Here is a 288,358-nt window from a genome sequence, read left to right as displayed (position 1 = left end):
GTTTAGGAGGGTATTAATCAAGAAACCAACTCAAGATAAACCTAAGCATAGAAGAGCTTTGTTTAGGATTAGATGCAAGATTTTGGGGAAAATCTATAAGGTAGTGGTGGTCGAACTCTAGCTCTACTGATAATATAATATCAAAGGAGGAATTCAACAAGTTCAAACTGACTAAAATACCCCATGTGAATCCCTATAATGTAACTTGGCTCAACAAGGGTCAAATAATCTTAGTGAATGAAAAGCCTTGGGTTGAGTTCTCCATAGCAGGGTATAAGGATAGATTATTGTGTGACATCTTGCCCATGGTTGCTTTCCATCTACTATTGGGTAGACCCTAGTAGTTTGATAGAGATGCAGTGAATGATACAAAGGAAAATTCCATATCATTGAAAAGAGAGGCAAAACTTTCAAGATTCAATCTCTGTTGGAAGGAGATGAACCATAGTCCAAGTCTCCTAGTGTGTTACGATGTAGTGGAAAGGAGTTTGTGAAGGATCTCAAGATGATGAGAGCCAAAGCTATGTAGTTGTATTGAATTCCAAGGGAGAGGAAAACATAGTCAAAGAACCACTACCATTAGAGATACAAGCATTTCTTGAAAAATACAAAGAGATTGTGAGTGATGGAACTCCTACCACCTTACCTTCTAGAAGGGTGATAATCCATCATATAGATTTTGTTCCTAGTTCATCCTTAACAAGCAAAGCAACATATAAGCTCACTCTTGACAAAACCTTAGAAGTAGCAAGACAAGTACAAGAACTCTTAGATTAAGGCTTGATCAAGAAGAGTATAAGTCCATGTACAGTCCCTATTGCACTAGCATCCAAGAAGGGAGGAAAGTGGAGACTATGCACAGACTCAAGGACTATAAATAGGATCATAATAAGATATAAGTTTCCCATACCTAGAATTGAGAATCTCATGGATTATCTTGGAGGGGCAATGTACTTCACAAAGTTGGATTTGAAAAGTGGATATCACCAAATCAGGATTAAGGAGGGCGATGAGTGGGAAACAACATTCAAGATAATCGATGGGTTGTATGAATGGCTTGTAATGTCATTTGGCCTCTCAAATGCTCCTAGCACATTCATGAAGCTCATGAATGAAGTGCTCAAGGACTTCACTAGAAAGTTTGTGGTTATATATCGAGATGATATACTAATATTCAAAAAAACAAAGGAGGAGCACATTAAGCATGTTGAGGCTATTTTGTAGAGGTTACATGAGAAGACATTTTCTATTAACCTTGACAAGTGTGAAAACAAGAGCTTGTGTATTTGGGCTTTGTATTCTCAACTGGCCACCACCTACCACAACTACTAAGGAAAGATGTTTTCATGGTTTAGCTCAGTTTTATAGGAAATTCATTAGGAATTTTAGTGGAATCTGTGCACCTTTTTTAGATACCATTAAGGGTGGCGTCAAGCATAAGTTCAAATGGACTTTAGAAGCAAAGAAATCATTTGAGTTTCTAAAGAAAAAAGTAGCTACCCAAAATGTCTTATAGTTGCCTAGTTTTGAGAATATCTTCACCATAGAATGTGATGCAAGTGGTTTGGAAGTAGGAGGAGTGTTGAGTCAACAAGGTAGGCCAGTAGCCTTCTTTAGTGAAAAATTGAATGAAGCCAAGAAGAAATATTCTTCTTATGACCTAGAACTGTATGCCCTAGTTTAGTCTCTTAGGAAATGGAGACATTATTTGTTTCCCAAGGAGTTTGTTGTATTCACTAATAACCAACCCCTAAGTTATATTAATTCTCAATAGAATTTTAGTAATAGGCATTTGAAATGAATGGAGTACTTGTGAGAATTCACTTTCACAATCAAGCATAAGAAAAGGTAGATGAACAAGGTAGCAGATGCATTGAGCAGGAGATTGTTAACTGTCCAAGAGATTCAACTACAAAGAATTGGGGTAGAGAGTTTCAAGCATCTCTAAAAGAATGATGAAGACTTTGTAGAAGTGTACAAGGTATGTTCTAATTTTGAGAACCATTTCCATAGAAAATTCTCTGAATTTACCTTATAGAATGGGTTACTATTCAAGGGTAACTAGTTATGTATTCCAAGAGGATTAATGAGGGAGAACATCATTCAAGAAAAGAAAAATGGGAGCCTAAGTGGTCACTTTGGTGTGAACAAAACTCTAGAGTTAGTACAAAGATCCTACTATTGGCCAAAACTAGTCAAGGATGTGACTAGGTATGTTGAATAGTGCATGGTGTGTATGAAAGCCAAGGGAGGAATGAGAAATGTAGGTTTATATCAGCCCCTAAAAGTTCCAAATAAGCCATGGGAGTGTGTAAGCATGGACTTCATAGTAGGTTTCCCAAGACAAAATAGGGCTATTACACTATTTATGTAGTAGTTGATAGATTCAACAAAATTGGGCATTTCATACCATACAAAACTACCAATGATGCTAGCCACATTGCACACCTTTTCTTAAGGAGGTTGTGAGGATTCATGGACTTCCCTTGAGTATTGTTTCAAATAGGGATGTGAAGTTAATGAGTCACTTTTGGAAGACCTTGTGGAGCAAACTTGGTACAAACCTTTCATTTGGTTCAGCCTATCATCCTCAAATAGATGGTTAGACTGAGGTGGTTAATAGAGTGTTAGGTAATCTCTTGAGATGCCTAACTAAAGAATATGGGAAAACATGGGATGTTATAATTCCCCAGGAAGAATATGCTTACAATGACAATAAGAAAAAAACCATAGGCAGAAGCCCATTTGAAATTGTGTATGGGATGCATCCAAGGGGTGTATGTGAGTTGAGAGATCTTGGAGGCATGGAATATAGGAGTGGACAAGTTGAGGACTTCGCTCACACTATGAAAGAAATCCAAGAGCAGGTGAAGAAAACTATCCAAGATAGCACACAAAAGTTGAAAGCCAAGGTAGGTGAGAAGAGGAGACACATTCAATTTTCTATAGGAGATTATGTCATGGTGCACTTGAAAAATTCAAGATTGTAGAAAGGTGTACCAGCTAAACTACAGATAAAGAGAGTGGGACCTTTTAAAATCATAGAAAAATATGAAGCCAATGCATATAAGGTTGATTTTCTATCAGATTTGGGCATTTCTCCTATTTCCAAAGTGTAAGAATTGGTTCAATTCAAAGGTCCATTTCCTAAGATTGTTTACAATAGCCAAGGAGTCAATGTTGATCTCGAACCTACAGTGGTACCTTCACCAAGCAAGTTGGAAGCTGAATAGGTGTTGGAATCAAGAGTCAAGAAGGCCACCAAACATAAGGTGTACATGGAACACCTCATCAAGTGGAATCACAAGCTAGTTTCAAAGGAAACTTGGTTTGCTGAGACATTTTTTAATAAAGGGAGCATCTCCAAAGATCTATTGTCCACAGGAGTGACATAGCTTTTCTTTGTGGGGGGGTATGGTGCAGGGGCACCTAGGTAGGGCTCATGGAAGACCTAGGGCTCCTAATTTGTTTAGGTTTGTATTGGTGCAAACCACACCACTAGGAAAATAAAAGGACTAGCTAGGTCCTAAGCTGAGGTTTGTGAGAATAGGGAGCTCTAATAGGCCTTAGTTTCCCTTAGTTGCAAGTATCCTCTTATTAAGTCAAAAAGGGTATTTTTATGGCTTTAGTGAAAAATTGACCAAGAAATGGAATTGAGGTCCTTTTTCTATGTTTTAAAATGTTAGATAGGCTTTTCTTAAATTTTGGTGGGCTTAGAATCAATTTTGCATGACCAATTCATTGCTAAAAAGTTGTCAATGTTGTCATTGACAACATTTTCTTGCATAGGAGCAACTTTGCATTTTGGGTTTCATAATTGTTTGAAACCATTTTTATTAGGCCTTGGTCAAATATTTAAGGCCATACTCAACCTATTGATGGGGTTGACTTATTTGAAAAGATGTGTGCACAAACTGAAATAGAGCAATAACAATGACAGTTCTTATTTTCTGATTATTTTGACTTGTTAATGGATTATATGAAGTTTAGTGATCAATAGAAGTGTTAGAGGAGTTCATTTTAAGATTCTATACAATATTAGTTTGGATTTTTGTGGGTTCCTAGTTAGGTGCTTAAATTATTTTGTTTCTTGTTAGTCTGTTGTCCCAAATCAAACAATTGGTAAAGATGGAGTCATAGATCCTCTTCCCACCACGGAATCTTTACAAGCCTTTGAGATTAGGGAGATGACTCCATGTACATATTTTATAGTGAAGGAGGGGCCCTGGAAAGCAAGGCAGGCATTTTTAAGGTGATGCCCTAGGCGGGCCACACTTGAATGGCTAGGGATCATAGTGAGTTGCAGGGGTGTTGGGAGGGATTGAAGGCACATGTAGCTTCAATAAAAGCTTAGAGGAAGGTAGAGGCATGAACATAGAAGTCCCAAACTCAATGGGAAGGTTTGATGAAATATTTTAGGACGAGAGACAAAAGTTTTTGCTAGATAGGCTTGAAAAGCTTTAAACCCTTGTTGTTAGGCACATTTGTAGGTCATATTGTACAAAAAAATTGGAGGCCATAGACCTATGAAATATTTTAGGTATCTTAAAAGGGTGTTTGGATTAGTCATTGGTTTCCCTCTTTATTGAGGATTTTTTCAAGTTTTTCAAGTTTTTCATCAATAGTAGGGCTAACTGCTTGTATACCTATTTGGTTATTTGGAAGACATCCATGATGATTTTGTGAACTTGATTAGGGTTACAAATTAAAAATTAGTTGTATAAATTGGAAGGGATCCAAGTGACCTCCTAGAGGTCTATGTCCATGTATGATGTGGAATTTGTGAAGGGGAAGCATTGAGGCTAGTGCAACCCCAGATAACAATGAATGGAGTTGTAGTTCCTTCCAGTTGATGTTCACTAGTTGAAGGAAGCAAGATCTTATAGTTAACATCATAAGGATCATAGGGTAGTGTGTAACTTATTAGGTCAAAGAAAGATCTAAGGAGGTCCTAGAGTGAGTTAGGATTGGGAGCAAGACTGGTGTTACATCAAATACCTTTACACCCCCAATGAAAGAGTTATTCAAACCCTGAATGAAATGTTGTACCATAAGTGGTGAACTGTCACTAATCCATGCATAAGGCATGAGCTCACAGAATTTATGCTAATACTCTGCCATGGTCATAGTATACTACCTCAAATTATGAAATTAATCTACCCTCTACTGGTGCCACTCCTTTGGTAGGAAGAAATCATGAAAGTTTTCAAGGAATAACTCCAAAGTAATAGTGTTTATATCCACACCCAATTTCTTTTCTTTAGTGTTCCACCATGTAGCTGCAAAGACTTCTAGCTATGTGATGGCATACCTTTCTTTGACATTGGATTCAAAGTCTTGCATCACAAAATATTTGTCGAAGGCAATTAATCACTCCTCTAAAACATATTATGTACCTACTCTAGTGAAAGGTTTGATCTTGGACCTCTGTAGGTCCCTCATCTGAGTGGCCTTATCCAACCTCTATCTTTCACCATGGAGGTATCCCTGCGGACTCCTAGATCTCCACCTCTTCTCACTCTCAACATGATGTGATTCCTCCTAATCAACACCCCTCGAAGGAGGTAGGCTCTCTAAGGTCGTCCTCATCATCTGTCTCAGATTAGCATCCTTTGAACCAACATGTTCTTCTCTATGTCTCTCCTCCCTATTTTCCTCCTAAATATGACTCTCTCTATGAGTTATAGGAGGGATATCATGTCCACCTCTCCCATGACCTCTACCTTAGGATTCACTACGACCTCTAACAACTGATCTAGTTTCAAACACCATCCTCTTAAAACACCCAAGAAAGAACAAGAAAATGTTCACAAATTCAACAAAGACACACTACCTTAAATCACAATCATAAGAAAATATGTTTGAAATCCAACTCAAGAGTTATTAAAGTTTTTCATTTTCCTATGTTTAACTAATTGAGTATGAAGTTCAAAGTGTTCAAGTTGTAATAAATGCATATAGTTGTTTAAGTTTCGTTTAAGTTAACTAGTTATCATCTAGTGGTGTTCCAATATAACAAATGTTCCCAAAGTAGAAACTTGGGCTCTAAACTAGATGTAATGCCCCACTAGGGAACCCAAAAAAAATTAACCTAAAAAGTCACTAAGAAATATTAAAACGAGAAGAGATAACATAGTGGAAGCAATAACTCACACACATACAAACAAATCATAAGCAAAGTACATGTCTTAAGGGTTCCATGACATTGAATCACACATATAAGTTTTATTAATACTAAAGCTTATACATAACAAAATCCACATCATAGAATAACCATAAGTACAAATCCAATGAGATAATATACAATTACATAAGATATCACATGGCATAACTAGAATGCATAATCATCATATGTATAAGTCACGGGTTATGAAAAGATCAAAGAATATACATCATGATCAATTACAACATCTCATAATATCTCTAGATAATCAAGTATAGTACATTAGAATATGACCACTGAACATAAACACAAGATCAGAATGAAAGGAACAACTACACAGGTACATCCAAAAATGACATTCAATTGTCAGATTTCAATGGTATAAGAAACACTACCACCTGACCCCATGGAACCTAAATGGCCTTCTCCCACCACGTTGAGGAGATAATCTCAAGTCCCAAATGGATAAAAAATCCAATAGTCATAACCAACATGTAGGTCAATGAAATCCTGATAGAAATCTATCTCAAGGGTACCAAGACACAAGTGACATCTAAACCCAGAGGCAACAAAGACATGTAGGAAATCTACAATGTAAGTGGGCAAGTGTCATTGCATGAGCCAATTCTAAGGTCATCCTAGCAACCTTTCTGAACTTTTTCCCCCTAGTGACTATATGCAGCATCAGTATCCTTTCTTATAGACAAGACATACTAACAAGGAAAGGTTGCAACCATGCATCCTCTCTACTCCCATCCTAGCTTGTACTATTGGAAATATAGATGGAGTAACTGGGGGTGTGGGGTGTGAATCAGTTACCACAAAAATATATCCACAGATCCCTTAGATGTCAAATAAAACTAATTACTATTGTCACTTGGTAAATATACAGAATTTGTTACAACTTGGTAGATGCAGTGTATATTATACTTATTACTAATCTTTAAACATTCATAGTGATTAACATGAAAGCATAAAAGAAATGACAAGACACCATATTTAACATAGAAACCCAATATGGGAAAAACCACCAAGTAACTAGCTACTGATTTTCACTCTTCTGAAGTGAGCTCTGTTAGGAGCTAACCTGGTTAAAGGTTACAAAACACACTGTTAGGTGTGACCTTGTTAGAGGATTTAATCACTCTATTAGGAGTTGCCTTGCAAGAGTTCTTTGAAACAATTCAATGGAACTGTCACCTTGTTAGAGGATTTACAACTGGATGTTAAACCAACTTTGTTAAGAGATTTTGGAATCCCTGCTACAATGGTAAGAAAGCAACAATGAAATGACCTAAATGAGATGAAAATAAATTTTCTAATTACAGATCTTTGTTCTACTTCAGACTAGATCCTTCCTAATTGAATATAACTTTGTTGCTCCTCAAGGATATTTGACCATCCTTCAAATTCTCTCACACTTTCCTTTTCAATCAATACACTTGCATACTCGCTCATACTTTACTTCTCAACTTGACCTTTCATTTATACCATTTAGATTTTCAAGTCGGCCTAATTACAAGTTATAATAACCAATAAAAATTACCACAGTCAATTGGAATCAATACTTGAAATAATTAAACTTCATATTCCCAAATTAACAAAATCCTTCATTGGCCGAGCCTGCTCGATAAACATTGATCCTGAAATGATTTCTTGTGTTAACCAACAAAAACTTGGTTAACATTGGAAACTTGCAAAATCCTTTGGAAGCTAAGTGAACTCGGTGAACACTAACTCTGACCAACTTTCTTTCATTAACCATGAAAGCTCGGTTAACACTACTTTCTACTATAATTTCCTTCAATGTCTGAGTGAGCTCGATAGACACTGTCTACACAAAGTAATCTCCAAGAATGCTCGATAAATAAGGAAAATTGCCTTGGTGACCAAGTGAGCTCGGTAAGCACTGTCTGCCAACTTATATGACATTTGTGTAACATCAAAGACAACACACAATTTGACAATTGTATCCAACAATCTCCCTCTTTGGCATTGATAGCAACATAACATGTCATAGCACAATGAAATTTGGAAACAAGACTTTCTCTGATAGAAATTTTCTCCCTCTTAGATTTTATCCCATAAACTACTCTAATGCAGTAATCTCCCTCTATGAAGGAATTACATAGCCTCTTCTCCAAACAAATTTCAGAAAGAGTAAACTCTACCTCAAACAAATTTCAAAAAGATATGGCAGTAAACTCTCCCTCTTTGATAACACATGCCAAAGATAACACATACCGAATGAGTATCAATGTACCTTGAGTACTAATTCATATGCAGTGATCTCTTGACTAAGCTACATCAACTGATAGATCTTCAACTTGATTCTTGTTGTTGCATCACTAAAACTTTATTTTAGTGAACTTCTAATAGGGGAATGACCCCTAACTTATTTCTTAGATACAAGAATGCATCCTTAGTTAATGGCTTGGTAAATATGTCTATAATCTGTTCTTTTGTATGAACATATTCTAATCTAATTTCTTTGTCCTGCACCAATTCTCTGACAAAGTGATATTTTATAGAAATGTGCTTGGTTTTGGAATGCATCACTGGATTCTTTGATATGTTAATTGCACTTGTATTATCACAAAACATGACAACTGGTTCTTTGATCTCAACCTTCATACCTTCCAACAACTATTTAAACCAAACAATATTAGAACAGTTAACTGCTACTACAACATATTCTACTTCCGCTATAGATTGGAATGTGCAATTTTTTTTTTTACTTGTCCAAGATACCAACCTTTTACCAAGAAAGAATTCTCCACCACTTGTACTCTTTTTGTCATCAATGTTTCCTGCCCAATCAGCATCATTAAACACTTTTAAGTCCAAATTTTCTCCAAGTTTATACCATAAGCCATAATCTTCAGTACCTTTCAAATATCTGAAAATTATTTTGATTGCCATCATATAATTTTCTCTAGGTTTTGCCGAGAATCTTTCCACTATGCAAATTGCAAGAGCAATATCAAGCCTTGTATGAACTACATACTATAATTTTCTAATCAATGATGTATATAAGGTCTGAACTACCTCCTTTGAGTCATCTTCTTTGGTAAGCTTTAATCCAGTACACATGGGTGTTCCAACTAGTTTTGAATCTTCCGTACCAAACTTCTTGAGTATCTCCTTGATGTATTTAGATTGAGTGATGTAGATACCATTCTTGCTTTGATGTATCTTAAGACCAACAAAGAACTTAATCTCACCAAACATAGACATTTCAAATTCTTTGTTCATTTTCTTTAAAAATTCTTTGCATAGATCATCATTCCTTGTAAATAAAGTATCATCCACAAATATTTCAGCCAAAAAAATCTTGTTATCTGGTCCTTCCTTGATGTAAAAAATACTATTATCAGTAGTTCTCTAGAAACCAATCTGAATAAGGTAGTTATACAATCTCTCATACCATGCTCTAGGAGCTTGTTTCAGACCATACAATGCTTTGTGTAATTTGCAGACCATGTCCCTTTTGTCTAGATCAAAAAAACCTTCATGTTGTTCAATGTAAACTTTTTCATCAAGAATACCATTAAGAAATACAGATTTAACATCCATTTGATATACCTTAAATCCTTTATGCACTGCATATGTAAGTAAGGTCCTGACAACTTCCAATCTTGCAATAGGAGCAAAAGTTTCACCATAATTTATGCCTTCTTCTTGAGAATATGCTTTACACACCAATCTAGCTTTGTTTCTTGATACCTTACCATCTTCATTCAACTCATTCCTAAATATCCATTTCATTCCAATCACATTTTTATGTTTAGGCCTAGTTACAAGAGTTCAGGTTTTGTTCTTCTCTATTTGCTCTATCTCTTCATTCATAGCCTCAATCCAACTTTCATTTTCCAATGCATCTTTGATATTTCTAGGTTCAAAATCAACAAGTAAACATGTACCATTTAGCTTACTTCTTGTCATAGTGCCTTCTAAATGATCTCCAATAATTTGATCTGGTGCATGATGCCTTCTGATGTACTTGGCTAATATAGTTTCCTTACCTTTTGAATGAATTGCATTGTCATCCTCTTGAATTTCAACTTCAAGTTCTAGTTTCTTAGACTCGGTAGGCATTGGCTCAGTAGCTTCAAAATGTAACTCAAGTCCTTGTGACTCGGTTTGAACTTCTTGCAACTCATTTTCTGAGGAAGACTCGGGACTAGAAGTCTCCTAATTGATAGATGTATCAGGTTCAATGTAAACAAATCTCTTGTAATCTTTTGGTTCATTTTTGCTTTCTTCTTCAATCCTTTCTACAAACTCATCAATTCTCACATGTGCACTTTCTATGATTTTATGAGTAGACAAATTCAAACATCTATATGCCTTACTCTTGCAAGAATATCCTAAAAATATACCTTCATCACCTTTGACATCAAATTTTCCTTTTCTAGTTCTTTCAAGATATAACATTTACTTCCAAATACTTTTAGGTAACTTACATTGGATTTATAGCCATACCATAGCTCATAGGGAGTTTTATATGAGTCCTTCTTCAACTATACTTGGTTTAGGGTATGAATTGCAGTGCTAATAGCTTCCTTCCAGTATTTGATAGAAATGCTTTTTTCAATCATTAGAGTCCTTGCACAATCCATGATAAATTTGTTTCTCCTTTAAGTTATTCCATTTTGCTGGGGAGTTTGAGGGGTTGGTACCTATCTTTTGATTCCTCTTTCAATGCAAAAGTTATTTAATTCATTGGAGATGAATTCACCACCTCTATCTGACCTTACACATTTCAATCTTTTCCATGTTTCCTTCTCTACTCTTGCCAAATACCATTTGAATTTCTCAAATGCTTCTGACTTCTCTCTTAGATACATAATAGTCATCATTCTAGAGTAGTCATCAACAAAAAGAATAAAGAATTTTTCTCCACTATAGCTCTCAATTCCAATAAGTCCACTCAAATCAGTATGCACAATTTCCAAGATATCTTCAGATTGATAGTTTTTTCTTTGAAAACTAGTCTTTCCCATTTTACCAATTTGGCAATTCTTGCATTGACCAACATCAGGTTTTTTCAAATTAGGAATGTCTCTTACTTTCCTAAATTTTCTTATCTTCACCATGTTATCAAAATTTACATGACATAGCCTTCTATGCCATAACCAACTTTCTTCAATTTGAGCAATAAAACATGAGCACTCACCAAGATCAAGATAAAATAAGTTACCTTTTGTTTGTTTGCCTGATCCAATCAGTTTTCCTTTGTCATCCAATAGTCTTGCCTTGCCATGCATGAATTCCACCTTGAATCCAATGTTGATTAGCTATGCCACACTCAATAGATTATGTTTTAGTCCTTCAATCCAATAGGCATTATCACATACAAGTTCTTTGGTTAATGAGATTTGTCCTCTCCCTTTTATGAAACAAGGTTCATTTTTTCCAAACCTTACAGCATCACCATCATAGTCTTCAAAGTGTTCAAACTTTGTTTTGTCACTAGTCATATGATGTGACCATCCACTATCTATGATCCATATATTATTTTTGTTTACATGAGAGATAAGTGTCATCTTATCTTAATCATTATCAGATTCATCTTTCACAACAATGTAAATTATTTCATCTTCACTATTATTAGAATCTTTAGCCATAAAATATGTCTTCTTACCTTTGTCCTTGAATGATTTGAAATCCTTCTTGCCATTGCACTTGTGACCTTTCTTCTCATCCTTGCTTCCTTTGTTTGGGCACCTAGTTGCAATATGACCAATTTCTTCACATGAAAAATAGATTAAGGGAACTTTACCTTTGTATTTTCCTTTGCCTGTAGAATATTTCGTTGCAAGTAGAGCTTCAACAACTTCAAGATCACTATCAGAACTTTTCTCTGATTCTTCTTCACTTTTTGACTGAGTGTCCTTTATTTTCTTGCCTTTTTCCTTAAGTGAAATCTTGGCCTCAAATGCAAATTCAATATTCTTAGAAGTTGGAACATAATTGTTGTAGTAATCTAGCTCAATAGTTGTTAATCTTCCTACTAATTTATCCAAAGTTATCTTATGATTTATCTAACACCTTCTTTCTTGAATTGTAGATACTCTAATTGCATAAATAGGAAGCAATGTTCTATGAAATTTACTTACAACAGTTTCCTCCTTGATCTCTCCTCTAGAAGCTTTAATTGCACTAACACTTGCTTTGATCCTTTCAACATATTTGGCAATGTTTTCATCCTCTCTCATTCTCATCTAATCAAATTGTCCTCTAAGACTTTCTATTTTGGCTCTTCTAACATTGTCATCACCACCATAGATATCTTTTAGCTTTTTCCACATTTCAAAGGTAGTTTTGTAGTCTTTGATACCATCAAATTCCTCATAGCTTAGAGAAAATGCAATGTATATCATCATGGTGTTATGAGTCTTTTTCTTGGCAATGTCACCAACAGATAATGTACCAAAAGGAGTTGTGTATTCTTCATCAAGATATTTCAACCTTGAATCACCAATGGAAGCTAGATGAAGCCTCATGAGACCCTACCATGGTAAAAAGTTATCTCTGTTAAGCCTTGGAATTTCTCTCTTGTAAGACATCCTGATCTTTAGCTTAGGCCCTTGAAATATAGATGGAGTAACTGAGAGGGGGGGGTCGTGAATTAGTTACCATAAAAACATATCCACAGATCCCTTAGATGTCAAATAAAACTAATTACTATTGTCATTCAGTAAACATAGAGAAATTATTGTAACTCAGTAGATGCAGTGTATGTTATACTTATTACTGATCTTTAAACATTCACAGTGATTAATATGCAAGCATAAAAGAAATAACATGAACACATGAGACACCAGATTTAACGTGGAAACCCAATATGGGAAAAACCACCAAGTAACTAGCTACTGATTTTCACTCTTCTGAAGTGAGCCCTGTTAGGAGCCAACCTAGTTAAAGGTTACAAAACACACTATTAGGTGTGACCTTGTTAGAGGATTTAATCACCTTAATAGGAGTGGCCTTGCAAGAGGTCTTTGAAACAATTAATGGAACTATCACCTTGTTAGAGGATTTAGAAATGGTTGTTAAACCAACTCTGTTAAGAGATTTTGAAATCACTGCTACAAGGGTAAGAAAGTAACAATGAAATGACCTAAATGAGATGCAACTAAATTTTCTGATTACAGATCTCTATTATGCTTCATACTAGATTCTTCTTTATTGAATATAAATTTGCTGCTCCTCAAAGATATCTGACCATCCTTCAAATTTGCTCATACTTTCCTTTTCAATCAATACACTTGCATACTCGCTCATACTTTACTTCTCAACTTGACCTTTCATTTATACCATTTAGATTATCAAGTCGGCCTAATTACAAGTTATAATAACAAATAAATATTACCACAGTTGGCTAGAATCAATAATTGAAATTCCCAAATTAACAAAATCCTTCATTAGTCGACCTTGCTTGGTAAACACTGATCCTGAAATGATTTCCTATGTTAACCAACGAAAACTTGGTTTAACACTACAAATTTTAATATTACTTAAATAAATTTTAAAATAAACAAAACTAACTTAAATAAAATTTTAATTATATAATTATTTTAATTTTTAATAAATTTTTTATAACTAAATAAAAACTTTTAATAAATTAAAAATATATTTTTAAAAATTAAAAAAAGGGACTTACCTTTTCCCCACGTGGTTTGCAACAAGCAATCGCAGGCTACCTTTGGTAGACACAGACTGCTTAGCCAGTTGTGGTCTACCTTAGGTAGTCGTGGTCTGCTTTAGTAGTTGCATGCTCTAAAGTCGTCGGCTGGGAGAAAGGGAGAAGGGAGGGGATGGGAGTGGTGGCCTTGCCTCCCTAAAACATATGATAATATATATATAATTCCTAAAACAAAAAACCATCACCATTAAAATATAACTATTACCACAATAATTATTATTACTATTGTAATTCTTATATAACTATATTTTTAAAAAACTTTTCCATATTAAATCTGATAGAAAAATTAATTACAAACAATCAAATTTATTAAATTAAATTTTGGTTTTCTTTTGAAGACCCTATCTTGATTCATACTTTTCTAAACAATTTAATTTCCAATAAGAGTTTCTTAATTAATTTCTCTCATGAATAACAAGATTTCTCAAACAAGGGTTTTCAACTAGAATCAATCTTTGAAAACAAGATATACAATCAAACACAATGCAGAAAGAGAGAAATTCAAAGGGAAATTACTATGACAATCTCAACAAAGATCCTATCTTGATCTGATGCCAACTAGACAAATGCTCGAAACTTGCAAGAATTCTCGTCTCTTGAAGCCCTCTCCAAAAAAATTCTCCTCCAAACCTGTGTGTGGAGAAATGAGCTCTAATTTCTTAATAAAGAGCTTTCTTCTTTTAGGGTTTTAGTTTTACAAACACGCAAACCCTTTTTCTCTATTATTTTAATTTTGTGTGCAAACTTTTGTGTTTTAATTAGAATAAACTTTATTTAATTTATTCTCTCTTTCTCTTTTTATTAAACCACAAGATGTATTTTTAAAATATATTTATTAATTTAACTAATAATAATATTTAGAGTTAATTATTTAAATGAAACTCCTAAATAAATTATTACTAGATTAAATAAATATAATTACACCAAAATTAGAAACTTTAATTAAATCTTTTAAATTTAATTCTTCTATTTAATTAATTTCTCAATTAATTAAAATATAATTAAAATTTGATTTTTCTTTATAAAATTTTCATTTAATTAAATCATTTAATAATATCTTTATTTGATTTAATGATAACTGAAAATCACAACAAATCCACGAATTTGAATAAGAAAACCTTTCTATAAGACAAAGTACTACATCAAACTCAAGGGTCAACATCTTGAATTCACGTCACTTGACAAATTTAGAATGGTAAATAACTCAGATACTTGTCCTATATTCTATGACAATTGGCTTAGGGTTAGGATTTGGACTCAAGAACTATCTCCCCTCTTTACCATTGAGATACTACAATAGGGCACACTCATCCTCGCAATTTAGGGAAGTTGATGCCTAGTACCTACAAGTTGCATAAAAGCCAAGCATGTACATATACATATATATGTAAACTAAATGTAGAAGGTGATGGAAGCCAACTTCACAGTGTGCAAAGATCACATGCATGCAAATAGCTTGCTGAAGAGAAACCGAAGAAGAAGGAACAAGAGCTTGGAGCAATTCAACAAAGTGAGAAAAGATATTTCACAATAAGAAAATGAAATTACTATGTGAAAATGATATGAATTTACAATGAGAGAGACCGAATATAAAGGCCTCAAGGAAGCTTGTAGAACAAGCTGGAAATTGCTAAAAGATAAGGTTGACAACTAAGCATACGCTCACAAAAGGTGGAATATCCTTGATCAAGGTGAGGAGATAAGTATGACTTAGATAGGAACAAACTCTCATGTTGTCAACAACTCCTAGACTACAACTAATTAATTAATGCATTAAGCTAAGTAAACTTAAGTAAAAGAATAAATAATTATTTACTCTAACACCCCCCCCCCCCCCCCCCCCCCTTAAGTGCAACTTAGGGGAATGCCTTAAGCTCACAAAAACTAAGATGAAATGTAGACTGGGCCCCGGCAACAAGGACATGTTAGGTACCCATGTACAATGCAAAGAAATGCAACCTCTGAAAATGGGGAAAGAGAGAAAACCTCATGGGAAAAACCCTCCCCCAAAAAGAGGTAAGAACATGCTGAAAAAAACAAGCAAGGCCTCAACACAACCCGGCAAGGACAATTTCCATCAAAAATGGCTTAAGAGACTCTCTCAAAACCATAAGTACAACCAACCCCCCATGAGAGATAAAAAAGATGCCAAAGCCCCCCTAGAATAATGGAGCCCCTAGAGAAGGAATCAAACCAATGAAACTCCAATGCAGAGTAAACAAGGGAACAAAATAAGGGAACCCCTAAATGAGAGGTAAAACTGGAAGGCCTAGCTCATGCTCAAATGAGAAAATATGAGGATCCTGAAAGGGAATTCCCAAGGCAGGTGTGATGACACTGTCATGAATGTCCACTATAGAATGACCTAGAGGCTTGATGAATGGAGCTGGAGGATCATGTAGAGTGGAAGAAGAATCCTGCAAAAGAGAAAATCCCTCAATATAGGGATATCAAGAATAATACAAAGGTTCAAGTATCCTGACTGCACCACATGATGCTCTTGCAAAAGAGAAGAGTCGTGCTCCAAAAATGGACATGGTGGGCAAAAGTGAAAGAAAGTGTAGAGATGGGTAGAAAAATCAATTGTCCCTGTAGTAATAAGGCCTCCTACAGCATGATCCTGAATGAAGACTGAATCAACAGTGAACTCAATTGTCTTCCCTGATCCACTACGTATAATCTGAGAAATCGAGAGAAGGTTGGTAGACGAAGATGGAACATATAATACATCATTAAATATACCATCCTGGATGTGAACTGAACCTTTCTTGCAAACTGGTAGGGTAGTGTTATTCCCCATGAGAATGTGAGGAATGGGTGAAGCCTAAATAGTGGAGAAGACACCGTGAGAAGATGACATATGGTGAGAAGCATTCGAATCCAGTATCCAAGGGACCTATGAAGAGGATGCAAAGGAAGCCTGTAATGCATGACCCTTTCCAAGATCTAATGTAGATGTCAAAGATGTGGAAGAAGACTGAAAGGCAGACCCCTGTGAGGTAGAAGAGAATGGAGAGGAGATAGTGCTCTTCTGAAGGAGAGCTTGCAAATCGGCAATCTGTTTCTCATAGCCATCAAATCTCTTTTGAAAACAATGTGCCTCATCATGAGATCCTTTCTAACAATAGGAATAGGTATAAGTCTCAGTCTTCTTTTTCTTCTTCTTCTTAGAAGGAGATGATGAACCAATAAAAGAGGAATTTGAAATCTACTTTGACTTCTGCTCCTGTGTGTCCTTGACAAGCAATGCCTGGGACTATGAACCTGAAAGTGAATCCATCTAACTAATCTTGGACTATTCATGAGTTAACTGATCACAAAATATCTCATATGAAGGCATCATGTGTCTATCACCCAAGGCATCCATAGTGGAGTAGAAGGTGGAAGAGAAGATCTAATACCGTCCCCTCAACTTTGAGAGTATAAAAAAAATACACTCATCATCTGTCTTATTTTTTCCACATCCTTGCAAAAGTGTATGCAAAGATTTGAACTTCATCAAGAAGTCCTCAATGGTGGGGAAGTCGGTAGGTGTCAAAGATATCAACTCTACATCAAGCTAAAGTGCTCATTGTGCCAAACAAAGACTAGAATTTCATCCAAATAGCCAGCGAAGCGGTCAAACCATCCAAGTGAAATAGAAGACTACCTGAGATGTTTAGTGCAATCAATTGCATGTCCTCATCCATTTTATTCCTATGCTAAAGAACCTCAAAAGGGTGCATTTGAACAGGTTGGTTCTCATCCAAACATGAGCATAAACCTTGTGACATGAGAAGCCTAGTCATTTGTGCCTTCCAGGTGTGATAGTTGTGTGGCATGAGCTGGGTCATAGATGGATCCGACATTGAGAGAAAAAAGACAGAAGTAGAAGGGTCTTATTCTAAAGTAAATGATAGAAACTAGTGGTGGTGGCACCCAGGAGGAGAACCCAGCGATGTTGCTACATCACCGCTAGTGGTGGTGGTGAGTTGGTAGCCTACTAGCGGAGGCCAAGCCTGGGAATTATTGTGATAGCATGACTGGTTGCAGTGACGTCAGGGCTGAGTGCAAGTAGCACAGGGGCAGCACCACGGTGGCGCGAGAGTGCTGCTGTGGTAGCACATTTTTAAATTTTTTGCTCTAAAATTCTATACAGTCTGTATGGCCACCTATAGGGGGCTTAAAAAAATCCTCTAGATGCCACAGAAGCCAAAATTAAAAAGTTTTATATGAATTTTGACTGTAACTAGCCTTCTAAACTCAATGGCAATGTCCATTTAGGCCCAAAGCCCCTCGATTGAAGAAAAATGCACAAACAAACTAGGGTTTGTGTCTCTAAATTGTGGCTTCAAAAATCCTTCAACCAAGAAGCAGCAAGGAGGATCTGATACCATGTAGAAGTTAATGAAAGCCAACTTCACAGTGCACCAAGATCACTTGCATGCAAATAGCTTGTTGAAGAGAAACCGAAGAAGAAGGAACAAGAGCTTGGAGCAATTCAACAAAGTGAGAAAAGATATTTCACAATAAGAAAATGAAATTGCTATATGAAAATGATATGAATTTACAATAAGAGAGACTGAATATAAAGGCCTCAAGGAAGCTTGTAGAACAAGTTGGAAAGTGCTAGAAGATAAGGTTGAAAATTAAGCATACGTCCAGAAAAGGTGGAATATCCTCGATCAAGGTGAGGAGATAAGTATGACTTAGAGAGGAACAAAATCTCATGTTGTCAATAACTCCTAGACTACAACTAATAAATAAATGCATTAACCTAAGTAAACTTAAGTAAAAGAATAAATAATTATTTACTCTAACAGTAAATAGGCAATGGTGAGGAGTGGTGCATCGTGTAGATCCTCACTAGTAGGTGATTATGACTCCCTCCCTCAACCACATCATAAATGTCAAACATACATGTACACCATACACATGCAAGTATGGGGTAAGTAACCATAAAAAATTGCATATAAATCATCCATCTAGCTATCATCATGAAATAACTAGAAATCACTATATGAACATACAAAACATCATCATTGAAAGGATAAACATAAACACCTAAAATAACCAAGTATCAAGTAGCTCATCAAATATATAACTGAGTATAAAAAAAATCCAATCAAATCAGGTAATCGAGTACCACTAAATCATAAAACATAACAATAAATCTAGCCTAAAATAATTCAACAATATAACATTAAAAGTAAACTAGGGGTAGGCACTACATCTATAGTCCTTAGATTTATGACCATACTTATTATAATAGTAACAATATCATTATGCTCTTTCTTCATGATTTTCAAGATCCTTGAACTCATTTTTATTGTGTCCATACCATTGACAAATATTGTAGCAACCTCTGTGGGCATGTTGGATACTAGGTACTACTTTCCTGTGCCAACAAATATTCAACGTATTTCCTACTTTATCGCAGCAATAAAAAGTAGGTTTGTTGGATGACATACCTCTCTTCTTTCTATTTTTGATCTTTTTTAGGTTTGAGTCTTTCAATCTTGAAGACTCTCCTTTCTCTATCGTGTGGATTCCTTCAAATCCTAGACTAGTTGAGCTTGCAGTCTTCCTTTGGGCTTTGAGTTACTCTTCCAACTTCTTGGTACTTTCATTAGACTTTATCAGTCTTTCGTTATATTCTTTAGTGTCCTTTTTTTCATCCATTAGTTGACAAAATCTCTCTTATATCTTCTTGGCTTCTTTAGTTAGGACATCTAAATACCCTATTTCATCATGATAGTGTTCCCATAAAACACTATTTTCTTTTCTAATGTAGCAATATTCTTCTTCTATCATAGCCATTTCTTCTTCCATAGCTTTTAGCAATTCCTCAACTTGTTGTTTTTCTTCCTATGATATTCTTAGTTCTTTAATGGATTGATCTCTTATAAGAATGAAATTTCTTTTCTTAGCTTGACCTTCACCCATTCTTACTGCAACTAGCTCATATTCATTTTTCATTATTTTGATCCTTCTAGTCAACTTTTCATTATTAGTAATGAGTTTAGATATTTCCTCCTCAAATTCTTCAGATCCACTTTTCTCCTCTAGCTTTCTATCATCTCTTGACTTTCATCTAACTTCGTCGGTTTCTTTCTTTTTGCTAGAGATTCTCTCAACTTATCTTTCAAGTCTTCAATAGTCTCCAAGACATTGTCAAGTTGTCTCTAAAGTTTGTGGATGTCATTTGGTGTTCCATCAATTTTTAAGGTTTTTCATATCTGGGGTCTTGGCTTTGATACCAATTGTTGGTCCTAACTGGCACTTAGAGGGGGGGAGAGGGGATGAATCCATACAAACTTTTCTACTAGTTTTAGTAGTAATATTATTCATGAAGCTAGTTACCTATCTTTTAACAAGTAATACAATAATAAATGCAATACAATTGAACTATAAAAAATCACACAAGAAATAATACATCATTGATACATATATTTTTACATGGAAACCCCTACTGTGAGGGTGAAAACCATGGTGGAAGTAATATACCCACTAGCCTTTCCTTGCAAGTAAAAGGCTTTCATGTGAAAGGCTTAAATTTTTTCCTTATGAGAACTCATCCTGTTATGAATGAACATAATCTATTAGAATTACAATGGCCTACTAAGGCTACTTTGTGAGAGTATTTAGATCTCTTTCTGAGAGGCCTTTCTAAAGGATTTCAAAGACCTATTACAAGTCTACCCTATTAGAGGCTTACAATAGTTGCAATGGTAAGAAAACAAACTAAAGATTCCATCCAAGAGTATGGAACACCTTTCCTTGTAGATCCACTATATTTAGTTATGAAGATTCTATGATCTCCTTCGTTTGTTCTATCCTTACTCTGGTGAATGCTCTCTATTTACTCCCTCCTCGTACTTGTACATCAGTCTATTGTTAGCTCACTATTCTTCCTTTATGTTCTCTTATGTTTTATCCAAAGATCTTTGAGAAACAACCAACAAAAATAATAAATTGATAGTGAAGTTTTATTGTCCTTAAATCCACTCATCCAATCCAATTGTCAAACCCCTAAAGTTATCCCACTCAAAGCATGTATTCAAAATTTGAACTTCAAAAGCAAGAATTGTCACAAAATACCTGTGACTACCTATACATAGGTGCCTATTTGAATAGGCCCATCTATCCTCTTGTAAGTCTACATCTACACTTGTGTCCTTTCTTTCTTCCATCGCTTCTTCTACTTCTCTCTATGTGCATGTCACATCACTATCAGACTATCCCATAGTCATGTCACATTAGTGGTAACTCAACTTTGATCAACTAACTTCTATGCATATATATCAATTGTAGGATTATCTACATCCCATCTCTTTTCATGTTTGGTATGCTAGTCTACTGGTGGTTGCATTACCTTGCAATGCTTCTTACTCTTGTTAACTAGTTTCCAATTAATGGAAACACTTCAATGGTTACTCAACACTTATGTCCTTCTGATGCTACAACTTAGTCATCACCATTTCATTGGTCAATCATGCCACTGTGACTACTTAGTCCAACACTATGAATGAAAATGAGCCTAAGAAGGACAATTACATAATTGCCCATATTTATCTTTTATTTGGTTTAGGTAATTAATTTGGCATGAATAAGGATGGATAAACCGTTATCATGGTTAAAGTAACACATAGAATCTATAGTATTTGACAATGAGGGAGGATATGGGAAAAAATGAGGTTTAAAACCTAACCATTCCATAGGAAAGTGTAATGCAGGTTACTCATGAATATGAATGCTTTGTGGCAAATGAATTAACCTATGTTCAAAATTAGAAGTTGAAATGATAGGAAGAGAGAGTTAAAAACTGACACAATAAGCCCTTTGAAGACTATAGTTTTAAATTGAAGAGATTTATATTCTCCCACAAAAGATTGAGTAAGTTTTGGTAACCCCCAATCACCTCTTAGGAAGTTTCTATTAAGGGGCAGGAGATGGTGTATTAACTTGTATCAACAAAGGAATAGAAGAGTGTTCCAATCATAAGATTTTTTTAAATTTAGGATTGTCTTGAATGGTATACATTATACTATTATAGATGAAATTGATGTTATGGTGAATCTAGTCAAAGGGTTGACATGAGTATAATGCAACCAGGGTCTCCTTGGAAGAAGATTATAACTAAGGGTATTGAACATTACATGGATAGGTATAGGTAGAGTAATAGGGCCAATCATTATAAGTGAGGTAATTTTATCTAAGGATAATCCAGTTAACATTGTAAAATACACGAGAGATAATTAGGTTGGTTAATCTTGGAATGTATTATAATTAAATGTAACAAATCAATACTACAAACACTAATAATGGATCCATTGTTGACCAAGGTTCTTCTAATAACACTATTGTTAATACAAATTGCTATCATAAGAGGATAAAATTAATTTTAAACTTATAAATAAGGAAAATCACCATGGGGGAACATGATATTAGTCTTAGTAGTACTCATAAACTCTAATAAGTCTACCACATCATTAGCTCCCAGATAAGGAGCAATCATAATATTACTTGCATTGAAAATTACCTTCATAAAATTTTACCTTATATATATCTAAATGAATTTCCCTCGAGACATGAAGCATTGATGATTTATTTCCCCTCCAATTTTTTTCCCTACTCATGAATACAATTTAGAGAAGGAGGATAATATACTTTATTGCTTTACTATATAGAGATGAAACTTTGAACAAAAAAAAACCCAACCAAGTCAATATAGTCTATGTTTTTGGTAGTAAGAAGCCTAATATTATTGTCCATCTTCATCAAGATCACAAGAGTTGCGTATCTTGGATCAAAATATCTTACTTGATTGAAAGTGTATGAATATCATAAATAAATATGTTATTTGAGGAATGAAATATTGTTATCCTTTATTAAGAATTCATTTACTCAATAAAGGGAAAATGTGTTAATTCATATTCTCCTTTACCTCTTTTCATCAATATGTTATTTTTGTTCATGATATCCTCTTGAAGGTATATGTATTTTATATTAGGATATCTTCCTCTTCTTTTTCATCTCCTAAAAGAATCTATTTACACTTGTTTCATGAAATCTTTTTTCAATAATTGCTTCCTTACCTCTTGAGAGATTTTTCCTCTTTAACTTGGATTCTTTGTACATTATTACTTAAAGTATATCTACTTGGTGTTGAAGGTGTTTGTCCTTTTTCTTCCTATTGGGGAAATTAATTTCTCATATAATTGCACTTTACTCATGTCAACAATAAAGTTTAGGATAATGCATTTTGTAATAGTTTTCATAGGATGTACTTCGGGAATTGCATATAATGGTTGTATAAGAAATTATTCCCTTGATGGAAATCTACCTTTAGTTGAATCGTCTATTATTTTCTCCTACCTTACCTTGCATCTCATTGAGATACATGTCATATATTATGTGCTCTTTTCTCCTATTTCTTTGCCTATATAAGTTGATACATGTACATTATATGTAGTTCAATAATTCAATTATTAGATCTTGATGAGAATAAAGTTTCTTATTGTCTATATTTTTCTCTCTTTATTATTTTTCATTCATTGGAATCAAGTATTGAGTTGTTGTTACAAGATTTTTTTAACATGGAATTAAAGCCCATAAAATGCCATTAGTTTTCCATTTTAAAGAATTTTGGTTGATTTTAGAGGGTGGGGAGAGGGAAATGGATGTGGTTTATTTCTATTTCAAGATAAATTTGGCACGTTCTAGTGCAAATAATATGTTGGTATCACATTAAGGAGGTCTCAAAAACCCAAGATTGACTTTCATTTCATTCAAATCAGATATCCAAGGCCAACTATATAGCCTCTTTAAGTTTGGAGTTGTAATGATGATTCAAACATTATAGTTACATAGACGATTTTAAAATAATGATATCTTAGTCATTAAAAATCCCTTTTTAAGAAATACTTTTTAGTTGGCATAGAATTTTGTGCTCTACACATTGACATATGTGGCTTTTGATTCCATTTTAAAAATAAATAGATGTATAATCCCTTTTTTCAACTTTGAAGGCCTCATTCAAGTTCATACATACTCCAATCCAATAATCCATCTTTTGAATCATTCGTAAGGAGGATAATTATCCTTTATGTTTTCACGACACATTTGTCCAATCAAAGAGCATTATCAATGATCATTTGTAGCACATTCTTGATGGCACCATCTTTAGTTTTCATATTTTTTTGTATATCATGTTGTATTCTCTTGCATGAGCTATACTATATTGTAGTAATATAAAGTGATATCCTTCTTTGTACTATGTCATTGTTTACATATTTTATGTTATATTTTGGTACTTAGTAGGTTATCAATTATCTAGTGAGACTTGGTGCATGAATGTAAAGGAGACTTAGAATGCACCAATTTGTCATTGGTGGTATGGCTTTTGTTAATACTTCGAATGTACTAACCTATTATTGGAGACTATTCAATAGATTCTTGAGTAGGTGCTCCCATTAAAGATCTCTATTATGTTGGAGTGGGTGATTCATCACTAGTTCGTGATGAAAATTAGTACTTTGTTTTCATGCTTTAATATTATTAGTACAATATTGACTCTATTTTCTTCCTATTATGGTGTTTTGGTCATCATATTGGACCATATTTATATAATATTTGACATTGAAGGAGGCATTCATAATCTTTACCGTCCTCCCTTATTTTTTGGAGGGGGGGTTAATTTTTTCTATATAACATTTTCTCCTTCTCCTTGAGAGAACTGTGTGGTTTCATCTCTCTTTTGGGTATAATTTTTTTCCTACAAGGTTTTCTCATTTTCTCCATTTGTGAGAGATTGCATTTTATATTGTACATGAGTGATTAACATGTCCTAGTAGCTTGAATCCATCTTGCATTACTAGATTTCGTAGATTCTCCCTAAGTTGAACTTATGGGGGTTATGGTGTAATGAAGGTATTTTATCTTGGTTAATTCACACCTAATTACTAATTACACCTACTTAAGATTACTTAGGAAATTTTACATGAGTAGTTGGACCATTTTCACTTTACGTGGACTTATCATACTATTATTTTATCACACCCACTTATAGTGGATGAACTTTTTCACCTTAGGTAAGCGATCCAACTTTTGTGGCCTTATCACCTTAGCACCCTCCACCTTCATTGCAAGTATTGTACATATTTTATTACACATTAGAGGGGGATCTACCCCTTATGGACATGAGATTCCACCTTGGATGGGTGATAACACGTTATATTTTGATTATCATGTAATGAGATAACAACAATTGTCATTATCTTATTCACTCCTTTTTAGTCACATTTTCTATATGAGAAATGAGTATCCTATGTGAGTATTATCCAATCCCAATAAAATTCAAGATGATTCATTTTTATCCAATCCAATTCCATTTATTGTATTGTTTTATATTTCCTTATTGATAGGAATATAAGTTATTCTTGTCATGCTCATTCTCTGTTGTTATTGTGTTATTTATTGTTTCTAGATCTTTGGTGGCTACCTTCATAGCCAAATATTTTACATGGCATCATATCAAAATATGATATTTTGGAAAAAATTACATTTCTACATGGGGATAATCAAGAGGATATTTACATGGAGCAGCCATATTGATAAATATAGAACACTTCTTTGGTTTTCAAATTGAGGAAGTTTATCTATGGCCTTAAAATATGGACTCTTAGGACTTTTTATGCCATGAATGATTCATTTATTCTCTTAGTAGGATTCACCAAGTGTTATTGGGATCTAAATGTTTACATTTTGAGACATGATGTGTTGGAAACAATTCTTCAATTTTATGTTGTCATTGATGTTACACAAATGTTAGTATTAACCAAGCAAAGAAGAGTTTGTAGTATTAACCTTGTATATCTTAGTATTAACTGAGTAGTTGGGTAAAGAAGACTTTTCTAGTATTAACCAAGAAGTTGGTTAATCAAGAGAATCCTACTTGTAGTATTGACTGAGTGGTAGGGCATCAAAAGACTAGCAAAATTGACCAAGCATTTAATCCTAGTATTGACTGAGTGACAACAAAATGCATTTGTCTAATAATTAATTAATTGAAGTTGACTATTTGGATGTTTATTTATTATTTGAAAGGGTATTCAAACTGACTTGTCCAATCTTATGATATACAAGAAAGGTCAAGTTGTGAGGAAAAATGAAAAAAGTAGAATATGAATTAAGATGGATATGTGAGCAAAGGAAAAGGTAGAGTAGGAAAGTGTGGAAGATAAGTTGTAAAGAACATTCGATCAAGAAGGATCCAAAAGTCAAGCCTAAACATATATCTAAATCTAAAAAGATAGTTTCTTCTTCAATTAGGTCAAATTGATGTTACCTTCTAACCATTGTAAGACTAAAGAAATCTCTTAATAGAGTTGACTAAACAATCATTTTGTAAATCCTCTAACAAACTGATATTTCAAGATTGAAGTGTTTAAAGACCTCTAACTAGTCCACTCCTAATAGGGTGATCTAAATCCTCCAACAAGGTCATACTTAACAATATGTTTTGTAACCTTTAACAAGGTTGGCTCCTAACAAGGCTCACTTCAAAAGAGTGAAAAATACTATAACTAGTTGCATGGTGGTTTTCCAAATTGGGTTTCTACATTAAATATTGGTGTCATCTGTGTTAATGTTATTTGATTATGATTTATGTGTCTAAAACTAAGTTACTAAAGATTATAACAGATTAATAATCATATGATTTCTTTGTTAACTAAGTGATAGTAATATTTTAGTGTTAACTGAGTTTTCTAGTACTGCATGATCAGTGGAAAGTTTGAATTGACATCTAGGGGCAAGGAATTATTTTTATGGTAACTAATTCACCCCCTCCCTTCTTAGTTACACTCTTACATTTCCAATAGTTGGTATCAAAGCTTTTGGTACTTGCAGGAAAGGTTTCAAGGACCTAAGCAAAATATCAAGATGTCTTACAGAAGGGACATTCATAATCTTGACAAAGATAAATTTTTAGCATGGCAGGAATTGATGAAGTTGCATCTATCAAGCATCAGTGATATTGGTATGTTCTACTTGGAAAATAGATATGTGCCACCACCTAAACCTATGACTATGAAGCATATGAAAGAGGCAAAGGATCACAATATAATGATGATTGATATAGCTTCCTCTTTTGAACTATTCTAAATTTGACGAGGTCAAAGATTGTCCTACTACATTTGGTATGTGGGAAAAGCTATAGAAAGTATATGGAGGTGATAAAAATGTGCAAAGAACCAAGGTAGAAAGCTTGAGAGGCAAGTTTGATAGAATGAAAATGAAAGAAGGTGAGAAAATTGTCCAATATAGTGAAAGAATCAAAGAAAGTGTGAGTGCAATTAGAGCTATAGGAGGGAAAATTGGTGATGAAACAATAGTCAAAAAGGTACTATGACCAATTCTTCCTACTTATGCAATTAGACTTTTAGAAATACAAGAAATAATATGTAATCCTAAAAATGATATAACCTTGGATGCACTTATGGGAAGATTAACTGCTTTTGAGTTGGATAACTTTGATAACAATGCTCCTACTTCAAGCAATCTTGTATCTACATTCAAAGCCAAACTAATCCTTAGTAGAAAAGGAGGAAACTCAAAAAGAAAATAGGTTGACAGTGATGAGGAAGATGATTTAGATGAATACCTTAAAGTTATTGAAGTCCTACTTTCAAAAAGAGTATCAAAAGGAAAAAGAAAATTTAGAGGAAAAATCTCATTGATTTGTTTCTCATGTGAAGAGGCTGGTTATATTGTTGCAAGATGTCCAAAAAAAGAAGATAAACATAAGAAAATGAATAACAGGTTCAAAGGCAAGAAAGACTTCAAAAGCTACAAGGACTACAAAGACAAAGGTAATAAATCTTGTTACAGTGTTAAAAACTCTGATAGTGATGATAATGAAAATGAAGTAGTTTATATTGTTGTTAAAGATTAATCTTATAATGAGAAAAATGAAAAGATGGCACTTATCTCTCATGTTAGCAAAAATGATACATGGATCATTGATAATGGTTGTTCCCATCACATGACTGGTGAAAAACTAGGTTTGAGCATTTAGAACACTATGATGGTGGAAGCGTTAGATTTGGAAACAATAAACCATGTCATGTTAAAGGAAAATTAATCATAGCATTAAGTGAAGGAATCAAATGCGAAAATTCCTAGTGGGTTGAAGGATTAAGACATAATCTACTTAGTGTAGCTCAGCTAAACAATATAGGATATAAGGTTGAATTCATGAATGCCAAAGCTAAAATATTGGATGGAAAAGGAAACCTAGTTGAAATTGGCAATTAGAAAAAGGTAATTTGGTTTACCTAGATCTCACTAAAAGTTCATGTTTTCTAGCTCAGATAGAAGAAAGTTGGCTATGGCATAAAAGGACATGTCATGTTAACTTTGATAACCTAGTTACCATAAGCAAGAATAAAAGAGTAAGAGGCATACCTTATCTGAAGAAACTTGAAATGGGCATGTGCAAACAATGTCAAATTAAAAAAATGAGTAAAATGAGTTTCAAAAGTCTATCCTACAATTTTGAAGAAGTTTTGGAACTAGTTCATACAGATCTTTGTGGGCCAATAGGTGTGGAAATCTATTGTGGACCAAGTTCAAAGTCAAGAAAGAAAGATCCAATACTTACAAAATATGTCAAAAGACATCATGCACCTAAAAATAATTGGGGGAGAGATAAAAGACATATTAACAAGGAAAAAATTAAAAGGTACATGTTTCTTAGTGAATTTAAGCCTAGATTTGTAAAATATGCTTTACACAATGAAGGTTGGATAGAGGCAATGAATGAAGAAATTGAGAAAATAGGAAAGAACAAAATCTAGACTCTTGTACCTAGACCTAAGGATAAGAATATTGGTACAAAATGGATATTCATAAATAAGTTGAATGAGAAAGGAGAAGTAGAAAAGAACAAGGCAAGACTTGTATGCAAAGGGCTATGCTCAAGAAGAAGGTATTGACTATGGGGAAACATTTTTCCCTATTGAAGGACTTGAAGGAGTTAGAATACTTCTAGCATATGCAACACAAAAGAGATTTAAAGTATATCAGATGGATGTTAAATCAACTTTCTTGAATGGAGTCCTAGAAGAAGAAGTCTACATTGAACAACCTGAAGGTTTCATTGATCCAAGAAAAAGAGACATGGTATGTAAAATTCACAAAGCTTTATATGGATTAAAGAAAGCTCTTAGAGCATGGTATGAAAGATTGCATGGATATATGATAAGAATTAGTTTTGAAAAGTCAAATGATAATAGCAACTTGTATATAAAGGAAGGACCACATGACAAGATATTGTTTGTAGAAATATTTGCAAATGATATCATATTTGAAGGACATGAGATATGATGCAAATTATTTACTGAAAAAATGAGGAAAGAATTTGAAATGTCTATGTTTGGAGAGATTAAATTATTTGTGGGTCTACAAGTTTTTCAGATGAAGGATGACATATACATCACTCAATCAAAGTACATTAGGGAAACATTGAAGTTATTTGGAATGGAAGACTCTAAGCTAGTTGGAACACCTATGTCTATTGGACATAAACTATTAAAGAATGATGATTCAAAGGAGGTAAATAAGACTACTTATATATCAATGATTGGAAGACTTCAGTATGTGGTACACACTAGACTTGATATTGCATTGGCAGTTGGAATAGTTGCAAGATTTTTTGCTAATCCAAAAGAAAATCACATGATGGTAGTGAAAAGAATTCTGATGTATCTAAAAGGAATTGAAGAATATGTTTTATGGTATAAGAAAGGAGGAAATCTTGAGTTGAGAGCCTTTATTGATGCAGATTGGGTAGGAAGCATTGATGACAGAAAAAGTACCAGTAGAGGAGCATTCTTTCTTGGAAAGAGGTTAGTGTCTTGGACAAGTAAGAAGAAGAATTATATTTCTCAATCCACAAGAGAGATAGAGTATGTTGTTGCAGTAGTCAATTGTTCTAACATAATATGTATCAAATGTTAGCAATAAAGGAAGAAATCAAGGAAGCAGTGGTTATCTATCATGATAACACAAGTGCAATTAATATATCCAAAAATCTAGTGATGCACACAAAGACAAAACACATTGCAATCAAATATCATTTCTTAAGAGAATTGGTTGAAGACAAAGAGGTGAGATTAGAATATGTGAACTCCAAGGATAAGATAATAGATATATTTACTAAGGTTTTACCTAAGGATGCATTTATGTATCTAAGAGGTAAACTAGAGGTTATTCTCGTATTTGATGGTCACTAAAGTAAAAGATAGTGAGGCATCAACCAAGTTCCATTGAAGATCTATCAAGTTGATGCAGTGAAATACAAAGCATATTGCATATGAATTAGTACAAAAGGTACATAGTAACTTCAAAGTTTGTATCCTATGGCATTTTATGTCAAAGAGGGAGAGTTTGGTGTCAACAAGGAAGAGCAAGAGGAGTTAATCAAGGAAGAGTGAGAGAGAGTTATGTGTCAAAGTAAAAGAGGAAGAGCATTGTATCCTAACCAAAGGAAGTCATTTAGATGATGCAATGTACAAAAAAGAGGTAGAAAATGACAAAAAATCACAACATAGTGTTGATAGGGAAGCAACAGAGAAAAATCCAAGAAGAATCTCAGAGGGAGTTGGTATGGATGGGAATCAGAATGAAACTAAGGATATTATCTAATTTCTCATACTTTTATTAGTTTATGTTGACATGGTTTTTTTCCATCAATGCTAAAGAGGGAGTTTGTTGGAAACAATGCTTCAATTGTATGTTGAAATTGATGTTACACAAATGTTAGTATTAACCAAGCAAAGATAAGTTTGCAGTATTCACCTTGTGTATCTTAGTATTAACTGAGCACTTGGGTAAAGAAGACTTTTCCAGTATTAACTGAGAAGTTGGTTAATGAAGGGAATCTTTCTTTTAGTATTTATCGAGTGGTTGGGCATCAAAGGACTCACAATGTTGACCAAGCATACAATCCTAGTATTGGCCGAGTGATAGCATAATGCATTTGTCTAATAATTAATTAATTAAGGCCAACTATTTGGATGCTTATTGATTATTTCAAATGTTATTAAAGACAACTTGCTTAATCTTATGATATATAAGAAAGGTTAAATTGTGAGGAAAAAATGAAAAAAGTGGAATATGAATTAAGATGGATATGTGAGCGAAGGAAAAGGCAGAGTAGGAAAGTGTCGAAGATAAGTTGCAAAGAACATTTGATTAGGAAGGATCCAAAAGTCAAGCTAAAACAAAAATATGAATCTACAAAAATATTTTCTTCTTCAATCAGGTCAAATTGATGTTACCTTCTAACCATTGTAGCAATAAAGAATTATCTTAACAGAGTTGACTTAACAATCATTTTTCAAATCCTCTAACAAGGTGACATTTCAAGATTGAAGTCTTTAAAGACCTCTAACCAGCCCACTCCTAACAGAGTGATCTAAATCCTCTATCAAGGTCATACTTAATAGTATATTTTGTAACCTTTAATAGAGGTTGCTCCTATCAGGGCTCACTTTAGAACAATGAGAAATATTGTAACTAGTTGCATGGTGGTTTTCCCAAATTGGGTTTCCATGTTAAATCTTGGTGTCATATGTGTTCATGTTATTTTCTTATGATTTATGTTTCTACAACTAAGTTACTAAAGATTATAACAAATTAATAATCATTATATTGCTTTGTTAACTAAGTGACAATAATATTTTAGTATTATTTGAGTTGGGTAGTATTGCATAATCAGTGGAAATTTTGAATTGATATCTTGGGATAGGGAATTGTTTTTGTTGTAACTAATTCACCCCTCCCCTCTTAGTTACACTCTTAAATTTCCAACAATGATGATCCATAATTAGTATTGGTTCTCTATGTGGATGAGTTGACTAGAATAGGTAACACTTAATCCATCATTAGTGAAGTCAAACATTTTGGGCTGGATAAATTTGGAATAAGTAACTTGGGCCTTTTTCACTACTTTATTAGGATTTAGATTACATAATTTTCTTGTTGGATAATACTTTCTCAATCCAAGTATGTTCCTTACTTACTTTATTCATTTTGTACAACTAATTAAATCTTGAATTGATTACCTTCCTTTTAAGAGTCAAGCTTGAGGCTAAGTGCTCCATAATACTTGTTAATTTTTCAGTACATTATATTGACAACTTGTTGGTAGTCTCATATGTATGCTATGAAATCAAAATGCAAAGAATATAAAACCGAACTTAAATATTCACAAACTTAAAATAATAACAATATATATGGAAATACCTACAAATTGGGAACCAACAAAAAATGAAGAATATGCAAACCTTATCATCTGAAATGCTTCCAATGTTTAGATGAATTTTTTGAGATGGATGCATGTTCAATAATATTGCTTGAACCTATGAAATTTGGGTATATCAATGATGCTTTGGTACCTTTTGGATCTTAATATGGCATAATAATTCTACTCAAAAGGTGGATCATTTGTGAAGGATACATGGTTAAATTTATAGACCAAGGGTAAGGGAAATGGATGACCAAGATGCCAAGAAAAGAGATTATGAAGGAGGACTAGGTGTAAGGAAATATGAGCATATGGATTATGATTTTTCAAATCCATTACCTCACAACAAGTGTTGCAAGGAGAATGAGTGTGAGGCGATAATAATCCTAGAGCAATAGTTAAGTAAGAGAGGTGTGAGATGGACGTTAGTGCACTTGGGTGGGAGTAGGGAATGTGGCATGAGAGTGGACTAAGGCTTAAGTTAAGAAGTCTTAATTTGTGCCTTAAGTTATGCAAGTGATCTGGGGCAGGTGATGAGACTCAGATAAGAGGGTGATGTCACAGAGGTAAAAGGGTGATGTGGCTTATATAAGGGGGTGATGTGTCCAATGAGTGATTTTTTTAGAGAAATCCAAGTGGAGGGATTAATTAAATAAATAAAACTATTAATTGAAAAAGGCTAATTATTGGTGCATGAGTTGGATTAGGCTAACTATTGGATTGAGGGTTAGTTAAGGTTTGAGGGATTAATCAATTGAATTAATTAATTAGATGGGGGGGATTTGGAATTAAATTAAATAGTTTGTGCAATTTAATTAATTTAATAAAGGAATGGGTATTTAATTAATAAATCAGAGAATTGGTTTTCATTTGATTATTAATTGTACTATCGTCAATTAATTAAATTAATTACTTAGGAGATAACATAAAATAATTAAATTTTTAATTTTTAATTAAAACCACCTTAGGAGGTGACTAAATATTATTACTTAATAGTGTGATCAGATTTAGGTGTCTACATTTTCCCCCTCTTTGACATAGTGTTGGGACAACACTATTTCGAAGAAGTTTTTAAAGACAGACAATGGAAAGAATATTTTTAAAGAAAAAATGTTGCCCCACTCTTGAAAAGAAAGGAGTAAGATTGGACTGGATAATACCCCCTCAACAAGGTGGTAGGGAGAGAATATGAGGCTTGACAGTGTCTGGAAAAGTACAAAACTTGGGTGAGAAGTAGGATGCAAAAAGGCTAATAAAAGGTTAAAATTGTGATCAAGGTGCAAAAATAATAGGGGAAGAGAAAAAAAAAGGACCATCTAAGAGGGGACATAGAGAAAAAGGGCCCAAAAGGGGTCCTATGTAAGGGCTTAGAGGGGAAATTTTGGTTATTTTGTGATCATTTGCATATAGAAATTTTGACCTTTGGAGCTCTAGATTGTGAGATCGAAATCACTACATAGGGATGACTAGAGCACCGAGGGGAGATTGTGTGACATGTGTGGGTGTACCAAATGGTGGACTAAGTGACAAGCCCTAAATACAACCTTTTCTTTTTCTTGATTTTTTACTATTTTAGATTCTTAATGGTTCAAAAAAGTGTTCCCATAGAGACGGGCCTAGCAAGATCATGCGCAAGATTGGTGGGACCACGATCTTACGAAAGAGCTGAATAGAATAGGTTTAAATAGGGTTTCTAAATAAAATGTTGCAAGAATGCAAACTTGCATAATTTTTATGTAGGTACACATTTTTGACATGAAGTTTTAGTTGGAGTGCATGTTCCTATATGTGGGAATGCAATCCTATGACTAGGAGTAGCTTGGGTGGTTTGGTCAATACAAGGTCACTGGTGAGTTGACTAGGTTACGAGAGTTGAAAAGAATGCAACAAAAAGATTGCTAGGAATCCAAGGACCCATGGGATCATAATCCTTGTTTGGCAAGAACATGGGTAGGTGATAAAATTCATAGGGTAGGGTTCATGCAAGGGTACCTAACTGATAGGGTTGGGTGTGGGGAGTTTTTAAACTACTAAATCTAATGGTTTGGGATTGATAGTTAGGTGATTTGATAGTATAGACAAGGATTGACACTTGTGAATTATTGGATGTAGTGGTCTATTGACACATTAGCATTGTAAGAAAGACATGCAACTATATTAAGAGTTGTGAAGAACTTTGGAGTGCGCATGGATTGATGCCATCAAGCTAGGGTATCTAGTGAGGATATCCAATAGTGCACACAAAGAATATCAAACCAAAGTTAAATATTCACAAACTTAAAAACAATAAAAACATATATGAAAAGACCTACGAACTAGAAACTAACAAAAACAAAAAATATGTAAACCTTGTCCTCGAAATTAATTCCTAAGTGTAGATGATTTGTTTAAGATAGATGCATGCTCAATAGTGTTGCTTCAAGATTTAAAAGTGAATTCTATGATGTATGATGTATGGAAAGTCAGGTACAACAATGATGCTTTAGTAGCTTTTGGTTCTCAAAACAATATAACAACTTTACTCAAAATATGGATCATTTGTGAAGGATATATGGATCAATTTATAGGAGAAGGGAAATGGCCAAGCAAGATGCAAGGTAGAGAGATTGTGAGGGATGACTAGGATAAAAGGAAAGATGATCAGATGGATTATGCTTTCTCAAATCCATAGCCTCATGATAAGTATCACAAGGAGAATGAGTGTGAGGGGATAAGAAACCTGGAGGGATAGTTAAGTAAGAAAGGTGTGAGATAGAACTAAGTGCATACAGGTGGGAGTAGGGCATGTGGCATGAGAGTGAACTAGTTAGGCTTGAGTCAATTCATGCCTTAGATTATTAGACTTAGATAAGAGGGAGATGTGCTTAGGGTAAGAGGGTGATGTGGCTTAGATGAGGTGGGGGGGATGTGTTCAATGAGTGGTTTTGTTAGAGAAATGCAAGTGGAGGGATTAGCTAAATAGATATAATTTTTTAATTAAAAAGATTAATTATTGGTGCATGATTTGAATTAGGCTAACTATATTTGATACAAAAAATAGGTTTTGAAGGGGCCTTGGAACCCTATACAATAAATATAAAGATAATCTTTAAAAGCTTGAACCAAAAAAAGGACAAAGAACAACAAGTCCAACAAAAAAGGCCATAAAAAAGGGACAATCAAAGAAACTAAACTAAGTAAAATAATAGAAAGAAAACATTAACTAATTTTCAAAAGGAGGTTAGCAACCTCCTTTTCTAGCACATTCATTTTCCTAGCAACCTCTTTGATCTCAACAATTTCATTGTTACCCTCCAAGGCTTTCTTCTTCTTGTTGGCTCTAGTCCTTTTACTAGGCCCTTCAGTGATTTCAGTGTCAACACAACCTTCCTCTACAATGATAATCACCTTTCCCCCTCTAGAACTATCTAGCCTGCTAATGAGAGCTTTGAGGTTCTCATTGGATGGCTTCAAAATCTAATAAATTTGATTAGCTATGCCCCTTAGAGTAGATTAAATGCCTTCCATTTTGTTATTAAGGTCCAACACTTTGGATTTCAATCCACAGAAGGCCACCAAATCCACATATTGGTTGGAGTAAGAACTCTACCCATTCCTTGTAGCCTTGTTACCATTACTTTCTAGCTAGAAAAATCTTTCATTAAGCCCAATGATTTGATGGTACATCCATTTAATGGACCTAAAGTTGTTCATCATACTATTCTTTGCATTATTGAGAATGTTCATAGTCTCCTCTTTTCTAATCATTCATTATGATCATAGTTGGGCCAATGGGCTTCTGAAGTTCAATTTTCCCCTGCACATCTTCCTAAATTTGCAAATTAACTTTTTCTCTGGCTATCCCCAAGTGGATACTCTCCATATTCATATTTTTCTAGGTGGTAACCCTCCCTTGAGAAAAAGGTCATGATAGTGTCTGTTTGGTTTAACATCGAGTCATCCATAGGTTTCATAGGGTTATCTTTCCCTTGTCAATCCTCCAATCCCATCCCTTTGGCAAGGCTTTTCTCCCTACCCTCCACATTTTCATCTTCCTCCTCCTTAGATGGATGCTTGTACTTATGTTTAGGGGCCTTCCTATTATCATTAATTTCAACTTCCAAGTTTGTGTCCATTTCCTCTTCTTCCTCATTCACATCCTTAGAGGAGGAATCCCTTCTACTTTTTTTTAAGGGCCTCTTGGACTTGTTAGTTTTCCTTAGTTTTTTAACAGATCCCTTCTTTCCTACAACCTCCACCTCCTCAATATCCATGTCCATGTCCTCATCACTTTCATTGAATTTGTCCATTGAATCATCAAGGATCCTAGAGCTATGTTTACCCAATGAAGCTTTAGAAACACCTTTATGGAGTTGGGCTATGTGAGTTTTTGCCTTAGATTTTCTCCTTTTACTCTTAATGAATTCTGAATCCTTGATAGAATGAAGGCCATCATTGTCCTTTGTCTCTATAAACTCATCCTCTTCATTAGAATCATCCATTGTGCTCTCTACCTTCGTTGTTTCAATGAACTACCCCATGAAATTAGCTTTGATATCCTCATATATTAGGAACATAAGACCATCATGAAGAGGGGGTTTGGTAATACTATGGTCTCTAACTCCATTGATGTTATTGTTTAGAAAAGAGTAAAGATAAAAAGGAATAGAGATCTTCACATTGTGTCTAAAATGATTAAGAAAGACAAAATGGTACACGTAAACCCTAGAAAATCTCCCATCCAGGGTGATATAGGAAACAATAGCCCTAAGAATAAACCTCCAAAATTTCTTTAAGAACTTAGGTTGGTAGTAAGAGATACATTTTTTCTTGACAAGTTTCTTCCTCTCCTTGGGGTCTTCAAAAAGATGTTGATAATAGAGTCAAAAATCTTCTTGTCCCTATAAAACTTCTTCCTCACAATTGGGATGCCAGTGAGCTTGGAAATGTACTCATCCATGATGGAAATATGCCTTCCATTCATGGTCAAACAAATTTCATTTGAATTTTTCAAAAACAATTGGGTTGCTTGTGAATTACCTCCATGAAGTCTATCCATGAAGGTAGATAAGCCCCCATTAACCAATGCTACCCATATCTTTGCCCTGTTTCTCCATTTTTCATAGTTTGTTGGCTCCTTTCACGTCCTTTGAGCCCCCATTCTCTTCGAATCCTTCCTCGTAGAGCTAATATACAACTTTCTCAAATAGAAGAGAATACCTAAAATGGCGACCAAATATACCCTGAAAGCATGTGAATTAAGTGTGAAGTAATTGCAAGTATCGTCGCAGTCCTCATATTCCTCATAATAAAAAAATAGACCGTCTTTAGCATCCATCACTATCTTTAATAACGACACCTTCTCTACCTAACTTCACATCATGATTAATTCTTGTAATGATGATATCAGACAAGTTTACATCCCAAGTTCTCAAATTATGACATGTCACAACCATGCTGGCCATTGCATTCATGGCCCCATTGGCTTCCTGATAGGTGTGACTAATAAAAAATTCATCAAAGGTATCAAAGAGACTTATATTTTCCTTCATAATATTATCTATGGTCTAAGAGGGAGTAGAAAGGCCTTTAAGTTAATTGGCAATGTTGAGTGAATCTCCCTCTAGCCAACTTAGTAGCCTGGAGACACCCCTCTCTTTTGCCAACTTAGTATCCTGAAGAGCAGCCATGGCTTTGGCCACATGGTTAGTCTGAACACCCAAAGGGAGTGCTACTCTAGCCAAGCCATGACCAAAATTATTTCTAATCACTCCCCTGCATCTCACCAGCCCATGATTACCCTTAACTACCCCATCATTCTTGCTTTGCACCAACCAAAAGGAGGAAGGGTCCAACAATAGTTAGCTCTTCCATTTTTAGCATCTAACTAGTTAGGTTCTTCTTGTAAAATCTCATGCCACCCTAAAAAATCAGCCTTTCCTAGCTTGGCATTTTCTGTAATGACATTCATCACCTTAGACAAAACCATAGATGAGGGGGAGGGAGACTCATGAAAGATCCTATTGTTTCTCTCATTCCAAATCTCTCCAAAGCCCCCAGATTATATGGGGAAAAGAGAGACCCCAAATAGAAACAAAGAGGAAACAAAGCGGGGGGGGGGGGGGGCACTAGATAAAGTAGTCAGAGATATTATTCGAGAAGGTCCAACTCACCCCAACCTTAGAAAATAAAGAAGACCAAACATTTGAAGAAAAAGAGAAATGAAGGAATAAATGGTCAAGAGATTCCACTTCATATTTACAAAGACAACACATATTAGGGACAATCATTCTCCTTTTGCACAGATTATCCACAACAGGAATTCTATTCTACAACACCAACCAGAGATAAAAATTGATTTTAGGAATGAGGTTGGTTATCCACACTTTGTTCCAATTAAAGGAGCCAACTTCCTCCCCAAGACTATCAAGATAGGCAGAGGCCACTGAAAAAAATCCTGAAGCATTACCATCCCATATAAAGGAGTCTTTCTGATTGGATATAATGATAGAGTTCAGGATCAGCATAACATGCTTTAAGGTTGGATCAATCACTTCCAAATTAACCCAGGCTCCATCCACCCAATAATCCTCTACCTTCAAGCCAAATCTCTCTTCACAAATATCCTTCCAAGATTTGAGATGTTCAAGAGCCTTTAATGGGCCCCCAGGAAGCCAATCATCCTCTTAGAATCTGATGAGATCACTATTTCCAACTTTCCATTTAACTCTTAGAGTTGCAATCCCCCTCACTTTTAAAAGGTTGCTCCATATATGGGATCCATTTGTAATCTCTTCAAAGTTAAGACACTTATTAAATCTTGGGGAGTTGAAGAGATATTTTGACCAAAGAACCTTGGTCCATTCTCCTTCATATTGAAATTTTTACCAAATTTGCTTCACTAGGAACACATTGTTAAAAGGCCTAATTTTCCTTATCCCCAACCCTTGCCTCCACTTTGGTAGACAAAATTTATCCTAGGATATAAGGGGGATTCTTTTATGGTTGACCATAGGAACCTATTTTGGATTCTTTCAATAGCCTCCTCATATTTTTCAAAAATTTGAAATAAACTTAAGGAAGATCTTGAATTAGGCTAACTGTTGGGTTGAGGATTAGTTAAGGTATGAGGGATTGATTAGTTGAATTAATATATTAAATGGGGGGAATTTGGAATTAAATTAAAAATCTTGTGCAATTTATTTAATTTAATAGAGGAATGAGGATTTGATTAATAAAATAAACTATTGGAGTTGTCATTTGATTATTAATTGGACTATAGACAATTAATTTAATTAATTAACTAAGGACATCGTGACAAATTAATTAAATACTTGATATTTAATTCAAAATGCCTTATGAGATGATTAAATATGATTACTTAATTGTGTGATCAAATTTAGGTGTCTACATCGTCTACTTGAATACTATACACCCTACAACATCCTTTGCAATTGAAATGGTTTCAAACTTTATGAAATAAGCATATGAGATTCAATGGAAGACAACCAAATGCATCTAGTATTACATATATGGTAACATAGTTATGAAATTACAATGCGGAAGACATTATAACTAGACTTGGTTAGTTTTACAAACTTAGTTTGGGTTGGTAATCTTGATGATTGTAAATTCACTTCAATTTACAATTTTCATCTTGGTTCAAACCTCACTTGTTGGTAGAGTAAGAAGCATCATACTATTTCTCTTTCATTAATTGAGGCTTATCAAGGGTTTGTTAGTGTAGCTACCGAGGCTATTTGGATACATCATATTCTTACATTATTTGGTTTTACTAGTCCTAGGGTTATAGTCCTTCATAGGAACAATTATATTTCCTTTTAGATCTCTAAGAAACTAGTTCACCATCAAGGGATTTCACATGCACTAAATTAGGTAGTTAATCCAAGGGCATGCCATTAATTTGAGATATTGTCCTATAATAGAGATGGTTTCAACCTTTTAAAGAGAAAACTACCACTAATTGCAAGCTCTCTTGGGGGTGTGGAATATTATAGTGGGGGGGGGATAGTTGAATACTACATTCTTTTGGTTAGAATTATTCGTCACATGATGTTTTTTCTTTCTCATTCTTCTTGAGATTTATTTTATGTATTTATATGTCTTTTGGGTGGGATTATGTCCCACTAGGTTTTCTCCCTTTATTATGATAGATTGCTTTGCATATTACAAATGGGTACATAACATGGCCTAGTAGTTGGGACCATCTTTCATTATTAGCTTCATTCTAGAATCCCCTAAGTTACAATTGGGGGGGGGGGGGGGGGGGCGGGGGGTGGTGGGGGGTTGGGGTTGGTGTTATTATTTACTCATATAATTGCAATTTACTTATATGATTACAATTTAGTTAACTTAGGATATTGCATTTCATAGTATTTTACATAGGAAGCACTTATGGAATCACATATCAAGGTTGTAGCATTAATTCTACCTTTGGTGGTGTGATCTAGTTACCAAGTTTTTATATCCACTTACAATGGAAAGATAATTTCATCTTTCGTTGTGATCCAGCTTTAGTGGAATTGTCAAGTATGTTATCCTATGTAACCTTGCATCTCATTGAGCACATAAAATTCTTGTGTCGTCTCTTTTTCTATTGCCTTGTTTATATAAGTAGCCATAGGTGTGGCATTCTTAGTTCAACAATTTAGTTATTGCATTTTGATGATAATATAGTTTGCTCTAATCTATATCGTTCTTTCTTTATTTTGTGTTATTCATTAGCCTCTAGATCTTGGGTTGTTTCATATACTTATTTTTCTCAAGATGTCAAGATATTCATATCGTTCCATCATAAGGCGGAGGGGGAAATATAGCCTCCATGTTGAAAAAGTTTCAAAAATCTTTATTTAAAATATTTTAGGTTGAGTCTAATAGAATAACATGGATTTCTAGGGCTAAATGACTCTCCTTTGCACCATTTTTAGTGGACTTATAGTGCTATGATTCTTTCCTGGGTTATTCTTGAAATTGGTTGAACATGCATACCATAACTTTCTAGACCATTTGACCCTTCCAAGATGATTTGAATAGAACATAAAAACTTTCTAGACCATCAACTATATTTGTACCAAAAACTTTCTTGGGATGAGTTGACTATCATAATAAAACTTTCTTTTGACTCTAATGCCTCTCTTCATATGGATTGCCTTACATAATGTAAATTTCTATCCTTCAGAATTAGTGGTTTCCTTTCTCTATCTACATGATCCAAAAGCATAAGACATCTTGCTAGTTGGTTGGATCATGGTGTCTTTTCTTATCTTTGAAGTATGTTCTTTCTCTTTAAGTGACCACTTATTCTCTTGCAATAAATTTTTGAGAATGGTATTAGAAGTTGAGACATTTTGATGATCAAGGTCTTTTTTATCTTTGTTTTGTTTTGTTTTGTGTGCTCTTGTACATGGTTCTATGAGTTAGGAGCTTTATCACTTAAAATTAGTGACATCTTGTCACTTTGAAATATTTATAATGTATCTCTTTTTGTTTGTCTTTATTCTACCTTACCTGTATGTATACATGTATGATCATATTCTCACTAAAGTGGGGGATACATTTAACATCACAAATTTCTTCCTTGTGTAATTTGTCCCTTGCCCACGCTCTATTTTAGCATGCATGAACTCTAAAATATTGTTTTGTTCACCCCAACTCAATTGCACATGTGATTTTGACATTCTCTCTCGACTTAGGACCTTTGGTTTGAATTATGGATTGAATCAATAGGACTAGGATGACATGGTCAACACAATAGTTACTTGGTTTTAGCAAGGATTTCAAACTCCTGTCAACTTTCTTCAAGTTTTGTACCCTGAAATGGTAAGGAAAGGTATATGAACAAGGTGTCTTCTTAATCAATCTAATCTCCAAGATTCACAAATACAATTTTACATCTCAAGACCTCAAGAGAAATTATTCAAGCGTTGGAGGTGTTCTTATTCATATATAGTATTGAAGTAAGCTTTATCATCCTCTATACACACATGTGCTCATGATTTTCCTTTTAGGTGTTGTGGAGTCACATTAGCTATTACTTCTAATTATTCCTACTTTTCTTTTCACTATATTTATCCTGAGATCTTGCATTTATCAATAATAGTTGAATATTAATTTTCCACTCATTAAAAAATATTACTAAATTTACCTTGTGCCCAAGGATCTTGATCCAAGTGGACCATTCTCATTCCAATGTAAATGGGAAATAGATATAGCTTCCTAGTTTGTCCATAAAAGGTAGAAAACTCTACTTTACAACCTTATAGTTTAAAAGAACAAGAATGATGTATAATCAAAGAATAAATGTAATGCGTATGGAAAATACAATAAATATTATGATGTTATATGTTAATGAATTAAAGTAATGCAAATAATACATACAAGGAAAAGAAGGAAAAAAATGAGATGCTGGAAATGAAAAATGAGGCACAAGAAGTGGATATGGAGTGATGTATTTGAAAGTGTACCAAATGATGACTAATTCTTTCAAACTTAAAAAATGACTAAAAGATGAAAAGTGCCCTAGAAGTAGCAAATGCGACTAAGAAATAATTGCATCCACATTGGTAAGTGCTATGCATGAGTGCCATCAATAATGGAATGATTGCACTTAGTGACTTGATGATGGTTGTTGCATGTGATTAATTAGTAAGTAAATTTTGAATGTGACTTGTCAGGTCTCCATTGAGAATAACGTTGGTTGTTTTTAAAGGTATATTTTGGTGGTAGTGTTACATGTCCCTTTAGTAAAATTTTGTAGTTGAATATTTATAAGAAACATGAAATGTGTCTTTATGTATTATAAAAGTATAATATTTTTTAAAAAAAATTGTTGTAGAGCACACACTACGATCATTTATAGAGGGTGTGGTGAATGATAGAACAATTTTGTCATATCTTTATTTTTTTGTTTCTTTTATAGATTAATGCAATACCAATTAGCGATCAACAAAAAATGAATAAGATCTATGGTTGATATATAGCTCCATTTGGAAAAAAATGTTAGATTTTGTAAGGACTTAGTCATCTAGTCTAAATTTTAACTTTATTGTCCTTATATTTACAATCATAGAAAAAATCCCATTCATATGTATGAACTTCACTTTTTAATTATAAAAATAGTCAATCCATTTACTCCTGCATATTTAGACAATCTCTATATGGTGGTATTCATCTAATTTGATATCATTTAAGATAATATGCTGGTGCAAATCATCTTGTTAAGTTTTTTTGAGATTCACTCCCTAACTTCGCTTGTGTCCTTTCTATTTTGCATTCAAACTTGATTGGAGAACTTCCCTTTTAAGGGTAATCTTAGTCATAAGGTGTAAACCCTACAATTATTTTAAGATGGTTTTATATTCCAATATTGCCTCAAGTAACCAAGTTTATCAATCTCTTATGTGTAATTAGACTATAGTCCTAAGTATTCTTTCAAAGTCTTTGTTCATCACCTTGACCTATGCATTGTATTTTGGGTGGTTATGCATTAAGTTTTGGAGTTTGATCTCATATTCCTTGACCAATTTCATAGTGAGGTCTAGAGTAAACAAGGGAATTGATAAGTAACTATTCTATAGGAACACCACATTTGGTGAAAGGCTTGCTATGTAGTGACAATACCAATATCCACTAATCATTGTTTTCGGATACGGTTGTCGGTAGATATTATCATAATGTGGCTAGTATGTTATTTCTTGTAGTCTTTGATGCTTTAACTTCTACCAACATGGTCAAGTAGTTTCTACGTACCAATACATATCAAATCACTTAATTTAGTTTTCCTTTAAAAAAACAAAAAAAACTTGGGTATACAATGTCAAAACTGGGTATTCTAATGGTGAAGGTTTGATCTTAATAATATGTTGTTGGTTTTCATTATTCTTAGTGAAAGTTTGTTTATGTTTCAGAGCTAGTTTATTTTCACCAAAATCTCTAATTTTTATAATTCTTTGGATGTACTCATGCACTTTTTCCAAAATTTTCCTTATGAATATTTATTCATTTTTGTGTGTTTCCACATACTAGTTAATTACTTGAATGCTTTGGCACATATAAAGGAGACGACTTTATTTGAGATGATTTACATAAATCAAATTTATTTGGATCCAATAATTTAAATTTAAGGAATTCTTGTAGTTTTTTTCATCCCTCCTTTATCATTCTTGTAGACAAGTTATGAGTCTCGGTGAAAGGATATTCTTGCACAACCGAGGTGGCTTAGTTTTTTCCCTATGTAAATGGATTCTTCCCTAAAATAGTCACACTAGGGGGTAATTAGAGGATTATCAAGCATTGATCTTGAAAGTATGTGTGCTTTATTGGACATTGATTACTCCAACATAATTTGGAGCCACCTTTAAGAGATTTAGTTGGGATATTCTCATATATCTCCATTTCCAAATGATCTTGCAAAAGGTTATCTCACTATACTAGTAGATATAGATTTTATACCATATGATTGAGAAACTTTTGGTATGCTTGAGTTTATTATTTCTTGTATTGTGTAATAGATCAAAGTCTTGTCTCATGGCTATCACTCATTACATTGAGACTTCATATACATATTATATTATTCTCATTTAGATTTACATAGATACATGTGTGGTCCCTATTGATTTAGTATAACATGACTTTGTTCTTCTAGGCTAAACTACTCAAAACTCTTGTAGATTTTTTTTTTGGAGTGTCATTTTTACATTTGCAAGATTATTTTAAGTATAATTGATTCTTTTTTCTAATAGCTATTTCATCAATGTTAACCAATGCTCTTCAACTCTTCCAAATAAAGATATTTAAGATCTGTATCTTATAAAAAATACCATCCTTATTTGTGGAGTCTCTAATTATAGATCTAGACAATTAGACAACCACATTAGTGTCTTCAACTTATTATCATTGCTTATTAAGCTAGTTCTACATTAGTTTTCATATAGTCATGTATTTTTACCTTCTATATTGATTGGTCATAAATATGATTAATTTGTATCATCACCATCCTTCCTTGATATCGTGATATTTGAGCAATTTCTAGAGGCACATACTATTTGGATTTGGGTTCCTACTTCTTCTAGTTTATGCGGATGATTTCTCTAATCTACAGTGGCATTTTTTTCTTAATGAAAGGAGAAACATTATTTATAGGTAGTGTATTGTGTTATGTATTTAGGCTTTTATCTTTGACACAAGAGATACTTTTTTATGTTAAAAATTCCCATAGTCATTTTCTCTTTTATTCGAGAGGCATCAATTATAATCATTTGAAAAAGTAGTCTTTAGTAAGTTCACATCTTGTCCTCTATATATCCTTTTTCACCAGTGCAATTAATATTAGTAATTTTTTTTGAGTATTTTCTAACGATATTTGAAAGTTGTTGTAACTTGTAAATCATATCATCGAGCATGCTAGGCACATAACTTGAACCATAACAATAAAAATCATTTTTTTGAATGTATGAAGAATGAAATATAGAGCAATACTCTACAATTTTTTAAATTCATATAGATAAAATTTATTTAAAAAAACCTACACATGTATCAAAGAACTTTGTAAACATTGATTACAAAAATTAATTTTAAAATGTTAATGTTTTTAAAACGTAAAACCATATATGATTAGAGATCTCATTAAAAATGTGAATTAAAATTCTTGAGAGACATAGGAGGGAGAGAAGTAAAAGTCTTGTAATGAGGGAGATATATGTAGAGAAAGAGAGAGGGAAAGGAAAAATGGAGATGATATTTGATGGGGATCTATTTAGATATAGATAAAGAGAGAATGAGAGATACAAAGTGAGATAGAAAGAAGTGGAGAGGGAGAGTTGTAGAAAGGTAGGGAATTAGAAGAGACATAAAGAGAGAGGGATGGTAGATAGAGACAAGTAGGGAGGGATGAGAGATGGACAGGGGAGATAAAGAGAGTAATAATGAAGATACATTGATAGATAGAGGGAGGATATAAAGAGAGAAAGGGAGATAAAATACATATAGTAGTGATAGATGGATAAGTAGAGAGGTAGAGAGAGGGAAGGAGGAAGGGAGGTGAATTTAAGATATAGCGTGGGAGAGAGATTTATGTTGAGAAAAAGGAAAGGTAGGAAGGAGGGAGAGACATGTATATAGAGAGGGAAAATGAGGGAATGCACCATATTTAGAGAGGTATTAGTTGGAAGGGAGTGGTGGGGAGGGGGGGTATTTTGAGAGAGGGAGAGAGAAAGAGATATATAGATAATAGATAATGAAAGGTGAAAGAAATAGGTGGATAGAGAGGTCTAGATCATGGAGGAGAGAGTATACGATGAGATTGGAAAGAGAGAAAGAGTTAGATAAAGAAGGGAGAAAATGAGTGATAAGAAGAGATGTAGTTATAAAGCTTGGGGGAGACAATGAGAGTGAGATAAATAGAAAGAGAGAGGGAAGGAGGGAGCAAGAGAGAGGTAGAGAGAGATGAGATTGAGATAAATAGAGAGGGAAAGGGTAAGATAGGTAAACGAAGAGGGAGTATGATATGGTGGAATGAAGAGAAGAGAAGAGAAAGGGAGGGAGGTACATAGGGAGGGAGGGAGGGAGGGAGAGAGAGAGAGAGAGAGAGAGAGAGAGAGAGAGAGAGAGAGAGAGAGAGAGAGAGAGAGAGAGATTAAAGGGTGTTTGAGATGTGTTTGGAGATTTGATAATAATGATAGAGTGAGATAGAGAGATGGGAGAGAAAGGAGGAAACAAAGAGTGATAAGAATGAATGCATGACTATAGATCAAAAGAGACAAAGATAATAAAATAGAGATAAAGAGAGGATGATGATAGGAGTTTAGTGATTATTAAAATTTGACTAAGCTTAAGAAATTATAACATCTATTGCATGAGGAAAGGGGAGAGAGTGACATACAATGAGGTAGAGAGGGAGGATGAGAGTTATAGGAAAATAGATGTATATAGAATTTGGAGGAGACAACTTGAGCATGAGATAAAGAGATAAAAAGACAACAATGATAAGATCTTATTTATTACCAAGTCTAATAATTAAAAGATCTCCTAAATATACAATTAATATTATGAATCCTATAGTTCTAAAATCAATCTCAAACATCCAACTAATAGACACATAAAATATAACTTAAAGTATAGGGAAGACAAATTCTCTTTGTCTTTTCCTTTCTTATACTTGAACACACACACACACACACACACACACACACACACACACACACACACACACACACACACACACACACACACACACACACACACAAAAGTTGGGGAAAAATACTCTAAGGAGAGGTACAAGTAAGTAGCTCATTCAAAACACATTTGTGCTTTCTAGAACCAAAAGACTTGAGTAGGAGTATATTTTCTTCTAGCTTATATTAAAAAAACATGTACATATTTTTGCTTGTTTAGCATAACACATACATGTTATGCATATTGAGAAAAATATATCTATGTTTTATTCTCATAAAAGCACATACATGTTAATTCAAATAAAAGACATTTGTTATGGCTTGAATTTTTTTAACCCATAAACATATGTTCATTAAAAAAAAAAAAAAAAAAACTACATACGTGTTAAGTTCCTTTTTTGAGGTATATGGCTACTTTTGTCTTCACCATCTTGTTGTACATACCCAAAGATGATAGATTATATGTCAGGGAAGTGTGATATTTGATTACAATTGTAATGTATAGTTCATAACATTTCTTTGGATGTCTTCCTAAGGGTATTTGAATGCTTTGTTGCTTGGATGAAGCATAGTATTATTTAATCAGTTTTCAAGTTAATTTGCATATTAGTTGTAGCATCTTTCATGAAGGAATTGTACCACATTAGTGGTAGTTATAAATCAACTAACACTTATTTATAATACTTTCCCAGTTCTATGTAGTAGACTTGTGAGTGAAGCATATTTGCATAATGGGGAAACCCCACATGAGTCGTAACCTCAATAGTGAGCTAATTTGTAGATGTAAGCGACAAAAAGCTATAGGTCAAATTTCTTATGAGTTACATTTTCTATTTATAAATGCACTAACTGAACATTGAGGGTGGTTTTTTTTCTTTGCCATGGTTTTAGTTGTACATAGTTTAGGGAATCTACTTAAGGTTTCCTCTTAAATTTCCTCTATTTATTATATACTTTGGATATAGGTTCAAGGGTTATTTATAGTTTCAAAACTATTGTTCGAATGCTGAAGAGAGAAGTATGTTGTTTGTACACTCTTGTTCATTGAAGATTAATAGACACCCAGGCTTCTCTTTGATGGATTTTTTTGAAAAAGTTTTTCCATATAAATTCAGTGTTATGTGAGGATTTTTATGGTCAATTGGTTTATGTTTGTTGTTTTGTACTTACAAGTAATCATAACGGTTTATGTAATGTTGGATTGACAAATATCAAATTTGTATACAATGTTTTAACAACAATATATAACTATGCATATGACATTATTTGATGATGACGATGGTGGTATGTAAGAGATGTTTCTTATTAAGTGATTGTATTATGTAGCATTGTCAATTTGTACAATTGATTTAATATTAAGAAATAAATCTTCATTTATTAAATTCTTACTACCTTACATCTCCATAATATTGAATATCGTTCAAAATTGTAAATGAGAATACTATCTTATTGAAAGAATATTAGAATCTTCTCCTACTTCGAAAATGATTATTTTATTCTCAATACACTTCTTTAACTCACATGTTCTTAAGGCAAAAGCCTACAATGCAATTATAACTTGTGAGCCTCTCATATGGGAGGTCTTGGGTTCGAATCTACCCTCACTTAACATATAATAATAATTAATCTAGGCTTCGGGTGCGATCATACCAGCATTAGTGAACTGGATCCCATTAGAACTGCATAGTTAAGCGCAACCGATCAAAAAAAAAACTAGGCTTCGGCCGTTTATCGATAAAAAAAAAAAAAAACTCACATGCTCTTACTATTAGTTAATATACCCCTATTCAAATGTTCCTTCAAATTTCTAATATATTTAACTTCAAAAATAAAATTAATTAATTTATTAGACTTTCATATATACCACATTTTTAATATTATTTAATTAAATTGATTACTTAAATAGATCTACATAAAAGAATATGAGTTATAAAAAAACTTTTGAGCATAGTCATTATCTAAAATACTTTTATAAAATCATAGTTTGAACTCAATTATTGTACTTGCTGTAGGCAAATACTATTGCATTCACTTTCTCCGATCATTCAATTAATTTAAACCAATAGGAACACTTCATTTCTTTTCATTTCTATAATTTGTATAATGTTCAAATTTCTATTTCTATTTATTTTTAAATAAAAACATAATATATTTGCACTCTCATTGGTTAATAGCAATTTGTGTTATAAGGACGCTTTTTGTGGAATCACTTATTCCACATTCCATGATTTTTGCCTAAAAATTTGTTTCCCTTTACAATTTTATATTTTCTACATTCTACTACACAAATCCTAAACTTGAGAATAACTTTTTTTTTTTTTAAAGGGGTAAACGCTTTGACCTGGAGCTATGAACCAGTGAGGCCACAAACGGGGGATCTCATCCGCATGAGATTTAAACCTTGATGGCAAGGATAACAACACAACAACTTAACCATCACAACATGCCACTATTGGCTAACTTTATTATTATTATTATACCATTTTCATCTTTATATTTCTTTATAATAACAAAATTTTAACTTGTAATACCCAATATAATTATTTTTAAGAAACATGCATTTTTAATTTACTCTCTAAATAAAATGTCATTTCTAATAGTAGTAAGAATTTCTAATAATAGTAAGATATCAACAATGTGTTTTACACAATTTTGAACTATGTCATTGAAGAATAATTAGGTTTTCTATCATTTCTATATTTTACTACACAAATGTTAAATAAGAGAATTATTTTTAACACATTTTAAAGTTGTAATACATTACTTCATTAAAGATGATAAAGAAAATGAATAGTTAGATCACAATTTTAAAAAAAAAGTCTAATACAAATTCAATATTGTTTTGAAAAAATATCAATTTTAATTATTAGGAAACAATATTATCTTTTATAGTAAAATATATGTTTGACTTTTGATTAATTTGAATAAAAATAAAAATAATAAAATTAATAAACATAAAAAAATGATTTAGTTTGATATTGGAGTTAATGATCTAATTTCATGAAATGTTTAAAATAAATTATTTATAATATAATCTATAGTAAATGTCACAAATTATTTGAATCACTAACAATTTATTTGAGTTATTGTAATGATTAGATATGTTATTATTTAATAGAAAAATATAACAAATTTTAACTATTTATGTTTTTATGTTATACTTACAATTTATTACATATTAACTTCTTTTTATTTCACTTTTTATAATAATTATTTAATGTTTTTAAATAATAAATAATAAATATATCATGAATCATATTAAAATATTGATATAAAAATTTAGTGGTTGTGATTTTTTAGGTGAATATTTGTTCCACCTCACAATGTTCAACACTAAATAGTATTTTATGTTATATATATATATACACTTTAAAATTCTATGGTCCCTAAAATTCTATGGAGAAGATAGATCACTCACCTGCCTTCCTTCCCTCTAAGGTTGTTCCATCTTACCCGGCAATCTGGTTCCCGGCTCTGGGCCTTCCCCATTCCTTGGACAAGGTTTAAATCGGTGAACCCCCCGAGGGCACAGCTTCCAGGTCTTGCCCCATAGCATAGAATAGTAGGGCGGGAAGGATATATATATATATATATATATATATATATATATATATATATATATATATATATATATATATATATATATATATATATATATATATACATATGTATATGTATATATATATATGTATATATGTATATGTATATATATATGTATATACATATACATATGTATATATATATATCTATATATCTATATATATATACATATACATATGTATATATATATATCTATATATGTATATATATATCTATATATCTATATACATACATACATATATATGTATATATGTATATATATCTATGTATATATATACATAGATATATATATATATATATATCTATGTATGTATACATATATATACATATATACATGTATATATATACATATACATATATACATATACATATATATATATATATATACATATACATATACATATGTATGTATATCTATGTATATATATACATAGATATATATATATATATATATATATATATATATATATATATATATATATATATATATATATATATATATATATATATATACATATATATATGTATATGTGTATATATGTATATATATATAGATATGTATATATATATAGATATGTATATATATATATATATATATATACACACACACACACACACACACACAAACACACACACACACACACACACACACACATATATATATATATATATATGTATGCATACATGTATATATACATGTATTCTCATTTGGTTGTGGCAACAAATATCAAAATAGAAAGATACAAAGGGTGACCTGCCAATAAGGTATAATGGACAATTTCAATGGACGAGCATGAGACAATCATAGATGCATTGCAAAAGAGAGAGGATGCAGATGGTACAGTGGGATGACTACATTTAAATAAAAAACATGTAAGTTTTTTCATTATTGTATTATATATATAATCGATAGATAGAAAAGATAGGTACAAAATCAAAAGAGGGGAGGTGAATGTCAACCTCCTAGTTCAACTGGTAATCCATGATCAGTCAACTAGCACAATAAGTAACAGTTTCAACGAGATTACAAAAAAGGAAATTAGATAAGCTAATCCAGAATATCATCATGATCATCAATCCATGCAGTCCATCCCAGCTCTCCTTCCATCCAAACAACTTTCTTGCGCTCAAGAATATGAGCAAAGAACTCAAGTCTATCAGAAAAAGGGCCTCTAGTAACCCGCATCTCCTTAATCAGCCGCTTAAGGACTTCTTCAAAAGCAACCCGATCATCAATAATGTTGGCCCATTCTAGGCCATGCTTCATTTTATAGATATATATTTTTCTATTTATATATTCAATTTATAAACAAATAATATTACACATGAACACATGAATAATATTACATTAAAAATATTATAAAATTATTAGCTTATATTAAATAATGACAATACAAATACAATTAACTATAAGATAAGTAGAAATGAACTTTGTCAAGTATTAAAAAGAACATTATTGCCTCCTTCCATTTGCAAAATCCTAGTATTTGCAATTTTTGTCCGTTTCAAATTACCCAATCAGTAAACCAACGAAAACTACCAGTGGGATGCCCCTCCCACTTTCCTTACGTGTCTAATTCAAATTGAGTCCACAAACTTAGAGCATCCGATCCGGACGGAACATGGTACGGTGGATTCTCTGGTCTTGGTGGAATGGAACATACCAGGAATAATACAATGCCAACCCAACATCTTTAAATATCTGGCGATTCGTACATTTACTGAAACAGGATTTCCCGAGTCACTGGCTCTCTTTGCTTCATTCTTCAGATCATTCATTCATCCATTCTCACTCAGCCATGGGAGGTAAACTCGCAACTGAATTTGTTTTCATTTAAAAAAATAAACTGCTGTACATTTTGGTACGCTGGTGTTTCAAGTTAAGTACAACTTTTAGCTATGCAGAAATAGGATTTCGGCTGTAATGTTTGCCCAGAGAGTGTTTTTTTTTTTTCCTTTGTGAGTAATTTCTTAGCATTGTCGTTACTTACTGAAAGTTCCTAAATTAGACCTTGCAACATGTTTAAATTTGGGCTTAATTAGTTTGGACTCATTATCACGAAAAATTCAGAGCCTGTGATATAAATGTTTTACCTATATCCGTTATTTAATATTTCTTTCGAACTGTATTTTGAGTAATTATAGCATGGTCCCACGCAGTTGTTAGCTTCATGCGGTTTCTCTTTTTGGACCTTGTCTCTATGAACTTACTTGCTTACAAGGTTGGTGCTGCAATCACTAACAACCTTCGAAATGAGGGCTTGCATGAAACAGCCGGTCTACATTAACAATTGGTACAATCTTAGTAGACGTTGACAGTTTTCTCTCATAATTTCTGTTCTTTAAATTTTGAGTACGTTATTAACAGCGCATTATAGATGATTAATGTTACTACCCACTGAACCCAACAGACAGTTTGCTCAAAAGATAATCTCCTTTCAGACAACGGTCAATTTGGTCATTAGAAGGTACAGGTAAACTAGAACCGGTTTACAGATGTCATATGGAGCAACACTGCCCTTAATTATTGACCATTTTGGTAGTTGAGATAGCTATAACATTTATGTCCCATATACTGTTAGGGTGTTACATTTCAATTACTTGTCCTGTTTACAGGTGTTTGTGCATCATACATCTGTCTTCCAGAAACAAATGACTAACACAATACTATTTGGGCTACTTTTATTCGAAGGGGCTGTTTATTCACATTTAATCTTAAATTTTGATCTGGGGTCCCATAGATCGTTTGGTATTCCCAAAATTATTAAAAGCTTTCTTTCATTTTCCTTTAAGTCCGGATTACTAGCCCAGTTAGCTGTGTATAGTGTGGTAAATGTTCAATTTGGGCAAGAGCAACAACAGACACAAGAATACTTAAAATCTTTTTCTGAAATTCCATTCCAATTGGATATGATGTTATAACAAGGCCATAATCTACCATCAATTTTCCTTGAGCTTAATTTGTATTCCACACATATATCTAGTTTCTTAGTTTTCTTTGTAATATCTTTTGAGTATCCTCTCAATCTATTCACTGCCCTTGTCAAAGTACAAGCGTGGTTGGTAAGGATGGGTTTTCCCTTTTGGGAGCAATCTACATTGAAATCTCACTGACATGTTGAAAGGGTATATCCTTCCAATTATATGTATGTGGGTTCTCCTCCCTTTCCGAGTAAAAATGGGGCTTTAGAGGCTTGATGTTTGGGTTTGCATCTTGTCCTTTCTATGGCAAATAACAGTAAAGATTGATGTTTGAGTGTGCCTCCTGCCCATTGTAAGGTAAATAAGAGGAAAAATCATTGCCCTTGATGAATTTACTTTCTAGACTTTACAAAAGAAAGTTTTCCTTTTAACTATACTTGTTTTAATCTTTCTTTTATATATTTGATTGGCCATTTTTGTTTGCCTATATGATTATGCTTAATCTTTGTTGTTAAAGGTCAATCGGATTCCCAGGCATTATGGAATGTTTTATTAAAAGTTTCTTGTAAATAGAAGGATCCTACTACTTTTAAGGTGATTTGGCAATTCGTATTTGGAGAATTGTTTGGTGTGAGGTATAAACTCTAAAGCTTTCTTGATTGCAGAAAAAAGGAAGGATTTGTATGACCTAAAGATATTACTTTTTGAGGAAACACCTTAGGGAAGAGTAGAAGGTCGGAAAAAGTGGGATTTTGGTGTTATAAGGTCTTGCAATAAAGGTTAATGCGTAAACATTTATAAATACAAAAATGACAAAGTACTTCCCTCTGCTATTAGTTTGATGCAGTGACTAGAGTCTTCAAACTTGGGCTGAGAACCAAACTATTGGGAAAGGTGAGGTCAAGAAGTATCAAATTTATTTTTATTAAATGCAAAAATATAAGATACATCAATAAAAAGAGGGATGGATGAGAATGGAGTTTATCAATCTTGCATGCTACTTTTATATTTTACCTATTTTAATAATCTAAATGGACTTTAGTAGTCCAACAAGTAGTAGGTGTACACCTAAAAGGGAGGTAGTTTTCACAGCCTTGTCACACCACTAGGATATTCTATCTTGAACTCAGACCTTTTGTTACTATGATTAGATCTTGTCCTCAAGGGGATAATTCTGCCTTTGACTTTGTGTGAGTGACAAATGTAAGTGCATATAGATTTGTAAATTTATTGCTAGTCTGTCTCTTTTCTTGAATTTGGAACTTGCACATAATCAATCACTCCTATATATTCACCATCCAAAGTAGAGATTCAAAGTCTCAAGGGAGACAATTTTGGCATTAGTCAAAGTCATCAATTGCTGATATGTAAACATGTTTAAAATGGGCAAAGAGAAACAATTGTAGTTGATACAGTAACAAATGTCTATGCCAAAGGGGTAAAGGATGCCTGTCAAAAAATATTTTGGTGTGGTGTAGAATGTACTAGAGAGGTCTAGGGGTAAATGGAAGATTTTTAAAAGGTAGAGAGATAGATGCTCAGCTAGGATGTACCCAATTAAATGAAAAGGGAATGAAGGATGAATGAGGTTCCCTAAGAAGGTTGTGTAATTGACCTTAGGCATCTAGGGCTAGGGTCAACAAAACATGGTTAACTCTTTTTTAAGCCCACCTTAGTCATGTTGTGGTCAATATGGGGGATGAATGCACTCACAATGAAAGAGCTGGCATCATTCTTTATTGCATATAAATTGCTCTCAAGGTATATACATTGTCCACCATGTGAATTAAATTATGCCAAAGACAATTTACCTTACTTGCAAGTTGATGGTTGAAATGACTTCATTACATGTAGTTAATGCCTAATGAAGTATATAGATATCTTGGTGTCATATGAAAATTCATGGGTTTTGAAACGTCATATGCTTTTTCATCAAGGTAACTGGTACAAGTGATTCCTTTATTCAAGATTGATTATATGATTTAATGCATTGAAAGATTGAAAATGATTGAAGCCTATACAAAATTATGACTTTACTGGATTGAATACTAATAAGTAGACTTGACACACAAGCTTATAAATAAGTGGTTGAAAAAGAATAAGAATGTAAAAAAATGGAGAGTTGATCAAACCCTATTGAGTTCTAGGGCCGTTTGGAGTAGCAATTCAGAGGCTTCAATCCTTAAACAAATCTAAAGCATTCATTACTTGTAATGAAAGTAGGTGGTCTACTTGTTTCTAATCTCAACATGATCTTAACTATGCCCATTGTTTGAGTTCTGCTTGTTATATATATGTTTTCTAGGTATCATTTTGAGGGGATAAACTTTTCCTGTCACATACTTGATTTTATTCCAAGAGTCAAATACTCATTAGTTGAAAATTCATTTTATGTTTGGAGGCTATTACATTATCCAACTGTCAATTCCTTAAGATGGAGTTCTATGGTTGGAACATTTTATTTACGATCTTAACAATGCCCATTGTTTGAGTTCTGCTTGTTATATATAGGCTTTCTAGGTATCATTTTTAGGGGATGAACTTTCTCTTGTCACATCCCTGATTTTAGCCCAAGATTCAATAGCTTACTCATTAGTTAAAATTCATTTTTTTAATGTTTGGAGGCTATTACATCATCTAATGGTCAGTTCCTTAAGATGGAAGTCTATGGTAGGAATTTTTTTTCTACTTGATGGAAACACTATATTTGAAGCTAAAGCGTTATAGCATACTTAAAAGTTATCTTTTTTGTGTGATCATTCAATAGAGTCATCTAGCCTATTTTTATTTCAATAAGCTATGATGAGAGATTATAGGGAAATATAATAAAATAAATTATTTATAAAGCTGTTCCAATATTGAAACTTTTGAGGATAAGTTATTGTTTAATGTAATTAAAATGACTCAAATAAAAAGTGTTATGAAGTCACTTTATTAAGTAAACTGTTTCTTCTAGCAGCTTTAAGTTCTTATAGAAGATTTAGATGGGCCTTTAAAAGGAGATGATGGCAAGTCTTTTGGTGTCCATTCTTGACTTGTTATGTTTTGCAATTGTCTTGGACAGCTTGTGCTTGCAGGTTTAATGTGCCCTAGGACAAAAACCTTTGGTTGTTTGGACGAAAATCCATTGAGCCTACTGGGTAGATTTGCTTTGGAATTCAAATTTGAACTTATTTGATCAGTTTGTGGAGGCTTTATGATCACCAAAGGTTACGTTTCTGCAGGTTGATATGAAAGGAGGATTTTGCGAAATATGTGAAGACTTTTTGAAGACAAATTTCTTGAATGATGACCTGCAAGGAAGATTGGCTATATTCTTGAGGATTACTCATTTCTAGCAGACAAATTAGACATAGGTGACTGGGGTTATCTGCTGAAAATCTTGGCACATCTCTAATTTTGGGTGACTAAGATCTTTATCGATGAACATTTAAACTTAATTTTTTTAATCTTGGGTGGCCAAGGTAGCTTAGGATGCGCTTTCATATCCGAAACCATAGGCATGATTTTGGTGTAGGGTTTAGAAAATTTCTGAGCATTTCATGGTGTGATTTAGGGCTCAAAATCATTAGTAGGAGTCCAGGGTTGGATTATGAGTTGCACAACTCATCATTTGTCAAAAAGGAAGGCATTAAGGATGCAATGACACGGGAAGACTGTTTCAGATCACAGGCATTGAGTTACAATTGAAGTCATGTGGTGAATGAGCTCATACAACTCAATTCGTGATTACATAACTATTAGTAATGATCATAAACTCTCTACTGCCACAAGCTAAGCTTGATTTTTTGATGCATCATGCAGGAGTAACCCTAACCAGTCTGCAATAAGTCAAAATTATTCTGGCCTTTCTTCTTTGTTTTGTTCAATTTTGTTGGTTTTCATTGTATGACTTGAGTTAAATTCTTTGCTTTCAACCATAATGCTCAATACTTTTGAAGATGCTTTTCTTTTCTCATGAGATATTTTGTGATGGCATTTGCACCACACTTTTTCATAATGGGCTTCTTCCAGATTGGTCTCTTTTTATGACAAGTTGTGTTGTGCAATAATGGTCAGATAGTGTTACATCTTTTATGGCTGATGTGGACTTTCTTATTTATTTATCAATATACTTTTCTTTAGAGTCTTGCCATATTTGAGGAGGAATGTCATTATGGTTGTGATGACCCTTGACTAGGCTAGGGGAAAATAATTTCTCAAGCAATTGAGACACAATAGCATGACCCATTGAAGGAATTGATGAATGGCATAAAACATATTTAAGTCGTATTAAATTTGATAGCAAATTCTGATTGGAACTATGATTAAACAAATGCCGGATAGATCAGAGTTTATTATTTAAATTGCCATGTCAAAAAAAAAAAAACAAAGGTAAATATTAATTATATATCAGATAGATTAAGATCAAATCATTATTAAAATGCATAGAGAATAAGGCACAAGTTGCCTTGGTAAGTGAGACGATCAAATGTAGAAGGGATTAAGATAACAAATAGTAATTAAAACTAATTGTTGATAAGATTTCCGGTCTAAACAGATATACCTCTGTCTAAAGATGCAACCCTTTGAGTTGGAAGATATTTGTAATAATGGAAGGGAAAAGCGTTCAACCAATACACAAAATTCGATCACAAGACAAAAGGAATTCTCACCTTTGAATAATGAAAAAAAAAGCAGCCAATCAATTCATAGCATTCATCTTTCCCAAGGAGGAGAAACAACAATCACAAGAGGAACCAATCCATCAACAATCAAGTCACAAGTAACAAGAATCAATTCAGTTAATCAAATACGTCAGGAAATTGGTTTTAAACACAACTCAATCCATTTCCGTCGGATCAATTCAGAGGGACCAAAGAATAATCTTCAGCAGTCATCAATCAATTTATTGCAGCAGATTGGAAGGAAGATCATCAGTATCAGCAGATTAAAGAACCACATTCATTACCAGAAAATATATATATTCGATTCACTTCCAGAAAATCAAATCAGAGAAGGATCTTCAACATATTTATCAGCCATAAGCACAAAGGAGGACAAGGCATTCTTAGTGAATGTCAACTGCAGATAAGGACATTCTTATCGAGTGTGAATACTAGATCTAGAAAATTCTTAGTGGGTGTACATTCTTAGTGAATGTTGAGATTTTTAGAAAAGTTGAAGGTTACATATCCTTGAAGATTTATTCAACAAATAGCAATACTTGAAGAGGAGATATTATAGTGGTATTAGAGCATAACCTTCTGATCTTGTGAAAGATAGTTCATGCAAACATATCAATACAGGACGGGCGCATAGGATGAGTGGAACAACCATGACTGAACAATTAGCCAATGAACCTAGAACTTTCATGGAGAAAACTAATGAAAGGTTTGAAAGAAGTAATTAATCCTCCAAGCAATTCAAAGCATGAACAATAATAACTGTAATGAGAGACTCGTTCCAAATTCAGGGAGAGACATTCGTTCAAATCATTATGGGAATGAACATTCAACCCAAAGCTTCATATTTAGGCCAATAATTCCTCCATTCCTTCCAAGAGAAGAACCCATCATAGAAGAAAAGGAGCCAGTCACAAACACTGTAGAGGATCTTGTACAAATGTATGCTAGATTGGACCTAGTAATACAAAATCATATTCAAATTAAGGAGCATTATGAAGTCAAAACTTAATCCAACCCAAGTAGGAGAAAGAATCATTCTAATAAAGATCTCAAGTAAAAAATAAATAAGATGAATCTGCCATGTTTTGATGACTCTAGTAAGATCACTGCACAATCGTGGGTCCAAAAACTTGCCACCTATCTATCCCCCAACTCTATGATTGAGGAAATTGCTATCAAATTTTCCATCCTACACCTATTCAAGATAGACCACAATTGGTGGCATCATGGCATCATCACTCAAGGCCATCAAAATATAACCACCTATATGAATTTACTCAAATACTCATTAGTAGACTTGACCAAAAGTACCTTGAATGGTACCTCAAGGAACTAACACAACTAAGGAAACATAGAATTGTAGAGGACTTGCCAGTTGTTCTTAGAAATTAGCAATCATGACTCATGATCTCGTGTAATGTCCCCATCTTTTTAGCATCTCAGTGGAGTTCTTAGCCTTTACATTCTCCGAAGGCTAAGTGGAGAAATAAGGAGAAATTGATTAAATTAATTTCTTATAAAGTTATTAAATAAATTAAAATTAAAAAGTGACTTTATATTTAATTAATTTAATTTTCTAAAAGCACAACTAATTATTGTATTGGAAAGGGGGAAGCCCTCGGAGAGTGCATTTTTTAGAAGTACAACTAATTTTTGCCTTGGAAAGGGGAAGCTTCTAGAAAGTGCAATTAAATAATATTTTATTTCTTTCTAGAAGGGTGAGGGAAGAATAAATAGAGGCGAAAGCTTCATTGCTAGGCATCTGATTATTGTCAATTGCATTTGGTATGAACTTGGGAGAAGGAACTAAGGGTTTCTGATTTCAGTTAGCCATTGGAGAGCATCAATTCTTCAGTGTTGCAACCATTTGAGGTGGTGAAATATCCATTGAATTTGGCATTCGGGATAGATTTATTTAGGAGTTCTACTTGTGCTTAAAGTTAAGGAATAACCGAAGGGTTTGAAGAATATTGAAGGACTATTGATTGCAAATCTGAAGATTCATCTTTGGCAGTCATTAGTAATCGTTTTTTTCCTTGCTGCTACAATATGCGTGAACAGTGCTGCGCTATAGTATTTATGCTTGCTTCCGATTGCAACTTTCATCTCTATCTGTGGGCATCACTATTATTAGGTTTCTCTTGCAACTATTAGTAGTTAGCATTGTAATCTTAGGCATATAATTGTGTTGTTGTAAGTGATAACTGAGTATTAGATTTGGCATTGCTGTAGTCATTATTGTAAGCCCATTTGTCTTGGCAAATTCATAGCAACACTGTACATGGGAATGAATTCAATAAACCATTTGTTTGACGAAATGTCCATCTAATAGCATACATGATCAGCATAATAGTTGTATGCCAATTGTTTGTCAAAATGTCAGTTGGCTGTAGGTATGCATTCCATTTCTAGTTTTCATGTATATGCATTGAAAATACCAAAAGGAATTGCACTTGAATATTAGTTCATTGTAAGAGGTACTGTAATATCATTTGTCAACATTCTAAATTTCTTAGCATCATTCAAACTATATCAAACGATCTAAAACAAAAAAAATCAGAAAAGAGGAAGGCAGTACACAAGTGTTTGACAATATTCCTCGAGCTAAAATTAGTTAGTTTGGGCAAGGGATATTACATTGGTATTAGAGCGTGCTTGCAAAGTGTTTGACAAAATGCCAAACAATTGAATTATAAAAGAATTTGCTGTTTGTTGAAGTTATAACCAGTTGGGGTTATTACACTCTACCAAAGAAGACTCACTTATCTATTTATTGAAGGACTTAAAGAATCAATTAAAACTATAGTAAATTCCTTAAAAGCACAAACCTTGGAAGAAGCAATACAAAAGGCTAAGAAGGTCAAATAAAATTATTCAAAGGGAAAACCAAAGAATCTCCCTTCTAAGGCACATCACAGGTATCAAGAGTCGAGGAAGGACAATAAAGGGAAAAATTGATATGTATGCAATAGATAGTGGAGTACAAGGCATGCATGCCAAGCAAGAGATGAATAAATGAAGAAAAGTTCATTTTTCAAATGTAAAGAACCATGGAGACTTGGCCATTAGTACAAAAGAGGACAATTACACATAATAGAAGAAACTTATAATAAAGAAATGTCTAGAAAGAGGTAAAGGTTCGATGTCAGTGAGCATGGAACCCTAGTGGTAATCTCTCAAGGAAAAGAACATAGGCCATTCATAATCAAGGGAACATTAAAAAGGTAAAAAGAGATTGCCTTGGTCGATAGTGGAGCCTCCCACAACTGTATCAACAAGAGCTTGGTATCAAAAAGGAGATTGAAGGCCCATGACTTCAAAGGATTCAAGGTAGCATTAGCAAATGGACCCACTGAGCAATAAACCAAAGTCATTCCCCAACTAGAGATCACCTTGGGTGAGCATACAATTAAGGCATACTTTTATTTTGTAAATCTACAAAATATGTAATTCTTAGAATGCCTTGGATAAACTCTTTGGGTTGTCTCACCACGGATAGTCTAAATTTGGAGATATGCTTCAAACATAATGGGTAAGAAGTAACATTGAGAGGACTATCAGATGGATCCTCAAGAGTAGTGTCTTGTAAAAGAATGGAGCAAATCCTCACCTCAAAAGTTTGTGAGGTGCATTCCTTCCCATTATTTGTTCTCAGTACTTTAATTTTCATCTCAAAGAAGTTTTCTGTAAGAGCTTTGGACTACTTAAACCTTTTAAGGATTTCCTTTGACTCTTTACACTCAAGAAAATATATATAGGTCTTTCTGGAAAAGTCATGTACAAAGATTACATAATATAATAATCCTCCCATGGAGGGTACAGAGATGTGTCCACATAAATCAAAGCGTACTTATTCTAATACATATTTTGTTTCTACTCTCACTATTTTGGAAAGTCCCCTTTGTGTTTTTCCCTAGGGCACACCCTTTGCATGCCCCTCCATGAATTTGTTTTATTTTGAGCCATCTTGTCACCAATTTTTTTGCTGAAGGTAGGGCACATAAATGAATATGTCCTAGTCTTCTATGCTAGACTTCATTCGAATCAGAAGTCTCATGAATAAGGGCTCGATTAATGTCTGTGCAAAGTTTGTATAGATATCCTTGTCTTATACCTATAGTTTGTGCTTTCTTTATGGTGGATTTCTTTGGCCATGCCAGAAATTTTCCATCCATAAAGGTAACCGTATATCTGTTGTCTTCAAGAATAGAAATGGATATTAGGTTCCTCTTTATTCTTGGTACAAATAATACTCCAGTGAGTTGTAGAGAAATGCTAGACGTCAATTTTTTGGTGCAAGTTCCAACCCCCTTTACTGGATGTGTAGAATTATCCCCAATAGTTACTTCTTCGTTAGTTTCTTCTATCATAGTATCCAAGTGTTCTTTGAATCATGTGATGTGTCTTGATGAATCACTATCAATCACCCAAGTGTTGAGTTTATTTCATACCTGGCTTGATAATGTTGAGTAGAAGACAAACTTCTCAGAATCATGTTCTATATTTATTTTTCCAACTTTAGCAAAGGATGCTTGTTGTTTTGTTCTATTAGGGCACTTGATTGCATAATGTCCATATTGATCACATTTGAAACATTGAATTTGGGAAATATCTTTCCCCTTCTTGGATGATCCCTTCCCATAAGAATTCTTCTTTCTCTTGAAGTTTTTCTTCTACCTTTCTAATGAGAATTTGTTTTTCATACACGAATATCCTCATCTATGGGTTTTTGCTTGTTTCGTTTTGTCATCAGTTTCGCTTCTTAGTGTTATCAAATGTTTCCCATGAGTTTGGTAGGCCACCTAGAGCTATTAGTGTTAATGCCTTGATATCAAATTGATATCCAACTGTTGACAGTTGATCTTTTAGTTCAGTGATTCTCATGAAATATGCATTAATGGATGCTCCCTTGTTCAGTTGTACATGATTAAGTTGCCTCTTTAGAGAAAAGGGTCCTACTGGTGTTATTTATTTCAAAAGTGCTTTCAAGTTATATAAACATTAGGTATGCAGTCTCATGTTCTGACAATATAGGTGCTATATGGTCCCTAACTACATCTACTATAAGTTTCATAACTTTCTCATTGTTCTCAATCCATTGGGTTTTCCCCGAATCATTCTCTGTTTCTATTTGTTTTGTTTCACAAATGAGTCTAACTTATATTGTTTCAGTATCATCATGAGTCTAAGTTTCCATCATGTAAAGTTGTTTTCACCTTCAAGACGATCCTCAAATCTGATTATACTCAACATTATGAAGAATAAAATGTGATTGTGATTTCAAGAGAGAATACGGTTTAAAGTGATCTGATATCTCAAGTTTAATTGGATCTTCCTTAGCAAGGCTTTGATACCATGTAAGGGATAATTAGATTTATCTCAGAGTAGAACTAGGAATGTCTCTTCAATTTTCAGAATACGATCATTACTAATCTCTGAATTCTATTTTGCAGGATGTAATCAGATTCGATCTTTGTAAAATGTGTGTGCAAATGACAATTCAATATTGATAAATACTGAATATTAATTTGTAATTCTGAATTTGATATTTGTAGTCACCGAACTCAAAAGGGCAGGGCATATATTAATTTCAACGTCTTTCCTTGAGATCAGATCTGCATTATATAGGATGTGAGTGGACATATCCATGAGCGGAAATGTCTCCACTACACTTAGACATGCCTGTTCATGGGTATGTCTCATGTTAAGGTGTCTCTTCATGCCTGATCTCTAATCGGGTTTCAACTCTTAAAACTGCAAATGATTTCCTTAATCAAGATTGAAATTGATTTTGCTCAAACATTTTAAATTGTGCGATCTGGTTTTTATTGCGGATCATGATGCTCGATCGGGATTGGATATGAAATATCAATTGACTACACTTCCTGATTTAATAGTCTCTAAATGCAGATTGATCGTATATTTAGAATCTATGATTCTTCAATCAGATACAGACATGATGACTGGTTTTCCAAAAATATACGAAGTAGTGATATGACTGAATGCAATACAAATGTGTATGTGTGTATGTAATACAAATATGTATGTGTGTATGTATATCAGAATATACAGAGGGTGATATGCATACACACATATATACATCATGAGATCAATCATCATTTCAATAGCTGACCAAATGTACCATATATTCAACAGTATTGATCCTAATATTAATTATGCTATGTTGATTTGAGTTTTATTGATCTTTGACAAAATAGTCCAAAGGAGAGTTATTGCAGAAAATCATGTTTAAGTTCTATCTTTTGAATTATTCTTAGGATTTTATTTTAGAAAATTATAATGAAATGTCTTTGATTATGATAAATTTATATTTATAAACAAACTGCGATTCTCACCTTAAGTTAGAATCATTGTTTTATTCATGAAGAAGGGGCATTACACTTAGAGAAGGAAAGAAGAAAAATGCTCATGCATTAGACAAGGGGCAGATTGCATAGCTGTGAATTGTTATGTGATTCTCAAATTAGCAACCATTTTGGTTGGAATGATGGTATGATGTCAAGAAGATTGAGGAATGTCTGAAGTTGTTGGATGGAGAGAATGTTGATACACTTTGAAAGTCTGCAAGTAAGGGGACAAAGAAGATTGTGGGAGAGGATATGAGGCCTAGATGTAGGGACTATGAAAGGAGGTTTGGACCATCAATTATAGCTTTGCAAAAGGACGGAATAGAAGAGGATGAAAGGGGTGAAGGATTTGGAAAAATTGTGAGGACTACATGTGTGTTGGAGGTTGGATTAAGACATTGGACATGCAGGGAATGCTCATTAGTCCTAAGAAAGTTTGCAACATTGTGAAACTAGTAGAAAACAAGTGGAACGCTCCTATAAACAGAACTTTGTGAGGGTTTTTGACACATTCCAACAACTGAGAATCACACGGAAGATGATGAAGAGTCATACAAATTTGAGAAAGGGAGACCAATTTAAATTTTTCTCAGATTAGTTATATGGTAGGCATAATGAGGCCAAATGCACCAAGATGCCTAGACCAAGAAAATTTAGGCATTGCTAAGCTTGGCACCAATAGGTTGTGGGGATTTTTCCCCTTGACCTTGGCTTGTACCATATCAAGGGACATAGTAGGGGCACTGCCCCAGACCCTTATGAGGGGCTACCCCTTAACCTTGTTCAGATTTCACTCCTTGATCCCCACTTGCCAATATCTCTATGTTTTCCCCTAATCCAAGCCCTAGGTTCTCCTATTCTGCTACTTGGTAAAATTCTATCATTTATTGATTTGAAGTCATACGACACATGCAATACTTGGAAGTATGATCAGAATAAACTCATGTTCTCTAATTTTTTTTTTTTTTTTTTGGTGTAATCATGTTTTTATTTATTTTGTGTTTGATTGCTGAGTCTGCACCAAGTTTGAGTTTTCAAACTATGTGAATTTGTGTAATTCATCAACTTTGTCTATTTTTTTGTATAATTATGCTTTTAATTTTATTTTAGGTTGGTGAGTTTGCACTGTGTCTGAGTTTTAAACAATGGTGATTTTTATAATTCAAGTTTGTTATTTAGATCCCAGATAGAATTGGTGAGAGCAGGCATGTTGTTTGATTCCATTACTACATGTTGTTTGATTCCATTACTACCCTTAACAAAATTATAAAATCTGCATAGTTGGAAGCTAGCTAATAGCTACTTGATATGGCTTCATCATGATAGCGATAAGTAACATAAAGTTTTTAGTAGTTCACAACAACAACAATAAATAACATAAAAGTAAAAAATGCTAGTAGTTCACAACAATAATTGGGTAAAAAGTCAAAGGCCTTTTTAATCATACAAAGGTCTTACATCTTGTAATGAACCTAACTGGCTCACAATGCTGAAAGTATGCTTGTTCACAAATTTCTAATAAGATACTGAAATATGCAAATAATCTTTCCACAACTAGCTAAGTCAATCATCAGATTTCAGATTAATTGGACAATTAGAATTTAGAATCTTGCAAATTAATTCTTCATCAATCCTTTCCCCTAGTGTTTGACCTAAACAACTCACTAAATGTTATACAAATATAATGACCAATAATTATTATCAAGTATTGCTCGTGCACAATTAACAGTTGCAGGCCCAGTTCAATGAATTTCAACAATAACAATAAACCTGGAACTAGAACTAGTGCGCTACCATAAAGATAATAATCAACTTTACTATCAAAGTAAGGACTGCAGTTCTACTGCACTATAATTAAAATGTGGAACCTGATGCCAATGAGCAGTCCCAGTATAGCAGTGAGCAATTCAGTGCCAAGATATTTGCCCAAACCTGGCGTTCACAGTTACAAATGCTGCCCCAAGAACTGATATAGAAATCACGCCAATGATCAGATTTTGTGGTGTTTGCAGACTGAAATCAGGAAACACTGAAATTAAATATGCAGCAGCAACTGTATAGGCACATCTAACTGCCCAGATATGCAGAATTTTGGCGTCCAGCTTCAGGTAAATTAGATGCCCAGGCAACAGTGATTACAGATGCCTAGAATGCAAGAGAAATAATGCCCAATCAGCAGGGAATATAGCACTGTATGTTCAATATCAAGGATGCCAAAATGCAAGAATGAATCCATGCCAAATACATGAACACTTGCCGTTTAAGCTTTAACTCCAACATTCTAATTCTGATGCAAATCGAACAAACTGGGCTATCCAGAATTACCACATTCTTCAGCACCAACTCCAATTTGCAGACTAAACCCCCCCGCCCAACAATAGAGATAATTGCTTAGTTACCAGATTCGTGCCCTAGAGGCTGGATCCGGATTCGGATCTGATCCAGATCGGGATCCGTGCTTGGATTCGTCCTGGTTCTTCCAAAAAAAACTTTTTTTTGCTGTTTTTTTTTTGATTTTTTAAAAATGTTTTTATTTTATTTTTGTTTTTCCGATTATTTTCATACAATCATAATGGCTTTGATCCATAGATTCATACTAGAACCACAAATTCACACCATGAAATGATTTAGTTCTAGAATTATGTATATATCTCTCATTTTTTATTATATATAATGCATATCTCTCTCTCTCTCTCTATATATATATATATACACACACACACATGAATCCTCCACAAATCATAATTGGGGAAAAAAATCATGAATCCACGGATCCGATTGACATGCCTGAATCGGATTTGTTTCATGAATTGGTAACTAAGGATAATTGAAAACAAATTGAAACTAAATTATTCAGCAAACCAACCACTTCTCAGCCACAATAGAAATAGTATGAGAAGTCTCTTTAATTTAAATTGAAAATTAAATCAATACCACTTTACCTCAGTAGTGGATTGATGCACAAACTCAGTCTCAAACCCTTATACTTCAGCAAGGGCATAGAAAATTAGAACTCAGAAGTCACAACGGCAACAAAAACAAATAATATTCAATTGGATGCCTTTCCCATCAAATAGCCTCATATTTTTAATATCCAAAATGACACAAGTTTCCCAAATGAACTTCACTAAAGAAGCTTTCTCCACGCAACATTAAAATATAATAAAGTGCCATTATAATATAATTTATTAATTGCTTTTGGCTCAAAAAATGGCCTTTTCCACCCTAACATAAGATTTTGACATGCAAGGCCATTGTTTCTTATGCCCTCAACTTAAAACATTTCATCCTACTTCCAATGAGCTATGATATTGAGGTGATCAACATACAACACCAACAAAAATAGCAACCTCAGCATATTTATATTAATAATAATAATTCACCCGTCTTGTGAAAAAAACTGAAGAAGCATAAGAATCAAAATCCAACAACACCAAAGTGACCCTGATGAAGACAGATTATGAATGAACCTGACATGGTGACTATAAATAGATGCTTTATCCAAGATTCTTGGAGTCCAAACCAGAAGCCCGAAATAAAAATTGAGAGCATCACTCAAGTCCTCTAACTCAACCGAGCTCATCGGAACCAACAGTTTGACTTACTATAAATAATAAGTCCCTCAAATGGAGCCCAAACTCACCATGGGCTACTGGAAAGCCTATAACCCCACAACTGAGACCCTTAAATCCTACTGTCTACTCATGAGGGTTGCGATGGTGAACTGGCCAAGCCCATTGCAGGAACTTGCTAAAAATGGGGGCATTACACATCTTGATGATGGATTACAGAGTGTGATCTAAAATGTTGATGCCAAAAAAATATACACAATCAATACCAAAACTTTAAGCTCTAAACTCATACAACATAGCGACAACCTTTGTAATGCCCCCATCTTTTTAGCCTCTTAGTGGAGTTCTTAGTCTTCACATTCTTTGAAGGCTAAGTGGAGGAACAAGGAGAGATTGATTAAATTAATTTCTCATAAAGTGATTAATTAAATTAAAATTAAAAGGTGACTTTATATTTAATTAATTTAATTAAAAGTGACTGAAGTTAAATAAATAAATTAAAAGTATCTTCGAGAAGGAGGAATTGAATATTATTTTATTTCTTCTAAAAGGACTTACATCCATTGGAGGAAAAGAATAAAAAGGGAGGACAACCTCATTATTGATCATCAAATGTGTTGCTGTTTATTGCCTGATAAGTGGTGGAGCCAAGGGTTTTTGCACTTGCTACATTGGTCATTGAGACCGAACACTCCCATTGATTCGCATAACTGAGGTGGTGAAAGATCCTCCAAAGGGTTGCAGCTATTGGAGAAGACAAATCAGCCTTTCCATTGTGCCAAATTTGTGGCGTAGAGCCAAATTTGTGGAGTAAGATTGAAGGAATAAGTCAGATTTGCTACATTATTGATTTGCTATAGTGCTGTCCCTGCTACGGTGATTTTGCTACAGTATTTGCTATAGTGTCGCATAAATAAAATGGTACAGTGCAATGTGAATAGTAAAATGATACAGTGCCGCATGAATAGTAAAACGCTACAGTGTTGCCGTGAATAGTAAAATTCAGATTTTTGGAGCATTTCTAGGTTTCTATCTATTATATTTTGCATTGCTTTGAGGGTAGATATTTTAGGGCACTGGTAGGGTGTTTTAAAATCTGTTGTGGAGAGATTGTAGACTGATTTATATCAGAATTTCTTATCAGAAGTTGTCAAAGGGAATTAGAATATCATTTAAATCATAGCATGCATTGCCTTAAGTCTCATTGTTGAAGATGCATATTTTCTCATTTTTAACCAATGTTTTATTTGTTCAAATAAAATACAAAAAATATTTGCATTGCCATTGTTAGTCATTTGGAGTTTGCAAGCATATCTCTTTAAGTTTGGTATTTAGAAACAATCAGCATATGGATCAGCGTTATATTCCTTGTGTGCAAAGTGTTTGACAAAATTCTTAGGTCAAGAAATAAAAAAGAAATTAAAAATCAGAATTGTAAGGGATATTACATTGGTATTAGAGCTAAATCCTGCCATCTTGAGGGTTTAGCAATCATATGCAGCTGTCTGAGGTTGGCTTTTGCAGATTTTATACTCGTAGGCAAACTTTGTTTAACAGCGAACAATAATTCGACAGGCAGCCGAGCACCATGGGTGACAGGCAAGAGGGTAGCTCACCTAGAGGCAATAGGAATGAGGATCAGGAAACAAGGGAATAATTTAGATAAATGGTTACCGGACAGGAGGAGATGGCTCAGGCTTTGCAAGTACCCACCACCATGGTTGAGCGCATGAATGCATAAGACAGATAGAATCAAGAGCAAGGGGATAACAAGAGTGAAGTGGGTCGCCTAGAGCTCATAGGGCGCATTCTATGAGAGCAAACAAGTCTACTTGTCGTACCTTCATTAGAGATGAGCTTGCGATAGCACCTACAGAAGAAGCAACAGAGAAGACGTTCGTAGATATTCTTATGGCTGCGAATGATGAATGAAAATTATTAGCTCCACAGGTGCGAAGGAGGATGACATTTGAGTAGTTTCTTAACCCGAGGAGAGAGAATTACAGGACATTGAGACAAAATAGGAGACCTTGTGGCGAGGATAATGAATTAAAGTGTGCTATAGGCATGCTTTTTTTGGCTACATTTGATGGTAGCAGCAGAATGATAGCGCAAGTTTGGATTCACAAGCTTGATACCTTCTTAGCATTGAGACCTATGACAAAAGTGGAGGCAATAAAATATGCCATGCTATATTTAGAGGGAGTTGCACATGATTGGTGGTACTATGGGATGGTTAACCTTTAGCATAACCAAGTGACTTCATATCAAAACTTTGTGGACAGGTTGGTAGAGAGGTTTGATAAGAAGGCTCCAGAAGTCTACTTTAGGGAGTTGGCACAGTTGAGACAGACAGGCGGATTGGAGTATTTCATTAGTGACTTTCAGAGGCTATCCGTTATGGTGCCAAATATCTCAGATAGGAGATCGGTTGTTTTTTTCACTGAGGGATTATCGAAACCACTGAAGGGTTGGGTAACAACCTTTGATCCATTCAATTTGCAAGAAGTGATTAAGAAAGCTAGAAGTATGGAATAGGCAGCCTTAATAAATAAATTTCAGTCAAAGGGTGCATCATCTAGCAAAGACAACAAACCATTCTTCAAGAAACCTGAGAGGAATGAAACAAAGGCTCAAAATAAAGATAAATCATTTGCTCCCTTGGATAGAGAGAAATTAAATCATTTAAGGAAGAAAAAACTCTATTTTTATTGCAAAGGACCCTATGACATGAACCATTATTGTTTTTTGAAACCAAAGGGGAAAGAAAATAGGGCTATATGGGCTTATTATGAGGATTCTGATTCTGAAAATTTGGACCAGCAATCTGAAAATGATGAATCAATTGAAGGAAAGGAAGGCACAAATGATGAAAAGTTGAAAAAAATGGCTACAGGTGATGAGAAGATTGAGGGTAGACTTTAGGACGCCCGTCTCACTAGTGTACAACAAGAGGGATCATTTAGCTTGAGAGGGGTATTGGCTGGTCAACGAGTTATCACTTTGCTTGATACAGGCGCTACTCACAATTTTATTGATTTTAGGTTGATTGAGAGGCGTGGGATACAGACAAAGCATTTTGAGGGTTTGAGAGTGAGGGTAGTTGATGGCTATATCCTCAAATGTGACAGGAAGATTACAAGTCTGCCCCTAAAGATCAATAACTTTGATTTCAAAGTAGAGTTTTATGTTGTTAACATGGGTGATACGGATTTAGTTCTTGGCATGACTTGACTATACGATATTGGAGAGTTCACTCTCAACTTGAGAGATGGAGATGAAGTTTCAGTCAGAAGGGAAGATCCATGTACTTAAGGCCATTCAGATGATGTCTTGCAGATGCATGGAGAGCTTGTTGAGAGATGACCAGGCTAAGTGGGCAGCCCGTTGCATTTTAATGCCATCACAGGGGTAGCAAAAATTAGGATAACATCCAGCCATATAGGAACTAAGAATGAAGCACTATAAGGTTTTCAATGACATACCACCAGGTAGATGTCCACATAGAGGAATTAAGCATATTATTGAGTTAAGAGGAGGGTGTTAAACCCATCACGATCACACCCTACATGCATCCAAAGAGATTGAAGGATGAGCTTGAGAAAACCATCAAGGAACTACTTGCTATGGGGCACATTAGACCAAGCAAGTGTCCTTTTGCTTTTTTTGTGATTTTGGTGAAGAAGAAGAATGGTACTCTTAGGATGTGCATAGATTACAGGGTCTTGAATAGGAAGACTATCAAAAATAGGTACCCCATCCCATGGATTGATGAAATATTAGATGAGCTACATAGAGCATGTTTCTTCTCCAAAATTGATTTGAGATTAGGCTATCATCAGATTTGAGTCAGAGAGCAGGATATAGAGAAGACGACATTCAGGTGTCATTGTGGCCCTTTTGAGTTTGTAGTTATGCCATTTGGGCTAACTAATGCTCCAACTACTTTCTGGTCAATGATGAATAGGGTCTTTTAGCCTCAGTTGAGGAAATTTGTGTTAGTCTTCTTTCATGACATCCTAGTGTATAGTAGGACATGGGATGAGTATGTGCGGGAGTTAGACGTTGTGTTGAGTAGGGAGTGCTTGTATTCAAAGGAGTCCAAATGTGATTTGGGATTATCAGAGTTACAATATTTGGGTCACAATATCAGTTCTCAGGGAGTATGCATGGAGCCTGAAAAGATTCGTGGTCTTATTGAGTGGCCTACTCCAGTGAACCTGACATAGTTGACAGGATTTTCTGGGTTGTGTGGGTTCTACAGGAGGTTTGTTAGTGGATATTCCAGGCATGCAATACCCTTGACGGACTTGATAAGAAAGGGGGCTTTCTTATGGACCCTTGAGGCACAAGAGTGTTTTGATAAATTCAAGGAGTTCAGTGCGAGCATTACTAGATTGTAGCAAACCTTTTGAGCTGCATTGTGATGCATTTGGCGAAGGTGTTGGAGCGGTGTTTATGCAGGACAAGCACCCAGTTGCTTATGAGAGTAGGAAGCTCTGGGGTCCTGAGAGGAGCTTCAACGTTAATGATAAGGAAATGTTGGCCATAATGCATGCTTTGGCCAAATTCAGGTAGTATTTAGTGGGTAGCAAATTCAGCATAAAACTGACCACAATAGCCTGAAACATATCCCGGGGCAGCGAGATCTTAATGATAGGAAGTAGAAATGGGTAAGTAAATTACAAGCATATGACTTTGATATTACTTATTTGAAGGGGACACAAAATGTAGTAGTAGATGCCTTGTCAGGAAGATCCCACTTGAGATTGATAAGATATATGAGGATTGGAGACATTTGATCCTTGTAGAGTATGCATAGGATACATGGGCATTGGGATTCATAGATGGATCAATCTAGAATATTGATTTTACCCTTGTGAATGAGCTCATTATTTACAAAGGGCGCATTTATTTGGTGCTAGGGTCAGAGATGAGGAGGATGGTGTCGAGAGTTTATCATTACTCACCTATGGTAGGACATCCAAGTTTTTACAAAACCTACCGGCAGTTTCATGAGCTTTTTTCTTAGACAGGGCTCAAAGCTGAGGTGTTGTAGTATTTTAGTGAGTGTCCTACTTTTCAGTAGAAAAAAACATGGACACTCTTATCCAACCGGCTTACTTCAGCCACTTCTAATTCTTGACAGGAGGTGAGAGTGTTTGTCCATGGACTTCATCACAGGACTGCTGAGAGCCTAGGGTAGAGATTGTATATATGTTGTTGTTGATCGACTTACGAAGTTTTCACACTTCCTCCCAATCACTACTACATACACTGCTGTCCAGGTGGCAGATGTATCTTTAGAGAGGTATTCAGGTTGCATGGCTTACCTCGAAGCATTGTTAGCGACAAGGACAACATGTTTATGAGTTATTTTTGGCAGTTGTTTAGATTGTGTGGGGCAGAGCTCACTCCGAGTACTAGCTACCACCCCCAGACAAATGGTCAAACAGAGATAGTGAACAAATGAATGGAGGGATACCTTAGGAGTTACATAGCAGGGCAACAAAAGGCTTGGGTTAAGTGGATATATCTATGTGAGTATTTTTATAATTCCAGTTATCACATGTCTATCCAGATGTCACCATTCATGGCATTATATGGATATGGGGCACCTAGTTTCATGGATTTGTTGCTATCAAATAGTAGAGTGCCTAGTGCTGGAGACTCATTATAAAAGAGCCAAGACATTGTAAAGGCTCTTAAGGAGAATATCTTTAAGGCGCAAAATCAAGAGAAGAAGTATGTTGATTAGAAGAGGATTGAGTGGATTTTTGAATTAGGTGATATGTTATATCTAATGCTATAACCTTACCGCTAGTCCACTCTGAAAAAGAGTGGTGCCGAGAAACTTAAGCCACGTTTTTATGGGCCTTTTAGGGTGATTAGGAGAGTTGGAGAGGTGGCTTATGAGTTGGATTTGTTGACAGAGAGCAGAGTCCATAATGTTGCTCACGTGGCACGTCTCAAAAAGGCGTTAGGACGCCAGATTGTTCCTTTTACAGTACTTTCACCCTTGGATGATGAGGTGAAATTGGTTTTAGTACTAGAGGCTATCATTGAGCTCAGGGAGAGGAATTTGAGGAGACGTAGTATTAGGGAGTACTTTGTGAAGTGGGAGGACCTGCCAGTTGAGGATGCAACTTGGGAGAGTGTTTAAATAAATGCAAATTAAAAGGTGACTTTATATTTAATTAATTTAATTAAAAGTGACTAAAGTTAGATAAATAAATTAAAAGAATCTTCTAGAAGGAGGAATTAAATACTATTTTATTTCTTCTAGAAGGAGGTCCGTCTATTGGAGGAAAAGAATAAATAGGGAGGGTAGCCTCATTGTTGATTATCAAATGTGTTGCCATTTACTTTTCCTGATAAGTGGCGGAGCCAAGGGTTTTTGCAGTTGCTACATTGGTCATTGGGAACAAACACTCCCATTGATTCGCATACTGAGGTGGTGAAAGATCCTTCGAAGGGTTGCAGCTATTGGAGAAGACAAATCAGTCTTTTCATTGTGCCAAATTTGTAGCCTAGGGCTAGATTTGTGGAGTAAGATTGAAGCAATAAGTCAGATTTTCTACATTACTGATTTGCTACTATGATTCTTGCTATAGTGCTGCTGCTGCTACAGTGTCGTGTGAATGGTAAAATGCTAGAGTCTCTCATGAATAGTAAAATGCTATAGTGCCACATGAATGATGAAATGCTAGAGTGCTGCCGTGAACAGTAAAATTCAGATTTTTGGAGCATTTCCAGGTTTCTATCTATTACATTTTGCATTGCTTTGAGGGTATATATTTAGGGCATTGGTAGGTTTTTTTAAAATCTGTTGTGGAGAGATTGTAGACTAATTTATATCAGAATTTCCTATCAGAAGTTCTCAAAGGGAATTAGGATATCATTTAAATCATAGCATGCATTGCCTTAAGTCTCATTGTTGAAGATGCATATTTTCTCATTTGTAACCAATGTTTATATGTTCCAATAAAATACAAAAAATATTTGCATCGCCATTGTTAGTCATTTGGAGTTTGCAAGCATATCTCTTTAAGTTTGGCATTTAGAAACAATCAGCATTTAGATCAGCGTTATATTCCTTGTGTGCAAAGTGTTTGACAAAATCCTCACGTGAAGAAATTAAAAAATCAGAATTGCAAAGGATTTTACAAACTTTAGAAGATTTTTGACCACCCTCCACAATGATAGATCCAAAGAGAAATTTTTTGTTGGTACTCTTTAAATCTTTTTCAATTCGTCCTTTTCTCGATGCCTCAAGGTTACCTTTAGTTTCTCAGGAAGCTTCATGTTCTGTACTATGGCATTAAGAATTGTAAGTATATGCCATGGTTACCGGGAGACCCGTCTCCCCCCTAAAATTCGTGTCTCGGAGATTGAGACACGTCTCGGAGACTTTTCGCGTCTCCGGAGACCTCAAAAAAGGTTGGAGACTTCATGACAAAGTCTCTTGAAGTCTCCCCGTCTCCTAATCCAAAAAGTGAAGTCTCCCCGAAGTCTCCTGGTAAAATATAAATGTAAAATATAATATTAAATAATTTTATATATTTGAGCCCTCATTTGAATGTTTTTAATACAAAAATTAAGACCACCGACAATTTAAATGATTAAATCATTTAATATATTTTATTTAATAAATTAATAACTTTAAAAACATTAGAAACACTTTTAAAAAAATATTTTTATTCAACAATTTAAATGATTAAATCATTTAAAATATTTTTGGAGAGATGATTTTTTGGAGAGCATGATAGCCAAAGACCTTGAGATGGATGATCACAACCTTGTGGAGTAGATGATAGTACCATCGACCTACTAATACTAGATATATTTCTGTTTTTTGTTTATTGTACAAAGTGTTCATTTTTGTTTGCATATCGGCAATTCAGCATCAAACTATACTTTTTTGAATTTAAAATTTGAATATGTAATGATAATCTCAGCGATTATCAATCTAATATGATGGTGATCATATGCAATATTCGAAAAACAAATACGTCTATGAGATACAATATTGTGATCATGTGAGTTTTGGAATCTTTGACTCTACGAGTCTATTTTAATTTGTAATGTGACATTACTATTATTATTTACTTTAGCCTTACAGTATTACTATTTTCAAATCTTGTATTTACTTTTAGTATTAGACTCTTTAAACTATTAAAAAAAAAAAAAAAAAAAAATTGCCGTCTCCAAGTACCCCCGTCTCCTATTTGAAAAATTGCCGTACCGGTACCAGTACCAGTACCGGAGACCTTGAAGTCTCCCCGTCTCCCGGTGACCTTGTTATATGCTCAATTGTTTTAGTTTTGTAGTTGGAAATCTAAACTGTTTTTAGTCTTATAACATCGATGCTGTGTTTAATGAAAAATATTGCATTGACTCCTAAATGAAAACATTTAGGTGTTCACTTACAATTGAATAATTATTAGATGATTTCCCAGTTGTTAAAAATGAATAAACTTAGGATTGTATACATTTAGGTGTGTATACATTTAGTTGTTATAATAATGTTACTGTAGTTCACACTTAATGTTGCAATGGACATGTTTTTTCTGTGAGAGAACTTGAACATTAATTGATTTTTTCTTGTTATCAAGGGAATGCATTTTTAAGATTATGTTGAAGTTAATAAAATCAGGACAATGGAACATTTATGATGCAGTATGGAAATTGCATATAAGACTCAAAGTCACCAACTGTTTTAAACTACAAAAAATGTAGTGTTTCACCAAAAGTAAATTGTGTTTCCACCACTTCTTATTGAGGATTTTATCAAATTATTTTTGTTGCATTAAACAGATAAGGATGAACGTTTTAGCTCAAGTCTATATCCTTTGCATAGATGCAAGATTTTGCACCTGGTATGTATATTGCTCCACAATATGGTATTTTGGTCCTTTTATCTTCAATACATTAGGTCTTAAAGGATGATAAATAGATTAAAAGGTTTGCATTCAGAAGGAAGTGTACCAATTTATGTACAAATTCATTTTGAGAGATTTACATTATCATTTTGATAGATTAATTGTGGGTTCTAGAGGGGACATTCCCTTGAAAGAAAAGTGAATATATAAAGGCATAGAAGTTGGGAGAAACCAAGAAAACTTAGATTAACAAGTGCTGGAGGAAAACCCAAGAAAGACTAGGTCCGCAGAAAGTATAAATACAATATGAGGCCAATCTAGTATTGCCCTTATTTTGGAGGATGTAGAAAGGAATACATTAATTTAGTGAGGATCATTTACCAATTTCTATATACAAAGCGTCGTTTGAAACATTTTTGAGCACTTGTGTTTGAGTGTGTGGTTATGAGGAGGAAAGCTCACAGATCTATTTGAGATTAGAGGATGAAATCTCTTTAATATCAAAAGTTAGATGACAACATCCATTTGGTTATAGGACAAGCACTCAAAGGTCATATTGGAGCTTCGTTTGGTCGCATATTAATTGAATCAAATGGGTTCTAGTTTTTTTTTTTTCATGAGTATGCAAATGATAGTTTATTACTATTTATTTCTGTTGTAATTTACTATTATTCTAGAGCATTTGAATGTAGTTGTACTAAAATTCCATTGTTGTAAGAGAGGGATTCAGATTTGTATATGTTGTTTGTTAAGATTTCAGTGAACATTGACATGGAATAATGCAATGTAAATAGTGAACCAAATCAAGTTTTCTCGTAAGCGCTAAGTTAAATATTAAAATCCGATATTGGTTGTCCCTAATACTTAACAATAAAAGGATTTAAAATTAGTTTTAAGTTAGACCTGCTTAATTATTTTGGACTAGGACATTACAAGTGACTAGGTTTATTCTGTTAAAGGCACACATGTATCTCATTTCTAAACTCCTAGATTTACCTTTTCTTTGTTTGTCTCCAATTCATGCTATAAAGTCATTGATGGTCTATTTTGGCACCAAGCGTTACACTAGCTAGAGTTTCTCACCTAGGAAAAGGTGTTGATTCATATGTACACATGGTATTAGAGGATGAAAATGATATTTCTTTCATTGAGTGGAGTTGTTACAATATGTGGTCAACCTAGTATTGACCATTGCTTTGGAGGATGTAAGAAGGAACACATTCATTCAGGGAGCGTCATTTGCCTATTCCTACATACAAACAACCTTGGAAACATTTTTTAGAACTTGTGTTTGAGTGTGTAGATCTGAGGAGGAAATCTCACAAATTTATTTGAGATTTAGAGGATGAAATCTCTTTGATTTCAAAGGTTAGATGACAATATTCCTTTGGTTAGAGGATGAGTACTCAAAGGTCATATTCGAGCTTCACTTGGTCACAAATCAATCGTATTCAATTGGTTCTAGTTGATATTTTCCATGAGTATGGACATGATTGTTTATTACTTTACATTTCTGTTGTAATTAACTATTATTGTAAAATATTTAATGATACTCAAATCTCATTGTATTAAGAGAAGGATTAGGATTTGCATATTTTGTTTGTTAGTGGGAAATGAAATGGAACAATGTAATGTAAATAGTGAATGAAATCTAGTTTTCTTGTAAGCTCTAAGTAAAAAATAGAAAAATCTGCTATTAGTTGTCTCAAATGCTTAACATTGAAAAGGGTTTAAAATTAGTTTAAAGTTAGATTTGCTTATTTATTTTGGACCAGGACATTAAAAGCAACTAGGTTTATGCTATCAAGGGCACACTTGCATTAACGAATAGTAGAATACATCAATTAATGCCCACTTGTTCAAAGGAGATATTTAAATTTTAGAAATAGTCAAGTGTCATGTTTGAGGTGCACATCTTAGTAAAGCATGAATATCAAATGTATTGTATTGAGGTGCATGCTTGGAAGGGTGAAACTCCTCTTTAAAATCTACATAGTTTTGAGCACTTCAGAGTTAATTGCACACTCAGAAAATGGGAGAGTCCATTGAAAATAATCCCAGTCATCAGGTGCACATTTGAGGTGCAATTGTGCATATCACTAAAGGGATCAGTCCCAAATATCAAAATATGTTTTATGTTCCTGGGAGTGCACAATGTAATGAATTGTGTACTTGTACAATGTCATGCCCAAAGTTCTGGTTTTCATTGTCTAGTGCATGTGGGAGCATGAGGTGTACGCTCTTAGGGGAAATCAAAATCTAATTTACATTAAATAGTGTGCACTTGGAGTTATTTCAAACTGAAAAATTAAAATCTAATGAATAAATGTACACTTCATAAGGAGACTTGCAAAATTAAATTGGCATTCAAAGATGAATTTGCATTCTTGAAGGTATGCTTAATAAGAATTAAATTAAATACAAAATACATTGTTAGGGGCTGCCTCTACAAAGGATATTACATTGCGTTTCAAATTCAAGTTACATGTATCAACACACCTTTGGATAAATTGCAACTAAAATATGAAAATATGATAAATTGTAACTAAACCATAAAATTGATCACCAAATGAACAAATATTATGTCTAAGGATAAGTCTCTTTCAAAACATAGCCCTCCACCAAAACATGAAATGGCCATTTTTATTAAATTAGCATATGTAGTCCATGTTCTTATTTTCCCAACAAGGTAGAAGAATAATTTTAAGGGGCCAAGAGTTTGGAAATTAGGAGCAAAATAAATTAGTATTTCAGCATATGCTGGTACTTATTTTCATATACGAGTCGTGAAACCCTAAAAAACTTAGCTTATTCATTATGATAGATTTTAATAGGTTTATGATAAATTTTGTGGTATTTCATTAATGAGGGGTTAAAAGCATATATTTATTGTTAAAGCATATAGCTTCGGTCTGACAAAACTGTGATCAGTGTACATATGCACAATAGTATGATGCACATACTGTTGTATATATATGCATACATATCCTTGGTGTATCTGAATCAATACATAGTTGGAACCGATGATCATATATTTATATCTGGGATCATTTAAGGCATGATCAAAACTTATTTCTGATTCTTTTGGTTTTGATCACTATCGATCTATATTTTATATCGGGCTGCAGTCATTATGATTAGTAATACATTGTTAGACTTGTGTTAGGTCTGTAAACAAATTGGGCATGATTAGTTACACCGAATTGGTGTGATTGTGAATGTCCATGTCTCCATTCGGAGACATGACCATTCACGATCACAACCTTTCGTGTGATATGTATACTTGATCCGCTCGAGTAAACAAGACACTGAAATCAATTAATGCTAGCACATCAAAGGATCAAAGGACATTTCCAGTTCAAGAATATTATACTATCTCTATTATCCCTGTACTAACTTCTACAGATTTTGGAGCAAATCTATCCTTTGTCAACAATGTTCATACTTGCAATAAAATTGTGCATCAGCAAGCCACGAATTTGAAATCTGGTAAGAAACTTTACATGGGATCAGAGCCTTGTTAAGGAGAGATCTCATTAAGTTTAAGAGATCAGATTTCACATTAAATTGCAATCTCTCATTTCTTCGCAAGATGACAAATATGTTAAGATTCGAACACCACCTTACAAGTGCTGATAACTTCGTATAACAATGTTATTAAAAGAAAACAATTTGGAATCTTTTATAAGAGAAGAAAAAGAACCTAAAGATGATCTAGAGAAAACTGAATGGATAGAAAATAATGAGAAAGCCATGAAGATAATCGTGGATGCAGTTCGAGATCACATAGAACCTATTGTGGCAATACATGCTATAGCATATTGCATGTTTAAAGCTCTTGAAAATGCATTCATAGTAAATAACATTGGCATACTTGCTCTTAAAAGACAAATGAATAATATTAGCATGAATAAAGGAAAAATAGTGAATGCCTTCTTCATGAGAATCACAGAATTGAGAGATCAATTATCTTCTGTTAGTTATGAGATTGACAACCAAGAGTTATCACTAATAGCTTTCAGAGGATTACCAAATTCTTGGGAGTCTTTTGTACAAGGTATAAGTGCTACATCTAAAATCCCAAAATTAGATCGATTGAGATTTGATTGTCTTCAAGAAGAATCGAGATTAATGATTAAAGGAAAACATAAAACCTTAGATGAAGACATTCAAGTTCTTAACACCAACTTTCATAAGAAGGGAAAGAAGAAGAAGAAAAGGAAAAGAAACTTTCATGGAAAAGGACAGTCAAAACAGAAGAAAGACTTGTCCAAAATTCAGTGTTTTAGATGTGATCAATATGGGCATTATGCACTAAATTGTTTTGATCAATCTAAACTTCAAGTATCATTTGCCAAAACTGATAAATCAAATGAAGATCATGAACCTGAGAAGTATGCCTTCTATTAAGCATTGTCTAGTCAAATTTCAACCAAATCCAACAGTTGGATAATTGGCAGTGGATCTTCAAGCCGTATCACTGGATATCAAGATAACCTAGAAAGCATGCAAACAGAAATAGATGAAGAAGTTACAATTGGTGATGATTCTACAAATTTCATAAACGGAATTGGGACCTGCACCATCAAATTGAAATCCAGAAATTCTATTCAGCTTTCTGGAGTTCTTTATGTACCAGGTATCAAAAGGAATTTAATATCTATATCTGCACTTGAAGATGATGGTTATAGAATTGCATTCATGGAAGGTAAGGTACTAGCATGGCTTAGGAATTCAACTATAAAGAAGGCTCTAAAAATAGGAGTACGACTAGGACTACTATATGAGCTTTGCACTAAGAAAAATCTTGCACTTGTTCATGAGACTTCAGATTGAAATGAAATATGGCATAGAAGATTAGGTCATATCAACTTTTGTGCTCTAACATCTATGGAGAAGTTGGTAACTGGAATGCCTAAAGTAAGCCATATTCACAATGAATCCAGCAAAGGTTGTGCCTTAGGGAAAAACACTAAAAAATCATTTCCTCATAGTTTGAGCAAAGCTAAAGACGTGTTAGAACTAGTGCACTCTAACATATGTGGACCCATGTCTACACCATCCATAGGAGGGCACTTGAAGATGATGGTTATAGAATTGCATTCATGGAAGGTAAGGTACTAGCATGGCTTAGGAATTCAACTATAAAGAAGGCTCTAAAAATAGGAGTACGACAAGGACTACTATATGAGCTTTGCACTAAGAAAAATCTTGCACTTGTTCATGAGACTTCAAATTCAAATGAAATATGGCATAGAAGATTAGGTCATATCAACTTTTGTGCTCTAACATCTATGGAGAAGTTGGTAACTGGAATGCCTAAAGTAAGTCATATTCACAATGAATCCTGCAAAGGTTGTGCCTTAGGGAAAAACACTAAAAAGTCATTTTCTCATAGTTTGAGCAAAGCTAAAGACGTGTTAGAACTAGTGCACTCTAACATATGTGGACCCATGTCTACACCATCCATAGGAGGGTTGTTGTACTATGTGATATTTGTTGATGATTTTTCAAGGAAGACATGGATATACTTCCTTAAGTGCAAAGAATCTGAAGAGATTCTTTCTAAGTTTAAAGAATTCAAAACTATCATTGAAAACTCCTAAAAAAAGAAAATTAAAGTTCTGAGAATAGATCATGGGAAAGAATACACTTCTAAAATATTTAAAGAATTCTGGAAACTTGCTGGGATTAAGAGGGAGTTCACAGTTCCCTACAATCCTCAACAAGATGGAGTTGCTGAAAGGAAAAACAAAACTATTGTAGAAGCTACTAGGGCTATGATTTTTGATCAAAACTTGAGGATGTCATTTTGGGCCAAAGCATCTAATACAACAGTCTATTTTCAGAATAGATGTCCTCACTCATATTTGGACAGCAAAACTCTTGAAGAAGCATTTCCAGGAAAGAAACTTGACATTCGTTATCTAAGGATATTCAGATGTCCTGTGTATGTCATGTACCTAAACATAAAAGGACAAAGTTAGAACCTACTGGAAGAAAAGGAATTCTTATTGGTTTTAGTGAAATAGTAAAAGGATACAAAATCTACATACTTGGACAGAAACAAATAGAACTCAGCAGGGATGTCATCTTTGAAGAAGATATTGCTTTCAAAAGTGCCAAAACTTCAGATGAACCAAATTCAGATGATTTATCTTCTCCCCGAGAAGAGGCTCTTGCTCCTGAGATTCAGAGGGAGTACCCTAAAGAGATGTCAAATGAAATTGAGATTTTTCCTGGGACTCAAGAAGAGAGTCTTGGTAATTCTAAAAGGCCACTTTGGGCAAGAAAAATTGTTAATCCTATATAAATTTGATATTATGTATACTATTTGATATTGATAAAGACCACCCACAACAAAGTATAAAGGCTTTATATTAGATTTGGTTGTTCATAATTTGCAAAAACTTTACAAAAATTATACAGGAAGGAGATGAATTTGCAGCACCTTAAGGGACTTTTAGAGAAAGCAAAAGACCTCGAAAACTAACATACAATGCCTTCATGTGTGAGAGTCCAAATCTTGAACTTTCAAATGCTTTAGAAGCACTTAAACATCAAGCTTGGAAAGATGCAATTATAGAAGAATATCAGTCGATATTAAAAAATGATGTTTGCGATACAGTTCCTAGACCTAAGGGAAAATTTGTTGTTTTTTCTAAATGACTTTTCAAATTTAAGTATGCTACAGATGGTAGCATTGAAAAACATAAAGCTTGTTTTGTGGCTAGAGAGTTTTCTCAAAAGGAAGGAATCGACTTTGAAGAAACTTTTGCACCAGTTGTGAGGTATACCTCAGTTAGAACTATAATAGGCATTGCAGCAGCCAAAGGTTGGAAAATTCATCAAATGGATGTAAAAACTGCTTTTCTAAATAGAACAATTGAGGAAGAAGTATACTCGGAACAACCAGAAGGATTTGTGACTCAGGATGTTACCTCTTATGTATGTAAATTGAAGAGGGCTCTATATGGACTCAACCAGGCTCTCCGAGCCTAGTATGAAAGGATTACTAAAGACCTTCCAAGTCTTGGATTCACCAAGATTGTTGCTGATCCAAATCTTTACTTTAAGGTAACTAAAGGTGATATGTTGATTCTAATTCTTTATGTTGATGATGTTCTAATTACAGGGGAAGAACATCTCATTAATCATTGTAAGAAAGATTTGGCTTCTGAATTTGAAATGGTCTTAGGAATTCTTCATTACTTCCTTGGTTTGGAAGTTCATCAAAAGTCTAGTAATATGTGTGATATGTATACTTGATCCGCTCAAGTAAACAAGACATCAAAATCAATTAATGTTAGCACATCAAAGGATCGAAGGACATTTCAAGTTCAAGAATATTATATCATCTCTATTATCTTTGTACTAACTTCTACAGATTCTGGAGCAAATCTATCCATTGTCAACAGTGTTCATAACTGCAATAAAATTGTGCATCAGCAAACCACGAATTTGAAATCTGGTAAGAAACTTTATATTTATGACCAAGTGGGAACTAAATTGAGAAACAATTCTTATTTAATACATTAATTATTGTCTTGAGAGTAAAAAGGGGTGTTGGAATTTGTGCCTCGCTATTGGTAGAGTGAGGTGCTTGATTGTCCTTTGAACAAATGTTATATTTTCATATTTTTAATAGTTTGAGATCGTGTTTAGTTCTAAAATTCAAGGATAAAAACAATTAGACATTGAGAGCAAAGTATAAGAGCCCTTTGATATCTTGAGGGTAATCTTATAAATAGGGTTTGTTAGTACTAAAAACTTAGTTGTCATTTATTAGCTAAAATTTTGTATTTATATAGCAATAATAATTATGGAAGCAAATTTAATATTTATTTTGTTTTGATTATTTGATGCTTTGGCATATATGTGAATGTAACAACTAATTTTTCCCAGCCTTAACTAACAACTATCATATCATTGAACACATTTACTTTTTTATATTCATGAGCATGAGAAGGTAGTTATAACACCTAATATACATGTTCATATGAAAGATATTAACAATTATAACCGATTGACTAGATTATCTTAACTAACAATTGAAAGAGCATTCAACCAACAAATGCAATCTATATGACTGCCATCATAACTAACTATTACTTAATGGAAAGAGAGATCATTTTCTACTAAGTTCAACCGATCAATACTGAAGAAAAATATTTGCAACCGTCACATGATAATTTCAAAGTTAACTGAACTTGAACAATATATAAGAGAATAACACCGACAATCGTTAAGGCTTAAGAATGTAGCTCTTGGCCTTGTCCTATGCAAATCCTGGCATCTGCTCGAGAGGAGAAGCATTGTCAGGGACTTAACCTCCCAACCGTGGACCCTTAAATATCCCCACACAATCTCAACTGAGAAAAGCCCTCCTTACCTGGGATTAGGCATGGGACACCCTTGTCCTGCTATTATCCATTTTCAACTACTGGCTCAAATAGGTAGAGCCATGCTGCTAAAACTGAATTGTACTCTAAATTTTCGTCTTTAATGCCTATGATAATCACTTGGTTTATGTGGTAAAACATGAAAACAAAATGTTCATGGGTGCTAGCCATTATCTGGAATGACTGGCCATGAAGCTATTTGTCCACATCCTTGTTCCCACTATCTCGCTTCCCATGCTCCCGTGCCATGTCCTGCAAGTGAAAAAAGAGGAGGGTTAGATTGAAACGATCTAAGCAACACCTGGCAATCTCACCAGCCTAACCTCTTGCATATGCATTCACATCTTATAACCTTGTCCCTGATTTATTTTCTAACTATTTGTGTCATATGCAGCAAATGAATTAATGACACGTGGATGTAATATGTGGCTCCCACAAGGGTTCAAGCCCAACGTGTCATTGATCAACTGATGTCAAATAGGAGCAAGAGAAACATATAATGTTAAAGGGACATATTAATTCATGATATATAACCTTTTATTATAATTAGACAAACAAGTATGAAATTGTTTAAGGGATGGTATTCAGTGGCTGAAACCTTACAGTTTACAGAATTACATGACATCAATGACAGAGAAATGAGCACGAACTTTTATTTCAGTAACATAAAATATGCAATGATTTCTAATAAGGAAAAAATGGAAGTGTTATTCAGAGATCATGCATCATAACATCATGCTATCAATGGGGAGCAGTCATGTTCCTTTTTCATGAAATAATAGGACACAACAGTATGACAGAAAGAAAGAAGTCACAAGCCGCAATGTATACTTCAAATGCAAAATTGGTAATAAAAAGCCCATTGTGAGCTACAATGGAAACTTTCAGGATGTAACATCCGGTTTTTCCAGGGTCTTAATTTACATCTATCATATTCAATGAATATTGTTACTATTTCATTTCATAGGAAGACGGTTATATCATTCATGTTCATATGAATAAGGTTTACCATTAAAAACAGTTATACAATTTTTTTTTAACTAAAAACTTGAATTACCATCAAATGAAATTAATACAAAAATTGAAAACCACATACCTAGGAAAATTGAGTTCGAATCAAACTAGGGATGCTTTTGCAACCACTTGGGTTAGTCCACAAATACTCTATAACAATATCATCTACAAACCGCTATCTTAAAATCAAATGATAATTTTTAAATAAATACCACTATATTTTAAATGAGGGCATCACATACCACTGTATCAATTAGGGCATCATTTACCTTTGGTTCATTTCGGGCTTCTGATACCGCTATCTCACTTAGGGCTTCCGCTACCACGGATTCAATTAGGGCTTCCAATACCACGGATTCAATTAGGGTTCCAATACCACTGATTCAAATAGGGCCACGAATTCAATCAAACTAGGGATGCTTTTGCAACCACCCGGGTTAGTCCACAAATACTCTATAACAATATCATCTACAAACCGCTATCTTAAAATCAAATCAAACTAGGGATGCTTTTGCAACCGCCCGGGTTAGTCCACAAATACTCTATAACAATATCATCTACAAACCGCTATCTTAAAATCAAATGATAATTTTTAAATAAATACCACTATATTTTAAATTAGGGCATCACATACCACTGTATCAATTAGGGCATCATTTACCTTTGGTTCATTTAGGGCTTCTGATACCACTATCTCACTTAGGGCTTCCGCTACCACGGATTTAATTAGGGCTTCTGCTACCATGGATTCAGTTAGGGCTTTCGATACTATGGATTCAATTAGGGTTCCAATACCACTATATCAATTAGGGTTCCAATCATCTCTCAAATCAACTAGGGCTTCAGATTCCTTTTCCTTTGATTGCTTAACTATGACAGTATCTCAAGATTAGAAAATATACTTATATTCGTTATTCATATATATAAAAGTAAAATGATGATAACAATGAAATACTTCAACTTAATCTTACCTCCTCATAAATAAAAATGATAATATCTGTTTTCGTTAAACAATTGAATGCATGGCTTATCTTTGTCTGAAGCATATTTGACATCTTGAGAGAGGTGAAACATTGTTAGGGGCTTTACCACCCAACCTTAGACCACAACATATTTCCACACGATCTCTAACGAGAAAAGCCCTCCCTACCTAGAATTGACAGGGAACATCTTACCATCCACTGGGCTTCTGGTATACATCACGCCATACAACTTGGCAGCAAGAGATTACATTAATAGAAATGTGCATGAGCTATTACATAATTCATATTAAATGATAAATATTGATATGTCATAATTGATATTGATTCTTATTATTGATGATCCCTTTCTCACACCTCATCACCCATCTTCTTGGCTACACAGTCGGGTGAGTTCTAGGTATTCATGATTCTTTGAACAACCAGTTCTGTCAGTTTTACATGCATCCAACATTTCACTAACTGTATTAACATAATTATGTTCTTAAAAGACCTCAAATTGAATGACTAATTAATTAAATTCCATCCCTTCACCATAATACCTGGTAAATTCCATGGTATTCGGATTTATGATAATATTTCCATCTTTGTATGGTTTGAATGAATGTATAAATTTCTAAGCTAAATTTAATTGCTCACAGCTTTCATAGCATTTCAATCTTTTATTTGCATGATTGATACACTCTAAGAATCAAGATTCATCTATAATATAAGAACAATTTCCAATAACTATAGATCTATTACTGTCCACCATATTTCAGTCCGTGTTTATACTTGTTCCATTACGTTGGATTTTTCATGATTTCATATTCATCACCAGATTGAGTATAATGGAAGAATTTAGATTCTAAACTTCATAGCATTACTATTCATCACTTTGAGACAGTTTATGGTTAAAGGGACAATCAACGACATGATCATCTTTGGTGACCTATTATCTTGTAACTTATATCCAACTAGATGATAACTTTATTGCCTAGAACCTTTAATGAATTCAGAGAATTTCAAACCTCGCATATTCGATTATATATGAATAAGAAGCATGACAGACTTTAATACATAGGTCAGCGTCACATGATCACATGGAAATCGACACACTATTTCAAGCAGTGTCTTAATATCATAAAGATAAACCATAGACATTAAAAGAGGAAAACAACAGACCTGGAAAGGGAAAACGACAGTAACCTTTACTTAAATCATTGCCATAATACAAACAGCTTAAGGAATGAATTTTTGAATCCAAAATATTCCTGTTGAAAGCATAATATAAAAGGTTACGGGTTGCATTTGATATCTCTTACGTGACCAAAAACTGAGTTCGACTTGCACTTGATTAAATTCACCAACCCTGCTATCAAACCCGCGGCAAATGGAAAACATTTTTAAGTTGGGAAAAGATAATTTTCTGAACGAAGGTGACTGGGTGATGTGTTTTGAGCAGAGCAAAAGAAATTCACAGAGAAGTTGTATAGAAAATAGGAAGCCGAATATCCGTATGGTGCCGATACATGACAAGGCAAACATATAATATTTCCGAGTCAACCTTATGGCTTCCTTGCCGTTACAAGATTCATACACATATTTTACTCAATCGGTTTGAAAAGAAACGTAAGAAAGAGGAAAAATAAAATGAAAAGGAAAGATGAAGAGTTTATTCATTAATATTATTTTATATTATCTTATCATCTTGGTTAAGTTTATAAATACAAACGTTTATAAATATTAATTAAAATATTATGATAAAAGATATATTAAAATCCTTAGAGATATGTTTATATATTTTAATCCAATTATTTAATTAAATTATTTATTTAAATAACTCATGCAGTTCCACAGATGTATTCTGGCTAGGTCTTTTACCCGTTTGCCCAGTGATGGTGATGCTTTGCCTAATTCTTTTCTGACAATGCTTTCACCCCTTCGACATGCTCCCTGCAAGGAATTCTCCATAATTAAATTATAATTTATATAATCATAAATAATCTTAATAGTTGACCTTTCATCTTAATTCCATGAATTCGCAATAACGATCAACTAATATGTCATCTTCACTTGAAATCATAACGACTAACTATCTTACCATTTCGCTAGATTATATCAAATTAAATTGCCAACTGACTTCATGTGAATCTCAATGTCTATATTTCAAGCTAGGTCAAAAATTGGGATGTAACATACCATTCCCCTTGAGGTTCATCATCCTCGATGAATTGGAAATTGCAACGAATATTATAAAGGAGTATTTTTAAAATTGGGATGTGACACAGGATTTATTGTATTAAAAGAATTGGAATGACAGTCTTCAATGTGAAGATTACATGAAAAAGTGCAAAAATGTAAGTGTTTTTGCAGTATATGGGTCAGCAAGAAAGATAAATAAATAAATGCAGCTAATGCTCACAGGGATAACAATAAGAATGGACTGCAAGCTGATTAAGAAGCAACATAATGGCAAGGCTGGCATTACAAGTGTAGCTAGTGAAAGGACAAACAGATAAGTTACAGCAGAGATGTGTCGTACAACAATGATGTGTCTTTTATTTACACAACAGAAAGAATCAAGAACATCAATATTCATCAATGGAGCAGCTAAAAAGTAAATTGCGATTGGAAAGTTTATTACCAGATTTGACTGATCGCAGAATTTTGTTGCAGGTACAAACAATAACACCAATGTTTTTAATCACTACCAGAATGTGCAAATGTTAGTTCAGTAATAATAGAAATGAAATATATGAAACTCAGAATTATCCTCGATCCTTTTGGAGTGCTTGCATTAATAGATTACAATGCCAAGGTTACATCGAGCAGATTGGATAAATACAAGTGCAGCTAGTGAAAGGACAAACAGAAAATTTACAGCAGAGATGTGTCGTACAACAATGATGTGTCATTTATTTACACAACATAACAGCAAGAATGAAGAACATCAATATTCATCAATGGAGCAGCTAAAAAGTAAATTGTGATTGTAAAGTTTATTAACAGATTTGATTGATTGTAGATTTTTGTTGCAGGTACAAACAATAACACCAATGTTTTTAATGGCTTCCAAAATGTGGAAATGTTAAGTGTAGTAATAACCGAAATGAAATATGTGAAACTCAGAATTATCTTTGATCCTTTTGGAGTGCTTGCATTAATAGATTACGATGCCAAGATTACGTTCATTCACACACCCGTTCATGGTTAACTAATGCACATAATTAGTTACTATCTTAACACAGTCATTTAAGTGTACAACCAATCATTACATTTGCAGCCCAATATAAAGGATAGATCGATCATGATCTAAACATCAAAAGAACCAAAAGTAATCTCGATCACTCCTTAATGATTTCTGAACATATATATGTCTCATTGGTTGCAAACCGTGTAAAGTACAACAACACATACGTATGCATATATGCATAACAGCGTGTGCATCATGCTGTTGTGCATATATACATGCGTGAGTAATGTCAGAACGAAGCTACATGCATTAACACTCCCTCTTAGCTAGGGAAGACAAAGTGCATATATATAAGTTCTTCTTTATATGAAAAGTAATATCCTCAAGATATATATATATATATATATATATATATATAAGAAAATCAAGTCTCATGACATTCTTTCTACTTATGGTGTGTATATAGATATTAAGTCACATGTTATCCACCATATAAGATCATGGTATATCCATCGATATTAAGTCACATAATATCCACCATGAATTTGAACATATTGATGTTCAACAAAATATCAAGTCACATGATATCCATCAACATGCTCTTTTAACTATCATGATTTTTCCTTGAATATCAAGTCACATGATATTCATCATGATAGTAATCTAATAATAATAAAGTCGTCACCTTATCTTATTAGAATTAATATTTCATTATAAAAGATTATCACCTTAAATAATGAACATAGGGTAGGTCCATGAGTCATAGAGTCACACATATGACAAAAGAGTTTACACTTAAAACATCTTTATTTAAATAATACAAATTTATAAAGTTGAGACTAAACTTACATTTCAATCAAGCCAAGTTTCTTTATGAAATGATCAACTTTCACTTTAGGGAGAGCCTCGGTGAGAATGTCAGCTGTTTGATCACCTATATTAATATATTCTAATTGAATAGCTCTTCTTTTCACCATGTCTCTTACGTAGTGTTAAGAAATTTCTATATACTTGGATCTATCATGAAATACTGGATTCACAGATAACTTGTTACAACTTTGGTTATCGCAATGAATAGTGGTAGGTTTCATAGGTTCACCAAACAAGTTAGAAAGCAACTTCCGAAGCCACATTGCTTATCTAGCTTCCATAGCTGCTGCAATATACTACCTTAGTAGAACTGTGAGCAACAGAAGCTTGCTTTTTGCAGATTCAAGAAATCATGACTGATCCTAAACTGAAGCAGCATCCTGATGTGCTTATTCGATCTTTTACACTTCCGGCCCAATCGAAATCAGTATATCCATGTCCAAGTTGGTATTCTCATATTTAAGTTCATACCCAATAGTACCTTGAAGATACCTCAATATATGTTTCAAAGCAACAAGATGAATCTCACATGGTTCACAAATGAACTGACTTAATGCATTCACTGCATAGCAGATATCAGGTCAAGTATTTACAAGATACGTCAAGGACCCAATTATCTATCTATATAAGGTAGGATCAACTAGTTTGGATTCAACGCTTGCTTCCTTTAGCTTGTGAAGGTTGTTTTCCATAGGTGTAGACATAGGTGAATAGCCCCACGTTCCAAATCTTTTCAAAATATCAATAGTATACTTCTTTTGATGTAGAAAGATATTACCAGACTTTTGACGTACTTCCAAACCAAGAAAGTAATGAAGAATTCCTTAATCCTTTATTTTGAATTCAGAAGCCAAATCTTTCTTACAATGATTAATGAGATGTTCTTCCCCTATAATCAGAAGATCATCAACATAAAGAATTAGAATTAACATATCATCTTTAGTTACCTTGAAGTAGAGATTTGGATCAGCCACGTTCTTGGTGAATCCAAGACTTAAAAGGTATTTGCCAATCCTTTCATACCAGGCCCGGGGAGCTTGTTTAAGTTCATATAGAGCCCTCTTCAATTTACAAACATAAGAAGTAGCATCATGAGTTACAAATCCGTCTGGCTGTTCCAGGTATACTTCTTCCTCTATTTTTCCATTAAGAAAAGCAGTTTTTACATACATTTGATGGATTTTCCAGCCTTTGGCTGCTACGATGGCTATTACAGCTCTAACATAAGTGTACCTAGCAACTGGTGCAAAGGTTTCTTCAAAGTCAATTCCTTCCTTTTGAGAAAAACTTCTAGCTACAAAATGAGCTTTATGTTTTTCAATGTTGCCATCTGCAACATACTTAACTTTGAAGAGCCATTTTGAAGACACAATAGATTTTCCTTAGGTCTCGGACATCATTTTTTAGTATAGACTGGTATTCTTCCAGCATGGCATCTTTCCAAGCTTGATGTTTAAGTGCTTCAGAAGTTCTAAAAGATTTAGGATTCAAGCTCTCACACATGAAAGCATTATATGTCAATTTTCTATGTCTCTTGCTTTCTCGAAAGGTTCCTAAAAGGGCTATGAATCCATCTCCTTTTTGCATTATTTTTCTTGCCCAAAGTGGCCTTTTAGAGTGATCAAGACTCTCTTCTTGAGTCTCTGGAAGGATTTCAGTTTCAATTGAAGTCTCTTTAGGAAACTCCCTTTGAATCTCAAGAGCAAGAATCTCTTTTGGAGATACATCAAACGTATCTAGTTCATCGGAGGTTTTGGCTCTTCTGAAAGCAATGGCTTCCTCAAAGATGACATCTCTGCTTAGTTCTATTTGTTTCTGTCTAGGAATGTAGCCTTTGTATCCTTTTTTTGTTTCACTAAAACCAATGAGAATATCATTTCTTCCAGAAGGTTCTAACTTAGTCCTCTTTTCCTTAGGTACATGAACATATACAAGACATCCAAATATCCTTAGGTGACTGATGTCAGGTTTCTTTCTAGAAAATGCTTCTTCGGGAGTCTTATTGTCCAAATGTGAGTGAGGACATCTATTTTGAATATAAGTTGCTGTGTTGGATGCTTTAGCCCAGAAGGACATACTCAAATTTTGATAAAAAATCATAGCTCGAGAAGCTTCTACAATAGCTCTGTTTTTTCCTTTCAGCAACACCATTTTGTTGAGGATTGTAAGAGATTGTGAACTCCCTCTTAATCCCAGTGAGTTTGCAGAACTCTTTAAATATTTCAGAAGTATACTCCTTCCCATTATCTGTTCTCAGAATTTTAATGTTCTTATTGGAGGAGCTCTCAGTGATAGTTTTGATTTCTTTAAACTTAGAGAGAATCTCTTTAGATTCTTTGCATTTAAGGAAGTATATCCATGTTTTCCTTGAAAAATCATCAACAAATATCAAATAGTACAAGAATCCTCCTATAGAAGGTATAGACATGGGCCCATATAGATCAGAATGTACTAGTTCCAACACTTCTTTAGTTTTGCTCAAACTATGAGGAAATGGCTTTTTATTGTTTTTCCCTAAGGCACAACCTTTACATGATTCATTGTGAATATGTTTTAACTTGGGCATTCCATTTCCTACCTTCTCCATTGAATTTAGGGCATGGAAGTTGATATGACTTAGTCTTCTATGCCATATTTCATTTGGAATAGAGGTCTCATGTACAAGTGCAAGGTTTGTGTTAGCACATAATTCATAGAAAAGTCCTTGTCATACTCCTATTGTTAGAGCCTTCTTAATGGTTGAATTTTTAAGCCATGCTAGTACTTTCCCTCCCATGAATGCAAATTTATAACCATCATCTTCAAATGCGGATATAAAAATTAAATTCCTCTTAATACCTAGTACATAGAGAACTCCAGAAAGTTGAATAGAATTTCCAAATTTCAATTTTATGGTGCAGGTCCCAATTCCTTTTACAGAGTGTGTAGAATCATCATCAGTTGTAACTTCTTCATCTGTTTCTATTTGCATGCTTTTTAGGTTATCCTGATATCCAGTGATGTGTCTAGAAGAACCGCTGTCAACTATCCATGTATTCCTTTTGGTTGATATCTAGCTGGATAATGCTGAATAGAAGGCATATTTCTCATATTCATTGCCTTCATTTGACTTCTCGGATTTTGCAAAAGATGCTTAAGTTTTAGATCTATGGGGACAATTAATTGCATAGTGTTTAAATGCTTCAAAAGTTCTAGAAGATTTAGGATTCAAGCTCTCACACATGAAAGCATTATATGTCAATTTTCTAGGTCTCTTGCTTTCTTGGAAGGTTCTTAAAGGGGCTGTGAATCCATCTCCTTTTTGCATTATTTTTCTTGCCCAAAGTGGCCTTTTAGAGTGATGAAGACTCTTGTCTTGAGTCTTTGGAAGGATTTCAGTTTCAGTTGAAGTCTCTTTAGGAAACTCCCTTTGAATCTCAAGAGCAAGAGTCTCTTTTGGAGATACATCAAATGTATCTAGTTCATCGGGGGTTTTGGCTCTTCTAAAAGCAATGTCTTCCTCAAAGATGACATCTCTGCTTAGTTCTATTTGTTTCTGTTTAGGAATTTAGACTCTGTATCCTTTTATTGTTTCACTAAAACCAATGAGAATACCCTATCTTCCAGAAGGTTCTAACTTAGTCCTCTTTTCCTTAGGTACATGAAAGTATACAGGACATCAAAATATCCTTAGGTGACTAATGTCAGGTTTCTTTCCAGAAAATGCTTCTTCGAGAGTCTTATTGTCCAAATTTGAGTGAGGATATCTATTTTGAATATACGCTGCTATGTTGGATGCTTCAGCCTAGAAGGACATACTCAAATTTTGATAAAAAATCATAGCCCGAGCAGCTTCTACAATAGTTCTATTCTTCCTTTCAACGACCCCATTTTGGTAAGGATTGTAAGGGACTGCGAACTCCCTCTTAATTCCAATGAATTTGTTGAACTCTTTAAATATTTCAAAAGTATACTCCTTTCCATTATTTGTTCTCAGAATTTTAATGTTCTTATCGGAGTTCTCAGTGATAGTTTTGATTTCTTTAAACTTAGAGAGAATCTCTTCAGATTCTTTGCATTTAAGGAAGTATATCCATGTCTTCCTTGAAAAATCATCAACAAATATCAAATAGTACAAGAATCCTCCTATAAAAGGTATAGACATGTGCCCACATAGATTAGAATGTACTAGTTCCAATGTCTAGGCAAACTGTGTCAGCCGACTTGATTGTCGTCTGTGTTTTTGTATTTTGTAGCCGACGTCGTCGGTAAAGATTTTGTAGCCGACGGGTAAATAGTTTGTAGCAGACATAATGTTTGTGGCTGACGGACTCCTTCGGGAAGGTTCGGCGGATAGTATTTATACCCCGTTTGGGATCATTGTAAATTAGGAATTCATCTTATAAAAAGCATAATGTAATGTTCTAGCATATGCGAATAATCTAAGGAGTTCTGCTGTTCGTGTTTATTATCTGTGTGCATTTATTAACCTATGCGGTAAACATTTGACGCTGTTGCCTTATGAACTTGGAAGGTGGGAGGAATGAAGATCAATGCCAAATTACCTTAACAAGGATCGAAATAAGGCCAAGGAAAAAGATGGAATCTGTACTACGCAAGAAAATTTAATTCTGGCATAGCAAGCCGAACACCGAAGGAGATTTTAGAAGATTGCCGACGAAAATCGGGGCATGGAAGAATTATTGGAGGAAACTCGGCAGCGGGTGGAATTGGTGGAAGAAGCACGGGAGGAGTTTTTGAATTTGTGTTTGCCGAGGGAAGAGAATCCAGACAGAAGAGCATTGGCTCGCACGGCTCGTAGTGCCGACGGAGAAAGAGCATGGAGTGAACTCTTCCTCCGGGATATACTTTCGCAAGGGACAACTTCAGAAAACCCTTAATCACCAAGGACCGCCGGTGTGGGAGTGCAGTCCGTCGGTGTGGGAGTGCAGTCCGTCGGTGTGGGAAAACAGACCGTTGGTGTGGGAGTGCAGACTGCCGGTGTGGGAGTACAAAGCCGCGGTGCGGGAGTGAACAACGCAAGGGACAACTTCAGAAAACCCTTAATCACCAAGGACCGCCGGTGTGGGAGTGCAGTCCGTCGGTGTGGGAGTGCAGTCCGTCGGTGTGGGAAAACAGACCGTTGGTGTGGGAGTGCAGACTGCCGGTGTGGGAGTACAAAGCCGCGGTGCGGGAGTGAACAACGCCAGTATTGCAAGACCGAGCAATGCCTGTTTACAGAAATCAATTGTGATGGCGGGACCAAAAGAAAAACTGCCGAAGTTCGATGGTGATGGTACGGTCGATCCCATTCGACACTGCAAAACATGTGAAACAATCTGGAGGGCAAATGGGATCACTGATGAAGACGACTGGATGAGACAATTTCCGGCCACCCTACGAGGAGTGGCAATTGACTGGGTTACTAGTATAGATCCACATAAGCTAGACAGTTGGAACAACATTAAAAAGGAGTTTCTCGCAGAATTTCAGCTGCTGCGCGATGATAATGAAATTGTTGGCGATATCTTCAATAATAAGCAGGGGAAGAATGAAACTATCCGCGTCTACGCTAGGAGATTAAAAGACGATAAACAAAATGGAAAATAAGCCTGCGGAGGGACTTCAAAAAAGATGGTTTGTGGAATGTCTACTCCCAAAGTTGCGGAAGAAAATGAAAATCGTGCCGCCATCATCATACATAGAAGCTTATAACAGAGCATTGAACTTGGAAAGCGAGCAGAAGATGAAAAAGAAGAAGACTAGCTCCTCAGATTCTGATGACGACGAGCCTTTCGGAGAAGATAGCAGCGACGATGAAGGTAGTAGCAAGAAGGTCCGCGCCCTACAGAAGGACATGATCCGCATGATGGAGTTTAAAAACATGCAGAAGGAGCCAAAAGGCAGTGAGCTGTGGTGCACGGAGTGTAAGACCGACGGTCACACTAAAGGATCCTGTCCAAAGAACCAATTTTATGACATTTGTTAGATCATGGGCCATTCGACAAAGGAGTGTCCCTTTAACATGAAGACAAGAGGATCTCCATAGGTGCTTTTTACACAGGCAGCTTCCACGTTAGGAGGGAACGGAAATGCAAACATTGATGGTGCCACTCCGGGTGGGTACAGGAATAATAGCAGAGGGCAAAAAAACAACAATGCAAACAATAACAATAACAATGGCAGCCGAAGTCGAATCCATTATGATGCGAACGGACGACCGATCGTACAATGCCGAGCATTTAATTTGTGGGATCATTTTGCGCGGGACTGCACAACGGCGAACACACCAAAATTATTATGCAATCATGAAGATGATCATGATCTGCAATCATGACCGGCAATCATGAAGATGCCAAATGTCCAAAATTTGGAGTCATTTTGATCACTGTCAACATGGATGAAGAGGAGGTTCTGGCAATTACATGGAGGCAAGTGAAGGTGTACCCGGACCCGGCAGAAGAAAAGAGAAAACTGGGGGAAGCGCGGGCAGAAATTGAGAAGGCATCGTCCGCGGAGACATCTTAGTTAAAAGACATCACCGGCACCTTGGAAAGGAACTACGCGGAACAAAACATCGTACGACAGATCTTACAAATGGAGGTACCGGTCAAGATAAGTGACCACCTCACAATGCCCTAGTTATGAATGGCCATTCTGAATCATACACCGTTTTCGAAAGCAATGGAGGACATAGGAAGGGACAGTAGGGAAGTGATGACAATAGACCCAATGTTGCTAGCCCTCACATCTGGACGACATTCGGCGGTTGTCGAGATGGGGATCCTCGGACTTGTTCTCACAGACACAATAGTCGACGGAGGGTTTGGCGTAAATGTCTTATCGGAGGAGACCTGGAAGAAGTTGGGAAAGTCGATGTTGTGGCCACCTACATTCCAGTTGCTCACGGCAAACCAACACGGGATCAAACTGTTGGGAACCTTAAGGGCGCAACTGGTACCTATTGGAACACAACCATTTTTATTGGACTTCGTGGTCATTCCATTGAAAAGAAAAGAATATGATGCTATTCTGAGATGGACTTGGTTGGTGCAAGCAAAAGTAAAACATGATTGGAAACGAAATACCCTATCAATGGAGCGTGGAGGCAAAAGATTCATAATTGACCTGCACACACAAATGGTAGGTAAGGAGGTAGCATCGTCAGATTCAGAAGGTGAAGGCGAAATTGACGATGAAGGAAAGAGGAGAATGGAACCAGACGAAGGAGTATTGACACTAGAAGGAGGATCGAATGACGACGACCTAGCCTCGGTGAATGGCCTTTACCACTGGAAAATAGAAGACTACAAACTCTTTTCGAGTTGTAATATGGTAAGGGTCGACGAAGGTGAGAAAAAAGAGGAAAATGAGTGTCCGAAGGAATACAGAGCAGCAGATGACGCAAAGGAGGTTACAGCTGAAGAAGGGAAGAACATACAGTCCAAACCCCAAAAAAAGGGAGATCCCACCATTTGGTACACGGTGAACGGACCGCACAAAAAGAAAAGAATGCATTGCACCATAAAATTACTTGAAAGGTGCCGACAGCAAGGAAATAATCTAGATGCGTGATGACCACAGGCACAATGGGCGACGGAGGTGACACAAAACAGATGTAAGGTGTGGCATGACAAACATCTCAAACTCAACAGGTTTCAGCCGGGGCAGTTGGTACTCAAGTGTGATGGGCGTAATGAGATTAAGCCAGGGAAGTTTAAGGTCAGATGGGTTGGACCATATCAGATCTGGGAGGTCGGGGACAATGGATTGATAAAGTTGGGGACGTTGGACAGGCAAGAGGTACCTCATGCAGTGAACGGATCCAAATTGAAAACATATCGCGCTAGGAAGATTTCGTCACCATGGCCGTCACTGTCACTGAAGAATTGGTCGCAGAATGATCTGAGGGCTCCCTTGTCATTGCCGTTGCAAAACAACGACGCCTTTAAGTCCAATATTAGGGAGGGAAAAAAAAAGAAGCAAAAAAGGGATTAAAAAAAAAAAGAAAAAAAAGAAAGTGGCTGAGTGTGCCCCGCAGAAGGTTGCTTCGCGGGCACCTATCCGCTGGCAAGCTGTCCGTGGAAGGCTGCTCCGCGGGCATCTGTCCGCGGGCACTTGTCCGCGGGTAGCTATCGGCGGATGGCTTTCCACAGGCTCTTGTCTGCAGGAGGTCTCTGCTTGCGGAGTATTTTGTTTCTTCCCGCGGGGTCTTTTTTCACTTGTCTTCCGCAGAGTCCTTTAACTGACGGCGAAGTTTTATATTGAAACTTCTTCTGCGGATTATTTTGTTTTCTCTTTCCGCGGGCGATGCACTATTTCATTTTCTCTTTCTGCGGGCCTTCTCTTGGAGTCTTCCTCGCGGGTTATCTGCAGAATTTTCTTTCCCATCGGAGTGTTTCTTCTCAGAGTTAGATTTTGCTTCTGCACAGGACGACATTGCATTGCGTTGGAAGCATCCTTGTTTCACAGTTTGGATCAAGAGCAGTTCTCTATGTTGTGGCATGATCAGCCCCACGGGTTTTTATACTTGGAAGCATTGTGGCAAGATCTTGATTGTGCAACTGAGAGATTTGATCATTGCGTGGGATTTAGGGAAAACATGCAGAAATAGCAGAACCGGCGGTTGCTTCAGATCAAAGTACGAGTCGAAGTTGTCTGGATATGAGCGGGCCATGCTTGGATCTTATGGTTTCTTCTTCCGTTCTTCACGGCTGCATGATGATCAGAGATGTTGAAATTGCGGCGTGTTGGCAAATTAGGAGCATGCCAGCAGGGTAGAGGCCAAGATTCAGAAACTTTCTTCAGCAGAGGAATGAGCTATAATAAAAAAAAAATAAAAAATGACAGATTGAAGCAGTTCGGAATGAGTATTGGATGATGCCAGCGGAAAGGGGGAACATCAGTGGTTGCCAGAAAGAGTGTGGAATCGGCAGAAAATGTTAGAAATAGTGTGTTCCGTGCATTTTTGTGTGGGTTCCGGAGTGCTAATTTGGTTTTGGCGCTGTCCTAGGACCCCGTGGGGGCGCTGTCCCTCGACCCAGCCGGGGGCGTTACCCCCTGGACCCCCAGTTGTTGCGGATATCAGTCGTGGGAAGTCTGACCAGTTGATGAAGACTTGGAGTTGCTGCAAGCATGGAGTGTTTGTGTAATAGAGGCACTTGGAGTAGGTGTTGGCCGTGAGACTGTCGTAGTGGATGCGTAGAGAGCTCGGGAGGAGCTGATCATCCAGTTGGCGGCAGTGCAACGACACTTGGCTCAGGGTACCGAGGAGTTGAAAGCAGAAAAAGCAGCATAGGTGGCTATCAAGGTCAGCTTCATTAAGGAGGCAGTATTGTGTTAGCAGAGGCTACAGGCACGGGACAAAGGTGAAAGTGATGTGTTAGAAGCAAATTTATCTTGTTGTAATCAGTTCGTTAATATATTTTATCTCAGATATTTTGTAATTGTCGTTCGGAGACGACTTTTTCTTTTGGGGGGGATGATGTCATCGGTAGAAACTGTGTCAGCCGACTTGATTGTCATCGGTGTTTTTGTATTCTGTAGCCGACGTCGTCGGTAAAGATTTTGTAGCCGATGGGTAAATAGTTTGTAGCGGACATAATGTTTGTGGCCGACAGACTCGTTCGGGAAGGTTCGGCGGATAGTACTTATACCCCGTCTGGGATCATTGTAAATCAGGAATTCATCTTATAAAAAGCATAATGTAATGTTCTGGCATATGCGAATAATCTAAGGAGTTCTGCTGTTCGTGTTCATTATTTGTGTGCATTTATTAACCTATGTGGTAAACATCCAACACTTATTTAGTTTTGCTCAAACTATGAGGAAATGGCTTTTTAGTGTTTTTCCCTAAGGCACTACCCTTACACGATTCATTGTGAATATGTTTTAACTTGGGCATTCCATTTACTACCTTCTCCATTGATGTTAGGGCGTGGAAGTTGATATGACCTAGTCTTCTATGCTATATTTCATTTGAAATAGAGGTCTCATGTACAAGTGCAAGGTTTGTGTTAGCACATAGCTCATATAAAAATCCTTGTCGTACTCCTATTGTTAGAGCCTTCTTAATGGTCGAATTTTTAGGCCATGCTAATACTTTCCCTCCCATGAATGCAATTTTATAACCATCATCTTTAAGTGCGGATATATATATTAAATTCCCCTTAATACCTGCTACATAGAGAACTCCAGAAAGTTGAATAGAATTTCCAGATTTCAATTTTATGGTGCAAGTCCTAATTCCTTTTACAGAGTGTGTAGAATCATCACCAGTTGTAACTTCTTCATTTGTTTCTATTTGCATGCTTTCTAGGTTATCCTGATATCCAGTGACGTGTCTAGAAGACCCGCTGTCAACTATCCATGTATTCCTTTTGGTTGATATCTGGTTAGATAATGATGAATAGAAGGCATATTTCTCATATTCATTGCCTTCATTTGACTTCTCAAATTTTGCAAAAGATGCTTGAGTTTTAGAGCTATGGGGACAATGTATTACATAATGTCCATATAGATCACATTTGAAGCATTGGATTTTGGACAAGTCTTTCATCTGTTTGGATTGTCCTTTTCCATGAAAATTTCTTTTCCTTTTGTAGTTTTTCTTCTTTCCCTTCATATGAGCATTTGTATTAAGAATTTGAACATCTTCATCTAGGGTTATGTGTTTTCCCTTAATCATTAATCTAGATTCTTCTTGAAGACAATCTAATCTTAACCGATCTAGTTTAGGGATTTTAGACCTAGCACTTTACTTTGTACAAAGGATTCCCAGGAGTTTGGAAGTCCTAATGCTATTAAGGATAATTTTTGATTTTCAATCTCATAACCAAGAGCAGATAATTGATCTCTCAAATCTGTGATTCTCATAAAGAAAGCATTTGTAGTTTCCCCTTTATTCATACTTACACTATTCATCTGCCTTTTAAGAGCAAGTTTTTTGCTTGTATTATTGATTATAAATGCATTCTGAAGAGCTCGAAACATACGATATGTTGTGGTAGGTTTCGCCACAATAGGTACTATGTGGTCTCGAACAACATGTATAATTATCTTCATAGCCTTTTCATTTTTCTCGATCCATTCTGATTTCTCAGGGTCATCTTTAGCTTTCTTTTTGTCCTCTCTTATAAATGATTCCAATTTGTTTTCTTTTAGCAACATCATTACTTGAAGTTTCCAGGATTCGAAGTTATCAACACTTCCAAGGTGATGTTTGTTTACCTTACTGGGTAAAGAAATCAACGCACAGACAATAGATATGAATAGCAAAACTTCTTATTATTATTCGCATATGCCAAACAGTACATTGTGCTTAATCCAAACTGATGATTACAATGCTTCCCGAAGGGGGTATAAATACTATCCGCCGAACCTTCTTGAAGGAGTTTGTCGGCCCGATACAACATGTCAGCTACATAATATAAAATCTACCGACGACATCATCCCCCCCAAAAAGAAAAGTCGTCTCCTGACAACTACAGAACAAAACTCAAACAACTAATACAACAATATCACTTTGACATTCATTCCGTTGCATCTATAGCCTTTGCTAACACAATACTGACTCCTCAAGCTGACCTTGATAGCCACCTGTGTTGCTTTCTTTGCTTCCAACTCCTCGGTACCTTGAGCCAAGTGTCGCTGCACTGCCTCCAACTGGATGATCGACTCCTCCCAAGCTCTCTCTGCATCCACCAAGACAGCTTCACGGCCAACACCTACTCCAAGTGTAACACCCCTCTCGAAATGCTTGTTCTGTAGATCTTTCCACCTCTGGCACACTATGCTTGTGGTAGCTCCAGGTTTCATCAACTGGTCACACTTCCCACGATTGATATCTGCAACGACTGGGGGTCTAGGGGGCAATGCCCCCGGCAGGGTCGAGGGGTAGTGCCCTCGTGGGGTCCTGGGGTAGTGCCCTAGGTGCGCTCCCTGTCGCAATACAGGGCAGGGTCAAGGGGCAGCTCCCCTCGCCGCTAAGACTAAATTAGCACTCCGAAACCCACAGAAAAATGCACAGAACACACTATTTCTAGGATTTCTTTTGATCCCACACTCTTTCTGGCAATCGTTGGTTCTTCTTCTACCTTGTGGCATCATCCGTTACTCATTCTGAGCATTCTTGATTTGTCAATGTTTTTTTTTTTTTTTTGGGTAGAAAACCTTCTGCCACCCTCTGCTATGTTACGCCAATTCTTTATGCAATAACCTGGAATGCCATTCAAAATTTGAATGCAATAACATGGAGAAGCCGTATGCCCAAACCTATAGAATCCATACGCCACATTATGTAAAAACCCTGCAGCACAATATGCAAAATCCGTACGACAGATCCCTTCAAAAAACTTTACACCAAAATATGCTAATGCTACACTGGAAAATCCATACACCAAGGCGTATGTCGAGTGCTGAGAATGGAAGCCGTATGCCAAATTGGGATTCAATGTCTTCTCCAAAATCCGTATGACCAACTATATGAATTTCTCCTTCATCTCCGTACGCTGAAGAGAACTCGCGAAAATCCGTACGCTGTACTCGGCCTTGTTTCCTGTGTTACAATCTTGAAATCTGTACGGTGATTTTACCATAGAAATTCGTACATTGGCTGCTTTAGAAAATCCGTACGATGGCTGTTTTTAAAAATCCGCACTGAGACTCCCAAATTCCGTACAGCAAACAACATATACATGAGGAAATCCGTATGGCAAGCTTTTTAACAAAGTCATATGGTAACTTAACCTTCAAAATCCGTACGGTGACAGGCTCCCAAAATCCGTATGATGATGGTCATTTAAGAAGCTGTACGTTAGCTGGCTTTAAAATCCGTATGGTGACTTTTTCATCACTTTTTCTTCTTTTTTAAATTTTTTTTTTTTTCCCAAGTTTTTAAAATTTTTTTTAAAATTTTTTTTTTTAATTAAAAATCCTATCTTTATTGATCTTACATATGTACAATATTTATAGTACTTACAGTCATTCTTTTCTCAGTTGTTCGTCCATGGAGGTGCGTTATTTCTTTCATGGTAGACATTCATCTTTGACCTATGCATTGTGTCGGCCACTTCCTATCCATCTAGCATCCATGATTTCATTATTTCATTATCACCCACTTCTCGAATCTTGTACGGCATGCTGATCCATTTCACTTGAAACTTGTTGGGTTTGATCTCATTCTGTCCGTCATACTTCAACACCCACTGTCCGAGTTGAAACCTGCTATGCCTGTTCTGTGTCATCTCCATATCATCTAGTTTGTTCTCGAAGCTCGCTACCATGGACTCCATCAGCTGCCCCTTCTGTCCGTCAATAACACATTCACTCTATACTGCTACAACTTTTATTGAACCCTTCCTCTTTGTTGCCTGTGCAGACCATATTGTGTGTCTTCCTTGCTGCCGGTACCTTTCTGCTATATCTGTGGTTCGACGTAATACTTTCTTCCTGCACGGTCGTACAGTGGAATCTTTCCTTCTTTTGAGTTCGTATTGTATATTCTTTCCTTTAGCTTCAGTCATACCTGCATTTCCTTTTTCGGCTTCTCTGTGTTGCTTCGAACATTCATTTCCTCTTTCGGCTACTCTATGTTCCTTCGGACATTCATTTCCTTCTTTGGCTTCTTTGTGTTCCTTTGGACATTTCCTTCTTTGATTTCTCTGTGTTCCTTCAGACATTCATTTCCTTCTTTTTTTTTACCTTAGTCGATCCTTAGCGTATTACAACTCGGAAAGAGTTCGTAGTCCTCTATCTGCCAGTGGTAAAGACCGTTCACCGAATCCAGATTATCGTCTGTCGATCCTCCTTCCAACCGCAGGACTCCCTCTTGATCTGGCTCCATATTCTGTCTCCTTTCATCCTCTTCTTCTTCGGAATCTGACGATAGAGCTTCTTCCTCGACCATTTGAGTGTGTAGATCGATGACATACTTCCGCCCTTTGCTTTCAAGTGATAAAGTATTTTTCTTCCAATTGTGCTTCGCCTTGGCTTGTATCAGCCACCCCTGGCCTAGAATGGCATCATATCCTCTTCGCTTTAGTGGGATCACAACGAAATCCAACAAGAATGGCTGTGTTCCAATCGTCACTGTTTGTGCTGTCAGGACTCCCAATGGCTTGATTCCATGTTGATCGGCCGTTAACAGTTGGAATGTAGGCGGCCATAATGTCGGTTGTCCCAACCTTTTCCAGGTGTCTTCAGGCAACACATTGATACCGGACCCTCCGTCCACAATCGTTTCCGTCAATACAGTCCTGAGAGTTCCCATTTCGATGATTGCCGGATGGTGTCTGGATGAGAGGCTAATAGCATCGGATCTTCTGCACTTGCGCCCCCCTGTTTCTCCTTTTCTTGCTCTACTGATTGCTTAGCAATCGGGACTATATTCGTGAGTGCCATACGAAGTTGAGGCATAGTGAGCAATAAATCATTTATCTTGACAGGTACCTCGGCCTGTAATATTTGCCGTACAATATTTTGTTCTGCGTAGTTCCGTATAGAGGTACATGGTGTGTCCTTCAGGTGTGCTGTTTCTCCTTGCGTTGCTCTCTGGATCTCTGCACGGGCTTCTTCCAGTCTCTTCTTTTCCTCCGTCAGATGAGGGTAGAGCTTCGCCTACTTCCGAGTGATAGCCAGAACTTCTTCCTCGTCCGTCCCGACAGTAATCAAGTTTACTCTAGACTTCGGGCACTTAGCATCGTCATGATCGCCAGGTCCACACCATCAGCATAGCAACTTCGATGTATTCGCCGTTGTGCACTCTCGGGCGAAGTGACCCCACAGATTACATGCGCGGCATTGGACTATCGGCCGACCATTCACATCATACTAGATTCAACTTCTCCCGCCATTATTGTTGTTGCCGCCATTGTTATTTTTGTTCTAACCGTGCCGATTATTTCTATATCCACCTGATGTGGCACCATCCGTACTGGTGCTCCCGCTCCCTCCTGACGGGGACGTCTCCTATGTTAGAAACACTTGCTACGGTGTTCTTGTTTTCAAATTGAAAGGGCATTTCTTTACTGAGTGTCCCATAGTCTGGCAAATCTCACAAAATTGGTCTTTCGGGCATGATCCCTTCGTATGGCCTTTCTTGCACTCTGTGCACCATAGGTCGTTGCCCTTAGTCTCCTTGTTCATGTTTTTGAACTCCATCATCTGCAGCATGTTCTTCTGAAGAGCACGGACTTTCTTGCTGCTGCCTTCATCGTCGCTGCTATCTTCTTCTGAAGGTTCGTCGTCATCTGAATCGGATGAGCTGGTCTTCTTCTTCTTCTTTGTCTTCTGTTCACTTTCGAAGTTCAATGCCCGATTGTATGCTTTAGTATATGTCGATGGTGGCACGATCTTCATCTTTTTCTACAGCTTCGAATGAAGGCCTTCAATGAACCATCTTTTCTGGATCCCATCTGCCGGCTTATTCTCCATTTTACTGATCAAGTCTTTCAACCTCCTAGCGAAGACCCATACTGTTTCATTCTTCTTTTTCTTGGTATTGAATATCTCGGTGATGATTGCATTATCGTCGTGCAATATTTGAAATTCTGCGCAAAACTCCTTAATATTATCCCAAGTGTTTAACTTCTGCAGATCTGTGTCAGTAAACCAATCAATCGCAACACCCCGTAGGGTGGCTGGAAACTGTCGGACCCATTCGTTCGTATCTATTATGCCATTCGCTCTCCAGATTGTTTCACATGTTTTACAATGTCCAATGGGATCAGCTGCTTCATCACCATCAAATTTAGGAAACTTTTCTTTCGGACCTGCCAGCATCACTGTATGTTGGGGGTTTTGTTGTGTACCTTCTCTATTCGGAACACCCACGCTGTTCTGAGCTCCTGCGTTGTTCTACACACCCGCACTGTTTTTTGCTTCCGCGCTATTTTCAACACCCGCGCTGTTTGCAACACCCGTGCTATTTTTGACGTCCGCGCTATTTTCAACACCTGCGCTATTTTCGACTTCCGCGCTGTTTGGTGAAAAAGAGGTTTCGTCAACCGAAGTTGTTCTTTTCGGAAGTATATCTCGGACGAAGAGGTCACTCCACGCTCGTGCTCCTTCGGCACTCCGAGCTGTGCAAGTCGATCTCCTTCCGTCAGGATTCTCTTCCCGTGGTGTATGCAGGTTCAAAAGCACCTCCCTTGCTTCTTCCACCAAATCAAGCCTTTGTCGAGTCTCCTTCAACAATCCTTCCGTGCTCTTATTTCCATCGGCAATCTTCTGGAATCTCCTTCGGTGCTTTGTCTGCTGAGCCAGAATTAAATTTTCGTGAGCAATGCGTATGTCATCCTTTTCTTTCAGCTTATTCTTATCTTTGTTCAACTGATTCGGCATTTAATTCATATTCGCCTGCCTTCGTACCAGGTCCATCGGGCAACAACGCCAAATATTTACCGTATTGGGTAAAGAAATCAACGCATAGACAATAGATATGAATAGCATAACTTCTTATTATTATTCGCATATGCCAAACAGTACATTATGCTTAATCCGAACTGATGATTACAATGCTTCCCGAAAGGGGTATAAATACTATTCGCCGAACCTTCCTGAAGGAGTCCGTCGGCTCGATACAACATGTCGGCTACATAATATAAAATCTACTGACGACAGGACTCCTTCCTGATCTGGTTCCATATTCTGACATTTATTTCCTTCTTCGGCTTCTCTGTGTTCCTTCGGACATTCATTTCCTTCTTCGGCTTCTCTGTGTTCCTTCAAACATTCATTTCCTTCTTCGGCTTCTCTGTGTTCCTTCGGACATTCATTTCCTTCTTTTTTACCTTCGTCGATCCTTAGCATATTACAACTCGGAAGGAGTTCGTAGTCCTCTATCTGCCAGTGGTAAAGATCGTTCACTGAATCCAGATCGTTGTCTGTCAATCCTCCTACCAACCGCAGGACTTGTTTACCATATTGGGTAAAGAAATCAATGCATAGACAATAGATATGAATAGCAGAACTTTTTATTATTATTCGCATATGCCAAACAGTACATTATGCTTAATCCGAACTGATGATTACAATGCTTCCCGAAGGGGGCATAAATACTATCCGTTGAACCTTCCCGAAGGAGTCCATCAGCCCGATACAACATGTCGGCTACATAATATAAAATCTACCGACGACAATGTTCGAATCTCATTGTGTTTGTCATCTTTGTAAAGAGAGGGAGGACTGTTATTTGAAGTAAAATTTGATCCTTATAAACTTAGTGTGATCTTCTCTTAGCCAAGCTCTGATACCATGTAAAGTTTATAACCAGATTTGATTGATTGCAGAATTTTGTTGCAGGTACAAACAATAACACCAATGTTTTTAATCACTTCCAGAATCTACAAATATTAGTACAGTAATAACAGAAATGAAATATATGAAACTCAGAATTATCTTTGATCCTTTTGGAGTGCTTGCATTAATAGATTACAATGCCAAGATTACATCAGGCAGATTGGATAAATACCAACGCAAGAGGTGTGGGGATGAATGGCCATGTCTCCCATAGGAGACATGGACATTCATTCACACACTCGTTCATGGTTAACTAATGCACATAATTAGTTACTGTCTTGACTCTTAACACAGTGATTTAAGTGTATAACCAATCATTACATCTGCAACCCAATATAAAAGATAGATCGATCATGATCTAAACATCAAAGGAACCAAAAATAATTTCGATCATGCCTTAATGATCTCGGAACATATATATGTCTCATCAGTTGCAGACTGTGTAAAGTACAACACGTACGTATGCATATATGCATAACAGCATGTGCATCATCCTGTTGTGTGTATGTACATGCATATGTGCTTCTCACAGTAATGTCAGACCGAAGCTACATGCATTAACAACAATGAACAAGTTATGTAGTATTTTTAGTTCTGCTGAACGAATAAAAATATCTGTCAAGGTGAGAAACTGTAGACACAGATTAATATGCTTTTGAAACATAACAGTACAAAACAACATAAAATGTGCAATCAAAGTAATTCATTTGAAATATATTCTTAAGAGCAAGTACATTTCAGAAAAGGTGATCTGTCAATAAATTCTACAAGCAGAGCTTTCACATATTCACCCAGTATGATATACTTCAATTAAAGGCAGAACAACTATCCACAAAAAATGGTGGTTCAATAAAAGGACATGGTTGGGTTTATTGTATAGGCTTGTAGATGGAGTGGTTCCAATTATCAGCTCCAAGGCTCGCAAATTGGTTCAATACGTGTTGAAAATTTGTGATAAAAATACAATTTACAGTGCTCTAGAGTCTCTACAGTCTTCACATGAAATGTGGGATGACCTAATCAATGTTGTTGTCCAACTTCGCCTTCAAAATAAGTGGAGTCTAATAATTATGACATGTGAATAGATACTTGCAAAAAGTCACTTTTGGACAGATATTATGGTATACAACTTGCTTATAAAAGCCTATGGTAAATCATATAAGTGTGATAGAGTGTGTCTACTTGAGAATGAAACGGCTGTCCTATGCTGCCTCTGAAGACACATGTTCTACTTGTTGAGGCATACTGTATGTCAGTACTGTTTGAAAAGGCAGAGGTTGTTTTGGGTGAAATGCGCAAACATGGTTTTCCTTCTAAGGTTTCTACATACAATACATTTATTGAAACCCTGGCCAAGACTAGAAACATTAACATAACAAAGAAAGTCTATGAGAAGATGAAAAGGAAAGGATTCATACCCACAAAACCCAGGTTGAGAAAACATAGAAGTATTGAAAGAGTTTTAGTATAAAAGTCTGCAAATTACGAATATAAACATATGAACATGGCAATTGGGAAACAAGTAAATTTTGCCGAAAACCTCCATGGCAGAAATGCACAGGAAATAAAATATATTAAGATCTATCTTTCTTTCCAAGGTATTAGCAAATCAAAGTATATTAGCAGAAAAGAGACTAGGGTTCAAAATATCTGAGAAAGAACATGCTCTCGCGACTTTGTATGAAATCCATGGAATAAACGCCAAGTGAATGAGATTTCAGTTGTTAGCAAAGACCCAATTTGGGTTGTGATGGATAGAGCAACCACAACCCCTAGGTTGACTCCCAGGATGAACCTTGTGGAAGATTGAGCAGAGACGACCAAAAAGTGTTGAAGGAGTTAACCCGTGAAGCTTCAAAATATAAATGGCCAAAAAGCAAAGCAGGCTGATAAAGAAATTTCAAGGAAAGTCACAGGTTTTCTGAAAATGACAAAAAATGTGCATAAGGGTTAGTGACAACATAAAGAGAGCATATGCTCATTACACAAGGAAGGGGGGTTCAAGTCTGGAAGGAATTATAAATTTTTAGAACATTGATAACAATCTACCTGTGCATGAAAGGAGACTTCCAGCGGAATGGAGCCTGTTTGAACTGTAAAAAATACCATAGAAAGATGAGCGTTGAAAGCCATAGAAAGTTCATTTCAGAATTTAGAAGCCTTGACAAACATTTTCTTACAATGAGTTCTTCTGTTATGCAATGAAATTAGATGAGCAAGGTATCCAACTTCAACAATGGCAGCCAAGCACCAAGAATTTTTTTAAGAAACCTGCTTGAAAGCTAAGGAAATGGATTAAAGCTTATGCTCAAACCTTAGAAGCAGTAGCTATCCAACATCTTCAAACTTTCCAGATTCTAAAAGATTGAATGATGAAAAGGAAACCTTTTAAGGTTGAAGAATGCATGATATGTTCCTATATGGCAAAGTCTATTTACATTTGGAGTCCGAATACATTTTATGGGATTTTATTTCTTTTCCGAAGTATGTCATGGGGGTTAGGAAATGTTTAGGAAGGGTGTTATTTATAACACTTAGTTTTTTTGTTTAAGTCCTTTTTTCATTTGTATTTATAAGCTTTGTGAAATAATATTGGTAAAATGATGTTGTTATAAATCATCTTATGTAATATTATTGTTAGACAAATGTGAATGGTCTTTCTTCTTGATTTCTATTCTCGTGATTTAGGCTACCTTGAAAACGTGACATGTGTCATAGTGCTGAGTCTAAAGGGTTAAGGAGATATTATGTGTAGACTAAGCACTTGAGCAGTTATAAACAATTGGAGAGAATATAGGAGTTTGCAGGTCGAGTTTGACTTGTCAGGAGTTAGATGTTCTTTCTTGTTAGTTGGAGCATTTTGTGGACAATCTTGAGTGAGTCATAGGTACATTAGTGACTTAGCGAAGCTTCCTAGGTGGTTTGATTTCATTTTGAAGATTTTAGACCCCTTTTTGAGTGGCTATTTTCTATATCTGACCCAAGTTGTTGTGAGGGTGGACTTAGTGAGTGTTGGACTCATTATTGTAGGGTTTTGATTATTGGAGAGAAGACTTAGTGATTTTGGCTATCCATTTTTCTTCTTGTCTTTTTCTGTAACTCAGTTTTGAAAGTGAATGCATTGAAGGCCTATCATTTGCAGAACATTGATTTTGTCCTAATTATTGCAAGTTTAGTATGTTCTGTGATTGATAAGGTAGAAATTTGGACTGTTGTCAAACCTTCTTGTTCAAATCTTTGACTCAGGTCTTTGCATCTTTTTGTAAGTGATCATTGTGTAGGTTATTAGCCATGTTAATTTTTTGAATGCTCAAGTGTTGTCTTGTGAAAGTCATCTTTTCTTTTTCAGTTTTTTGTCATTTGCAACCAGTTATTGAAACAAGTACCTTTAAATCCACCTCTACCTTTTCTTTTCCTTTTTTCAACAAGTCTCGGTTCATCTTCAACAATTTGTTTATCCTTCACCAAGTGATCTTGTTTCTCCTCCGGTCGGGATCTACCTCGATGTCTTCTTTTCAACTTATCTTTTTCCTTCAGAGCATATTGATAAGCATCCTCAACCGAATCAATATTCAACATACCAATCTCATATTGGATATTGCAGCTCAAGCCATTAATATATCTAGTGACCTTTTGTTTAGAAAGTTTTCTATGTCCAGACCGAATAGTTAACTTGTAAAACTCCTCGATATAATCCTTCACAGACATATCCTATGTTTCAGATTTTGCAACCTCTTAAACAACTCAAGTTCATAATCAACAGGAATGAACTTAGCCATCTATTTTGTCACCATCTGTTAGCCGATTGGATGGGTCCGGTGGTGTTTCTGTAGCCGACGAGGTGATGTCCGGCGGTGTTTTGTATTCTGTAGCCGACGGGGTGATGTCCGACGGTGTTTTTGTATTCTGTAGCCGACGGGGTGATGTCCGGTGGTGTTTCTGTATTCTGTAGCCGACGGGGTGATGTCCGACGGTGTTTCTGTATTCTATAGCCGACGGATAAGTAGTTTGTAGTGGATGTAATGTTGTGGCCGACGGACTCCTTCGGGAAGGTTCGGCGGTAGTATTTATATCCCGTCTGGGATCATTGTAAAGCATCAATAATCGACTATTGCGAATATAATTCTGCTGTTTGTGTTCCATTGTCTGTATGCGTTGATTTCTTTACCTGTATGGTAAACATTTGCAGTCCATGCTTGCAGCAACTTCAACTCTTTTGAACTGGTCAGACACCGACGACCGATATTCGCAACGACAGGGGGTCCAGGGGGCAACGCCCCCGCGGGGTCCTTGGGCAGCCGCCAAGACCAAATTAGCACTTCGCAACCCACACAGAAATGCACGGAACACACCATTTCTGTCATTATCTGCCGATTCTGCACTCTTTTTGGCAACCACGGATGCGTCCCCTTCCCTTTGGCATCATCTGTAACTCATTCTGAACAACTTGAATGTGTCGTCATTTTTTTCTTTTTAAAAAAATTCTTTTAGCAACCCCTCTCTTCTATTTGTTTGTTACTGTTTCGCCAGCTTGTCATGGCACACAGAATTGATTCTCCCCAGGCCTCCGTTCGAACGACTCGGGAGGTAATAGAAAAAACTTCATCTGATATTGGCTACTGGCTTGATGTGCACGGAATAATGTCCGCCAATCCCTAACAGTAAACACTTGACACTGCCTTTGCAGTCTTCATAAATTAAGTTTTAAGCTCGACTCTGTCTCTTCTTAATGCACAGGAACGTTGTTTGTCAATGTTGTTTGGTAGCGATTTTTCTCCGACCAAAAGTCAATCTCTTGCGCCAGTCTGGTGAGAATTTGAAACGACATTTCACCATTGCTTACTTCTTGCTTCACTCTGGCAAATCCGCCGCCTGGTAGAGTTCAGAATTGACAAAAGCAAACCTGAATCCAGCTGCTCGACTGCCAGAACGAACTTTTACAGGTCTTGGGATCGAATCCCCTGCCATCAGATTAGCTGGAATCTCACTCGAATGGATTCATAGTATTTGATTGGAGGAACTTTTAGAGAGTCGGAACAGCAACAGACAAACAGAAGCAAGAGGGGTTGCTTAAAAAAAAAAAAAAAAAGACGACAGAATCAAGTTGTTCAGAATGAGTGATAGATGATGCCAAAGGGAAGAGGACGCATCCGTGGTTGCCAAAAAGAGTGCAGAATCGACAGATAATGACAGAAATGGTGTGTTCCGTGCATTTCTGTGTGGGTTGCGAAGTGCTAATTTGGTCTTGGCGGCTGCCCCAGGACCCCGCGGGGGCGCTGCCCCTCAACCCCGCTGGGGGCGTTGCCCCCTGGACCCCCAGTCGTTGCGGATATCAGTCATCGGTGTCTGACCAGTTCAAAAGAGTTGAAGTTGCTGCAGGCATGGACTGTTTGTGTACCGAGGCACTGGGAGTAGGTGTTGGCTGGGAGGCTGTCTTGGTGGATGTGTAGAGAGCTCGGGAGGAGCTAATCATCCAGTTGGAGGCAGTGCAGCGACACTTGGCTCAAGGTACCATGGAATTGAAATCAGAGAAAGCAACACAGGTGGCTATCAAGGTCAGCTTCATCAAGGAGGCAATGTTGTGTTAGCAGAGGCTAGAGGCACGGGACGAAGGTGACAGTGATGTGTCAGAAGCAGATTTCTCTTGTTGTACTCACTCTGTTAATGTATTTTGTTTATTAATTTGTCTTAGATATGTTGTAATTGTCGTCTGGAGACGACTTTTCTTTTTGGGGGGGGATGGTGTTAGCCGACTGGATGGGTCCGGCGGTGTTTCTGTAGCCGACGGGGTGATGTCCGGCGGTGTTTTGTATTCTGTAGCCGACGGGGTGATGTCCGGTGGTGTTTTTGCATTCTGTAGCCGACGGGGTGATGTCTGGCGGTGTTTCTGTATTCTGTAGCCGACGGGGTGATGTCTGACGGTGTTTCTGTATTCTGTAGCCGACGGGTAAATAGTTTGTAGCGGATGTAATGTTGTGGCCGACGGACTCCTTCGGGAAGGTTCGGCGGTAGTATTTATATCCCGTCTGGGATCATTGTAAAGCATCAATAATCTACTATTGCGAATATAATTCTGCTGTTTGTATTCCATTGTCTGTATGCGTTGATTTCTTTACCTGTACGGTAAACACCATCAATCTCCACCTAGTGATCTTTATTTCACCTTCTACTTCCCTATCTCTTTGCAGTCCTTTCCACCAAAAAGCAACATATCCCTTCAACTTAGTTTGTGCCAACCTCACTCTATGCGAATCGCCAATATCCTCTAACTCAAAGTAGTCTTCCAATTCACCATAGGATCGAAGTTCCTGAGAAATTGGAAACGTCCATCTTATGTGTCATCTTTAACCGAGCTTCAGATCTATCCAACCGACCAACTTGTCTCCACAAATCTTTTCACGTGATCAGTTCTATCCTCTCCACTAGATCCAACAACCTTAAAGTCTTCAACAACTTGCCCATAACCATCTTTGGTACCCACATTCCTAGGTACACTAGCTACAACTCTCATGATCTTAGTGACCATATCATTCTTCATCAACTCCATCTCAGATCTGAGATCTGATCAAAACTTTTCCAAAATTTTAGTCTCCATAACATCACAGAGATTCGCAATTTCCCTACGGTCCAATCTTCTCAGAGGCATCTTCCGAGATCTTAAAAAACCCTCTGCAACAAATCCTATCCGAGCATCTTGTGACAAACCCTAGTTGCTTACAAGTCCGATTGCAGCCTGCCACCTTGCACAAACAATAAAGAAGGGTCTCACAAGTCTAGGAACACGGATCTACAATAAGAATCGCACAGAATCTTGGAAACCACGCTCCAACAATCACCAACCAGATCAAACCTTCGCTATAATACCACTTGATGTTGTGCAAGGCTGAGTGAACCCCCAATGGAGGTGACCAAGCCCCCAACTAACAACCACACAATGGAAACACAACACAAGATACAAAATCAGACACCAAACTCAACTTCTTTATGCATAAAACAACTGATTACACACAATGTGCTCGGTTGTAAGGCCTTCCCAGTTACGGCCCAATACAAAAGAAATTACAATAACAGTTCAACAAGATCTCACAAAATCCAAATACTCCAACCCTAGCTAGCCCAAATTTGTAACAACTCAATAATCTGGTAGAAACGTCATGCAAGATTTGAACTTGTGCTCACAAGCCACCAAGCAACCTTCTTGTTTCTTAAGTCCACACTCAACTACTAGCTCGATTCTTAATTCACAAGTCCAAATTCCTTTCTGAATCTTTGCTCCTCCCATGCATGCCTACAACTCTATGTAGACCCTTCTTTTATACTTGCAAGGCCACAAGTTGACTTGTTGCAACTAGAATCATCTAGAAACCGAATAAACACCATATGCATTACTCGGCTTACAACAATTATTAAATACACATAGGAGAAAGAACCAAGATCCCAAATAGGTACACACGCATCCCACAGTCGATCTGTGTCTCGATCATGCACAATACATATTAAATGCACAGGACGGTTGATTAAATCTCCCAAAACACCTAGTTAGTAAATTAAACCACCGAGCGTCAACAACAACCAATAAGCACCCCAAGTATACACCAAGCATATCGAGCACAGGTTCCACTGAGTAGAATATCAACCGAGCAACACAAGCATCACCAAGCTCCTATAATCGTCGAGTTCCTTTGGAAAAAGTCTAACCAAGAACTCCCCAATAATGATTGAGCATCACCTCATTTCAAGTGAGCTCTCCAACTCCAAGGCCAAAGCCACTCAAACACATATGATCACCAACTACCCCAGGATGCTCCTACATCAATATATGGCCAATATAACAGATAGGTTACTTGGAAAAGAATATAGAATTTTGATGATATGAGTTAATAATATTAAAACATTTTCCAAGGTTGGAAATAATATTGGTTCAAATCTCATGTGTTAATATAAGGACACCATCATGTATCTACCTATACTTGTATAGGCATGAACACATACATATATATACATAGTACTCTAAGGCTACATATGTTGTGTATACGTCATATTTTAAATAGGTGTATACTTTCTTGTATGTCTTATTTGAATTTATGCATATATACATGTGTACTTATATGCATGTGCAAGTACATATAGGTATAATGGTATTGTTATATTAAGACATGGCTGACACAATAGGAAGTTCTAAGATCATTCAAATTATAAAGGTAACAATTTGTTCTTAGTTTGGTTTTATGTTTAGTGATTTCTTTTTATTGTTTAATTATATATGTTGACCCTAGTTAGCTCATGGTGATTACGTAGTATACCCTTACTCGCCTAGTCCAGTTTTCCCTGACCAATGTGATTTAGGACCCATACCTATTAGCTCAATGGTAGGTGGTGCTCTCATGCTCTTTCCTTTTCTAGTAATGCTTTCCTCCCATTTGTTGTGTTCCTGCAAAAGAAGTTTTTCATGGTAATGACAAATTTCCCAAATCATTTAATGGAATCAAATACCCATGTCAACTAACAATTTCCAATTCATATGACATCATAACGATTAACCAATATTTCTTATTCCCATGAAATCATAACGAATAATCAATAATTCAATTTCACATGAAACCATAATGAATAACTGATTTTCACCAATCATCTCAAGTTCACATGAAGTCTTAGGGGCTATATAAAATATTTAAAATTGAGCAAAATAGGGGATGTAACATACCCTCTCCCTTGTGTTTTATTGTCCTCAATGAACTTTGTAATTTAAAACATTGAAGGATTAGCAACAACACAAAAACATTGGTCCATGGCATACCATAAACTAATCAAACATCAAATAATATATCAAGTATTTCCTTGCTCAATGATTTTCCAAAATTAAATTGCATACAACCTTAAAATCACATGATAGCACACACTTACCTATGCTTATGTACGATACTTTGGTATTACATGAATTTGACCCCACTAGTAGATACTTCATATCTACTTCCTATCAATCTCATACATGTACACTCACAATACTTTTTAGTTCATTCAAAATGTCAATGGTTCAATAAGATAACATCAACATTTTCCTTGTAAACTTATGATTTCTTGACTCTTTATTAATCAGATCTTGATTGTGAGAGAAAAAAAAATATTCAGTCATACCTACCATTTAACATAGGTTTCTCACCCATAAGTAGATCATCTAGGCATGCTTGCCAATCACTTGTAAAGGTTAGGGGATCCACTTTTCCCATTCATGTGACTTAGGCCCTCATGCCCATCTTGTCACAATAATATTTCAATAGAAGTTTTTTTCTAAAGTCATTTCATGATAGAAAAATATTTCAGCTCTAAAACAATATAAGTTTGTCAAGTCTTCATCTTAATATGATTAAGCAATCAATGTAATACAAGTGTGCTAAATTTACCATATGGAATCATTGCAACATGTGTATTAATCATTACCATATGCATTCGAAAGTATAACCATAATATACTATGGAAGATCATAATACATCCAATCAAGACCATCGAGGTCATAATATACATTGTACCACACTATCTTCATCCCTTTTTCCTAAGCCATTGGACTACATGCCCACATGCAAATCTTGAGATGGGAGTGTTGCCTAGATGCTTGTATGTTCTGTCCACAAAACGTTCCAATTGTGGCTCAAACCCCAATTTCGATCTGTCCACCAAACTTTACATTTCATTGGGATTCTACCTATAGAAATCCCAACCATAGGGTGGCTAGCTTCCCTCACTTATCCACAATCAAGTTCATAATAATGTGCTTTACTAAGAAACATGTTTCATGCAATGTCTCCTATATAATCACCCATGTGTTAGTAATATCATAAAAAAGTTCATAGAGATGTATTTTCCACAAATTTATCTTTCCACGAGGATCCATAAAATGCTTCTCATAGCATCTGCTCATATCATACATCTTGTTCAATATTAATTATTTCGCATAATGCATCTCCAATTTATGCACCTATGTGCATACTAATATAGTTCGATCATTTTATAACAATTGGGACATATGTAAAATAATATTGAATTGCAAAATCTCAACTACCATTTCATATGAACAGGAATGTAATTGCATAAAATATAATGTAGAAATTGAGAGAAACATGCAATTGAAAGATATAATTGATTACTAACAAGGTTTTGATAACACCACATCAAGAGAAGTAAAAATTGGTCTGTATTGTGTAACCCTAGGCATCTTTACCTAGTGTAATCCTCACTCATTCTCTACTGAGAATTGCCCTACCATGAATGGGATAAGGCATGTGTACACCATCTCGTCTTGCCACCTGAGCATCTTGGTGTTAAGAGTTGTCAACTATAGAGTCGGCTAGACTGTGGGTACCTCTCAACAGTCCATCCAACTACGAGTTATCTTGACCTCTAGTGATCATAACAACATCATTTGCCACTAAACCTACCTTGGCCAGGGATTTCCAAAGGACACTGTGTGCCCGATCACCCACCATTCGACTTGACAGATTGACTAGATTCTAATTGTCTTATTTTTCATAGTTCTAATTTGTCTTCCTGATTTTGTAAGTTTATCCATCTATCCAATTCATACGGACTACATCACTCATCTCAACCCTTCTTGGCTATCCTCGATGATCTTTGGTGTGATTTTCCATCTTACTTTATAAAATATTTAGTTATGTAAAGTAAATCAAACATAGCTCTTTTAGGAAATCAGACACCCTATCCCTAGGCATCCTGTCTGTTTCCTTCCTTGGGCTTATCCTACCCTTTACAAGATTCATGATAAATCATTTGCAGATTAGTTTATTTAGCATTCCAAGTTTTGATAAGTTGGGTTCTCATATTCACCGTCCTGGCAGGAGTCCACCTCACTCTTTTTTTCTTGATTCAGAGCAAGGCATAGGCTAGAGTCTCATCGTCTTTAGGCATGGAACAATAGGAGTCAAATTCTGGCATGATCTTTATAAAAAAAAAAAGAATATAGGGTGGTGGGATTTCTTTTGAGGTGTAATTCAAGTTTTCATACTGTCTCATTCAACATTACATTTTCAGCTTCCTTGAAAACAATGATGGGCCCAAGGTTCAGTGTCAAACCCACAGTTCTGATACCATATGTAACAACCAAATTTTACCATTCTTTAACAACTATCATATTATTGAACATAGTTACTTTTTCATATTCATGAGCATGGGAAGGCAGTTATAACAACTATTATACATGTTCATATGAAAGAGATTAACAGTTATAACCAATTAACTAGATTATCTTAACTAACAATTGAAAGACCATTTAACCGACAAATGCAATATATATGCCTGCCATCATAACTAACCATTACTTAATGGAAAGAGAGATTATTTTCTACTAAGTTTGACTGATCAATATTAAAGAAAAATATTTGCAACCGTCACATGATAATTTCATAATTAACTGAACTTGAACATTTTATAAGAGAATAATAGCGACAATCGTGAAGGCTTAAGAATGCAAATCTTGACCTTGTCCTGTGCAAGTCATGGCATTTGGTGGAGAGGAGAAGCATTATCAGGGGCTTAACCTCCCAACCGCGGACCCTTAGGTATCCACCATCTCAACTAAGAAAAACCCTCCCTACCCAGGATTAGGCATGGGACACCCTTGTCCTGCCATTTAGCATCCAAGTATTAGAGTTTCGGCTAGGCAACCAGCTAGGCTATGGAGTCCATCCCATTAGTCCATCTATCAACTGCTAGCAACCTGGACCCCTAGCGATCACAACAACAAGCATGACATAAACCTACCCTCGACTTGACAACAAGAATATTACCTTGATCACCATGAGATGACGCAGTCTATAATTATTTGTTTAAGTTCATCAATTGTTTTATTTTGTTTCTGATTTTTTCTCTTATCATGTAGGTATGACCCACGAATCATTTGATATTAGTTCCCACTCTTCATTTTGACCTTGCTGGTCATCCTCAATGAATCCCAATGTCGCTGTCTGTATCCTTGAACAATCACTGTTTATCATAGTCAATTACTTTTTGCCCAAACTGGGCTTATGACAGATATTTACATAATGATTTGATGTTATTTCTTATTAGTTTTCTTAACTCACCGAGAGTGCCTTCTCTTATCTTAGAGGCATATTGAAGATGCCCCTGTATAAGTATTGCCTGAGGTTGGAGATCCTTCCAATTTTCATTTAAGTTTTGAAAGAACAATCATAATAGTATGCAATAGATAACCTCAATCCTTATGCAAATAAGGTATTCAATTTGGAGCTAGTCCATCTGGCTCTATCTATAATATCAATGTTTCTTTCAGAATTCCTATCAAGAATTTTTAGAGCCTTTTAATATAACAAAAATGGCAAGGACATATGTCAAAAGAATGCATGACCTGATAGAGGTATTATCACCCTCAAGTGCTAATGAACACTGGAATGTTTGGTATGGCTCCTTGCCTGTAGATTCTAGCAAACACTAGTACAAATGAATTGCGGTTGAGGAACAAGCTGATTATGTAAGAAATGACATGTACAAACCCATGACACTGTAGGTGCAATTTCAGAAGAGAGCCAATGAAATATGAAATGCTAATACGAATGTGGAATATGACATGAATGTGTGGTTTGTGACAGAGAGCTTACGTAATTTGAAAAATGCGATTGCAAATATGGAGCACGGGACTATGAATGAAGTTTGTAGAAGGTAAGAGAAATTGCCAAAAACTAGCATATGCGAATGCCCCCACTGATATGTAATGAATCACATAAAAGAGATTGTTTTGTTCTTGCGAGCATGCTTAGTTACGCGCAAGATAAGGAAAGGTAGCAATGTCTTGAGTTACACTCGAGAGTCATCCAAGGAGTGATAAGATATATGGTTAATATAACATATAGGCCACTTGGAAAAGAATATAGAAGGCTGATGATATGAGTTAATAATATTAAACATTTGCCAAGGTCAGAAATAATAATTGTTCAAATCTCATCTGTTAATATAAGGATACCATCATGTATTTGCCTATACTTGTATAGCCATGTACACATACACATATATACGTAGTACTCTAAACATACGTATCTTGTTTATGCGTCATATTTAAAATAGACGTATACATTCTTGTATGTCTTATATGAATTTACACATATATACATGTGTATGTATATGCATGTGCAAGTACATATGGGTATCATGGTATTGTTATATTAAGACATGCCTGACACAACAAGAAGTTCCGAGATCATCCAAATTATGAAGGTAACAATTTGTTCTTAGTTTGGTTTATGCTAAGTAATTTCTTTTTATTGTTTAATTATATATGTTGACCCTAGTTAGCTCATGGTGATTACTTGGTATACCCTTGCTTAGTCCTATTTTCCTTGACCAAGGTGGTTTAGGACCCATACCTGTTAGCTCAATGGTTGGTGGTGCCCTCATGCCCTTTCCTTTTCTGGCAATGCTTTCCCCCCCTTGTCACATTCCTGTAAAAGAAGTTTTTCATGGTAATAACATATTTCCTAAATCATTTTAATGAAATCAAATACCCATGTCAGCTAACCATATCCAATTCATATGATATCATAACAATTAACCAATACTTCTTATTCCCATGAAATCATAATGAATAGCCAATACTTCAATGTCACATGAAACCATAACGAATAACCAATTTTCACCAATCAACTCAAGTTCGCATGAAGTCTCAACAGCTATATAAAATATTTAAAATTAAGCAAAACAGGGGATGTAATAGTGAAGATTTTTGTTATTCACACAATCTATTATTCTATATTTGGGAAATTATATTTATTTGAATAAAATATCTGACATCATTATTCACTCATCATATGGGATCTTGGTGATCAGATTTTGGTGAAAAATAATATTTACTAATTGTATGCTCTCTGCACACCCTCAGAAAACTTCAGTGATTAGAAAGTGGTAAATATTTAATATTTAAATTTAGGGTTATGATAGTGGTACTAGAGTGAAGTTCTTTTTAAGTTTCTATCCTATGAAGCATAGAGGGAATTTGAAAACTCCAATAAAAGGAAAGAGGGTATACATTGATTGAATTTTGAAGTTGCCAAAATAGAATGATCAAGCTATTGGGACGTAACTTGCAATTTTAGAGTAGCATGGAAAATTTTGGTTTTGCTAATAGTTATAAAAATATGTATATTAGCATCACCAGCCCACTGTCACTCATACCATTCACAAATTTAAGCCCCTGATCACTACATTCTTGAAATCCATGTCTGGATCCCTCTGTTAGGAACTATTCCTTGATAAGGTGTATATATTTTGAACTTGGAATCTGTGATACCACAAATTCATGTGCATCCCAATGCTTGTTGCACACCATTTCAATATTTGAAACTCTATATTTTTTCTTGCGAGTGCCTAATATTGTAAGTTCATTCTATTATTTGCTTCTATCAGCTACCTTATTCAAATGCATACTCATCTTAGCAATTTTCAAGGTTTCATTTTGAATGCCTGTTTTACATGGCTGCACATTTGAGAGTGGTAGTGACCTATTTGTTTTTGGATGGCTTGATTTTGAATGCCTATTTTCTTTACATGGCTGCATATTTGAGAATGATAGTGACCTATTTGTTTTTGGAACTTTTTTTGCCTCATAAAGACACACACCTATACATGATATCATATCTTTCTGAAATTACAAACTGACGTTGATGTTAAAAGGTACACTTTTCCTCACACTAGCTTAGATCTTTAAAAACCTCTGTAATCTATTATCTCTTATGGCTGTATGCTGGGCAATTGTCTACGATGGATCCTTGCCATATTCATGTATGCAGAAATTAATGAACCTTATTTGACAAGTGTTGATAACAATTCTTTCGTGCAGATGCAACCAGCAATATGCCTCTCCAAACAGGACTTTATTATCCGTCATAACTGAAGCTGCATCTTCAATTTTACGACACATTCCATTATTTTTCATGGCAGATTCCCATAAAATTCTAACCATAACCCTGTGAGGATGATATAACATCCTAGTTTACATGATTTGTAGAAAACAAGTGTTTAACTGAAAATCTTGACATAATATGAAAATTTCAAATATGTACAACAGATGAAATCAAAGGACAATCATAAAAAGAATTATGAATGCCCCAATCCAACACATTGATAGATAAGGACCCCTAATTTAGCTGATGGAGTGAATTGAATTCAACTTATGGGCCGTTTATAAAATAAAATACAGTAAGACTTGACCAGAATAGTTCAGGAATCTGTGTGTAAATTAAGCAAAATGACAGAGTTTTCAAGGAATATCACAGGATGACAGCTGCCATTACCAGAATGCCATAGCAGGTGATCCCCAATTAATCTAGATGGTCTAATAAAAGCTATTTGCTTTCAAATATGCTTTAGCCCTAATCTTGTACTTTGTTGCATTTTCTAAAAGATAAAATATGTAAATTTGACAACAAGATTACTTTTTTGTATTTTAGATTGGTAGTCATAAGATGTAAGCTAATGTTGTCAGATACATTCAGGTGAGACATGGACAGGGGTTCCATAATGTAGCACAATTGACAGAAAATGAGGCAGCCCTTTCCTACGAATATTTTGATGCCAGCCTTACTCCTGCAGGGTGGGAACAGGTACTTCCCCTGTAAGTTGTAAGCATATCCTATATCATTTTTTAATATTGTGTAGACAACTAAGGAAAATCTGTTTGATAGGAGATTAAGAAAATAAATTCAGGTGTTAAAAAGTTGGAACTATCCATTCTTGTACTGTATGCAAATGAAAATGATGTGGAATTTATGTCAGATTAGGTGAATCATATATAAGTTTTTAACTAATGCTGATATTTCTCAATTCTCATAATAGGGAATCTTCTGTTCAATATCAATGAGTTATATTTCAAATTATTTATCTGTTGTTTAGTTTCTATTATATTTTCTGGATACATCAAGACTACAATTGTGTTTGGACTATCTTTGTGATAATAATTCTGATTTAAAGTGGAAGATTAGCACGAATCAGATCACTTACTGGGAATGGTGCTTCTTTAACTCCTGTTGTCCTGGACTGCAAATATTTCTTTTGTAGTCTATTCAAAATTGGATTTTCCATTGTATATTATAATCTCTACGTCCAATCTGATGCAAACTTTTCATTTTTGATTGAATAAGTGAACTCTAATACAACATAGCTACTTTTTTTCCATCTAATATGCATGAGTGATCAACATGACGGAAAGGAAGTCAGGAATCTGGAATCTCTTCATATTAGCCTTCAGAAAATTTCATATGAATTCACTAATGTAAATTTCATATGCACTAATGCAAATTTCATATGAATTCTTTTTGCAACAGGTTGATAATCTACGCAGGCATATCACAGAAAATGGCATTTCATCCAAGGTTGAGCTGGTTGTGACCTCACCTTTATTAAGGTATTATTGGGTTCGGTACTCACCATTAGATTTGAATTTAACATTTTGATTTAAGCAATGAGTTGAATTTGTGATACCATAAAAAGGATTTACTTAATTTGTTATAAATGCTTTCATCTGACCAATCATGTAGCATACTAAAATAAAGATTCAAACAATTCACAAGCATTTGTATTTACAATAAAGTAAATATTTTTACAGGACCATGCAAACAGCAGTAGGGGTTTTTGGTGGAGGTGATTATATTGATAATAAAATTCCTCCCTTGATGATAGCTGGTGGGGGGAATAGTAATCAACCACCAATATCAAGCACAGGATGTCCACCTGTTATGGCTGTGGAATGGTGTCGAGAGCACTTGGTGAGAAGCAACAATTGATGTTTCCCTATATGATTTCTGAATCTTGATAATGGAAATATTGAATTTTGTTTTGCTGTGGAACATCTGGTCAGAAGGAAAAATTATTCAGAGATTGTGATTTGATATTATTCTTACAATTCTCCTCTTCTCTTTGTTTATGCTACATTTTTTCGTTCATCAAAGTAAATAGGAACATTTAACATATATAATACATTTGGTTTATTTTTTCTCTATTTTTACCAAACATATGCAGAACTCAGAACTGATAGCATCAGGATTTTACTTTTCAATTTTCTGGGGTGATCGCTCCTGTGATCATGTGAAATTATCACATCAAAAATAATAATTGATTATCAGTGGTTGACATATATCAAGCACAAGGGGGAATATTCAAGTGAGGTTCAGACACAGGATGACGGATTGTGTAGGATAGACAGGACAAGGGGGATGATGATTTGTGAGTCACTTTGGATGCAAATATCTTAGTCCTTGACTATCTCTGACTGCTTCCAGGTTCACCTTGCAATGGTTGCCCTTTCCAATTCTGTTCTTCTACAGGTAAAGTTTGTCAAATACTAAAGGTCCTTCCTTACCTGAGCTTCATCTGTTATGCATCCTCCTACAGTAGCTGTTACTGCCAAATCTACCCGAGTTTCTACTTTGATAATCTCAAACCTGACATCTTGGAAATCCTCAATTACAGCTTTAAACATGTTTAGTCTAAATGCCTAGTTGGACATGGTGTCAGCCACTTTATTCCCTTGCCCTCTGATGTGTGATAATTTGAAATCTGTAAGAGATGGCAATTCATCATTAATTTTGATTTTGTGGTTCTGTAGGTGTGAAGCTTCCATGTCACCTTTGATGATGGAATTTATAATAATCTGTGAGTCACCTTCCACATGCAACTTCCTAGCTCCTAACTTCTTGGATGCTCTGATATCCAAGAAAGAAGCTTCAGCTTCCACCACATTGCTTGTACCATCCACCAAATGCTTTCCTCCACATGCAATAAGATCACCTTTTGAATCTCGAATTATGAATCCTGCACTTGAAGGGCTAAGGTTCTCCTTCGAGGCACTATCAAAATTGTATCTCTACCATCCTTCTTTAGGCTTTTCCCAAATAACCGCATTAGGCAGAGGAGGGGAGGGATTAACCCCAAGACAACCATTCACAGATATTTTGATTGTCATTTTTAAATATATAAATTTATATTGTACTATATATATGCACTTATTATTAATTTATTATTTAATTATTTAAATATTGTGTTTATTAATTATTTTATAAATAATGTGATGTTATTATATTAATGTATTATATTTAATAGTAGACTATTTTGTATTATAATATTATGCTATATCAATTAATATATTATACTCTTAATTATAATATAGTCAATGTAAATAAATTATATTATTATTTAGTGCTATTTATACGTTCATTAATTTTATTATCATTTATTATTTAATGATTTTAATCCTTTTCTTGAAAATTAGACATTGCAGCATTGGATAAAGGCCCAGGTTCAAATTCAGAGTTTTCAATGGAAGTTTGTTCAAGATATTCAAATTTAATATTTATCCATTAATATTCTCTATAGGTCAATTTTTTTGTAATTTTATGTATAATTTATTCATTTGGAAGCACATAAAAATTTAGGTGGGATACTTTGTAATTTATTGTTAGATGTAAAATAAATTTCTTTAATATGGTGTCAAAGTTTGGTCAAAACACAAGCATTGAACTCTGTCGTAGGCAATGTTCTAAAATTTTATGTTTACAACTCATAGTAGATACTACCTTCCTTATTTACTGGAAAGGAATCTAGAAGTCAAAATAAAAACACGCTTGAAGCCATGTTGTCTTTAGGAGTAGACGACTTTTCCATGAATATTGAATCCAACTGGCCTCTTATTGTCTTATTTGACCAATTCGCAAGATCTTCAAATAAGTGTTTAGATAGCCAATAAATTTATATAAATCAAAACTGAGGGACCAATATAAACATCAAGGTGGATATAAATCCTAATAGACAAAATCAAGGGATAGGACAATCTTTTTAAGGACCCCATGAAATATATCCAATATAGACATCTGCACCTGCTACGAACTCAACATCTATTGCAATGCAAGGCTATGATAATGATTAAGTGATGTTAAATTCATGAAAGCACAATAACACATAAGAAACACAAAACATTTCAACAAAAATTTAGCAGCTATAAAACAATAAAATAATATTAAATGGCTCTTCATCCAATTGCAAATGACATTTATTTATACTGGTCTGAAAACTTTGTATGAAAAGTAAATCAAAAGCTGTCACAAAATTTTCCACTAACATTTTCGTGTTTGTTGATGTGAAATAATCTGTAAAGGATCTATATTTTGCATTGTGCGACATGTTTTTGGCATTGGACATAAAAGTGTAGGTTTTGGCAGGAGTGAAGGTTAGAAATATTGTTTTGTTCACTTTGGCGAAATTGTTTGTTGTCTGAGGCAGCAGAAGCAAAATATTTGGGGCAAAAATTATAACTTCTAGTTCGTGCAATTTGACAAACTAGTCATGGATATCTATGTGCATCCAGTGACATTGTGGTTCTCCTCTTCTTGGTGTTTTTTTTCAGCTGTAAGAGCCCTGTTGGCCTACACTGTAGCAATGTTAAAAATATTTTTTTGCTTTTTATTTTTATTTTTCAGAAAATATATAAATGCTTAAACAATAACATGAAATGAAACAAAAGATAATGCCAGCACAATTCTAAGAATTGCAATTATAACATTTGCAATTTTTACAAATAATAACTTATTGATAAATAAGTAGCAAGGCACTTGTAATTATTGTTGTTGGTAGCAACATTACTACCTTGGCTACCATATACAAGATTGGTGTGGAGTTTCTATAGAATCAAGAGGAGACATGTCCCTTAATACCAAGAAAAATGGCAGTGCTAATACATTTGCAGCATATCCTCTATGAAAAACTAACATGGTATCAGAGCCGCACTGCAAATGTAGAAAAGGAAGCATGTACTTGATAATGGGAAAATTTTACATCAAGACAATGAATGAAAGTAATAATCAAAGAAGCCCATTGCATCAGTGCTTTGGTCAGTTCAGCAGTATCAAGAGTTCAATGGCTTAGCAATAGAATATCCATTTTGAAAAGAAAATTGAACACCATGAATCTGTGATGACATATATTGCCCAGCCTCTTTTAGCATCAACATATGTGAACAGCGATAGAAGAAGAATTGTAAAGATGAGAATTCAGAATACAGTGTCGGATATTAAGGAAGAGTATCATACAGATGGGAATACAACAACGGTGAAGAAAACAATGATATCAATGACCAACAGTGTAAAAAAAAAAACTATTAGTTGCAGTGATTCATTGAAGACATGACTGATATTTGAATTATCGGCTTCATCCAAAAATGAAGTATATGTAAATGATATAAAGTTTAAATTTATGGCTGCGACTTCAGATCTAAAGTGATGACTCTAAATCAGAGTTTTAAAAGTCAAGTTTAACAGTGCAAACAAATATTCACAATGCCTCAAAACAAAACAAAACTGCGATTAATATTTGAGGGTGATACATCAAGACAACAATATGTAATAATATTGTGTGCTTGCTGAAGGCAACTGATCAATTATACATCAATCTATCGAATAAGAACGCGTGACTTCACAACAGATACTGCAGACATATGAATATTGTCAGATAGGCCATTGAATGTTACAGGCAATGCTCAACTTAAAATGTGTATATGATACATTAAAAAACAATGATTAGTGGAAGCAATGACTATTTGTAATTTTCTGCAGATTCTGATAACAAAATTCTGAGATTAAGATCAAAGTTAGGTGAAACTCAAAGATAACCCTGATCCAAATACTGATCTACAGGTCTGAATATGCAGAATAATGATATGACTGTAATTCTGGGATAATCTCAAACTGGAGTGTGAAATCATTGCAAGGAACCTGTGAGGTTATATATGCTTATAGTCCAGACTGTAGATGTGCTGTGTGTCCTACAAACTGCATACATGACCCGTCTAAATATCCCCATTAGAGGGTATGTCCCTTAAGGGACATAACCCTTGACATTCATCCATTAATTAAGTGTCTCTAAGTCGGCAACTGGAAATGGTAGCAAGACTTAACTAAAATTAGTTAAATGTCAAACTAAACAAATCTCAACCTGATCGCCGGCACCTTTATAGAGACTATAAATAATATAGAATGTCATTCTTTAGAGAATATTAAACAAGAAGAGTGAGGCACGATTCTATACCCATAGACCTGTAGGTTATTCAGGTTACTTTCTTAACACTCCCTCTTAACCTGATAATCCTACAGAGAGATATTATATCGAGCAACATCAATACAGATGTTAGACAAGAATTAATACTCTATATCTGTCTATCTCTTCTTAATACATATTATCATAAAACACATGATATAGAGTCATATTACTAAACCTGTGATATGACAAATCATTGCTACTAGTGATAAGACACACGTTGTGATGCATGGAAACTGGTATTTCTAAATCACAACTAGATCCTGAATTTAAGATCTATCAGAATACAGGATAAACTTGAAGAATTTCTAGAATTCTTTCTTTATCCAATATGTGACCCATGAACTTGTCAATGCCACAAGACGATCTAAAATTCATCTGGATCTTACAGTAAAATCTACTGTTAGGACATTATCTAAGAGATCGTCACCTCTCATAAAGCCTTTTACATAGGTATTCATTATTCCAGAGATCTTCACCTCTAAATAATGATTACACATGGTGGAGCCCATAATAGTCAATAGCCTGACAAAATAAAATTCATCATTTTATTAATAATCAAATAATACAAAATGAATTACAACTCAACCATACCAAGTCTCTTTCTGAAATGTTCTATCTTTACTCTAGATAGAGGTTTGGTGAGTATATCTGCTATCTGATCTGCAGTACAAATGTATTCCAATTTAACAAAATTCCTGTCTACCATATCTCTTACATAATGGTAAGGAATTTCAATATGCTTGGATCTATCATGGAAAATTGGATTCATTGAGAGCTTGATGGAACTCTGATTATCACAATGAATGATCGTAGGATTTATGGCTTGCCCAAATAATCCCACAAGTAACTTCCTTAGCCATACTGCTTCTTGAGAGGCCATTGCTGCTGCAATGTATTCAGCTTCTGTGGAGCTCTGAGCTATTGAAGACTGCTTTTTGCATATCCATGAAATCATAGCTGATCCTAAACTGAAACAGCATCCTGAAGTGCTTTTCCTATCTTTAACACTTCCACCCCAATTTGAATCGGTGAATCCATGCAATTCTAAAGAAATTCTCTCATATTTGAGTCCATAGTTAAGAGTACCTTGAAGGTATCTCATAATGTGTTTAACAGCAACAAGGTGAATCCCCTTAGGCTCACACATAAACTGACTTAAGGCATGAACCGCATAGCAAATATCAGGTCTTGTATTTACTAGGTACATCAGAGACCCAATTATCTGCTTGTAGAGAGTAGAATCTATTGGAGGTGATTTTGCAGTTGCTTCTTTAAGTTTATGCAAATTGGTTTCCATTGGAGAAGACATGGACTTGTAGTTCCACATTCCGAATTTCTTCAAGATATCTGAAGTGTACTTCCTTTGATTTAGTATGATACTATCAACATTCTGTTGCACTTCCAATCCTAGGAAGTAATGGAGAAGACCAAAGTCTTTCATCTCAAATTGTAACAACCAAATTTCTCGGGTCTAATTTTAACATCTAACATAAGCATAGAATACAGTTATAACTTCAATTTCATAAGAAGGCAGTTACATCATTCATGTTCAAGTGAAGAAGATTTACCGTTAAAGTCAGTTAAACAAAAATTTCTTAATTGAATACTTGTAATACCTTTTACTGAAATTACTTCAGAAATTGAAATCACATACCTCGAAACACTAAGACTGAAAGTCAACTAAGGATGCTTTTGCAACCACTCGGATTAGTTCACAATACACTAAACAATTTCATATGACAACTACCATCTAAAAATTGCTATCTTAAAATCAAATTAAATACTTCTATTATTTTGAAATTAGAGCATTGTTTACCTTTAATTCATTTAGGGCTTCTGATACTGCTATCTCACTTAGGGCTTTCAATACCACAGATTCACTTTAGGGCTTCCGCGACCACGGATTTAGCTAGGGCTTCCAATACCACTGTATCATTTAAGGGTTCAAGCTGTCACCCAAATCAATTAGGGCTTCGGATTTCTTTTACTTCAGATTACTTATCTGTGACAGTTTCTCAAGGTTAGATAAATACTTATATTCAATATCGATATAAATGAAAAACAATTTCACAAATCAATCCAAGTGTAAAATAATGATAACAATGAATTTAAATCAATTTAATCTTACCTCCTTATAAATAAAAATGATAATACCTGTGTTCTGATAAACAATTGAATGCATAGCTTATCTCTCTCTGACGCATATCCGACATCTTGAGAGAGGTGAAGCATTGCCAAGGGCTTTACCACCCAACCTCGGACCTCAACATATCCCCACACGATCTCTAACGAGAAAGGCCCTCCCTACCCGGAATTGATAGGGAACATCTTACCATCCACTGGACTTCTTGGTAATTAACTCATCGTACATCTTGGCAGCAGAAGATCTTCCATAATAGGAATATGCATAAGCTATTAATTGATTCATATTAATTGATAAATATTGGTATGCCAATTATCATAGATTCCTCTTTTTCACCTCACCACCCTTTCTCTTGGTTACACAGCTGGGTGAGTTCTAGGTATTATGAAATTCTCAGATTAACCGATTCTGCCAATTATACATGTATCCGACATTTCACAAACTATGTTCATACATTATAATTTAACATATACAAAATTGAGTACATTTCTAGGAAATGCCAGCACCATCAGATTTTTTTTTTTTTGAAAGATTCCAGGGCATTTAAAATTTCTATCTCTAGATTGGAAATAATGAATTCAGGCATTCATATAATATTCTCATAACCTAGTTCCACACGAAAAGCCTAACCAGATCCAAAGGAAGTTAGAAGACATTAGCACAAACTTGACGATTGATAGGTATGGCCCTAATGAATAAAAGCATTAGGTGTTGAATTTATTATGCTACCTGTCTACTCACTTTACATGGCCTCCATAATTTCAATTTAAACCATAATCGAAATCAAATAAGAATAGGAAAATATTGTCCTAAGAAAAAGGTTATGTCTCTTTAATTTGTAGGATTTCATTAAGTAGTAAGCATGTCAAAAGAAAATAGAATGACTGCTAGTGAATCATTGGGTGTATAAGACATCAAATATACCAATCTTTCTCCCTAGGTTCGGTAGTAATACACCTGATCGATTATTCTATCTTTCAAGACATTCGGCAGATTAGAAGTATTACTTTGACCAAACGTTTTTAGCCAACTAAAGGTGTTGGCTTATTTACAGTTCACGTGAGCTAAATACAGACTTAAAAGAAGTTTACGTTTTGCTCTAATCTTTTGAAGACTGTTTGTATACTGGAAATATGGGATTCCTTTTGAAAGAATTCAAAGGCCGACTCAGCTTGGACGTGGTAATGGAAAAAAGATTAAAAGAAAGCAGAATTATTTCCTTACGTGACACAAGCTTTGAAGATGGCTTGCTACTCCCGTAAGCAATGCTTTCTTCCCAGACTTCCACAGCTTTCTAAATGTGATGATATAATCACGATGATTACCCAGGTTCTGTCGACAGCTTAGAAAGCTCAAAAGATAACGTTGGGAAACAATATGGAGACGGGTTCAGATTTTAAAGGTTTCGAAACTAAGCAGGGTGATAGACGTGAGCAAAGGTAATAGGTATGAGCAGGGTAGTTGCAGAGTGAATGAGAGTTGACTATCCCCAAGGTGCCTGATAGATGACAAGACTTGTATATTTATTAATTTGAACTTGGCCTGCCGTTACAAGATCCTACACAAATGTCTCACTCCATCGATTTGAAAAGAAATAGGGGAATAAAAGAAAAGAAAAGAAAAGAAAGCCGATTACAAGCTATTCGCATACCCAAAGTAACCATTTGATTCCAACTATAAATTCAAAGTAAATAAAAAAAAAACAAGAACATAAGTTGGAAGATTATAATGGATTCTAATTTCTAATTTTTTAATCGATTAAAAACAAGGAAGGCATAAAAGAATATAACTCGAAAATAATAATTCAAATGTTGTTAAAATTTGAACATTTTTAAAATCTTAAAAGTACAATCAACATTACTTAATTGATTATTAAATTATAATGATTTTAGAGGTGATTTTATAAAATATACGTTTATAAAGAAGGATAAATTAAAAACCTTTTTAAAAATTAAAGTCCTTAAGATACATTTTATATTTTAACTCAATTATTTTATTTAAATTATTTATTTAAATAACTCATGCAATTCCACAGATGTATCTTGTTTCAAATCGCTAGGTCCTTTACCCGTCTGCCAGTGATGGTGATGCCCTGCCAAATTCTTTTCTAACAATGCTTCCACCCCTTCGACATGCTCCCTGCAAGGAATTTCTCTGTAATTAAATTATAAATTATAAATAATCATATTAGTTAACCTTTCATCTTAATTCCATGAATTCACGACTAATGATCATCTAACATGTCATCTTCACTTGAAAATCATAACGACCAACTATCTTACCAATTCACCAGATTATATCAAATTAAACTACCAACTTCATGTGAACCTCTGGCTACAAATCTAGCTTTATATTTCTCAATACTTCCATCAGCAACATGCTTTATTTTGAATATCCATTTTGAAGACGCAATGGATTTTCCTTTTGGCCTAGGAACTATTTCCCAAACATCATTTTTCATAATTGATTGATATTCTTTTGTCATAGCTTCTTTCCAGGCTGGATGTTTAATAGCATCAGAAGGATTGGTTGGCTCTGTTTTGGATAAATCAATCATATTTGCTGTATAACCAAAGAATCTTTTAGTTCTTTTACTTTCTCTGACAGATCCTAAAGGTGCAGCAAAATCTTGAGCTACTTCAACTGTTTTTATGTCACTTTAAGCCTTTTTCCATTTTGAATAAATCACTATAAGAATTATTTGCCTTGATTCTTTTCCTCTAAGAATGTTATTGCAGGAATAGGGAGATTGGGATTCAGAGGGAGCTTGCCATGTTACTAGAGGCAACCTTGAAAGAGAGGGAGAAGACTGGGGATGTTGTTCAGTGAACTTGGTCGTATTGATTAAGAGGGAGTAAACCATGTTGAGGTGGATTTTCCAGAGGACAATGATTCATGAATATGTCTCATGACTATGTAATTTTAATGGGCCTGCCCCTGTGTACATCATGAGGAAGTGACGACTTCCAAATGATCATCACTTGTATTTGGAGAAGTTATTGTAAGGTGACGATCTTACAATAACTTGTATTATGAGATCTAATAGATTGAGTAAATGGTGAATGTCTTGCATCCCAACATTTTGGGAGACCATTACTTTGAGTATTTGGTGAATATCATTGATATTCTGGGAGGCCAACACTCATGATATCATATGTGATATCAAACCTTATTTGGAGTAATTGGCGAATATCGTATGATATTCTGGGAGACCAATACTCGTGATGTCAAATGTGATATCACACCTTATTTGAGTACTCGGTGAATATCGGATGTCGATATTCTGGGAGGCCAATACTCTTGATAGCAAATGTGATATCAAAACCTTATTTGAGTACTTGGTGAATATCGGATGTCGATATTGTGGGAGGCCAATACTTGTGATATCAAATGTGATATCTAAATGTTGGATATCTTCTGATCAAAGATAATCTTAATATATGTCTTGAGTTTATCCTCCCTAGCTAAGAGGGAGTGTTAATGTTTGGTAGCTTTAGTTGGATAAGCTTTGAGATTAAAACTCAAGTTATATATATATATATATATATATATATATATATTTGTAGTTTAATTAATTATGTTGTTAGTATTTTAATGAATAGACATGTCCCATGAAGGGACATGTCTCCTCTTGATTTATTATCAACATAAATAAGAGATTGTTGCAAAGTGGAAAATACATACCAAGAAAAATGGTAGTCCTAATACATTTGTAGCAGATCCTCTATGAAAAACTAACAGCGAATAGATGCAAAGGTGCTGGCCATATGAAACCCAAGTGCAGCCCTAGCAATGCACGCCTAGCTACAACAATCCCTCACATCACCATTCAAAATTGACCGCCCAAGGAAATATGCAACTAAGGATTCAAACCGCTTTCAAGCAACAACCTTGTAACAGAAATGAAGCTTGAAATAATGGCCTCCAACTAGTAAATCCTTTTGATATAAATCACAACAAATAATGAGATCAAATTGGTATACTTCAGCAGCAATTTGTCAAACACCAAATGCAGAAATAATTCTTTGAATCAAAACACAATTCAATGTATATTTCAATAGCTCAAAGTGCCAAATGGATGGAGAAATCATTCCTCTCCAACAACTAACGCTGGAACCCTCAAGAGCTCCCAAATTCATAAAGAATGCAATAAACAAAAGATTGTTTGATTTCCTCATGAAGGCCATTTTATAATATAAAATGAAACTTGGCTTCATCTACACCCAACGCCCAATAGCTTCATGAGAAAACTTTTCACTTAAATGTTAGTAATCAATGCAACTATCCTCAAGCAAGTCTGTTATAACCACATGCTCTTGAAAGAGCCTCTAACATCATGCACATGAGAAGGACTAGTAGCTACCTCACTGAGAAAAGACTCCACCACCTGATGGTTTGTGGTTGTTGAAGCTACACTTATGTGGCACTCTTGATTCTCTTCCTATTTTCTCTGTGTGGATGTAATCCTTAATTTTGACATTACAAAATTGAGGCAACCCTACAAAATTATCTCATGGATTTGTAAGCGCATCCTCTTTGTTTCAACGCATTGACAAGGCGTTATGAAAACAACTCATTATCTCTGAACTGTTCTTTGTGTAGGCTTGTCTATGTGTTCTTTTGAAGGTTTTCCGTCGAGATTATCCCCAATTGTTTGTTGGTAGGAGTTTTTCTTCTTACATTGCAAACACTCGATTTTTGGTAAACTTTCACATTTTTTCTTTGTGTTGTAATTAGTTTTTGGTTTTTTTTTGCCCTAAGTGAGTAGCCCTTGGAATTCTGCTCGATTCGAGCTAACTTAGGTCCAAATCGGAGTTGTCTAACTCAAGTTATGAAGGAAAAAGTGGGGTTTTTAAGGTCAACTACATATTTTTATTAAAAACCTCATAAAAGTGGACTTTTTATTAGTGATTGCACAATATTAAATAATATTTAATATTTAAAGTGGATTTTGTGGTCCATTTTAAAATTTCAACTCATTGTGAGTTGATTTGACCATAGGTTTTTATGTTTTATAAAAATAGCCTATTTCAAGACTATTTTTATGTTACTTTATTAAAAACTATAGTTAGATATTAAATATATTTACATGAGACAACTTAAGTGCATAAAAGTGGGATTTTTATTACATATTGCATACATCCACATGCAAAATACTTCATGAAAATCCACTCCCAGTAAATTATAAGTCCCAACATTAAATTAAATGGACTTTTTATATGCAATAACACGTTTTAATGTGTTAAGTGGGGTTTTAATATGTATTTGCATATTTTAAGTCTATTTAGTTAATGCAAGTGAGAAAATCTAACTCATTTACATATGTTGTTGCATGTATAAATTTATTTTAGATTATATTAATGCATTTAAATGGGGTTTTTCTAACCCATTACATATTCCTCTATTAAAATTGCTACTTAATGGACTCTTTAAGTTGAAATACATGTTTTAATAACATATAAATGCACTAGGTGGCGATTTTGGACCTAATTGCATGTGTAAGTAATATTTAAAAATCCATTTCACTTAGCATAAGCCAAAGTGGCATTTTTTGGCCCAACTACATGTAGTTTAAAATGTGTTTTCATGTTTTAAAACCCCACCGAGGCAAAGTGGCGATTTTTGGCCCATTTGCATGTCTTTCAAATACATGTAATTGGTTACAAAAAGTGACTTTTAAAGCCATATAAGGCAAAGTGGCGATTTTGGATCACATTGCATGCATTGTGATATATGTATTTGCACAAGGAAATCCCGTTTTTAACTTACATCCTACATTTGGAGGGTTTTTGGGCACATTTTTCACATGCAAACATTCTAAAAAAGGGGGTTTATGTATTGATAACATATTGGCAAGTGTCTTCCTTAAAAAAAATTACGTTTTGGACCAAAAAAGTCACATTTTTGACCAAAAAAGATGGTATTTTTGGGCATTTTTGAAAAGTGGCGAATTTGAGAGCAAAAGCATGTTCTTTAACACATGCATTTGATAATAAACAGCCCATCTAGGGCACGTTTAAAAAAAGAACGCTGCATTTCTTCATGGTTCTTGGCTTCCAATCACTCCAAGAAGAAGTCTAGGGTATGTATTTCGATTTGCAGCTTGTTCTTCATCATTTCTAAACTTAAAATGATACCCTAGATGCCATTATTTTAATGCATTTGCATATGGCATTGATTTGGTCAAAGTTTGTTCCAAGTTTTGGGCATTTAATCTCTCTAATTATCTCCACATGTCCAAATTCGAACCATGTTGTTTGACTTTCGAAATGTATCTAAGTCTTTGGCTTTGGACAAATCTAAAATCCTAAATCTCTTGGATTTATTTTAAATTTGCTCAAGTTTTGGATAAAGAATTGTTTTTCTCATTCTTGGTGGAGTTGAGGTAAATTTCATTTGTTATTCTCCTTAAGATATTTGTATATATTTTCTTTGTTCTTGCAAATCTTTGCCATTTCCATTTTCAGATTTGTGTCTCCTTTTGTGGGCACGAAGTTGCTCCTTCTATCTTCTGTCTTCTTCTCCAAGTTGCATGTGCAAGGTTTCATTTACTTGCATATGTAGTTGGGTGTGAAATCCCGTTCTTAAAAGAAAGGCAAGCTCACTGTTTTCCTCACATGTGAATGACAGATAAAACCCCACCACCATGCATTCCATAGACCTCCATATGGCTTCCCTATGGTTGAAGTTTCTCCCATATGCTTGCCAGATAGAGTATCACGTTTTGCTCTTATTAAAACATGCTACGCCCAATGTGTTACTCATTTTCCTTTTCATTCACTTAACTCCAAGCTTGCTGGCCGTACGTACAATGAACCTTGAAAAACCCGTTTTTTTCCTAATCACTTTTTAGCCACTTTGAGCTTGACCCATTTGCTCATTTGTTGTCCCTAATAATTTGATGCCCTTTACCTATAAATACCTTGCTCGAATTTGTGTTTTTACACACCCAAGTTTGCTATGGACCCTTCATATGACAATGTTCATATACTATGAAACTTTCATGTGACAGTTCCACAGGTGCACCATTTGGCAAAGTAAAGAGAAGTTACACCAACAAAAGGGAAAGAGACTACTGTTGGATTGAATGACATTCTTAAATCACTCAATCATCAACTCGAGTTGCTGGACAAGGATCTTGGTATCTGGAATAGCATGACAGAGATTGATTTGGACATCTCGTGTGAGTACGAAGTCATCACGTCTGTTGAGATGTACCATGATTATGCACATATGATGACCAACAAAGAGAAATTTTTACAAGGACTTGTAAAAGATGCGAAGGCAGCAGTAGCCAAGATAACTAACCAAGAAAGCTCGATCAGAGAGGCATTGAGAGGGCTATCATGCGAAATCATCATTGAAGATAACGGACTTAAGAATCAAGAAGATGTTCTCACAGAGTTCGCAGAGGCCACCCGCTTACAGCTTGAAGTGGACAACTTCAACTTCAGTGTGCTGGATACATTGACAAGCTGAAAGTATTCATTAAAGAATTTGCAAAATCAAATGGAGATTTGTAACAAAGAGATATCTGGAGCAACAAGCATACTCAGGAAGGTTATAATGATCTCACAACACAGCGGTGAACCAAGTGCTGTAGTTGTACGCGAGTCCTTGCAGAATTTTGGAGAGCTAGTTGATACCATGTGAATACTTCAAATCAGATTTTCATATACTTTAAGTAAAATGGCAGTAGGAAAATTTTTGTAAAGAGCATTTCTGTTGTAAGTACAGGATAACGTAATTAAGTTGCAATCGCATTAGGCATGCAACTTTGAATAAAGTCCATGTAGTTAGTTAAGGTGGTTGAGGTTGTTCCACTTTTTCCTCCACCTTTCTCTCTCCTATTTTTCTATATAAAGGAGAGAGTTCACTGTATATAATCATCTTTTGGCAAAGCACGAAAATTTTGCCAATTTGTATTGTGCACTCTAAAACTTTGTGCTGGTATGTAAATCTAAATTTCTATAAATAAAAGTGGCAAGTTGCTTTCGAACTTTGTGTTGGTTCAAGGCGTTACATGACTACATTGTCTGGATATTAATTTTGATTTTTGGAGCTTTGATCAAGAGGGATTTGAACTTAATTGTGCAGATTTTGAGCTGCCTATTGCATTAAGAGCCAATTCAAACTTTTGAAGACTTTGTGCTGCAGGAGAACAAATTGTAATAGATAGTAGGGGCTGTATTCACTTAGAGTTGAAACTTTGGGTTTCAATTGTAAGTGTTTTTATTGAATTTGAAGGTATTGATTAAGAGACTTTGTGCCTTACTAGTTATTCTACTTGAGTCTTCATTCCCTAGAAATGCAGGGGACTTCGGGTTCCTGTTTTTGTTTTGCAAAATATAAAAAGTAAACTACTACCCTTGGTGTTGTTCTTACGTCAATTCTAGGGTCACTAGTATTAGCATAGCAATAAGACACTTTTTGTTAAGTTGGAAAGTTAGAGTTGTAGGCAAATCATTCCTGAAAAAGGAGGAATTGATCAAAAGAACCATCCTTTTTTTACTTTAAGTTAAGTTCCTATTGAAGCCACCTACGGTATGAAGGGAGCCTCCCTATTGCTGAGAGGAGAGAAATCTCATGAAATGTTGCCTAAAGTAACAATTTTGTAAGTCGTAGTTAGTGATGTACAAAATTTTTAGCCAATAGTGGAAGACTTTTTAAAAATGGAACTCATATACCTTGTACTATTGTCTATAGCTGCCGAGTTCGAAAGTAATTCATCCATCTTTTTTTTATGTTGACAAAGTTTTTCCATACTTTCCATTAGGGCAATTGTTTGCTTCCTGAGATTAACCTTGCTATTCAACTAGTTTCCTTGTTGACTTGTTTTCTTGTGTTTTTTCAAAACTGGAATAACAGCAAGAGTACTTGTCACTCAAATTACAACAGCGAGACCAAGATAATAATTTTTTCACTACTGCACCAGATGGCATGAAACTGGCCTGATACCACTGTAAGAGCGCCGTTGGCTCACATTATAGCAATACTAAAGAATAGTTTGTTTTCGGAATTTTTTTTTTTGGATTTTCAAAGTATACATAAATGCTTAAACAATAACATGAAATGAAACAATTGATAATGTCAATATAATTCTAAGAATTGCAAATTTTTACAAACAATAACCTATTGATAAATAACTAGCAAGACTCCTGTAATTATTGTTTTCATTAATTATATTGCAGCCACATCTCAAGAAACTCCTCGCCAACCTTGTATATGACAGCCAAGGTAATAACGTTGCTAATAGATGCAACCCTTTAGGCATAGAAACCCAAATGCAACTCTAGTAATGCAGACCCTGCTACAACAATCCCTTACATCACCATCTCTAACTGGCCACCCAAGGAAATATGCAATTGCATATCTAAACCACCTTCAAGAAACAGTCTTGTAACAAAAATGAAGGTTGAAATAATTGCATCCAACTAGTAAACCCTTCTGATATAAGTCACAACATATAATGAGATCAAATTGGTATACTTTGGCACCAATTTGTCAAACCCCAAATGCAGAAATAATTCTTAGAATTAGAGCACAATTCACCGTATGTTTTCAACAGCTCAAAGTGCCAAATGATTGGTGGAATTAGTCCTCCCAACAGCTTACGTTGAAACCTTCAAGAGCTCCCAAATTCATAAAGAATGCAATAAACAAAAGATTTTCTTGATTTCCTCATGAAGGCCTTAATATAATATAAATTGAAACTTGGTTTTTCATTCACATTTAATGCTCAATAGCTTAATGAGTACACTTTTCACTTAAATGTACTGTGCATTATACGTAGGCACATAATTGAAAAAATAAAATTTATTAGTCCTTTTGCCTCCAAAAATGACCTTTTCACACAAGGTTATTGTTTCTTGTGCCTAAGATTTAAAACTTGTCAACCTGGTTCCAACGAGTATGACACTAGAGTGACCAATATACTATACCAGCAAAAATAACACCCTTGGTGAATTTAAGTAATTAATAATTATAATTCACTTGTTTTGCGAAAATGACTAAAGAAGCATTAGAATCGAAATTTGACAGTACATGAGCGATCTTGATGAAGGAAGACAATGAATGAACTTGACAGGGTGACTTACTAAAAATTAGACGCTCCCTCCAAGATTCTTTGAGTTCAGATCAGAAGCCAAAAATAAAAGCTGAGAGCATCATTCAACACCTCTAACTCATCTAAGTTCATTTGAACCATCTGTTGACTTACTATAAGTAGTAAGTATACCAAAATGGAGCCAAAAATCACTATTGGCCATTGGAAATCCTAACTCCACAACAAGGTCCTCTAAACACCAGTATCAGCCCACAAGGACCCAATGATAGACTGAAAACTCAAAAATGGGGACATTGCAACATATTTAGCTTCCAAATTGATTATAGATATTTTCCATCCTTGTAGGATGAGTGTGAATCACTCTTAGTTGCTAATTGCATTTTTGAGGGTTGCAGTTGGAGATGGGCACAATTATATCTCTAAGTTTCAAAACTACACTAAATAGTAAATGCAGGGGAACTTGAGAGTGTTTTAGAGGTTTTTTGAGCTATTTATGTTAGGATAAAGCTTTAATTTGCAGGCCCAAGTGCTGCTATCTCTTCTATTGTCAATTTGAAGTACATAAGTGAGTGATGCTGAAATTGGAGTTCTTTCTTGTTTGAGTTTCTCAAGGGCATATTTGTCTTGTTTCATGGTATTTGGTGCTTCGTTTACATTTTATTTTCTTGTAAATCAGATGTTTACAATTTCTGTGATGTATAATCTCTAAAACTAAGTCATAAATCTGTGAGCTAATGACTGCATGTGGAATGTCGACATTAGTTTAGAGGTTGTCAGACCAACTTATCTGGCTAGTTGGTTGTCTGCATTGGTTTGTTGATAAATAATCATAAGTGGTTACCAATTGTTGTTTTTTATCTGACAACTATTGGGCACTTTAAATAGAATCTCTGTATTCAGGGGAGGGTGCATTTGCTCTCAATGAATTGTCTATTGTGCTTTTCTAATAAAATAAAATCTGGTATGAACTGTTTCTTTATCTGTATATTAGTGCATTAGTTGTGTAGCTAATAGTTTGTTCATGCTGACTTCCAGTAAAAACACCATCTTTTTGCCAAGTGCCATCAAGCAATAAACCCTCTGTTTTTTTGTTGAAATGAGGAAATTCATATAACCCTTACTCAGAGTACTCATTCTGTCCCAAACCCTTAACATGACAAAATTCGACCTTCTAGCCAGCTGGAATCTGAAGAAACTTCTATCCACATTGCTCTGGTCAACATCAATGCAGCTTGCAAGGGCTCTTTAAGGCTGTAGAGGAAAAAAGGGAAGAACAAGATGCTCCATAAAGTCACATAACTTGTTACTAATAATGTGCAATACTGAAGGGCCAATTAGGTGGCACTCTTAAATCTCCTTAAGAAATAGGCCAACTACTAACTGCTGCAAAAGAGTTAATTGAAAGTATCTCAGAGTGCAAAGTTACAGAACAGCTCTTGTCCAATGAGAGAGCTAGAATAGAACTTGCTTATGTGATTTAAAACAATAAGAAACAACTAAATGCTGAAAGGGTCATCATGTCGATGAATACCTCATTTCCCATCTGTACTTCACCAGTGGAGTAGTGTGATGTTTATCCCTATGGTCAAATTGAAGGAGAGGCTGCTGGTTGAAAATGGGACCCTCTTTAGTATGGTTGAGGGCACCCTGCAGTTCAAGAAAGTTAAAGTTGCTATGGAAATATAAATAGAATTGGTTTTCTCCACATGTGTCATCCATTGAATATTCATGATTATTTTTGATATTGCAAGTTATGTCTCTTGAAACGAAGGATTTTGTTATTTCATCGTATATCCTCAATTTTTACTAAGAAGATTGGAAGTATTTTCTATAGGGTAACAATTAAGCTGCAATTATGATTACAAATGCTACTGGTGGTTTAATCCCACAAATTTAAGCAAAATTTTTGTCATTTCCAGGGAGTACTTCCGTGTGACAAAAGGAGAAGCATCAGTGAATATCGATCCATTTTCCCTGCCATTGATTTTTCTCTGGTGCATTTCTCGTCCTTCTAATCCAGTGGTATATTTAATGTCAATTCTTTTTGACACTCTTTGATTAAAGATCTTCATTGCTTGTTTATGGGACATTGAAGAAGACATTTGTGCTTGTGAAATACTTGAAGAGAATAGAAAGAGTTTTTAATTTTGGTGCATGCTTTGCAAGAGTTTTCGTATCTCAAATTGTGAATAAATTTTTTACTGGACTCTTTGGAATTATCATGCAGATTGAAGCAGATGAAGATATTCTGTGGCAACCAGATGTCAGGGAGAAAGAAGAAGAAATTGCAGCACGTGGGATTTTTTTTTATAACTGGTTTGTACTTCAACAAGATTGGCAATGCTATGCAAAATGAATTTGAAAGTACAATACTGCCATAGAGGAAATGTCAGTGTGGAGGGTAGGAAAGCAGTCTTTTCTGTTTTGTAACATCCAACCATAAATATATGTTTCACAGAAGTGGAAAGGATTGAAGTTTATAGTTTATTATCAAAAGAGACATTAAGCTTTGAAATTTTACCAAGAAGTAAAATCACTTCCCTGACCACATTTAAAGTGCAAACTGCAAATTAAAATAGTACTATATCTTGAATGGCTGATAAAATTCTGGCTGGGTAACAAACAAACACATAAAAAAGATATTCACGTGCCTGGTATTATTTTCTCATATTAATATATTCTCGATTATTAGGAATAAGAAGGTTGATGATGAATGAAGAGGAGTGAGAAACTAAGAATTAGCTGACATGTAGGATATTCAGGGTATTAATTGGAACTCAGAGAATTGTTTCAAACAAAAAAGTCAGATGGTGTCAATGTTATAAACAGAAAAAATAATTAGCTCCTAAAGAATGAGCTCCCTACCATGATTGGATTCCTGTATAAAACATACCATATAAACAAACAAGATTAGAGAAAAGAAAATACTAATGAGATAAATTACAAAATGGTCAGATGTTGAGATGAATTTGCAGCTTTGCTGTGTGGGTATGTTACAGATTCAATGACAATACTGCCTCCTGATTTGAAATGTTATTCCTCTAGGTACCTTCTAGGATACTGTATCATGAGATCTTATCTTTCTTATTGAACTTGGGTGAGGCCTAAGAAAGGCTCCCTCCAATAATATTTTATGTTTGGTTTAGGCATTTAGATGTAAGACTTGTTGATAAGGGGGTATTTGTAGTTCTAGAGGTATAAGTTACCTCATTTGTAGCACCTTGGTTCAAGGCATCATTGGTAGTTATAAAGGTGCTTTCCAATACATTTGGCTTTGAGTTTAGATGAACCATCCCTCTTGGGGATATACTCATCATAGTTCATTACTTCTTTCAAGTCTCATTAACGTTTATGTGGGCAGCCTGGATGGAGAAAGCTATTCAATAGCTTTTCAATGCTTCCATCAGAAGCGAAAAACAGAGCCCATATAACAATGCTATGGCACCCAGAAATTTGTGGGGAATCCTAGCCAACCCTGTCGGTGAGAGGTTTGGCCTGGACTGAACTTGGACATTCAACCAGAAGCTTTCACCATTCAGACATGATGAATTTTCTTTATTTTATTGCATTGAAAAACTCCAAAACAAGTTGGCTCTGATGCTGCCTATGAATGGTACATCAATTTTTATCTCCCATCCTTATTTATATCTGCTCCTTAAGGCTCTAAAATTTCTGCTCCTCAATAACATATTTGCTTCTTATTTATAGCATTTTCTCTCCTTAAAAATCTTAAATGTCTGCTTATAATGATCATCTAAATTGCTGTTCTTTGACAGTAATGAGAATACTGTGAAAAACTTACTCTTCCAACTCTTGAGGTGGTTTATTTGTGTTCTCATTCTTTTGACCCAATATGTGCATAATAGTGATAGTTGGAATCTTGTAAAGGCAATGCAAGGTAAGGAAACACACCAAATGTTTATCTAGAATTGTCATGTCATTATGCATTTCACTTTAGCATGACCATTTTTGATTGCATTATATAATAGTAGAAAGTTAGAGTGCAGTTGATGGATGTATTGGTCCCATAGTCTGCTTGAATGCTTCATGAGAGAAAGGCTGGTTTCTAAGCTTGCTGTTTGGTTAAAATAAGGGGGCACAGCCCCATTCCATGCTGTGGCTTCCCCATATTAGGAATATCCTGGGTGTATCTCGTGTCCCTCTTGTTGGGATGTTTTCTTGTGCACTTACTGAATTCTTTATACCTGTTTGCTGACTTGCATTTCCGGCCCTGAGAAGCATCAAAGTTACACGTCCAGTTGATTTCAAGCACAGTTCTTTGTTCCCAGTAGCAAGTATTAGCAAAATAAGTCATGAACAAGTTGGAGTATCTCCATACTTTTATTATTATTATTATACTATTGATTTCATAAATGGAAAGAAAGTAAGAATCATATGATAGTAGTAGCACCAAAGATTTGAAATCTTATTTATGCTAGTGTAGGCATAAGGTTCTGTAGTATTGTAATTTTAATTTTAAAAAAATTGATATGAGACAAGATCTGTAGTACACTTTGAACTTCTGCATTATACATGTAGTTTCAGTTGCAGTTTTCTTTAGGACAACACAAATATCTTAAATCTGTGTTGATAAATCAGATTTTGGTATGGTCATGCTGAATAAGAACATATTTTACAAGAAAACATAGTGGCCTTAAATTAATGTAGCAAGACCAATTATCTTAGAGGAAAGAACAACAAAACATGTGGTTCTTTCCCTGACTTGCATGTTATGGTTGTCAGACAGGTTTTTCCCTTTCTAAAACAAAAACACATTCTTTTGTAATGCATGTTATAAATAACATTCATTATTGTCAAAATTCTAAATCAATTCATTTGATTGATAAAGACGGCATTTTTGCAGGTTATGGACAAGAAAGGAAAAGGAAATAGCAATTGTTTCACATGGTGGGTTTTTGCGACACACATTGGCACTCTTTGGGATAGATTGCCATCCATTTGTTAGAAATGAGATCTGCAATGAGTAAGTATAGTGAAAACAAAATAGGTTTTGTTTCCTTGACATAACCACAAGAAATAGCATTTGTGAAGTATTTTGCAACTTTGCATATATGAATCAGATCTGTTCTCACCTTTTGTTCATATCTGGGTTTCTGAGTTAAATTATGACAATATCTAAAATATAAGGCATATGCTATTGTTACCTCATACACAATGTTCCAAAAATGAGGAGTTTCAATTTTAGCTGTGATTTTGGCCAATAAGACAAATTACGAGAAAAATCAAACGTCTTTTCATAAGTATTATTGTAATTTGGTATTGTTTAAAATATAGGACTAAGATAATTAGTATTACTTCTGATGGAAAATTGAGTACATTAGACAAACACAATCAGAAAGAGCATTGAGAAGAAACGAAAAACAAGAATGAAACCAAAGGAATAGGTATATGCATGTCTAGAAATGACTAAAGTAAGTTCACGAGACTGGAAAGTACTATATATTCATTGTTCAAATTTTCAGCACTAGATATTTGAAAACTAGAATATTTATAGATAACTGTTTTGATTGAAGTTCCCATTTTCCTAAGCAACCTAGTTATATTGTTAAGTTTTCTGAGTATAAAAGTTGCTTATCGTGGTTTGAAAATTAAGATGGTAAGAGAGTAGGGCATATCTTAATAATTTCCCTTGGAAAATTCTATAGAAAACCTATGCTCCACGGGGACGCGTCCCCTGCCTCTGTACCCTAGTACCCGTACCGGGTACGAAACGGGGACGCGGGTACGGATTTTGGCCGTACCCTGCGACGTCCCTTTTTTGAAAAATTCAGAAACGTCCCCGAAACGGCCAATTTTTTTGGGCAGGAAACTTGGGGACGGCCAGCAGTATCGGGGACAGTTTTGCTGTCCCCTATCCGTCCCCGAAACTGCTGGCCGTCCCCTTTTTTCCAGTCAATCTGGAAAAGGCAAACCATCCCCAAAAAAACATTTTTTCCTAATTTTTGTTGTTCGTGTGGCCCCTAGTCATCTTAAAGACATAATAACAATATGCAACCTATATTTGGTCCATTAAAACACTAACTCTTCTACTCATTTTTCGATTTAACATACTTGCTAAGAGGAAGGAAAAAAACATAAGAGCAGTAGCAGCAATGAGCAAAGATTGTGTTTAGTGAGGCAAGACTGCTTTCGGTATTTACTATTTACTAACAATTTTAGTTGGACTTCTCTTTATTTCATTCTGATTTCAGCATGATACTTGAAGCCTTTAGGCATTTTAATTTTTGCTATATATGTATGTGATATTGTTATAATGGAAGCACTTAGTATTTGCCATTTGATAATATTCCATGTATTTATCTTCTAAAATGTCTATGGTGAATGGTTTATCAATGTTATGATATACATATTTGAATTTTGTCTCTATATTAAAAAAAATCCCCTATGTTTTTAATCGCCGTCCCCTGATGTCCCGTCCCCTAAATTTTGGCTTCGACCCGTACCCGTACCGGAAACACGTCCCCGTCCCCTAAAACGTTCCCGTCCCGGAAACTCCGTGGAACATAGTAGAAAACCTATTAAATCCTCTCTATACAGACTTGGATTATTTTGGATTTTATTTTCAAACTGTTCCATAGTGATAAAAGTGAGTGATTTTTATAATAATTTATAGACTTAAAAATAAATAATGGGTGACAAAACAACCTCTACTAGCAGTCATGCAATTTTCAGGTATACTTTTCTATAGTCAACTGTATGGTATTGGAGAGAAAAATGGTGTGATGTCCCCGGTGTTAGACTAGGTTTTATAATAATATTCTATTAATTTAATATATTTATATAGATAAATATATGATATAAAATCATCTAATATATTATTTATATATTTAAATATAATGATAATATATCAGCATTTACTAATGATAATATATCATTATTTACTAATATAATAATATTACAATATATATCTACTAATATAAGAATCTTATGGTATATATAATAAATAAGGTTGGTACTAAATGAATGGTGACAACATTATATTATTAATAAATGTTATACATATATAATATATATTAATGTACATTATTAAATATATGCTAATAATCACTATTAAACCTTAACCATAACAACTAGGTTAATTTTTATTTGAAGGGATGCAACCATCCATTCACTAGTAATAAAATATATAAATGGGGGAACGAATGATAGACTAAGGGATATCATATATGGATTACTATGAAGACATATAAAATAAGGAGGCGAACAAGGAAAATGTCCTAAACGGGACATTACAAGTGGTATCAAAGCAGAATGTCCTGCCAGCTTGTGAATGAAAAAATGGGGATATCACTCTATCTCCATATCTAACTCCTATCACATGTTTTCATTGTTGTTGCTTCGTGTGCCAAAGGCTTTTCTCAGTCGTATACTTTCCTTAGTGCCAGTTCTTATAGACTGTGGACATATTAATGTCTTCTTGCATGACTTGGAGGGTTGAGCTTATTTTCTGGTTAATGAATAAATCGCTTCCAAAAGGCGACTCAATTTGGATGAGGCCAAAATTGTTGCTATTGGTATCTCTATTCGACTTCTGTTAAATCCGCTTGAACTTGTGCCCAACTCATGGTGATAATCTGTAGAGTGCTTGATTGACATCCACATAAATCATCGCCCAATCTCTGCCATTACCAGCATGTATTGGCTGGCATTAATTTCTCTCACGGAATATATTGCACCTGATAATAATCTTCTACTATCATTATTCCTTGAAAGTTTGGTGCCATCAAAAAAAAAAAACTTCCATTGTTGAATGATTGTCTCATCATTGTATAACATGATTTTTCTTCTCAATATTTCTATCGCCTTTGAAAGAGGTCTCACCATATGTAAGTTCGCATATTAATTAACTCCATTTTCATTGGGATTTTGAATATGTCTCTACTTTTGGGTATGGTGTGTTGTTCCATCGTATTCTTCTACATATAGTCCGCTTATGAGATATATCACTGCTGATGTTACTAGTCTCTTCAGAAATGTCAAAGTCTAGCAGAGATGGTACTGGTCATCCAAGAATATTGGCAAATAAAAACTCCCGTTCCTCATTCTTAGCATATGCATGAGCCAAAACTAGTGAAAATTATTAAACTCTAATATATTCCGATCAATAGATTTATTGAATTAACTCCACCCATGCTAAAGCGAATATTCGTGGCTACGAGTGATCAACAGGTAATAGTGGCATATGTACAGTTGTAAACTGCAATAAAGTTTTCATCGATTATAATATCCAGCCAACATATGAAAAGTCAATTTGGCATTCCAAAAGATTAGATTAAAATGTCGGAAGAACCTGTGCATGGTGACAAAAAGAATAATCCTAATAAAAAATTATTATTATAAAATCAAATCAAGCAGCAATGTTAGAAAAGTTCAAACATCAAATAACACAATGGTTTATGAAGCAATGTCTTATCCAGTAATTCAAGATTTATTAATGAAAGGGCACACTCATTTATTGAAAAGCTATGCCTCGCATGTGCATAAGTATAAGAGAAATATATGTCATTTGCAAAGAATGGAGTGTGTAATGACGTCAACCAAAATGAAGATATGATTATCAACTTGGGTATCCACTGTTGCTGTAAACTAAAAAGATTACAAGAGAATGGACATTTGAAGAGGAGTGATTCAATGTATCATCCATATGAATCCCACTAGTTACATGCAAAGAGAGTATCATTTGAAATATATATATTCACATGTTTGACCTACCATCTCAATCATTATGTGGCAATTGGCATTGACTAATCTAACATATGAAATATAATGGAAAGTGCTAATACGTAAATATGAAGATCCTCCGTGGATCATATGCATAGAGATGTTTAGGTAATATTGAGGAAAGTTGCGAACTGGGACATATATATGGGAAAAGAAGCCAAGTTCGAAGAATGGATGCTACACTTGATAAGGGAGAAAAGGAAATGATGAACAAGATATCTAAGCATAATCCTGAGCATAATCAAGAGAGTAATGAAGAAACAAAGGACCGACAAGAACTAGATGAGTGGCAATTTTAGTGGTGATTATATATATATGTAATAAAAAGGATTATAATAATTATAAATCAAATCACCTCCTAAGTAGACCACCTTGATGGATGTCAAGTGCTGCCATCAAGGCCGAGAGGGCCAAAGTTTCGCTCTTGGGCTTAGGTAGGATATTTAAGGAGAATAAAATTACCTCCTAAGTAGACCACCTTGATGGATGCCAAGTGCTGACGTCAAGGCCGAGAGGGCCAAAGTTTCGCTCTTGGGCTTAGGTAGGATATCTAAGAATTTTCATCTAAGTAGACCACCTTGATGGATGCCAAGTGCTGCCGTCAAGGCCAAGAGGGCCAAAGTTTCGCCCTTGGGCTTAGGTTGGGAAAAGAATGTTAAGTTGGACATCTAAGTAGGTCACCTTAATGGAATGGTAGAATATTTTCATCAAGGTCGGGAGGGCCAAAGTTTCACTTCTGGGCTTAGATTGGCCAAGCTAAGAAAAATTTCAACATCATGTCAACTTAATTTAGTTAAGAATCTGCCAAGTAGACCACCTCATGGGATGACTGATGTCTTCCATTGAGGCCAAGGGGGCCAAAGTTTCGCTCTTGGGCTTGGTAGGATATTGGTTTAGAACTAATTTATCATGACTCAACTTTCCTTTAGAGCTATTATCTACATGTACATGCTAATAATTGTTTGTGCTTGCAGGATCTATGATCAAAAAGCGTACTTGGGGAGTATATTTTATAAATCATTCCCTTTACTCTACTTCATTGTGAAAAATAAATTATAGAGAATCAATAAAGAATGTATGGTGTGTCTGCATTGTGTATGCTTTGTGTCTTCATCTGTCTACATCGTGTATGCTTCGTGTCTTCATGCATTTATGTGTTTACTTCATGTCTACTTTGTGTATTTATGCATCAATATGTATACTCAATATATCCTTATATTTTCTTATTTCATACTTTTGTGGATACTAACTTTCCATGGAAATATTTGTGTAAGTTGTCTTTGCTTGAGGACAAGCAAACTTTGAGCGGGGAGGATTGTGATGTCCCCGGTGTTAGACTAGGTTTTATAGTAATATTCTATTAATTTAATATATTTATATAGATAAATATATGATATAAAATCATCTAATATATTATTTATATATTTAAATATAATGATAATATATTAGCATTTACTAATGATAATATATCATTATTTACTAATATAATAATATTATAATATATATCTACTAATATAAGAATCTTATGGTATATATAATAAATAAGGATGGTACTAAATGAATGGTGACAACATTATATTATTAATAAATGTTATACATATATAATATATATTAATGTATATTATTAAATATATGTTAATAATCACTATTAAACCTTAACCGTAACAACTAGGTTAATTATTATTTGAAGGGATGTAACCATCCATTCACTAGTAATAAAATATATAAATAGGTAAACAAATAATAGACTAAGGGCTATCATATATGGATTACTATGAAGACATATAAAATAAGGAGGCGAATAAGGAAAATGTCCTAAACGGGACATTACAAATGGCATGTCATGACGGTTTCTGTGGTTTTGAAGCTTTTCCTTTGGGCTTGGTGGTGGGGGTTCCACCCCTCCTCCCCACTCCACATTTTGACAGGGAACACACTAAGGGTGTTTCCCCTCAACATGGTTGGGAACTGCTCCCAAATCCCAACCGAACCCATTGTGAAAGCTCAAGATACAAATGTGTCAATTGTACAACTTTTGCTAAATAATGATCTTGTTGTAGTAATCAATGGAGTTTTTGATATATCTGACCACCTTCTGTAATTAGCTCTTCTAGGTTTTAAAAAAGAATCCTTTTTTCTGGTTGGGGAACTAAATGAATAGACATTCCTAGCATATGAGGAAACAATCTTTTCAAGAATCAAAATGCTTTTGAAGTGTTCCTTTTTGATAATGGCTAGCTAATTTGGAACAATTGCCTTGAATTCTCTATTCTTACTATGAATTAGGATATTTGATATTGAATATGCAAGATGAAATTGATAGATCTCTCTGTTTTGACATTGGGATATATGCTACAATACTTTTGTAAGTGCTTATCTCTTTTGACCAGTCATCTTTAATTGCCACACCACAACTATCCTGCTCTATTATGAGAATCTTTATATTTGTAATCTAGTCTCCATTTATCAATCCATGATATATATATATATTAGCTAATATTGTTGACTAAACTTTCGACTAATCAATGATAATCTTTATGTAATTTCTTCTCTTTCTATTTCCTCCTTTATAAGTTCCCCTTAAATATACTTTCCTAATCTCCTGTTCAATCTGATCAGTCCATATTTAAAAATCTATAATTGTATCCTTCCATGAAAGCAAAAAATCTTAAAGCTTATAATATTCACTAAAATGGAAAGTGGAAATAATTTCCTCATCCTCTATTTGCAAACTTCCTAGAAACCTATCACATATTTATCATGAGGCAAGGTATTCAAGTCTGCTTCCAAATTGAATCTCTCTTCTTTATTAAAGAGGTGCTTTAGCTTTCCGTCACATTGTTGAAGACACTGCAGACCAATGTGTATGCAGATGAAGAAATTGCCCATGCGATAAGATGGGTTGGGAGATAGCATCGTTCTCATTGATGATAGAACTTTTATATTCTTCATAGCTGCAATGATATCTTTATCATATGTTCTTTTGATTGTGACAAAAAAATGGCGAAACATATTGTAGAACAGATATTACAATCCCAAGTCCAACATGAGGTTACTCACTCTAATTTCTGAAAAGATTTTCAGTATGGCAACCCTGCTTGAGTAATGAATGCCATGGATGTCATCAAGATCTTGAAAGCTATCTACAATCAAGTTCAATACTGCCTTCATTATGTCATCATGATAGGTAACTCGAGGTGCCAATATTCTCATAATCTCACTTAAGCATGAAAGTAACCATTAGCTTGATCTCATTTTATACTTTCCTAATCTCCTGTTCAATCTGATCAGTCCATATTTAAAAATCTATAATTTTATCCTTACTCTATGTGATGTCGGGATTACAGTTCCTGATGAGTTTCTGTATGAATCTGTTATCTTTGTCTTCTATATGCGAGTTCATAACCTACACTTCAATCTACTGCCCTCCTTCCCTATCGAATATCAACTGAACCCTAAATATACATTGAGTATGGCATTGTGTGAAGCATCACATCTCTTTTTCCAACTTTGCTCTGATCGTTTGTTCTTTTAATTAATTTTTAATTTATGATAGCACCCTTATATAATCAATTAATTATGGTTAGTTTTAATGATGGCTTTTCTTTAATTAATTTCTGTTTCATCATCCCCATTTGCCTCTTCATATAATTAGATATCCATTTCTTAATTCTTGTATCAGTCACTAATATCATGGGGATAGTTAAATCTATTCCCCTCAGCTCCATTATACCCTTCATTAACTACTGCATATAGATTTCTTTGATACTTGTTATTATAATAATCATCACTGTCTTAATACATGAAATCCCTGCTTTTTAAATGTTTGAATGTCACCTTCATTATTAATTATTTTATTTATGATCAGTCAGAAGATCAATAAAATGTTTCTTTAATGAATTATGGCTTATCCTTTCAAAACTGTACCTCTTCAATCTTTAACCAGTGACTTAGCAAATCTGTCTTGTCTTGTTTATGAAATGGAGCCTTTCCAACAACATATTTCACACTTTTATACTATCGATTCATTTTATCATGTATTAGATAAGATAAGGTTTGTCTTATTCAGTGTTTGTTTTATTCATTTTGTCTATGGGTTGCAGCCTCAAGATTTTAGAGATTTGTCATGAGACAAAATTATATATACTTCTACGTTGATATGTTATTAATAGTCATTGTTTGAAACTTTGATATATATAATATCAAATATTAGATATATTTTATATTATAATATATGATTATTTATATTTATATAAAATATAATAACATATCAATTATGCAATATTTATGTAATAATTATTTATCGATTCAAGCATATATGATCTCCGTCCATATCTTCAATATGACTTTGGTATTTTCAGTGAAAAGCATCTTCAACTATTATTCAATATGTCGTAACTTTTATAAATCTCCATTGTGTATATATATATATATATATATATATATATATATATATATATATATATATATATATATATATATATATCTTTGTTGATATATTCTATAATATATATTACAATAATTATAGTATTTGAAAAATTATTATTTAATGTCTTGTATATATTATTTATTTAATTAATTATGACCCTATTCATTATAATTTATAATTTGTATTTATTAATTATTATTTTATTCAGTACAATTATATATTATTTATTTATTTGCTTAATTTTATATTATTAATATTTCTTAAATATTTATTATTAAATCCTAGTTTAGTATAGGGACATTACAGCTTTTAAGATGCCTACACTACTATCTAAGTTCAATGATCAATTGGGTGTAGCAATCTCAAATTTCGGTGTGCAATAAGACAGGGTCCTTTGGTACTCAATATTTTCATTTATTAGCATGTTTGGTACTCAATATTTTTCATTTATAAGCATGTGTTTTCGAGATGTTGGCTCCACTTCTACTTTGTGTGTTCATTTGGGTTTACATATAGGTTTTTCATTAGCTGCATCAACATTAAACAGGGCAATCTTCCCCAATGATACTTATTTTCTTTGCCACCTAGGAGACAAATTTTTCTTTTGTGTTGATGGTGTAGTCGGTGTGCAATGCCTATGATTATGTTTCAATAATATGGTTTATTTTACTTTGTATTAGTTGTTTGCCAACATCCACCAGCTATAAGTTTTGGTTGGTGACAATTGTGCTCCTTTTGGCAATTCTCAGTCTATTTTAAACAGATTTTATATCATTAAGGATAGTAGTATCTAGTGGGATCAACTCTGAATATTTGATCCTCAGTTGACCATCTCTGGTCTTCTTTTGTAATAAATTCATATGCAAGTAAATTTTATACTTTTACTCTATTTGGTATGTATTATCAATTCTATTCATTATTTTAAGACTCTTAATTCGTGCAAAAGGTCTAGGTCGAAGGGAGTCAACAAGAATAGCCTTTTGACAAATCTGTGGTATGATGAAGACAATAAGGCAGCAAAGAGAATGGTCTAAATATGGGGAAACATAAGGGAATATGCAAATATAGTAAGACTGAATAAAGAACATATGCTAACAAGTAGAAACAAGTTTATTTTTTCTTGGGAGGCATGGCCTAGAAGGTTTCTGAAAATAATTGCAGCAAAAACCCACAGATAAAGAGAACAATATTATAGATCTCTAGTGGCTAGAGTTTTCAAAACAGTTATACGAGAGAGTGCAAGATAAAAAACTCCTCCAATAATTGATTCATGTGCTAAACTTTTCTCTTCCAAAGACATCAAAGATCAAATTAAAAAGCTTGCAGTGAGTAAAGCACAAGACCTAGATGATATACAAGAAGTACACATAAAATAGGGCATGGAAGCCATCGTCCTGCACATCAAAGGAATATTCAATGAGGTCATTTTGAGTGAGTTTCCGAAAAATTGGATAACGAGTGCTATTATCCCCCTGCTTAAATGTGATGACATAACAACCTTTCAAACTAAAAAGCTTGCAATGAGTAAAGAATGAGACATAGATTATGTACAAGAAGAATACTTAAAATGGGGCATGGAAGCCATCGTACCACACATCAAAGGAATATTCAATGGGGCATTTTGAATGCGTGTCTGAGAAATTGGACAACTGGTGCTATTATCCCCCAGCCCAAATGTGATGACATCAACAACCACAATTCAAACTATCGCACTATGATGACTAATCATCTCTTTGGAATATTTTTTGGGAGCATGATAGAAAGATATATCACTATTTGGGGAAATCAGGGAAAGAGGGCAAAATGGAAAACAGTCTTTTTGCAAAAACACTGTACTATTGGTCCTTGCATTGCACTCAAACACTTCATTGAGAAGACTTGGGACACATAGGGAGGATGTAAGAACCCCTGCTGGTACTAACTCCGACAAACACCAAATTGCCTTACTTTTCAGATGTTTGACATTTTATCAAACACTTTGCATGCAAGCTCTATCTTGCTGTCTTTTATGTTCAGATTGTTTTTGCTTGTTTGAAATGTTTTCACATGAAGTTTCAATGCTAGCAAATGATTATTAGGAAGTCCAGACAAAGAACTGAAATACAAATGCAATCTTTTTTTGACCACTCAAATGCATACATATGATTTCTACATGTAAAATGTGTATCTACAACCAATGGACATTTTTACAAACATTTGGCACAATGACTAATTTGCAGATTAAGAGCAATACACACACACACACACACATATGATGATGATGATGAATAATTTTATTGCAAAATAAATCCTGGACTAATATCACAGCCTATATATATATATATATATATATGATGAATAATATTATTGCAAAATAAAACCTGGGCTAAAATCACAGCCTATAAATGGAGCCCCAAAATGAGTCACAGCTGATGAATGCCGACAAAGGTGTCAGTATATAATAAAAAAATGCAATATTAAACCCAACACACCTCTTCAATGCTTGGCGTCACCCATTCAAGGCTCATGCAGCTTCTTGGAAATAGTGCAGCTACTTAAAACAATTTCAAATGTTAGTCTTTGGGCTGCGATTTGGATTATTCACCGACTCTCAACCCTCTACCAACCAAATCTGAATAAAATCGATGCTGCCAAACCCCAATTCATTCACCATTAATTACAAATCATGGCTTCTATAGAAAGCCACTGCTGGATTGCACAATTAGTTGTACGTTCCACCAATTCAAAGTGCTGAAGCCTGTGTAGAATTTCACGATTCCACCATGCTGACATTCTTCAAACTCTTGTTTCTTCACTTCGCCCATATCAACAAAAGCATATGCACAAAATAAAGAATCCCCGTTCACTTGTCTTGGCTTTTTTATAATTCTCCAAGAGATATCTTCACAAATACTCTTTACATAACTAATAAAATAGGTAGCTTTTAAAATAGTTAGCTTATGATACTCAATGCTTTTGTTGCAATTCAATTATATCCCTCCTTTTGGTGCAAAATATAAAGTATACCTTATCAAACCATAGTTCCAAGAATCACGGCGATTCATGCGATTCACGCGATTCGGCGATTCGATTCAAGCTAAACGATTTTTTGTGAATCGGTGAATCGAATCAGTGATAAAGGGTTTATGAAATAAGTTACTCACTAAATTTCAAGGGTTTTTTAAATTTTCCGATTCATGGCCGATTCGATTCCGATTCATGGCCGATTCACGATTTGATTCGGCCTTGCCGATTTCGATCCGATTCCGATTCTTGTTACTTTGTATCAAACACTTATATCTCTCTTTTTAAAAACACTTTATCACTTATTATAAAGTATACTTTAAAAAAATTTAAAATTCGCTTTCTAAATAAAGTGCACTTAACTTATCAATGATATGCACATAATAATTAGTTATTGTTAAACTTTAATAATAATTATAATGTTATAACTCCATTGTTAATCATTATTTTATAGTGTTCCACGGGGACATGTCCCCTATAGTTTTGGGGTCGTACCCGTCCCGGGGACGAAATGGGGATGGATTTTTGCCGTCCTCTTTTTGGAAAATTTGGAAACGTCCCCGAAACAGCCAATTTTTTTTGGTAACAAACTTGGGGATGGCCAGAAGTACTGGGGACAGTTTTGCTGTCCCCTATTTGTCCCCAAAAACTGCTGGCCATCCACCTTTTTCCAGCCAATCTAGTAAAGGAAAAAAATCCCCAATTCTTTTTTAAAAAATGTTTTTGTTGTCCACGTGGGCGGACATAATAAAAATATGCAAACTGTATTTGGTCCATTAAACAGTAAAAAACTAACTCTTCTACTCATTTTTAGATTTGACATTCTTGCTAAGAGGAAGAAAATAAACATAGAGCAGCAACAACAGTGAGGAAAGATTGTGTTTAGAATTTACTAACTACTTTAGGAAAGATTGCGTTTAGTCATTACATCGTTTCATGCAATACATCTTCCCTAACTACAAACATGAAAGAAGAAGAAGAAGAAAGTTAAAACTATTGATTCTGAATGAGTCAATCATGTAGATTGTTGGCAAAAGGTGTTGTACTTGATGATGTAATCCCGGATGATAACAGAATCGGGAGTTCCTATATTTTGTGCCATTGCATTCACCTTGTGTAAAGATCCAATCGAGCTCCTAACTGAAATGATAATGCACAACTAGAATTTTTGTAATTGTTTTGGAAGTTTACTGTTTTTTTGGGTAATTTTTTGGAATTTATGCTTTTTTGGTATTTTCTGAATATGGAAAATTGCTTCAAAGAGATGACTGGAAATTAAACACAAGTTTCACCATAATAAAATTAAAATAGACATATCTTCTTGCTTAATTGTATTAAAGAGATGACAAAAAGGAACTGAAATGAGTCCACCATGCACAATGTATTGGCACTACAGACCCTACAACTTGTATGTCCTGGCAGTTGCCTGTGGCAACGAATTTTTATTAAAGATGCCTCAGATTTGGTTAATCACAGGATTCCAAATTCGCAGACCCCAAGCATGGAAAATGTCCTCCCTATTGACCAGATTACACCTGCTGTAATTATCGTGAGTCCTTTCTTATGCAGCCGCAAGTCATAACAATGAAATTACAGGCCAAGGGTGAAGGTGACAGCCTACCCAGAACTTAGCCGATACCTCCCAGCTCATGCATGATTTCTTAATTGGTGTTTGCAGGATTGAAAGTTGCTTGCCGCCCAGTCCTAGGATCAGAATTTCAGGCCAGAGATTGCCAAAATACAAGCAAGTCCAAATCACAGCCTCCAATTATAATTCAATTCCACTCACAATCGATTCCACAGAAAAATCGATATAAATTCCCCAATTTCTTTCCTCCACAAATCAGCTAATGACAATCAATGTCAAATCTCCTAGACACAGTAAGAAATAGTAGGAGAATTTGCAGATCTGCTATACCTCAGCAACAAATTACAACACTTCTCAGAACAATTCTTAGAAAAAAGCTTCCTAGAAACCCTCAGCCAAATAATCAATAAGAAATATAATATTCAAGATGTCTCACATTCTCCCCAAAAATTCATATTTATAATGCAATTTAAGCCAATTAGCTTCACCCACACACCTTTCACTTATAAGTAACTTTTATAATATAAAGTCTAGACACTTAATAATATAAAACACAATAATAACTAAGTGTGCATTAAATATTCATTAAATTCTATAATGCTCGAAATAAATATGACTCCATCAAAAATCCATTCTGAGATCAAGTACCCAAATGCTAGACGATCACCCAGCCTGAATTACTCAACAAAAAATAGTAACTGGCTAAAAGTGGATTACTAAAAATAGAAGTCAAAAAATAGTAATTCTTCAACAAAGACCTCCAAATCCAAATGTCAGCTCACAAGGGTCGCAATGATGAGCTGACAAAACCAAACTCCAGAAACCTGCTAAATCAGGGACATTACACTTTTATAATCATGATCTTGCATCTTTTGATAGCCTTTGACTCTCTTTGATGAATTGTCTATTATCATTTGAAACCTTGATGTAATCAAGCCTTTTCTTGTTCAAGTTGTTGTGAATTCTCCTTTTCAGATCAGCACAAACTAGAGTTTTTGACACTTTGAAGACCTTCTTGATGATGTCTAGATGTAAACTTGGAACAACTTTCTAGCAACACCTTTAAGTTTTGTTTTTTTTTTCAAGCAAAGTGCTTGGCGCATTCCCACACGAACTCAGGTTCTCAAACAACCATTGGGTAAATGGAGACCAAATGAATTGCTGCTTCTTTGATTTGAAGCATGCCTTCTTTACTAGATATCTTCATTCTTTATAAAAATTCTGGCATATTTTGAATTGCTCCAACATGAAAGTTTCTATGGGATTGAATCCATCACTGGAAGATATGGATTTTGACTCCATGAGAATATTGGCAAAATGGATCTCTGAGGAACAATATATTTTGAGTATTGATTAGATACTCATGGAACATATGCAATGAATTGGATGTGATATGGAACGTACATGCGGAGGGCTAAGATGGGACTTAGGAAGATAGATGACATGTAAATGTGTATTGGAAAAGGATGAGTTCTTATAAAGATGCCTTGAGGAATGAAGGCTAGGCGCATGGGAATGCGTGTAAATGATAACATTTGACTTTAAAAGTGTGACCTTTAGTAAAAAACGGGTTCTCTGGATGTCATTATACATGAAGTGAATTACAGGTAAAATGAACATGCATTTAGGTTTGAAAGATGGAAATTTGTGTAAATGGGAACGGAGGATGAGATTGCATGTAATGCGGATGGAGAGTGAGCTTACATGTAATCATATGTGGAGAATGGGATGCAATGTGCTATGGCATGTAATGATGGAGGTGAAATGAAATGATGCACTTGCATGAAAAGGGTGAAGAGATGGAATGGAGGGAAAAACTCTCAAGTTCTTGGGAAAGAACTTGCAATTTCTTCAACAAGAAGAAAAACGAAAAAAAAAGCAAACAACCAATGAAGACAAGCATAAAGAAAACATGTACCTTTGGTTTTAGACTCAACTATGTCACTAAGCAAGTTGTTTTCATGTTCAAATTCAAATTTGGAGTTTGGGGAAAATCAGAAAGTGTGAAAATGAGAGTTTTCATCATATTTAAAGACAAAATGCACTTTTCATGGCATATATATGAACAAGTGTGCAACTTCAAACTAAAATATGCATGGAAATAGCAAGATAAGCATGAATTGATGAGCAAGTTCGAAAATGTCCACTTACTTGGAAATCAAAGAGCCAAAATAGCAAGAATCATAGACTTTGAAGACCGATTCTCCTCCAAATTCAGATTCTCAAACAATAATTTGACTTCTTTGACACTTGCATTCAAAGAATATTAATGAGCAATGAAGGGTTGAACTTGGCATGAGGATGCCAGAATCGTGGTCAAAGATCACTTGTGCATGCCACATTTTTGTTAAAAACGAAGCACTTGGACATTTTTTGCAAAAGTGTGGTCTCTTTCTGCCATGAAACAAGTCGATTTTTCAATGGGAATGCAAAAACATGTTCATAGATGGCATACATATGGAATCAAATCCCAAAACGATCCATTTTTGGTGAAAAACGTGAGTCATAACTCTCAAATTTTGGGCATTTTTGTATAAACGTGATTCATAGAGAGGATGAAACGAAGCATTTTTGACATTTCAAAACAAAAAAGTGTTAATCAACAGCAATGGCATGGATTGAAATGCCAAAACGATTCCTCTTTGAGCAAAAACATGACAAAAAATGCCCCAAATTTGGGCATTTTTCACTAAAACGTGGCTCCAAAATGTCATGAAATGAACCATTTTGTGCATGAGATTCAACACCTAGGGCATTATAATACCAAGAGATGCAAAAATGACCCTCTTCTTGGGGATTTCAAGCCATATCATAGGCAGATCTAGGAATTTTAGATGAAAAACGCGTTCTTGGAGGAAGAAAACATCAAGTTTTTTTCCTTTGAACCTTCAATTTCGGGTTTACCATTTGCAAATGCATGAAACATATACAAAACACATTCTCCAAGAGGGATTACATGTTTTAAAATGTTTCTAGTTGATCTTTCCATGCAAAACGCACTCTAGAAGTGACATTGCATATTTTAAATGTTTCTAGGCAAAAACGTATCCTCCAAGTCTCATTGCATGTTTTAAAAACACGAATATGCTTTGCTCATGCAAAATGCACTCTAGAAGTGCAATGACATGATTTAAAAAAATATGCTTTTTGCTCCCAAGATGCAAAACACACTTTAGGAGGGTGATTGCACATTTTAAATAACATGTTTTAAGGCAAAACTCATTCTCCAAAAGGCATATTTACATGCAAATGGGTTTAAAGGACATGTTTACACAACTAAGTGGTCAATTAAGCACATTTTTATTTAATTTTTGAAGAAATATCACTTAATTGGGCCATAGATAATATTTACACTATATAATTTAATATATGATGTACAAATATCATTCAAAAAGTAATATTTACTAACATATTTTGAATTAAAACTCAAAAAATAAATTACACTATATAGTTAATAGTCACTTATGTGAAAAATTAAAAAGCAATTCAACATAAAAATATAACATAAAGTGCACTATAGTCACTTAAATGATAAATTTAAGCAATAAAGTAACTTAAAAACATAACATAAAGTGGATTTATATTATATTTTTCAAAAAGTGAATGTCAACTTTAAATTATAACATGATATTTTAAATTGTGCAGTTACATCTGGAGAGTCCACCTTTTGGGCACTAAAATGATCATATCTTTTGACTGCCAAGTCCGATTGAGCGTTAGTATAGAGCAAATCGAAGCGAAAACTAAAGGCAATGATTTGAGCAAAACCAAAAGACCAAAAGCTAACACACACACACACACACACTCAAGAACGAGAAAAAGGACATTGAAGGCTTCAAAAATCAAGCATTGGCTCAACAAACAGAAAAACTAAAAAGACTTGACAAAAGCCTTTTAATAAAAGGATTCATTATATCAATTGGGGTTGATTGGTTGATCAATATTATCGAAGTAAATAACGAACTAACTTAGAGACATGCAAAACTAAGTTGAAAAAGTTTTGTATTGTTACTTGCATTTTGTCACCACAAAATGCAAGAGAAGAGCTGGCTTTGTCTAGGGAATGTTACTAGTTTGTTCTTGGAAACAAAGAGTGAGATAGAATCTAGTTCTCTATGTGCCTTCATCCACTCCATTGGGCTATAGAGTCAAGCGATCAAAAACTAAGCTTATGCGGCTAACGCAAAGCAAATCTAATAAAACAAAAATGTGCTAGTGCACTTATGAAAAAGAAAGAAAAAACTACCTAATTAAAACTAGCCGAAAATGCAAACTTTTAGATGAAACCATTTACTTGCTCAACAAAATAGCTACTTTTTTTCAGTAGCTTGTAGTACCTTGCATGTTCACAGGTAACTTCATATTGATGGAACACCAACAACTAGAGTAATGATGTTAGTGCTTGATGTAAGATCTCTTGGAAAAGATGGAAGAATTCACCTTTTTGAGATGAATCATGTGTATTGCTGCTCCTAGATACACCCATGAATTGAAATTGCTCCTCAAGATCTGAACACTCTTCTTTGACATCTTCTTTGATAGTATTTTCATGTTTAGGTACATGTGGAATATCTAGCTTTCCATTAGCCTCCAACTGAGCAATATGGTGAATCAGACATCCCCTTGACGGAACAAATTTTTGAACTCTTCTTGCCAACCTCAACTTGCTTTATTGGTTCATCAATCATTGGCATTTCAAGATGCTTGCAAAAATCTTGCTCATGTGATTTTGGTGATGACATGATTGCACTGCTTTTCTCAACATACTGCTCACAAAATTTTGACTTGGGAAAATCTTTATTGTTTATAAGAAATTGATTTTCAAGCATCAGGGTAGAACATTTATGTAAAGTGTACTCAATTTCATGATCTTGAGACACAAATACATCATTTTCAGCTTGATCAAAACTTGCTTGCACATCCGCTTTTATAACGTGATTATTGGAAGAAATACTTTTCCTTCATTTTTTCATCTTTGGCCTTCTGAGACTACGTGCACTTGATATGAGAGTCGCAACTATGTCTTCTTCGTTTTCCTGGAAGAGAATGGCAAAATCACTAGATTTAAATATAGGATGCTTCATTGTTGTCTTCGCTAATGGTTCCTCAATTGCAAGCTTCTTTGGGGTGAAACCAATTTATGAGGAACAGTGAGAAGAGGCATCCTTTGTACATCTTCATAGAACATGCCTTGAGCTATTTTCTTTTTGAGGGCAAGTGACTCATTCGTTAACCTTTGCACTATAGGATCCGTCTTTGCGCTCAAAGAAGATGAATTTGAAGAATGATGACTTTCTTCAAATCCTTTTGCTCCAATTCTTATCTTCTCAACAAGAATAAGACCATCTTCAATTTGAATTGCCAACGTCTGTGCAACTGCGAGAGTAGATGGGGCTTCTCTTCTTAAAAGAAAACTGACTTCAGGAATTTGAGCATTGACAAAGAAACACTTCAAATTTGTAATTGTAGGTTGAGTAACAACTGGAATTCTTCGTATCAATTTGTCAAAATGAGCAACAAATTCAAGCATATGCACACGAGATGATTTCTTGAACTGAGTAAGTTGGGCCAACGATGAATGGGCATCTTCAGGAGGTTTGAAACTTTCATCAAACTTGGCTACGAGGGTAGTCCAACTTGTGATAGTACGTGGTGGTAAATGATAGAACCAATTAGAAGCCTCGCCTTGTAGAGTTTCCACGAACAACCTCATAGACACGTCCTTATATTCAATAGCATGAATACCACATGCAATGTAAAAAGAAACAATATGTTCATTAGGGTGTTGTTCTTCACCGAAGAATTTGGAGAAATTCTTTTGCGAGCCATTGAGAAGAACATGTAGAGGCAGAGCTAGATTCAACAGTCCAAAAGCATTTCCCCAAGGACCTTTGGCCATTTACATGTCCTTGGTAAATGTGAAAAAATTACAATGAATATTTATAATGAAAAGGGATACGCGTGTGCTTCAAATGAAAGCATGAGGCTCTCAAATGCGCGTTGTGTCCCCAACAAAGTTGTCAAAAAACTGTTGGGTGAATATTTTCAATTAACAGTTTTGAGTAAAATCCAGTCACAAAATAGAATGACCAGCCACAACATGTGAGACAATGCTCTCCTATCTTAAAGGGAAGGCTCCCCCTTTTCACTGTTCCTTAGATCAACTCAAGGAAGCAAGAAGTTGAGAGATTTTGAAAGAGTATTACCAATTTTCTTTCCTCTTAACTTTTTGAAAAGAATCCACTTACTCGTGGAGCGAGTAATGGGTAAGATGAAACCTCTAACTAGACTTCTATCTAAAGTTGTAAATGGTGATACCGATAAACCAACACTAACTGAAAGACTAGCTGAAAGTGTGCTAGTTTGACTCTAAGTCTGGCTTAATCTATGCTGTAAAAATAACCTGTGCAATTGGGTCCAGAAGTAAATAATTGTAACTATTTTTGTCAATTAAGAAGGAGATACAAGCTACAGTCAAAGCTCCTAGTCTATATAGCACCATAGTTGCTCTCAGTCAAAGCCTCAACTTCGATTGCTTCCTAACTCTTTATGCTCTTATTATTGAACACACAATAATAACATGAATCAAAGACAATAGGCACAAATTGTAGTCAAAGCTTCTACTTTTCTCTATCATAATTGCTTCCAGTCAAAGCTTCGAATCCAATTGCTTCTTTTATTCACTTTTCTCTCAAATTCGTACTACACAATCAAAATTATGTTTGCACAAGTTTGATAGAGCTTTCTTGCATACAACAAAAGATGATTTTTACAATGAGAGGGCACTCCTTTATATAGGCAAAGGAGTTTAGAAAAATGAGGAAAAAGTGGGAGCAACTCAACCAAATTTGACCCGGTCTAACCAATGAGAAATTATTGGATTACATGTTATCACATCGTTTCATGCAATACATTCTCTCCAACTACAAACATGAAAGAAGAAGAAGAAGAAAGCTAAAACTGTAGATTCTGAATGAATCAATCCTGTAGTTTGTCAGCAAAAGGCCTTGTACTTGATGATGTAATCTTGGATGATAGCATGATCGAGAGTTCTTGTATTTCGTGCTACTGCAGTCACCTTGATAATCAAGGTGTTGCGTCTTTTGATAGCCTCTGACTATCTTTGATGAATTGTCCGTTATCATTTGAAAACTTGATGTGATCAAGCTTTTTCTCGTTCAAGTTGTTGTGAATTCTCCTTTATAGATCAGCACAAACTGGAGTCTCAGATGCTTCGAAGACCTTCTCAACGATGTTTGGATGTAAACTTAGAACAACTTTCCACCAACACCTTTAACTTTATGTTTTTTAAGCAAAGTGCTTGGCGCATTCCACACGAACTCAAGTTCTCAAACAACTATTGGGAAAATAGAGACCAAATGAATCACCACTTCTTTGATTTGAAGCATGCCTTCTTTATTGAATGTCTTCATTCTTTATAGAAATTCTGGCATATCTTGACTTGTTCCAACATGAAAGTTTCAATGGGATTAAATCCATCATTGGAAGATATGGATTTTGACTTCATGAGAATATTGGCAAAATGGATCTTAGGCGAAGAATATATTCAGAGTATTGATCAGATACTCATGGAACATATACAATGAATTGGATGTGATATGGAAAGTAGATGCATGGGCTAAAATGGGACTTGGGAAGATGGATGACATGTAAATGCGTATGGAAAAAGAACGAGTTCTTATAAAGATGCCTTGAGGAATGAAGGCTAGGTGCATGGAATGCGTCCAAATGATAACTTTTGACTTTAAAAGTGACCTTTAGTCAAAAACGGGTTCTCTAGATGTCATTACACATAGAGTGAATTACATGTAAAACAAACATGCATTTAGGTTTGGAAGATGGAAATGCGTGTAAATGGGAATGAAGGATGAGATTGCATGTAAATGTGGATGGAGGGTGAGATTACATGTAATCGCATGTGGAGAATGAGATGCAATGTCCTATGTCATGTAATAATGGAGGTGGAATGAAATGATGCACTTGCATGAAAAGGGTGAAGAAATGGAATGGATAGAAAAACTCTTAAGTTCTTGGTAAAGAACTTGCAATTTCGTCAACAAGAAGAAAAACGAATAAAACAAGAAAACCAATGAAAACAAGCACAAAGAAAACATGTAAAGAGACTAACTAGTCTCTAATATGACTTCTAGAATATAACTTAATTTCCTCTAATTTTTAATAATTTTTACCAAATTTTTTGACCTTGGATTTGGATCATACAATTGCTCATAACAGTATTATATTTGAACAGGATTCATAGAGGAATATGCAAGGATTAAAATTTATTGTTTGATCAAAGAAAATCAGAAATGAACAATATTAATGGAACATGATATTAGAATGTAACAGTAGGATGTTGTGGGGAAAAACTCGTTTTAGAGACCACTATCATGTGGAATCGAATAATGGCCGCAGGCAGTAAGGAAGCTTCTCCCAAGCACCACGTGAAACCTCAATGGAGCCGCCGTTAGTTTTTGATGCAAGTCCGACTCCTTTTCCACAGTTGCACCCCAATTCTTTCAAAACTGAATGCAGGCTTCTGAGGATTGCTCACGGCTAGGATTAGATAGCTAGATGACTTGCCCTTGACGCCCACTTATGCCAGTCAGTCAATACGACACCAAAACTATATTGGAGATAAGAATTAATGTTGAACTTAGCCCTAAGATCACAATTGGCCCTTCTCTACCTCCAAACTCATTTGTAATTCGCAGATAGCTAATAACTGAAATACGTCCACATTGTATTCAGACTAGATCATTAATAATCTCTAGAGACATGTAATGACCCTGCTCAAATCTGATTGAAAACTTATGATTTTTGGCCTTGGAAATTTTCTCAAACACTTCACATACAAGGGTCATATGACTGATATAACATTTCAGTTTGCTTTAATGACTGTTTTCTTCAATTAGCATTAATGAAAATGCTTGCAAGAAGACTCAGAATTGACTAAACAATGACCTAACATGAATGTGCAACTTATTTTGACAATATTCAATGCATATATGTGACTGAAACTACTTGCAATATGCAGCTACAACAATTAGTAATTATGACAAACACTTTGGATGCAACCTAAGATGGCATTAATGCACTTACAACTAAGTGGCATTAATATAAACACTTGGTATTCAAAATTATAACATTATTCATGCCAAAAAGAGAACCTACAGCCAATTGACATTTTGTCAAACAATTGGCATGCAAACTAATAAGCTGATCATGAATGATAAAAACATATTCAATTATAACTATATGAGACCAACAACTTATGTCTCCTTTATTGCACCTATAATGTCAACTACAATGCTAGTATGAAATGGCCAAGACTCTTGGCATTACAACATATGCAAATTATGTAATTTTCTGAGTACAAATGCAGCCTTAGTATGAAATCTAAAATGCAATATGTATGCAACAATTGACTTGAGAAACCTAGTACACAAATTATAGAAGAGCTGGAGACTTGATTGTAACACTTGTTAATGATGAAGACCGCTCTAAATGAGGAAATCGACTCCCTTGAAGTGTTGCCGCTATTCTTGCTTGGCAATACTTTAGATAAATAAATGCAGACTCTAGGCTCCTCAAATTTGTCCTAGAAGTGATTGTCTCGGCGATAGCAATTAAATGCAACAATACCTAGAACCATAGGATGCTTCAATGATGAGCTATGAACCAAAATGTCTTGCCAGTGGTGCCCTTTCTGTAGTATATCAGACTACTGAAATTATTTACCAGCAACTTGATAGCTAATCCAAAATACGCCAAAACAATTGCCAAGCTCTCTGAAGATGAATTCTCAAATACCCACAAAGAAACAATACCCGAATGACGCCATACAAGCAAAAATCTGAATATGATATGCAAAATTGTCCATTAAAATCTGAAAAAGACTGGTAACTATAACAGCAATGTGCAATAAATGAAATTGACCCAATGATGAAATTCCAAAGCTCCAAAATGCCTCCAAAATCTGCAATAGATTTCCTCAAATCGATACCACCAAATTTTTTTAAGGGCCATAAAATTTTGCTTTGAAGTACAAGTAGAAAGTCTGAAGCAACTTCCTTAACTTTGCAATAATTCAAGTGATATTTCACACCTTCAAAATTGCTCACCAATTGAGAGTTTTCGTTCTCAATGGCCAAAGACAACTGCAGAAACCCTAGGCTCCACAACCATCAAACATCAACATCAACAACAACAAATCTGCTTGGTGAGAATGAAGCCCAGGATGCCTATTTATTCTTTTTCTCCATTTTCTCCAAAAACTTCTAGAACATTATTTTATTTTATTTATTAAGTGACTTAATTAAAATATTTTATAATTCAAGTCACTTTATTAAATTAATTAAATATAAAGTTACCTTTTAATATTTATTTATTTGATAATTTTATAAATAATTAACTTAATACCACTTATTTATTTAATTAAAATAATTAATTAGTCATCCTCATAAAATATTCATTATTTTGGACAACTTAATAATTTAAATTAATCAAATCAAATTACCTCCAAAACGGGGACATTACAAGACAACAAGCAATGGTAGGAGACTATACTGAATTGCTATACAACTGCAACAATTTAGAGAATTGACCTTCAGACCAATTCTTTAGAATTTCAAAAAAAACCGTCACTAGACAATCAAGAGTTAATAATATAATCAAGATGCTTTTCTCCACGAATGAAGTCATATTTATAAGATTTTGTGCAACCTGGCTTCACCTTGACACTTCTCACTCAAACATCCCTTTATATATATAAAGTCCAATTACTTTATAATATAAAGCACCATAATAAACCACAGTAAATTAAATAATCATTAGGTCTCAAAATAATTGCAATAAATATGACTTCATCACTAATTCGCCCAGAGCTCGAAAGCAAAATGATACTTGTATCCAACAATGTCAGAACTGCCTTGACTAGAATAGGAACTGGCCAAAAGTGACTTACTAACAATAGTAAGTCCAAAAATAGCAAATCCATATCAAAGACCCCCAAAACCAAACGTCAACTCACGGGGGTCACGTTGATGAGCTGACACATCCAAAATCCAGGAACCTGCTAAATCGGGGACATTACAAAACACGTACCTTTGGTTTTAGACTCAAACATGTCAAAAAACGAGTTGTTTTCATGTGCAAATTCGAATTTGGAGTTTGGGGAAAATCCAAAAGTGTGAAAATGAGAGTTTTCATCATATTTAAAGGTAAAATGCACTTTTCGTGGCATATATATGGACAAGTGTGCAACTTCAAACTAAAAATGCATGGAAATAGCAAGATAAGCATGAATTGATGAGCAAATTTGAAAATGTCCACTTAGTTGGAAATCAAAGAGCCAAAATAGCAAGAATCATAGACTTTGAAGACAGATTCTCCTCCAAATTCGGATTCTCAAACAATAATTTGACTTCTTCGTCACTTGCATTTAATGAATATCAATGAGCGTCAAAGGGTCGAACTTGGCATGAGGATGCTAGAAACGTGGTCAAAGATCACTTATGCATGCCACGTTTTTGTAGAAAACCAAGCACATGGATGTTTTTTTTGCAAAAATGTTGTCTCTTGCTGCCATGAAACAAGTCATTTTTGCTATGGGAATGCAAAAACATGTTCATAGATGACATACATATGGATTGAAACCCCAAAACGATTCATCTTTGGTCGAAAACGTGATTCATAACTCTCAAATTCTGGGCGTTTTTGTAAAAACGTGATTCATAGAGAGGATGAAATGAAATGCTTTTGACATCTAAAAGCAAAAATGTGTTAACCAACAACAATGGCATTGATTGAAATGCCAAAATGATTCCTCTTTAAGCAAAAACATGACCAAAAATGCCCAAATCTGGGCATTTTTCACTAAAACATGGCTCCAAAATGCCATGAAATGAACCACTTGTTGCATGAGATTCAATGTGTAGGGCATTATAGTGCCAAGAGATGCAAAAACGACCATCTTCTTCGGGCTTTCAAGCCATATCATGGGCAAATTTGGGCATTTTAGATGAAAAATGTGTTCTTGGAGGAAGAAAACATCAAGTTTTTTGCCCTTGAATCTTCAATTTCGGGTTTACCATTTGGAAATGCATTAAACATATGCAAAACATATTCTCCAAGAGGGATTACATGTTTTAAAATGTTTGTAGTTGATCTTTTCATGCAAAATGCACTCTAGAAGTGTCATTGCATATTTTAAATTCATGTTTCAAGGAAAAAATGTATTCTCGAAGTCTCATTACATGTTTTAAAAATATGAATATGTATTGCTCATGCAAAAGGCACTCTAGAAGTGCAATAAAAAATGTTTTAAAAATAAGCTTTTTGCTCCCAAGATGCAAAACACACTCTAGGAGGGTGATTGCACATTTTAAAAACATGTTTTAAGGCAAAACTCATTCTCCAGGAGCATTTGCATAGTTACATGCAAATGGGTTTGAAGGACATGTTTGTACAACTTAAGTGATCAATTAAGCACATGTTTATTTAATTTTTGAAGAAACAACACTTAATTGGGTGATAAATAATATTTACACTATATAGTTTAATATATAATGTGCAAATATCATTCAAAAAGTAATATTTACAAAGATGTTTGGATTAAAACTGAAAAAAAAATCAAACTATATAGTTAATATGGTGACTTGAGTGAAAAATTAAAAAGCAACTCAACATGAAAATATAACATAAATTGCACTATAGTCACTTAAGTGATAAATTTAAGCGATAAAGTAACTTGAAAACATAACATAAAGTGGATTTATGTTATATTTCTCTAAAAGTGAATATCAACTCTAAAAAATAACATGATATTTTAAATCGTATAGTTGCACATGTTGAATCCACCTTTTGGGCACTAAAATGCTCATATCTTTTGACTACCAAGTCTGATTGAGCTTTAGTATAGACCAAATCGAAGGGAAAACTGGAGGCAATGATTTGAGCAAATCCAAAAGACCAAAAGATAACAAACACATGCTCAAAAATGTGAAAAAAAACATTGAGGGCTTCAAAAATCAAGCATAGACTCAACAAACAGAAAAACTAAAATGATTTGACGAAAGCCTTCGGTAAAGGATTCATTATATCAGTTTGGGTTGATTGTTTGATTAATATTATCCAATTAAATAACAAACTAACTCAGAGAACTGCGAAACTATGTTGAAAAGTTTTTTTTTGTTACCTGTATTTTGTGGTGACAAAATGCAAGACAACAAACAGTAAGTCCCTCAATCTGAACCAACTGATGAAGGAGTCAATCATTGTGCTTACCAAGAGCCTAGGTGCCCCTATCAAATCTAGCAATCCCTCAACAATAACGTACTATAAATAGCATGTCTCTTGATAACTACTCTAGACAATGAAATTGAATCTGAAGATTGCTACCAACCTGTTCAGGTGTCTCGATAAAGATAGAAATATTAACTTTCCCAAAATAGACGCTTACTATTATAGTAAGTGTGCCAATTTGACTCAAATGAAGAGCAATCCTAAACATCCTAGACCATTTGAGTGGGAACTAACCTCTGATTTTGCCAACTGGACACTTTGAAAAACTCCATTAGCATATGAGGGTAAAGAAATAGGCTAATTCTCTAAATGTTGGTGCTCACAAAAATGGGGGCATTACAGAGATGATATATGTAGTTGCTTTGTTAACTTCAAGAAAGCATATGACACTATACCTCAAAGCAAAGTATGGAGTAGAGTAGAAGAATTGGGAATTAGAGAAAAATAGTGTCGTTGTTGAAGGCTATACGAGGAAATTTGGGCCAATATTAGAACCAAGCAAGGATTTATTAGAATATCTCAGAAGTGATATTCAGTCAAGAAGTGTATCCTATTATCTCATACATGATTTGGGTTGTAAAATGACAAATTAGATGGGATAGACAAGATTGGTAATGGGGGTGTTCACTTGACCATGAAATGGAGTTTCTTCTATATGCGAATGATCTTATTATAATTGAAAAAGAAATGAATGATTTGAGGGAACACTTTAAATATTTAGGTTGTTTTGGCAAGAGGTAGGGAAGCATGTGAACAATAGCAGAACTAAGGTCATGAGCTTTACCTTGAAGAGAAATAAATTTCATATGGAATTTGTCTTTTGGGTATTCCCTTGAAAATGTTTAATCATAATGATTATAAGCATAGTTCAAAATATTGTTCTTTACCACTTATCGGCAAGGCAAAAAAAGATGTTGGCAAATATTGGAGATACATCAGTAACTTCTTGGGAAAATATCGGGAATTTTAATAATGACATATTTAATTAGAAATGGTTTTTTTTTTGCAAAATTTAATAAGGAGATACATCTAATGAGTCAGTAAATGAGTAAACAAACCAAACAAGCTGATCTAGATATATATATAAATGCAATATGTAACAAAATTGCATCCTCATGGAATGTTGATGGCTGGCAGCCATTGTTAGAGACTCTGAACTTTGGAGCAAACTAAAAATATCAAATTGTCTTTGTAAAATGATAAGCAAATGCAAATACTAGAAGTGTGCTAAAAAATCTGCTAAAGAATCAGAATCATCATCATGAGAAAAGTCTGCAAAGTAGTACACCCGAGATGCATGATCACCCACCCCTATAGAACTGATATCTCTACTCTCCAAGTCTTTGATAATAATTTAATCAGGAGTGAATTTCATAGTCCTCCTTGTTGCTCCATTAGCGAGTTAATAGATGGAAAGAAGATTATGAGTTAGGTGAGGTACACAAAATACATCTTTCATGGTTCCCTCCCCCTTCTCAATAGTTCCTCCCCCAATCACATTCATGTAAGTATCATTGCACATCAAAATTGGTGACATGTGACAAGGATCAAATGAAGAAAACATCGACTATGAAGAAAAATTTGGAAAACTCTCACTTGACAAGAACTTGGCAAGACCCTAAATGTTTATTTGAGAAAAATCGACCAATTTAAAAAAAAAAAAAAACCTCGGGGAAACCCGTGAACCTAAAAAAGTTGCTAAAATTTAATTAAAAATGCATCTTTTTTGCAAATTTCAATGAGAAGATGCAATTAATGAGTTAATTAAAGAGAACACAAAAGAAACAAGCAGAGTTTAGATATATATAAATATATAATGGATACAAAATTGCATTCTCATGCCAAATGCTAATGGCGGAAAGCAAAATAGTAAATAGTTTCTGTCAAACCAGAAGTAAATACTAAATAGTTTTTGTTTCAAAGGTACAATGGGGATGAGGCTACATGCTACAAAAGCTTAATGATTCAACCTGCACTATTTCTATGATTATCTTTTGACTTTCTAAAGTCCCACTTAAGAAATTGTATGTTTCAATCACAAAGAAATGACAACAGCCAAAACAAACAAGGCACAAATTTGCAATAGTTTGATCCTAACTCCCTTCAAAATAAAACATGGAAGATGTGCTTGACTACTTTCAATTGATGAAGTTATTTGCATGTGTGTTAACTATCAATAGATTATGATTGCAGCTACAAGTAGAAACATTTCTTGGTAGTGTTAATTTTTGCTTCCATGGAGTCCATCTACAATACAAGCAACTTACACCATGAAATGGTAAACAACTGACTACACATCAACTTGGTAGAATAATAACTCAGAAAAACGTGCAAATGAGTTTTAATCAGAAAATCACTAGTTTTTCATAAACAACTCGCTGAAAAATTGGCGAGTAATCTGCAATTAGTTTCGCCAGAAACTTTTCGGGCTATAAAACTCGACGATTTCTTACTAATTGCAGATTAATCTGCAAGTGTGCCAACTATGGATAAGCCATTGAATCATGACTTGAGGTAGCAGTTAAGGCTTGACCTTTGCCCTTATCCTTTTTGTGATCCTTTCCTTCATCAAAATCTGAATGTGAATGTAATGTCCCCATTTTTCAAGATCAATTTTATATAATAAAAAGTTAATATAAGATTAAACAAACACATAATTAAATTTTGTAATAGTAATTATCTTGATGAAGTTAAAATAAATAATAATAATGTCCTATGGAATATTATTTTAATAATGAAAGAAAATATTATTAATAATATATGATAATCTAATTCTTTTTCTAAAAGAGGTTTCAATGATTAAAATAATAAAGGAATAATAAACTACACTTTATTAAAGTAATATAATATATTATATAATGACAATATTAAAATGTAAAAATAAATAATAATAAATACAATATCAATAAACTATAATATTGAAAGAACTATAAAACCCAAACACAAATACATATTATAACTCTTTAAATTCTTAATAGTAAACAACTATATAAAATTATCATAGCTGTCTATTGGCTAAGCCTCCAACATAGCCATCTACATGGAAAAAGACATTGTTATCAAAGGGGTGCAATTATTCCTTGTAATGTTTGAGCCCAGTAATGGATATAAAAGAAAGCAATTCATCAAGAAAGAGGAGTGGGAAGCATGAACTCCATATACCTAGCGAAGGAAGTAAAAACAAAGACACAACAAAAGAGTCATTGGCAATGGTTTTAGGAGTATGAACCAATAGAAAGATGGAGATCCTTCACATTATATAACCAGCAAATCGGCAAAAAGTATCAGATTAGATACACTGATAGAAGGCAGACATGACGGATACAAGTGAATGGGGAAGACTTGGATGTAGACCAGCAATAGCCAAAAAAGTGACATCAATCAGCATGACATAGGAGAGTTGGCATTTGAAGAATGCTAATGATATCTCTCTCACCAACGATCCATATGAAGACATCTTTCTGCGTATGCGATACATCAGATCAACACAACTACAACAATATTACCACAACGACCCCAACATCCGATATGGGTGATCAAGCCTCTGAGCCACTTTATAGTAGCGACCAAGAACAATAGATCACCCAAATACTTTCATTGTTGGGAACAGAGATATATATAGTCTGATTGATTGAGTCCCAAGACATTGTATAGGTGTATGTCGAGCACTGTGCCATTAATATTATTAGACATCTTCCTTAATCCAAATCAGTGTAATGGTGTGTGATATAACATGAAGTAGGACTTTGACCATGTGGAGATGGATAGAAAATTAGCAGTCGGGCATCACCAGGCAGAAGCGTGGATCATGTGATAGGAAGGACATATTTTGAAATAAAACATTTTATTCTTTAGTGCATTTTAAATATCAATCTTCCTTACCATCTGCAAGGAACCGAGGACATTAGTAAACATTACAGAGTATATAATGAAGTTCTCACACCCATATCGCAAAAGAAATCAAGTTGTCACTGAAGATATAAACACATATAACCGCAAGTTATACATAAAAATATTGTGATGCCAGGCTATTCATGTAAGATCACGGAGGATAGTGAATCATAGTCTATATACTAGATCCGGATATGTTACGTTGAAGAGAATTGCAGGATATACATTGCAGCATAAATTCCTACATAGAATATACTGATGGGATTTTAAATATTAAAACATATTGGAGATACATTTTGCATACCAATATTGATCTCACTACATTCTATCAGATACTATTTTTATAGAATCAGTTCTAAGTTCTATAGAACTGAATAAAGGACATTATAGTGAAGAAGAGGATGAAGTAGTCATTCTTGAAGGTATACTTATTTTCTTCTTCTTAAGAAGATTCTTGAGTTCTCAGTATCTTGTAGCAATGATGTTCTTCATGTCCATTTTTCTTGTAATAAGCATAAGTAAGAATTCCCTTCTTGTGTTGCTACTTGTTTTGCTTCTTTTTTCCTTGATTCCTTAGATTAGCCACCAATGCCTTAGACTGTAAAGACTTGAGAATTTTTTTTCTCATCAAAGTTGATTGTTCTACCATCGACATTTCTATGAAAGCATCAAATGAAGGCATGCTGTATGAAGAAACCAAAGTCAACTTGTGGGTATTTAAGCTAGAAACAAATGTCGCATACTCTGGTGGAAGTTTTCTCATCAAATTGTGGATCAACTTTTCATCCTCTATCATAGTTCCACAATCCTTCACCATTGTCCTTAGCTCATGTGTCTTGGTGATATTGTCTTGGATTGTGCCAAAATTTTTAAGATCCAATTTCAGGAGATCTTCATCCAGTTCAAATCAACTTTAGCATACAAGCTAGTAAACTTATCCCATGCTTACTTGACCGTATTACAATTTGCAATATGAAAAAATAAGATCGTCATCTACATACTTCCTTAAAGTACCAAGAGTAATTTTATTGTTGTTAGTTCATTCTTTTTTATTATTAGGATTAGATGGTGCAACCATGGTTCCATCATTATAGCCAATTAAACCTTTTTACATCTTTTTAATCTATGCACTAATTTTCCATGTAGCATGATATGTGGAGTTAAGATTGGAAATCTAGGACAACCCGTGATGCAAAATGAAAAAACACAAGGGTAAAAAGCACAATTACTCAAGAAACCCACTTGTCAAAATAGGCCAAACTAGACTTCTGATTTTTATAATTACAACAACAAATGTAAAGCTATAACAGACTCAACAATATAAGACATAAGATCACTTAAAGATCTAATCAATTACTGCTAATGTTTTGACAAAAAATAAAGATAAACACCAATAAAGAAGAACAAAAAGATACAAAAGACATGAGACATTTATCCGAGGAAAACCATTCCACTTGAAGGAAAAAACCCAGTCACACAAGAAAATATCTCTTTTGTTGATAATAAAATGTTCAAGTACAATTCTTTCACTTGATATAGTTGTGTCTACACACAAAGCAATCTCTTGAATGTATATAATTTAGACTGTTCATATCATAACTGAAGATTTCTTCAATTTCCAAAATAAGTCTCTTCGTATAATATTATCTGAAATATTATCCTAAATATCTTTTCCGGCTATAAACACAATCCATAGGTATTATCTTAATATCAATATATAGAAAAATTAGAGATAAAGATATCTATCGCAGTTACAATCTTCAACACTCCCTCTTATCAAGAGAGAGATCTTTAGAATGACCGGCACACATAGCTGCAATTAAAAGATGTCAATGATAAATTCTCATCATATAGATTCATTAAAATATGTTATCTCAGCATAACATAATTCACCATAGTAGCATAAAGTTAAAGTCATGTAGTCACACACATGACTTCCACCATGCCTATTTGTAGAGGGTGGTCCACTATAGCTACTTGCAGAGGGTGGAATAACCGCTCTCACCTCAAACTTCTCCCAGAGAAGAATGCATTTCCACCATCCCTTCTCGTAGAGGGTGGCTCACCATAGTTACTTGCAGAAGATGGAATGAGGGCTTTCACCTCAAACTTCTTCTAAAGAGAATGCATTTCCACCGTGCCTTCTCATGGAGGGTGGAACAAGGGTTTTCACCTCGAACTTCTCTCGCAGAGAACTCGTGAACATGTATAAGAATGGCTGAGATTACACACTGACTCCCTCTCAACATAGACGATTTTGATCATCACAATAGGGTAGTTGATGTAACCTTCCTTTGAAGCTGGAAATTCTCCCTCTGAATATCGTTATCTTCCTCATTTAATGAAGATATGTAATATCAACTTAGTCCCATGACTGCAAGTCCCCATGTTCTATAGTCAACATATAATTCTCATCATCTTGATGCATCCTACAACCAAGAGAGACTAATAAAATCAACCTTTCATAACTATAAATGCTAAAAGCATACTATTTCCAGTTATATAACAAAATTCATGAACTATACAAAAATATAATACTTATCTTCATGTTGGTGCCAAACCAAAGTCCATTCAACAATTGTTGTAGCCATCTTGCTACAATCATCGATGTCAAACTTTTCCTTATCTCATTCGATTGCTTCCTATATCCACCGTATTCAAACCTCTTGACACACCCACTTTGAATAGTTGAAGCACCAACTCCGGACAAAACTAAAAAATCAGTATAAAATCTTCATCAAAAAACACCCCTTTAATTTGCTCGAATTCATTGACATCTTCCAATATTTTTCACAAATCAAACAACATATCTAATGAAGGAATCACACATAATATCAACTTATATGCATAATCTTGGAAGGTATGCTTAGTTGTTTTCCTACTCCCTCATGCTCGCAACACCTTCAATCCCATATAACTCCCAAAAACTCTCCATAGTATAAACTTATAAATGCAGCCCCACTAAAATGTTTGACAACAATAATACTTGCTCTCAAGAACTGACCTACTATATGAAAATAAGACCATACTGTATACTCAGCCAAGAAACTCCACCCTTAAGAAAAATTACACAATCAATAACTTTCTTCACAATAATCACTCTATTGTTTATGATCAACTCCTTGCCATGCTTTTGTCAACAAAAAATCAAACATATACATTTAGTTGATTTGCAGACTCCTTTCTTCTCGCTAAAAGATACCTATTTAGTCTGATGGCAACAATATGATGATATATTCGACTTCTGAAAAAAGAGGCTCCTATATTTTTTGATTCCTTTCAAAGCTTGATTAAATGCTACTCTGATCAACATAAATATCGCCTATGGACAATTTGCAAAGCTTTTATTGTAATGATTTTTTTTCTATTTCAATTAAAACTAAAATGGACAAAAGACATATTCCCACTTTATTTTCCAAGAAAATGTTTGGCTCCTTTTGCAGCCACACAAAAAAAATATTCAAGACCAACATCAAGAGAAGAAAGGCTTTACGAAAACAATAGAAAGAAGTAGTGGTTACAGAAGGATATGAACCAATAAGACATCAACATATTTTGAATTGACCACCATAACAACAAACCTTCCGATAAAAATACATCAAACCGCCAAAAAAGAAAACATAAAAAAGAGGCTTTGCCCAAAGTTCAATTATCATTAGCTTGAGCAAGTAGCAAGATTGAGTCATAAAAATGGACAAGAGCGATTGAAAGGTTCCTGATGGACCTCTTCTGCTGATCTATTGTAATTTTATATTTTTAAATCTGTTTTCCTGTTTATTTATGTTTTCTTGCAGAACTAGATAGAAGTGCAGAAAGGTTTGTTTGTTTTTGATGGTTTTATAACATAGAAAGGAATAGGGAACAACAACTATGAAACAACACTGAAATAAATAAGTATTCAATAAAAATCAGAATTATTGCAAACCGTACTAGGCAGATTTGTCTGAACTATAGAGCCAAGCAATAAATCCAATGCATTTCCCAAAGCTCACATACAAATTTGATGTCAAATTGGAAGGTGAAGATTGTTCTTGAATCCAGCATACATTTGGAGGTGAATACAAGCAATATTTTATACACCACGTGGTGTATCTGCTGCAAATGGCGTCCCACAAGCTGCAATGAACCACGTCCGAATTGGAAAGATGATATGCCATGCTGAAACCCCAATGAGAATTGATGCCTCTGTCCTTAATCACTACGCACAATGCCTAAGAGATTCGGTGCCAAAGATTGCTGAGGGCTACGTCCTAGCCAATCACTAACCTGATGTTTGCGTCCTAGATTAGAAATCGCCCATTTAGAGCAAATTCATAAACAAGTTGTCAAATATGCAAAAGATGATTTTAGAATGAAGCTTCTATCTCCTTATAACCCTTCTCAATTGCAAATTGAGCCCTAAGTGTCTCCAAGTGGCGTTGGGTAGTGAAAGTGTTATAATTTCTTATTTTAAAGTGGTCATGTTACTAGAAAATGACCTTTTTCCTCATAGATAGGAATTTGTTCACTGAATTTCCCTGAGACCAAAGAAAAAGATTTAGAGAATTTGGAGACCTTTCCAACGAGCTATCACACCATAGGATGCGCATCCAGATAAGGCCAAAAACCCCTTATTACTCCAAAATGGCTAATAACTTAGCCTTATTTACTTATTAAACGCTAACTTAGGAAATGTAAAAAATATAACCTAGATAGCCACAAAATGCCCAACTAACATCACAAACCATAAAATCATCCCGTCACTTGTTTGTGATTGAAGTCGGAAATCAAGGATTCATTGGCAATCTCATCCCTAAAATCTAGGGATGCTCCTAAAATTTAGGAAATAAGCCCTCTCTCTGAAACTAAACCCAAAGAGTAATCTCATGGAGATCCAACCCTGGGCAAGATCATACCTCCTAAAAAGTAGGACCTACCTCCTAAAAACAAGGAATGTCTCCCAATTGATCAATAACTGCTAGAACATCAAGTCCCCAACACTGAATAACCATATTGGGTCTCTATCCAACCCTATCAGCCTACAGGACCCCATAATAAGCTGACTCACATGTCTTTGCTAGACTAAGCTAAAAGAGGGGACATGACAGCGATGAAGAGATAACAATGCAATATATGAAGAAACATCACACGCCAAGAAAAAATAATATATGCCGAGGACTATATGAATTGAAGGAAATAATAGAGCTTGCCGAACACCTAGACGGATCAAGACATATTGAGGATGCTAGACAAAATGATAAAAGATACAATGTCCACTATGACAATAAATAAAAGATCACGATAAAAGTGTAATGTTCCGTGCTTGGGATGAGCTTGTTAATCAGTGCACCAACCCTGAATTCTTGTCGTACGGTTTGAGAGTGTAAGGCAAATCTCAAATTAGGACCGAATAGGGGGGCATAGTTGTTGAGAAAAGGGCCGTATTGTTTGAAACTATGTTCGTACAGTGTGATAAGGAGGCCGTACGGAGGGCAACGTGAGGGAGGAATTAGGAGTTGTTCGTATAGAGGAAGGGTTAGTCCGTACGGTGACTTAATGAAGCTTGTATGGTGAAGTGGAACTATTGAGATGTCTGTATGGTGATGTTGCCTAGTAGGGGAAGTTCGTACGGAAGGTTATGTGCAACAGGGAAGTCGTACGATGGCTCAATGAAGCCGTATGGTTAGTGAGAAGGCATAGTATGGCTGTATGGTGAAGACAACTTGCCGTACTAAGCAATTACAGGCCATACGGGTGGTGAAACAAATAACTGAGTTCTGTGTGGATAGTGTGATTTGCAAATGGAAGGGGGAAGCAAGCTGTACACCATAAATCATCAATTGATATTATTAATAAATGCCAAACAACAATGTAGATCTTGAACACCAACCACGCCCTTAAAAGTATGAAGAACATTCACAAGCTGATAAGTATTTGCAAATAATGAGAGCACTCCAATTTGCCGGATGCAGACCAGTTGAGCATCGACGGAATAGGGTGAGGGTTGAATCCCACCGAAATTGCACAAGCCAAATAGGGAAGATCTTTCACTTGCAAAATGGTGAACAATCTCGAACTCCAACAGGAATCCGCAGTACATAAAAGAGTAATCAAAAGCATGCCCTCCAGACTACCTACGAGCTGTGCTTAAATACCTGTTGGGAAAAGCTTTCTGAGGGTGTACAAAGTTAGCCGAGGGCGACACAAACTACGAAAACAAAATAAAAATGGGTCCGAGATAAAATAAATCAATTGGCCCGTTACAAAGATTAAATTATTATTTATTTTATAGTGGGGACATTATAGTCCTCTCGTCCCAAAATTTGCTTGTCCTCAAGCAAGTGCAACGTTGGGTGTTGGAGGATATGCTCACCTTCCCACGTTGCGTCGTCCAATGGTAGGTGTCACCAGCGTACCAAGTATTTCCTCACAGTGCGGTTCCCTAGGACCTTTTCACGCACTTCGAGAATCTCAGTAGGTTCCAGAATGAGCTTCCCTTCCTCATTGAGTGGCGGAAGGTTAGTAGTGACGGTGATGTTTTGCCCTATAGCCTTCTTTGGATAGGAAACATGGAAGACATTGTGAATGCGGCTACCCTCCGGAAGTTCCAGTTCATACGCTACCTCACCAATGTGCCGGATCATGCGATGGGGACTATAAAAGCGTGGCTTCAATTTCTCCTTACCTGTTCCTTTTAATGAAGACTGTCGGTATGGCTAAAATCGGAGATAGACCAGATCCCCTACTTCAAAACTCCTCTCTATTCGGTGTCTGTCGGCGTACACCTTCTATTGATTTTGTGCTTGTTGCAGGTTCTCTTTCAAGCTCCTCAGTATGTCCTACCCCTCTTGAAGCCAATCCTTTGCCCTAGGAGCGCGACTGTCACCCAAAACTGTGTTGATAAAGGAGAGGGGTTCGTGCCCGTACAGAGCTTTGAATGGCGCCATCCCGATAGACATGTGATATGTGGTATTGTAGCAATACTCCCTGAGATGGATCCATTTGACCCATGCACGATGTTGTGCCGAGACATAGTTCCGAAGGTAGCCTTCGAGCCATTTGTTCACAATCTCAGTTTGGCCGTCTTTCTGCGAGTGGTAACTTGTGCTCGATGATAACTCTGTCCTTGCCATCTGAAACAATTTTGTCTAGAAAATACTGACGAATCGTCCATCTTGATCACTGACGATGTTTCGGGGTAACTCGTGCAGGCGAAAGACTTCTCTAAAAAAAAGATCGGCGACTTGTGCAGCCCGAAGGTCCGAGGGGATGGTGAAGAAGTGAGCATACTTTGTCAATCTATCAACCACCACGAAGATGTAGTCCTTTTCGTTCACCTTGGGAAGGCCTTTTATGAAGTCCATGGATATACTTTCCCACTTATGTTTAGGAATAGGCAAAGGTTGTAGCAGCCTGACAGGAAGAGTGTGTTCGGACTTGTTATATTGGCAAACCGTACATTCTCTTACATGCTGCAACATGTTCTCTTTTAGTCCCTTCCATGAAAATCTCTCTTGAATGCTTTTGTAAGTTTTAAAAAAGCCGGGATGTCCAGCCAGAGGGGAGTCGTGCACTTCCTTCAGGATCTTCTGCTTCAGTTTGGATTTTGGCACCAGGTATATCTGATCTTTATAATAGGTGATATCATCCACCACTCTATATCGATCATCGTGGATGTGACCATCCATTATGTCACAGGCAAATGTATTCTTGGAATATTCTACCAACAGTTGTGCCTTCTAGTCAGCTGAGATCTGGTCTAGCAAGCAGATGGTGGGTTTTCTGGACAAGGCATTTGCAACAACATTGTTCTTCCCTTTTACATATTCAATGTCGAAATCAAAAGACTGAACTTTACTTACCTATTTTTGTTGCCGTTCGTTCGAGTCCCTCTGCTCTAGGAAATATCTGACTGTTGTGATCTGTACGGACGACAAACTTGGCACCTACCAAATACTGCTGGAACTTAGTTAGTGCATGTGCGATGGCCAACATTTCTTTGTCGTAGATGGAATATAGGCGTTCTGCTAGTGTAAGCTTCCTGCTCTCATAGGCGATGGGGTGTCTATCCTGCATCAGAACCGCTTCAATGCCCTCCCCGGACGTGTCGCATTCCAAAATGAATGGTGGGGTGAAGTCGGGCAGTGCAAGGACCGAGCAAGTGTTCATGGCCTCTTTTAGCTTATCAAAGGTGATTTGTGCTTCTTCATTCCATTGGAAAGCCCCCTTCTTCGTCAGATCCATTAAGGGTGCACTGAGCTGAGAAAATCCTTTGACAAATCTCCTGTAGTAATTGCACAATCCGAAGAATCCTCGTAGATCCATGAGTGATTTTGGGGTAGGCCAGTTGAGGATAGCCTGAATCTTCTCCTGATGCACTTGAACTCCATATTTATTGAAACATGCTCCAAGTACAATATCTCTGTCATACCAAACTCACATTTGGACTGCTTGGCGAATAGGGACTGTTCCTCCATGATACTCAGAACTTCATTCAGATGCTTCAGGTGCTCCTCCCATGTCTTGCTATAAATTAGAAGACCATCAAAGAATACCAATAGATACTTATGCAACTGTCTCTTGAAGATGTGGTTCATGCATGATTGAAATGTAGCAAGTGCGTTGGTCAATCCGAACGGCATGACTAGGTACTCATGGTGTCCGTAGTGGCAGCGGAAAGCTGTTTTCTCCACATCCTCTTCCCTCATTTGGATCTAATGGTATCCAGAGCGAAGATCTATTTTTGAAAAATAGACTGCGCCATGTAGTTCATCCAACAACTCATCTATCCATGGGATGGGATACCTGTTCTTTATTGTTCTTTTGTTCAGCGTGCAATAGTCCACACACATGCGCATCATTCTGTCCTTTTTGACCAACACCATGGATGATGCGAACGAGCTAGAACTAGGACGGATCCATCCTTTCTTAAGCAATTCTTGAATCGTCCGTTCGATCTCATCCTTGAATTTCTTGGGGTGGCGGTACGGTGTGGTTATGATTGGTTTTGCCCTTGATTCCAACTCGATTGTGTGTTCAAACCCCCGATGAGGTGATATGCCGGGAGGAATATCCATGAAAACTTTTTCATGCCTACTTAAAACATCCTAAAGTTCATTATCTTGTGGAGGTGTTTGGTGCCCCTTTATAAGTTCTGTCGAGATAAAACAATGTGCAGCCCATGCAACATCATCATGCCGCAAGATTGCCTCCATCTGATGCGCGGAAACTTCTTTCAGACCTTCATTTGCCATCCCTCGGAGGACAACCTGCTTTCCGTCAACCACAAAAGTGAAGTCCATCCGCTTGAAACTCTGAGTGTACTCATCAAGCGTCTCCATCCATTGTATGCCAAGAATGACTTCCATGTTAGCGAGGTCCACTATGAAAAGTCCTCCGTCACCGTGTGATTCGCCATTGTGATGCTCAGCTGAGGAATAAGGTGCGTGCAGGGTAGGAAAGTCCCTCCGACCACCTTGACTTGAAAGCCTACATGTGCTTTCGTAGGGAGATTTATTCGCTTTACCAACGATGAGTTGATGAAATTCAAGTAGCTCCGCTATCCAACATCATCGTAACCCTTTGTCCTTGAAGGGTACCCCACACGGAAAACTGTGCACCTCGGACTACCAGCTAATACAATGGATTCTTTGCACTGAACCAAGGCGGCAATCCTCTCCATACGGTTTAAACTGGCCATGTTGGTGTCATTGTTAGGTTGGTCATCTTCAACCAGCATTTCTTCTTGTTCGTGTTCGTCCTCATCATCGGACACCACCTCGATGTAATGGATCTTTCCCTTCCCAAGGCATCGGTGGCTAGGCTCCCAAGGGCCCTTGCAATTGAAACACAATTTCTTCCTTCGATGTTCTTGTCGGGTGGCTTCATCCAATGACGGCTTCTCGGGCGGAGGTTTGTTCCTTAGAAATGTCAGCGGTTTCGGATGTGAGTGACTTCAAGAGGATGAGGTTGATGTTGTCGATGATGCCATACTTCACGCCTTGCCGATTGCTTTCGACAGGGTAGATGGATTTAATCCCTTGACCCAACCCTTCAGTGGTTCTGCCAGTTTGTCCATAAAGAGCACGACCCGCCTTCTTTCGGAGATGTCCGTGACCAACACAAAGTCTGAAATTCTGCAATGAACTGATCTACCGATCCAGTTTGCCTCAGTTGCGCCAGATCTTTGAAATTGAGCTCAGGGTCTTTCCCATCAAATCGTTCTATTAATCTCTCCATAAATTCCGCATAGGTTTTTATTTGATCATGCCCTAATGTGATGGTGCCGTGGTGCTACCATTCATGCACATCTCCCTCCAAGTGGAACGCGGAAAATTTGATAGCTTCTTCTTCTGGCATAGGATTTAGCTAGAAGTAGGTATCGACTTTCATCACCCATGCCTGTGCTGAAATGAAGCCCGATCCATCAAATGGAGACAGATTCACCTTACTCAATTTTTTCCTGAGATCATCATTAAAGTATCCTCCTCTATTTCTGCCTCCTGAGTATCTCATTCTCAGATCTATGTAGTCCTTGTAGGAAATGTCCTCTTCAAGGTTTGCATTCCTCTAGTCCTCTCTTATCTCTTCGAAAGTTGGTAGTCTCTCTTCGTGATGTGCTTTTGTTTGAGGTGGGAAGGTCGGCATGGAAGGTCGAGAGCATGTTGGCTGAGGGTGTGCTTTACTTGATACTAAGTCCGCACTGTGACCATTTTGTTCTCCTGATATTTTGTTGTCCGCCAACTTCTTGAGAGTTTCTTCCATGAGTCGCTGCTTATCAGCGATTTGAGCTTGATTACGGGCAAGTTCCCTCAGAAGTGCCACAAGTTCAACGCCCATCGATTCCCGTTCGTCAACCATTTGATCAATGGAATGTGTTCTTCTCCTCTTCCCGCTATAAACTCTCATTCACCATCCACAGGGTGGCAAGATCGAAGAGCTCTGATACCATTGTAATGTTTCGTGCCTGGGATGAGCCTCTTAATTGGTGCACCAACCTTGAATTGTTGCCGTACGGTTTGAGAGTGTAAGGAAAATCTCAAACTAGGACCGAATAGGGGGAACAGTTGCTAAGAAAAGGGTCGTACAGTCTGAAACTATGTTTGTACAGTGTGATAAGGAGGCTGTATGGAGGGCAATGTGAGGGAGGAATTAGGAGCTGTCCGTACGGTGACTTACTGAAGCTTGTATGGTGAAATGGAACTATTGAGATGTTTGTATGGTGATGTTGCCTAGCAAAGGAAGTCCGTACGGAAGGTTATGTGCAACTGGGAAGCCGTACGGTGGCTCAATGAAGCCGTACAGTTAGTGGGAAGGCATAGTATGGCCGTACGGTGAAGACAACTTGCCGTACCAAGCAATTTCAAGCCGTACGGGTGGCAAAACAAATATCTGAGTTCTGTGCGGATAGTGTGATTTGTAGATGGAAGGGGGAAGCAAGCCGTACACCATAAATCATCAACTGATATTATTAATTAATGCCAAACAACAATGTAGGTCTTGAACACCAACCACGCCCTTAAAGTATGAAGAACATTCACAAGCTGATAAGTATTTGCAAATAATGAGAGCACTCCAATTTGCCGTATATAGACCAATTGAATACCGACGGGATAGGGTGAGGATTGAATCCCACCGAAATCGCACAAGCCAAATAGCGAAGATCTTTCACTTCCGAAATGGCGAACAATCCCGAACTCCAACAAGAATCCGCAGTACATAAAAGAGTAATCAAAAGCATGCCCTCCAGACTACCTATGGGCCATGCTTAAATACCCGTCGGGAAAAGCTTTCCGAGGGTGTACAAAGTTAGCCGACGGCAACACAAACTACGAAAACAAAATAAAAATGGGTCCGAGATAAAATAAATCAATCGGCTCGTTACAAAGATTAAATTATTATTTATTTTATAACGGGGACATTACAAAAAGGCTTATACTACAATAGTATTTCTATACAAAAATGAATAACTTCTGAAAATAAACCTAATGAAAAGATGATCTAAACACATAAGGAAATCATTGATGTGATGAAGGTTACTCCCCTTAATAACGCAAACACATAACAAAAATAGAGAAATAACAAGTTGCAAGAACAAAAAGTTGGCTTCTTATTATCTCCAAAAGTATGGAATTACAAATCTCAGAAATAAAACATGAAGAGCCACATGGGCATTTTCCTTACAATATTTTGTAAGCGAGAGCCATGATCAACATCCCAAAACTATCCTAGATGGCCCTGTGGGCCTTCTTTATATAGGAAATTTTCCACCGCCCAAGGAGGTTCTAGAAATATATCCCTAGACCTTGAGGCTGACTAATCCAAAAATAAATTTTAATATTTTATTGCATTAGGGTAGGCCCCAACAACTTTTAGAACTCAAGAAATTTTGAAGAAATTTCATTTTTGCCCATTTCAGGTGGCATGACTTCCGAAGACCATAACTCATCGCCAATTGTTCCAATTGACTATTATGACCCCATTTTGGAAATACCGTGACATGATCTACAACATTTTATGGTGCAAATTCCAATCAGCCGAGCTTTGACCCCTTTTCGGAGCCTTGACAACCTTTAATACCGAGTTCAAAGTTTTTATACCCTACTGCCAATACCAAATTTTTTCAATAACTTAACAAATAGACTTGATATTGCAATGAAACTGTAATGATAGGCTGATATATCTAAAATGAACCTCCAGAGATGTAATCTAAACATTTTGAGCCCGAATGACCAACTTACTATAAATAGTAAGCCTCTAGAAATAGTGACTTTGCACTAATATAGCCCTTATTGAAAGACAAATCAGAAATATTTTTTGGGTGATACAAGATTTCCCTTACACCTAGGATGCTTTTGCATCAAGCTGAGAGGAAATAAAAACTCCAACAAATGAAATAAAAACTTCTTTATTGTTGATATCTAATGTAATGTCCCCTGCTAAGGTTGGACATAATTATATCATATTTAATCCAAACTTAACATTATAAGTCCTAGGAATATAACAATAATTTCAAATATTATAAGTCTTAGGAATAGTATTTGATTTGATGATTATTATTGATTTGATTAATATTATAATATTATTTATTAGTTGTATGAATATTGATTAATAATATTATTGGTATTATTATTTCTAATATTGATTAGAATAGTACTAATATTGAATATTAAATCTTATTTCTGGAAGGGAGAACACATCTAACCTGACTCTGTTACCATGTTAAAGTCTTGACCAGAAATAAAGATAAATAGCAATAAAGAAGGACAAAAAGGTACAAATGCAATGAGACGTTTATCCTGTGAAAACCCTTACACTTGAAGGGAAATACCCAACCACACTAGAAAAATATCTCTTCTATTGATAACAAAATGTTTGAGTACAATACTTTCACTTGATACAATTGTGTATACATGCAAAGCAATCTCTTGAATAAATAGAATCGAAAGACTTTTCATATCACAACTGGAGGTCTCTTCTATTTCCAAAATCAAGTCTCTTCATCTTTGCCAATGCAAGCCTCTTCGCATGACACATTCTCTTAATATAATATTATCTCAAATACTGTCCTAAATATTTTTTCCAGCTATAAACACAATCCATAGGTATTATCTTAATTTTAATATATAGCAAAATCAGAGATAAAGATCTCTAACACAACTATAATCTTCAACAATTACAAGTGCCAAAATAGACCAAATGCTAAGAGTGATATTTTTCCCCAAATAAGTGTGTAGTATGATAGAAAATCTAGAAAGTTCTAAAAAAATCACGCACTTGCAAAAAATTGCATATGAAAATGTGCTTGTATGAGCTCAAATGAAGCCTCTAAAGTTGCAAAATGAAGGATTGGATAGGTAGAATCACCAAAATGTGCAAATTCTACAATATTCGTGTACCAAAACCAAAAAATAGTTGCACCATTGAAAACTTTAGGAGATTCTAGCTAAAATAAAAAAATGCATTCAAATTGGAGCTTAGATGACCAAGTTATGGCCTCTCAAAGCTGGATTGCCAAATCAAAACTGTGTATGATGACGAGTCCAAATTTTCAAACTTGTTGGCGTTAACATGCGAGTATTTGGGGATTGAAGTTCTTAGCTACTCAAAATTGCCATAGATAATGGTCAAATAACCATCAAGTTTAACATAGTAAATGAATTATGCAAGTATTAGCCTAAATTTGATAGTTAACTGCCAGTTAAAGAAAAAAAGAAAATGCCCCAAATGACTATGGTACACCCTTCAATTTTAGTCTAAAATAGTGTGTCGAAAATGCAATTTGTTTTTTTAAAATATCACCTGATTGGAATTGTTGACATGTTGTCAAGTTGGATTGGACAATGTTGTTGTCTAATGTGTCAATGGCTTTTATAGATGTGCTATAGTAATCTGGAGGTGTCGTTAGTTGATTGAGTTGCCGAGCTCAAGAATCGACACAGTGGATGTCTAGTGAGTCATCAAGTTGGTGTTGAATATCTCTCAGAAATGCAATATTTCCTGCAAGATGTTTGCTCGTGTTTTCTCACAAGAGAGAGGTTCACCTGAGACGAGAAGGGTAAACTGATGCAGTTTGGGGAAGATCTTGCTATTGCCTGTTGAGCGATGCACTGTGGATATCTCCTTACGATGTGAATTTGATGTTGCCATCTCAACAAATAACTTCAATGAACAATCTCAGTTGCAATGTATGTTGTAGTGTACACAAAACGTATTTTCAGTTGTTCTAGATGTCTATTTGCAGTGCTGGAATGGATGCAATGCTTGTTGAATGTGCGTAGGGGTTGTGCGGGTGCAGTGCAGTGGGATTTATCCCACTTGCAGCTCGCGTTTTTCTTAAGCGATGTTTAAAGAGAACACCACTGCTTATTGACCAAAATTAAATCTTATGTTGAGCAAGATTATATGTAGGATTGTCAATAATGTGTTGATTCGAGTTCTCTACAATATGTGATTTCCTTTGTGATCCTACAAGCTATAACTGATAGAACAAAATAAAGAGATCTGCAGACCCAAAAACAATTCATAATTTTTTTGAAAAATAAATGACGAAAATTTGACGGAATTATTAGATCCGAAAAATAAAATAATAGTAGATTCAAGAATCCATTGAAAATTCCAAATATATTAACAAATTTTTAGATCGGGTTGCCTAAACCTGATTTTTTTTTTGACTCGGATTTTATTTTTGCCTAATATAGACAAATTTATAGTCAGATATCACCGAACGACCACTTAGACACAATGGCAAGGTCAAATCTTGCTCTAGATGCTCCCAATAACTGCTCCACCTTTGGATCTAAATCATGGCCCTCCAAAATTGAAGCAAATAGCTCCCCTATGACTATGCAATGAAACTTCTATGATTCTTGATACCATGCAAGAAATTGTGCTAAGGGAAAGAATGAAGTGCCAAGATCTAGAAGTTCAATTGATAGCACAAATAAGAGAGACAAAATAATATGATGAATAATTGATTCAATATTTGATTAAATGATAATTATACAAAATCAATTAAATACAAAGTAGATGTGCTTGAATATATAGGCAATGCATGATAACTAGGAGTGATGCAAGATATAACATACCAATCACACTAGGTGTAATCACATCTACCAAAGGTACATCACTCCATTGTAGAACAAAGTATGTGCAACAATGAGAGGATGATAATAGCAGCACAAAAGGTGGATCTCACACACAAAGAGGTATGAGATGACTACTTACTCCACCTAATGTGGATTTCTCTTACAACATTTGCAAAATGAAATGCAAACTCTTATGTGCTTACATGACCACTAATATGCAAATGTGTTGTCCTAAGTGAACTTAATCAAGGAGTAATTAGTGAATATTTAAGTGCAGCGAGTTGGGTTTGGTGGAGTATTGGATTTCCACACCCTAGCACATTGGAGGATATCTATTGATGTCATGTTTTCAATGGTTGACCACAAAAGTAATACTTGGTTAGTTGATTTTAGGGTTGGTTATGTTGATTTTTATTTCACTCCCTTGATAGTAGGATCAAATTCTTGTTTGGGTCTGCATGATGGTAGATGCTAAGACTTTTACATTTTGGTCAAATGGATTATTCTTTCTGTTACCTAGGATTGTGATTGGCAGGTAATTTTCTGATGTGTCTTTCTTGAGCTACCTTGGCATGGTATATTACATGGCGTTGATTTCAGCCCTCTTAAGGTTGTAGTTTACACCAGCTGCTTAAGATGGGTTGATATGATTTTTTGTGTCTATGATAGGCGTTTCTCACTTCCATGGAGGATCATTTGGAGTTGGGGAGTTGTTTGGTGCTGATAGCTCCTTGGGATACTTCTATATCCTTTTATTTGATAGTTGTAACTATGTGATAAATTGGAATCCCGACACTGGCATGTTTAGTGTAGATTACTTGAGTGTGAGTAATCTTTGGGAAGGGAGAACTGTAATGTCCCCTTTTTGGAACATTAGAAGTCAATTAAATAATTAAGTTTTAAGCTGTCAAATCATATCAAATATAGTGACAATTTAATTTAATTATTTAATAAAGTATTAAAATAATTTGAATAGAGAGTAAAAATTAATATTCATTTTATTATAATTTCCCTAATAATTCATTTTATTATAATCTCCCTAATTTCGAAGTAAAAGAGAGGGGTGATAAAGAGACAAAGAAAATGAATAATAAGAGAGAGGCAGAGGGAAAACAAAGAGTCACGAGGATGTGCTATTTAAGAACATTGAGAGGCTCATTCTGGCTAGGCTTGGTTTTCAATTAATTTGTCTCTTAGAGAAATTGGGAGCTACAGGATTTCATTACAGTTCAGAAAATTCGTTGACAACCATTAAAATTTCTCAGATATTGGACGAAATCTCAATTCTAGTTGGAAGTGTCGACCAGGTTTTTCATTTTGTATCTACAAAATGTTGGAATAATGAATAATATTATTATTTGAGTAGGGTTTATTTTGTTACAAGATTCAAGAAGAGTTGGCAGATTAACGGATTTTCGGATGATTCATTGATTAACAGAGGAACAAATGTGTTCCTTATAAAGAATTACAAGGACGTTGTTTCTAAAAGAAACAATGTAGACTGAAGACGGAATTAGAAACAAAACTAGAGACAGGATAGGAAACATTCCTATCTGGACTGAAGAAAAAAGAGACAGGATAGGAAACATTCCTATCTAGACTGAAAGACGGACTACAGACAAGTAGTTGACTATTATAGAAAGTATAAGATATTATCTTAATACCCTCCCTTAATGGTCAACGTACGGATGTCGGAACATTCTGTGATAATTGAGACCCTCCTTGGATCTACAGAATGTTGAAACCAAGAAGCTTTGCCAGAAGAGTGCTATGACTCAAAATAGGTTGCATTTACAAAACTTTGTTTTTGTGGAAAAAACGGTAAAACCAAGAATCTCACGCAACCTTGCGTATTACAGACAACTTGAAATGATTTTTGAGGAGAAAATCAACAAACCCATGAAAAACAGAAACAGATTCAGAAGGCGAAAAATGCAGCTTCGCCTTGATCAGGAAGCTCGACAACTTGTGCTGTTGGCTGGGAAGCATTTTGCCTTGCTTGGGCAGCCAAACGTTTCCGGCACTCGAACTTCATATGGCCGAACTTGTGACAGTAATTACACTGCACATTTTGCTTCGTAGAGCCATCCAGGGATTGAGCAGAAGGTTGATGTTGGAAAGGCTGAGAAGACTGATGGTTGCCGATGTTCTGTTGAAAGGATTTTGCAGCAAATGCCTGCTCTGAGGAGGCTGTAGAAGCACTGCTGCCAAACTGTTGTTTCCAACGATCCTGCTGCAGAAGTTTGGTGCATAATTCTGGAAACTCCAGATCAACATTAGTTGACGTAATGTTGAGTGTTTCTATGAAGTGCTCATAGGATGATGGTAGACTTTTCAGAGTGATGACTACCATATCCTCTTCCTCCATTTTTCGACCAATAGCTTCGAGCTGATCACGGATGTTCTTAATCTTTGTCAGATGCTCTTGTAAGGACATACGTTCATCCATCATAATGGAGAACAACTGATTCTTTAGAAAGAATGCCCAACTTTTGTCAGATGTTTCATGCAGCTCCTTCAGATATTTCCAGATTTCTGCAGCTGACTTGCCTGAAGGAATCTGTGGTAGCTGATCATCGATAACAGAGAGCTTAAGAAGCATAACAACCTCTCGATTGCGATCATCAAACTTGTCCTGTTCTGCTTGGTCAGAGGTCGGACAAGTCTTTGTGCCTAGAACAAGCTCATCCAAACGACGATATTCGAAGATGGTTAACATGCGCTGCTTCCAATGATTATAATTGTGGCCATTGAATCATAGACTGCCCTCCAACATCAGATTAGTCAAAGATGCCATTTGCACGAAGTTCGAGGCAATGTTGAGGCTGACCCAGAAAAAAAAATGACAAGTGCCCAGAAGAGTAGACAGAAAACCCAGAAGGAATCTGCAGTCGCAATGTAAATCTGCCGGCTCGAAAATCGAGGCACGAAAAATGAGGTACCCAGAAAATTCTGACGAAGACCCAGATGAGGTCTCGAAAAACCCACCAAGAATCTGCAAACAAAAAAATTTTCTGACCCCAAAAAATAAGGTTTCAAAAAAAACGGCCTTGGCTGAAAAATGCTTGAAAAATCTTCAGATTTCTTGATAAAAATGGTTGAATTTGCTTCACAGAGCATGATGACAGACTGAGACGGGACTAAAAAAGTCGTGTTTGACCTTACAAAAACAGTGGCAGATTTATGAAATAGCAGAGATGTGATTTCGGAAATCGTAGAGCCGTTTTTAGCAAAAACGTTAGAAAAAAACGACCTCCTGATCTGATCACGAGTTTGTCCAAGTCTAGGCAGCATGGGAGTTCGAGTTTGCAAAAAAACAAAACTCACGGAACTGGAAAACACGCAGAGCTGTTTAAAAACGGCAGCCAAAAACGCAGACCAAAATAAATCCGCGATTTTCAACAATCAGACCCGCGATTTGCCAAAAAAGAACTCGGACAATTAATGCCATGCGGAGTTGCAGAAAATGGGTGTTGAAAAAAAATGGAGTTGCAGACGAGCCGAGGTAGGGTTTTGCAAAAAACGCCAAGAAAAATCTGCCCGCGATTTGTAGACCCTGCACTTGAAAACTCCAAAATTGTGATTTGCTGATCGAACAGAAATCCTAGCCGGGATTCGAAAAATTTGAGCGAATAATTTCAAATGAAATTATGAATCAAGTATTGGCTCTGATACCATGTTACAAGATTCAAGAAGAGTTGGCAGATTAATGGATTTCCGGATGATTCATTGATTAACAGAGGAACAAATGTGTTCCTTATAAAGAATTACAAGGACGTTGTTTCTAAAAGAAACAATGTAGACTGAAGACGGAATTAGAAACAAAACTAGAGACAAGATAGGAAACATTCCTATCTGGACTGAAGAAAAAAGAGACAGGATAGGAAACATTCCTATCTAGACTGAAAGACGGACTACAGACAAGTAGTTGACTATTATAGAAAGTATAAGATATTAGCTTAATATATTTCAGGGGCCCGTTTGGTTGTTGGAATATGATTTAGGAATTAGAATTTGAAATCTTTGATTTGGGATTCTAGAACTTGCAATCCAGATCACAGTTTTTGGAATTTGTTTTGGACTGTTTGGTTCAAAGTTAAAAATATTTGATATTCGGAATTGGTTATTCCAAGCCCATTTGGTTCAAAATACGAATATATGGTTCAAAAAATGAGTATAAAAGAGTTATAGTGAGAAAGGCAATGGCCATCGCTTTCAAAATGTTTTCAAATGTTAGAGTCTTAAATGCAAAATGTGGAAACAAAGACAAAGACATGTGAATTGCTTCACGAAATGCTTCAAAATGAATCTTCAAAGTTTAGGGTTGCTGCTACCAACGATTTTTGTAGAATGTTTCTTTTCTGTTCAAGGAGGGATGCAGACATTGAATTCTACACTGAAAACTATGTTGAAGAATTACACATCATGGTCGATACACATAACGTTTACGGTTTATCACTGAAAATGGAGCCACACACAATTTCGTTGATCCTAGAATTCTTTTGAGGACTCAAACTAATGTGCCCTAAAACCAATCTTCTGCACCAATCAAGAAAAATGGCATGAATGTAGATTCGAAGCAAGCTAGCAGAAAATTTCACTGAAATGAATTTATATAAATTGTTCATGTTTTCGTTAGGTAGATTTCTTCAAATTGAAAACATTTTGAAAGCAATGGCCATTGCCCAAATGAGCATCTAGATGTCAAACCCAATTAAATTTTACTTTAGTTGAAATGCTCATTTTCAAAAAATGGGAATATAAGCAGGAATTCCAAATAACAAGTATTTTGAAGGAATTTAGAATTCTTGTTTTGAGGCTCAAATGGGGACAATGGATTCTACTTTTTCCCAATTCCAATTCCGATTGTGCGGACCCAAACAATGGATTAGAATTTTTTTAGAATTCCGAATGCCAATTCCATTCTAATTCCAGCTACCACTAGCGAATTTGGAAGTTTATTGATTTTTGGTGAGATTCCAATTGAATGCCATGGCAAGAAATTAATAATGATCGGCACTGCATGTATTTGGCATGCTGGTTTAACCAAGAGCATTTTCTTCTTGGTCGATTGATATGTAGTTATGTTGTGTGATAAGAAGAACTCCACTTCAGGTCTTTATAATTGGGTGTTTAGTTTGAGTTGATGATTTAATTGAAATTTCATGCATCCTTATAATGCTTTTTTTATCAGCGGAAAAGTTTGACTTTCTATTAGTATTGACTATTCATGAAGTGGTGAATACTTCGAGTTATTAGGCATGATATATTAATCAATGCTTTGAGCAATTGCAAAGGCTTAATAATTTATTTGCAGTGAATATATATATCATGGCATTATTTTTATGGCAGGGAAGGTGATATATTTGTATTGGAGCTGTGGAGCCTATTTTGGGAAATACATGAGGAATTATGGCCAAGAAGATGGTTTTGGAAGAGCTAAAATAAAATGGGCTCTAAAAGATACGGAACAAATATCTAACAAATATATTTATTTTGTGGTAGTTTGGAAGGTGGACTAAAGAAGATACAGAAACAAACATTCCAAACTATACAAGAAATATAATCATTCTTTCCATGCGTTGGGTCTGCAATCATCCATGAGATGGTGTTAGACAGATTTGTTTTGTGGGGATTTTCTCCTGCCTAGACGTGATCATTATTGCAAGGCCCTAAGTCTTCATATGACCTCTCATATTTTCTTGAAGATGGGAGTGTCTTTTGTTACTTTCCTTTGAGCAGTTTCTGTCGGGATGCCATGGATAGTTCAAGAAGCCACTCACCACACATTTTTGGTGCATAATTGGGGGGTCAAGTGAACCAATCTTTCTCTCTCTAGGCACAAACATGCTGAAACCTCTGCTCTTATAATTTCGTGTTAGACTTCTGACAATTACTGGGCATGTTCGTGAGATTTGTGAACTATGTGAAGAAATCAACATCACATTGACACTTGTGAATGAATGGTTTTTCTTCTGGTTGAAGAAATCAGAAAGATTCATATTCCCGAAGAGCAACTCACATCTTTTGATTACTGTGAAATTCCTGAAAGAAGGTGAAGTAAAGACAGAATATCAGACCACTGGGGACTGCCCTTGAATCTCCTGAACAAGGTGGAAACTGTTAGTTCTGAATTCTCTGTATGTTAAACTGCAGTATTAGAAGATATTATTATACTCGAAATTCAGAGTGAAAATACAGAATTTGTTGTTATTAAGTTTCGGATTTTTTCTTTGCCGTTTTTCTAAAGAATCAAATGCATCTCACAAAGAGCATGTGCAAATAAATTAATAACAAAAATTAGCAAGCTCCTAAAATATTCATTTAGCAAAGAGAAGAGTTGTGCAAATTGCTGGAGTTAATCCTGAGATTCAAGTTGAAGGAGAAAGTTGTTCTTTTGACAAAATGTCCCATAGTTGACATCGCAAAAATCTAAGTGGAAAATAGGGGTAGGGCATTACAGCCCTGGGTTCGCTTAGAAAATTTTGGCATGAGAAAAAGACGGAAAAGCCTGGCATGAAAATATGTATGTAGTTTACTAGTGTAGGAGGAGGGTGCCAGTTTGAATGTATGTAAAATAGCTCCCCTGCCTTGGTCCCAACCATTTGTGTTTCGTTGAGTGGATGGAAGAGCATGTACTCTTGTTTCACTTAGATATGGAATTAGCAACCTATTGAGGAAAAGTGAGAGCGCGTGACATTTTAGAATTGCCAATCAAACTCCACATTTGAAACTAATAAATTATTATTTTAAAACAAAAAACAATTTAAAGTGCAATAAATATTAAGAAACTTACTCGCAATCAAATTGATAACAAGATTTAGGAGCTGCGGTGATGTATGGCCATTGAGGCACAATCAAGTTTGAGCATCCTTCCTATACTTGCATAGAGAACATAAGCACTTTGATTATTGGAGGCTAGAATTCTAGGAAATTCATTGTAACTAAATTCTCCATTTCAAGATCAGAGAAGGGTTAAGTGCTTTCCTACATCCTTCATGAACTTGCATCTCTATATGGTGCCACCTTTTACAACATAGAAAAATCTTATCAGTATCAAACTTGAGTCATTGTAAAGGCAATATGATGTAGTGGGTTGGTCATTTTGTTCCACTGCTGAACACAAATTGTTTGTGTTAATCAGTAGAAAGTTTCTTCAGGATCTTCCTTTCTTTCATTTTTGACAGGTTTTTTCTTCTCAATCATTGAGTCAATGCCATCACATACATGTTCCAAATATGGCTTATCTATATCATGATGGTCTTGGCGAAACTAAGAAGATATTCTATGCAGTCCCACATGCACAAACTAGATTATCTGCTTTACATTTGTTGCGCTGTGGATTATCTTCAATGGAACCAACTTTGGAAGAAGATCCAACAAAGTAGGTAAAGGCCCTACAATGATGTATGTAGATTTGCCACTCCTTTTTGCTCCAAACCCATATGTTTTTCTATTGATTACTTCATTAATGCTTTAGAATGAGTGAAATCTCATGGATTCTAGATGATTATTGAGGTTCATAAATAAATGCTAACAAACACCTTTAAATACTAGCACATGCATCAAATTTTGCAGATCATGTACTTGACTAATCATGGGAAAATAAAAGGGACTGATTGGACAAAACATGTGAATTGGAATTTTCAAAAGGCAAGAGTTATGTCTGCAACCATGGAAATAACCTTACATGAGCGAACAGTCAGATTCATGTATATAATGACGATAGTTGAGTAGGTGTAAATATATATAAAATTGCAAGGCTGATGTGAATACTTTTTGGAATTTCCATATTAGAATAAAGTGAGGGCTAAATATGCTTGAATATGGATATGTAGGGATAGGTTAAGAGTCTTAAGACCAGGGGACAGAGCTCAAATTTGTACAAATTGGAATCATTTATCAATACATGCATGTATCAAGACATTTCCTAAAACTAGTCACAAAAATAAATGGGAAATAACATGGACATGGACATTTCACCACTCCACTCTATCTTTAGCACTCCACTCTATCTTTAGCAAGCAACACCCAGATACATGCAATAGTGCTATTTCTAGGACATGAAATATTCAAACACAAAATAGAAAATGCCATGAGCATGCATATTTCACCAATACATTAAATCTTAGTTATCAACACCCAAACACGTGCAATAGTGCTATATGTAGGAAATGAAATATTCAAAGAGATGACGTAAAATTCAAATATCATTGTGTTCATATATTGTTTTCTCTGTGTTAATTCCTTTTTTGCTTTAGGAGTAAAATGGAGGTACATTTTAAAATAGAATAATTGCTAAAGGTTTTATTGCTGACCCACTTTTTGGTTCTTGCTTTCATTTATGCAGTTTTACCAACTGTGAGCTTAGATCAGTGGTTCTTGCAGACCGAAGGTGAATACAAATTTGCATTTTCCTTTTGGCAGATCCTAATTTTCTTTTCATTTTTTTCATTTTAATGAGAGAGCTATGAGACCTTAGTTAACTAAAGGTTCATTCCTGGATGTTAAAGTTTGAAAAATTTCAAGGCTCTAAACTACTGGTTTCTGAACAGCAACAGCCCATCTTAACCAGTCAGCCAAGCCAAATGGGCAAATAGGGCAATTTTCACCTTAAAATCTGCTTAGTGTCAACTCGTTCTTTCCAATCATGATTTTATTTGTCATTCCAAAGCTGTAAGAAACAATATTGAAATTTCTATTCCAGATCTATTATTTCCTTAATTTTGACGTTTGACATCATTGTTATTTGCAATTTTGCAGTGCAATTGGGAAAAGTCTAGTTACAACAGATTATCCTGGAGGGGTTCCTCCTGGTCCTGATGTACCTAGTGATTATGCCGATAAGGATATGCTGGCTAATGAAAAGGGATCAGCTTGATATTGGTGAATTGTTATGTGGCAAAAGTTTGCTATAGAATAATCATCAGGATTCAAAGTAGAAAACTCATTCTACTACCCATGTCTAAATTAGACAAACCATCAGTTTATGATAATTTTTTACATGCATTTTTCTGTATCTATTCTTATAGTTCGGGCTAAGGGTCTGTGTTGTATGCAGCACCCTGAACAGGCATACTCTTGAGAAATGTGGACATGCACAAACAAATTATTTATTATGCCTTTTTCTATATCCATATTTTTAGATAAGTAATTGAGCTTTATGATGCAAAACCAGAAACATGTGCTCATATTTTCTTGCACACAAATACATGGAGTTACTCTTATTTCTCAAGATTGGCTTTGTAAATATAGATGTGCTATTGTTGGGGGAAGCTCAGGAGACTGGATGGAATGCCCTCTAATTTGTGAACTATTTCATGAAACTTCGTGGCTTTGCATCTATGGGGTTAGTTCAACAAAGAATTGCATTATGCATATCAATATGTGCGGCTTATATATGGTTCCCATCAATATGTGGATAGTGATGCATTCATAGGATTCACATAATTTAATAGATAACTCTGTTATATGGGATTTTGCTTTTAATTCTTGAATTCAGAATAGTAATATCTATGTTTTAAGAATATCTCTTGCCCAATAGAATTCCAAGCATACAAATATTTTTCCAGTTACAACTTGGTTCATTTTCCATTTTTTATTACATGAAGCTGCCCTTGTAATGGTATCTTGGCGAACAAATTTGTTTGAAAGTGACAATGCTGCAAGGGACATGATAAATTTGACATTTTATAAAACATACGATGCAGTGGTTCCGTTGTGTTTGGCTATGGACATCCATCAAAGCATAAAGGAAATTTTAATGAGAAAGAGGGAAGGCCAATCTTAATAATTGCAGGGAGTCGTTGGAAATCGATGAAGGAAATGGCATTTAACGTGACAAGAAATTTTATGTTGATAGGTCGAAAATCAAGCTGTTCGCTTTGCTATGGCTTTCAATTAGAAGTGGAATAACTTAAAAGAGGAATGGGAAGAAGAAGGGAAAGGGGTGAGTGCCATGATCAAGGAGATGGTCCAAAAGGGGATTTGGCAACAAAGAAATGCAATTGGTGTATAAGAGAAGCTTTATTACTAGTCCTGTCACAATCATGTATATATTTTACCATTTTTCGAGAGGGTGCTTTTGCTCAACTCCAATGTTGCTTCTAAAACTTCCTAATATACCAACATTGTCTACAGTTTTAACAACTACTGAGCAAACACTTAAATGCATAGGAATACTAAACTCGTCCATTCTATACCATAACTTACGTCTAGGGATTCTAAACCATAACTTATTTTTAGGGATTGTGTCCAAGGCCTTCCTTTTCCTCCCAAATGTTTTCAATGACGTGCTTAAAAGTAACTCCATGATCTATTTAGAATGCCTAGGCTTTAAATCTACCTACCCTTTTTCTCTCTTCTCCTTCTCCTTGGCCCACTTGTTGATTATACATTCAACCATGTTGTCAAAGAGTTATACAAACAAAGGATTGATCATTACATGGTCCTATAGTTGGAAGAATTAGGTCTCTGAAAATATGTATCACTGAGTTAGTAATCTTTGCTTGGGAAATCTTGTAAATCGATTTGGAATATTCTCACAATGAGTGTACAAGGATGCTTGTCTCCTATAAAAGGTACTTAACTTGAATCTTGACTAAGCCCTTTGCTTATACCACACAATTTTTTTGATACCAACCTTCACCTATTGTAAGGTGAAAAGCATAGTTGACGCAATGAGCAAATGAGGAGGCTTATCATTTGTTTCTTGCTTGTAAAATTGCTTTGCATAATTGAACTATCGACTAGTTGTGATGTTATTTTTTGTCTATTTTCTCCTTAAGTGCAACTCCTTCAATGTTTTTTTTTCGATTGTTTACTTTGAGGCGAATTAGCTCTTTACAACTTGCATTCATGAACTCATTGTTTTTCACTTTGATGATATGCTTGTAACACTTTATGGTCAACTTCTCTTTTAAGTATAGAGTGGACTTTCCTCTTATTTTGTGTGTGTGCGTGTGCGCATGCACGAGCGCGTGTGCACTTGTACCCATGTTTTGATCTTGTTTGAAATTTCTTCTCTGTTTCTTTTTTTAATCCTCCTAAATGTTTGCTTGTTCTAGAATGCCTGTGTTTCATTTTTAGTTTTTGTTGAGTTTGCATGTTTTCTATTCCAATTTCCATGCTTTTAGAGCTTCTTGAAATATCGCCTCCTACTTTAGGCTAAATTTTATGTGATGATCAAACGAGGGGGCTTAACCTTTTGTTTCTTGCTTTGCATAATTCAACTATTGACTAGTTGTGATATTATTTTCTATCTACTTTCTACTTATTCAAAATATTTTAGGGTTGTTTGCTTCGAGGCAAATTAACTCTTTTAGAACTTGTATTCAAGAACTCATTTTCTTCACTTTTATGATATACTTGTAACACTTTATGGTCAACTTCTCATTTCCTTCGACTTTTAAATGTAGGGTACACTTTCTTCTTATTATATATGTGTTGAACCTCTAACTGCTTGTGCCCATGTCTTGAAATGTCTTCTCTGTTACTTTTTTTTTATGCTCCTAAATGTTTGCCTGTTCTCAGATGCTTGTGTTTCACTTTTAGTTTTTGTCGAGTTTGCATGTTTTCTATCACTTTCCATGCTTTTAGAGCTTCTTGAAATATTGCTTCCTACTTTAGGCTAAATTTTTATCTTCTTCCACTAAAGATTGTTTTGCTTCAATAACCTTGTGGAGGTTGTTGGTTTTTTCTTGCACGCTAGACTCCCATCCTGTAATCATGTTTTGACAATTAGTTGTTTTACACCAAGAGATTTGATGACCAAATGAGAGGAAGAGATGTGGGGTTACATAACTCCACTTCTCCCCTATAGTAGCACTTGGGCATTTTTAGATCAAAGGCTTGAGGAACATCCTTTCTTACATACAATTTTAGCCATTGCTTTGGAGCGCCATTTTTTCCTTTATCTCTTCAGGATTGTATACATTTTTCGCTATGTATAAAACTTCTCCAATATTGCATTATGTTGACCCAAACCCAAGTCTTGCTATTACTTGTTAAGACAAACTTTACTTATGCAAGACGATTTGTTTCCATAATACAAGGTTTTTTATTTTATTTTTATTTTTATTTTTAAATTTTTTTTTAATATATTTTTCTGTCAAATTTTTTTAACTCAATATTTCATGAATGTGTTGAATTTTATTTTCTATTATTAGAAGGATAAACAATAGGTTATTGGGAAAGCGCGACTTACCTTGACCATTCAAGGTGCCATATCCATTTTAATAAAATCCATAAAGGCATTTTTAGAACACACACACAACCCTTGAAAACAAAACTATAGTATGATCCCCTTGTGAGCTCTTTGTTCCACCAACCTAAAGTTTTCCTTACTTACACTTGTTGATATTGTTGTGACTGTTCTCTAGAAAGTGACTCCTTCCATCAAAACATCATCCATAAATCAATTGTATTTTCTATGCCTTCTCTAACAATGTAGCATACCTCTTCAATTTCTCATCCTTATAGAATAAAAGTTGAAAAGCTAAGTTCAACTAGGTTCAAACAAATTGTTGTAGACTAACTTTCCTATTGGTATTTTGGTGTTGTTTAGGTTCATACTCCCTAGTTTTTTTTTTCAAAATTTTGTAAGAATTTTTTGCAAGCCATTTTGAAGGTATTCCACATATGAGGCAATTCATGAAATCACTTTTCTTTGGTGCAATTTGTTAAACAATTTGTTCAACAATATTGGTGCATGTCTTCTTGAGACATTCTATTAAGGTATGATTATCATGTTTTTGTTCTATCTTTTTAGATAATATAAGAGACTAACCATAGTGCTAACTCCTGTTTACTTAGCATGATATCATACAATAGAATCTACATGATTTTGAACTTGCCAATGATCAAATGCTTTTGAGTATCCTTGATTTTCTTTCTTTGTGAAATGGAAATGTTGCTGGCCCTCACTTCACAATCATAGAGAACTGCCAATAATACTAAAAGACCAAAAATGTTTTGAGTAGCCTTCCAATCCCAAATCTTAACCTCTCTACATGTATTTTAAAGAGCATAAAAGGCCTTCTAGCCTCCCACAATTCTTTTCTTCTGCAACTTTCACATCTTCGGTTCTTGTTAAAGTCCATGATGAGATACTTTTAATCTGCAACTTTTTCAAGAGTATTTCCATTAAAATAAAATTTATGTTGATTGTATTGTTTGGTAGTGGAGAACACCATGATTTTAGTTTTGCTAATGTTAAATTGTGTTCCCACCATAGTACAAAAGCAAGTGTATGCAAATGCTCTTGCAAACCACAAGCAAATTTGACAATCAAAATAAGGTCTTCCACATAAAGGAGCAAAGTAATAACAAATTCCTCCAATTGAACACCCCATCAATCATGCATGTTTAACCACTCTTCCATCTTGTTAAAATAAAGACAAAACAACGTAGGCGACATGGGACAACCTTGTTTGACCATGATATCACTTCTAAAACAGTTAGATCTACCGAAATAAATTCTTATTTTGACTTTGACCTCATTGTACAACCTATGAATAACAACTTTAAGGTGCAAAGGAATTCCAAATTCTTGTATTCTAAGTCATTGTATCAAAAGTCTAAGGTGTAAAGGTTTTTCCTTAGGGACCATATCAAAAGTCTTTTTAAAATCCACAAAGCCACAAAATAATTTGTCCTTATCTTCCCAACTTTTTTCAAATAATATGTCTTGAAATCATGTGATTGATTGTTGAATGCTTAGGTCTAGAACCATCTTTCCCTTTTGCCCTCTAATGCTTCTCTTCTTCCCTCTTGCTGATTATATTTTATACCATGCTACCAAATAGTTTTGTGAACAAAGGGTTGATCATAATCGTCCTGTAATTGGATGGATTATCAACAACACTACTTTTAAAGAGAGGGATCACTAAACTAGTTTTCCACTCCCTAGGGAAACCTTGTCGCGGATCTCATTGAAGATTTTTGTAATATGAAGTTCAAGCGTTTTCACATGCCATTTGAGATACTTAGCCTAAAGCTAACCCAAATCTTTTTCTTTACAACCTCCTAACTTATTAATGCCCATCTCAACCTCTTGAACAATGAAAAGATTTTCTATACTATTAACCAAAGGAGGGGGTAAATCTACATTGCATAATCAAATCATTGTGAATTTAAGATGTCCTTATCAGTTTGATTCTTTCTTGCATGAAGTTCCTTCGAAAATAGCTTGTGGTATTGCTTTACCAAGAAAATTTATTTCTTCCCACCTTGTAATCAAATAATTGACTTTTTTCCTCTTTAGAATCTATTTGTAAGCTTTTATGTAGAATTTATCTTTGTTTGAATTTCTTAAATTTTTTCTAGACATTTTGCACTCATCAAACCAAGCTTTGATATGAAAATAACTCGTTTTAGACTTTCTTTTATTTACTCTTTTTCACTTTGAGAGATCCTCATTAATAAGCTTTGTTAACTCATGATTGTTGATAACATGCATATGCATGGTCTTTCCCTTATAAAGCATCTCAAATGTGGCCTTAAAAGTATTGCCAATATTCTAAGTTAAAAGAATTTTGCCCTATGAAAGTGGTGGTCAATATGTACATAGGTTTGTGATTTTACTTTAAATCCCAAATGTTGTCCCCAATTGTTGACTACCTCAATTCTCTCATGTAAATCAAGCAAACAAATCACATACTCAACCATGCTTGCCACATTGTAAGTGTTGCAAGTGAAAAAACCAACTTTGACCACTTAGCTAAACCATTGAAAATAATTAGATCAAAAGCACTACATAAACCACCAATTCTTCACTAAAATGATTATAGCCTTTAGTAGCCTCTAAGATTCTTTTCCATTGTTGCTTTACATCCCCTATTAGCCAAATAGGATTATAATTTTCATTGTTATTGATGATACTAGCTTGTTCGCTTATTGTCCTAGTATCAATATCTTCAACAAGGAGAACATCACCTTGTTGTTAGAACACAACATTCTTTTTAAGGCTACAAACGAGTTTTTATCTTCTAAACCATACCATTATACATTTTTTTTAATGTTAATGTCTAATGGATATTTTCTTTTAGTCCCAACACGTGGTGAAGACTTGCTAAATTATGATAGTTGTGAAATTTGTTTACAAGTAGTCAAATGTGCATGTATTTTGGTAGCATCAAGGTATTGTTTTCGTTAAACAACTCACATGATTTGTGCAAACTTGGAATGTTCGAGATATCTTTACATCTGACGTAGTGCAAGGTGGGAGAACCCCCAAAGGAGATGTCCAATCCCCCATCAAATAACCACACAATGGAAATACAAAAACAAAGAAACAATAATGCAAGATCTGATACCAAATCAAAATGCTTTATTCATAGATATAACTAATTACATGCAATATGCTTGGCTGTAAGGCCTTCGGGGTTAGGGCCAACTACAAACAACAATTACGAAATTAGTTCTACAAGATCCAACAAGATCCACTTACAAACTCGATTCTAACTAGTCCAGATTCACAACTAGATAAGAACACCAAGAAAATCCACACTTGTACCCTCAGGTCCACCAAGTAATCTTCTGTTTCCTAAGTCACAGCCCTAGCTCTTCAAAATCCGCATCTATACTTCATCCCCTTCTCCAAGTTGGAATGATAACTCTTAAAGGCTCCACAAAACCCCTTACTTATACCCAACTAAGCCACAATTCGGCCCAACTCATTAAAAACTAAATAAAATCCCTTACATTAAATATAGGTTGAGCCATAAGTTAGACACAACTCAAATTAATACCCATACATAAATTAAATGCCAAAAGTCAGCTCATAGACAACTCGACACCAATAGAAACCAAGACCAAATCAAGTGTTAGCAAAACAAAGCCAAGCACTAGTAAATTCTAAGCATTGCCAAGCTCCATAGACTATGCCAAGCTACCAGACCATGCCAAGCTACTAGACCATGCCAAGCTCCTAGTGTATGTCGAACACTAGTTTCTACCAAGCTCCACAACACTTAACCAAAAATCCTTCCAAACATACAGGATTGCAAGCAAGCCTAGGATGCTCCTGCATCAGATACCCCAGGTTTAGAAAGATGTTCTAGTAATTGGAAGAACATCTTCTAGGATTCAACACATAAGTCCCAAGTTGGTTCTTCACATACATATCCCCAAAGTCTTCAACTTGTACTCTCTTTCCCTTGTTCTTCTTCTGTCCCTTCACATCCATCTTAGATGTGGTATAGGTCTGCTTTCCACACTTATCTCCAACTTTCTCAAAATTTGCCAACTCAACTCAACTGCCAATACTCAGGTTCCTCCTACCGAGTTCTTCATTCTACAAAGGAATCATGGAAAACTTCTTGCCACTTTTCCCAATTGTAAATACATTCTTGACCAATCATGCACAACCCTACAATCATACTGCCAAGGTCTACCAAGCAACACATGACAACTGTTCATGTCCACAATATCGCACAACACTTGATCCTTATACTGCCCAATTTGGAAATCAACAAGGCATTTCTCCCTCACTTCTAAAACATGTTCACCTTGTAACCAAACAATCCTATAAGGATAAGGATGTCTTACTCTCTTCAAACCAAGTTTTTGAACCATCTCCTCAGCAACAAGGTTATCAATACTACAACCATCCACAGTCACCTTGTAGACTTTAACACTAGACTAACAACGAGTCCTAAACAAACTAGTCCTCTAACAAGGATCCAATTTCCTCTCACCAACCCATACTCACTGAGCCAAAAAAATTTCTCCTTGCTTAGGATGACTGTCTTAAATTACAGCCTCATTCACAATAGTAATTGTCCTACTAAGTGGACACTCAAATGATCTATGCCCTTCTTTCCCACATCTGAAACAATTACCTCTAAATCCACCTCCACCTATCCTCCTTTTCTGATCAATAGGTTTTGGCTCAACTTTGACACTTGGTTTAGCTTGTGCCAAGTTATCTTGCTTCTCCTTCCCTCTAACATTACTTTGACTTTTCCTTTTTAACTTATCTTCAGCCTTCAGAGCATACTAATAAGCATCCTTAACTGAAAAAATATTCGCATACCAACCTCATCCTGAATATTGAATGTCAAACCATTAATGTACCAAGCTACCTTTCTCTTTGACAATTTCTTATGACCAGACCGATTAGTCAACTTGTAGAACTACTCGGTATAATCCTTTATACACATATCTTTCTGTTTCAGATTCTACAATCTCTTGAACAACTCAAGTTCATAATCAACAGGAATGAACTTAGCCTTCAACTTAGTCAACATCAATCTCCATCTAGAGATCTTCATTTCACCTTCCTCTTCTCTGTCTCTTTGCAATTCTTTGCACCAAAGAGCAACATGTCCTTTCAACTTAGTTTATGCAAACCTCAATCTAAGTGGATCCTCAATATCCTTAATCTCATAGTCTTCCAATTCACCAATCCAATCAATCAGGTCTTCAAGAGTCAAAGTACCTGAGAAATTAGAAACTGCCATCTTACGCTTCAGCTTCAACTGGGATCTGGGTCTAGCAATCTGACCTGCCTAGTTCTAATAGGTATCTCCACATGATTAGTTCTATCCTCACCACTGGATCCAGTACCTTCAAAGTCTTCAACAACTTCCTCATAACTACCTTTAGTACCTACATGCCTAAGTATACCACTTAAAACACTTATAATTTCAACAATCATGTCACTCTTCATGAATGCAATCTCAGATTTGAGCTCTGCTCTTATCTTCTTTGAGATCCTTTCTTCAACAACGTCACTAAGATCATCAATTGACCTAGGGTCCAATCTTCTTGGAGGAATTTTCCAAAATTTTAGCAAACCCTAAGCAATAGATCCACCAATGTAGAAGGTCAATTAGCCACAAGATCAACCTTCTCTACAAGTCTTGGTGTAAACTGTCACAACTTCGATGATGTGTCCACACACTCAGGGAAAACCTTCGCTCTGATACTATCTAAAGTAGTGCAAGGCGAGAGAATCCCCAAAGGAGATGTCCAATCCCCTAGCAAATAACGACACAACAGAAACACAACAACAAAGCAACAATAATGCAAGATCTGATACCAAATCACAATGCTCTATTCATAGATATAACTGATTGTATGCAATATGCCCAGTTGTAAGGCCTTTTGGGTTAGGGCCAAATACAAATAGAAATTACAAAATTAGTTTTGCAAGATCCAACAAGATCCACTTACAAACTCGATTCTAGCTAGTCCAGATTCACAACTGGATAAAATCACCAAGAAAATCCACACTTGTACCCTTAAGTCCACCAAACAATCTTTTGATTCCTAAGCCATAGCTCTAGCTCTTCAAAATTCGCATCTATACTTCATCCCCTTCTCCAAGTTGGAATGATAACTCCTAAAGGCTCCAAAAAATGTCTTACTTATACCCAACTAAGCCACAAGTTGTCCCAGCTCACTAAAAACTAAATTAAATCTCTTATATTAAATATAGGTCGACCCACAAGTTAGTCACAACACAAATTAAATACCCATACATAAATTAAATGCCAAAAGTTGGCTCACAGGAAACTCAGCACCAACAGAAACCAAGATCAAGCTAAGTGTCAGCAAAACAAAGCTGAGAACTAGTAAATTCCAAGCATTGTTGAGCTGCTAGACCATGCCGAGCTACTAGACAATGCCAAGCTCCATAGACCATGTTGAGCTACCAGATCATGTCGAGCTGCTAGTGCATGTTGAACACCAATCTCTGCCAAGCTCCACAACACTTAACCAAAATTCCCTCCAAACATATAGGATTGTAGCAAGCCTAGGATGCTCCTGCATCAACATCATCTTAAGTTGCAAATGAGTTGATAATGCACATGAACTATTATATACAAATAGATGTGTACGTAAAGTAGAAATTCTATTGGGTCAAATAACATATTGTTTTAAAAAATATTGACAGTATGTATGACTATGATTTAGATTGCATTATTGATAGCTTTAAAGTGTCCTTATTGATGTACAAATTTTTTAAAACTGGATCTTACCACAGTATTTGATATTTTGACTAATGTTGTAGGCTTTGAAGTGTTTGGATTTTTTTCATATTGATTATGCTACTATGAACATTTTGGTATATGGATATAATTCTATAATTGTAAGAAAAAGATAGTATGAAGATAGGGGGCAGCTAAACTAACTATTGTTTGATACACTTGATATAAAATTGGTATTGATGTTCGCTGAGCTAAATATACACATACAACAATGTTTCTTAATAAAGCTAGCATGAGAGATTAAGATACTTGTCATGTATATTGGTGTTAATAAATGTAATAATTTCTTAATTTATTGTTGATAAGAAATAAACCTAGCCTATTATGGTGGGGTGAACTCGTAAGGAATTCTAGGATCTTCATGCTGAAAATTGAATAATAAAGGGGTGGCTCTAATTTGAGATCTTGACGCCCTTGTATAAAAGTTCTTTAGGATAGATTCTCTTGATTGGGAACCTAGTTGGATTTTTTTGCATATTGTTAAAAAAATATTTAGTTTATGGAAAATGTAAAGGAACCTTGATGGGTATATGAAATAGTAATTCAAATACTTGGATTTTTTTTTACTCCTTAATAAATGTTATGAGTTATGGGTTAGCTTGGGAATGGGTATTGATTTGTTACATCACTTAGTCTTAATTCCACCATTTTATTCTTAATATTCCACTTAATTAAAGCTAAGTAGCTATGAAACCTTTGGTATAAGAGCCTATGTAGTGTCTTAAGAGATTACTATGAATATAACTCAATGAGAGTTTAATCCTATTTAGGAATATATTGGCTAGCCTTGGGTGAAGAACAAATCTATGATATATGTTTGTAGGGTAGAGCGTTAGTGGATAAATTCAAAGCTTCGTGTGTTTTTAAACTTCATCAACCTTATTATTTCAATATTTTGCAATTTGATACCTAAATGTGCACTAAACAACTATGTACTCACATTTGTAATCTATAAATTTCCATTAAATAGGTTTGAACCAATAAAAGACAATAAACCTTGAGATTGTTTTCTTGTCTTTCTAGAATTTACTTCTATCTTGAATGAGATTATAGTTTTTGAAAGGAAAAATTAGGTTTTGAGGGGAGCCGAAATCTCATTGAAGTAGATTTTGATGGGGATCTAGAACCTCACATGGATGGAAGACTACCAAAGAAGAAACAACAATTGACTAACAACCCAAAACCAACAAACAAGTTGCATCCTAGAAAGAGACTTTAAACTCAACATATATGCCCCTAAAGAACCATAATAAAAGGCCAACACCTTACATCAATGAACTAATCTTTGCATATAAGAGATCCATGAGGTTTTAAGGCTCGCTGCACCAATACACATTGTTTGGCTCCCTGAGCCAAAAGAGCAAACCATGAAAGTCCACCACATCATTTTCCAAGAAAAGAACTAAACTACATCAAGGGACATGAGAGTTCCAAAACCAACAAGCCCCTTTAACCAGAAAAAACCAACCACTAGAATGGTCCCTTGAAAATTGTCTACATCCACATGATCAAGGAAAAACAAAATCATGGTCATAAATAAGTACCCACAAACAATAGGGGGGTTTTGATGGGACTCCCCAGACTAGTAAAACCTTCCAAGAGTCTAACAAGTAGATAAGACCATGATTAAATTCTTGAAGAGTAGAGAAGACCACAAAATGAGGGTTTTCAAGGGCTCCCTCAACCACAACATTGGAAAATCTTCTCAGAATGGAAATATTCAAGACATCAACAAAGAACTTGGGTTTATCCATGACACCCAAACCCATGTCAAGGAAAAGAAAGGCTCCCTAAACTAGAAGACATGTAATCACATGGTAAGGCCCAATATGATTCCAACTAGCCAACATGTTTTCATAAGAGGGGGGGGCACCACCTGCAACCAATGACCACATCTTTACACCAATAAAAAACTACCTCTATGTTGCGCCTCTACCTCAATAGGAAACTTGAAAGATAAGAAACAAAGAAAAATGAGCCATCGCCACCACCACTAAGACGTCAAAAGCCCTACCTCAAAAAGGGAAGAAATCTCCAAGAGGAAAGGCCTGATAGGCTGAAACCAACTAAGGAAAACCTACAACATAAATATCTGCTCCAACAATAGAAGCAGGGAAACAACATTGTTGGGGCCATCATAAAAACCACCCAAGCAAGGGCTCACCAAAATAGTGATTATTATCATATCTAATTTTCATATGTAAATTAAAATCATTAGATTTATATGCCAATACTATGGATAATCTATTGGATTAATGATAAGTAGGTGAAGATATATGCTAGCTTTAAGATACTAGTGAGGTTCAATCTTCTACAAAATAAGGGTGTGATGAATTTGGTTGACATTTTGATGAATGATTTAAGGAAATCTTGTAACTTTGTACCTAATGATAATTTTAAGTTAAATTATTATGATATAATGGTGGTGATAATAATTAATCATTATGGGGTTGATATAAGTATATGCTTCAATTTGTGTCTAAGACATTGTTTCTTGTGATCTCATTTACCAACTATGAACAATTAATGACAAGTATTCCCAAATAAAATGGTGCTTTCCCTTTTGTACTTGTTGAGGAGTTAGTCTATGCTAAGTTCTATGATTGGTAACATACAAATCAATATGCACTAAAACAAAGGCTTTTGGTTTTTAATATTATTGTATTTTTCAATCTTGAATGATAGTTTTTATTACTTTACAAGTTTATAATTTGTATTTTTTTTTTCATGTATAGGTGTTTAAATAGAGTTCAAATGATGCAAGTTCAATGTGTTTTGTGTGTTGGTATGTTTTTATACATCTGTAAAACATGTATTTGGGTTAATTTGTCCTTCTCAATGGTCTTGTGATTGAAATAACTAGTTTGAGATGTAAACCTTTTGTTGGAAAATATAAATCCATAAAATGGAAATTTCCACACAACTCATAAGATAAATCATGAAAAAAGTACTCAAAATTCATATTGAAAAGAATAGACAACATACTCATCAAACATTATACGAGATATACTCTAGAAAAAACCTTGTTGGGAAAAAACTCAGAGCACTTATCACCCATGTATTATTCAACAATGCAAACTTACAATAAAATAATGAATATGTATGAATCTTATTGTGAAAAATCATGTGACCCAAAGCCTCATATCATGCTTCAAACCCTCACAAATATTAAACAAGAGAAGCTCTCAACCCCTAATCTAAATAAGCTAATTTTTAAACTTAAAATACCATCCTTGCAAATTTAATAGATAAGCTTCCACATAAATCACCAAGTAGTATTACATCAAATAATTGATTCCATATTAAACATAATCTCATTGTTACAACACACCAGATAAAGTTACCCTATAGATGTTATATCCTAGTTATGCACATCCATCTAGATTCTCATAGGTGTACCACATAATAATAAAATAATATATTATAAATATTATGTCAAGTGTACAAAAATTGATTATATATATTCTAACACTTGTTATATACATTTCATAAGGGGAAACAAGTAGCCTCAATAATGAAAAAGTGAACAATTTCTCTCGCATCATATACCATCAATGCATCTAAGTGCTCCATGTACTCTATCAAGATAATTGCAACAAGAAACAAAGCGACCACCTCTTAAGCACAATCCTCACACAATTAATCCATTGGGCCACTTCCACTTCCAGTACAAAAATATATGAATTCATCCAAATAGAAGCCATAATTTGTTACAATAAAGAATAATTGCCACCTCAACTAATTTCCCAAATACAATCACTCAATTCAAAGGTATTAAATGTGCACACCAAAGGTTCAATGGTTCAATTGAGTATTTCTATATAACATGTTGGAAGTCTATTGGGAAAGTAAGATATTGAGAGGGGAGGGGGAGGGGGGGAATCATGATCCATAAAACTTTTAACCTTTGAAATAATTACCAGATTGATATCTTTCACCACTAACCCTTATCTCAACAAATACATGAATTACATAAACATATACTGCAATGATGTATATGACGTAATAACTAATCACATCCATAAACATGAAAGTAAATGATCAAAATATAACACAAAGGTTTGGTAACCCATAAACCCTCCAAGGTGAAGGTAAAACTAGGGTAGGGATGACACCCACAAATATTCACTTTTGATAATCTACCCTGTGATGGGTCTCCTGTGTTAAGAGCTAAAAAACTTATTTAGTTATCTTGATTAATAGATTTAAAACCTACAACAAAGTATGGACTTTGTTAGGAGATTTATATAGGGGTCTGTTCGAACCACTCTATTAAGAGATTTACCTTGATTCACTTTTCCAAAATGTATCAATACTCGATCCTTCGATTAGAACTCTAATGCTTGATAATGAATATCCTCTTTCCAATGTATGATCCTCTCTCTAATTTGACATAACTTTGCTCTGCACTTCACTGCTCTTCTTGGTCACTCTATTTGCTTCTCATTCAAAACTTTTCTTCAAGCATCCAAACACAAACACACACATACGCCATTGTGAAAATAAGGTTTGGATCCTCCTTTTATAACCAACTAGAGAAGTTTCTAGATCAAGATCAATGATCCATATTTCTCTCTTTTGCTGCTTAAACCTTCCATTTTTATGATTGGTTAAATACCTTGCATAGGGATAAATGATCCATAAAAAAGTGCACAATCATCTCCTTAAATTACTCCTTGATCGTTAAAAGCATGCATTAAGTTAGAAAAAATGGTTTACCTTAGTGTTTGTGCAATGCCAAACAAATATGTCAAAACTAGTTTCCTCGGCACATGTACACTCTCTGATGCTTGGTCATGACTAATCTTCTTGTTGTCCCTCAAATTTTGTATGCTCGAAACTTACTACATAACTCGGCTTGAACTGAATCTATATAGCTCGACTTAAATTGGTTTCTATCTCACTTGACATGTATAGGAGTACTCGATGACTGTGGACTTTCTTGACAATAACAATTACTCAACTCCAATTGAAATATGAACAAGTAGTTCAACCTTCATTATATGGCTCCATCATAGTGATGACCAACCAAATCTACCATAGGAATGAATAAGTATTTGACACTAATACACAACAAACTGTAGGGATCAACAATCCCCCCCTTTGACATTAGTGACAAAAACACTTTGTCATGATTCAACATTACATCCAAAAATAAAAATATACTCCCCATTAGACTATCACTCGGTCTTCATAAAAGACTTCACTATATACAACATAAATACTTAGCTCTAGTAATAGCTCCTACACTCTTAAAATCCTTAGCTCTCACAATCATAAATCCTTAGCTCCAATACCTCCAATAGCATACAAAGACAAAATAAAAAATTAACAAATTCAAAATTTTGGCTATTTTTTTAATACAACTTGACTTGGTCTAAATTTTGACCAAATTGGGAAACACTAAGTTGATCAAAATTTCAACTAACTCGAGCATAAAAACAAAAAAAGAGTATTGAACAAGTCTCTTCATATGTTGGTCAAAAATTTAGGTCAAAATTTGACCTATAATGTACTAGTGAGTTAAGTGAAGAGATAATTGAAGGATTTTCAAAGATAATACTATAATTTGAGGGGAATAAGGACACTTCTTGATGGGGAACTTATGCAGAGAAGATCAAAGAAGTAGAGAGAAAGCTCTATAGTAAGGAAATAAAGAAGAATGTTGAGAAGAAAATTGAATCAATTCTCAATGAATTTGGAATGACTAGAGAAGAATTCAATGAGTTAAAGGGTATATCCTTGAAGGTGAAGGCTAGTAGTAAAACATAGGTATTAGAAGTTACTCCTATTTTCATAGTAGGACCTTTAGAGGCAGTGACAGTAGCAGGATCTACTTTGCAGATACCTATTGTTCCTTGTGCAGTAGTAGCACAAGTGCAACCCACTGTTGTACATCCATTGAAGAAGACTAATGAAGATGAAGTAAAAATAGTATTAGGTAAATCATCCACTCCTCCAGTAAAAAGGAAATTAGAGAGACTCACTAAGGGGAAACAAGAGGCTAAGTCACCCAACAGGAAAAAGACCAAGCAACTATCAAGTGGCTCAGGAAAGAGAAGAAATACATTGCAAATGGTTAAATAAGATGAATTTGATGAATCTAAAGATGAAATAGAGGATAGACCTACAAAACAAGTAGTTGGAGAAGAAAGGACAACCACTGGGATGAAGCCTTGGAAGCCAAAGGTAGAGAACGTAAATATGTATATTTTATTCAATTGAATAAGTTTTATAGTATGTATAGCAATATGGATAGAATTTAGTTAGAGAATGCAGTAGTAAGGAATATGATTTTGAAGAATAAAAGATTTGAAGATGTATGAAGACATATACTAGAGGACCTATATAATAGGTTGATAAATAGGAGAAGCAAAGTTGTAAATGAGGATAAGAAAATAAGAGACAATATGATCAAGAAGTTTTGTGAAGTCAATATTGATAAAGATATATAAGATATAATGAAGGGCATTGAGTCCTTACTAAGAAAAAAAAGAGGAGCCATTCTTTTGATGGGGGGAAATTATGAAGAGGTAAACAAGGAGACAAAAGAATCCATTGTCAAATTTATGACTTCTATACCCAAAGTCCAAGAATTGAGCATGAAGTTAGGGGGAGAAATCCTTATGTTTCTTGAGTAGAGTACACCAGAAACAACAACAATGGAAGCCAAGGACACTCAGATGATAGATCTATCTTTGTAGATCTACACTGGGATTGACATTATGCAAGTTGGTACCACAAAGGTGATAGTAAACGTCACAGAAGACCCTTTCAAGGATCTTGGGCCAAAAATTGTTGGCAATATCATTGATTACTCTAGCTCATATGAGGAAGAGGAGAAGAGAAAGAATTAAGAAAAAAAAAATAGAAAAGAAGATGAGAAGAGAGAAGAAGAGAGGAAGAAAGGGAAAACAACATAAATATAAAAGAAACAAAAAGAAGAAGAGAAGAAAAGGAAGAAGGAGGAAGAAAAGAAAAAGAAGAGAGAACAAGACAAGAAGAGGACAAGAAAAGGAAAGAAGAAGAAGAGAAAGAAGGAAGAAGAAGAAAAGAGGAGAAGAGAAGAAGAAGAGAAGAAGAAAAAAGAAGTAGAATAAAAGAAGAAGGAAGAAGAAGAGGAGAAGAGGAAAAAAGATGAAGAAATCAAAAGAAAGGAAGATGAGAAGAAGAAAGAGGATGAGGAAAAGAGAAGAGAGGAAGAATAGAGGAAGAAGAAAGTAGGGGAGGACGAGAAGGCAAGTGCACCCAACACATCTCTCACCTTAGCTGCACTAACTGGTTCAGATGATGATGATCAAACAGAGTTGATATTATCCCTCAGCAAAATTATTAGCAAGAATAAATAGGTCAAGAGTTTATAGAAAAGTCTTATGGAGGTAACTGACAAATTATAGGGAGTCATGATTGTGAAGTCACTTGATCCAAACCAAGAGGAGAGATCCAAAATTGTGTTTCAAGCATTTGATGTTGAATTCACAAGTTTGTCAAAGGTTGTAGCAGCACAAGGTCAAGCCAAGCATGATTGTAAATGTTTGAGACTATCTTTTAGAACATTAGAAATAACTTATTGACTCTTGATACATGCATCAAGACAATAAGGAAGTGTGAGGTTGAAGGAAAATATCTATATGAAAAGTGTGCAATATCTTTTGTCTTTACAAAAGACATTGATAATAAACTTAAAGCAAAGTGCATAGAAGTAGAAGCATTGGCAAATCAGTTAAGTTAACCTAGTCTGCAAATTGAAGCAATTGAAGCACAACTTAGCAAGACTTATGATGAGATAAGTCTATTGGAAGACAAGAAGACAAGAATAACAAAGAGGTTCTCACTTTTGAGAGAACACCTATCCATGAAATTAAGAACAATTGAACACCGATTGGAGGAATGTCTGTTAGTGAAGACATCCTTTGACAATTTTGTTTACTTAGATTTGAATGCAAGGGAGATAATGCATTATGGATTGTGCACTCTTCTCAAGGTTTTAGAAGGAGTAAAGGACGCATAGGAGAAGAACATGAAGATCCTTGCAGTTAGTTTTGGTGATTATATTTCTCACTTGATAGCCTAAGAAGAGGTAATGAAATTCAATTTTGACATGTAAATAAGTTTTGACACCTTTTTCATTAATGTCAAAGGGGGAACAATATACAAGGAAAATTGTATAAAGTAATAGTTATATACTAAGGGGGAAAAGTGTTACTTAGTATTATATTGTATTAGGAGATATAAGGAAAGATGGCTATAAATGTAATAATCCACAAATTTTTGTAATTTTGTAATTTTGTAAAGTTTTGAAAGCCAATTTTGAAGAGTTCTTTTGCACAGCATTTTGGGAGTTAGAAAATTTTCCCATATGTTTCCATCAATGCCAAAGGGGGAGATTGTTGGCAATATGGATAGGTAGGATGAGTTAGGGTTTTCATTTATGGAAACATACATCTTATGGTGAGATGGAAAAACATATAGTTGAAGATTCTATAGTCAAAAATAGAAAATGGTCTATGTTAGACAATTTCTCTAGTAGTGTAGATATAGTTTTTGGTATTATGAAGGCTACAGAGATATTTGGAACATGCATAGTTAAGGATAGGTAGAAAATAGTACCATGATGACATACCTAAGTGTGCATACCAGTGCAGATAATACATACAAAATTATAAATCAAACACTAGTAAAGGTAGTATACACAACATAAAATAGTACAATAAAAATAGAGGAATAAAGTGTTAAGGAATTATTTAATTCATAAAATAATTACTTAATTGTGTAGGGATGGCATCTTATATGTTTACCCTGAGTTAGCATAATGTGTGAATGCATCAATTTGACTACACAAGATTTTTTGTGAAAAAAGAGAGTATAAGTAAAGAATCAGTACATGTGAAGTGTGTGGATTTCAATATATGTGGCATAATGTGAATGTGAAGTATATCATGCATATGCAAACTTGTATGACAAATCTATGATGCAAATTCTAATGTCAGATCAGAGCTATGTGAGGTACATTAGTTAGCAATGAAGACACTTTTGTATCTATCTCATTTTATATAATGAAATTATATTTCATAATTGCATGTTAGGGAAGTGGGCTCTTCTTGTATATAGTTGTAATTGTATTACCAACTCCTCACAGGGTTGAAGCAACTCCTAATAGAGTTGAGGATTTTAATAGGGTCTAGTCCTCTAACAAGGACCGAGACACTATATGTAATTTATAGAATCCTAATAGGGTCAATATCCTTCTTTTGGTTAGTGGATCATTTTGTGGGTACCATCCCCACTGGAGTTTTCCCTTGGTCAGGGTTTCCCTAGTTAACAAAATATGGTGTTACATGTTCTCTTTGTGTATGGTTTTCTTTATTGTTCAACATTATTGGTTTAATATCATATGCATTTTGCAAAGTAATTAATAATATTAAGTTGTGGGAACTTTTTTTTAGAATATTGATTAACACCCCCTCTTAGTATTAACTATTTCTAAAAATTATATTCTTTAGGCTCATGGGTCAGCCATCTATACATATTTTATGATCTTGAAAAAAATCTAAAAAGTAGAAAATGTCTTGAAAAAATGACCATCTTAGTGAAAACCTAGCAATAGGCACTTTAATGTATTAAAAAATATAAAAAATTTAAAAAATACAAAAAAATTGAAAAAAGTCTTGAAAAAATCTGCCAAGTGGTGAAAACCTAGAAATAGATGCCACTTGAAACCCTCGCACCTATGTCTATTAGTCTTAGTTTTCTCTCATTTGCTTCACAACACATTCCCTAGCTTGGAATTGTCTCTTGTTCTCATCTCAAGGGCATGACTACTTAGCTGATCAGGGTCTTCTTGTGTGTTAGGGTTTCTTTGGCACTTGTTTAAAAATAATGTTTCTCAACACTACCCCCCCTTGAAATTGAGTGTTTATTAACACTTTTTAGATACATTAATTATAGTTTAAGATGCTATGATATTTCTTACTATTAGATGCGAGTCTTGATGAAATGGCCATGTGACGTAGACACATACACTTAAAGAACAAAATTACTGAGCTCTTATGAACTTTATCTTCTTTGTGTATTGTCTATGATGACTTCTTTGCTAAGTGTTCCCTCCCTAGTAGTCTTTCGAGGATGTCCTGGACTAGAAGACTAGGGGCATGGGACATGTTTTACTTGTTTTCTTCTTGTGGGTGTATTTTGTTAGTCTACAGTGTTGAGAGCCATTGTTCTTGTCCTACTTGACACTTTGGACCTACAATATATCATCCTTGTCTATTTTTGCAAGACCACACTTGGGGGTTATCTTGGTGCTTATGCCTTGATACAAATGAGAAGCATCGAAACACATTAAAGAGAAGAAACAAAGTTAACAAAGTATAACATGGAATTAGAAAGAATGAGCCTATTAGCAAAATATAACTTGGAATTAGAGTAAATGAGTCTATTAGAAAAATATGACTTGGAATTAGAATGAATGAGTTTGAGATACATGATGGAATGTATTGCTTTCTATTTATACACTAAAGGTGCATATGACACAAGGGTAAGTTGATCCAATAAAGGCATTAAGCCTAGTATAGTAATAAAATGTACATTTCTTTTGTAAGTCCCTTTCTACAATTAGGCTCACTAATACATGTAGGCTCCATAAGTTACTTATAAACCAAATAAAATGAAAATAACCAAACTTTGTACCACTAGAATCAATAACACAATACAACTCATCAAGATGGGCCTTACATATTTTAACATAGATAGACCTAGTTTTCTGTCACCTATCAAAATAATGCATGATACTAGCTTGCTTTCTCTTATAAACAAAAATGTACATATAGTAATGTTGGGCTATGGGTAGATCATTCAGACCATAATTGCCTCAAACAAGCCACTAATTCAAGTACACTAGTAATCTAACTATAAAATAAGACAATCATTATTTATTTTTATTACATTTGAATGATTTCATTGTAACATTTTTATTGATGTCTACACTTATAGTGAGATTTTCTTTCAGGATGCATACTTCAACTTGTATGTTTTGTTCCCTTTGATAATTTCCATTTATGTTTATAATCCTATTTCTTTGGTATATGTAAATTTCTTGAAATTTATTGAATATTGTATTGGTGGTAGTATGTGTATATGTTCTTCAAAAAAGGTTACTTAAATTAATGGAATTTAAACTTATGGTTCACTGTGATATAAACCTGAGCCATACATAAGCTAACTGCATTCATCTCTTCTTAAAGCTTTCTCTTGATCATGTCTTTTGTTCCTTGTCGATCATATCCATCTTCTTGCTTCTTCTATATATACCTATCATCACAAGGGGTTAATCTCATCATCACATCTAATTTATCTAGGTATTACATTTTCAAAACATGACTCTACATCACAAATATGAGAGCTAAAAACATGAGAGAGATCCATGAGAATATAAACATGAACATAAAATTGAGCATACACAAATGTAAGCAGAAGCTAAAACATCCATATAACACATCCTTCACATGAGCATAAAATGAGAAAAGTACAAAATGATTCCATAAATTGAATCCAGTATCTATCTATCTCTCTATCTATCTATCATGATCAATCAAATACAATGTAGGATCCAAATTTTGGATAAATTGTCTCAAAAATACATATGATACAACAAAATGTCACAAGGACATCAACCTAGACCTAGTCCTAGACCAAAGAATAGCTCCCCCTCCCTCATGAGTAGGTTGTGTTTGAGGAGGAGCCATTGGTGCCCTCAACGATGTTTGATCTAATGTGCCAACCCTCTCCAAGTACATAGGTACCCATCGATCCATAGGAACTACAACAATGTATACCCCATTGTAGCAGGCCACCCTAGCTATCTATTTTTCTACCTCCCACCTAGTCTCTACTAAATCATCTCTCATTTATTTCTCTTGCCTATCAACCTCTACTCATGAATCCACTAGGTACGGGTCTATGACCACTATGGTCATCCTCAACCCTTGTACCTCTGCCTCTAGTGGTCCTATCCAAGCATCTCTAAGATCCTCCCCACCTCCTCTAGGAGGCTAATCCTACTTTAGCTCTTTCCTCTTCACCCACCTACATCTTAGTGGGAACTGCTCCTCCTCCTCCTCCTCCTCTCTCCTCTCTTATGGCTTGGGCCTACATCCATCTCACCCTTGGCCCTTGGTAATTGCTCTCGACCTCCATCTGTCTCCCACCTTTGCCTCTGCCTCCACTACCATCTCTTCCATATTATTCCTATCCCACTACCATAGGTAGAACATATGGCCATGTAAACTGAGGGAATGGATGCCTCTGCATGTCATATAGATGTGTCGTATTAGCCTGTACATTTATTAAGGTTGAACGATAATCCCTTGGCTCTCACATCAATGTTGGTGTCTCTCTCAGAGTTTTCTGGTAATTTAGCATGGGAAGCCACCCCTTCTCCTCCTCACCATGAAAGTGGGCATATGTAGTAGTCTTCATAGGTATCACCTAAATCTGATGAAACTATCTCCAAACCTAGCAGATGAAAAATTGCTCAAATATCTTAGAGTGCCTCCCCACGAGCAATTGACTATACCACATATACTCAATCTCCCATGCATCTGACCATCTAGCATACTATTGATATGGCTACTAGAAAAAGGATGCGAGCTCATCAAATATTCACCTCTAATATGTCACATCCTCGCTATGTGTCTAGGGGATGAGCCCTGTGTATCTGTAGATTAAGGGATGGATACACTCCCATGGTTGCATCCATGGCCATGTAATTGCTATATTCTCCCATGCCCCAATTTGGGCTAAAACTACATCGCACACCCAAGTCCAAGCATCTCGATAAATAATCTCATGCAACTTGTGGTACATATCTGCAAAATGATGGGTCCCCATGCCATCCTCCTGAGTCACCTAATCAAATCTACAACCAATCAACCCCATCCTAGAGGGAAGCCCTTTTGGCTCCTATCTATGACAAGGATATGGGAAAGTAGTGAGAAAATTAGACAAGGAAAAGGATACTGATCCTTGTACTCATCTATCAACCTCTTGCAATTGAGGTGACAGTCCAGGATGGTTACATCCTCACATAATTGTTGCACTACCAATCTCCCCTTTATCTAGGCCTGGTTGTAATAAAGTCCCAACATGAAAAAATCTACATTAGCACACCTCATATGGAAATAAAAAAGTTAAAACAAATAAACATCAAGACCTATGCTCATACTTAGATGGTCTCTATGTCATGATACATGAAGGATGAGATACACATCCTCAAGAGTAATGGTGGCCTCACTACTAGGCAAATGAAAAGTATTTTGCTCACTGTACCATTTCTCGACTAACACAATCAATAATTCATGGTTCTCCAGAATATGTAGCATGCACAAAAACCACTTGAATCCCATGCTGTCTATAATGACCTTCTTGTCATCCTCTAGATAATGGATGACCCACAAGCCCACCACCTTGGGGATTCTCATCAATAGTGTTGGGAAGACAATCTACTTAATCAAGTCAAGACAACATCAAAGCATTAGTATCATCTATAATAGATCAAGTGACATCATAAACACCTTAATACAATATAAATCAACAACCACATGCTCAAAATATGCTTCTAAACATTCAAAAAAGCTCAAAATATAACCATGTGATACTTTTTCTAATAGTTAGGCGATATATTTTGTTGATGAATTATCGTGTGATACTTTTTACAATTATTGTACAACAGTTTTTGGATGTGCAATAGTTCACACACCATTGAATGAGATTTGGGTATCCCCAATATGATATACCTTGCCAAGTTGTGTGATAAGTTTTTGTCCATAAAATTATTGTGCTATACTTCTCAGTATAGGTGTGCGATAATTTAAAAGTATCACATGATATTTTTCCAAAAACTCATGAAAAACATAAAAATGTTTTTAAAATGCATTTAATGACTCAAAAATCATGAAATTTTTGAAGACTCACTAGGGACTCATAGTTGGTATGCTGGTTGTCCAACCGGTTGGACTCAAAATAATGCCTATGGGTCAAAATACTTGCTAGAGCCATCAATCTTTCTCAAAATCACTCAAAAGATTTCAAAATTAACTATAGACAAATGAATTGTAAATGACACTTGGAACCTTTATCTAGTCCTCCAACCTCATTTTTACCCATTTTTAAAACTCCTTGAAATTCTACAAAAAATGAACCCCTAGCTAATTTTGATGTCTTGGAACTATTTTTGGGATTGAAATCAAAATCCAAGTTCATCTTGATAGTTAAAATCATGTTTTAAAGTTTCACCTTCTTCTATGCAATTACCTAACCTTTTGAGGTGTAATTTTCAAATCTTCACTGGGGCATCTTTATTTCTCCATGTTTTCATCATTTCTACACTCCATACCCATTTCAATTCAATATTTCTCTTCTAAATCATTTTTTTACTTGATTTGACCTAATTTTCATACTATATCTTTCTTGGTCAACTTTAGTCAAACTAGGGCATTCTATCACTTCCTTATAGGCACTCTTTGGTTGTAATAACTTATCTATCATCATGGACCTTTTCTATATCTCAATTTTCTCATATCTTTCTCAATTCTACATTCCCTTTACCTCACTTCGATTTTGATCTTGAGGGGGCAAAAGTACCCTATCATTGCTTACTACAACTATCTATTTCTCAAAAGCATATTCTTAATTCCTTCATTTTCTCTTGATCTATCTACTTTACTTGATGATAGTACTCTACTTGACTTCTGATATTGCCTCTTTCTCGTAGTGTTCAGTACTATCGGTACTAGGCTGTACATTTAGGACTTGCTATTTAATTCTACATTTCATTCTTCAGAAGTAGATCTCTTTATCTCTGTTGCCTACTTGGCTTATGTATTCTTTGACATAACGTGTTCTCAAATTGATCGCTTATTATTCAAAGAGGTGAAAATGTAATCACCTAAATATGGTCATCTAGACTATTAGCCCCCTTCTTAGCATTTTGGCTAAAATTTAATTAATTATTTTCCTAGGCCAAATTGCTAAAAATCAATTTATTTGATTTTAACCTATAGTTTGACTATAATATTCTAAGTCCATATTTGATTAAAAGAACATGTTCCCTTTTAATTAAATAAAAGATCCCATTCTTCCAACTCACTCAATGTGCGCACCTAAAGTCTTTTTCCAATTTACAAATTAAAAGAAAAGGCTTTTGTCTCACATGAAAAGTCAACTCTTTCTCATTGTTGACTTGATCTTGCATATGGATCATACCAAAAGTCAACCCCCACCCTCGATCACCCATTTCTTGATCTTTATCTCAACTGTGCATACATCTTGAAAAGAGAGAGCTCTCTTCCTCTCTAAGTATCCCAATTTTGAGCTATTGTTAGTATAAGCTTAAATCATCTAATTTAATTAAAATGGTTGTAACACTTTCATAGATATCTTAGTCTAGTTGCATTGTACATTTCATCCTGGTTTAGCTTCATTTCATGCATTGCATCTTGAGAGTTGTTTTCACACTAGAATTCTTGCTCGTCTCAAGATTCTTCCATTTCATGGTTTACTAGCAAGGGCTACATATCTAAGGCTCATTTGAGAGCTCTCTTCATGCTTATTTTTTATGCCTCTTCTACTCCATGACTAGGGAGCTCTAAGCATTCATTCAAGCATTCCAATCTATGGAATACCTTGGATAGAAGGATTTAGAGGAGTGTACTTTCTTAGTGTACAGATCCAAGATCTACCACCAATAACTCAAGAACACAAACACTTTATCCAAAAGCTTCCTCTAGAATTGGAATACATACTCACTATGTTAGCCCAATTGATAATGTTATTAATGCATGTGAAAGAGTCATATTTGTTATTATGTTTTCATTGATGTCAAGCCTTAACTAGGAAGACATTATACTAATTTAGTAGAGTCCCATATCATTTGATTAATGAAGAAGATTTTATTGATGAATGAAATTCTAAGTATGGTGATAAGTATTTTATTCGATGGGCACTTGAATGAGTTATAATTTGATAGTATAATGTTGATTTGATTATTTTATAGTCATATTATTTTTGTGAGAAAGTATTAAAGATCATGTATGTCCAAGTTACATTGATTGAACTACACAACGAATGAACACAATATTAATTGAGCTTCTATAGTTGTCACCAAGCACCTAGAAAAGAAGAGTTAAAGTTTAGTGTTACCCTAGTGATGTATTTCCCAAGTAAAGTTGTAGTGTTCATTGAGTGTGAACAAGAAGAATACATTAATTTGAGGCTAACATTTAATGAAAATCAAGAATGTTTGAGAAGTCTAAAATATAAGGACAAAGTTTTTTATGAGATCAATGACTAAAATATTTGAAAGAAGATCTAATGGTAATGATTTACCAATCTAAAATGGAGCACAAAGTTCAAGAAGGAAGTCTTATTTCAAGTGACTAAATGCAATGAATCTAATATCCACAGTCATGATTAAGAGACAAAATCTATAAGATTATGTAAAGGAAGAAGTTATCTATTTATGAGGATTATTGCGATTGTTTTTGGTTTTTGATTGTTGTTGATTATGTGCATATTTATTTTTAGAATTATTGAGGAAGAGACATAAGGTGAATTGAGAAGAATAGAATTGAGAAGATCAAGAAAGACAAACTACTAAGTGAGAGAGAAAGTGTGTGAATCACCAAGTAAGAGATCGGAAGGAAGAGATAGAGTAAAGTAGAGATCTGAACAAGCAAGGTAGTGCTCAAAACCTAACAAATCATTTGATTGTTACTTTCTTACCATTGTAGTAAATAAAATCTCTTAACTGAGTGGACCTAGCAAGTCTTTGAAATCCTATATGTTAGCATCCAATAGTGATGTTTTGTAAGTCCTTTAGAGTAGGCAACTCTTTAGAAATTCCAAGAAGTGATAAGGTCTAGATGATCTTTGGTGAAAAATTTCTAACAAGGTCACACTAGAAATTTGCATGCAACCTTTAACAAGCTTGGTTTCTAATAGAGCTCACTTCAGAAGAGTGAAAATGTTTGAGTTGCTAACTCCTAGGTGGTTTTTCCCTTTATAGGGTTTCCATGTTAAATATTTATGTCAAATGTGTAGTTTCTATTGTTTTGCTAGTGTATTTTCATGATAATTACATAATGTTGCAACTTAGTATATGCTAAGTGATTTTTGTGATACTTGGTATAATTAAGAAATAATGAGATAATAGTTTGAAGTAAAGTTTCTGCAAGTTTGATTTAATAATTTTGATGTGGTTACTAGTTATTGATTTTAAAGCTTATGAAGGTTGAATTGATACTAAAGTGTTTTAAGGCTTATTGGATAACTTGTTATAACTAATTCATCCCCTCTTAGTTATCTAACAATTGGTATTAGAGTTGAGTTCTTGAAGGAACTTGAGCAAAAGGTCTAAATATGTATAAGAGAGATGTACCAAAGTTGAACAAGGAGATTTTCTCCTCATGAAAAAAAGAGAGGCTACATCTATCTAGAATTGGAAATACTGATACACATTGGCAAGACCATTTGTATTTTGCTCCTACCACTACTATGACTATAGAAGAGATGAGTGAGAGAGGAAAACATAATAGTTTGATGATGGAGATTAAATCTACCTTGAATGATGCCAATTTTGATGATGTTAAGAACCTTGTTAATGCTAAAGTGACATAGGGATGGTTGGAAAATTAGGGCCAAAGGTGCACCCAATAGCCCAATCATCTTGCAGAGTTAACACAATGGGAGAAAATAACAAGGAAAAATATCAAGGATATAAGAAACAACAATATCTTTATTGATTCATCACATTATCCACAAACATACCTAGTTGTGAGGCCTTCTAGGTTGCGACCAATACAAGATGATTACAAATCACAACTTCAAGATTTATAATCTCTACAAATTAATTGCTCCTCCATGACCATTCACATATCTTTCCCAACTCTACAAGCCCCTCTTGACCTAATAATAGACACCTCTACTTATACTTTCCAAAATGTCTTACATAAGATTATATATATTTACATAAGAGAAGCCAACCTTATAACAATCTGCATGCATCCCAATGCATGATCTATTCATTGAATTCAAAACTCAAATTAAGTAAATTGGTTGGCTCAAACTATGAACTGATCTTAGAAAAACTTGGTCAAAGAAGGAGTCCAGCATCAGAAAACCAATGAGCTCACTTGGAACTTGATGGAACTTAGCAACAACAAGGACTTAACCAAAATAGGAACTCAACCAACATTTTAAGAACTCAACCAAAATAGAAACTTGGCCAATATTTTAGGAACTTAGTCAACATTATAGGAACTTGGCCAATATAGAAACTCAGCCAAAATAGGAGCTTGACAACAACTGTAACTTGACAATAACTAACAGAATACACAAAGATGAGTAGGATAATAAGGCAAACCAAGATGCTCCTGCATTAGACAATCAAGGTTGAAATAAATGATTCTTCTAAATCATTAAAGCATCACAAATCAAGCTCAATTTAACTTAGATTGAGAAATCCATATAGCATCTTCAATTGGCATGTGTTTCCACTTCACCAAATATTCAGAGTAATCTTTTCCTTGTGTGCTTACTGAATCTTTGATCTAATATCTATCAAAATTCTTCAATCTACTTCTTAGGATAATCATCTGATACAACAATTTGATCATTTGACTCATGATACTCATACAAATTATCAACATTAAATATAGGAGATATATCCATGTCAACGAGTAACTTAGCTTTATATGGATTACCACTATCAAACTTCCTCAAGAACTTACTAGGTCCAAACTTCTTCATTTTTAGGTTATTGTATGTTCTAATAGGAAATCTTCCTTTCTTCAAATGAACCATCATATCATCTCCAAATTTAAATACATGATATCTTCTAGACTTGTCTGCATTCTCCTTATACTTTATATTACTTTTTCCTAACCTCAACTTCACTTCATGCAAAGATTTCATAAAGTCACCAAACACTTCTCCCTTAACACTTCTCTTGTCTTCACCAAAAACATACCTCAAATCTGATATGCCTCTAGGATACATTCCTGTAACAATCTAAAAAGGTGTTTTCCTAGTACTCTTATTCATATAATTAATATATGCAAACTCAACTTGTGCTAGTACAATATCCCAATTACTCAGCTTATCTCTAACTAAACATCTCAAAAAATTACCGAAGCTTCTATTCTCAACCTTTGTCTATCCAACTATATGTGTATGGAGTGTAGAACTAAACTTCAACTCAGTATCCATCTTTCACAAAGTCCTCCAGAAATAACAAACAAACTTTTTATCTCTGTTAGAGATAATACTTCTTGGTAATCCATGCAATCTAACAACCTCTTTGAATGAAAATCTTTGCAACATACACTACATTAGATGTCATCTTTCATGGTATGAAATGTAACATCTTAGAAAATCTATCCATAATAACAAATATGGAGTCATACCCTCTTACCATCTTAGGTAATTCAAGAACAAAATTCATATATATGTCACTCCAAGGTTTCTTAGGAACAAAAATAGGTGTATACAATCTATTATTCTAACTTACTCTTTTTGCAACTTGAAAAATTCCACAACTTCTTACTATTTTCTAAACATCCTTATACATCTTTGGCGAATAATACTTGTCCTTATGAAAACTTAGTGTCTTATCAATTCCAAAATGTCCAACCAATCCACCACAATGGTTTTCCTTAATAAAATTATCTATCATAAAACTTCTTGGTATACACAACTAAATTCCTTTGAACAACATACCTTCTTGAATGAAATACACATCATACTTACTCAGTTGATCTAATAGATTCAGTGCTCTACACTCTCTTCAAGGCCTAGAAAAATTAGGGTTAGTATAATACAACTTCTTCATCACATTAAAGGCAAAAGCTTCAACCTTCATCTCAATCAACAAAGAACGTCATCTACTCAATGCATCTACAACTCATTTAGTGACTCCACATTTATGCGCTATCACAAATGTGAAATTTTGAAAGTGCTCCATCGACTTCATATGTCATTGATTCAAATTATGTTGACTTTTCAAATACTGTAAAGCCTTATGATTAGTATACAACATAAACTCCTTAGAATCAAATATTGTCTCTACTTCTTCAAGGCTTGAACAAAAACATAGAACTCTTGATCATGCACATAATACTTATTTTTAGCATCATTCAACTTCTCACTAAAGAAAGCAACAAATTTAACTTATTGACTTAAAAAATATCCTATTGCAATACCACTTGCATCACACTCAACTTGAAATACCTTATTGAAATTAGATAAATACAATACATGTAACTCAACAACCTTTTGTTTCAAAGGCTCAAAAATATTATCGTCTCCATGTCTCCACTTGAAATCTTTTTTTTATCTCCTTTCATAGTCTTAGTCATAGCATTAAAAACATAACTAAAATTCCTTATAAAATTTCTATAAAAACTAGCTAAACCATGAAATGATCTTACCTCACCTACACTGTCAAGTGTAGGCCACTTCAGAATTGCTTTAACCTTCTGAAGTTCCATTCTCAAACCATCTACTAAAATCACAAATCCCAAATATATAATCTCTTCTTGCATAAAGGAAAAATTCTTCAAATTAATTAGCAACTGTGACTTTTAGCCTCTGCATTACTTGCCTAATATATATTCTCAAGGTATTCTTCTTTAGTTTTACAAAATACCAGAATATCTTCCAAATAAACAATCACAAACTTACCCAAAAATATTTTGAGAACTTCGTTCATCAACCTCATGAAGTACATGGTGCATTAGTCAAACGAAAAGGCATTACCAACCATTCATACAAACCATCTTTTGTTTTCAAAGAAGTCTTTCACTCATCTCTTTCTCTGATACTAATATGATGATAACCACTTTTTAAATCAATCTTAGAAAAATACTTTACTCCACTCAAATAATCCATTATGTTGTCCATCTTTTACATAGGAAACCTATACTTCACTATTATCTTGTTAATAGATTTGGAATTAGTACACATTCTCCATTCTCCATTCTTCTTAGGTGCCAACACAATAGGTACAACACATGGACTCAAGCTTTCTCTGTTCAAACCTTTCTGCAAAAATTCTTGCACTTGTCTATTGTGTTCTTCATTCTTAATAGGTGTCAATTTATACGGTGCTTTATTCAAAAAACTAGCTACATGAATCAAATCCATATAATGGCATATACTCTATATTGGTGGTACCCTAGCAAGGATATCTTTAGCAACAATCTCCTTATACTCATTGAAAAAGTTTTCAATTTCTATTGGCACTCAACTAACATTTATAGCTTCTGTCATTACTCAACTTCTACTGTCTGTTCTCACTTGGCCATTATTATTTTCTATCACTTGGTAATTACTATTTTCTACCACTCGGCCATTACTATCACAACCCAACCCTCTAGGAATTACAAAAAAAAAAAAAAAAACTTAGTTCATCTTGATCTCCTTCTCAAATTGTTTCCCATTGACCACACAAACTCTAATGATAGTACAATTTACCTCATCTGGAACTTCAATTAAAGTAAACAATGTTTTATTCACTCCATTCACCCAAAGAGTATATTGATTCAATCTACTATCATGCACAACATGTTTATCATACTACCAAGGTCTACCCAAAAAAATATGACAACAGTCCATAGGCATTATATCACACTGAACTTCATCAAAGTAGTTTCCAATCTTGAATTTCACAATACATTTCTCACTTACCAAAAATTTATGCTCATCCTTGATCCATGAAACATGATAGGGTTGATGATGTCTCACTCTCTGTAATTGGAACTTTTTAACTAGCTCTTCCAACGCCAAATTTTTTGAACTACAACTATCAATGATCATTTTACAATATTTTCCTACCATATTACATTTGGTTCTAAAAATAATTCTCCTCAAGATAGGTTCTTCATCAACTTTTTCACTTTACAAAGTTCTCCTTATCATTGGGTTTTCTCTAGCCTTAGGTCCACTTGGTGAACCCTCAAGTGTTAGGATTACCACAAATAGAAATAATAAAAAACAATAGATCACATAGAAGAGAACACAAGACACAAATATTTAACGTGGTTCACCCAATTCCTAGGCTACCTCTACCAACAACAAGTCCAATATTATTATTATCTAGTGATTACAATCTATAATCCCTTACAACTCAATACAATCATAAGAAGCTACAATATCATCATACATTTTGAAATCCCTAACCCTAAGCCATTTTATACAAGTTTTTGTCATTTACAAAATTAAGGCTAGAATAAGTCATCTAATAGAAAAAACATAGTTGATTCCTTTATAATAATAAGGTCAATTTTGGCTTTGGGGGAGTTGCCCTAGAAAACCCCTGTAGGGGTGTTGCCCCTTGATCCCACCCTGTACTATGATAGGGAATGCACTAGGACCTTGTAAGAAGTGCTACCACTTGAATCCATCTTGGGGGTGCTGCCCCCAAACCCTCATAGAAATAATTTGGGGGGATACCGTGCCAAATAAACCTCTAAGTTAGATTAGGCTCCACATTAAAAAAATCTCCCACTTGGAGACTAATCAATTTCACAACATTAACCTCCAGCTTGAGGATTGAGCATAGCACTGCTAAAATTGTATCTCCCATTGGAATATCAAACCACCCAAGACTCTTTTGTTCTTTTATTTTGTTCAGTCTAGAAGAGCAACTGAAGCTAAAGAGGAGTTCAAATTCTCCCTTGTTGCTGCCTTGGGTAAACATATCAGATGGATTATCATATGTATATATCTTCTCCAACTTTAACTATCCATCATTCAAAATTGATCAAATTGAATGGTATTGCAACTATATGTATTTTTCTTTGAATGCAGAGCATAATTATTCCCAAGATGAATAACACTTTGGCTATCTATGAACAAATAATTATCCCTCTAAGGGTTTCCCAATTATTCCATGAAGAATTGAATCCATATCATCTCCTTGTCTACCTTTATAGCACCAACATACTCTTCCTCTATTATGGATAAAACTTTCACCTTCTGTAATTGAGAAACACAACTCACTCTCACCCCATCAATAGTAAATACATAACCTGTAATACTCCACCTAGTATCAATATACCCTACCAAATATGAGTCAACATAGCCCTATAAATTAGTAGTAGAGCCCCAAAAATGTAAACACTTACTGGATGTTCCTCTTAAATATTTGAGAGTCCATTTGATATCATTCCAATATTCAATTCCAAGATGACTCATATACCCGCTAACTACTCCCACTGCATGTACAATATTTGTCATAGTACATATCATGACATACATCAAGCTACCTACAATTGAAGCATAGGGAACCTTGGACATTTTTTCCTCCTCTTTTTGTGTCTTGGGACACATCTCCTTAGTCAAATTTAAATGATTAGGCAAAGGTGTGCAGACAACTTTAGCATTCTCCATAGATAAACATTGCAACACCTTCACAATATAATTACCTTGAGATAAAGTCAATTTTCTATTTTTCCTATCTTGCAAATCTTCATACCAAGAACTTGTTTTGCGACCTCCAAATCCTTCATAGAAAATGAATGTTCTAACTATCATTTCAGCCTCTTAATGTGATCCATGTTAGACCCAACTACAAGCATATCATCAACATATAAAAATAAAATAATGTAGCCATCATCATCTAACCTCTTAAAATAAACACAATGGTTAGAATGAAATTGCGTGTAACCATGTTGATGCATAAAACTATCAAATTTAAGACACCATTGCCAAGGTGCTTGCTTCAAGCCATATAAAATTTTCTTCAATCTAAAGAAAAATTTCTCCTTACCTTTGACCTCAAATCCCTATGGCTATGCCATATACACCAATTTATCAAAATTATCATGAAGAAAGGTTTTTTTTAACATCAAGCTACTCCAAAAGAAAATCTTCTATAGGCACAATACTTAAAATAGTATGAATAGAAGTCATTATAACAACAAGAGAAAATATCTCATTAAAATAAATGCCCTTTTTCTATACAAATCCTTTAACAACTAACTTGGATTTAAATTTCTTACCTCCATTCTCTTCTTTCAACCTATAAACCCATTTATTCTATAAGTTTATTTTACTTGCAGGAAACTTGCATAAAGCCCAAGTCTAATTTTTCAACAAGGAGTCCATTTATTTTGTCATCATAGACTCTCATTGAATCTTAGTATCCACCTACACAAATACATCATAAAATTTAGGTTCACCAACATCAATTAGTAAAATAGAGTACAAAGAGGCAAAAAAAATTTCTAGGGGACTACTTAGCCTTGTTGACTATCTAACATTAACTGGGGTATGTCACATTTATTGTTACAATTATTGTATCACATGCATTGCTATTAGAACATCTTCCTTTTGAGTATCATCCAACACTACATAATAATCTTCCTTTTGAGTATCATCTAACACTACCATATTATATCTATTCTTGTTAGGAGACTTTGAATCCCTATTAGGAGATTCCAACCCTATTAGGAGTTGTGAAAGGAAGATGGACCGACTATCCAAATAGCTTCAGGGGAAAGACCAATGAACCATCTATCCAAATGATCTCTTTATTATTCCTTGTATAATAATAGAATTGAATCTTACTTCTCCTTCTTCTTTCTCTATCCTATCAACTAGACTTCTGCTCCTTTTAATCTCAATACCAGATCACAAGATTTGCATCCAATAATCCCTTGGATTACTTACTCACATTTACCAAATACTATTCTCTTGTTCGTACTTCCTTTAACACTTCGCATTCCCATATTTTTTACAATCAAGGAAAATAATTTTTTTATACCAATCCATCAAAATAATTTCTTGAGTCAGCCTTGAGGCTTTCCCAATTAATTATAATAGGACCACAATAAGATAATTAATTATTTCACATCCACATAGCACTATCATCTCATAGTCTATACAACTTCTCACATGTGTGTCTTTAGGACTTACACACTTACTAATGCCATCATCAAACTGTTCCATGTCACTATATAACTTCACATACCATGATTATATCTTTGTTAAGAGATAAAATCCAATCATTAGAAACTACTTTTCCAATACTCTGTTTCTACACCACTCTTTGTGAATCATGTATATCTTCTGTATCTCTTCAACTAATGTTACATGCACTTATACTCATAACTAGGACATGGTGTGGAACATTTCCTTAAACGTGCATCACCTGACCATCAAGATGTTGTTTGTATGACCATGAAATCTATCTGCTACTCTGTTAGTCTTCATAAAATTACTACTATGTTTACATCAATGACAAATACAGTCATGATTGCAACATGTCAATATTGCCACATGCTCTCTAATGCTTAGGATACTCTCCCAAAGGAATACCATTAACATTCATGATAAAAATCTCCCCCTTTGGAATTGATGGCAACATAGATGCAAAATATATAGGTTCCAAGAATACCAAACAATACTTTGTTGTTGTTGATGCACTTCACATCTCTTGAAATCCTCTTCATCAATGAAATCTGAAATCCTCTAGAATACTTATCTATTTTGCATATTGTTAGGATTGACATCAGTTGTTCACAAGGTAAGCAATTGTAAGCTTGTGCCACATACATTATAACTCTTTATGCTTAATATATCCCCCATACAGATATTCCTTCTCCTTATTTACATGAATATTTCTAAATCTCCCTAATAAAGTAGAGATTTTCATGCACACTTATATAATACTCCATTCATAATTAAGAGATTTTTTTAATGCATTCTCCCCCCCATTGACATCAATGTCAAAGATGTCATTATGTCAATCCTATGCTTCGAGTCTTCAACTAGCTCAAGTGTCCAAAGACATTGTTGAAGACCAGTTACCAAGAGTCCTTAATAACTCTACTTATCATAGATACTCCCCAATACAGGAGGCATCAACATTCAATCTAGTGAAACAATAATTCTTTGTACTACTGGACTGATGCAATCTCTACATCATCAACTCTAAAGTAGGTAGGGACATAACCCCAAGCATATCTCTCAAGTACTCAAATTTTATATTTAGGCAAGGGTTAACATACTCCAATCTAATCTCTTTCTTTGCTACCTTCTCTCTCAAAATATGATACTTAATAGATATATTCTTAGTCTTATAATGCAATACATGATTCTTAGACATACTTACTATACTTGTGTTATCACAATATATGATAGCAAGTTATAAAAATTCTATCCAAATATCCTTCAACATCTACTTCATCCACATGACTTGATTATAATTATGTTCTATTGCTACATACTCTACCTTAGTTGTGCTCTACAAAGTACAATCTTATTTCTTAGCCAAAAAACCAATCTTCCTTGAAGAAAGAATGCTCCATCACTGGTACCTTTTCTACCATCCATAGTGCCTACCCAATCCACATTAGTATAAGCACATAGAGTGAAATCACTTGATCTATCATACCATATCCCATAATCAAATGCTCCCTTCAAACATTTGAATATTCTCTTTATTGTAGCATAATGATACTGCTTAGGATCAGCTTGAAATCTAGCTACAATCCCAATTACATTTGCTATATCTAGTCTAGTATGAGTTAGATATTGCAAACCTCTAATCATGGTTTTGTACTTCTTCTGCTCAACTATAGGTGTCTCATCCTGATCAGTTATCATTGGTGTAACATCAGGCTTAGAAGTTTCTAAGCCAAATCTTTTCAAAAAATCTTTCTAATACTTAGCTTGTGAGATGAAAATGCCATTACTATTTTGCAAAAATTTTAACCTAGAAAAAAATTCATCTCTCCTATCATACTCATTTCAAAATCATTCGTCATTTCTTCAAAAAACTTATATCTTGCTTCATTATTTCCTCCAAATGTTATGTCATCAAACAAACCATTCTCCATTTATTTCACATAGAAGTGACTATTGGTTATACCTTTAGCAAATCCAAGCTTTGCCAAATATTTGTCCAACCTTGCATACCAAGCTCAAAGTGCTTTAGACAATATAGAGATTTCTTTAGTTTGTATACCATATCTTTTTCTTGTTAGAGGGAAACCTTAAGGCTTCTCAATCTATACCTCTTCTTCAAGTTCTCCATTCAAGAAGGCTGATTTGACATCCATTTGATATACATTGAACTTATTATTCACTACATTGGCCAAGAATATTCTCATTGATTCCATTCTAGCTACAAAGACCTTGGGTGAAGATATTTGTCTCTTAATTCCATTCTCTTCACAAAACATGTTAAATTATCTAGAGATAAAATCTCCTCCACTATCTAATCATAAACATTTTATCTTAATAGTAGATTCATTCTCAACTCTATTCTTAAATATCTTAAACTTCTCAATTGTTTCAAATTTCTCTTTAAGAAATGCAACCCATATCATTCTAGTGAAATCATCAACACAAATCATGAAATGCCATTTTCCATAGAATCCTCTAGTCTTGGTAGGGCAACATAAACCTATGTCAACAATCTCTAGCTTCTTTGTAGTAGTGACCTTCTTGTTTGGAAATGATACCTTCTTCTTCTTAGCCATTATACATTATTTGTAAACAAAATTTGTAGGCTTCATTATCTTAGGAAAATCTCTAACTAAAAATGTGATACTAACCTTCACAATGTTATCAAACTTTTTATGACAAAACCTCCTATTGCATAACCAACTATTATCCACATTAGCAACGTAACATGTCATCTCAGTGGGGTTCAACTAAAATATATTACCTCTAGATCTTGTACCTATTCCAATTAGTTTACCATCTTTATCTTTGATAATGAAGGTGTTTTCTATAAATTGCAACTGATAGCCTTTATCTACGAACTATCCAACACTCAACAAATTATGCTTTAAATCATCAAAAAAGTAAAGATCATTAGTGTTAGTTTTTCCATCAAGAGTAATAGATCCTATTCATGTAATGTGACAAGCTGCATTATTTCCAATTCTAATAATACCTCCATCATGATTCCTAAATTTAACAAACTTGTTCATATCACCAATCATGTGATGTGAACATCCACACTCTATTATCCAACCAGATTTATTGTCCACTTCTAAAAATAGAGCCTTTTCTTCTCTAATTTCTATGTCAAGATCATCTTCTTTAATGGCTACAAATTATAACTCATCATCACTTTCACTCTAAACTCTTTCATCAGATTCCCCATCTTCATTTGCATACAAACAATTTCTAGGTCTTCTAGTCTTAAACTTTCCCTTAATTTTCTCTCTCTTTTAGGACATTTAGATGCATAATGACCAAATTCATTAAAAGTCTAAGGTTCAAATATATTCTTACCATCTAGTTCTCTTCTTCCAAGAAGGACTATACCTTCTTCAAATTTCCTATCTTAATTAGATCTAGTTTTACTATTGTAGAAAAATCTCCACGAGTGCTTGTACTTCTAGATAAACATGGAAGAACACTTAAGGCACCAAAAACTGTCTCCACTCTTGTCAATTCTCTAGACTATCTCCTACCAACTTCTACTACTTCCAATCTTCCAAGAAAAGTTTCCCTGGTGAAATTTTTAGTATAGAGTATCAAAGGTTCACTCATCTTTCCTACTTGCTTGAATGGTGGTGTCAGAATTTTCAAAATCTTTTATACAAATTTATTTTCTTCCTTGGATCCACCATATGACTTAATTCCTACAACAATCTCAAACATCCTACCAACATAGCTTCTTATAGATTCATCTTCCAACATTTTAGCATCTTGAAACAAGCATATCAAATTCTATAACTTTATTCTCTTTTTATGTTTTGTTAGAGTGGGGTTTTATTGCACCCAAATACAAATCTACCAATGTCCAATAAAACCACTCAAATTATAGAACACAGGATGTATTTAAGCCCTTGTCATGAGTCCCAAGAGGAGAACTAACCAAATTTCCAACAATCTCCCCCTCAACATTACTTGAGGGTCTGAGGATTCAAACCTGTGACCAAGCTCTAATACCACTTGTTAGAGTGGGGTTGTTATTGCACCAACAGATTGATTTGTCAATGCTTGATAATACCACTAAACTTATAGAACACAAGAGATAGTTAAGCCCTTATCATGAATCCTAAGGGGAGCATCAACCAAATTTCCAACATGTTTATCCCCTTCAAAAGTAGATTCTAAAGCTTTTCAAATCTTATGAGATGTATCTAGTTACTTTACCTGACTGTACTTATTCCTAGAAAGAACTGATAGTAAGGATTCACTGGCTCTCATATTGCACATGAATAAATCTCATTTTGCTTCATTGCATTCTTGAAGCTTGGATTTTTGCACAATCTCTTTGTTGTATTTTGTCAAAAGATAATATCCTAGACCCACACATAGTAGACGAGTCTTAATCTTCTCTTTTTAGATTTCATAGTTTACTCCATCAAACTTAGGACTATCCTCACTAAAATTACTCACCATTGATCTCTCAAAGTTTTTAATCTTTCCCTTCAAGGACTTGAAGCTCTAATACCGATTGTTAGAATATATAGTCCACCAATATAACTGAGAGGGGTAGGGGGTGAACCAGTTATCCATCTATTATCACAATTATCAACCTTATTAATTCTTAACCATATAAGCAATATAGTCAAAAGCCACAATAAGATACTCTTGCACAATAACACCATATATGTTAACTAGGGAAACCCTTAAGAATAGGGAAAACCTTAGTAGGGATGGTACCCACAAGAGGATGTACTGATATAAATATTCCTTCTTAGAGGATGGTCCTTTTTAGGAGTCTATGAATTTTTTTAATACATATCAGTCCATGTTAGGAGACTTTGAATCCCTATTAGAAGCTGTGGAAGGTAGATGGATCCATTGTCCAAACAACTTCAGGTGCAAGATCATTGAACCCACTATCCAAATGATCTTTATATTACTCCTTGTAGAATAATAGAATTGAATTGTACTTCTCCTTCCTAGTTCTCTATCTTGTGAACTAGACTTTTTCTCCTTTTGAAATAGACTCCTATATCTACTAACAACTCCCACTACATGTGCAATATCTAGCATAGTACATACCATGGCATGCATCAAACTACCTACAATTGAAGCATAGGGTACCTTGGACATTTTTTCCTCCTCTTCTTGTGACTTGGGACACATCTCCTTAATCAATTTTAAATGACTAGGAAAAGGTGTGGAAACAACTTTTTCATTCTCCATAGATGAACATTGCAACACCTTCACAATATTTTTAGCCTAAGATAAAGTCAATTTTCTATTTTTCCTATGTATGCAAATCTTCATACCAAGGACTTGACTTGCTGTCCCCAAATCCTTCATAGAAAATGAATGTGATAGCTATCATTTCAGCCCCTTAATGTGATCCATGTTAGACCCAGCTACAAGCATATCATTAGTATATAAACATAGAATAATGTAGTTGTTATTATCTAACCTCTCAAAATAAACACAATGGTTAGAATGACACTGAGTATAACCAACTCATGCATAAAAACATCAAATTTAAGACACCATTGTCGAGGTGCTTGCTTCAAGCCATATAAACTTTTCTTCAATTTGAACACAAAGTTCTTCTTACCTTTAACCTTAAATCCCTATGTTTGTGCCATATATATCTCTTTATCCAAATCACCATGAAGAAAGGTAGTTTTAACATAAAGCTACTCCAAATGCAAATCTTTTGTAGCCACAATACTTAAAATAGTATGAATAGAAGTCATTTTAACAAGAAGAGAAAATATCTCATTAAAATGAACGCCCATTGTTTGTGCAAATATCTTTACAAATAATCTGGCTTTAAATATTTTCTTACCTCCATTCTCTTCTTTCAACTTGTAAATCTGTTTATTTTATAAATCCATGTTACCTGTAAAAAACTTGCATAAAGTGCAAGTCTAATTTTTTAGCAAGGAGTCCATAACTTCTATCATTGTAGAATCCCACTAAATCTTAGTATCCACTTGCACAAACTACATCATAACATTCAGGTTCACCGGCATTAGTTAGTAAAATAGAGTACAAAGAGGGAGAAAACATTTCTAGAAGTCTACTTAGCCATTTTGACCATCTAAATTTCACTGGGGTGTGTCACATTTTTTGTTACGGTTGTTGTAGAGCATGTTGGACTACTAGAACATCTTCCTTTTGAGTATCATCTTGCACTACATAATCATTTTCTTTCTTCTCATGTTGTTGCAATAGATCTTTGTATGATGTTTTCTCATTGAATATAACATCCTTGCTTCTTACAATTTTATGATTTTTAAATCTTAAGCCTATAACCAAATTAATCAATACCATATCCAACACATACACATTTCTTTGACTTAGCTTCTACCTTGATTCTATTTTTAGGATCTATATGTGCAATTGCTTCATAATCAAAGATTTTGAGAAAAGAATAGCTCACCTTTCTACCAATCCATGCTTCCTCTAGAATATCATAACCAAAAGAAGTAGAGGGACCTCTATTAATCAAATATATAGTACTATTGACATCTTCCTCCCACATGTTTAAAGGCATGCCAACATGCAACCTCATGCTCCATTATTGTCCTGTTAATGTGTTCAACCACTTCATTTTTCTATGAAGTCCTTGGAATAGTTTTATGTTTTTGAATACCATTAGTGGATTAATAATCCTCAAATTCATAACTACAATACTCATCACAATTATTAGATCTCATACATTTTAATCTCTTACTGGTCTCATTTTCAACCAAGCATTTCCATTTTTAAAAAATTTGAAATACATCATATTTCTATCTAAGTAAATAAACCCATACTTTTCAAGTTGCATCATCAATGAATGTAACATAATAGTGAGAGCCACCAAGGGAAGATACTTGAGTTAGTCCCCATACATTTGTATGCACAAGCTCTAATTTCTCATTTTTCTTGTCCTTCTAACTCTTACAAAAATCACTCTCTTTTGTTTTCCATACACACAACTTTCACAAAAATCCACATTGACACATTTTAGACTTGGTAAAACATTCTTTGAATGAAGTAATTTCATTCTTTTCTCACTCATGTGCCCAAGTCTATTGTGTTATAGTGTTATACTATTATAATCTACAACAATTGTTTGTTCTCTCTGCTCAACTATAGCAATTGTTCCTGAACATTCATTTTTCTCTGAACTAATTAAAGTAGAAGGAACAATATGACTTGTACAAAGATATAAGGTTCCCACTTTCACACCCTTTTCTACTACAAGCAAACCTTTTGAAACCTTCCAATTTTTATCATTAAAAGTAACTATGCAACCCTCATCACCGAGTTGCCTTACTGAAATTAATTTCCAACTTAGCCTTGGAACATATCTTACCTCATGTAGTAGCCAATGATTCCATTTTGCAACTTAATCTTAATTTTTCCCTTTCTAATTATATGATAGGGTTTATTGTCCCCAAAATAAACAAGCCCAAAATCCCCTTGAACATAATCAATAAAATAACCTCTATTGTGAGTAGCATGAAATGAAGCCCTAGAATATAAAACTCAAGAATCATCAACACTTTCTAAATAAAGAAAGAAGGAAATCATCCTCTTTGGATTTTTTACTTACCACATTTGCCTCCTTGTTTCCTTATGGTTGATCTCCTTCATTATTCTTTATAGTCCAATAATATTTCTTTTTATGCCCTATTTTCCCACAATACCATCAATCTCTTGGTCCTCTTGGTTGAAACCTCTTACCCTTTGATTTTCCTCTTGATTTCCCATGATTTCCATAATTACTTCCTCTCTCAATCATTCTACCTCTACTTTGTGCATTCAAAGAAATTCTTGATGTAGACCCACCTAAAGTTTTTCTATGAGTTTCCCTAATCAGAATAACACCAATCACATCATCAAATTTTAGGGTATTAGACCTAGAAACGTAATTACTCACAACCATTACCAAGCCATTCCAACTTTCAAGCAAAGAACACAAAATCAAGGGTGTCCTAATTTTTATTATCAAAATTAACATTCATTGAAGATAACTGACTACTAACTTTACTAAACTCATCTAAATAATCTGTAACAAATCCACCTTCTGTTATCTTCATATTAAATAAACGCTTCATGAGAAATTTCTTATTTGAAGCGGAGGGTTTTTCATACTATAAGAATTTTCCCAAGGCAATAATTTAATGCCAAGATCAAGAAGCTCAGAAGATAGTGTTGGGTTGTCATTTTACAAGAGGTCAACAACAAGAATCCATTGTGAAATTCCTCTCTTGAAAAGCTAATCTTTTGGAGATCAACTCCAAGGTTCAGTATTTGTCTTGCGACGTACCAAAATCTGCTCAGTTGAAAATAAATGTGATTATTCATGAGGAGGCGTTTGCTAGTTCTACTATGCTCTTGAAATGAAGTAAATCTATTTTTTGTCTCAAAATCACACACAAACGAACAATATTTTTTATTTTCTAGTTTTTTTTCAATGAATGCAATTCTAATAGTGCAACTAAAATGAGTTCCTATGCTAACAAGGGGTTAGCAAAGTAAATAAAAAAATTAAAAGAAAATAACATGAAATTGAAATCCTAAATGGACATAAGCTATAGAAAACAACGTGTTGCAAGTTAAACTTTCAAAGAAATTAGTAGGAAACTAATGAAAATAGGAGCAGCGCTTCCTAGAATCCACTGATATAATTGTCAATGGGAAATTTTAGTAACCGAATGATGTTTCACTCTTCATTAAATCGCAAGGCCACAGAAAGTGTACTCATGTGAGACAAAGAATTATGCAGGCACAATTTTTGATCTCTCCTCAAGCTAGATACGTTAGCGGAATTCATAAATCTGTAGCGAACACCAGAACTAAAAGATCACACAACTAGAAAAACCACAATAAACCTTTGGCTCAATCACAATCTCATGAACAAAATTCACAAAATAATGACACATTCAGGCAAGAATCACTACACTCCAAATGTGAGCACCAAAAGCATAATTTTATTGCAGAATAATGGTGGCCTTTGTAACATTTTACAATGGGGTATTTATAAGAAATCATCTCCTCAATTTGTGTTGGGAGTGAGAGATATTCCTCATGCAATAAAATGCTTCTAACTAATAAAAAAAACTAAATATATACAGACTAACAATTAATCTGGTGCTTAGAGGGACTCCATACATAATTTATTCATTAATTAGATGCATTAGCTCTTTACATATCAAAAATAGAGAAAGCATGAGAGAGAAAGTAGGAGGAAGCCTTCAGTCGAAGTAAGAGTATTTGGAGGTGCCAAAAATAGAAGCTGGTCCTTCACTAGGTGTGTGTCGCAGTTAAACTGTCACTAGAATGCATTCTCGATGCATGGAAGGCGCTATTTATAGAACTAGAAATTAACTATTAGCACACCTCTAAATTGTGGAGCTAAGGACCTACGAAGCTACAAACCTATGTACCTGCAGAGTTTTAGACCTTGACAGGGTAAAAATCTCAAAATTTTACAAAGTGTCAAAATTGAAATTTTGGCATCTGGGTTTTGTTCTTCTTCATCCCAAAGCTATGTTTGGATGTTTTTCCTTGAATTTCTCTATCATCTTAGTAATCTTAGCCACATCAAGAAGATCTCAAGCCTCATATTTATCCTTGACCTTCTATCTATAATTGTCCACCTCAATTCAAGTCTTTGCAAAATCTCTAAGCTTGGTGTCCAACTCCAACAAAGCTTCTTCTGTTTTGAAGGCTTGTCAAATGTTTTCATCATCAGCAACCTCTACAAAATCTTCTTGAAATTTTCCACCACTGTCTCCACAGTTAACAACCTTTCTCTTTCTTCATCTTCAAAAATATCCAAGCATGCATCACTATAGTGTCCATCTGCTTCCAAAATTCACTCTCGGGCTTGGTCCTTGAGTTGATGGATCTCCTCATGTAATATCTCCATTACTTTATTTCTATCCACTATTTTCTCTATCCAATCATCAATCATGTCTAATTCTTCTTTGGTATATACATCAATCAAAACCTGATACCTTTGGTCCTATATGGCTTGTAGAGTCTATAGATCCTTACTCCAAGCACATACCTCATCCATGATAGTGAAGTCTTGCTTCAAAATTGCTATGATCTTGTTCATGTTCTCCTACGTAGCATGCAATAACTTCAGATTCCTTGTGATAATGGTGACACCTTTCTCCTCAAAAATTTCTCACCATTCCTAACAAGCTTTCAAAAATGGGTCTAATTGTACACCTCTCCCTTCTCTAAGTACAATATTCAAAGTATGCTATGGGTGTTCAAGATCAAGAGGACCAACAAATTTAGCTAGATATCCCTTTAGGATCTTGACTTGCCTTTGAAGTGTTCAAAGTTCAATCTCATCTTGCTCCATGTTCCTACGGATGTCTTTGGCTTTCATGGTCATCATTTGTCAGGTTGAATCCTATGTAGGCCTTCCCAACATAACATCCTTCATCTCATAATCTTCAAAGCTAATGCCTTCTACATCTATATCTTTAGGGGGAAGAGCCACTTGTGTAAATAAATCTTGGTATTGCATGGTGGTGAAAAATGCTAATGGTATCGCCTTATGTGGTGGAGACTCAGGTTTGTTCAAAATCTCTACAATATCACAAATGTCATCCTCTAATGCATAGCACTGAGGCTTAGTACTTCTCATTATCTCCTTTTGGAACCATCTCGGGATATGTTTTCTTGCAGATTTGGCTCTTGATGACAAAGGGGTGTGTTCAACTACCTCCTTCCCTTTATCACTCTTTCTTGGATTCATCTCCTATTGTGAGGACTCTCCTTCTGTAGGTTCATTCTCCATAGATCCTCTAGCTTGCACCTCAGTGTCTTGGGAAGGTTGTTGTGCATATTCTAGCATCTAGCCCTCCTTTGATGCTTCATTAGTAGCCCTCGGCTCTAGTTGCTCATGTGATGATGGTTCCTTTTGAACCTATTCCTCTTCTGAACTTAGAGGTGGGGAAGTTACTAAACCCTTATCTACCACCATAATCTATGGTGGAGAGGAAGAAGTGAGATTAGGAACCTATGTTTCTGCCAGCATCTGCATCCAGTCTTCCTATTAGAGTTCACCTATAGGGGTATCCTTGATCTTATCCCCTATCAACTTTGTACCTATGAGCATGAAATCAAAATCTAACATTGAGAAAACACCACCACTCTCTTCACTTTTCTCATCTACCCACTATTGTACTTCATCTCGTTGTTCAAAATAGGTCTTTCACCAACTTTATCTTCATTGAACAGGGGATCCAATAATTCCTTAGAATCCTATTGCCTTATCTCCTTTGGGATGTTCAACTATAGAGCCTTCTCTACTAGATAAAAAGTCATCCTACAATAGTCCCTAATGTGGACATCATAGTCATTCATGGCATTCATCCAATGATCTTCAATAGCATCCTCATGATGGAAATCTTTTCCTACTAGACTCTCCACTTTCCCAACATTGTCAAAATATGGCCAGGGAGAGTTGTATTCTTCAAAAGGATAGTTCTCCCACTCCCACTCAAAGGATAGAATTTCCTATTTTTGCTTCACCTCATACAACCCAATGACCAATGACCATTCCTAGTAAGGTCTCTGTTGCCTCTTTATTTTCTCATTAGCCAACTCAATTTTCCTAGAAATCTCCAATAGTACCAACTTGTCACTTGGGTATCTCAAAAGCTTCTTAGGAGTGATGAATGCACCAGCTACCTATAAATATGTGAACATCTTGAATTGGATGAAGTACACTTTGAGAGTTGTGATATGTGCTTTAACTTCATCAGATAACATTTTCCCATAGTCACCCTCAATGAATCATATGATAGCAAAGATGAATGCATCATTCACAATCTTGTATTCCTTGCTCTGTGCTGAGAGATTCTTCTACACCAATTGAGGATAAACTATGTAAGGCCAGGCATTGGGGTCCTGTACAAATTTGTATAGTTTGTTACCCTTGTTGCAAGTAGGTACACCAAGTAAGAAGTCATGTAAAACTTCTTTTTATCCTTCATCGTCCTTAGTTGCTCACACAAGTTTTCACTTAATTTGGTGGCCTAGTTCAATGGTATCTTCACTTGTCTGATGGTCTCAATGAAGTTGACCATGAATGTGCTAAGGTGACCTGCTACGGGTAAGCCCATGACTCTACTCAGGAGAATAATGGAGTATCCAATGCCTTCCTTCATGTATCTTCAAGTCATATCCACTTTTCTAATTATCCTTCTCCGAGGAGGCTTCTCAATCAAGTACGAGGATTGTATAATGTCAATGGCCTCTTACTGATGCTCTCTGTACCATCTCTCAACCGCTTCATAGAAAAGTCGAATGAATTGGTCTACTCTTGGTAGGTGGAAAACCTTCTCAATGTTATCAAGTTGCAAATCTAGTACCACTTCCCCTGTGATGCTCTTGACCACCCTCTCATCAGGAACAAAATGTTGTGATAGGGCCATGATTAGTTCAACCAATTGAACTGACACTAGGTGAGATGCTACATTCACTAACCCAGAACAGATCAGTGCATACACCAAAGTTGACCTCTTTGTTGGCTTGTTGCAAACTCTTAGGAATTCACTTAAGTTGGTGTGTTTGAGGTTGGTGTCTCTGATCTCAATGTAATCATTGTATAATCTTGACTTTGAAGGTACACCTTGGAACTTGAATACTATAGGTTTGGGTGCTACTCAAGACGTGGACACCATTTAAATATCTGCATATTATGAGAAAAAGGCGTTATTAGTCCAAAAATGTAAAAACTATGAATTAAAATTAAAAAATGCCTCCATTTAGACACTTTATTTATTTTCATTTATTTTTCTTATTTTTTTTTCCCCCCTTATTATTATTATTTTTAGCATTAAATTTTTTTTTTCTCTTTAAAAGAAAAAAAAATGTATGATAGGGTTATGGAAAACCCGTGTGGTGGTGAGTGCAAAATGTGTGCGGCATGAGGCCGAGTGTGCAGTATTGGCTTAGGGTTTGGAGTGGCATTGATGCCGAGCATGTGCAACACAAGGGAAAGCACAAGGCGCTGATTGAGCACGCGCGGTGCCAATAGGGCACACGCGATGCAAGAGTGGTGGCACAAGGCACCATAGTGATTGTAGCGCGATGAAAAAACAAAAAACCCATGGCGCTAATACCAAGCATGCAACACTTGTCCAAAGCATGCAACATGTAAACAAATTGTGTAAAAACAAAACCTATAGCGCTAATACCAAGTGTGCAACACTTGCGCAAATCACGTGGTGCAAAAACAAAACTCACGGTGCTAATACCAAGACTCGGGGCACTAATACAAAGCATGTAGTTCTTGTACAAAGAACATGAAATAAGTCCAAATCCATGATGCTAATCCAAAGTGCGCAACACTAATCCAAAGCCACGGTGCATATGTGAAATGTGCAGCAGTTAATTGTGAAGTGTGCATTACCTTTGGTCATGCAGAACAAAAACAAAGTGTTGACAAAAGGAAGTGAGCTTGAAATGAAGGGAGGGGGTTTTATAACCCCCACACTGGGCTAGGTGCTGGCACATGAATTTTTTAAAAATTTTTTTTTTGTAGTTTTCTTGATTTTGCCAATGTTTTCGTAATAATTTTTTTTGATTTTCTAATTTTTTTTGTTTTTTTGAATTTCTATTTTTATTGTGATTTTCCAATTTTCTAATTTTTTTGTTATTTTTTCAAATTTTTGACTCACAAAACCTAACTCTAATGAAACTTTCTTCTCTCAACTCTTGAACTGTGAGTCTTGGTGTTGAAAAAAGTAGGGGGTCCCCATTCCTCAACTGTGAGTCCTGATGTTGAAAAAAGTAGGGGGTCCCCATTCCTCACTAGGAATGGGACGTGTGTTGTGGACATCACAAAAAATAGCCCTAGAAAAAGGAAGAAACGACCAATGCATTTCTTCATCAGCAAACATTCCTCCAATGTGTGTCAAACACCAACCAAACTTTGAACATCTTGAGTGTCTTTTAGATGACCTTACAATAAAAATCTCAGAACTTGAAACCTTCAAACTCAGTGTATGCATTATGTATTCATTCTTTTTGATGCCTTAGGATGCAGTCTATCAAATTTTTATGATCACTCAAAACAATCTTCCACTTGTCCAAGCTCATTCATTTGAAGTCTCGACGAAGGCTTTTAATCAATCAATTGCTTGACCAGATGAGAGAATCAGTTTGAGGGCTCTTCATGGGATGCCACGTTCTTTTAAATTTCTAGCTATTTGAATAATTGCTCCACATGGTTCAAAATGTTACTTTTTATGAAACAATATTTTGATTACAAGATATTCTATTTTGAGAACATATCTTTTGCCATTTTAGATCTTTTAGAATCCTTCAGACTTAACACCATATTTTTTTTCTCTTTTTCTTTTTTTTCTTTGTATATCTTGAGTATGCTTAGGCTGTGTAGTCAAGACATCAGTGTTGTTTCTCAAATTCAATCTCTTATGAACATCCCTTGCATTCCTCTTTTAGAACTTTTGGGAAACTCTCATGCAAAACAACGCTCTTAGCAACCTTTCAAGGAGACCCTTCCTGTTCAAACTAGTTGAAGTTTGAATCATCTCTCACCATCTTTTTTTTTAAGAGGGGTAAATTCTTTGACTTGGAGCTATGAACCATTGAGGCCACAAATGGGGGACCTCATCCCCATGAGATTTTAACCTTGATGGCAAGGATAACAAATCAACAACTTAACCACCACAACACGCCACTATTAGCTCTCTCACCATCTTTGACTTCAAATTGACAACACCTAAAACAATCAAATTTTTAATATTTGCAAAGTGTTGAGAACTTGTTGGTCTACGCCTCTGATTTCCAGACTAAAAATCTCCTATTTCTACAAGAAATATTTGTTGCTCAATTGGTATAAGACACATAATCATCCAAATATTTTGACAAAGAAATACCTCTTCCTAAAACTAGAACTAAAGAGTGGTTAGTGAAATCTTTGAGAAAATCTCAAGTACACCTTAACCCTTAGGACTAACACAACTTTGAAAGGAAACAAACGACTGAAAGCAAACATGCAACATGAAAGCAAACACACTTGTAGAAATAAACACACTTTATAGAATGAAAATCTAAGCTATATGTAGAAATAAAATCTAACTAATCTTTTTTTTTTTTTTTTTTTGTCTTTTATGCTTTGAAATAATGCTTTAGAAACTACCCATTTACGGGCAAGGGAAAAAATTACCCCTATAAGGAACTGAGTCTAAAAGTGTTTTCTCTAAGAGTTTTTGTGACCTAATAAGGGCCCATCCACAAGCATTGAAACTTGGTATGGCTCCCCGACTTTTCTTTTGCCTTATCCCAAATTAGAACAAGGTTAGAAATCCTGAATGATTTGATTGTGGCTCTCTTGTCAAACCATCTTTTCACAATAGCGTGATGCTTAGCCATGTGATCCAATGCAGCTGTTCATTTTTCATCCATCTCTAAAAGATTCATCAATCTAATTTGTACTTTGTTAACATCTTCAGCATACCCACTCATGAATTTCAAAACAAAATTTTTGAGATTAAGTAGGAACACTAGTTCTTGTCCATAGACAAGAAAATATGGAGAAGTCCCCAAAGCATTTTTGACTCTCACTCAATGTGTCCATAAAGAATATTTGAATTGTGTATGCCAATCCCTAGGATTCTCCTTCAATAATCATTTTATTACTATGATCAGGTTCTTGTTTGTAGATGCTACTACCCCATTTCCTTGCGAGTAGTAATTTGAAGACAACTTGATAATGACTTTGTTTTCAAATGCCCATTGGGTCAAGAGTGCAAATGAAAAAGTAGACTCATTATCACACACAAGGGTGAATGGCATTCTAAATCTAGTAACAATGTGTTCTTGCAAAAAATCCATCACCACCTTAGCAGTGCAATTTTTGAATGTTTTTGCTTCTATCCATCATGTGTAGTAATCCATAGTTGTGAGAATAAATGCATGTCTAGTTGATGATGGTAGGTTGACTGGACCAATAAAATCCAACCCCTACTTTGCAAAGGGGCATATCTCGTACATAGACTATAAGAGCATTGGTAGATTCCTTTCTTTTTTGGCACTAGTTTGATAGATATGACAAGAGCATACATGCTCAAAAGTGTCATTGAATATCGAGGGCCAAAAATAACCCAATCTTAGAATCATGTGGGCATTACTTCTGTTGAACCATGTCCTGTACCATACTTATCATGAAAGTGTTCCAAGACTTCTTTTGCTTCTTCACAACCTAAACATTTCAGATAAATCCCTTCATAGTTTCTCTTGTACAACTTGTTGTCATGTAGCATATAAGATTCACACTTCATCTTAAGTCCCCTACATTGTGAACTATTCATCCACTTGGGGCATTGGTCTTGTAGGAGATAATAGATAATGTCTTGATACCAGACATCTATCACCACTCCTTGATTAATGTCAACTTGTGATACAACCGTATTCTTCTAATCATCCTTATCCGTTTCATCATCAAACTTGAATTCCTTTTCATTTCCATCCTGGTTATTAGCTATCATTTTTGAAAACCCTTGACCTTTGAGTAATCTCATAGATTGAATTTTGAGGTCAACTTGTTGTAGTATGGCCATCCACTTTCCTCTCCTTTCACTGAGTTCATTCTGCATCAAAAGCATTTTTATTGCTAGATTAGGCACAATTTCATACACCTTACTTCTGAGTATGCAGTGATGGAACTTCTTTACTACCTTGATTAACACAAAGGATTGTTTATCAAGGTTTGAATAATTCAACTCTACATTCTTCAAAGGAAAACTCATAAAATAAATTTGTCTCTCATCTTCCTTTTCTCTTTTCTATGTTAGGATCCATGCCCAAGAATGTTCGAAAGAAAAGGAATAGATCTTGAAAGGTAACTCATAATCTGGACTCACCAAAATTGTGGCCATTGAAATGGAAACCTTGATATCTTCAAATGACTTCTTTATCTCAAGCAGCCATTCTGTGTTAGCCCCCTTTTTAAGTAAATCATTAAGGGGATGAACTATCTCTGCAAATCCACTTATGAATTTTTGGACAAAGTTTATCTTTCCAAAGAAAGACTTCAATTCCTTTCGACTGTGTGGAGGTGCTAACTTCAAAATGGATTTGACTCTATCTAGATCAATGGAGATTCTAGCTTCAAAAATAACATGTCCTAGGAGCTTTCCTTTAGTGATGCCAAATGAGCATTTCTTGGGATTGAGAGATATGCGGTATATATGACATCTATTAAATACCTATCTTAGATCAGTAATGTGGGTACTTGGATCTTTTGAAAAGACAGTCAATTCATCCATATAGATGACTATAAATCTATTAATCAATCCATTGAAAGCTTCATCCATCACCCATTGAAATATAGGTCCCACATTAATTAGTCCAAAGGGCATCCTTCTGTAGGAAAAAGTTCCCCACTTCATTGTGAAAGCCTTCTTTAGCCTATCTTCTTTGTCAACCATCACCTAGTTATATCCTCAGTATCCATCCAAGAATGACATCATTTTTGAACATTAACAATTTGCAAAACCTCATCCAGTGACGATAGAGGATAGTTATCCTTCTGAGATGCTAGATTGAGGTTACGAAAGTAAACACAAAGATGAATCTCTCCTGTCTTTTTCTGCATGGGAACCGAATTTTCCAGCCATGTGGAATGGAAAATAGGAAATATGATCTTAGCATCTAGTAACTTCTTTACTTCTTTCATGATTAGTGGTTCAATGAGAGGATTTACCAGCCTTTGTCTTTGTTAGAATGGTTTGGCATCGGGCTTCAGCTAGATATCATGTGCGATAATCTTAGGATCATAAGTCTTCAACTCTTCATAGCTCTAAGCGATGAAATCCTTATACTCAATGAGTAATTTGAGCATTTCATCCCTTTCTAATGAGTTGCATGCTTTTCATATCTGTACCATTCTCGGTTCTTCATCAATACACAAATTGTATGAGTCACATTCTTCGATTCCTTTTTCTTGAGTTTCCCTTCTATTGAGTGCTGATTCATCATGATCAAAGATATATTCAAGTTCAACCAATCCCTTTGGAATAGTGTTAGTTTTTAAATTTAGAATCCCATCTTCATTTTCAAGCCCATCATCTTCAGGTTTGTCATTTGGTGTATCATCAATTTCTTGTCCCTCAAAATGGCGACTGCACATGATAAATTTGAGTATATGTTGATCATCTTGAAAGACCTAAAAGTTGGTGATATTATCAGGAATGGATGGAACAGTGATTGATTCCATTGAAAATCTTATCAACTTGGTCCTTTCAACTAGTTGTAAAGCACTTGCTAAAATGGCAAGAGCATCTACTACCATGTTCTTTCTTCTTGGAATGGATTTGATGTTTAAGGCTTCAAAGTTGTCCAATATATCCCATACCCTTTTTCTGTAGGCAAGTAGTCTTTTGTCATTGCAAGAGTATATGGATTTTACTTGTCATATAACTAGTTGGGAATCCCCTTCAATTTTAAGAGCTGTGACTCCTTTCTCTAGTGAAAAGAGAAGTCCTCAAATTAACACCCCATATTCTATAGCATTGTTAGTGCATCTAAACTATAACTGATATGTGACATAGAAAGACCTACCTTTCGGGTTGACCAATTTGATACCTACACCAGCTCCCATCTTGTACCTAGAACCATTGAAGCGAAGTGTCCAAACTGCATTTTCCTTGGGTTTTTTGACTTTATGCTTATTTTTCCTTAATTTTTCTTTCACTTGAGCCTTGAATGACTATTTCTTGGGACCCCATTGTAACTTTCCTTATGTAGGATTTGACGAGTCCCCTTCATAATCTATATATAGAGGTAGTGTTTTTCTTTCTTGTCTATCTTGAATTTCCCCTATTAGCTCTTTGATTTCCTCAACTTTAGGTTTAGGATGAATGACTACTAAAGTTCATTCTTTACCTTTCACATATCATCTTCTTCTTTGGACTTTAATCATCCCTAGAGGAGGATAAGACAAACTCCCTTATTTGATGAGGTATCACTGTATGACACATTTAAATCTTCAATCTTTTCAATAAGGTTGGATGAGTTGAATGGATTTTGGATTTTCATGAGTTCATCTATTAAGGTGTTTTTATACTTATTTTCCATGATGTGTGTCAGTACCTTCATAATTGCTTCTTGGCAAAATGAGCATTTCAATTTTGAGTGACTAAATTTATGCAACCAACAAAATCCTAGAAGGAGGAGGATGCTAGGATCAACTTCCTCTCCTAAACATTGTAAATTAGTCACCATACTATCTATGAATTGTGTCACAGTTTCATTTTTGGGCATTGGCACCTTAGGTTCTTTGTTCTAATCTTGAGGTGTGCTGTCTAGAACCATATCCAATACCGTCACTTTATATGAACCCAGATCTGATTGTAAGAATGCTATCTCATTCAGGGCATTGTAATCTATGATCATTGTTTTCAATTTTGGCTTAGCATCTATGTTGATTTGATTGTTCAATCCCTTCCATGGAAACCATAATTGAGTGAAGTCTATAGAAAACCATCCTCTCAGACATTTCATCCATTCCCTGCTTAGGAGTAACCCATATGTTTTTGGGATATCAACCACATGTATATCAATGACATCTTGAGTGTGAGGTTCAACTGTTAACTGTATTCGCACATCTTTCAATACTCCAATGACTTTTTACCTCTATTTTATCCAACTATATCACCACTAGATAAGAGGGTTAAGGACCAACTCCTAGCCTTTGAGCTATTGATAATGGCATTACGTTACATGAAACTCCTGAATCAATAAGGCAATCATGAAGATTCTTCCCATATATCCTAATGCTAAGAAAAAATGGGGGTACCTCAACTTTGTCCTTGAACATAGTGGGCATCACTTCTACAACATTCACTTGTTGAGATATTGTATTTTGAGCGACAACATTCGTATTGTGGGAAACTTTTGTATTATCCAATGTCTTCATGAGTGCTTCTCTTTGTTGTGGACAATTCTATAACATGTCAAACATGGACATATTGGCTTTAGTTTTCTTCAAATCTTCTACTGCATTGTACTTTTCAGCGGACCAAGTAGGATTCTTTAGTATTGTTGGTACATTCATTAGGTTCTGATTCTATTGTTCTCCATACATTGGTCTTATCGATGGTAGATTTTTACTTGTTCTTAGATCAGGTGGAGTTGGTTGCAAACCTAGAGGAATCCCATCTATCAAGGGATCCTTTCTATTTCTGAGATTGTATGTATTCCAATTGTCATTGCAAAAAGCAAACATCTCATCATGCTGAAGATCATGTTCCTGACTAAACAAGAATGATAATTCCTCATTTTCTTGTTGCTCCACTTGTGTATTCTATGTAGAATCATAGGATTCCAAGAGCATAACATTGAATTGAACCAGAGGAGGACTTTCATTTACTTGTGAGTTTTGATTCATCTCCTAATTAACATTGTAGTACAAACCATCATTGTTAGGCACAGTTTGGCTATCATCATATTGATTAATATCAATGTATTGCATGTTGTTGTTGTTGTCAACATGAATACTTCCATTATTTGGATGGGTGTTTCATTGCTGGTTCTACCTTTGGAAGCCATTATTTTGATCAAGAGGATTGAAATTGTTTCCTCCATTGTTGTTTCTTGCATTATTGCTGTTATTGTTCCCGTTAAAGTTCCTATTGTAATTTTGACCAAATTTGTTGTTGTAGGGGGCAATGTTGTTTCTTTGGAAGTTTTTATTTTGTCCTTGTGACAACCTAAGACATGTCAATTCATTGTTCATTTTTGATATGGTCTTCTTCATTTGACCAACTTTTGAAATAAGGTTATTGTCTATTTCCACAGGAACTGTAGCCTTCTATTCAAAGAAAGCTATTTTTGGAGGGTCATACCCTGGATATGTTATCGCTTGAGTTTGTGGAGTGGGTTCCTATTGTAACAAAATTGGATTCATAGGTATGAATTGGCTAGGCACGATGGGTGCTCCCACACGGTATGTCAATATTGTAGGGACAACTTGTGTTGAAAGCATCATTCCTCCTCCATTAGGATTGGCTTGCTTTGTGAATGTGATCAATTTTGCAAAGACTTTACCCAATGTGTCAATATTTGCTGCAAGAAGTCTTCTTAGAAAGATTACAGTAAGAGGGTCCATAGCATTCAAATAAATTTGAATAGTGGCTTCAACTAGTATGGTGTATGTCATTTCCAATTTACGGCAGGCCATATGAAAGAAATGGTTGAAATGGGAGACTGTCTCAGTTGGGTCCCTTTTGATTGATATGAATTGTTGATGTATCACCGGTGGATTGATGAATGTTTTGAATTGTTCCAAGAACAATTTTTTGAATGTATCCCAATCTCTAATGCATCCAAGTAGAAAATTGACACACCAATTGAAGGCAATGTCCCCCAAATAGTAGGGGAATAAATGAAGAACCACATCCTCATTAGCAACTTGGTTGTGATTGTAAATTTCCTTGAATACCTTGACATGATCTTTAGTGGTTTGAGTCTCACCATAGATGAATCTGGGGTAAAACTTCTCAGGATTCTTAGGGAGGTCATGGAGTGCACCTCTCAAGTTTATTGGTGAGTCCATGAAATTTGCAAAAAGGGCCATTGGAGGGTTTGGTGGACCTAATGGTGGTTGTTGAGGAGTAGCTATTGGAGTATGTGGTGGTCCACCAAGTAGTTGGAGTGGAGGTGGAGTTGAAGAAGATGATGAAAGTTTGAATGGAAGTGATTGAACTTGGGATGTTCCCTTGTCACTACATGGTTCATGAAAGTGGGTAAGCTCAAGAAACTCATGTGCACTTGGTGTAGACATTAATGCTCATTGAAATGGGGATTTTGGATCAATATCCTCTAGCTTGCATCAACTCTTGGAAAAATTGCACCTTTGCAGAAGTAAACTTTCTCATTGTTCTGAATTTTGTGCACCATAAAGTTTTGCACACCTATGCACCTACGAAGCTATAGACCTATGGACCTACCTAGCTATAGACTTGCAGATCTATGTACCTATAGAGCTATAGAGCTACGGACCTAAATTTGTCAAAAACTTAGGAATTTTTTTTGAACTTTTGGTGAAGCACACATTATTGTAGATGTGCAAAATTTTGAAACTCAAACAAGTTTTCTTCCTTTTCAGGAGTCAAAAGGGGCCCTCCTTCTAGCACCACTTCTATTGGGTAGTCATTTTACATGAGGTCAATGGTTGGAATCCATTGTGCAATTCCTCTCTTGAAAAACTAATCTTTTGGGGATCAACTCCAAGGTTTAGTATTTGTCTTACAATGTACCAAAATATACTCAGTTGAATATAAATGAGATTTTTCATGAGGAAGCCTTTGTTGGTTCTACTATGATCTCAAAATGAATTAAATCTATTTTCTATCTCAAAATCACACACATACGAATAATATTTTGTACTTTCTAGTTTTTTCTCAATGAATGCAATTCTAACAGTGCAATTAAAATGAGTTTCTATTCTAACAAGGGGTTAGCAAAGAAAATAACATGAAATTGAAATCCTAAATAGACATAAGCTACAAAAAACAATGCATTGTGAGTTAAACTTTCAAAGAAATTAGTAGGAAACCAATGAAAATAGGAGCAAGGCTTCCTAGAATCCACTGATGCAATCGTCGATGGGAAATTTTAGTAACTGAATGATGTTTCACTCTTCATCAAATTGCAAGGTCATAGAAAGTGCGTTCATGCAAGACAGAGAATTATGTAGGCACAATTTGTGATCTCTCCTCAAGCTAGATATGTTAGTGAAATTCATAAATCTGTAGCAAACACCAAAACTAAAAGATTGAACAACCAGAAACAATGCAATAAAACTTTGGCTCAATCACAATCTCATGAACAAAATTCATAAAACAATGACACATTTAGGATAGAATCACTACACTCCAAATGCAAGCACCAAAAGCATAATTTTATTGCATAATAACAATGGCCTTTGTAACATTTTACAATGGGGTATTTATAAGAAATCATCTCCTCAAGTTGTGTTGAGAGAGAGATATTCTTCATGCAATAAAATCCTTTTAACTAATAAAACAAACTAAATATATATAGACTAACAATTAATCCAGTGCTTAGAGGGACTCCATCCATATTTTATTCATTACTTAGATGCATCAGCCCTTTACATATCAAAAATAGAGAAAGCATGAGAGAGAAAGTAGGAGGAAGCCTTCAGTCAAAGTCAGAGCATTTGGAGGTGCCAAAAATAGAAGCTAGTTCTTCACTAGGTGTGTGTCGTAGTTAAATTGTCATTAGAATGCATTCTTGATGCATGGAAGGTGCTATTTTTGGAACTAGTAGTTAACTGTCGGTGCACCTCTAAATTGCAGAGCTGTAGAGCTGTGGACCTGTGGACCTTAACAGGGTCAAAATCTCAAAATTTTACTAACTGTCAAAATTGAAATTCTGGCATCTAGGTTTTCTTCTTCTGGATCCCAAAGCTATATTTGGATGTTTGCCCTTGAATTTCTCTATCATCTTAGTAATCTTAGCTACATCTGGAAGATATAAAGCCTCGTATTTATCCTTGACCTTCTATCTATAGTTTTCCACCTCAATTTGAGTCTCTACAAAATCTTTGATCTTGGTGTCCAACTCCAACAAAGCTTCTTCTATTTTAAAGGCTTGTTGAATGTCTTCATCATCAACAACCTCTATAAAAATCTTCTTGAAAATTTTCACCACTGGCTCTACAAGTAACAACCTTTCTTTTTCTTTATCTTCAAAAATATCCAAGCATGCATCACTGTATTGTCTTTCTGCTTCCAAAATTTGCTCTCGAGCATGGTCCTTAAATCGATGGATCTCCTCATGTCATGTCTCCATTACTTTATTGCTATCCACTATTTTCTCTATCCAATCATCAATCATGTCTAATTCTTCTCTAGTATATACATCAATCAAAACCTGATACCTTTGGCCCTTGATGGCTTGTAGAGTTTGCAGATCCTTACTCCAGGCACGTACCTCATCCATGAAACTGAAGCCCTGCTTCAAAATTGCTATGATCTTGTTCACATTCTCCTGTGTAGCATGCAGTAACTTTAGATTCCCTATGATAATGGTGACACCTTTCTCCTCAAAAATTTCTTGCCATTCCTGAAAAGCATTCAAAAATGGGTCTAATTGTACACCTCCCCCTTCTCTAAGTATAGTATTCAAAGTATGATCAGCATGTTCGAGATCAAGAGGACCAATGACTTCAGCTAGATATCCCTTTAGGATCTCAACTTGCCTTCAAAGTGTTTGAAGTTCAATCTCATTTTTCTCCATGTGTCTAAGGACCTCTTTGACTCCCATGGTCATCGTTTGTCGGGCTAAATCCTATGTAGGCCTTCCGAACATAACATCCTTCATCTCATAATCCTTGAAGCTAATGCCTTCTACATTTGTATCTTTAGGGGGAAGAGCCACTTGTGCAAATAAATCCTGGTTTTGCATGGTGGTGACAAATGCTAATGGTATCACCTCATGTGGTGGAGACTCAGGTTTGTTCAAAAATCTCTGCAATATCACAAATGTCATCCTCTGATGCATAGAAGTGAGGCTTAGCACTTCTCATTATCTCCTTTTGAAACCATCTTGGGATATGTTTTCCTATGGATTTGGCTCTTGATGATGAAGGGGTTTGTTCAACTACATCCTTCCCTTTATCACTCTTGCTTGGAGTCATCTCCTATTGTGAGGACTCTCCTTTTGTAGCTTCAATCTTCGTAGATCTTGTAGCTTGCACCTTATTGTCTTGGGAAGGTTGTTGTGCATATCCTACCATCTGTCCCTCCTTAGATGCTTCATCAGTAGCCCTTAGCTTTGGTTGCTCCTATGATAATGGTTCCTTTTTAACCTATTCCTCTTCTAAACTCAGAGGTGGGGGAGTTACTGAACCCTTATCTACCATCGTAATCTATGGTGGAGAGGTATGAGTGAGATCTGGACCCTGTGTTTCTGGTGGCATTTGTGTCGAGTCTTCTTGTTGGCGTTCACCTGTGGGGTTATCCTTGATCTTATCCCCTATCAAATTTGTACCTACAAGCATGAAATCAAAATCTAACATTGAGAAAACAAAACCACTCTCTTCACTCTACTCATTTACTCACTTCTATACTTCATTGTCTGAAGAAGAGAGCTCTAATGGTTCTTCATGAGTGGATTGTAGGGTACCCATGGCACTCTTTCATCTTTGTAATTCCATGGCTCTTTTAAGTTGAGTTATTCCCTATAGGCACATTTGTTCTTCCTCTTCCTCCTTTGATTTTGTTTCTTCTTCTTCTTCATCTCCCTCTGAAATGCTTTCAAGAATAGAAGGATTAGGCACTAATCTTCTAAAAATCCTTTACCTTTTCTTCATCTAAATCTTAATCCTCTTCTTCTATTTCTTTGAGGTAGAAGGAGAAGTAGGTTCATCTTTTGTAGGAGGAATGGAGACTTGTGGAATCTCTCCCTCTTCTACTTGGCTAGACACAATGGGAGGCAACTATGGTTCATCCTAGACTAGGGTAGCTCCAAAATCTTGAGACCCTTGTGGACTCTATTCCTGCTATTGGGGAGGTGCCTATTTTGTTTGAACCCTCTAAGGAGAGGTCCTCTTTCTTTTGTTCTTTCCCTTTCTTTTAGGAGGGTGATAATATCCCACTGGGTGATCAAGCTAGTAGATTGTCTTTGGCCTAATAGGGGACTGGAGCACAAAGATAGGAACTGTTAGTTTCCTTCCTCTTCCTCTTTTTGGGTGAGCATGCGCATGGAAGATTATTGTGCCAGGAATTGGATCAAGGGGAAAATCTTTCTTGATCCAATCTTTTGTCATTCTAATAACATGCCTCGCTTGATGATTAATATCGTTGCCTTCTTCCTTGTCAACCACGTCAATCAAAATAGGTCTTTCACCAACTTTATTTGCATTGAACAGGGGATCCAGTAATTCCTTAGAATCTTGTTGTCTTATCTCCTTTGGGATGTTCAACTGGAGAGCCTTCTTTGCTAGATACAAAGTCATCCTACAATAGTCCCTAATGAGGACATCATAGTCATTCATGGCATTCATCCAATGGTCTTCAATAGCATCCTCATGATGGAAGTCTTTTCCTACTAGACTCTCCACTTTCCTAACATTGTCAAAATATGGCTGGGGAGAGTTGTATTCTTCAAGAGGATAGTTCTCCCACTCCCACTTAAAGGATGAAATATTGTATTTTCACTTCACCTGATACAACCCAATGACCAATGGCCATTCCCAACAGGGTCTCTATTGCCTTTTTATCTTCTCATAGGTAGACTTAATTTGCCTAGAGATCTCTAACAGTACCAACTTGTCACTTGGGTATCATGGAAGCTTCTTAGGATTGATGGATGCAGGAGCTACCTATAAATACGTGAACATCTTAAACTGGATGAAGTAGGCTCCGAGAGCTATGATTTGTGCTTTGGCTTCATCAGATAACCTTTTCCGATAGTCACCCTCAATGAATCGTATGATAGCAAAGATGAACACATCATTCACAATCTTGTATTCCTTGCTCTGTGCTAAGAGATTCTTCACCAGTTGAGGATAAACTATGTAAGGCTAGGCATTGGGGTCCTGCATACTGCCTCTCCTGTACAAAATGAGATAGTTTTTCACCCTTGCTTCAAGTAGGTACACCAAGTAAGAAGTCATGTAAAAATTCTTTTTGTCCTTCACCAACCTCAGTTGCTCACACAAGTTTTCACTTAATGTGGTGGCCCAGTCCAATGGTATCTTCACCTGTCTGATGGTCTCAATGAAGTTGACCATGAATGTGCTGAGGTGACTTGCTATGGGTAAGCTCATGACTCTACTCAGGAGAATAATAGAGTATCCAATGTCTTCCTTCATGTATCCCTGAGTCATATTTCCTTTTCCAATTATCCTTCCCCAAGGAGGCTTCTTAATCAGGTATGAGGAATGTATAATGTCAATGGCCTCTTGCTGATGCTCCTTGTACCATCTCTCAGCCACTTCATAGGAAATTTGGATGAATTGGTCTTCTCTTGGTAGGTGGAAAACCTTCTCAATGTTATCAAGTTGCAAATCCAATACCACTTCCTTTGTGATGCTCTTGACCACCCTCTCATTGGGAAAAAAATGTTGTGATAGGGCCATGATTAGTTCAACCAATTGAATTAACACTGGGTGAGATGCTACATTCACTAACCTGGAATGAATCAATCTGCACACCAAAGTTACCTCTTTGTTGGCTTGTTACAAACTCTCATGAATTCACTTAAGTCTGTGTGTCTGAGGTCAGTGTCTCTGATCTCAATGTAATCATCATGGAATCTCAACTTTGAAGGTATGCCTCAAAACTTGAATAATATAGGTTTGGGTGTTTCTCTAGATGTGGACGCCATTTAAATATCTACAGATTATGAGAGAAGTTGTTATTAGTCCAAAAACATAAAAACTATGAATTAAAATTTAAAAAAATGTCGACATTTAGACACTTTTATTTATTTTCATTTATTTTTATTATTTCTTCTTTTTTTCCTTTTTTAAACTTTTTTTTTTCTTTTTTAAATTTAATCATTTTTTTTTTGGAATTTTAAATCATTTTTTTAGCATTTTTTATTTTCTATTTTTTTCTTTTTAAAACAAAAAAATGTATGATAGGGTTATGGAAAACTCACATGGCAATGAGTGCAAACACATGCGGTGTAAGGCCAGGTGCGCATTGCTAGCTTAGGGTTTGGAGTAGTGCCAATGTCGAGTGCGCATGGCAGAAGGCCAATTGCAAGGCACTAGCTGAGTGCGCATAGTGCCACTAGGGTACACGTGGTACAAGAGTGGTGGTGCAGGGTGCCATAGTGATTGCAGTGTGGCATGCATACAAAGTGCGTAGCACTTATCAAAGGGCGTAGTGCAAAAACAAAAAAACCCATGATGCTAATACCAAGCATGTAGCACTTGTCCAAAGTGCACAGTGCTTATCCAAAGCATGCGGCATGTAAACAAAGTGTGCAATTATTATCAAAGCATGCGATGAAAAACCAAAACCCACAGTGCTAATAGCAAGCGTGCAACACAAAAACAAAACCTGCGATGCTAATACCAAGCGTGCAATGCTTGTCCAAAGTGCGTGGCATAAAAAAAAAACTTGCGGTGCTAATACAAAGTGTGCAATGCTTGTGCAAAGTGCATGGCATAAGTCCAAAGCCACGATGCTAATCCAAACCGTGTTGCACTAATCCAAAGCCATGGCACATATGTGAAATGTGCGCTGGTTAATTGTGAAGTGCATGTTATGTTTATTCATGCAAAATAAAAACAAAGTGTTGGAAAAAGGAAGTGAGCCTAAAATGAAGGGAGGGGGTTTTATAACCCTCGTGCTAGGTCAGGTGTGTGGCGCACTTCGACGCATGTGCCAGTGTGTAGTGCACATTCTGCTCGTGCTCGCATGCTCAGACATGAATTTTATTTTATTTATTTATTTATTGTAATTTTCTTGATGTTGCTAATGTTTTTGCAATAATTTTTTTTTGATTTTCTAATGTTTTTGTGTTTTTCTGAATTTCTATTTTTTTGTGATTTTGTGATTTTCTAATTTTTTTGTTATTTTTTTGAATTTTTGACTCACAAAATCTAACTCTAATGAAACTTTCTTCTCTTGACTCTCGAACTATGATTTCAAGAGTTGAAAAAAGTAGGGGGTCCCCATTCCTCACTAGGAATGGGGCATGTGTTGTGGACACCACAACAGATAGGATAGGAGAGAAAAATAGTGATCAAATGAGAATCTCAATAATGATCAAAATGATAATGCATATTAAATGAATACATCATATAAGTTCTTGTATATCAAGGCAAATAATATGTCTAGGAGTCATAAAAGAGATAAGCATAACAACTAAGCACATGTCAACCAAGAGTGGATTATCCTCCATTGTGCATGAATGTACGTGCAACAATGAGAGGATAAGAATACAATAGTGTATCTTGTAAAGAGATGTAGTAGACAACATGTGCTCAATTGGAGTACAAACTACTGTGTTGTCAACATGATATCTCATATGAATCTTGTCTACATAACAACTAATAGGCTAATGCATTAACCTAAGTAAACTTAAGTAAAGTGTAATTAGTAAATACTTAATTACACCAACACCCCCCCTTAAGTGCAACTTAGGGGAAGGAACTTAAGCTCACAAAAGCTAGATGAAAATGCATGATGGGTCCCAGCTACTAGGCCATGTTAGGTACCCATGTACAAAATGAAAAAAAAATGCAAGCTCTCATAAAGCCAAAAAAGAGAGAAAACCTCATGCAAAAAACCCTCCTCCAAAAAGAGAGATGAAAAAAAAGATGCACAGATGAATGGAGTAATGAAGACCCCCCATTATAACATACATCATATATATACAATAGAGAAGTATGAGAAGGAAAAAACCCCATAAGAGGAAAAGGTCCCCCCCATAAGAGAGAAGAAGTAGAAGAAGAAGAAAGGAGACAAGGTAATCCCCCCTCAATAAAGAATGGCCATCAGTGATAACTACTCCAAGATGAATGCAGAAGCTAATCCATGAATATTGAATAATGTTCCTCCCCTTAGGAAGAAATGATGTCATAGGTACATATGAGATGCTTCCCCAATGGGTAGAAAGAATCCTGAAGATGAATGGTGTCTCTAAAAATTTCTCAACTATCCCTGTATCGATACTGATGGTCACCCCTTCCAACATTGCTAAAAGAAAAAGTTTAGATCTAGCAAGGATGGATGTAGAACATATACCAAAGAACTAACTATCTCCTCAAATGATAAAGAGACCTCCTATAGCTGCTATACATAAGGGTCCACAATCATATCAACCTTGAATGATTGACCATGTAGAGAATGGACAAGAGGGCCATAATGTTCCCTTGCAACAACTGAAGAAGGATCATCTTCATCAAACAGAAGATGTATATCATCAATAATGTCTACTAGATCTTCTATGTAGGACTCCACAAAAAAACCTGAAATATCTAACAAGTAGTCATCTCCTAATGCTAGAACTGGAAGATAAGGTGTACCCAATTATATTGAATTACATGGACCTATCACTGTAGCAATGTATGCATATGGAATTTTTTGATGTTGTGGCATCATCTTGCATCTAGAAAAAGGTTCCCCCACAAGTGAGCCTTTTGAATCACTATCATTGTTGTCACTATTAGTTTCCATAATGTATGAAGTATGGAGAGGATTAAAGAATAAGCACAATGAAATTTCCTCAAAGTGAACATTCCTCTCTATGAATATCTCATGATCCTCAGGATCCATAAGTCTCTATGCCTTAACATTTTCTTCATATCCAATGAAAGTACAAGGCCTTAGTGGTGGTGCGTTGCATTCCCTTGAAGATATGTGTGCCCATGCTAGACAACCAAAAACTTTGAAGTGTTTTACAATTGGTTTTCTTTTGTACCATGCCTCAAAATGAGTCATTCCATCTAAGACATTATTAGGAGATTTGTTAAGGATGTGATTGACACTACTTATAGCTTCTACCTTAAGTGATGGATCAAGAAACTTAGCTTGAATCATACAACTTGCCATTGCCTTAAGAGTTGTATTCCTTATTGTTACAACACTTGTCTTTTGTGCACTAAATGCTACAAGATTCTGAAGATCAATACCCTCAAGTTCACAAAAGTCTCTAAGTCTTGAGTTCACATATCTACTTTCATTGTCCATATGGAGAACCTTGATGGATTTACTTGATTGGGTCTCAACATGTCCCTTGAAGGCTAGAAACTTATCAAACACTTCATTCTTGTGATTAAGAAAGTAGACCCATGTGTAGCGTGAAAAGTTGTCAATGAAAGTGAGGACATAGTGACCCTTGCTAACTAATGTCACTAAAAAAGGGTCTTCTAGAACAATGTGAACCAACTCAAGAACTATTGATGCTCTCCAAGACTTCCTTTTGTCAAACTTCTCTTCTAGATGCATATCCATTGAAGTATTTGAACATTCACCCTTAGAAAAGTTGATTGTAGGTAGAAATTTGACCATATTTTTTGAGCTAAGCTAATGAAGATAGAAGAAGGCAAGATGTCCATACCACTCATGCCATAATTTACTTTATGATTTTGAATGTGTAAACAAGACATGTGAAGGAGACTTAGGCACAAGGTGGGAGAAAGAATAAAGCCTTGTGTCATGATTAACTTTACCCACTGTAACCAATGAATCATCCTTAAGATTTCACACCATTACTGAATAAGGAAGGAAATCAACTTTATTTCCATCTCTGCAGTGAGTAATTTGGTAAATTGAAAGGAGATTAGTGCTAAGGTTAGGAACATAGAGAATGTGTTTGAACTCTCCATTTTCCATCTCAACTTCTCCTTTCCCTTCAACTTCCACTTGAGTATCATTTCCTACAAAGATGTGAGGTACTTTACATTGCTCCAATGAAGAAAAATGTCCTTTTGAAGAACCCATATGATGTGAGGCACCCGAGTCAAGAATCCATTCCCTTAAAGAACTCAAAATTGCCATAAGTGCTTGCCTTTTTACCTTATAAGTGGATGGATTTGAATCCTTGGAAACATTTGGCATATTGACTTTATTCTTCCTAAGTAAGTTTTCTAACTCATCTATTCTCTTAGTCCTGTAATGATGCTCATCATGATTTGGTTTCTTGAAATATGCACAAAATAGTTTATCCTTCTTGTTGTTGTTTCCCTTCTTTTAGGAAGAAGAATTTCCTTGTTGTGAGGAATAAGATTGTTGTTTGTCTGATTGTGATTTTTCCTTCCACTACTTTTTCTTGTTGTTGGTGAAAATTTTGCCGCCTTGATTTGTTTGGTTCTCATTACTAGCCAATAATGCTTTAGACTTTGATGACTTGATAATTTCCATATCTATCAACTTGGATTGTTCCAACATCAACATTTCTAAAAATGCATCAAATGAAGGCTTAGTGAAGGAACTTCCCATGGTCAACTTGTGAGTTTTGTAACTCAAAACAAAAGATGCATACTCTGAAGGTAACCTCTTCAAGATGTGATGAATCAATCTATCATCCTTCATGGGATTACCATAATCCTTAAGTAGTGCTCTCAACTCATTGGCTTTGTTGACATAGTCCTAAATTGTGTCAAAATTCTTAGGATCCAAGAGAAGTAGATCATCCTCAATTTGGAATCCCTTTTCCTCATCCACCTTACCATACAACCTTTCAAGTTTTTCCCAAGCACCCTTGGCATCCTTAAAGCTAGAAATGTGGAAGAAGAGATCTTTATGAACACAAATCCTAATAATTCCTAAAGCGTAGTTGTCTTTAATTTTCCATTCAACTTGTGCATCATCATCAGTGGGTTTTACAATTGTACCATCAACATATAGATTTAAATTTTTTTCCATTAGTCTACTCCTTACAATATCTTTCCACGCAATATAATTGTGTGAAGTTAAAAGTGGAGTTTTAGGTGAACCCATGATGCAAAAATTAAATAGAAAAAGAGAGAAAGAGAGACACAAGAACACAAGACACCCCCCCAAATTACTCAATCAAAGAACCCCCTCAAAAGTGATGCTTTTGGCACTTTATATATAGTGCGTTTACAATTTCTACTTGCCAAAATAGACCAAAGTGGACTTATGAATTTGATGGTTACAATAGAAAAGATGAAGCTATAGTAGACTCAAGTACATAAGACTCTAGATCTCGCAATGATCTAAACAAGTAAAAGTGCTAAAATAGGCCAAAAATGATGAAATGTTGAAAGTAAAATATCTACTTACAATTTCTTTGAACTGATATTAGATCTAGAAAGTAGACAAAACATCATGCACTTTCAAAAAAAATGGCACCTCAAAATGTATTTGTATGAGCTCGAATGGAGCCTCTAAAGTTGCAAAATCTGGGATTGAATAGGTATAGTCACCAAGATCTACCCATTCTACAAAATCTATCCACCAAAACTAGAAAAAAATTGCACCACTAAAATATTTAGGAGATTCTACCCAAAATTTTAAAAAATTTTCCTTGATTTGGACTTTGGATGAGTGACTTGTGGCCCTGTAAAGTTGAACTACCAAACTAAAAATCAATATGGTGAAGGCTCCAATTTACAAGTAGCTGATGATGTCAGCATATTGGTAAGCTCAAATTGATGGTTTGGGTCTTGTCAAGGCAAAATAAAAAAGTGCACCTGATGACACTAAAATAAGTGTCAAATGTAATACCATGATTATCTGGAAAAAATGTAAAATTGTAATAAAAATACCCATTTGACCTTCATTTTATTGAATGGTACTTTTATGCATCAATATCTATGTGTAATCAAAGAGGAATGCTGAATGATATCATATTTGATATCTTAACTCTTGTGTTTTGGACTTAGGCTTGCCGACACCTGTGTAGATCCACCAATTTGGATGAAGTAGATCAGAAATTGATATGATTCACTGATCAAAGAACTCCCAATCAACCTCCCAATTGGTGCTTAGATGTACATGTAGGTTGATGTTCGATGGGAAATATAATGATGACTACAACTTTCAATGATTCCAACATGACTTAGATTATCGAGTCAACAAAGGGTGAGGTCAATCAAGAAATATATAACATCTGAAGCAATGTTCAATTGTAAAGATATGATTATGAGCTACTACAAAGTTTGATGATCAATATGCCAAAATTGATGTTAGGGCTTGAGATTTTCAATGACATGTTATAGTGATTGGCTCACTACAAAGTGAATGGAATCAAGTAAGAGGAAATCACATTCAATTATTATGGATTGGAGACAAAACCTTCAAATTGCTTGTAAATGCTAGGCTCTTGTTCTATTATGATGCTCTATTCTTGCCGAGTTGATTTGGATCAAAGGCCATGAAATTAGTTGGTGTCTTAGATCATGTTATGCAGGTTGGGCTTGTGGGAAAGTGCCAAATGAATGGCTCTAATGCATGGAATCAGCTATCAAAGACCAAATCAAAGATTAGATTAGGAGTCCATAGTGATCTATATGCTACAAAAGTGCTAAGACAAGTTTGTAATCAGTGAGATGGGATCATATTAGCTATGATAGTGTGGTTAGAAAAGTATTTGTCATGAATCAACTAAAAATTGCAAATTTAATCAATGATAGTGTGCTTTGGTCATGCTCAATCTGAATGGTGTAGGCTCGAGCTTGCATTAGATCATGTATGGGCACCCAAACAAAATGAGCTTGGGCTTGGAATGTTGATTGGTTACCATGCCATGGCTCACAAGTTCACCACATAGATGATCAAATTGGAAAATTAGGCTTCCAAGTTTGATTTGAAATTTTTTTTTCCTCAATTTTGACTTTTACCAAATATAGGCAAATTTATAGTCAAAGTTCACCAGAATGGCCACCTGGACACAATGGTGAGGTTAGATTTTGGTCAAGATGCTCCAAAAAATTGATGATATCTTGGATTTGAATCATGACCTTCCAATGAAACTTCTTTGGCTCTGGTACCATGTAAGAATTTGTTTAAGGCAATAATTCAATACCAAGATCAAGAAGCTTAGTAGATAACACAAGAGAGACAAATAGTGATCAAATGAGAATCTCAATAATGATCAAAATGATAATGCATATTAGATGAATACATCATATAAGTGCCTTGTATATAAAAGAAACTAATATGTCTATGAGTCTTAAAAGAGATAAACATAACAACTAAGTACATGTCCACCAAGAGTGGATTATCCTCCATTGTGCAGGAATATACATGGAACAATGAGAGGATAGGAATACAATGGTGTATCTCATAAAGAGATGTAGTAGACAACATGTTCTCAATTGGAGTGCAACATATTGAGTTGTCAACATGACAACTCATTTGAATCTACAATCTCCTAGGTGTCTACATGAAAACTAATATGCTAATGCATTAACCTAAGTAAACTTAAGTATAGTGTAATTAGTAAATACTTAATTACACCAACACATACAACTTTGTTAGGGTTTTTATTAACTCTTCTATTGTCTTCATTTTTTTAATGTTAAATGTCAATGATGGTGCCAAGCATAATCAAATAATTCCAAGTTCCTTTGTATCCAAAACCTTCTACTCCTCATCAATCAAAGTTCCCTATTTCTTGGATTTTTCTTCCAATAACCGCTATAAATCCTTCTAATAAAGATAGTCCTCCATTTACATTTTTCATAATTGAAAGTTATTCCCATTAAAAATCTCAACCTTTAGCTTACCCTTCTCTATCACCACTCCTACTCAATTGTGAGACTCCTACTCAACCATGAGACCTTCCTATAGAGGATAGCCAAAAAAATGATGATAGTTTGGGCCAAACAAAAAAATGATAATAGTTTGGATTTGATACCACTTGTTAGGATTAAATATGGACATAAATAAAAATTACATGAAAATATAATCAATATCATAAATAAATAGATTGCACAGAAGAGAATATAAGACACAAAGATCTAACATGGTTCATGCAATTCCTAGGCTACATCCATCAACAAGTCCAATATTATTATTATCTAGTAATTACAATATGAAATCTCCTACATCTCAATACCATCACAAGAAGCTACAATATATCATACATTATGAAATCCCTACTCCTAAGCCATTTTATACAATATTTTTCTTCTTAGAAAATTAGGGCTGGAATAAGTCATCTAATAGAAAGGGATGGTTCCCCTTGACCCCAACTTTTGTCACTTACAAGATTTTTCCCTAGACCCCTGCAAGGGTGCTGCCCCCAAACCCCCATAGAAATAACATGAGAGGAAACTTATCTAAATAAACCTCCAAGTTTGATTAGGCTCCACATCACAACATCAAGATCTCCTTGAGTCATGACATTTCTATTACCATTTTCATTCTTACTAGAGTATTTACACTCAAAGGATGTATGCCCTTCTTTACCACATTTGAAATAATTACCATTAAAATAACCTCTATGTTAAGAATTATCTCTTCTTAGTAAGAAATGGTACCTCCTTGGTAAGAGTTACCACATTTCCACTCAGTCTTTCCTTTCTAATGACATTTCCATTCACATTTCCCCTTATCTGATGCAAAATTATCAAATTTTCCACTTACTCCATAAGATATTGTTAGACTATATAGTCCACCAATATAACTAAGAGGTGAGGGGGTTGAATCAGTTATCAAACTATTATCACAATTATAAACCTTATTAAATCTTAACCATATGAGAAATGCAATCAAAAACCATAATAAGATACTCATGCATAATAACACTAGATATGTTAACTAGAGAAACCCTTGATTAGAGGGAAAACCCTAGTGGGGATGGTACCCACAAGATAATATACTAATAAAAATATTCTTTGTTAGAGGATGAACCATGTTAGGAGTCTATGAAACCATTTAGTACATATCAATCCATGTTAGGAGACTTTGAATCCTTGTTAGGAGATTCCAACCTTGTTAGGAGTTGTGGAAGGCAGATGGACTCACTATCCAAACAACTTTAGGGGCAAAACCAATGAACCCACTGCCTAAATGATCTTTGTATTATTCCTTATAGAATAATAGAATTGAACTATACTTCTTCTTCCTCTTTCTCTGTCCTATCAACTAGACTTTTGCTCCTTTTGATCTTGATACCAAATCATAAACTTCACATCCAATAATCCCTTGGATTACTTATTGTTTGCACTTCCTTTAACACTTCACATTCCCATATCTTTTATAATCAACAGAAATAATTTCCTTTATACCAAGTCCTCAAAACAATTCCTTGAGTCAGCCTTGAGGCTTTTGCAATTAATTATAATAGGACTACAATAAGATAATTAATTATTTCACAACCACATAGCGCTATGAGCTCATAGTCTATACAACTTCTCATACATGAATCTTTACAACTTGTGCAGTTACTGATGATATCATTAGATTGTCCTCTCTCACTATATAGGTTTGCATACCCTAATTATACTCTAATAAGAGATAAAATTGAATCATCATTAACTTCTTTTCTAGTACTCTATTTCTGCACTGCTATCTAAATCATGCATATCTTTCATATCTCTTGTACTCATGTTATGTACACTTAACCTCATCATCAAGATATAGTGTGGAACATCCCCTTAAATGTACATCACCTAACCATCAAGACATTGTCTATACAATCATGAACTATGTCTACTACTCTTTCGGTCTTTATAGAATTACTGCTATGTTGGCATCAATGAAAAACATAGTCATGAGTGCAATATGTCAATGTTTCCACATGCTCTCTAATGCTTAGGATACTCCCCCAAAGGAATAGCATAAAAATTCATGCTAACAATATCCCACTTTGGCATCAATGGAAACATAGATGAAAAACATCTAGGTTCCTAGAATACCAAACAATACTCTATTTTTGCTGATGTTATTCACATCTTTTCAAATCCTCTTCATCAATGAAATCTAAAATCCTTTGGAAAACTACTTTTTTTTACATCTTGTTAGAATTGGCATCATTTTTTCATATGATAAATAACCCTTGGCTTGTCCCCCATACATTATAACTCTTCATGTTGTATATCTCCCCCATGGAGATATTCCTTCTCCTTATTTACATGAATCTTTCTAAATCTCCCTAATAAAGTAGATATTTCCATACACACTTCTATAATCCCCCATTCATACTTAGGAGATGTTTTTCATGCATTGTCTCTCCCATTGACATCAATGTCAAAGGCATCATTATGTCAATCCTATGCTCCAGGTCTTCAACTAGCTCAAGTGTCCAAAGACATTGTTTAAGACCAATTAACAAGATTCCTTAACAACTTTTCTCATCATAAATACTCCCCCATACAAGAAGAATCATCATTCAATATAGGTAAACAATAGTGCTATGTACTACTGGAGTAATGCAATATGTACATCATCCACTCTAAAGTAGGTAGAGGCATAACACCAAGAATGCCTCTTAGGTACTCAAATGTATCTTTAGGCAAGGGCTTAGTAAAGATATCTACAATATGATCTTTAGTACTAACATACTCCAATCTAATCTCTTTCTCTACTACCTCCTCTCTCAAAACATGATACTTAATAGGTATATGCTTAGTCTTAGAATTCAATACATGATTCTTAAACATACTATACTTTTGTTATCACATATGTGATAATAGGTTATGAAAATTCTATCCCAATATCCTTCAGCATCTAATTCATCCACATGACTTGGTTACAATTATTTATTGTTGCTACATACTCTACCTCAGTTGTGCTTTATGAAATACAATCTTATTTCTTGTTTAGTCAAGAAACCAATCTTCCTCCAAGAAAAAATGCTCCACCACTAGTATTTTTTTTTGTCATCTATATTTTTTTTTGTCATCCATATTGTCTACCCAATCCACATTAATATAAGCACATAGAGTGAAATCACTTGATTTGTCATACCATATCCCATAATAAGATGTCCCTTGAAATATTTGAACATTCTCTTTACTAATGCATAATGATACTCCTTAGAATCAACTTGAAATCTATCTACAATCCCAACTACATTTTCTATATTTGGTCCAGTGTGAGTCAAATATTGCAAAGCTCCAATTATTGATCTATACTTCTTCTGCTCAACTGTAGGTGTCCCATCCTTGCTAGATAAATTTTAACCCATTAGCATTGGTTTACCAACTAGCTTAGAATTTTCCAAGCCAAATATTTTCAAAAAATCTTTCAAATACTTAGCTTGTGAGATAAAAATGCCATTATTGGTTGCACAATCTAGAAACCCAGAAAGAGCTTTATCTATCCTATCATACTAATTTCAAACTCATTCTTCATTTCTTCAGCAAACTTATCACTTGCTTCATCATTTCCTCCAAATGTTATGTCATCAACAAATATTACTATTATTAGCAAACCATTCTCAATTTATTTCAAGTACAAGTTACTATCTATCATACCTTTAGCAAATCCAAGCTTTGCCAAATATTTGTCTGACCTTGCATACCAAACTCTAGGTGCTTTCCTTAGACCATACCTAGAGATTTCTTCAACCTACATACCATATCTTTTTCTTTTTTTAGAGAGAAACCTTAAGGATTATCAATGTATACCTCTTCTTCAAATTCTCCATTCATGAAGGTTGACTTGACATCCATCTAATACACTTTAAACTTCATATTCACTACTTAGGCCAAGGACATTATCATTGCTTCCATTCTTCCTACAGGGTCCTTGGGTGAAGATAATTATCTTTTAATTTCATTCTCTTCACAAAATATGTTAAATTCTCTAGAGGTAAACTCTCCTCCTCTTTGTAATCTTAAACATTTTATCTTAACACCATATTCATTCTCAACTCTATTCTTAAATATCTTAAACTTATCAAATGCTTTAAATTTCTCTTTAAAAAATGCTACCCACATCATTCTAGTGAAATCATAAAAAAAATCATGAAACGCCTTTCTCCATGGAATGCTCTTGTCCTCGTAGGGCCAGTTAAATCTATGTGAACAATCTCTAGCTTCTCTGTAGTAGTGAACTTCTTGCTTGGAAATGACACCTTCTTTGGCTTAGCCATGATACATTCTTTGCAAACAACATTTGTAGGCTTCATTATCCTAGGAAAATCTCTAATTGCAAATGTGATACTAACCTTCACAATGTTATCAAAGTTTATATGACAAAACCTCCCATGCCATAACCAATTGCTATACACTTTAGCAACCAAACATATCATTGTAGTGGGATTCAACTAAAATACATTACCTCTAGATCTTGTACCTATTCCAATCAGCTTACCATCTTTATCTTATATAATGCATGTCTTTATTGTGAATTGCAATTGATAACCTTTATCTACCAATTATCCAATACTCAACAAGTTATGCTTTAAACCTTCAACAAAGTAAACATCACCAGTGTTATTTTTTCCATGAATAGTAATAGATCATATTCCTATAATGTGATAGGTTTCATTATTTCCAACTCTAACAGTACCTTCATCATGATTCTTGAATTTAACAAACTTGTCATATCCCCAGCCATGTGATGTGAACATCCACAATCTATTATCCATTCAGATTTCTTTTCCACTTGAGAAACTAGAGCCTTTTCTTCTCTAATTTCTATGTCAAGGTCATATTATTTAATGGAAAAAAATTCTAGTTGATAACCACTTTCACTCTAAACTCTTTCATTAGATTCCTTATCTTGATTCACATACAAAAAATTTCTAGGTCTTCTAGTCTTAAAATTTCCCTTATATATTTTCTCTCTTTTAGGATATTTAGATGCATAATAACCAAATTCATCACAATTCCCACATTTAAATATATTCTTACCATCTATTTCTCTTCTTAAAAAAAGGTCTATAGCTTCGTCAATCTTCTTAGCTTCATTAGATCTAGTTCTACTATTGCTATAAAAATCTTCACGAGTGCTTGCACTTATAGATAAATATGGAAGAACGCTTAAGGCACTGAAAGTTGTCTCCACTCTTGTTAATTCTCTAGACTATCTCATACTGGCTTCTATTGCTTCCAATATTCCAATAAATGTTTCCTTGGTGAACTTTTTAGTACATGGTATCAAAAGTTCAATCATCTATGCTACTTGCTTGACTGGTGGTGTCAGAGTTTTCAATATCTTCTATACAACTGCATCTTCTTCCTTAGATCCACCATATGATTTGATTCCTGCAACAACCTTAGATATCCTACCAACATATATTCTTACACATTTATCTTCCAACATTTTAGAATCTTGAAATAAGAACATCCAATTCTATAACCTTATTCTCTTTCTATGCTTATCCCCTTTAGAAGTAGATTCTAAAGCTTCCTAAATCTTATGAGATGTATCTAGTGACTTTACTTGACTATACTCATTCTCAAGAAGAGATGATAGTAAGGCTTCTCTAACTCTTATATAGCACATGAACATATATCTTTCTACTTCACTACATTCTTCAAGCTTGGCTTCTTCCACAATATTTTTGTTGTCTTTTGTCAAAAGAGAATATCCTGGACCCATACATAGTGGATGAGTCTTCATCTTCTCTTTCTAGCTACCATAGTTGACTCCATCAAACTTAGGACTATCCTTTTTGAAATGACTCACCGTTGATCTCCCAAAGCTGTTAAACTTTCCCTTCAAGGACCTGAAGCTTTGATACCAATTGTTAGAATATATACTCCACCAATATAACTAAGAGGGGTTGGGGGAGAGGGAGAATCATTTATCCCACTATTATCACAATTATCAACCTTATTACATCTTAACCATATGAGAAATATAATTAGAAACCACAACAAGATATTCATGCATAATAACACCATATATGTTAACTAGGGAAACCCTTGATCATAGGGAAAACCCTGGTGGGGATGTTACCCACAAGATGATGTACTAATACAAATATTCTTTGTTAGAGGATGGACCCTATTAGGAGTCTATGAAAAAATTCAGTACAAAGTCCATGTTAGGAGACTTTGAATCCTTGTTAGGAGTTGTGGAAGGAAGATGGACCCACTATTCAAATAAATTTAGGGCAAGAATAATGAACCCACTATCCAAATGATCTCTATATTATTAATTACAGAATGCTAGAATTGAATTGTACTTCTCCTTCCTCTTTCTCTATCTTGTCAACTAGAATTTTTCTCTTCCTGATCTAGATACCAGATCACAAACTTAACATCCAATAATCCCTTGGATCACTTACTCACATTCACCAAATAATTTGCTCTTGTTCACACTTCCTTTAACAATTCACAATCCCATATCTTTTACAATTAAGGAAAATACTTTCCTTTATACTAGGTCCTCAAAAAAAATTCCTTGACTTAGTCTTGAGGCTTTCCCAATTAATTATAATAGGACTACAATAAGATAATTAATTATTTGTAACCACATAACACTATCAGCTCACATTCTATACAACTTCTCACATGTGCATCTTTAGGACTTGCACACTTAATAACATCATCATCAAACTATCCTCTATCACTATATAACTTTGTATGCCCTAATTATATCTCTATTAAGAGATAAAATCCAATAATCAGAAACTAGTTTTTAGGTATTATGTTTCTACACTTCTCTTTGTAAATCATGTATATCTTCTATATCTCTTTGACTCATGTTACACAAACTTAACCTAATCATCAAGACATACTGTGGAACATATCTTGAACTCTGTGTCACCTGACCATCAAGATGTTGTCTGTACAACCAGAAAATTTATCTTCCACTCTGCTAGTCTTTATAGAATTATTACTATGTTCACATCATTGACAAACATAGTCATGAATGCAAAATTTAAATAGTACCATATGCTCTCCAATGCTTAGGATACTCCCCCAAAGGAATACCATCAGTATTCATGATAACAAATCTACCTCTCCCTCTCTTAAATCTACCACCTCTACCTCTCTATTTGTGCTCATGCTTCTTTGTCAAAATCTCATCAACTTTCAAGGTATATTGATATTTTTCTTCAACATTATCCAATTTTACAAAACTTATTTCATCTTGAATTCTAGATCTTAATCCATTAAGGTACCTTGTAAATTTTCTTAGCCTCATCATCCACATGTCCAGGTATGATGTCCAAGCTATACAATTTTTCAATGTACTCCTTCACAATCTTGTCCTTTTGTCTCTAATTTTGCATCTTTCTTAAAAACTAACTCGGTAGTTAGTAGGAAGGAACTTCTTCTTTACTTTATTCACTATTTTTAGCCAGGTTCTGATATTTTCTTTTCCTCTTCTTTGTCTATCAGTTTGCAAAAGCTCCCACCATAGTAAGGCATGACCTTTCAACTTAGTGACTATAATATTTATCTTCCTATTATCAATATTTTTTTCAAACTCAAATAACTTCTCCATATTATAGATCCAATTCAACACAACATTGGTATCCAAATTTCCATCATAAGGAGAAACTTCCATAGTAGGCATTGAATGTGACCTAGACAACACTCTTAATAGTCTTTTCTCATCTTGATCTTCCTCAAATTATGGATTAGGATTTTGTGTCATTTCTTCATCATCACTCACATGATCAAGATGCACTCCTCTCCTCTAGGCTGTCTCTATCACATCTTATCTATCTACAATCTATCTCAACATGTCCAATATGACATTATCAACATTTCCTCTACCTCAAACCATTTTGACAAATAGTTTCATGCAAGATCATAATCCTCTACCAATTATAGATCAAATCCATAGATCTTTCGCCCTACAAAAAAAAGTTGAAATCAAGGTTCTACACAATATAATCTCTTCAAGGAAAAATTTTCTCTGATACCAACTAACACAAGGATGCTTATAAACTTAGTGTGAAAGGAACACCCAATAGTCCCATAACTCTATAGAGTTAATACACCAGAAGTAAATAACATAGAACAACATGAAGGAGAGAAGATATAATAATATATTTATCGATTCATTACATTATCTACAAACATACCTAGTTATGAGGCCTTCTAGGTTGTGGCTAATACAAGATGATTACAAATTACAACTTTATGATTTATAATCTATCCAAATTATGATTTAAAACTTGCTACTCTATGATCATTCACATATATTGCCCAACTCTCTAAGCCCCTTTTAACCTAAGCCTAGACACATCTATTTATACTTTCCAAAATGGATTATAAAAGATTCTAGATCTTTAAATAAGAGAAGGTCAACCTTGTAATGGTCTACACACATCTTGATGCACAATCCATACATTAAACTCATGAATCAAACCAAATAAATTAGTTGGCTCAATGAGGAACCAATCTTAGAAAAAGTTGATCAAACAACTTGAGCATCAACAAACCAATGAAGTCACTTGGCACTTGAAGGAACTCAACAACAATAAGGACTCAACCAAAATAGAAACTTGGCCAACACTATAAGAACTCAACCAAAACATGAACTTGACCAAAATAGGAACTCGGTCAACAATGTAGGAACTTGGCCAAAAAAGGAACTTTGAAAAAAATGAAACTAAAAAATAACTAATAGATTGCACAAAGATGATTAGGATAGAAAGGAAACCTAGGATGCTCTTACATTATAGATAAATGTAGGAGAAGTTGGCACTTGTGAATGGTGGAGATGAGAATGTATTGAGAGAAAAAGAATAAATTTTGAGAGGCAAATATGATGATATGAGAATGAAAGGTGAGAATATAGTCTAGTATGTAAGCCGAATAAAAGAAGTGGTGACTGCTATTAAAGCTGCAAGAGCTTCCATTAGCAATGAATTAGTTGTAAGTAATTTTCATAGAACACTCTTACCTATTTATGCTATTAGGGTATTTGCAATTTAGAAATTTAGAACTATGCATGGTAGTGATCTCACTCTTGACATCTTAGTTGGTTGTTTAACTACATTTGAATTAAGTAACTTTCATAATAGTGTGTCCACAATTGGGAATGCTTTCAAGACTTCACTAATAATTGGCAATTCAAAGAAAGAAAAGAGGAGTAAAGATGAAAGTGAGTCAGAATTAGAGGGTTACATAGATGATATTGAAGTATTTCTTCTAAGGATGTTACTGAGAAGTAATGGTAAATTAAATATGATATGTTTTAAATTTAACATTGGTCCCAACTAGTATAGGGGGGTGTGAATCAGTACCATGCACAAAATTATTTTCTCTTCTTATTCCATCTTCTATGCTTATTATAACCCACTTTACACATAGAAACAAGGTAAATGTAGTAAGGTAGAAAAATATTGACTCATATATGAGGGAATTCATCATGTTGACATATATGTTTTGTATGTGGAGACCCTCAATGAGAGGGTAAAAACCACGGTGGGTATAATCTACCCATGAGCCCTAATAATGCATGTAAAGATGTGTCCTATTAAGAGTTATAGATGCTTCTTTTGGAAGTGCATCTTGTTAGAGTTACTACAACTATATTATAGCTACCTAGTTAAAGGATTTATAAATCTCTTTCTAAGCGACACCTTGTTAGAGGATTATACAATAAGCTTCCCTATGAAGCTAGTCCTGCTAGGAGCTTACAAATAGATGCAGTAGTAAGAAAGCATACTATGTGTTCAACTTGAACGTGGCATTTATTTTACGTGTAGATCTCTGTTCTTTCTCCTTTGAAGATACATTGATCTTCTTGTTTGACTAGTGAGTGTTTTAACTTCACATCTCCCTCTTTTGACCTAGTTCAGTTCATCATTTCCCTTCTTCCAGTCTATTGCTTCTACTACAACTTCCCCCCTTTTTTTAACAACTCTTGTCTCTATATCTTCTTTCTTAATAGGAACCACACCTCTCTCTTCAACGTTGTTTACTATATCCTTATTTCAATGTCTAGGAACACTTACCCATAACCATAGTTATCTTGCTTGATTTCAAATTTCAAATTTTAATCCAAGCTTGCTCTGTTCATGGAAGTCATGTGAACCATATACGTAGGGTTTAGGTTGCTAAAATTGTCAATTCTTTCTTGCACACCAATGGGAGTCCACTATCCTTATCTTCTTGTACCATTAAATTTTTTCCTTCCATCATATCAAAGGTGACTCATTGCATTGATGACTTGGATAAGATGATATCCATTTCTATCTTCTTGCTAGGTATATTAGAATATATGCCTGTACTTCTTGATCAATAACTCTACACATCTTCCTCTTGACTAGTTGTCATCCATTTTTCCAAATATATGTTCTTGGCTAGAAATGACAACACTCATTGCTTCTTCTTATTATACATGCTAATGATGCATGTGGGGTCAATAATCTCCCCCTTTAGCATTGATTACGAAACATTGTTTACCACCATGCTCCCCCTTTCTTCTTTATGAAGTCCTCCCCATTTTTTCTTGTATTGATGAACAATGCTGGTAGATGGAATTTGACAAAAATGTGTTAGAATTCTTCTTCTTAGCGCTTGTTTCCCTTCATGTAGCTTGTTACCTCTGAATATGCACTCCTATTTCCTTGAGTCCTATTTTCTTCAATTTTCTCCATGGCTAGTATTCTCATTTTCCATCCTTCATATATTCTCCCTATTTGATGTCCTTCTCCATCTAACTAATATCACATGTATACTCACTTCCACATATATTATATTCTCCATATTCTTCCCCCTTTTTGTCACCAATGACAAAGGTGTGGCTGCTTATATATTCTCCATATTCTCCTTTGGTGTATTCTCCCCTTTGTTGTTACTATAGGTTGCTAAATGAATCTTAAAATTGTTATTGGATAGTAGCAAGATGAGTGTTCCATGATGCTTGGAATGTTGTGAGAATAATGATCTTTCTCTTTGTCTCTCCCAAAAGTGTCTCCACTTCAGTTATGCTTGTGTTGAGGAGTTGAATGATAATGACTTCTACACTTGCATTTTTCATTTGAATGATGCCTATCAATGGAGATAGTTTTTGTTATGTTTCTATGAGCCTAAAGGGATCTCTTGTCCTATTCATTCTTAATCTAATGTATGATATGTAGTATCCATTTTGTTTTAGATAGATAGTCATCTATAGAGTCAGTGACTATATTGTAAGTGTCTTTCAAATTCTATAGCTCCTTTGAGTTTGTTCAAGTTTCTACTCCAAATCTGGTGATATGATGTGTGGATAAAATGACTTCTTTAGGATTGAGGCTGTGGTCTATAAGGTTTCTTTCAAATTTTTAGTGATTTCTTGTAGAGTGGTCTGATTCTTTTCCACTTGTTCTTGTAACATGCTTATCCTCTTGGATTCAATATTCTTCTCAACTAGTGCCTTACATTTCCTTCATCATCTTTGATTTTATCAACTAGTATGGATTGTTTGTTGATGAGATCCATGTTTGGATCATACTGAATGTTAGAGGCTAGTTTCACAATGAAATTCCTAGTTATCACCAATATACCAACTTGTTGATCCTTTTTGAGTTCTTCTTGTCTTTTTAGTTGTTGCTTATATTCATTAAATTTCTTCTCGCTCCATGTTCTAAATTTTATCTTTTTCCTTAGTGTTGAGTGCATCTAGCTCATCATTTCCTTCTACTGGTCCATCATATTTTTCATAAAATTATCCTTCATTTTCTAATCTAGAAGATGACAATGATGATGATGTTATTGTTGAGTATGTTTCTGGTCTTCTTCTCTTTCTTACATGTTCTCTGCTTATTGTTCTAGAAATGCTTGGTGATTTTCTTTTACTATATGGTCTATGGTTCTTTCTTTAGACACCTTTGATTATGACATATCTGGTGTAGATGTGACCTATTGTCTCTCCTTTTGTGACTCACCCTGTTGAGCTCTTGTCTTAGGTGAAGATACTACACCCTCTTTCATAACTAGGGACTTTTCCTTTAGAGGTTTCTCATTTGGAATCTGAGCTATGATAGGTGATTCCTTTCCTTCACCTTCTTCCTCCTCTTGTGATAAATCAATAGAAATGACTACAATATTAATCATCTCTTCAATATTTTTGTGATTGACATCTTCTAGTGACTTGAATATCTCTTTTGTTGTATGTTTTTTAGTTTGTATGACCAGTGGGGCATCTATCGATTTCCCATCTTTCTTTTCTTTAGATGCAAACTTTTTTATAACTATTTCCTTGGGTAGTATTATTTCCTCTTGAGTTTCTTTGACTGATTCTTGTTCTTCTTTTGATACACATTCCTCCTTTTGAGGAATAGGATTTCCTTGTTGAATCCTTTATTGTTCTTTTCTCTTTGCTTCTTTTATGATACTAGTTGCAACTTTTGTTTTCTTGCCATTGCATGTTCCAATTCTTATTTAGCTACTCAACGATTGATTGTTTTTAGGTAGGCATCAATTTCTAGCATTAAATCCTTTAGATCCTAACTTATGATAGTTCTAGTTTATTTCCTTCAAATGGATATAAGATCTATTACACCCATTGTACTATTGAATTTTCCTTTATACATCCTTATTAAATAATGCTTTTGAAACTCGGTCAATTTGGGTCTCATTTTCATTAAACAAATCATTACTATATTCTCAAAATCCTTTACTCCACTAATCCTCTTATCATTTAATAATTTCCTTATATCTATGGTAAGTTCTAACCCAACATCATATGACCTTCTGTCCCTAACCATTAGAGTAGACAGGACAACATTCAAAACTTTTTCTTTGTTTTCCTTTGTTATTTGTGTAAATCTATTCTTGAGAATAGTATAATAACATTAGTTTACAATTAAGTCTACAACCTTATTGATAAGATTGGTTTATAATTTTTTTTACCTTTCTTAGGTGTTGGTGTTTCTTCCTCTGTAGTAGCTTCAGTAATCAAAGCTGCTCTAGCTGCATCATCATCATATTTAATTTCTTTAGCTTTTGGTTTCACATAAGATGATTTTGTCCCTTTCTTTACTACCTAACTCCTTGTCATCATTAGAAGAGTGGGATTCTATGTCACCTTCTACTCTAGTAAGCATTAGTTTCTAGTCTATATAGGTACCAAACCTTGGTAGAATGATTCTTTCCTCAGAGGCTAAAAGCCTTTCTATGTTGTGCCTGGCTTCTTCATCTTTCACCTCATAGCCAAAAGGTGTCAGCCACATAGCTTTGGGTTGTGTTGAACACTTAATACACTTATTTGTGCTTGCTAAAAAGAATACATTTTCCTTGTAACTTTCTACTAGACTTGTGGCTATTCTTTCTCTCATTTATTTCCTTTTGGAATTGTTTGAAGTAATCCCACAACATGGCATTTCCCTTTCCTTCTAATTTCCTCTATAACTCTTCTATCTAAGTCCTGACTGGTTAATATTCAATCCAATTGATTTTTGGAGATTTGGGAAATTCTCCTTTGAGATAGAAGAAGATACCTACTAGTATGGATCTATATATCATTTTTTTGACTCTAATGATCATTCATTATTTTTCCAATATTAACTAGTATCTACCTATGAAGAAACCCCACATAGATTAACCTTTGATTTGTTGTGAATTATCTGAACTTCTCTGTAGGTGATTTGGCTTGGAAAATTATCAATGTTTTTATTGTGGCACAACTTGTAGCCTAACACCATGGCTACAAACCTCAACTTAGATTTCCAAATGTTTGTTATGGTGTACCACATTCCATCTTATGTTATCTTTCCTCCACTAAATGAGGTTGCTTATTTTTCTAAGACAACATTCATGGATGTGTCAATATTAAATACATTGAACCCAATTACCCTCTCAATTAGCGCTTTGGTGATCTTGTGAGGTTTTTCAAGCCACATATGTTGATTGTGGATTTTGTATAGAACAAGCCTTACCCATTCCTCATGAAAAAAATTGGGTATTTTCATCAATCTATTTAGTGTGGAATCCACTAGATCCTTTTGTTCTTCTTCTAGGGCTCCTTTTGAGCAGAATGTCCTATACAAATCACTTATATCCTTGTCAACAATTTCTTGTATCTCAACTTCTAAGTACACGCTCACATCTTCAGTGAGTAGGACATCATCATGTAGTGATGATAATGCCAATTTATTTTTAACATCTCATCCTCTTGTTGTGATTCCTTTATATTCTGGATGACTATTTACTATACTATTAATCATGTTTACTTTGTTGATTTCCTCTACCATTTTACTTGACTCAAGATACCTTACTATGTAGATAGATTTTGCAAGAGTTTCTTCCTATAGATGATGCTCTTATAATCTTTCACCTTTGATCTCTTAAGGTTTTCACTATATGAAAGCACAAGTGTTTTCACAATGCAAAGTAACAAATGATCATAATTCTCATATTCATGTCATAAAATTGCATTGTTAGGGTTATAATGGTCAAAAAATAACTTACCTACCACATGACTTATATCATAAATTCACTAAGTCATTTTGTAGCAGACACATTTTCTTAGTCTTTGATCAACAGGTTGTTCTTGGTGTTTGTGTTCCTTCTCTGCATAGACATTGCTACTAGTTTTGAATAAGGTGACAAGTTTCAAATTATTTCCTTAGTCTTTTGTTCCCTCTAAGTTGTGCAAGCTTAGTGAGTTTTTAAGGTCTCACCAGTGACCAATGAGTCCCTTAGCTAATTTTCTCTTCTTTGTTCACTCGGTGGAAAAGTCTTTTTCCAAATGTGCCATGGTCATTTTTTCTCCTTTCTAACTAGAGACGGACTTACTACCTCATCTAGTACTACATATGAAATCTCTTGTAAGATGCCAAATCTTTTGGCAAATATAACAAGTAATCCCAGTACTTTTCATGTTTTGATGTTGTTCCTTATATTTTTCCTTATCTTGCAATGATTTATTGGGTATCTTTCATTTTCATAGGTCATGCAAACCAGTGTAGGAAACCTATCTCTTCTAGATAGACTTGTTTCCTTAGGAGACCTTTGGTTGTATCAAGCTCTAGTTCTACAATCTTCTACCTTGTGTCCATCCTTGTTGTAGTAGTAGCAACACCCATATTTTCTCATTAAAATGAGATATACACTAATGTGTAGTGTGACCATAGATATGCAAGTTGTTACAGTACCCTTCATAGGTACACTACTATATTTGAATTATCTTCTTAAAGTAAAATAGACTATATGCATGCCCTATCTTACCATAAAAAAGTACAAGTGGGTTTAGCAACACCCTTACCTTTTGGAGGCTTTCTCCCTAATCTTTCACCATTCAAGTTCTTTCCTTTAGAAGTCTCTCCTTCTTTAGTATTGCTATCACCTTGGTAACCAAGATCAATTGTGCCTTTTTTATCCTCTGATCCTTTAGCTACTCATCAATCCTCTCAGAGCTCTCATTGAATCTCCTCAACTTTTCATTTCTTTCATTTGAGCTTCTTAGCTCCTTAGTATGGTTAAGCACTTTCTCAAGACCAATTCCTCATTTCAATAACTATACTCTTCACTCTTGAATTCACTCAATCTTTGCCATTACAATGGCTTGATCTCTAGTTAGGATGATAACTTCTCATGCAGCTTGAGCTTTGGTACCTTCTCTAATTAGCCAATCTTTCTCCTTTCTTAGATGAGCAGAGGTTCCCTTTAGCTACTATATTTCATCCATTAAATTAGAGATGGCTTCTTTTAACACTTGAGAGCCACTATGGTATTGTTCAATGACTTATAGGTTTCATTGAGTTTTTTCATCAACTTATTCCTTTTAGCTAGTGACCTTCTTAATTTATCTTTCAAGTCCTCAATCATATCCAAGGCTTCTTCCAACTATCTCCATATTGATGTCATTTTTTCTTCCCTTAAGTTGTTAGTGTTGGATACAATTGATTAATCATGTTTTTTCTTTGATGTTGCACAAATTTCATAATCATTATTAGTTAGTGTATTTCAAGCTCACTCAGGTAGTGAAGACAATTCTTAGTGTCTACTGAGCATTCCTATGTTTGACTAGTTTAGAAGGTAGTGTCTACCACAATCACTTCGGCATCGAAGGAAAAGCTGTAGAAAGCGATCAACAAAGGAAAGTTGGATGGAACTAGTGCTAACTAAGCTCACTTGGTTGCCAAAGGATTTTCATATGCTTGAAGTGTTAACCAAGCAGATCTGTTGGTTAACAAAG

At 35.0% G+C, this 288,358-nt stretch overlaps 1 protein-coding gene across 1 annotated transcript; it reads left to right on the top strand.

The window, feature by feature from the left end:
- The first annotated feature begins 52,487 nt into the window (after nt 1-52,487).
- LOC149551455 (phosphoglycerate mutase-like protein 1) lies at nt 52,488-202,156 on the top strand. Its single transcript, XM_089786964.1, has 10 exons — nt 52,488-52,742; nt 77,283-77,344; nt 124,578-124,685; nt 125,406-125,485; nt 125,687-125,846; nt 144,296-144,370; nt 144,604-144,692; nt 147,241-147,360; nt 201,272-201,316; nt 201,685-202,156. Exons 1-10 carry the CDS (start codon nt 52,736-52,738, stop codon nt 201,800-201,802), a joined length of 864 nt encoding a protein of 287 aa, XP_089643090.1. The 5' UTR covers nt 52,488-52,735; the 3' UTR covers nt 201,803-202,156.
- Nucleotides 202,157-288,358: the final 86,202 nt, after the last annotated feature.

This window comes from Cupressus sempervirens, chromosome 6 (assembly GCF_028749045.1).
Source record: "Cupressus sempervirens isolate cs-2001-9-10 chromosome 6, ASM2874904v1, whole genome shotgun sequence".
Classification (NCBI taxonomy): Eukaryota; Viridiplantae; Streptophyta; class Pinopsida; order Cupressales; family Cupressaceae; genus Cupressus; species Cupressus sempervirens.
Note: the sequence above shows the minus strand (reverse complement) of the source record. Positions and strands in the feature narration are given on the sequence as shown.

Excerpts from the sequence above, each read along its gene's own strand:
- LOC149551455 (XM_089786964.1), top strand. Across the intron at positions 147,361-201,271 it reads AGAAATGAGATCTGCAATGA|TTTTACCAACTGTGAGCTTA; the intron begins GTAAGTATAGTG and ends TCATTTATGCAG. Across the intron at positions 201,317-201,684 it reads GTGGTTCTTGCAGACCGAAG|TGCAATTGGGAAAAGTCTAG; the intron begins GTGAATACAAAT and ends GCAATTTTGCAG.